This window comes from Hemicordylus capensis, chromosome 1 (assembly GCF_027244095.1).
Source record: "Hemicordylus capensis ecotype Gifberg chromosome 1, rHemCap1.1.pri, whole genome shotgun sequence".
In the NCBI taxonomy this organism is placed as follows: Eukaryota; Metazoa; Chordata; class Lepidosauria; order Squamata; family Cordylidae; genus Hemicordylus; species Hemicordylus capensis.
In genome coordinates, this window is record NC_069657.1 from 228,983,571 (window position 1) to 229,271,928 (window position 288,358).

At 44.7% G+C, this 288,358-nt stretch overlaps 1 protein-coding gene and 5 long non-coding RNA genes across 7 annotated transcripts in view; 2 read left to right on the forward strand and 4 right to left on the reverse strand.

Annotated features, from left to right (window-relative positions):
- Positions 1–948, reverse strand: part of COPS8 (COP9 signalosome subunit 8) — a 14,168-nt gene extending 13,220 nt beyond the window's left edge. Inside the window, exon 1 of the mRNA XM_053284516.1 lies at positions 731–948. Coding sequence (XP_053140491.1) covers positions 731–814 — 84 coding nt within the window. The 5' untranslated portion in view covers positions 815–948. The remainder of the gene's footprint in view (positions 1–730) is intronic.
- A 36,195-nt stretch (positions 949–37,143) lies between these two features.
- On the reverse strand, positions 37,144–41,599 carry LOC128341246 (uncharacterized). The gene is made up of 2 exons (XR_008314281.1): positions 40,696–41,599; positions 37,144–37,276 (listed from the first exon to the last, which is right to left on the reverse strand). It is a non-coding gene; the product is annotated as an uncharacterized LOC128341246 (long non-coding RNA).
- Positions 41,600–52,021: 10,422 nt separating this feature from the next.
- On the reverse strand, positions 52,022–163,936 carry LOC128341244 (uncharacterized). Its single transcript, XR_008314279.1, has 4 exons — positions 163,774–163,936; positions 134,320–134,480; positions 57,397–57,463; positions 52,022–52,738 (listed from the first exon to the last, which is right to left on the reverse strand). It is a non-coding gene; the product is annotated as an uncharacterized LOC128341244 (long non-coding RNA).
- Positions 152,861–154,398, forward strand: LOC128341245 (uncharacterized). The gene is made up of 3 exons (XR_008314280.1): positions 152,861–152,977; positions 154,096–154,191; positions 154,279–154,398. It is a non-coding gene; the product is annotated as an uncharacterized LOC128341245 (long non-coding RNA).
- A 76,498-nt stretch (positions 163,937–240,434) lies between the features above and the next one.
- LOC128340695 (uncharacterized) lies at positions 240,435–265,659 on the reverse strand. The gene is made up of 4 exons (XR_008313896.1): positions 265,634–265,659; positions 262,446–262,538; positions 242,746–242,841; positions 240,435–240,566 (listed from the first exon to the last, which is right to left on the reverse strand). It is a non-coding gene; the product is annotated as an uncharacterized LOC128340695 (long non-coding RNA).
- Positions 265,660–287,715: 22,056 nt separating this feature from the next.
- The window catches only part of LOC128340693 (uncharacterized), a 13,935-nt gene continuing 13,292 nt past the window's right edge, over positions 287,716–288,358 (forward strand). For both annotated transcript variants that reach the window (XR_008313894.1, XR_008313893.1), the window contains exon 1: positions 287,716–287,933. This is a non-coding gene — a long non-coding RNA (uncharacterized LOC128340693). The remainder of the gene's footprint in view (positions 287,934–288,358) is intronic.

Consider the following 288,358-nt stretch of genomic DNA (forward strand, 5'->3'; position numbering starts at 1 on the left):
GCTGTGCCTTCACAGAGAGGGATAAGGTTGTCAGTACAGTGGACCAAGACACCCCTAACCAAAAGCTGAGACTCCAGTCTGCTAGCAAGCAAAGGCCACAGGAAACTGGTGTAGCCTGAAAGACCATCATGAACTACCCTCAAAGCCAAAGAAGAGGGCGAGAGTCGAGACTTTCCCCTCCTACCGAGACTTCAGACAACCGGACATTGCTTAGGCGAGTTAAAATCCGATGCCCATGCGTCTCGGGCCTATGTCTCAGGGACTAACATGGCACACGAGCTCTCTTCGCAGAAAAACCTACACGGCGGGCTAAAAGCTGGGCGCAAACCCTTCTCGCTGGTTTTCTAGGTGCAGGATGCAGCCAGGCGAGCCTCTCACCATCAAGAAGCGGCGCAGGTGGCCCGTAAGGGGGGGAGGGCGGGGCGGCCACCCCGAATGAGGGCTTCCCTGAGTTGCCCAGCACAGCCCTCAGGCAGTCCCTGGAAGGGGCGGGCTGCTGACGATCCTCACTGGTGGGCCGAGGGAGGCCCTCCCACCCTCACTTGTCCTAGCAGCAGCCGGGCCAGATGCTTCTGAGCAGGGCCTCACAGAGCTCAGCAGCAGAGAAGAGGGACGACGAGGAGGGTGTAGCGCGGGAGGCTAAAGTCTCGCCAGCGGACATGCTGTTCCCCGCCGCGGCACTTCCAGGGCGCCCTCCCTCCCTCCCTCCGCCCACCCCGGCGACTTTTACCTCTAGCTCTTGAGTCTCGCACTGCTCCAGCAGCTTCCGGTAGCTAAAGGCGCCGCTCGTCGCCGCCATCACCGCCACTGGCATCTTCGCGCCCCGCGCCCACTTCTACTCCCCTCTTCGCAAGCGCGGCCCAGGCGAGCGGGGCGAGGGGGCCTTCCTCGAGGCTGACGCCCGCGCTCTCCCTCACCCTTTACTTCCGGCCCTTGAGATGACGTAGTCCGAGGTCTGCTCGGAAAAGCACATAGAGCTCCCCATCGCCCCACGAGGATCCTTATCGCCACTTCCGGCCTAAATGTGGTGTTGACAGAGTGACGCCACGCGGCACCTCTGGGGAAACCGGCCTTTAAACAATGCTAGACTTTCCCCAGCTACCTTTGATGCCATGCCCCCCCCCCCGTTCTTAGAGGGGCAAAAAATGGCAGTTGCCCATAGGAGACCACGAAGAAATCTAGGGCTGGCATCGCCGTTTCTCCCCCCACCCCGCCGCATACAGAAAGCAATGACAAAAGAAAGACGGAGACTACTACTACTACTACTACTACTACTACTACTACTATTATTATTATTATTATTATTATTATTGTGTAAAACTAATTTTTAAAAGTTTTTTTAATGCTTTTCAAATGCAAAGCATAGCCCATAGATTATATCCAAATTGTATGGGGAGTGCTTAGGTAAATGGCGGCTTATGATATTGTTGTAATATAGTTCATTATTAATGTTCCCCTGTTAAACCTGGAGATCACAACCACCCTGTTTCATTCTTTAGGTCCACTCATCGGATGCAGGCTGAGGTTGACAGCTGCTTGCAACAACTACTAGAATCGATTTTTGTTAGCGAGCTACCTTTTAGATTCGGATCGGGGCTGCTTGGAATTTTCCAGTGGCTCGTTCCATTCCTCCCCAACACCCCAGACCCAGCTCCCTCCTTCCCACCACTTTGCTGGGCCTTTTCTGTCGGTGGCTGTTTGAAGTTTCAAAACACCCATCGTTTTGAAGGTGTGTTCACAAAACACACCTCAAGTGCTGATGCCTCAATCTAGTTAAAGTCCCCTCAAACTAGGCTTGCCAGTTGCCACCCAAAGAGCTCCAAAATAAAGAACACATGGTAAGATTTTAATAAATGACATTGTGTGTGTCTGTTAGAACATGAACAATAATTTATTACTAGTGTAATGTATTGAAGTATTAAATGTATCTAATATATTTATATACTGCTTTTCTAAGCAAGTTATTCTAGAATGCATGGGTAGCAATGAGACTAAGCCCTAACTAAGTTGCATTGAAATGTATGGGCCTTAAGATAGTAAAGATAACTCAGTGATTTCAGTGGTGCTTCTCATGAGTAACTTTTTCTGAATGCATTATTAAAAAGCAGCATTAAAAGAACGCTACATCACTAATAACAATACAATCTCAACCCATTTTTAAAAATAGCAGGTTAAATTAAAGTTGCTTTTTTCCCTTAGAGTGCATCTTTTCTTTTCTATGAGTATTTTTGGTTACTCCTTGTCATTCAGGATCATCATGTGGAAGTTAGCACATGACAGATCAAAATTCATACTTAGAAGCAGCTCACTCTTTATCAGTTCTAAAGAACACCTACTGGGGTTTTCATTCAATTTGTTTTACTAGGGTTTTCATTCAATTTGTGGGAAAATATGCATTCAACATATCCATTTGATGCAGGGATGCTCAGTACAAATGAGAGCACAGACAGCATGTTAGTAAGAGCATCAGAGGCTTGAAATCTGCTCCTCCAAAGTAGTGCTTTTCAGTCTCCAGCCCTCAGTCATTTTTAATTTGTCAAGAATTGCTCAGAGTACTGTAATCTCATCATACAGTAGATCCAAATCCAGCAGTAACCTGCAGACAAGATTAAGCCTTTTAATCACCATTTCCATATCTGAATAAATGATCTGTCCCGTAGTCTGATGTGATAGGGGCTGAAGAAGAAAAAGCCAATTTTCTTTTGAAAATTTGACCCATTTTTCCAGGTATGCAATCGAGTGGAGCTACCATTGTGCAAACGGGTTCAAAGAACCCGAGCCACCGAAGCCTGCAGAGGTGCATGGCCCAGGCTCTGAGCAAACTCCCACTGCCCAGGCTCCAGCAAGCCCTGAGCCAGCTCTGCCCTTTCATTTCAGGCAGCATTTGCTCTCTTGTCTTCTCCCTGACTTCCAGGATTCTCTCTTCTTCTGCAACTTCCAGGTCTGACTTGCTCCAACAGATTCTCTTGACTTCTTAATCCTCCCTCTCCCAAGCTCTCAAACCCTCTCAATATATATAGTTTCTCTGGCCCAACAGTTCCTTAACCCAGCCATTCAGAACAAACAAAAGTTCCCTGAGCCGGGTCTCATGATCAGTGAGACCCGGTTTGGGAAAGTAAGCGGGAAGAGCGGGCTAAGCCCACTCTCCCCGCAGACAAGCAGGGCGGGAGCCCTGGGTGGCCGGATCGGTCGTCCATAAGACTGCCGGCTCCGTGATGGAGCCGGCGGGGGCTGGGTAGTTTGGGGGCCACGCACCCCCGGAAGCTCCAGTACGCCCTGCATAAGTGCGCAGGGCATACTGGGGAGACCCCCGAGCCCGGAGGAGGCTTTTCGCCTCTCCACCGGGGGTCTACTCGTGAGTAGCTGCGCTGTGGCTACTCACGATCTTTAAAACCAGGTTTGAAGCGCACTCGCGCCGCAAACCCGGTTTAAGGGGAGGGTTACTTTGGTGGGTTAACCGCCAGGAGGCAACCAGGCTCACCTGCGAGCCCGGTGGCTCCCCTAGCCCGATTTTGGCTGATCATGGGAATAGTCTCCCTCTATTTTTTAAAAACCTCTTTTCCCTCCAAAAACCAACTGTTGAAATGCTAAGCCAAAATTGAAAGAAGAATGAACTTTTGACCCTGCCAGCCTTCTCCATGTACAGGGATTTGCCACCACAGAATCCTATGTACAATAATGAACTTTTGGGAATGTATTATAATCCAATTCATTTATCAGGGCTTATTTATAAGAAGAGGTTTGGGAATATTAACAATACACAGGCTTATTTACAGAAACCCAGGAGGTCTAGGCCTCATTCCTTCACACCTTTGTTTGAAGCATCAATGTGTATAGCAAATGGTAGAGGCTTCCCACTACATGCATGATAAGGTGTGTACAACACATTTTACAGCTTTGGAGGCAAGTACCTCTTTTACAAGACCTTCAGCTTTTGTCCTGCCACAGCAAAGTTTCTTTCCAATGCTTGAGTCAAAAAGTACCTTCTGAGTCAATCTGACACCACTGTCCATGTTGTTATAACTCAAGTTGTGCTTTACTGTGTGTTAACTCTGCAGCAGTGACCTGAAAAAGAACCAGCTTGTGAAATAAATGCTTTGTAAGCAACCTTTTAACTTTACAGGAGATCATGCTATGCATAATAATAATAAATTCGTTAATGTGGTTTAAGCCACTGCTGCTGTGATATTAGTTATTTTATTGTAATTTTGTTTGTGTTTTGATGTAATACTTATCATTTGTATTTTTAATTATTGCAATATATATATATATATTCCATATCTGTACAATTTTGGTATTGTAAGCTGCCTTGAATAGCTTGCTAGAAGCAAAAGTAAAGTGTCCAAATGACCAACAGCCATTCGGAAATTCCATACATTCCTATGACCGTTTGGAAGGAACCAGTACATTTCAGTGGGCATTATATTGATATTTTAGGATATCCTGACACTAGTCCACCATTGGACTTGCATGCTGACAGTCCCAGGTTAAATCCCTGGCAGCATCTTAAGGAAGGGCTGGGAGAAACATGGAGTGCTGCTGCCAGTCAGTGTAGATAACACTGAGCTAGATGGACCAACGGTCTGACTCAGTATACTGTAAGGCAGCTTTGCGTCCCTGCTGAAACCCTGGAAGGGAAAAAGTACCATGACTGTGTCAGTGTTCATCCTTGCAGCACTGGTTATACCTTCATGTACTTGATAGGAACAAGACTCTGAATTTAAGATGTGCTCCTGATTTCTAATATAAATAATTTGGGGTAAAAACTAGTCCTAGATTCAGGTAAATGCAATATCTCTTTCAGATACTCCTAAATTCCAGGCATTTGTCCAGGGGGCAAGGCAACCAACCACGAAGATGGAATTTGTGACCATTGCATAAGAGAGAGGAATAGTAACTGAGCAGGAGCCTTGCTAACAAAAATGAGATCCACTGTATCATTTTGCACCTAGTGTACCCCTTAGATCACAGACAGGGGCATAACTATGATAGGGCAAGGGGAGGCAGGTCACGTGCCTCCCCACACCCAGCGCCTGCCGCAGCTCCTTCTTGATTGAATCATTTATTTTATTTTATTTTTAAAAAATTCTCCTTGTTCACACAAGTGCTGTATTTCTTTGTCCTCCTTCCCTCTCCACCCTTTTGCCTTGTCGGCTCCTCCTCCTCCCCTATTCATTGGCTGGCGGCGCCCCATGTGATCAAGAAAGGGAAGGCACATGACTGGGTGGGTCAGCTCGGCTGCTGCCTGGAACACACGCCACCGCCGAGCAAGGAAGAGGAGGTCATTGTAGCCTGCAGCCACCAGGCTAGCTAACCTAGAAGAAGAATCTTCTAAAAATTCAGTTCTATTCTTCTAAGTTACTTAAAAAGACATGGAGATGGAGGAGCTGTGGCAGGACTTGGAGGAGCCCTCAGGTTAGCTTTGAGAGTGTTCGCCGTTGCCCATTGGCCACTGATTGGGGCATTATGGCCCGCTTTTCCCCCCTCCCCGCCCAGCCATGCTGCCGCCGTGCCGCATTTCTGGGCATGGCCCAGGTCGCTCGCTTTATTGATTTTTAATCGCGATGCTCCCCCTTTCTCCCCCCCGTTAGGAAAACAGAAGCCTGATGGCCCGCTTCTCTCCCCCCCCCCCCACACGGCCACTGCGCTGCGCCGCATGTCTGGGCATGGCCCGCCACGGGTCACTTTATTTATTTTTAATCGCTCTTTACCATTGAATGTAGTTCAAACCTAAGGAAGCATGCTAATAAGGTGCTGGAAACAGCTTATGCAACAAGGATGAGGGGGGGGGGGAGAGAGAAAGGCAAAGGAGCGCACACCACCCCGAATCTCCCTGCAGAACTTTTGGCATGCTTGCAGGTTGCACCCTGCTAGGCTTGCAAATCCAAACCCTGGCGACCCCAGCTCCCCCCAAAAGCATGCATCTCACACACACACACACACACACACACACACACACACACTTTTTTTTACAGCCCAAACAGATCTTGCAACAACAACAAAAACTGAACTCAAATAAGGTTAGCAATTGCGCAGTGCATTTGAAATCTTGGGAAAAGATATAAAAGATCTGCTGCATTGCAATGGATCTCTCCCTAACATGTGGTTTTGCAGGTCTTAAAAGCACGTGGAAGGCAGTTACGGGGGTGGGGGGCATTCTGAAATCTTGTCTCTGGACCCACTCCAACCTTGTTACGCCCCTGATCACAGATTTGGGTCCTGTGAGAATGGGAAGGGGGAAATAAAGGTAACATCATTATAAAACAAGTGTAGTGCTTGACTATATCTGTGTTTCGTAACTGCTTTGTCCTCTGTATTACTTTTCTTTGTTCATCACCTACTAGTGTATTCGTTTGAACAATAAAAGCCCTCTAAACAAGTAGTTTATTGAGTCATCTTTTATACTGGGTTCTCACTTGAAATGTTCATATGGTAAAGGCAGGAATTCAAAGAATGAATGTGATAATAGCATTCTGCCCTGGTTGGCTGGTCATACAAATGTTTGTAGCCATTCATTGCTTCCATATCACAAGGATATCACAAAGATACCTTCATATTTTATTTGTTCACCTTAGAAATAGCTTTGATGTTATAAAAGTGTCTGCATCTGGTGGCCCTGAATATTTCCACTGGTGCAGTTGCACCATCAAAGATGTTTTGCTGCATGGTGCAATACTGTTCCACTCACGCAGCAAAGTGGTGGTTGTCCTTGTACCCAATCCTACCCACTTTTCACACCTTTTGCAGAAATGTGTAAGATTAGATTGTAAATCCTCTGAGAAGGTTTGCCATACTTCAAACATGGCAGGGACAGGTCCTGCTAAATGATACAAGAAACAATCAAGTGACGTATACATTCTAGGGATGTGCCCGAAACGTTTCGGAGGACATTATGAAGGACTCCGAAACGTTTTGGCACTGGGGGCGTTTCGGCGTTTCGTTGCCGACGGGGGGTAGCGCTTTAAGGGCAGGGGAGGGTTACTCACCCCTCCCGCTGCATTTCCCCTGCCAGTGCGCTGTCATTTTGAAGCCCCTCGGGGTGGCAGCGTTCCTCCCTGCCGCCCCGTTTCCCCCATCGGCCGGAAGTGGCCAGAAGTCTCAAGCGCGCGTGTGCCCGTTGTGCGTGCGCGCGCACATGGCAGAAGGGTGCGTGTGCATGCACGGCAGGCGCACCCACGCTTGAGACTTCCGGCCACTTCTGGCTGCCGGGGGAAACGGGGCAGCAGGGAGGAATGCTGCCGCCCCGAGGGGCTTCAAAATGACAGCACGCCGGCAGGGGAAATGCAGCGGGAGGGGTGAGTACACCCTCCCCCGCCCTTAAAGCGCTACCCCTCGTTGGCAACGAAGATCTTCGTGCACATCCCTAATACATTCAGTACAATCAGGGACGTAACTATAATAGGGCAAGGGGAGACAGTTGTCTGGGGGCCCACTGCCTTGCGGGGCCCCTCAGAGGTAAGTTACATGACTGATTCCCCCAGCCGTGCACCCGCCCGGGCTTCCTTCATCCTCCGAAATTGATGTGAGTGTGAAGACTTGGAGCTGCCGGAACAGCATGTCTTTCTCTAGTACCATTAAATGACTTGCATCGTCCACAATTTACAAAACCTGTTCTATTGTGGCACATAGGTGTTTATATATATATAGTTTTTACTATGCTTTTTGTTACCACTATTCAGCCTCATTTAAGATTTCTTTAGTTCATGAGCTGAGTTTCAGTGAGGGGAGGCACATTTAAAAATCTTGTCTCTGGGCCCTCTCCAACCTTGCTACGCCCCTGAGTAAAATGTACAAGCTGACCAAGTTAAACTCTCTGTGAGACCATCCACATTGCTCAGTTCTGGCTTGAAAACCTGCTTGCTCTTTTCTCTTTGGGTGACTCTTAGGCTGTACCTCCTCCAGTACTAGGAATAAAATGAAAAGTGAAGACAGTTAACTGTGACCCCAGTTAAATCACAGCTTTTCAGGACTATGCCTTGATTTATATTCTTGCTCAGACTGCTGCTAAGGACTTTGAGACATCTATGCTCTGTCCAACATCAAGAATACACAAGAATGTTCAGCTGGCCCTGAGCGTAGTGGGTGAGGGCAAAGATGCTATTTCTACAGCTACTTCTGGATCAGCTGAGGCTGACTCCTCCCACACCACTTTCTATAAGAAACAAAAACAAAAAGAGCCATCTTGAGTGCCACTCATGTTCTCTGTCTCATGCATACAAGCATTCTTTAGTAGATTAATATTTTGAACTTCTGCTTTTTCTCCTTCTCCTTCTTTTGTTTCCTAGGGTCTTATTTTATGTACCTTTATTGTAACCCGTTTTTCAGCATGGGGAACAGCAGTTTCCAATAAACTTGAAGGGATCTGTTTATTTGAATTTTATTCAAAACTGCTGTTATCTGCATTTGAAATAGGATAGCACTTGAGATAGGATGGAATAGAAATAATGAAAAATAGGTTCATTTCAATCAAATAGTAGCATTAGTCTCATTAATTAAAAGCCTCATTGATTAACATTCAGATACTTTAGCTTTTCTAAATTATGGACATCTAAAAACAAAGAGGCTCAAACTATTGTTGGTGATGGGTTTCCAGTGCATCGACCTTATGCACCAACTATCCTAATGACCATTGGGAGCAGAGATAGTGAGTAAGGGTCTCCCTAACTGTTCTACCTGTCTATGACCCCTGAAATGACTCTACAGGTATTTCCTGTGCTGAGTCAAAATCCTTTCCTTTTCTCTTAGAGAGCAGATGGAAACATCTCCTTCCCTATTCATTATTCAGTTCTATAGATTATTTATTTATTTGTTTATCATATTTTTACACCGCCCAAAACTTACATCTCTGGGCGGTTTACAACAAGATTAAAAGTAAAACATTAATTAAAAACAAAAACAAAAAATTTAAAAGCAAGAAATTTAAAACACAATTTAAAATTTTAAAACAATATTCTAAAAACAACATTAAAACAATCAAAACCATATCATTTAAAAGTCTGGGTAAAGAAATGCGTCTTTAGAGACTTTTTAAAAGATGTCAGAGATGGGGAGGCTCTTATTTCATTAGGGAGCACATTCCAATGTCTCGGGGCAGCAACGGAGAAGGCCCATCCCTTAGTTAGCCACCAGACGAGCTGGTGGCAAATGCAGACGGACCTCTCCTGATCATCTCAATGGGTGGTGGGGTTCATAACGAAGAAGACGTTCTCTTAAAAACCCAGGGCCCAAGCTGTTTAGGGCTTTATAGGTTATGAACAACACCTTGTATTTTGCCTGGAAACATATTGGCAGCCAGTGTAACTCCTTCAATATGGGAGTAATATGGTCTCTCCTGGATGACCCAGAGACCAGCCTGGCTGCCACATTTTGGACCAACTGTAGTTTCCAGACTACGTACAAGGGCAGCCCCACATAGAGCGCATTGCAGTAATCCAGTCTGGAGGTTACCAGCAGATGTACCTCTTTTTTGAGGTCGTCTAACTCAAGAAACAGACATAGCTGGCGTATCATCCGAAGCTGATAGAAGGGACTTCTGGCCTTGGTCTCAACCTGGGACACCAAGGAGAGACTTGGATCCAGAAGCACCTCTAGACTGCGTACCTGTTCCTTCTGTGGGAGTGTGACCCCATCCAGAACAGGCAGATCAAAATCGTCTCTCGAGTTCCGACCCTGCACAATGAGTACCTCCGTCTTATCTGGATTCAGTCTCAGCTTGTTATCCCTCATCCAGCCATTACCACCTCCAGGCAGGCATTTAGGGAGGTTATGCCCTCTCCTGATGATGCTGACACATGGAGAAATAGATTTGGGTGTCATCAGCATACTGATAGCACCCTGCACCAAATCTCCTGATGATCTCTCCCAGCGGTTTCATGTAGATGTTAAACAACATCGGAGACAATACGGAGCCCTGAGGGACACCATACAAAAGTTCAGATTTTGAAGAACAGCAGTCTCCAAGGTACACCATCTGGAACTTGCCTGAGACTGCAGAGCAGTGCCTCCCACCCCCAACTCCCTCAGACGCTCCAGAAGGATACTATGGTTGATAGTATCAAAAGCCGCCGAGAGGTCCAAAAGGACCAACAGAGTCACACTTCCTCTGTCCATTCCCAGTTGGAGATTATCCATCAGGCAAACCAAGACAGTCTCCACCCCATAGCCTACCCGGAAGCCAGTTTCAAATAGGTCAAGATAATCCGTTTCCTCCAAGACTGTCTGGAGCTGGGAGGCCACCACCCTCTCAATTACCTTGCGCAGCCATGGAAGGTTGGAGACAGGCCTGTAGTTATTCAGCTCCGAGGGATCCAAGGTAGGCTTTTTAAGAAGCGGTCTAATAATTGCCTCCTTAAGACTAGAAGGCATTCTACCTTCCCTCAGAGACGCATTTATGATCTCTACCAGGCCTTCTGCAACACGCCCCCCACTAGATCGAACAAGCCATGTCGGGCAAGGGTCAAGAGGACAGGTGCTGGGCCGCACCGTTCCAATCAGCTTGTCCACATCCTCAGGAGTCACAAACTGGAACTGATCCAACCTAACCACATAAGAGGAGTCGCTGGAAACCTCCACATCAGATACTGAAGTAAGTGCGGAGACGAAGTCCAAGTCAGCCCGAATACGAGAGATTTCCCCCACAAAGAATTCATTAAACATATCACAGCGGGTAATCAATAATTCCAAATTCTGATTCAAGGGAGGAGGGGCACATACTAGCCCTCTCACAACCCTGGACAACTCCACCGGACGTGAATTTGCGGAAGCAATACGGGCAGAAAAGAATCGCTTCTTTGCCGCACGTATCGCCTGAGCATAGGTCTTCAAATCAGCTCTATGTTGCAATATGTCAGATTCAAGCCAAGTCTTTCTCCACCTGCGCTCCAGTCGTCTACCTCGCCGCTTCAGCCCCCGTAGTTCTTCCGTATACCAAGGGACCAGTTTTGAAGCGGGTCGGAGAGGACACTTAGGAACGATCACGTCTACCGCCCCGGTGATTTTGCTGTTCCAATTCTCCACAAGGACATCAACAGGATCGCCGGCAGAGCCAACACTGAATCCCTCCAAGGCTTCTTGAAATCCTATGGGATCCAATAACCTTCTCGGGTGGACCATCCTAATAGGTTCCTCGCCCCTGTGAAGGTGGGTGTGTGACTGTGAGTCCAACCTTAACCAGATGGTGGTCCGTCCATGACAATGGGGAAATCACAGGATTCCCCACCCACTGAACACCACCCTGATCAGAGTGAACGACCAAATCAAGCGTGTGACCTGCAATGTGCGTCGGTCCTGAGACCACCTGAGATAGGCCCATAGTCGTCATGGCCGCTATGAACTCCTGAGCCGCCCCGGACAAATTGGTCCCGAAATGAACATTGAAGTTGCCCAGCACCACAAGCCTGGGTGACTCCAACACCAAGTCCGAGACCAAGTCCGCCAGCTCAGTTAGGGACTCTCTTGAGCAGCGGGGAGATCGGTACACCAACAGAAGTCCCATTCTATCCCTGGTCCCCAAGCTTAAGTACACACATTCGATATGGTCTGACACTCTAACGGGGATCCTGGTAAGGGGGATATTATTCTTATAGACCACAGCCACTCCACCTCCCCACTCCTGGTCCCTCACCCGCTCCTCAACAGAGTACCCTGGAGGGAGAAGCTGGGACCACACTGGGCCCCCAGCCTCCCCCAACCAGGTCTCTGTAATACATACCAGGTTGGCACCTTCATCCAGAATCAAATCATGGATGGTTTCTGATTTGTTCTGGACTGACCTGGCATTACAGAGGAGCAAAGTGAGGTTCCATGGGTGGTTGGCACTGCTCCCCAAGGTCAAAGAGCTGGCAGGACAGCCAGAAGGGGAAACAGCCAGTACATTTCTATGTTCCCTTCCCCTGTAATGACCCGCTGACCTGCCAATGTTACTTCTTCTGTTCCCCACCACCACCAGAATGGCTGCCCCACAGTCAGTGGACACGCCCCCTGTCTCCCTATCTCCAGATAAGCCCCGACACATTTTAAAAGATCCTCACCCAGGACTAATTAAAACAGAAGCCCCTTTATTAAATGCCTCCTACATACAAATACCTGGGCCAAGAGACCTGGCCCTCGCCCTCGTTGTCCCCTGAAGTGCCTCCCCTAAAGGGGCTACCCCCTTTGGTGTCACCCCTTTGGTGGCAACCCTGCCGCCACAGGCAGCGTTCCTATATAGGGCCAGAGAGAGCCCCTCTGATCAGCTGACAGGCTGGAACTGTTGACTCACTCTGGCCCCGACCCTGCAAAGCAGCCAAAGGCCACAGTTCTACAGGTCAGGCAGGAGACCAGCAGGTGGACTCGTCTTCTCCCTCTCCCTCTCCTGCAGGCAGGTGTTTAATGCAGCAGCGGCGGCGGCAGCAGCAGCAACAGATAGCCCACACCAGTCTCTCACCCTGGGGGTTTGTCTGGGAAGCAGGTGGTCTCTCCCAAGGCTGCAGGGCTTTAACAGGCTGAGGCAGGAAGCAGCATTCCTATATAGATTAGGATTAGGTCTTTCTTATCCAAAGTGTACTTCACTAATAAATACTTAGTATTTAGTTGTACAAGAATCTCCATGTGTCTTCTATAAAGAGCTACAACAACTAAACTCTGCAACTGCTCCGTAACTGGAGTGGGTAGCTTCTTTAGTGTTCTGCTAATTAATCAGGGGTAAAAATTACAACCCTCAACAGGGTTTATGGGCACCAGAAGCAGAGTTTATTTTCCTTTTAAAGTGCAGCTGAGTTAGAAACTACAGCATGAATCCAGAAGCTGCAGCCTACTCAGGAACAGCTTCTCCTCTCTCCAAATTGAATGCAAGCAACTACGAGATTTGGTCTTTGAGGATGGAAGTTTTCATGACAAAAGAGAGTATTGAAGCCTTCACGGACTGTCCAGCCCAAGGAACAGCTGCACAAGCCTCGTGGGATAAGAAAAACCAGCAGGCATATGGACTCCTGATTTTGAATGTGAGTGATCTATTATGAGTTATTTATGAGTGAATTATTGGTTCACAAGCCGACCCCGCACAGAGCATCTGTGCTCTCTTGGGGGCCGGCTACCTCTCTCTCTCTCCACCCACCGTCTCCGGCGGGGCCAAGTGCCCGCCATGGCCGCCGCAAGCGGGCCAAGTGCCCCCGCCGTGGCCACCGCCACCAGCGGGCCCAGTGCCCCCGCCAGCGGGCCCAGTACCCCCGCCCCCACCAGCGGGCCCAGTGCCCCCGCCACCAGCGGGCCCAGTGCCCATGCCGTGGCCACGGCTGCCAGCGGGCCGAGTGCCGCGGCCGCCGACACTGCCAGTGGGCCGAGTGCCCCCCGCCGCGGCCGCAGACACCGCCAGTGGGCCGAGTGCCCCCCGCCGCAGCTGCCGACACTGCCAGTGGGCCGAGTGCCCCCCGCCGCGGCCGCCGACACCGCCAGCGGGCTGAGTGCCCCCACTGCGGCCACGTGCCGCCTTAACATTCGCGGCCGAGCTGGGCCCGCCAGCTGCTGCCTTGCATGGCCGGGCCCGCCGCCGCTGCCTCACGTCTGCCCAGCCAGTTAATTCTCCTGGGTGCGCCTTACCCAATCAGGCGCCCCCACAGCCCAGCCAATCAGCTGGGCTGCCAGGACGCACGTTCTAAAGGCACACCCAGGAGAATTATACATATAGATATACGTGATACTAGGATAACCTCAGAAGCATGGGCAATATTGAAGCCGCAATATGGACAAACTTCTTCAAACACTACTCTTCTTTTGTTTAAAAGACTATGCCAGACACAGATACAGGAAGGAGGCGATTTCTCAGCCCACATGGCATGTGTATTAGAGATGAATAGACTTTTGAGAGCTAATAAATGTGAATTGAATGATATTATGCATATTGGGCTAATCCTGCAATCTTTGCCTAAGTGTTTTGACCCTATAATTATGGCTATTGAAGCATCAGGCTCTGGATTAAAACTAGAAAATGTCATATCAAGCCTGAGGAACTTCAGCTTTAAAAGACAGCTAGAAGGTTTTCAAACTGAAAGGCAAAATGCTGCTTCAGCTTTGTAGATGGGCCTTGGGTCTGATCCGGCAGGCCTGTTCTTATGTTCTTATGTAAAACGTGTGAAAGCTAAGAGCTACCAGCCCAGTTACCATGACAACAAAGCAAACACAGAGCTTAGTCACGTGACAAAGAGACAAAAAGGGCAAGCCACGCAATCACTTTGGGAAGCAGAACAAAGAAAGCACCTCTGAGACAAAGAAAGGAGGCAATGCTTCTTTATCCAATGCTTCAGCAAAGACATATGATATAGCATTAATTACCGACAAGAAACCCAAATTCATTGTGGATACTGGTGCTACTCAAAATGTCCTAAATAAAGCTGACTGGTTCATTGAATTAGACAAAGACTACATCAACTATAATTGTAGGAGATGGAAGAGAATTGGCCAAGACAAGGAAAAGAACTGCTAAAATCCTCTTCAAAGGAGCAGATGTTGAAATCCAGGAAGTTTTGATAAGTGATGCACTCGTAGTACCAGAAATGCAAACCAATTTGATTTCATTTGGACATGGATTTAAGAAGGGGTGCAAGGTGATTTTCGAAGATAAAACATGTTATATTTCCAAGGATGAGGAATTGTTTATGACCGCTCATAAGTACGATGATGGACTTTTTCAATTAGACTGTGTTACTGCACAAGCAAATATAGCAGGCACATGCCAGTACAAAAATTGTGATCTCTTATGGCATCGAAGATGAGCTCATTGAAAACTAAATGTTAAAGCTGATCTTTAAATGAAAGAATTAATAAGTCTCCTGTTCAGAGATTGAAAAACTTATTCAGAAATTTAGTAATGGCAAAGCCCCTGGTAGTGATAAAATTTCTATTGAGGCTATCAGAGCGAATCTTGATTGGTGGGTTCCCGTTTTAGCCTTGCTATTTACCTATATAGATACAACCGCTAACATACCCAGCGATTGGGGCCTTGCTATAATAATTCCTCTTTATTAAGAAGGTAGGCGTGAGGACCCACCCAACTATCATTCCATTAGCTTACTTAATGTTATTAGTAAAATTTATGCGAGGCATCTTTTGATAAAACTTCTAGACTGGACCGAGGCAAATAACATTTTAGCTATCGAGCAGGCAGGCTTTTGGGAGGGTCGTTCCACCACGGAACATGCTTTTACCCTTCAATTTCTGGCAGAGAAGTATTCTAGGTTCCCAGGTTCAGCACTTTATGTAGCATTCATTGATCTTAAAGCTGCTTTTGATTCGGTTTCTAGAGAGAGACTGTGGTCTAAACTGGAAGCTCTTGGAATAGATAAAAGATTACTCAAACTTATTGTTAGTCTGCATAAGCATACTTATTTGAAAGTTCGTCATGGCCCAACTGGACAGTTAACATTGGAAATTCCAACTTTTAGAGGAGTACGTCAGGATTGTATACTTGCTCCTACTTTGTTCAATATCTATGTTAATTCTGTGGTTACTTGTTTGTCCACCATTTCTATTCATCCACCAAAGTTAGCCGATAGGCATGTCTCCATATTATTATATGTGGATGACATGGCTATTATGTTCCAGACACCTGTAGGCCTTAAGCGTGCCCTAAGACTGTTGTCATTGTTTTGTAACCAAGAGTCTATTGAAATAAACTATAGTAAAACTAAAGTCTTAGTGTTCGCCAAGCGAGCTAGGCGTTATAATTGGTCCATACAAGGACACAAGATTGAGCAGGTTAATTCCTTTAAATATCTAGGAATTACGTTTCACTCTGTTGACTCTAGAAATACCCATTTTAACTCCATCAGGCAGTCTGCTCAATTAGTTCAATTCTTATCATTTTACACATGGTGCTGCTTTTGTACCTGCGACAGTGAGACTTTATACAGCCAAAGTACTGCCTTTGCTCTTATATGGAGCCCAACTGGGAGCTGCAAGTAATTTTGCCCTACTGTAGCCTATCCAGACTAAGTTTATTAGATGCATTTTGCAGGTACCATGTTGTGCTCCAAATGCTGTCATCAGAAGAGAAGTTGGGCTTATTAGGCTGGAATCCTTATACTGGTGCTGTATTTTATGATTTTGGTTAAAATTGAGTTTTGGACAGGCAGGTTTAGCCTCTTTGGCGATGAATGATGGTTTTAACATGAGCTGGAAACGAGCTGTGTTGAGTAAATTGTCTTTTTTGGGCCTCTCCGTAGAGGATTTGCATACTGTAGGAACTGAGCAAGCCTGGAACTTAGTTAAGCAACATGTCCTGGATATAGAAGTTCAACAAGAAGGTGCATGGATTAAGCAGGGTGTATACTTAGAGAGTCAACCTATTAATCTTAAACCAGCTAAGTACTTTGATGTGGTGCTTGTCCCTAAATTTAGAGGAGCCTTCACTTTAGCGCGTTTAAATGTTCTTCCAACAGCAGTATTGGATGGCAGGTTTAAGGGAGTTACACTATTTTTACGACTTTGCCCATGTGGCAAAGGGGTTATAGAATCCACCTGGCATTTTATTCTTTATTGTGATTTTATAGTGAACCCGGTTTAAGACTCGTATCTCCTATGTTAGATAATTTGCCTGGCCGGTCTGATGAATTTTATTTAAATTATCTTTTAACTGTTGTGGACACTGATAGTATCTCTGTTATGGCCAGGTTTTGTTATATTATTTGTAAAATTTGTACTGGTTTATTGTAAATGTTTGCTGGTCAATGACCGAATAAACTTATAGCTATATCTTTAAATTATTATCATCATTATTATTTTTACATTTATATCCCACTCTTCCTCCAAGGAGCCCAGAGTGGTGTACTACATACTCGCGTTTCTCCTCACAACAGCCCTGTGAAGTAGGTTAGGCTGAGAGAGAAGTGACTGGCTCAGAGTCACCCAGCAAGTATCATGGCTGAATGGGGATTTGAACTCGGGTTTCCCCGTTCCTAGTCCAGCACTCTAACCAATATCTCACCATATCTTTAAATGAAAGAATTAATAAGAAATTTTAATGTGGATGTATGTAAAGAAATGGCCAACAGATGTCAGTGTTGCATACTTTTAAAAGGAGTAATGCTAAGTTTCCCTGCAAGGAGAAATATAGAGTCAAAGGAAGTTTTGGAACTAGTGCATTGTGACCTTTGTGGTCCATTGCATCCAAGCCTGGCTGGAAATTGATACATGCTCACCTTTATTGATGATTTCTCCAGATTTTGCTATGTATATGCTTTGAGAGAGAAAAGTCAAGTGTTTGAGAAATGTAAAGAGTATGTTGCAATGGTGAATAACAAATTTGGAAGAAAACCCCAGTATCTGAGGTCAGACAATGGAGTGGAATATGCGTCACATGATATGAGAGAATTTATGAAGTCAAATGGAATTTTATGCCAAAATATTCCTGCATACACACTTCAGCTTAATGGAATAGCAGAGAGAAATAATCATTCTCTACTAGAAATGACTAGATGTCTGCTGAAAGATGCTGATTTAGCAAACAGGTTCTGGGGAGAAGCAATGATGACTGCAAACTAGGGATGTGCAAATCGGTTTGAATTCGAACCAAACTAGCCATTAGGTTTGAACTGCCAGTTTGAATTCAAACCAAACTGAGGGGCGGGTTTGATTTGAACTGGTTAGAACAGGTTTGAACCAGTTTGGGCCTCCCAAAGTGGGTGGGGTGGTAGTGGGTGCCTCCCACCCAACCCCCAAAGCAATTGGACACTCATACGATTTTTTACGAACTTTTGAATTTTTCCCCTCATAGGGTATAATGGGACTTGAACCAGCCCATTATTCCCTATTGTGGAGCACCCATAGGTGCCAACTACCACCCAAACCCCGAAGCAATAGGATTTTTGCTCCTATGATTTTTTATGGATTTTTGAAATATTTTTAATTATCTTTCTCATAGGGTATAATGGGACTCGAACCAGGTAGTGCTCAAGGGGGGCAAGGAAGCTACCAGAATTATTAGACAGGAATTGGGCAAAGGGCTGATTTGTAAGTGATTTTTGAAGTTTACGCCTCTTCAATCAATCAATAACAAAGGCAAATGAGATTAGTATTCCAATGGAAGTGGGTTTCTTAAAGGAGAAGGAATCCAATGAGTATCTGGAAAGCAATGGAAACTACAGAATGGAAATTGGAAAGTTAACTATTGATTTCAACTGTATCACATCCTGATATTGCAGCAGCAGTTGGAGTATTGTGTAGGAAAATGAATTCAGCAACAAAGAAGGACTAGATTGCACTTAAAAAGAATTGCACAGTATTTAAAGGGCACAGCAGATCTGGAGCTAATACTGCTAGCACGTGAGCAATCCAAGTTAGTAGGATGCATGGATGCTGCCTTACAATGAGTCAGGCCATGGTCCACCTAGCTCAGTAATGCCTACAAGGACTGTCAGCAGCTTCTCCAAGCCTTCAGGCAGGAGAGTTTTCCCCTGGAGATACTAGGGATTCAACCTGGGACCTTCTGCAAGTCAAGCAGATGCTCTTCCAGTGATCTACAGCCCTTCCCCTATAATTTTCTATGCAACCTAAAGCCTAAATAGATTGTGAGCCCTTTGGGGACAAGGAACTAACCTCTTTTTATTTTATTTTTCTATGTAAACAGCTTTGAGAACTGTTTCATTGAAGCGCCTACTTCCAGGAACATTTCACACCACCAAAATGCACCCCCATCCTTTGAGGCCAAGACTACACCCATCTTCCCTTGCTGTGTTATCATCTATCTATGCCCACATATTTTTCTTTAAAATGGTGATAAACCAGGAATATACTCTGCTTTCACATTTCCTTCAGCAGTAATTATTAATTAACTCATTTTAACAACTAAAATGCAACTGGAATATAGAATTGTAGTTAATTCCATGAGACAGCTGCATTTGTATAAAAGGATTATATGTAAAACACACACACACACACACACACACACACACACACACACACACACAATTAGGCATATCGTATGTACGTGTTTACATAGCCTGATCAATCTAAACTAAATATATAAATCCCTATTTTGAATATCCAGCACTTCATGTCTTGTATTTGCTAGGGTTGTGAGGGGTTTTTTTCCTGGGGTTTTTTTTTTTTTTTTTGGTTTTTTTTGGCCCGAATCTGAAACACCCCAATTTTGTTCTTTGTTCGAAATTGCAAAATCCAAATCCCAAACGTTTTGGATTTTAAAAAATGACCTCGGGGAAAATTTCCAAAGGTCATGCACATTTTCCAAAGGTCATGCACCCGCCCAAAATGCAAATGATCGACACACAACAGTGAAGCAACAACAATGAAATGCAAACTGCCCCACTGGCTAATAAGGGTAAATGCACACTGCCCCACTAGTCAATGAGGGTAAAATTTACCCTTACATTTGCTTAAAAGGAATAAGGAGGCAATTGCCAGCAGATCAGCCCATGCTTTCGCTGGCCAGTCTGTGGTCTGGAAGGGCTGAACATTTAAACAGATGTCAAAACTCAAAATGGAGACTGAAGGAGAAAGACTTTTTGCGATTGCAAAATGGAGTTCCAAAACAGCCGAAACAACAAAATGTTTTGTATCCGAAACAGGGACGTTTTGTTTTGGCTACAAAATTTTCTGTTTTGAGCATTGGGTGTTTTGTTTTGGCTACAAAACAGCCGAAATGGCCTGTTTTGTGCACAAAACGTTTTGTATCCAAAACAAAACACACATCCCTAGTATTTGCTACAGGAAGAACTAGGAGCTAAGTACAGTGATGATTCCTCTGCCTTTTCTTTTTCTTCCAGGTGGTGGTGCTACGACACTGCCAGCTGTGAACCACCAAATATACCTGCAGTTATGCAGTATTTTTCACTAAAGAATAACCTTGCCCTTCTACTCTTCATATATATATTGATTTGTCTACCTCTGTTAGTTGGTCAGTGATGTAACTTTGAAATGGAGCAACTTTGAAAGAAAGATATATTGAAGAAAGCTTTCATCTTTGATTTCAACTTTTCAGAAATCGGTTGTTTTCCTAGTAGAGGATTCTAGGCCGAGCCTAGGCTCTATTTTGCTTTGGATCAAACTCCCTTCTACTTCCTTAGTTCCTTCCCTCTTCTTTTCTCTTCGAAGCACACATCCCTTGTGCTGGATTTATTTCTTGAACCAATCAAAGAATTAGCTGACCAATATAAAAAAGGCAACTGAGCAGTTTTGTGTTTGGCATGAGCCCATTTGTTATGGCGAAATCACGTGGGTTAGTTTGAATTTGGAATACGTAGACACACCAGAGAAAGAACAGGCCAATAGACCATTATTCTGCCCAAACCTGGGCTCCATTCCTGTGATTATACTCTGAAATCACCTGTTTCTCATTTTGTAGTGTACTTCTTTGTCCACTCTCTCTGTGAATATCTGGATCCAGATAATAACAGCCCACTTTTAAACTAACCAGGCTGATAGTGGAATGATTAGAAACTTTTGGTCATGAGATTTCATCATTCATTCCACCAAGATTCAGAGGTCAGTGCAATCTTTGCAGTCCCCCTGTGCTTTGTTAAAAGGACAAAGGGTCAGCAACAGGGTGGTAGAGAGAACACCAAGAGGAAGAAACATGTAGAAGACAGAGAGGCTATTCACACGGACTGCAAAAATTGGGCTAAGGGAGCCTAGCCCGATTTTTGCAGTCCGTGTGAACCACCAGGCTCGGCTGCAAGCCCAGTGGTTCCTGAGCAGGTAACCCGCTCAAGTAACCCACCCCTTAAACCGGGTTTGTGGAGCAAGTGCTCCACAAACCTGATTTTTAAAATCGTGAGTAGCCGCGCTGCAGCACTATGCTGCAGCTACTCACGAGGAGACCCCCGACTGGGAGGCTCAAAAGCAGCCTCTCGGCTCGGGGTCTCTCCAGTATGCCCTGTGCACTTGTGCAAGGCATACTGGAGCTTACCGGGGCCACTCGGCCCCAAATCCTCCCAGCCCCCACCAGCTCCAGTCATGTGGGCAGCCTCCCTTCTTGTCTGCAAGGAGAGTGGGCTTAGCCCACTCTCCTCGCAAACCCCCTAGAGGCTCTTCTCACCAGTCGTGAGAAGAGCCTTAGAAACTGAATCAGCTCTAGAACTCACCAAGGAATCTCTAGCAATTGCCAAACTGAGCTTAGACATTTATTTATGTTGCTTCCAGACTGGCTATCCCCTCTCAATGCAAATGTTAATGTGTGACCACATCAAATGATCATATACAGCTCTAGTCCTATGCAGCACCCATTCTTACAAGGATTCGGTGCAGAGATATTAAATTATGAGATATTTAGAAAATTCTGCAAGTTCCCCAGTATTGTTTGAATTTGTGTTCAAGAGGCCAGCCAGTAGGGACCAAACCAGACTCAATATCGAGCTGGCCCAGTTCGGGCAGTCTAAGTTTGAAACAGACCGCCACCCGGTTCAAAGAACCAGCTCGCGGGTCGGTTCAGGAGTATACTTGTAAAGGGGAATTTGGCTAGAATTCCCCTTTACAAGTAAAAGGGGATTCCCTAGCCTAAGAAGGGGGAGCCAGCAAAAGGGGAATATTTACCTTTTGTTTCCCAATGAGGTCATGGAGGAGGTGACATCGGGGTGGGGGCTCCTCCAACCTGCCCCCCCAGCCCCCCAAATAACTGGCCAGCCCAGTTGCGGTCTGGTCCAGGCATGGTGATGCAAATGGCCTCTGTGTATGTGCAGAGGCCTGAATCAGCCCGGCCTGTCATTTGGAGGCTGGGGGTGGGGTGGGTGGAGGAGCCCATGATGCTGCCTCTGATGTTGCTGCCATCATCCCTGCCATCAGGAAACTAAAGGTAAATATTCCCCTTTTGCTGCCACGCTGTTCTTAGTCTAGGGAATCCCCCTTTACTTGACAAGGGGAATCCTAGCTGGATTCCGCTTTACAAGTATATCCCCTGAGTCAGCCCATGAGCTGGCTCAGCTGGCTTGATGTCCAGACTGGGCCAGACCAGACCAGACCCAGTTTGGCTGAGCCCAAGCCCAGGCTGGGTCAGTTCAAATCAGATCTGGATTCAAACCAAGGCAGCCATTTGTTTGGCTTGCACACCCCTACCAGCCAGCACAAGATTGTTTATCACAGCAGTCTGGACTTTTACAACTGGTTTTTAACATGCCATAATAGAATCTAGGGTGATAGAAATCAGAGTTCAGCTCATTATGAATGTAAGCCTCGGTTGCGAAGTTTAGGTTAAAGCCAGAAACAAAACTCTGAGGAATATTGACCTCTTCTTTTTTTTTAATGTAGGTTGACAAACCATAGGTCTCACATAAAATTATTGTGTATTTAATCCATTTTAGTTCCTTATCTGGATCTCTTGCTCAGATTTAAAAAAAACAAAACTAAGTAGGGCTCTGCCCTGAAATATTTGCCATTCATTGTGCCTGTCTAGAGGAAAATTGATGGGCCTAGAAATCAAATTTGTTTTTAAGGTTAAAGCAGTTTCTAGAGCAAAGTGGAGGAACTTTGAGATTAGAGTGTGACTTTTAAATTCTGTAAGTTTCTGAAATTACTGGACATAGAAAAAACCTTTTTCTAAAAAGTGTGTCTTTCTGAGCATATCTAATGATTTATTGATCTGCCCCATGGGGTATTTTTGTCAGAGAGAATTGGCAATCCAGAGGATATGCTCTGGGTAAATGATAAATCATAGAAGTCAAAAGTAAAAAAATATGTTCCAGTTTCCTTCTCAGTGCGTCTGTGGATTGTGAGTGTTTATACTTTCACCCACAAAAAGGCATTGAGGACCATATCCAATCCAAACCTAAGTAAGCTTATTTGGAAGTAAGCCCAACTCAATCCAGTAACCTTTCCCCAAAATAAGCATTCATTGAAGTACAGTCTTAGGTTACTTTTTCCTACTTTTAGGATGCCTATATGGCTGTTTGAAAATGTGTCATTAGCACCACAAAAGGGTCAAAGTGAAGCCTGCATGCTCTGTGTATGCCTTGCCTACCTTCATGGCCTCTGCCATGCTTCCCTCCGTCTAGCATGGTCTGAAGGCACATGACTCAGTTCTGCTTCTGAAGCCAAGCAGGTCTGACCCTGTGAGCTGCCTGACTTGGAGAGACCACCTGAGGGACCATCTGTTAGCTGCTCAAAGCTCTTCAGAGAGTACACAGGCATGAAATAAATGAATAAGCACTTACCACTTCCACTTGACTCACACTTCTGCTGCCATGATGCCATTTTTTGATTAAACCTTTCTACATCTGTAGTTCAGCATAATTCATGGTTAAGCATTCCAATTGAACAAGTATATGCAAACTGGAACATTTTTCATCTGCAGAATGCATAGAACAAGTGGAGGCCTGCAAGAGATGTGTCATTTCCCCCTTTCTCCTCTCCTGAAACCTCCATGTATATGTAGGGAGGAGAGGTCTCTTTAACTAGTCCTACCTCAACCAATTCCTCTTCAGGATGCTATAAGCTGAAAGGGGCTTGGGCAGACCAGTTCCCTGCCCCACCTCCTGTTTTCCTTTTTATCCTTTGTTTTTCACAAGATGATCAACTGTTCTAAATATGGCTCCTGGAAGGTAATAAACATGCTTAGTCCTAGTACAGCCATGTTTGCTGGTTTATTTTTCTCTCTCTCCCCCCACACCCCACACTAATTTACAAAGTAATTATTTTCTGCAGATTTGGGAAGATCCTAAGTCTGGAGAGAATGAATGATTGTGGCCAGGAAGGGGTGTAGTCGGCATACCAGATGAAACTGAGAAAATGTGCTCCTGGCCATTGCTGTCACCTGCACATGACAGCCGTGCATGGGGACTGCTGTCCCCATATTCCATAAACTTGAATGGATCCAGGGATGACTGTGAACCTGCTGTTTCAGGGGAGTGTAACCCCATCCATGCTCAACACTTTCTCCAGGATTATCAGAACTGCCAACCTTTCTTTGTCTCTCTGCTGAAACCTCCTAATCCTGGTATAGTGTGGGAAGGATAACTTTTAACTTCATGGCCCCCTTTCCCTGAACCTCTCCAGGACAGCATCCGCCGTTAGGAACTCAAACAGGCCAGTCTCCACCCTTGGCTGCTTTGCTTTGATTTCCAGCTGACATCTTCACCATCCTGTAGCTCCTAAAAACCCACAGGCCCTTGCCTGGCCTTTAAAAAAATGGCTTCTTTAAATTTCATGCCAATATTCTTCTGCACACCTGGGAAGTCCAGAAGGTATGCAGAAACCCCTGCTTTATTTTTGGGTGGCCCTGTTTCTCTTCCAAACTGTTAAGCACGGAACCATCCATGTTCAGTATTAGAGGGAACAAAGGACATGTTGTAGTGTATCCCCAGTTCCTAACAGGAGTGCTCCTGTTCAGGGCTACAACCAGCCTGGAACAGCAGCTTTGTAGCACAGTGTTTGGGGCTTGCAGAGGATACCTTTTTTCCTTTTCCATTCTCCTGCAACCTTTCCCTAGTCAGTAGGCTCATTCCCATAGCCATTTGGGCTGGATAGGAGCCTAGGCGAGCTGCTGCCACATCTGTACATGAGCAACTCCTCAGCAAGCCCAACAAACACACGAGTACAACTGCTGAGGGCAGCGAAATCAGCAGCTGCCAGCTCCATCCCTCCATGGAAGTCCTCCAAGGGCCCGTTTGCCTTCCAAGCATGCTTTGTGCTGCCAGCAGACTGGAAAAGCTTCATGGCATCAGTGGCTGCCCTCTCATTAGCCATGAAGGAGAAGGAGGCAAACTCAGCCCTGCCAAAGCTGCTTTAGCTTCAGGATCACAGAGTGGGCTTTGCAGAGTAGCATGTCCATTGACGGCAGCCACTGTATGCAAAGCTCTCTATAATTTCCATGTGAGGGAGGGCTTGCTGAGTGCTAACAGCTGAGTAGAAGAGGCACGAATGTTCTCATGACTAGGAAAACAGGGAAGGAGGCCTTTTCTCTCTACCCTCGGTAAAAAGCTGAGTACAAAAGCTGGGTAGCCCTGTCAGGAGCAACCTAGGCTGGAGGGAATTGTGTGGGTTCTGCAATCAGGGTAGCCAACCTCCTACCCCAGATTGAACGGTTGTGTGAACCAGCCTAGTGTGCTATATTTCATCACTTAGCTGCCGTAATACAACCTTAATTGCTAGGCTCATGTGGTCTGCCCAGCTTCTAGTTCCTTTACACCCTCATTTTTTAAACTCTATCTCTAATCTGCAATAAAAGAATGGACTTAATTATGGAGCTGTCATAAGCTACTTTCCCCAACCACAGCTCCCCACCCAACCTGCATTATTGGGATGATGGGCTGTATTGACATCACAAGGACAATTTTTAAAACATTTAAAAATGCAAACACATTATATTTTCTCCATGAAACAAGATCCAAGTTATTGCTGCCATCTCTTGTTTGGGGTGGGTGGAGAGACATGCTGCCTGCCAGCCCTGAACCTGAGTCACGGCTAAGCAAAAAATCTTTTATTTGTCTATTGTTTTCCATGGGCGGCTCTTGCTTCCACCCTGGGGATAGGATTGCCAACTCTGAGCGAAGCTATTCTTGGGAAGAAAAAGAAAAAAACCCAATATTTTTCACAATATCAAGCCATTAAAACCTTTAGGATTGCTTTCATCAGTCACCTGGAGGTTGATGATAATCTCAGGAGACTCCGGGCCAGTCCCTGGAGGACTGGCAACCACACCTGGGAGAGACCAAAAAAATGACATTCAAAGTGAACCCAAAGGTCTCCTGCTCTCTCACACAACCCCTCCCTTTTAATTTACAAACTTATGTACTTCTGCATACTTGGCTGTTTACTAATTTTGCAGAAACCATCTCTCTCTCTATATATATTACACTAAGGTTGTACGTGGCAAGCCCCGCCCATGCAGTGCTAAGTGCATGAGTGGCGAGAGAGAGCTGGGGCAGCATGATGGTGGTGGCCGGAGTGGGTGTCTTGGGGGCGGCAAGCACCTTCATGGAAATCTCCGGCATCTGGGGCTTAAACACTTCGCCCGCAATCAGCCAAGGAAGAGCAGGAGGGTGGCGGTGGAGGGAGGGCAACAATGGTGAGGAGAAAGAAAGCAGGAGATGGGCTGAGGTGCACAGTTGCTGCCGAGGAAGAGCAGGAGCTAAGGGGAAAAGTCAGAGACTGGGAGATCTGGGGTGCAGATGTTCTGTGCTGGGCCAGCTAGTCTACTTTATTTGATTCCAGACCGACAGGCACTCAGCCACCTGCGATTGCTATTTGTATCTACAAACCGATGTTTATGGTGGCTTACATACAGTGCAGCATGTATCCATGCAAGAGTGGGGCGCATGTGCTGTTTCTGTCTGTATGTCCAAACCACATCCTCACCTCTCCTGAGTTTGCAGAAACTCCATTGCGACTAATGATTGCATCATCACTGCAGCAACAAGCCTCCTATTAGGTTCAGGAGGAGAAAGGATGCGATTTGAACTCACATGAGCCAGTGCCTTTCCCTACTCTTTCATGGACAGTGCACTGCACTGTATGTAAGCCACTTTGTTGAGTCATCTTGATTTTGATGTTCAGCATGGGCTCCCAGAAACTATGAAGGCATTCTATTTAGATATTGGACATATTTGTATTCCATCTTTCTGTTACTCTATCAATCCAATTCTATAAAGATTCCCCATAGGAGGCTCAGTATTTTACATCACTTATGGTGAAATGTCGATTAAGAACATAAGAACTGCCCTGCTGGATCAGACTGAAGGCCTATCTAGTCATAGGGACATAGGAAGCTGCCATATACTGAGTCAGACCATTGGTCTATCTAGCTCAGTATTGTCTTCACAGACTGGCAGCGGCTTCTCCAAGGTTGCAGGCAGGAATCTCTCTCAGCCCTAACTTGGAGAAGCCAGGGAGGGAACTTGGAACCTTTTGTTCTTCCCAGAGTGGCTCCAACCCCTGAGGGGAATATCTTACAGTGCTCACACTTCTAGTCTCCCATTCATTTGTAACCAGGGTGGTTACACCCTGGTCACACAAGGCCCACCAGATGCCTCTGAGAAGTCCACAGGCAACAGCTGAGGGCATGCTTTTTTCCTGCTTTTGCTCCCCTGCAACTGGTATTGAGAGGCATCATGCCCCTGAGGCTGGAGGTGGCCAATAGCAACCAGACTAGTAGCTATCTTCCTGTAGACCTGTCCTCTGTGAATTTGTCTCAGCCACTCCAGCTAATGGCCATCACCACATCCTGTGGCAGAGAATCCCAAAGATTAATTGTGTGCTGTGTGAAGGTTCTAAATTTCCCAGCCTTCAGTTTCATGGCACGACCCCTGGCTCTAGTGTTGTAAGAAAGGGAGAAAAATTAGCCAATACAGAAACCAGTTCAGAGAACTGCAGGAGTAGCAAGAGGTGCTCCCCCTCCCTCTCCCCCCCCATGCCTAGAGACAAACAGCACACAATTTGGGGTGTATTAATTCCCTATAGACTGTAAGTGTGTGGTTAGGCAACGACTGCCCTGAATCAGTGCTTGAGGGTGGTAATGGGCAACCACAGTGACACTTAGCCCAAACAAGATGGAAGCACTGTTGGTTCATCCGAGCGGGTGAGTGTTGTTCAGCTTGTCCCAAGTGGAACTGCACTCCTTTTAAATGTCCAGGTTAACAGTCTGGGGATGCTCATTCATCCATCACTGTCACTGAAGGCTCATGTGACCTCTGTGGCTCAGAGCATCTTGTATGAACTTTGGCTGATACACCAGCTGCAAATTTATGTGGCTGGAGATAGTTTGGCCACAGTTACCCATGCTCTGATAACCTCCCATTTAGATTGCTGCAGTGTGTTGTGTTGTACATAGGGCTGACTTTGAAAACAGTTTGGAAGCTGTAGTTGGTCCAAAATAGGGCTTCAAAATTATTACCTGGGCCAGGGCATTTTTATCATATCACATTGGTGCTTTGTCAACTGCACTGGCTCCCAGTCTGTTTCTGGTCCCAAATCAAAGTGCTGATTTTAATCTTTAAAGCTGCAGGACTCAGCTATCCTGATTAACTCTTCAGCCAGGATGCCAGGATTGTGTGAATGCATAAACACTGTTGTTTTATCGTTTTACTTTGTGAGCCACCTAGAGAACAATTGTTATACGGTGTCTATTTAAACAAAGTGTTGTGTTGTGATATAGGCATGTGTTAGCAAAGTTGCTGGGCGTGTTCTTTTTTCTTCAGGATTTTGCACATGCTGAGGTCGTTCACACGACCAGTACTGAGGCAGGGAAGGCAGGCACGGGGGGCAGGCGGGCAGGAAAGGTAGGTTCAACTTACCTTTGCCCAGATGATAATCATTTTGTCTTTGGTGCACGAGCAGTGTTTCTACACGATCCGTGCTGCCAGGAACAGCGCAGATCACTATCCATGCTGCTCCTGGATCATGTGTCATGATCCAGCTTTGTTTTCCCAGCCTTCAGATATTCCACAAGTCACCACACAATGAGCGATGATGTGCCTTGGGGGATTCCCCCATCAGACGGGCACTCTAGATGCCCATCTCTGTGTCTCTTCAGGCCGTGTGCAGCCAGAGGAGACACATGATCTAAAAGCTGGGCTAGGAAGTGGGGTCAGGCTGTGTGTGAGTGTTGGGATCCATGTGGATCCTAGCACTCCACATGAGCAGCCTAGCCCAGCCTGGGCTGCCCTAACCTGGGCTAGGTTGCTCGTGAGAACAGCCTCGCTATATTCCAGGTCCAGTTGGGGAAAGGATACCTCTTTACTCTTGCAAGATTGTGTTTACTGGATTAATCTTTTGAAAATGCTGAACATTCATGAGCTAAGGCTTCTGTTTCTCAGTTTCAAAGTCTTAACTTGATTTTCATTCTTAACTCATTCATACTTAAACATTCCTTCAAAGCCTCCTTTACTTGAGGGGAAAACTCTTTCCAGGAAACCCCCGCAAATGAACACCATATACAATCATGGGAATTTTAATTGAACACCAAAAGTAAACAGAACATTGACACATAGCCAAAGTAAAGATTCCCCACACCCTTCCAAATCTTCTGAGAGTCCTGGTTTATACTGATTATATCTGCTCTCAAGCAAAACACATAAATGACTTCCTTCCTAAAAATCAAAGCTCATTTTACATGAAGTGGTCAAACTGTTCCAGCTCCTCCCAATCAAGCTTTTTGCATTTTAACAAGAACTAAAATGCATAAGGCATCCACAAGTGGATCACTAGGAGACATGGGCTGGGCACTCTTGGGTCACTTTTGGATTTGTTGTACATAATAGGAGACAATTAATTTGATTATTTTTAGAGTACTAGCCAATCTCAAAGAAATTAGCTATCCTACTTTCTCCCCTGCGTGTAAGGAAATACATCATGAAAACGTAATCGGCTCCCCTATGCCAGACTCATTGAAACATTAAAGAAGAAAAGAAACCCCCTAGGTTTGCTAGAGTAATCAGGAAGGCAAGATTGAACCAGAGGATTCACATCAATGTACCTGGAGGCCCAGGGAGAGTCTGAGATGGTGCTTCTCCATGCCTATAAATATACACTCTCTAGCCCCAATATCTATAAAACATGATCAAGATGAAAGATAAGAGGCCTGTGTTGTTTCTAAATGCAAGTGTGGCAAATAACAAAAGCAGGAATATATTTTCAGAACTCAAACAATGATTGACAGTTAGATTTAAAATATTATATCCTGCCCTTTTGAATATGCGCAAGGCAGCTTACAACACTGAAGGCTTTCATTGATGATGTTCTCACATCATTGTTCTCTCTTATTTATTTATTATTTCTCTGTGTAAACTACTCTGACCAATTTTTGGAAGGGTGGTATAGAAATCAAAATACATACATACATACATACATACATACATACAACAAACCAGCCCTACCCAGGTAGGGGAGCTGTAGCTCAGATAAGGCTGGTCCTGAGAACCACCAGGATTGCACTTGATCCCAGTGCTCTTCCACCAGGTAGCCAGGATTTTAAACCTAGGCTAAAAGTGAGGTAGAAGGATGTGCACGTGCGCTCCAGCCCACTGCCCGGTCATGTGGAAACTTGGACTGCCAGCAGCCTGAGCTTCTATGATAGAGCCGGGGGAAGGAGCAGCCTGGCAATCCCCCAATGCCTCTCCTTGTCATCATGTATGGCCCCTCCTAGCCGATCTAAGGGCATTGTTGCCTCACTGAACTATGATTGGTGAGTGGTGGATGCTGGGATGTATCTGAAGTGGAGGTGTTCTGTCACTCTTGTTTTAAGAGGTCTCATTTTGCTGTTGACCTTTCTGCTGGGAATACAGAGGCTCCTGACTGCACCATTTCAACATTAGCAGGCTGCTTACGTAGAGGGCCCGTCGGATAGCACTGCCATAGGAAACAGGAACTTCTCATCTGTGTTCAAAATCTCAGCATCCATAATATTAGTTAAACATGCCAAAATCAAGGGACATTTTTAGTTTTGTTTGATTATATCCTGTTACAATGGTCATGTGAATTTGTTATGTTTGGCTATGCAAGTATTAGAGGAACACTTCTCCTTTGCAAAAGATTTCAGAAACTGAGGCAGCTCATACTTATTTATTTAAAATATGTATACTCCGCCTCTCCAGTACAATACAGCTTAGGCCAGCTCACAAGAGTGAAAGTAATACAAAGTTTGAAACAATAAAAGCAAATAAAAGACAGCATAGAATAAAATAAATTAAAACAAAACCAATTAAAAATAATTTTAAAAACAAAAAACAAAACCAATAAAAAATATAAAATAAAATAAAAATTCTATCAATTGAAAATTCAAAGATTTTAAAAGCCATCTTTTAAAAGATGGGTTTTGAGGTATTTTTAAGAAAAGTTTTTTTTAAAGGGAGCATGATGAAATTATTCTGGGAGGGCATTCCCCCAACCAGATCTTGGTCAATGGTGGGGCCATGAGCAGGGCTTGATATGATGAACCAAGGGCCCTGGCAGATTCTTCTTCTTCTTATTGTTGTTGTTGTTGTTGTTACATTTATATCCTGTTCTTCCTCCAAGGAGCCCAGAGCGGTGTACTACATACTTGAGTTTCTCTTTCACAACAACCCTGTGAAGTAGGTTAGGCTGAGAGAGAAGTGACTGGCCCAGAGTCACCCAGCTAGTATCATGGCTGAATGGAGATTTGAACCCGGGTTTCCCCGGTCCTAGTCCAGCACTCTAACCACTACACCACGCTGGCTCATATGGGCAAATGCAGTCTGACATATACCAAACCATGAAGGCTAGCACTTTAACTTGGGCCCAGTTGCAAACTGGCAGCCAGTGAAGCTGCCAGAAAATAGGTGTGATCCTTGAGAGGCGGCTAGCACCCACCAGCATCCTTGCAGCAGCATTCTGGACCAGCTGAAGCTTCTGAACCTTCTTCAAGGGCTGCCCCACGTAGAGCACATTGCAGCAATCCAATCTAGCGATGAAGAGTTTTCAAAAGCATTATCCAGTGGGTAAAAAGCTCCTCGAGGAGGTTGTTGTTGCTTACCGTGGCTCAAGATAGTAGGGAGGTCACCATCCTCTGTATTATCTCCAGGCAGGGAGAACGTATCACTGTCCAATGCAGAAAATTGGTTAGAGACTGAGATACCATCCTGCAAAGTCTTGCGAGAGTCTTTATCTAGCAAATAATTGTCTATTTCCAGTTGTTTCCCAGACTTCGTATCAACATCCTCTGGGGAAGAGAGCCGGCATTTCCTCGGACCCATCGTTCCACAAACCAGGCTCACAATCCAATCTGGATGTTATCAGTGCATAAGTGACTGAGCTCAGGTCTGATTTCTCCAAGTAGGGTTGCAGCTGGGTACCAGCCATAGTAGATAAACGGTCGTACCAGCCATAGCTGGTAAAAAGCACTCCTGCACACTGCCACCACCTGTGCCATCAGGACCAGAAGCACCCCAAACTGCTTGGTCTTTCAGGGGGAGTGTGACCCCATCCAGGACCAGATTTACCTCACTAGTTGGACAATCAGGTTTACTGACCCAGAGCACTTCCATCTTATCTGGATTCAATTTCAGTTTGTTTGCCCCCATCCAATCCAGAACAACCAGCAGATACTGGTTCAGGACATCCTCTACCTCCCTGATGTTAGCTGAATTAAATGATAGGTAGAGCTGGTTATCATCAGCATACTGATGACACCATATAGCCCATAACTAAGGATGTCCTCTCCCAATGGTTTCATGTAGAGGTTTAACAGCATTTGGGACAAAATGTATTACCGAGATTTGGTTGGCGGAGGCTAGTGGTCCAGTTTGGTCCCAGCTTCTCCCTCCAGGATATTCTGTAGAGGAGCAGGTGAGGGGACGTGGTTGGGGAGGTGGGGTGGCTGTGGTCTATAAGGATAACATCTCCCTTACCAAGGTCCCTGTCAGGGTAGCGGACCATATTGAATGTGTGTACTTGAGTTTGGGGACCAGGGATAGATTGGGACTTCTGTTGGTGTACCGATCACCCCGCTGCCCAACAGAGTCCCTTACTGAGCTCACGGACTTGGTTGCGGAACTTGCATTGGCGTCTCACAGACTCTTGGTGCTGGGGGACTTCAATGTTCATTTTGGGACCAATCTGTCCGGGGCAGCTCAGGAGTTCATAGCGGCCATAACAACTATGGGCCTATCCCAAGTGGTCTCTGGACCGAAGCATATTGCAGGTCACATGCTTGATTTGGTCTTTTACTCTGATCAGGGTGGTGTTCTGTGGGTGGGGACTCCTGTGATTTCCCCATTGTCACGGATGGACCACCATCTGGTTAAGGTTGGACTTACGACCACTTCCCACCTCCGCAGGGGCGAGGGGCCCATTAGAATGGTCTGCCCAAAGAGGTTACTGGATCCATTAAGATTCCAAGAAGCCTTGGCGAGATTTAATGTTGGCTTTGCTGGTGATCCTGTTGATGCCCTGGTTGAGAATTGGAACAACTTGCTCACCAGGGCAGTAGACACGATTACTCCCAAGCATCTGACCCGCTTCAAAATTGGCCCCTTGGTATTCAGAAGATCTACGGGGGCTGAAATGGCAAGGTAGGTGACTGGAGCGCAAGTGGAGGAAGACTCGACTCAAATCTGTCAGATTGCGACACAGAGCACATCTAAAGATCTATGCTCAGGCAATACAAGCGGCAAAGAGGCGGTTCTTTTCTGCCTGTATTGCCTCTGCGAATTCACATCCAGCGGAGTTGTTCAGGGTTGTGAGGAGATTAGTATCTGCCCCTCCTCCCATGAACCAGAATTTGGAGTCATCAGTTACCTGCTGTGATGTGTTTAAAAAGTTTTTCGCAGATAAAATCTCTTGGATTCAGGCCGACCTAGATGGAGACTCCACAATTAATTTGGTGTCTGAGCTGGAGGTGCCCAACATCTCCTCTTATGTGATTTGACTGGATCGTTTTCAGTTTGTGGCTCTTGAGGATGTGGACAAGCTGCTTGGATCGGTGAGGCCTACCACCTGTTCTCTTGATCCTTGGCCAACATGGCTTGTTCGATCTAGCAGGGAGGTTGTTGTAAACAGCCTAGTGGATATCATAAATGCTTCTCTGAGGGAGGGCAGGATGCCTCCTTGTCTTAAGGAGGCAATCATTAGACCTCTTCTAAAGAAGCCTGCATTAGATCCCTCAGGGTTGAGCAATTATAGGCCTGTTTCCAAACTCTCATGGCTGGGCAAGGTAATTGAGAGGGTGGCGGCCTCTCAGCTCCAGGCAGTCTTGGAGGAAACTGATTATCTAGACCCATTTCAAACTGGTTTTCGGGCAGGCTATGGGATGATCTGCCTTGGTCGGCCTGATGGATGATCTCCAATTGGCAATTGACAGAGGAAGTGTGACTCTATTGGTCCTTTTGGATCTCTCGGCAGCTTTCGATACTATTGACCATAGTATCCTTCTGGAACGTCTGAGGGAGTTGGGGGTGGGAGGCACTGTTTTACAGTGGCTCCACTCCTACCTCTCGGATAGATTCCAGATGGTGTTGATTGGAGACTGTTGCTCTTCAAAATCTGAGCTTAAATATGGTGTCCCTCAAGGCTCCATACTTTCTCCAGTGCTTTTTAACATCTACATGAAACTGCTGGGAGAGATCATCAGGGGATTTGGAGCTGGGTGTTAACAGCATGCTGATGACACCAGAATCTACTTCTCCATTTCAACTTCTTCAGGAGCTGGCATATCCTCCCTAAATGCCTGTCTGGAAGTAGTAATGGGCTGGATGAGGGAGAATAAACTGAAACTGAATTCAGATAAGACGGAGGTACTTATTGTGTGGGGTCAGAACTCTAGAGACGATTTTGATCTACCTGTTCTAGATAGGGTCACACTTCCCCAAAAGGAACAGGTTCGCAGTCTGGGAGTACTTCTGGATTCACACCTCTCCCTGGTTTCTCAGGTTGAGGCGGTGGCCAGGGGTGCTTTCTATCAGCTCCGGCTGATATGCCAGCTGCACCCGTTTCTTGAAATCAATGACCTCAAAACAGTGGTACATCTGCTGGTAATCTCCAGACTTGACTTTTGTAATGTGCTCTACGTGGGGCTGCCTTTGTATGTAGTCCGGAAATTTCAGTTGGTTCAGAACACGGCAGCCAGGTTGGTCCCTGGGTCATCTCAGATAGACCATGTTACTCCTTTACTGATGGAGTTACACTGGCTGCCAATAGGTTTCCAGACAAAATACAAAGTGCTAGTTATAACTTACAAAGCCCTAAACGGCTTAGGCCCTGGGTATCTAAGAGAGTGTCTTCTTCGTTATGAGCCCCACCGCCCATTGAGGTCATCTGAGGAGGTCCGTCTCCAGTTACCGCCAACCCGTTTGGTGGCTACACAGAGACGGGCCTTCTCAGTCGCTGCCCCGAGATTGTGGAATGTGCTCCCTGCTGGGATGCGATCCTCCACATCTCTGGCGATTTTCAAAAAACACCTGAAAACCCTTCTATTCACCCAAGCTTTCTCAGCTTCCTAAATTGTGGGGTTTTTAATTTCTAGTTTATTTTAAAATTCAAAACCCGATTTCAGGGTTTTTAATTACTGTAATTGTTTAATTGTTGTTTTAAAATGTTTTTAAATTGATAATTGTTATATTATTTTTAAATTTGTTTTAGCTCTTTACTGTTTTAGTAGTGTGTTTTAATTGTAAACCGCCCTGAGCCATTTTGGAATGGCGGTATACAAATCAAATAAAAAAAAAAAAAAAATAGAACCCTCCAGCACCCCTCAGCAGCTGGGTGGGCTCTCCTCCTCTTATTTTTTCCCTAAGGTTGTAGCCATGGCTGAAGCCTCAGATGCCCTTGTGCCACTAAGGTACACCAAGAAAAAACGTTTAGAGAAAAGAAAAGACGTGCCTTTTAACTACAAGCCTCAGAAGGGTGTATGTGTGTGCATGCTTCCTCTGAAAGGAGATCAAGCAATATAGATGGAGCCCTGTCCCCTGTCCCCACCAAGCATGGAGGAGAAGAGGGCAGCAAGTTGAAGGAAGGGGTGCTCTGACCGATATACCAGATTCCCAACACGACACACATAACACAACATGGCCCCTCCCAACAGTGTCCTGCCCTGCCCTGTCATGTTGTGTCTTGTCTTGTTGAAATCTGACATTTTTAGACGTGGACAGGCCTAGCCACCACAGCTTGCCTCACCTTCATAAGGTAAACTTACCACCTGCTTTGCTTACTCAGACTTTGCTCTTTTGCTGTCTTGACCCAACAAACAGCCCAGAAGCTTCCTGTGAAATACTGGGAAGTGTGTGTACTAGTGGGGCAGGGGTGATATAAAGCCTTGAGGTTTAGAATTACCTTTAAGAGAATTTATGAGCCATAATCTCATCTGGTGTAAATCAACCTGCGTTTATAAAGCTGCACCATGTACATCATCAAGGACTCTGAACTACTTTGTTTTAAAGAATGTAGCTTGTATATTTAGGTAAGTTCAATGTTCCATTTACAGATGTAATGAATATATTTTCTTACACCTTGCTGGAATACTATGGCCCCCAAAGCCTTCTGGGACCCATATGTAGCCAGGGTTAATTCCTTCTCTAAACTTCTGCTAAATCAAAATGTTTGCAGCAACCACTGCTGACTTCAGAAAGCAGTCACTCAACAAAATGGTCTGCTCTTTCATCCACTCCAGTTAGTGTTTTTTACATGATCCTCAAATCAGGTCTTGTATTCAAGTTCTGCTCTGTTTGCAGAGGCTATGCTCCAAATTATACTTTCTTGAACAAATTATACTTTCTTTGGGACCTAAGAAATATATTTACTAGGCTCTATGAAATTTGGATAGCTGATTGCAAACAATTATTTCTATAAAAAGAGTTCTATAAGCATACAGAACAATAATAAAATAATTCAGGAGATAGTTGCTATTAGAAGCTTAATCATGAATTATTCCAATATACTGGAAAGATATTAATCTATGGACCAGTGTTCCCTCTATGAGGGATTCCCAGATGTTGTTGAATACAATCCCCCAAGCAAAAGCCATTGCAGCTGCGGATTCTGGGACTTGTAGTCAACAGCATCTGGGAATCCCTCTTAGAGGGAACACTGCTATGGACTGTTATGAATGGGAAAACCCCAGTTTTAGTAGCTATCTATTTATCTAGTAGGGCTGTGCAATGTCATATTGGGAGTGTCGGAAATGGCCTGATATGGGAGAATTTCCCAATCTGAACCTCGAAAGCTGGTTTTGGTTCAGACTTCTCTGATCCTGTTGCAGGAAAATCAGAGCATTCTGAAGCTCCAAATGCCATCCTGAGTCTGCTCCTCTGTGTGTGTGTGTGTGTGTGTGTGTGAGAGAGAGAGAGAGAGAGAGAGAGAGATCATGGCTAGCAAACAACAACAACAAAACCCCATCTTCTGCCCTCTTTCTGCCCACTTGCCTGCCTGTGCATTTATCTCCTTTTTAAAAGTGTTTTTCAAAAGTGTTAACCATTTTTAAACTCACATTTTAAAAGCAGCTGATTTCTGGGTTTCCCTTTGAGATTCTCTGTAGTTACATCACTTCCCCTATAATTCTCTAGTTTTCTTCTAAGTTTCTTCCAGGTTTCACAGTATTTCCTGGTTACTTTTAAAAAATAATTAAATGGTTGGGGGAAAACCCAATTCTGAACCCAATCCCAACAGGCGTATCTAGGGAAAATAGCACCTAGGGCAAACACTGAAATTGCGCCCCCTGTCCAAACATCTGACACCCATCTTTCAGATAACTTTACCATAATATCAGCTCAAAAATACAAGTCAAGCTCATTAATCTTTTAATATTGCAAAAACTATTTAGCAGTGGACGTAGCCAGACCAAAAAATGCTGGAAAATGACAACTTTCAGTATGCTGGGGCTCATGAAATATCCAAATACTACGTGGAGGTGTACCTGGAAAAATAAACAGAAGTGCCTGTCTAATTCTCTACTATGCATTGTAGCATCACTATTACATAAGTTTTAAAAATAAATGGAGAATTTAACTTTTCCCAGATACTCTGAAAATAATTAAAAGATATGCAGAGTAAACTGTGTCACTGCTTGGAATATATTCTAGTATTTCAGAAAGACAGTTAAAATGAGAGAAAGAGAGCAAGAAACGCCCAGTGGGTCTTAATACTAAGGATTTCACACTGATTCAAAGACAAACTCACCATTAATAGCCATATTATTAAGACATCACATTTAACTCATTTATCACAAGAAGCAAAGTAAGAACAAATGAATACAATCCTAACTCATAAGCTTCAGCTCAGTATTCACAAACCCTGATTCTCTGTACATAGTGCCAAACTGAATATGTATACAGTGACATATATATATATATATATATATATATATATATATATATATATAAAATCTGTAGCCCCTTCAGGGGGCTTCCTAAAGGCTGTAGGGGGAGGGGTCTGCAAATGTACTGCCTCCCCCTGCTGGCTTCTAGGGCCTCACAGGGACCATTTGAGCATGTGTGGTGGCCTTTAAAAAAAATAATTTTTTAAAAAATGGCCACTGAAAACAAAATGGCCACCGCGCATGCTCAAATGGCCTATGTGAGGACTGGCATGGCCTAGGGCCTCACAGAGGCCATTTGAGCATGTGTGGTGGCCATTTTGTTTTCAGTGGCCATTTTTAAAAAAAAAAAATTTTTAATTGCGCCCCCTTTCAAGTGGCGCCCGGGGCATGTGCCCTGCCTGCCCTACCCTAGATACGCCCCTGGGTTGGACCCAGTCCTGACATTTGCATATGTGCACAGCCCTAGTGGCAGAGATGTGATGCAAGCCAAGGATTTCCTGCTTTATAGCTCAGCCTCCAAGCCACAATGCTACACCAGCTCCTAGTGTCAACTTGGAGCAAATCTCCAGTACAGGGTACTGTGTACTTCACCAAGAGATGGAAAATTCAATGAAGTCATGGTTTAGTTTGGAGTGCCCAGTTCCTGTGCTTCATTATCCAGACATAAATATGGGTTGAGGTCACTAAATGCTGATATTTCCCAAGTAAACAGAAAGCCTTTGGTCTGAGCTGAACATTAAAGCAAGGAAATGATAAGAATAATTAATTCTAACAAAAGGAGACACTGCTATTGTATGTTGTTCTGGGAGACCAACTACTGAAATCCTGCCAGGACATAGCTTTTAAACCACTGGACTTCAAGTAATGGACAGTCATTTCAGAACATGGAACATGCCCAATTCACATGTTGTATCTCAATGAGTAATATACGTTTCCAATAGACATCTTTTTTAAAATTGAAAGTTTTAAAGGGAAGATGGCATGCCCATTCAAAGCTTCAATGAATATAGACATGTTTTCCTTATAAAACTCAAATTCACATAGTTACTAAACAGACTGCAGAGACAATTAACAAGTTAGGAATATCGTATACAGTTGCACAAGTTTTGTTTCTCTTGTGTACATTCTTGGCTGGCTTGCTAAAAAATATTTACAGTCCGGCTCTATAAGATCGTGTGAATACACAGCTATTCACAGTGAGAAAACTCTGGCACATGGTCACACACAGTGTCTGAAGGATCACTTGGTGTATATAAGCCAAAGATATATTCTAGAAATCACTGCCATGGGACGAACAATTTTGAAATCTGAATATTATTATGAATCACAACTAAAGGTCTCAGGAAAGCCACAGAGTTGCTTTGGAAGTTGGAACAAAGAGGAAAATGTATAGAAGTCACACCAAAACAGTACAGGGCTGAATTAGACAAATGCTAAGTGAGCTGTCCCTTGGAATAAGCTCCAGGCATGTCAGGATGGGGAAGGGAAATGATCAAGTTCATAGCGAGTGAGAGAAAGAAAAGCAGCTCTCTCTTATTTCCAAGTACATATAGCATCACATTAATGTTGTGAAGTCCTTTCTTGTTTCTCCATGCTATTTCATGTCTAGATGTTGGGAAAGGTGGTCTGGGGATTTCAAATGTGGTTCCTTCAGTATTCTAATGATATTAACTTTTATTTCTTCTTTTCAGCCATTCCAGTATGGCAATGGAGTGAGGAATGGGGTTGATGATAAACTGAAGCTCAATTCAGACAAGACTGAGATACTGTTGGTAGATAGGGATGTGCAAACAGGTTCAACGTCAAACGTGTTCAACATCGAACCAGTTTGGTTCAACAGTTTGGGGTTGAACCGAACTACTCCCTGTTCAGTCCAACACCAGACTAAACACCGCCCATTTGGGGGGTTCACGGGCATTGCTTTTTTTTAATTAAAAAATTATTTAAAATTTACCCCCTCTGGTGAGGGTTCTCCGAGGAGGCTGGGGGGGTCCACGGAGGTCCCCCTCCCTCTGCCAGCCCATTTGGCTGTTCTTCGGCCCATTCGGGCCTTTCCCACTGGCACAGTGGCCTCCAAAATGGCCACAACACCAGGGGGAAAGGCCTGAACAGGTGGAAGAATGGCCAAATGGGCCAATTTTGGAAGGAAGGGAGGCTGGCCGGGGGATGGGGAACCTCCGCAGTCCCCACCGCTGCCTCAGAGAAACCCCCCTGGAGATGATAAGTTAAAAAAAATTTTTTTTTAAGGTTCATGAAACTCTCACACACACACACCCGCTGGATTGAACCGAACCAGGAGGGGGGGTTCAAGGGGGTGCCAGACCGAACTGGCCCAGTCTGGTTTGAGTCCAGTTCAGACTCAAACCAAACCAGACCAGCTGGTTCCATGAATAATCTACTGGTAGATTATGTTCTGGGTCTTGCAGTGTTTGACCCGTTATGGATAAGGCTGCACTCTCCCTTAAGGTGCAAGTTCACAGCTTATGTGTGCTTTTAAATCAAGTTTTACACATCTACAGCCAAACAATACCAAATATTGGATTCGTATTTGGGGTCATCTGCTCTTTTAAGTTGTCCATATTTTGTACTTTGAATATTAATTAACTGCTACTTTTATTCATACTGCTTTGTTGTGTATTGTGAGTTTTATATTTTTTTGTTTTTATCATAGAGGTTATCCCCTCTACTGGAAAACCTCCCTGGCCGTTCTGATGGCTTTTATTTACATTTTTAATTAGCAAACACCAATAAGGAGATTATTTGCAGAATGGCTAAGTTTTGTTATATTGTCTGTAAAATTCATTCTGAATCTATGTAACTGTACTCTTTTACTGGTCAATGACTGTAATAAAATCTATCTATCTATCTATCTATCTATCTATCTATCTATCTATCTATCTATCTATCTATCTATCTTAGTCACGTTCAAAGTCTGATAGAATAGAGCTTCCCCCTCCCCAGATAAAAGTAAAGATTCTTAGGGTTAATTCTGAATCAATTTTCTAAAACAGCAGTACCTGTCAGCCTCTTTAACAAAACTGGACACTCCAGATCGTTCGTAGTTGCAGCCGTTTAAGGGGAAATGATGCCCTTGCAAGAGTGTGGAAAGTTGACCTAGTGAGGTTAATGAGATGGCTGTTAGTAGATTGCATTGTAACAGGAAGGGAGACATTTTAAAGACATTTCCAGTCCATTGTAAAATAAGTGTCAGGCTAAGGTGATTCCTAAAAAGGAAGTGAAAAGGTAAGAGAAACATAGAAAGAGTCTCTTTAATCAATCAAACATATCTCATGGAATAAATATGCTAGCAAGCAGTTCGGTCTACTCTTTAGCTTCAACAAACACACCCCGCAATTAATTTTTCAGATCTCACCTCCTATCTCTTGATCACTTCCCTGGGTAGGATGCAAAGCTTTCCCAAGCTCCTTCCTCTCATCATAAGCAGAACATGACCCTGCCAAGCAGGGCTTCATATGCTGACCTTGGGTGATATATTGATTCCTGCGAAGGGGAAGGGATCAGCATTCCAGAGGAAACACCTTACAGTGGCTGGCTTGGACTCAATTTTCCACGCAGAAGCCATATTTCTGAACCATGAAATTGCCATATCCCCTTGTGAGTTTTACCTCTTCAAGCAGGGTTAAAACAATAGAGGCAAGATTTGCTATTGGACTCCACTGAGGTGATGGGGGAGAACACAAGGAACCACCCGGGAAGGTAACATCTTACCTTCATTATCTGGCACTGATAAAAGAGGATCTGAGTAACTCAGAAAGGCTGCTCCACTAGCATAAAATTCCACTGAGTTATAGGAGTAAAAACCCTAAAGGTCTAGTAATCTGTTAAGTTTTTAATTACTGGCATTTGTTTGGAAGACTGAAAGCAATGCTTCATGATGCTCAAATCTATTGGGGAATTGCTACAGCGGTTTGATGATTTCTACAGAATGACTATACCCATGAAAAACCACACATAATAAATGCAGCTTTATGATAAGAGGTGTTGTAAATGCAAAAAGAAAACCGGCAGGTCGCCCCATCCCACCCACCATATATGGTGGCTACATGATTGTGCCAAAAAATACATGGCTCTGACAAGGGATAAAACAGAAAATATGATAAATATTCAACTGGATTAGGACCCCCGCCCCCTCTTTTTATCTTATACCAAAACACCACTTAAACAATATGTTGAACTGCTTTACTATATGCTAGCAGTAGCTAGGCTAGGCCATGCAAGATCCTGGAAATGATAGTAATTCCCAGTACTGCAGAATGGAAAGTAACGTTTTGCAGTTACAGCAAAATTGTGAAACATATAGCCCTGCTAACTGCATAAGAGACCTCTTGTAAGTGGTGGTTCTGTTCTGGTTAGCTGGGAAACGGCCCCTGTCAGTGTTGCAGGGAGGACATAGGCAGCCTATGCCCCTTGCGGATGGGGCGGCAGTCTCCCTGACAGAGCAGCCCCAGGGTAGGCTGCCTTGCCCCCACAGCTCAGCTGGCTGCTGCGCATGTGCAGCAGCCATTTGGGTGAACGGCAATGCACTCAAGTGCTGTGCCGACCACTCAGTTGGCCGTCACACATGTGTGGCAGCCTGCTGAGCAGTGGCGGAAGGACAGCGTACTCTGGGCTGCTTTGTCAGGAAGGCCACGGCTGCCACACGGGGGGGCAGGGTGCACCACTGGAGTGGTCGGGGAGAAGGGGCGCCGCATGGCAGCTGCACATGGGTTCTTGGAATCTGTGCGCACAATTACAGCTCCACCCCATCCTCTGTTCATCCCAGCAAAGGAGATTCCCAGAGTCTGATGATGACACCTCTCTGGTGGTATTGCTGTTGTTTTGATTTTTGTTTCTTGCTATGTAATCCACATTCTATACTTTTTTTTGGAAAAGTGTTCTATAAATATATTATTAATAATTATCATTATAAAGGTAAAGGTGTGCCATCGAGTTGGTGTCAACTCCTGGCGACCACAGAGCCCTGTGGTTGTCTTTGGTAGAATACAGGAGGGGTTTACCATTGCCTCCTCCCGTGCAGTATGAGATGATGGCTTTCAGCATCTTCCTATATCGCTGCTGCCCAATATAAATGTTTCCCATAGACCAGGAAACATACCAGTGGGGATTCGAACCAGCAACCTCTGGCTTGCTAATTAAGTCATTTCCCGCTGTGCCATTAGGTGGCTTTTAATTATCATTATACTGGAATAAAATAAGGTGGTTTAATAGATTTGCCCCAAATTGGCAGTTGTTAGAACAGAGCACAATCTTCTACTGACATTTTACATTTATCCAATATGTCATACAACTGCATTATTTTTCTACACATTGATTTTGTTGTCTGCATAACGTTAAATAGGTTATTATGTTATACACTTGATAATATGTGCCACCAATGTTTATTTTATCTAGATGTTTAACCCAACCTATGCTTGAAGGGTGAGGGAAGGAAACAAATAATCATAACCTGTTTAATGAAACCTAATGGTAAAAGTAACAGCATAATTTTTTTTTAAAGCAATATGTGCTTAGTTTATTGAATATTGAGTCTGTGGATTGGGATTGAATATTGAGGCTGTGGATTATTTATTAATCTTTTAATAAATAAATAAATTCCTAGATAATTTAAACAAGTTGTTCTAGTAAGAACTAATCTGCATCTTTCCTTTCACTGTCCCTACAACTGGTCTAAATTTGGTCCAAATCAGTTAGGCAGTTCACAAGTTAGCCCACTTGTGCCTCAAACGTTCATACATTCACCATCTTGGTGGATGACATCATCACAAACTATGTGTTTGTGGTATCCCTATGTGTCCCTACAACTGTACCAAATTTGGTCCAAAGGGGGTTGGAATATCATAACTTCATATTTTAGGTCTGACTAGCTGAACCTAGATACTTTGTAGGATATGTTGAAGTACCCTGAAAGAATAACAGAGCATATTTAGTAACATATGTTTCTTGGTTCATGGTGAATTCAATCAACATAATTCTTGCAGCAGAGTTACAACTATCATGTAACACAAGGCCAAAAGTTTAGTCACCTGATTGGACACTATGCTTTAGATTAGTCCCCCACCAACAGAGCAAAGAGGAACCTTGTAAAAGTGATGATTCTCTTTATTTAGCAGGGGGAGAACAACTGGCCCTTTCCATCCTCAGCACATCATCCCTCCATGCCTTAGATTATGAGCCCTTTGGGGACAGGGAGCTATTTTATTTATTTATGTATATCTATGCAAACTGCTTTGGGAATTTTCATTGAAAAGTTTTATATAAATATTCATTGTATATGTCTTTGTGACCAATATCTAGATTGCTGAAAGTAAGATGTCTTACATACCAGCTGCAGGGTAGCAACAGCAGGAGACAGGGCATGCCTCATCACTTGCTTGTGAGTTTCTCAGAGGCATCTGTTGGGCCACTGTGGGAAACAGGATGCTGGGCTAGATAGGCCTTGGGCCTGATCCAACAAGGCTGTTCTTATGTACCATGGACTTGCCTGTGCATTTGACCCTTGATTAATTCTGTGTCACCCCAGTCAGAAAGACCTTGGCCGCATTTGGACATAATGCCAAACCATAGATAAATGTGCCAAAGTTTTGAATTTGTGGTACTGTAATCTGAGCATGTGAAACCACAGTTTTGTCACCCAACTTTGGCTCTGTTCTTGATCCTAAACCTGAATCTGAACCTTCAGTTTGTTGTGTGTTTCACTGCTGAAACCTTGGATTCCAAAGGGCCACTTTTTCACCCGAATGCTGCCACCACCATAACCTGGGTTTTCTGCTTTAGTTCCTCCCAGAAGCATAGATATGGCAGCTCAGCACAGCCCAGCCCAGAAATGTGTCAGTTTTAGGGCAGCCATGTTTCTTGCTAGCCGCCTTTCGAACCTGATGCCTTGCCCTCTGTCATCTCCTTTCTCTTCCTGCTGCTTCTTAGCAACAGGGATGCGATGTCTCTGTAGCTCCTGCATTTAAAGGGAAAGAAACACATTGGTGAATGCCTGCTTTCCACTGCATCTCATGCCCCCCCCCCTTGTCCAAAGCATAGAAGGATGGGAAGAGAAGATGTGGACAGCAAGAGAGGTCTCCTTCAATTCAGGACTGCCGTGATTTGTGCACAAACAGATGAAGCCCTGGTAAAACAACAAATTGAACAGCTAGATTGTTTTCCCACAAAGGACACATATGTCAGGCTGTTGGGGTGTGTGTGAAACCACAGTGCTTATCAGAACTAACAATGTGCCAACCCCATGCATAGAGAGGTTGCCATCAAAACTACATAAGGAACACAACTGCAGAAACACTGGCCATAACTACTTCCTGTGCTCCAGTCAATTAAAGAGACATGTCACCTCTCAAATCTGGTGTCTGTCTGTCCATTTCACTTACCCATCAACGTGTGCTGGTAAGGGAAAACCAGCAGGTCTGTGGCACTTCTCGTGTGCTGGAGTTTGAAAGACAAGAGTTGCAAGGTTCTGGATGGGCAAAGCCTGATTTGCTCTGAGGAAGGGGGTGGTTGGTTTTTGTGCTTGGCACCAAGAGGGAATGAGGATTGGATTTCTCGAGCAACCTGCAACACATGCCTTTACACACTGCCTGCCATGCAAGAACTTCACTGAGAATTACCACAGAGACACACATGCAGGCCAGACGGCTGTTGCCACCCAGCCTGGTTGCTAGTTCCATGCAAACTCCAGGAAAGGGTTTTGCAACACCTTTCCAGGTCCTGGCAGCTGCCACGAACCAACAGTGTGAGTGCTCAATCTGGTCTCCCCATAACACATATCCGTCCTTCTTTTTTTGCCCAACACAGTCACCTGGCTAGCCAGGGATTGCTCTAATCCACAGGTGATCTGCCCTGGGATGCTCCACGGTGGGTGATTTACATATGCCACAGCACTGGCCCCAGCCTTCTGGTCATAGGATGCATCCTGGTCTTTCCTAACTCTGCCCACCTGAAACTGCTTAGACACATTCCAAACTCCTTGGAAGTCTGGAAAGGTTGAGTGGAGTAGAAAAGGTACAGAGTGTGAGGCGAGTCTCACAATCAGTGAGACTCGCCAGAAGTGGGTTTGCGGGGAGAGCGGGCATAGCCCGCTCTCCCCGTAGACAATCAGAAGGCCACCCACATGACTGCCGGCTCTGTCACGGAGCTGGCGTGGGCTGCGAAGATTAGAGCAAAAAGACACGGTTAATGGAGCGCTCGCTCCATTAACCTCAACTTAGGGGAAGGGTATCTTTGAGGGCCACACAACTCCCATTGCAGCACACGACCGCCCAAAAGTGGGTTTCGTTTCCTTAGCCTGCTTTTGGGCAATCGTGAAAACCGCCTCTTAGAGGTCTATTATTAACCAGTTATACCAGGATCCTCACAACAGCGGGGGGCCCTATAGTTGGAAGGCCTACCTCATGAGAGTACAGTCCAATGGAGATCCGAAAGCACAAGGTGCCTCCGTTGTTCCCCAATGGACTAGCCCTCTCATGAAAGGACTAATCCCCCCAGCTGGCAAGCCAGCACAAGGGTGAGAATGTGTTGAAGCTTCCTGGACTGCTTGGCCCGGGTTTATGAATCTAAGAGCATCTTTTGTTACAGTGAGACAAAACCCAGGATCCTTTACCTATTCCCTCCTAGGAAGTGAGTAAGATCCCCTCCCGGAGTAACAGATAACTAGCCTCAGACCTTCCTCTGGTCTTCCCCTGGGATTCATTGGCACATTCCTAGGTCCAGTTCCCGCTCCCCATGTACATTTATACCACAGAATCTAAGCTACAAGTATAAACTCCATTGTTGTTGTCATTCTCTCCCCAAATACCCCATTGCCATCTGCAAGTGCCCCTCGTCATTCCCTGGCATCAATAATTGTGCTCGTGTAACAATTATGCAAGAGTTCTTGCAAAGGCAGAAGTGCAAGTGGCATGAGAAAAGGGTTATAATGTCTTTCCCCTGATGAGGGCAGGCAATCAATGCCAAAAGGCACGATGTCACTGAGCATGTCCCCTCAAGGATTGTAGCCAATGGTTGCTGCTCCACTGATGTCCTGATGCCTTGCCCACAGTCTGGCGATGTGGGCGGTAGGGAGCTTGCTGGGATGCAGCGTCAGTGGACAAGAAAGAGGGAGGAGTCCCTCTGCCCAGAAGCCTCAGGTTGCAAAACACAGGTGAGCAATTGTCTGTGGAATGATTCCCGGCTTCACAGATTAACTGCAGTTTAGGCTCGCTGTCGGCCTTTAAGAGAGCCCTAAAAACTTATTTGTTTGGCCTGGCCTTCCAAGGCTTGTAAAGTGTTGTTGTTTTTTAAAAGTATTTTAATTGGTTTTAAATGGCTTTAATTGTTTTTGAATTGTTTTTATATTGCTTTTAGCACTATGTTTTCAATTGTGTGTTTTTATGTCTTTTTAAAGTTGTTGTACACTGCCCAGAGCCTCTGGACGGGGTGGTTTATAAATGTAATAAATAATAATAATAATAACAAGAAGAAGAAGATCAACAACAATAAGAACAACAACAACAACCACCACCGCAGGTTCATCTACCTGAGTTTCACGTTATGTTCAAATGGGCCCTTTGAGTCATGCCTGTACCTTGGCCTCATTTCAGGGCATAGATTTGGTACCATCTTCCAGGTTCTCCTTACCTATTTTACAGAGATTTCTTCCCCCTTGCTTCAAAACCTTGCAAGAATCTTTGCAGATTTCAGATTAGTTTCCAATAGGTTTCCAGGGATTAGCATTCATTTGCCTCCTGCATTTGGTTCTGCTCCACTGATTGCACTGTTCTTGAACCAGGTTCAACATGTACAAGGATTTAATGAAACATTCCTTCTGATTACTTTAAATGTGCCCTCTTTTATTCTGAGGCTAGTTCAAGACTCCCACACCAATTCCAATTCAAGGAGTGGACACACTTCAAAGTGACAACTTTAATGACTTATATTATATGGGCGATCCTTATCTGCAAGTGCTTTTTATTTTCAATTAATCTCTCAAGAGAGGAACAAGACAGCCATGGTATTTGAGGTACTGGACAAGACCTTGCCTTTTTATGGAGGACAATTTTGTATGGGAACAGATTCTTCAGCTCATGGGAGGCCCCAGAGTCAACTGCAGGACCCATTCAGCCTGTGGTAGCTGCAGATTCTTGCTTGGCTGAACTGGTCATATGACTTGGCTGAGCTGGCCGATGTCAACTGCTAAATTAAGCACAGGTAAGCTTTTGGCACTTTATTGCCACCAGACAAAGGTTACAACTGACTGCCAAAGTCAATCAAGAATGAGTTTCCCATAATGGGATCAGTATACATATAATTGCCTTCAAGCTGAATCAGGAGAGGCTGATGAAAAATGGCATTAGGCATTGCCTAATAATTGGCAATTGTGTGAACAAACATTTATTTCTATGAAGGAGCAGAAAGCCTTTACACCTCAAAAAGTCAATAATTTCATGAATGATTTCCACATAATTTCCAAGAGCTGATTCACAGTACTTTCCCCCTCACCACATGTGCTGACCTGATCTTCCCCATATATGAACTTGTACAGAAAAGGGTAAGGTAAGGGTATGGATTGGCATATCATGGATGCAATCTGTGCAATTTCTGTAATAGTGGTGACCAATAGCATCAGTTCATAATAAACTGTTCACAAGTCATTTCTGGGATAAATGAGTTTATCACACTGGGTCTGCAGCTGCTGAGTCACTCAGAACCACGCATCCCTGGTGTTCTGCAGAAATGGTCCCAGTAAGAGCTGAGCTGAATGTTCAGGAGTTTTGATTTTTGCAGCAAAATCTGCATGTCTGATGTTGCTTTTTGTAGGGAAAACAACTCAGTCACATCACATGAGTATCAGAAGTCTTCCTGTTTGTCCAAGTCCAGGACATCAACAACAGCTTGTAAAGAGCCATCGTAGTGTAGTGGTTAGAGTGCTGAACTAGGACCGGAGAGACCCGAGTTCAAATCCGCATTCAGCCATGATACTTGCTGGGTGACTCTGGGCCAGTCATTTCTCTCTCAGCCTAACCTACTTCACAGGGTTGTTGTGAGGAGAAACCTAAGTATGTAGTACACCGCTCTGGGCTCCTTGGAGGAAGAGCAGGATATAAAATGTAATAGATAGATAACATAAATAAAGTTGCAAAGAGGTGGGAACAGAGGCAACAGGAAACTGCAAGGTCAGACTTGTTCGACTTGCAGGAACTTCCCTGCCTGACAGAGCTAGTGCTTAGACAGTGTCCCGATATATATGAGCCCTGCCTTTGCGACTATGGACATGGCTGGGGGTGGAGGCTTTTGCAAGGCCTTAGTACGGGAGCGTAGAAATGGAAGCCACCTAAGTTTACTTCGTTGGGTCTGGAAAAGCCCAAGTGCAGGGATTGTACAGCTCCCTTGCTCCCAATTTTTCCACAACTAATGAAAAATAGATGACATTTGAAGGTTATGGTATTTTTGATTAATCCTTTCCTTGATCCAGGCCAGCTTTTGAATTGGGCTTTGCTTACTGCTATTCCAGTCCTGCAGTAGAGGAGGGGCTAACAAACAGCCAGCAGCAAGATCACAGAAAAGCAGTCTGCAGGTGCCTCTCTGTAAGGTAAAGTGTGCCATCAAGTCAATTTCGACTCCTGGTGCCCAGAGCCCTGTGGTTGTCTTTGGTAGAATACAGGAGGGGTTCACCATTGCCATCTCCCATGCAGTATGAGATGATGCCTTTCAGTATCTTCCTGTATCGCTGCTGCCCAATATAGGTGTTTCCCATAGTCTGAGAAACATACCAGTGGGGATTCGAACCGGCAATCTTCTGCTTGTTAGCCAAGCATTTCCCCTCTGCTCCACTTAAGCCTCTCTGTACATACAGTCTATTTCATTAATCTATTAGTATTCCTGATTTCCCTCCACTGCCTTGTCCTTGCATACCACAACTCTTTCCCTTGGATTCTACAAAGATCAGTTAAAAGCACCCCAGTGACAATCCTGTCCTATGCATGTGTAGCTGGAAATACGTGAGTTCAGTGGCATGTGCCTAGGATGTCAGCCTTAAGTTTTCTTATAAGCTTGATAGAGTTGATTAATAATAATAATAATAATAATAATAATAATAATAATAATAATAATAATAATAAATAAAATGCTTGGACACTAAACCCATCAAAGGAGGTTATTGAGGGAAAAGATACTACAGCTTGAGGTTTCCGTGTGGCTCTGCTCAGAAGGGCATGCATTTTAAAATAAATGAGAATACCATTTCACTTTGATATGAAGCCTACAAAGACTAGCTAAGAAAGAGTTCAGCAGGTGGGAGGCAGGGATCTCTGCCCTACCCAAATTGTTGGGGTTCCACCTCCCTAGCCCAGCTGCTGCTTGTCCTTCCAAGACACCTGTTGCCTCTGGTCACTTTCCATTTCACAGGATGGGATCTGTTACTAGGTGTCGATGGAGTGCTTAGCTGTGCAGAGGTGGTCTCAGGAACCAGAAAGACCAAAGGAGGAGATGAGACTGTGGTCAAAAGCAAGCAAGAAGGTGAGAAGAGATGGGCAGAGGTAGCACAACCCCCACTCTTCATGGCACAAAGGCTTGCGAGGCAGTCCTGTAAAGGGCACCCTTGCAGCGAAGGCAGACAGGCATTCTGTCAATCAAGCAGAGGTGTGCGTCCATCTTGGAACAAATGGAAACTGAATGGAATCAGGCCCAGCGTCCAGCATCCGCTCATTCCAAAACAAATGCAGAGAAACCCTGACTGGAGCAAAGGGTATGTGTGCCATTCAGTTCCATTCAGCCCACCCCCCACCACCCCCCATTCATTTTCAGGATCAGGGGCTGGGGAGCTTACCTTGTTGCACTTTAGGCTTCTCTCTCTCCCTCTCTCCCTGTCTCACTTTTTGTGGCTGCCTTTGCCAGCAGCCATTTTTTCCTGCAATGTGCTGGGCATGGCATTGGGCCAGAGCACAATTTGGTGGGTGGGGTGGGGGTTGGGAATGGCAGTTTCCACAAAAACATGGAAGCCCATACTGGCCTGTGCCATTTCCCTCCACAATTCCCCAGATGAATGCAATGTCCCGGGCACTGTGGGGGGACAGGAACTGTTACCAAACAAATCAGTTTGTGGACAAACCATTACTAAAATGAAGCAAGTTTTTAACAAGGGCTGACAAACTGCACATCATAGAAGGGGGACACATACAGGTGGATGGATAGCCAGCACAGCAGCATCCCTGTTTGACAGGTAGTGTGCAGCGCAATGTGTCAGCCAAAAATGTAAGATGACATAAACATTTTTCCTTGCACACCCCCAATTCTATGTGGGATGGAAGTGGCTTGAATACACATTCTCTGCCCTGAATGCAGCAGCAAAACACACCTAGGAGTCTTGTAGAACTTTAAAGATGAAAAGCTCGATTGTGGCATAAATGTCCATCAATTGGAGTCCACTTCATGAGATGCAGGAGGTATTATCCTCAGCTGATATGTGTGAGTATGTACAAAGGAACAAAAAAGAGGGCCAACAATGGGGCCACACATCTGTAAAATGCAGGAGGCGGTGTGTTCAAGTGAACATACTTGTGTGTTCAAGTGAACACACACGTGATGCCACTCCATCACAGTTAAAATGTTACAACCTTTCCTTTTATCTGCCATTAAGCAGTGGAAAAACCTGGTGAGAAGTTTGAACAGATTGCTCCTATCCTTTTGGGTTTTGTAAATGTCAGCAAGGGACAGAAGTGGCAGCTTGGACAGGGAGCTTTTGGGAGAAAGTAGTGTGTTTAAATAGAAAGGTGGATGAAGAAACGAACAACCATTTCTGTCTCTTTTTCTCTTTATGCCGACATAGCATCAGGGGCATGGCAGGCGATATGGGAGGCCATGCCCTTGTAGTAGTCTCTATGGAAGTGTTCCGATGTACATAGGTCAGAATCCTCAACCTACTTTGAAGTGCTGCCATTGACCTTTGTTGGAATGTACTGAAGCAAATGCTTGGAGTAGATCAGCTTAATAAACAAAGTGCAAGAATCTCCCCCCGCCCCCGCCTCTGCTATTCTACTGTTCTCCCATCTGATCCTACAAATGGACCTTGGGATATGGGGGAAAGAGACAGCTGGGGAGGCAAGGCCTCATAACAAACACAATGGAACAAACTTTCATTGCTTGTCATTCTTTGGAACTTGACAAAGATGTTTTAAGACTCACAGTCTGACAGAAGAATACAGAGGGGGAACAAAAACATTTTTAGCAGCTTTCATGGCTAAAGTACTGAATTTCCATTTCATTTAAAACATTCTTTTTGAAGCACAGATTTCAGTTTGTTTGGGGACCATTGGATTCCTGCTTTGGAACCCTGGAACCCATTTGGAGGATCCTGTTTCATTTTTGAAATCTCATTAGTATTTTTAACCTTTTAAAATTTATTAGAATTTTACAAAATTTACAAACATTAATCAAAAGTATATTAACAATTAATCAGAAATCTATTAAACACTAGTATTAAAAAAAAACCCCACAATTTAAAAAATGAATGGAGCATCACAATCTCCAATATCCAGTTAAGCTTCCCTTATCTAACCTTGAAATCTACATTCAGGTGCCTGGCAACATAAAGCATATAAAGATATCACGTCAAACACCTGAACAGGGTGAATATTATCTGATACTTTATTGTTCCAATATATTATAAAGCATCTCCAATTGTGAACACATCTTTCTTTCACCCAAACACCCTCTTGACACTTAATATGAGTTAACTTAATTCAAACAACAGTGTCCAAACTTCAACAATCCAGTTTTGTCATGTAAGTGAGGTAGGGGTTTCCAGTACTATCAGTTTAGCTGCAGTTAAGAGTTAGTTTGCTTATTTATTTATTTTTTCATTTATTTATTTACTTATCATACTTTTATACTGCCTGATAAGTATATCTCTAGGTGGTGTACAAATTTTAAAATATTTAAATGTCACAAATTAAAATACATGACAATAAAAAATAGAATAAAATTATTAAAACAAGTTTTTAAAATTATTACAATTAATTCTAATTAAAAGCCTGAGAAAACAGGAGGGTCTTGAAGTTCTTCCTGAAAACAAACAGAGAAGGAGATGCTCTTATTTCAGCAGGAAGCTTATTCTAAAGCCCTGGGGCAGCCACAGAAAAAGCCCAGTCTACCAAACAAGCCTGTGGCAACCATAACTGGACCTCTCCAGAAGATCATAACAGGTGGAAGGGATTATGGCAAGAGAGGCGCTCTCTCAAATAGCCTGGACCCAAGCCATTAAGGGCTTTATAGGTAATAATCAGCACTTTGTATTTCACCCAGAAACACATTGGCAGCCAGTGCAGTTCCTTTAGAACCAGTGTTATGTGGTCCCTTAGTGTTGTCACAGAGACCAATCTGGCTGCCACATTGTGTACCAATTGTAGTTTTCAGACTATATACAAAGGCAGCCCCACATAGAGCACTTTACAGTAGTCAAGCCTGGAGGTTACCAGCATATGTACCACTGTTTTAAGGTCATTTACCTCTAGAAATGGACGTAGCTGACATATCAACTGAAGCTGATAAAAAGTGCTCCTGGCCACGGCCTCCACCTGAGAAACCAGAGAGAGCTTTGGATCCAGGAGCACTCCCAAGCTACGTACCTGATCTTTCATGGGGAGTGTAACCCCATCCAGAACAGGCAGATCTAAACCATCTCTTGGGTCCTCGCCCCCCACAGTCAGTACCTCTGTCTTATCTGGATTCAACTTCAGTTTGTTATCCCTCATCCAGCCCATTGCTGCTTCCAGGCAAGCATTTAGGGAAGACATGCCATTTCCTGATGAGGTCAGCATGGAAAAGTAAATCTGGGTGTCATCAGCATATTGATAACACCCGGCACCAAACCTCCTGATGATCTCCCCCAGAGGTTTCATGTAGATGTTAAAATGCATTGGAGACAGTATGGAGCCTTGTGGGATTCCACACTTCAGTTCTCACTTAGCTGATTGTTGTTCCGACAGTCTCCAAGTGACACTATCTGGAATCTGCCAGAGAGGTAGGAGTGGAACCACTGTAAGACAGTGCCACCCAATCCCACCATGCCACCCAATCTCACCTCCCCCAGGAGGTCCGGAAGGACACCATGGTTGATGGTACTGAAAGCTGCAGAGAGATCCAAAAGGACCAGCAGAGTCACACTCCCTCTCAGGGGCGTAACTACCATTAGGCAAGGGAAGGCGGCTGCGTGGGGGCCCCCAGGCCTCGAGGGGCCCCCCAGAGGCAAGTCACATGTGAAGTAAGTGTGTGGGGGGGGGCCAGCAAGGGGCCCATTTTAAAATTTTGTCTCTGGGCCCACTCCAGCCTCGTTACACCCCTGCTCCCTCTGTCGATAGCCAATTGGAGATCATCCATCAGGCTGACCAAGGCAATCTCAACCCCATAGCCCACACAAAAGCCAGTTTGAAATGGGTCTAGATAATCTGCATCATCCAAAAGTGCCTGGAGCGGAGAGGCCACCACCCGCTCAACCACCTTGCCCAACCATGGAAAATTAGAAACAGGTCTGTAATTAGCTAAAACTGAGGGATCCAGCATAGCTTTCTTCAAAAGTGGTCTAATAATAGCCTCCTTAAGACAAGGAGGCATCCTGCCCTCCCTCAGAGAAGCATTTATAATATTAACCAGACCCTCTCTGATAATATGATTATCTGATGCGATAAGCCAAGTTGGGCAAGGGTCAAGAGAACAGGTTGTAGGGTGCACAGCCAGGAAGCAGTTTGTCCACTTCCTCAGGAGTCACAAACTGAAAATGATCCAATCTAATCCCATAAGAGGAGTTGCTGGACAACTCCACAGTAGACTCTACAGTAACTGTGGAATCCAGCTCGGCCCGAATCTGAGAGATTTTATCCGCAAAAAAGTCGTTAAAGACATCACAATGAGTGACTGATGGTTCCAAGTTTAAATTCAAGGGGGAAGGGGTACATACTAGCCCCCTCACAACCCAAGACAACTCAGCTGGACATGAATTTGTGGAAGCAATGTGGGCAGAAAAGAACTGCTTCTTTGCCGCCCGCACTGCCAGAGCATAGATCTTCAAATGTGCTCTGTGTTGTGCCCGATAAGACTTGCACCAACTCTTCCTCCACTTGCGCTCTAATAATCTACCTCGCTGCTTCAGTTCCCGTAGCTCATCCGAATACCACAGGGCTGTCTTTAAAGCAAGTTGGAGAGGATGCTTAGAAGCTATTGTGTCTACTGCTCTAGTAAATCCATTAATCCATCTTTGTACCAGAGCATCGACAGAACTGTTAGTAGATCCAACCCTAAACCCCTCCAAGGCTTCTTGGAATCCTGTTGGATCCAATAACCTTTTCCCTGTCTTCAGGATATACTGATGATTTTATATTACAGCATAAAATCATCACTAGGTTAAGGAACTCCCATTAGTTTTTGTATGTTTTGTGGGAATTAAAAAACCTGGCTGCTCGCTGCCTGCATAGGTGGCGTGGCCAGTTTGCCCCAGCACCCTTCCAAGGAAAGGGTAGGAGCCTATTGGCTCATTTGGCTGAGGAGGGCAGGGCTTTTGCCAAGCAGCTGCTTGTCAGCGTCCTTCCTCCTCAGTTTGTTTTTGGCAGCCAAGGAGGAAGGACATTCTTGGGGCTCTGATTTAGGTCTAGGCTAACTGAAGGCTGAGCCTTGGAGGAATAGCTGGGCCAGGGGGACTCAAGCCAAGTGCTCTTGAGACAAGCAGTGCCTTGTTCGTGAACAACACTAACTAGGGCACACTCTCATCATCGGCCCAAAGAAGGCCAAAGGGAAGAAAGGGGGCAAGTCGATAAGGCCACCTAGGAGGCCAGCCCCTCAATCTTATTTTGAGGATGTGGATGATCTGATTGATTGATTGATTGATTGATTAAGTGCCGTCAAGAGTAGTACCCCACTGTCTTCTGGGTGGGAGGGGGGTGTAGTTGGCACATGGCAGTTGACATTTGGCACTGTCATGGGAGGAGAGCTGGTCTTCTGGTAGCAAGCATGACGTCCCCTTTGCTAAGCAAGGTCTGCCCTGGTTACAAATGAATGGGAGACTAGAAGTTTGAGCACTGTAAGATATTCCCTTCAGGGGATGGAGCCACTCTGGGAAGAGCATCAGAAAGTTCCAAGTTTCCTCCCTGGCTTCTCCAAGATAGGGCTGAGAGACATTCCTGCCTGCAACCTTGGAGACGCCGCTGCCAGTGTGTGAAGGCAATACTGAGCTAGATAGACCAATGGTCTGACTCAGTATATGGCAGCTTCCTATGTTCCTATGTTCCACTGTCCAAAAAACAGCCAAAATGAATAGAAGAAATGAAGGTGTGTAATGAATCCTCATAGGGATTCAATGAGGGACAGTTATTATACACCAAGAATCCAAACACTTGAAAAACAGTGACCACACATTTTGCTCCATAACTCCACTTCTACAAGGGCCAGAGCGTAGCTTTTTTTTTTTTTAAATGAAAGCTGGGAATTTGGGGAAATTAATAGGAGGGATCAGAATTTTGAATCAACTTGAATCGAATCAGGCATGATTCGATTTGTATCCGAATCTAGCCAATGGACCACAGGGGTGATTTGTTTTGTCTCCACATTACCCAAATCTGCTAGATTTAGGTACAAATCGATTTGTAGTTGAATCAATTTGCACATCCCTAATTGCTGTGCAACTTCAAGGGCATTCCATGAGCCCCTGGTGGTGCAGTGGTAAAACTGCCGCCCTGTAACCAGAAGGTTACAAGTTCGATCCTGACCAGGGGCTCAAGGTTGACTCAGCCTTCCATCCTTCCGAGGTCGGTAAAATGAGTACCCAGAATGTTGGGGGCAATATGCTAAATCATTGTAAACCGCTTAGAGAGCTTCCAGCTATAGAGCGGTATATAAATGTAAGTGCTATTGCTATTGCTATTGCTATTGCTATTGCTATTGCTATTGCTATTCCTAACGGTGTGGGGATAGAATGGCTGTGGAATACCTTTACAGCACTTCTGGGCTGCAGTGCACTCCTTTCAATTGTTTCTGATGGAATGGAACCCTTTCCAGAGAGGAGAGCCGCGGGATTGCACAGGGGACTGCACAGAAAGTAGCCCAGGGCTACATTTTCTAAGGTCTACATTTGAGTTTGGTCAGAAGAGCTCAGGGAAGTAGGGATGTGCAGAATGTTCTGTGTTCAGAATATTCTGCCTTGACACAAGCCGTTTTGAGTTCCTGAGCTCAAAACACAACACTCTTAAGGGAAGCTATTTCGTGCTCATATTGGAATGACCTGTTCCAAGGCAGAACATTTGGACCCATTCTGAGAGCCATTTTGGAATCCGAAATGTTGGTTGGAATGGGTCAGAAAATTTCGACTGAACTGGCTCAACCAGTTGTTGCGATGGAATGGTCTGCCCATTTTGCATTCTGTTCTGCTCTCAGAACAGAATGCAAAATGCCTTTCATGAACAGCCCTTTAGTCAAAATACAAAAGTGTGTTTTGTTCTCACCCCTAGTCTTCCACTAGACTCAGCTACATATTTCATAAAGGCCCTTCGTACAGAGTAGATGTCCTTCCCCCTGCCGATGTGGGAGGGACTCCAGGGCAGCCACTTTTGCCTGAGCATCCTTGGCAATGAGACCATTCTGGGCAAAAAGTCCCATGGAGAATCACTCCCTATGCTAGCCCCAGCCAATACTGACACCAGCCACTGATGCGAGCCCCACTTGCTGGGCTGCCTCACCTCCAGGTCAGTGGCAGCGCTGCCAGATGACTAACTGTCTGTTGGAAGTGTCCTTATCTGTTGAAAGCTAGGAATGGAAAACATTAGTCATACTTAAAAAACAATACTTTGTAGCACATTGCTAGAAGGCATGTAAAACATTCATGAGAACATTATGTCCTTGAATGCCAAACAGAAAATATGTTTTGACATAGAGAATATATTCTATTATATACACAGCTAAGGCATCCCCGTTGAAGCTTTGCTTTAGTGTGAGCTGTGTGTTAGGCACCACTATACAGATCATATAATCTGCGTAGTTGTATGGACAAAACAGGGACAGGGACAGGGACAAGGACAAGAGCAGAATTTTGCACATGGCTGTTTGATGATCCTCTTTTTGTAAACAAATAGGCAATGTACAATCAAATCAAATCAAATAATTCAAACACTAAAACAATAGTATTAATGAAAACAGAAGACAATTTAAAACCATATTAAAAGGACAGGAATTTTATTTTATTTTTTAACTTCGTGCCTATGTGGTGGTGGGCTCTCTGGGAAGCTGGTTCCAAAGCTGCAGCACCACTATGACCTGCCTTGCCCTTGCTGGGCCCCACTAATTTGGTATTGTCCATGCAGGAACCAGAGGAAGGATTTTCTCACATATCTTCAAGAACAGAGGGGTTCATACAAGTGCGAAGTCTCCCACAAGCTGATACGGTAATTGTTGGATGGCAGTGGTCATGTAGGGAAAGTGAGGCAAGGTTGTTTCAGGCAAGGCTTAGCTGAAGAGAGGCTGAAAAGGAGTGGGAAAGAAATGGATGGACAAAGAGAGCAGGAAGGCTATTGTTGTAAGGATCGGCACAACAAAAGACTAGCTGACATTCTAACACTGTGTACGTGCAGCCAGAAGCAGCATGTGTGCATTTTCGCTTCTGAGGTGCTTCTACATGAGGGCATTGATTTCTGCTAATCTCCTCTTCTCCCAGAAGTACTCTGTGCAATGCACAAATGAAATGTGTCCCTGAGGGCTGTGTGACTCTCAGGGACATATTTGCACATTGCACAGAGTGCTTCCAGGGGAAGGAGAGATAGTCAAAAATTGCCCTCTGTGAGCAAGCACCCACACTTCACAAATGGGAATGCATCTGCCACATGTGTGCTTCTTTTGACTGCATACACAAGAAATTAACCAAGATGTCAGCCAAAGTCAGGAGTGACAGGAGGAGACCAAGGGCCCCAGTACAAGATCATCTTGTGTGGAACAGAAATTCAGTCCTGATTCAGAAGACACTTGATTCACACACACACACACACACACACACACACACACACACACACACACACACACACCCCAACAGCCTTCCCACCCATTCACCCTTTCCCAAACACTCAGCATGCTTGGAAGTGTCCATTGCTACCAAGAACTCTTGCTAACTGGAGGTGCCCTTTAAAGAGGTGCCCTTTAAATTGGTGACTCTCTTATGCTTAGCAGGGGGAGAGCAACTGGCCCTATCCAACCCACAGCATCCTTCCAGTGGTTGTTGCTGGTGTCTACCTTGTTCTTCTTTTTAAACTGTGGGCCCTTTGGGATCAGGGAACTAGAGGAAGAGGTAGAGGGAGGAGCAAATGTCATTCTAAAGCCCTCATGCTGGGAAGCATGAGATCTGCATTGCCCTACCTACAGTGATGGAGTATGCTCATGGGAATGCCCAGACCGTAGTCTTCTGCGGTCACCAACCTCCACTTTCACCTGGAACTTTTCCACACAGGGCTTTTAGTTCACACCTCCTCCAGAATGGAAGGTGTGCATTCACATATCGGCCAGATTTACCCCAACATCCCTGCAAGCTATCAAGGAGCATGTCACACAATTTGGATTTTTTATTGTGCGTTAGAGTGTAGCCCGATATCTATCCAGGATGAAGAAAATCTGGCACAGCCGTAGCGTTCCCCTGGTCTCTGCACGCACAGAGGCTAGGGCTACACTGCAGCCATGCCAGATGCCGGGTGGAGCACTGCCACCCCATGCCTGGATTGCGGGTGGAGAGAGGCACCTTACAGGTGTTGCTTAGACGCTGGTAAGCACCTGTGAATTATTCTTTAAAGGTGCCTATCGCCACCCAGTGCAGCCCTCCCTCACTGGCCGCTCCTGTGTGCAAGTGAGAAAAGACTCCAGCTCTGACAAGTAGTCGTTACTGCCGCAGGTAAAGCAAGGCAAGGTTGGCTCTAGGTGGGACTGGCAAGGAAGAAGCAGTGGCCTTTAGGGAGGACTCGGCTGGAAGATGAGAGGAAGGATTCAAAGCTGGCTCCAAAGTTGCAAGGAGTTAAAGGTGTGGGCAGTCACTCTGTCTCCTTCAGTGAAGAAATGTGTCTAGGGCAGAATGCCGTGAAATATACAAACTCGGGAGCTCAAAGAGACTCTGACCAAGTCCCAGGTGTGCATTACATCTGACAGATTTTTCAGCACGTCTACATCCCAATATATCTCCAAGTGGGTGAAAGTTTTAGTTCTCCACAGTTTTCAGCAGTCTTAGAAATATGAGGTGTTGGTCTCATGAAGATGGGATAAGTACCAGCATGAGGCTGGTATGCAAGTCCCTCAGTGCTTCCCCAGGTGTGGCTCTGGTGTTTTATACCAAGAAATCAGATGTGGAGACTTCTGCAGGAACTAACACTCAGAGCCGTGATGTTAGGTTGATGGGGAAATTCATGTCCAAAACAGTGTTATTGTCATCTTCTTAGAAACTCACTATTTTGTAAGGGAAAGTACACTAGAGGTGTTAGTCAAACACCTCATATTTCTGGCTGGTTGCTGTTTAAATAATTGAGAAATACTTTCCAGTCTCATCTGTCACTTCCTAAATTATCTGAGTTAGTCTGTGGAGCACTGTTTAGAAAGAAATTGATGCCCCATTGCTTTGTAACAAATCTCGCAGATATCAAAAGACCAGCCAGAATGCTCTTGCATTTCTTTTGTTGTTGTAATGACTTTTTGGATCGCAATCAATGGCTGCCTTCACACATCATGCCAAAACGAGCCTGAGGTTCCATTTCATGGTTGTCCAAATGCATTGGTTTTGATGTGAGAGTGACCTGAGGTTTTCAAGCCAAAACTGTAATCTGAACCTTGAGTTTGTAGTAAGTTTCGCTGCTCCAACCTGAGGTTTGAATGTGGCATTGTGTTGTCATCGTGTCGCTGCTGTTGAAACCTGGGTTTGTGCTATGGCTGCTGCTGGGTTTGTGCTGTGACTGGCTCAGACCAGTCCAGAAATGTGCCGGCATGGCCACCCAGCTTGCCAGGAATTGCTGAAAATAGGGGCTTCCCTCACCCTTGATTACCTGTGGCGGCTGATCTGCATTTGCCACAATGTCAGTCCTAGACCAGGAATTTTGAATGTCTACTAGGAGCCATCCCTGATCTTGCCAGTCTGAGCCCACAGGGAAACGGCTGGACACATGGAGCAGCCTGGAGTCCTTGGGAGTCTGTAGGAGATGAGAGTTAAGGGAAAGGCAAGGAATATGCGTTCTATTTTTAAACAGATATGCCGGGTGGACACACAGCGGGGGGCCCTATAGTTAGACCGCCTAACTCATGAGGGCACAATCCAACAGAGATGTGAAGCTCATGGAGCCTCTGGTCCTCCCCAGTGGACTGGCCCTTTCATGCAAAGGCTAATCGTGGCCAGCAAGCCAACATGGGGGCAGGGATGTTTGGGGGCTTCCTGGACTGCTTGGCCCCAGTCTACGACTCCAATAGCATCCTTTGTCACAGTGGACCAGACCCCAGGATCCTTTGCCTGCCCTCATATACATATTCCCTTCTAGGAAGTCATCATGATCCCTTCCCAAAATAACAGAAAAATACCAGCAATCATGTTTGTGCAAGACAGTTTGTTTGGCTGCGGGGCTCTTGTGAGGGTGGTGGTGCAAATGTTGTGTGGAAAGGGTTTAAATGCCATTTAAACCATTTAAATGCCCTTTCCCTCCTGAGGGTGGGCAGTCCATGCTGAAAAGGCATGATTGTGCTGGGCACCCCCCCCCCGCCCTGAAGATTGTAGCCAATGGCTGCCACCCCTGCTGATGTGCTGACGCCTTGCCTGCAGTATGGTGATGCAAGCATGTCTATGGAGCTCACCTTGGCAGACCAGGAAGAGAGAAGGATTCCTCTGCCCTGAAACTCGAGGTTGCCAGCCCATGGTTGGGTGATCATCTGTGGGATGATTCCAGGTTTCACTGATTAACCTTGGGTTTGTCAACCCATGGTTTCACTCTGTGGACCGGGTCTCACGATCAGTGAGACCCGGTTTGGGGTGGTGAGCGGGGAGAGCGGGCTAAGCTGTAATGGAGCTGGCAGGGGCTGGGGGGAGCGGGGGCCAATTGGCCCCCACAAGCTCCAGCATGCCCTGCGCGGGCATGCTGGCAAGACCGCCGGAGCTGGGAGGTGGCTTTTCACCTCCCCTCCGGGGGTCTCCTCGTGAGTAGGTGTGGCGCAAAGCTGCACCACGGCTACTTACAATCTACAAAACCAGGTCTGCAGAGCGCTCGCTCCGCAAACCTGGTTTTAGGGCAGGGGTTCTTGAGCGGGTTACCTGTTCTAGAACCCCCAGGTTCGCAGCCAAGCCAAGTTCTTACGATCTGCAAAAATCAGGCTAGGCTCTCCGAGCTCGATTTTTGCAGATCGTGAGAACAGCTCCTGTGTCTGAAAGTGGCCACTTGCTTGGTTCATCAGATGCATACTTACCCTGGTGGTACTGCCTATTAAAGTAAGAATAGCTCAATGAACCAGATTTTGATAGAGATCATGTTGCATGGAGAGAAGGGTAAACTCTTTCCCAGTCCCATTTTCCTGCTAAAAATTGTCCCTTCCAAGTTAATATTTCCCCATGAAGCAGTAGTTTGCACTGAGCAGCCAATCTGGGGCAAACAGAAGCTTTGGAGAGGGCAATTTCTGGCAGGAAAAAGGTACAGGGGTGGGGTGGGAGTTAACTTCCCCTTCCACAAACACCAAGGTTTCAGTCAGGACCCCCTCCCACTGGTGGCTGTTTTTGCAGGGTGTGGAGAGAGGTACTTCTGAGAACTGAGTTCTAAGAGGTACTTAAGCACACCTCTTAAAATGAAAGCTACATGATCAGTTAATCTGAAATAATGACTTTTAAACTTGCTCTGGCCCCTGATTGATTTATTACTGGAGTAATTCCAAGCAAAAGCGAGGGAAGGAATACTTTAGAAAATGTGGAGTTCTTGACATGACTCTTTCTAATCTTGGGACAAGCAATCAAGCAAACAATAGCATGGCCACTCTCTCCGATATGCAGAAGGAAAGAGGAGGTGAGAACTCCCTAGAAGCACACAGTGAGAAATTAACAGATAGTTGGCTTTCCCGCCAGGCAATTTTCTCAGAATGAGAAGGTGGCCTCTGTTTTCAAATTAAAACCTAAGTACTTAAAGAAACAAATATGTGGCAGATATCAGGAAATCAAAATAGTGACTGCAATATATGTGAAAATATCTATTATAATAATAATTAGGCAATTTTTATAACTACTATACTGGATCGCATAAAACTTGAGATGGGAGTTGCTTCACTAGGTTTACTCTGCTGGTGGTAGATTGCTCCACTCAACAGGTGGTATTCTCTGTCTCCATACAGAAAATACAGCACTGACCTTCTTTCAAGGAGCTTAGGATGGCTTATAAGGGGATTCTCATTTTATCTTCTCATTACCCTGAAGGAACTGAAATGTCAATCCTCACAAGATAAAAATGTTGTTAGTGGGTGGTTTGTCAGCCAAGGGAGGTGGTGTGTTAATCTGTTTTGGATAGAATAGAATTGTACTCCTGCTAAAGCAGGGATGTCAAACTGCGGCGCTCCAGCTGTTGTTGGCCTATAACTCCCATCATCCCTGGCTATTGGCCTCTGTGACTGGGGATGATGGGAGTTGTAGGCCAACAACAGCTGGAGGGCTGCAGTTTGACACCCCTGCTCTAAAGGATCAGATTTGTGATTTGGGCATGCTCATAGATCCAGCTTTGTCATTGGAGACCCAAATGGCCTCCCAAAGCAGAGTTGGCCTAGGGGACTGCAGTGCCTGAGGCAAGGCATCATATGCTGCCTTGCCCCATGATCCTGGTGGGGGCCAGCTCACTTTCAAAAACAACCTCTACAAGCTTTTAAAGTGGTGCATGGGTGGGGAGGAGGAAAGCTTTGGAGCCTCCTCTCCTTGTGTTACTTGCAAGCTTTGCAAGCAGTGTGTGGAGAGGTTCTCCTTGCAAAGCTTGCGAGGATCAGATTGAAAGAGCTGCTCTGATAGCAATGGCGGGGAGCATCTTACCACCCTGCTGGCACCCCAATAATTAGATACCTGAGGCAACTGCTTCACCTTGCCTCATGAAAGGGTCGCCCCTGCTCCATAGCATAGAACACCGTTCACCAGCTGAGGCTGGTGTGCCAGTTTCAGCCTCTCCTGGACAGAGACAATGTGGCAACATGCATTTGTGCACTGATTAATTCCAGATTTGGACTACTGAGATTTATTATTATTTTGAAGTGTTCATTTGTGTGTTTGTGCAAAAGAAAATCATACTTCCCAATTACCTAAAGAGACCAAATTTTGCATACACAATCCTGCCAGTGAAATTAGCTGAATGAACTACCTTTTACATTGGAATATGCTGGGGAAAAGGTTTTTAATTTGCTGGCGTATGTTAAAGAAGAAATTCTGAATATAATCACCAGATTTTAACTGTTATTGTTCTGAACAGATTTTTCACACTCAATAATTAGTTCAATCATTTGAAGACAACACCATGCTCAAGAGAAACAGGAGATCTTTCTCAGATTCAAATCAACAATGATTCAAATTTGCCATATGCTATAATTCTTCATTAAAATGAATTATGTTTGAAGTACAAATTTCAAACTGTTCTTTTAATATATATAATTTCTTGAACTTTTCTATATGTGTCATCTACACAAATGACTGCCCAGTCAATGATAGGCACCTGCTCATGCATTATACTGCAAGGCTCCCTTTGTAGACTGTCCAGTTAATCCCAAATACACCTGCTAAATGGAACCGGCTGGTGAGAAAGTCTCAGAGGTCCTGCAGTGTAATGTGGGCACTGCAGAATTGTCTGTTGTGCTGTAAGGCTCTCACACACATGGTGACAGTGCTGCGCAGGAGGGCAGTACCAGAATACTGATCTCTTGCACAATTGCATGTTGCATACAACTTCTACTATTCCCAATTGAAGAAGTGAGCAACATGTGATTGTGCAATAGGCATGATTTGCATATTCATAGATCAAAGTTCAGCTAGTCCAGTAGTATTTGCAAGAATCCCACCAACCAGCTAGTCCATTGGAAATTGGCTAGTGGTGGCCCTCTGGTGGATCACGTTCTACTTTTGCCCAGCCTTGCACCACATTGGCTCTGCCCTACATAGTTACTTCTGTAAGAGACACAACATTTAACTAGGAGAGTTTAATTCTCTTTCCTGTCTTAATTATTTGCCACATTCAAATGGAGCCACATCAAGCCAAAATCACAAGAGCAACTTGATACATTCAATAGGCCATAGAATGTTTTCATTCTGATGTCAGCTCAGTTTTGCTGATTACAATCAGCGGTGTTCTAAGTGGAAAAACAGAATTCCTTTTAGCAGCTAAACCAACTTGCAGTTTGTCAACTGGATATGAAGCAGTGCACTTAAGAAACATGTTCCCAGTGGCTTTATTTTACAACTTTATGGCTCACAGAGTTGTTTAGAAGTGAAAATTACAACGACCGACTCCAAGGGCCACATGACAACTTTCCCAAGAATTTGTCTTGATATCAGCTAGCATTTTAGCACAAGACTCCTGCATTTCTTCAAAATTGGTTTGACAGGGTTATGCTGAGTAATTTATCAGAAAAAAGTCATTTATGTTCCCCTGCACCCAGAGTTTTCCTAGTCAATCAAATGTGAGGCAAAATAGAATAGAACCAATGCTATAAATGGCTTTTAATATATTATGGCAATGGTCATTAGCCACAGATGTTATATCCTTGTGTGTTGCACTCACATAAGCAGAACCAAATGTTTGCATTTGTCGATTCTTAATGTGGCAACCCCACACATTTCATCATGTTGATCAACACAGCTGAGGAAAGGCAAAGTGAGTTTGAAAAATTTGTGTTAATTTCACGAATAAAAATGATGGGCTACATTTTTCACAGCCCTCCAAGGTAAGGGCTGCTGAGCAACTTCAACAGCTGCTCCAGTCGTGATGATACTGCTGTGCAGAGACATTAAAGCCCCTGGTGGCGCAGTGGTAAAACTGCCGCCCTGTAACCAGAAGGTTACAAGTTCAGTCCTGACCAGGGGCTCAAGGTTGACTCAGCCTTCCATCCTTCCGAGGTCGGTAAAATGAGTACCCAGAATGTTGGGGGGCAATATGCTAAATCATTGTAAACCGCTTAGAGAGCTTCCAGCTATAGAGCAGTATATAAATGTAAGTGCTATTGCTATTGCTTATGGGCAGCAGTAGCTCAGCGCTCCTTTCCCTGGTTTCCAGTGGAAAGGAGTGCTGTGCTGCTGCCCGGAACCACCTGAGTCTTTCCACAGCAGCTTTGTTGGTACTTTGTTGAGACTGCCTTGAAAAATGTGCAGAAGTCCTGACAGGTCCTTTACCTTGATGGAGGGCTGTGCAGAATGTTGACCTATATTCCAGATTCCCCCCCCCCAAAAAAACCCCTGAAAAACCAACTTAAACACATTTGAGAAAGCAACCACCATGCAGGTAAGTCAATGAAAAGGTTCAGACTTCACACATAATGGTTAATTTCTTAAATGTATTAAAGTCATTTTTTAATTTTGAGAGTCAAGATTTTTGCTGTGTTTCCAATTCCAGGAAGCCTCTTATCCCTCTCTTTTCCTACAAAACCATTTGATTAAATATTGACAGCAAGATTCAAATATGGAATGACTGTTGGTTATGAATATAACTGTCAGTTATTATAAATATCAGTTATGAAAAAAGTGTCTGAGATGGAGTTCCAGTGCATCGACCTTTTGCACCAACTATCCGAATGACCACTAGGGGCATTGGGAGCAGAGGTAGTTAGTGAGGGTCTCCTTACCTATCCCTGCTTGCCTCTACTCTGTGACTCCTGCCTTGACTCTTCCGGTACTTCCTGTAGTGAGTCAGTCCTCTTCCTTTCCTCTTAGAGAGGAGATGGAAACATCTTTCTCTCCCTACCTATTCATTATGTAGCTGATAGAAAGGACAAGGTCTTCCCTATCTCAGATGTACTTCACCAATAAATCTATTTAGTTTAGACTGTACAACAGTCTCCATGTGTGTTCTTTAAATAACTGCAACAACTAAACCCAGCACTCTGCTCTGACACTGGAGTGGGAAGCTTTTTGGCACTTCGCTAAATAATCACAAACCACAACAAAAAGACCTAGTTATATTATACACATGTGATGTCTTAGAGCCAAAGATCTCGTTGCAAGTGTGGGGGGGATTTCTGCTCACAGAAAGTGGGGTACTCTCCTATTTCCCTTATCTCTCCCACTGCAATTATACCTCTTGACAGCATATTACATGCCATATCACACAGTGGCCAACATGTTGCACAGTGTTATGTTTCCTGCACTGCTGCAGATGATGAAAGAAGCACTGCTAGTCTTGCACAAGAGTGCAAGGGTACAAATACTTAATGTTGTACTTCTGCACATTGTGAGTGCACCTTACATCAGGAACACCATGTATATCGGGAATGCCTGCATAATGCTGCGCAACATGAGGGCCACGATCCCCTGATTCTCCAGAGCAACTTTGGGGAAGCACAAAGGACTGCAGTGTGGAGTGGGGCAGGAAAGCCACATCACTCAAGTGGAACTCCACCTGTGATTCTTTGGACATGACTCATTCTTTTCCTGCTTGATAGCAACAACCCTTCTTATGTCCAAGCACTTATTTTTACCAGAATATTTTGCAGAATTCTATTGCAAATTTTCAAAAGTAGCACCCATTCTACAATGGAGTGGACAAGTGAAATGAGAAAAATAAGCAAATTGGAGGGCTTTTTTTAAAAAAAGAAGAAGAAGCTTGCAGATTATTTTGTATGTAAAGGAAAGAGTTATTTTAAAATGTGGAATTGGATTTTAAAAATGTATTCTGACATACCTTATTAGAAATGTACATGGTAGTCATAAAACACATTTACTTAGAAGTAAAACTGATTTATTCCATAATAACTTTTCTCCAATTGATATTTTTAGGATTCTTTTGTTTGAAATTATATTTTCTTGCATCAATTTTCAGTTTAAACAAAGCAGCCAAATTTATTTCTACATAGCCCACAAAGTAATATTCATGTTGTGTGTGTGTGTGTGTGTGTTGGGGTGGGGGTGGGGGGGAATCAAGGCTCAATGCAGGGAAGGATGACTAATCAAGTATGAGACCAGCTAGTCCAGGGATTCTCAATGTTGGGTCCCCAGATGTTTTTGGACTTCAACTCCCATAATCCCCAACCAAAGGTCACTGGGACTGGGGATTATGGGAGTTGAAGTCCAAAAACATCTGGGGACCCAATATTGAAAATCCCTGAGCTAGTCCATTCCTGACTTCAGTGCAAAGTGATGCTCACCTCTAGGCAGTCTGCTAGCTAGGACACCAATGCTGAAAGAGGAGGTGGAATACAGCAAGATCCATCAAACCAGTAGGTACAAACTGCTTGTTAGTGATTTTATCAGTTACCAATAAAAGGGTGAGTTCTACAGTTGCCCTCCACCACAGAATGCACATAGGAAGCAATGTCCTTACTGCAAATGACTTGGGGGGGGAGTTCCTTTGGAACAGATGGCCTTTGTGCAAGAGAACCAGGCAGGGACTAAGTTACAAATATAAGCTAGAGGGCCCATGGCTGTAGTGGGCAGTCCCGCCTTCAGATAGCACTGCAGTGAAAGTCATTCCTTTGCCAGTTCCTCTTGCAGAAGTGTCTTTGGCAGAAAAGAAAGTGTCTCTTTCTGCTCTTGCCAGTCTGTTTTTTTCTTTGACCTTTTTCATTAGTCAAGCACTCTGGAATGCCAAAAGAAAAACTGGAAGCACGCATTGTCCCCAAAGCTCTGTGTTTGTGATTAAGACGATCTTCCCATTATTGGAGTGTAATGAAGGTTCAGAATGGGCGGTCCCAAGGGTGAAGTTCAGTTCAGAAAGCGGCAATTTCTGCCAAACAAGCACAGCTGCAAAATGTTTTCTTTGCCTAAATGACTACTGTCCCAAAGTTATTAGGATACTGAGAATACTGTCCTTTGACTAAGCTATGCATGTTTTAAAAATCAAGTGACAAGCAACATAGTCGTTGATAGAAGATGAGTGACATTTCATGATGTGTATATCTGCATTTCTGCATTTCCCTCAGACTCTATACACCTCACTGTATTCCCATATTATTTTCTGCTGTAAACTACTCTGATTCTGTTCCACCTGCATGCTGTATATAATGCCTTAGTTATTGTTTTAGTTATTTCCAGTGTGTACTGATTTTTCTTAACAGATCCCTGACTCCCATGCAATCAGTAAAGGATTATACTGGATATTGTGTTTTATAGGGATGTTCTTGCTAAATCCTCGTTGAGAGAAGATTAGAACCAAACTACATGTACCATTAGATCCATCATTGTGTAGAAAGAGGCTTGAATTCATTCATGATTAGCAGCTGTGTAAGGCCACAGTTTGAACTGGGACCGTATTATGGAGTTAGGGGTATTTTCCTCTTTAATCCCCCCCCCCCGTCTGTTTAACCCCAAAAAATGCAATTTGCAAAAATGACCCTTTAGGGGTTGAATGCTGCCTCCCCAGGATGATTTTTGTCAGGAAAACAGCATGGAGGTAAATGCTGTTTACTACCTCACACCTTGGTCTTGATTCCATGTGGCTACTATTCATAACTATGCAATGGGTTGGTTCACATGACCTGTCACATGCCAGTTAAAAAATATATATCCAAAGATCCTGGTGGCTCATGCACTCCAATGGAGCATGTTGTGTGAACTCAAGCTTTTTCAGTGAGTTCAGATTAGTGCTGCGGCAAATGGATATTACGTTGCGATCAACAAGGCAGGGTCACATTTAAGATCTCAGTTTAATGTTGGGTTGGTGTGGCACCAACCTGAGATTGCCCCCAAATCTTGAGTTAACATGACACAATCTGTGAAAGCACACACACTGCTGGAATCCAGTACTGGTATGAGGTCAATCATGTGAACCAGCCCAATGACATATTTAATGTTAAGAGTGTGGGAATAAGACCGGGGAGACCAGAGTTCAAATCCCCATTCAGCCATAAAACTCACTGGGTGACTCTGGGCCAGTCACTTCTCTCTCAGCCTAATCTACCTCACAGGATTGTTGTGAGGAGAAACATAACCATGTATACTGGACTCCATGAAGGAAGAACGGAATATAAATGTAAAATAAAAAATAAGATAAAAAAATATATATATTGATTTAACATCCCTGAATAACCCGCACAATCCCATTATTCAGGAGTGTAGCAGATGGATTCAAAGAAGCTGGGGGCCCCAGCTCCTAAGGGCCCCCCAGCTCCACTGCTCCTTATTTTCTTTATTATCTCCCTCACTCCGAGGGGCCATCGGGGAGAGGAGTGAACATGGGGACCCTCTCCCCTAGCTATGCCCCTGCCATTATTGTTGTTCTTCTGGGGAGCTGAAAAATGGCTGTTGGATGTTCCAGCAGTATCTACAATTAATATTTAATATCTCTGTTACTGAATTTGGAAACAGACAGTAGTCATGTCCAGAACTGAAACGAATTTGCCCTCTTTGGATTGTGAAGGCAAATATTCTCTGGCTGTGAGAACATTCACAGAATCTTTGCTGTTCAGTGTGCTGCTTTGACACAGAAATCTTTTGCAACATCTGATAGCGGGCATGCAGGAAGAGTGAGTGTTTGGCATGCAGCGTATGAACAGAGAACGCACCCTTGAGCTGGGTGCCTAGTTCTGCCTAGTAGCTCTTTGGCAGAGGTCTTTCCTTCCCAGTTCTATTCCTATCTCTAGGTCTTTTAATGCTACCAATTGATGCTAGCAATTGAACCTGGGACCTTCTGCATGGAAAGGAGGTGCTATACAACAACTGTGGAAGTCAGTATTTGGCACTACCTGATAGCTGGCATGCAGAGACATAGAAACATAGGGAGCTAAGCTGCCTTATACTGAGTCAGACCATTGGTCCATCTAGCTCAGTATTGTCTACCAAGACTGGCAGCAGTTCCTCCAAAGCTGAAGGCTGGAGTCTTTCTCAGCCCTATCTTGGAGGGAACTTGGAACCTTCTGCATGCAAGCATGCAGGTGCTCCTCCCAGAGTGGCCCCATCCCCTATCTTACAGTGCTCACACATGTAGTCTCCCATTCAAATGCAGAGTGGACCCTGCTTAGCAAAGGGGACAATTCATGCTTGCTACTTCCAGACCAGCTCTCCTCTCCAAACAATTTGTGGTGGTGTCTTAAAATACAAGCAGTGACTAGCATCCTGACAAAGACAGTGTGGATGCACCAGAAAAATGCATCCATGCTGTTATGAACTTCCCCACTGCCACTGTGCCCAGGGATGATTTTGGGGGATCTTCTCTGTCTCCACAAGTGCCCTGTGCCTTCTGAAAATATGCCCCTGAGGGTCATAAAAGCTACTGAGGGTCATTAAAAAAACTGAGGGTCATTAAAAATATTAGTTGTTATAGTTCTCAGTTTTTAGCTTGTTATTAATAACTTTTAATTTGAAACTTTGTTTAAAAAATTGTAATGTTAAATGTGGTTTTAGCTTGTTTAACTATATTAATCTTTTATGTTACGCTGTATCTATTTTATTAATATTGTGAGCTGCCCTGAGCCGTAGTGTACTGGAGGGGTGGGGTATACATATTTAAAATTAAGTAAGTAAGTAAGTAAGTAAGTAAGAATGCACCCCTTGGTGACATATTTTCAGAAGCACCGAGCAGTTCTGGAGGCAGAGAAGAGTGCAGAAAGTTGCTCCCCCTTACACACAGGGGTGCTGCATCAGTGGGGAAGCTTCTGCACAATGCAAGGAGGCATCTCTCATGGTGTCCTTAAAATGTTAGTCAGGAAGTCAACAGTGAATATTTGACAAGATCTGACAGCTGACATGCAGTCAGCAACATTTTACAGTATCTAATAGATAACAGGCAGTAAAACTTGGTCAAATTTATATTAACCTTATCCATTCATCTAAACCAGGGGTTCCCAACCTGTGGTGCTGCAGACATTGCTTAACTACAACTCCCATCATCCCCAGCCACATTACATTGTAGCTTAGGAACATAGGAGCACACAAAGTTGTCTTATACTGAGTCAGACCTCTGGTCCATCTAGCTCAATACTCTCTCTGAGCCCTATCTTGGAGATGCCAAGGAGGGAACTAGGAACCTTCTGCATGCAAGCAGACAGATGCTCTTCCCAGAGCAGCCCCACCCCCTAAGGGGAATATCTTACAGTGCTCACACATGTAGTCTCCCATTCAAACCAGGGCAGGCCCTGCTTAACAAAGGGTCTGCTTTCATGCTTGCTACCACAAGACCAGCTTTTCTAGCTGAGAATGATAAGAGTGATAGTTCAGCAACATCTGGAGTACCACAGGTCGGGAACCCCTGGTCTAAAATATCAGAACAGGCACATTTCAAATTTTGTTTTTGATGTTCAGTTCTGGGACTAAAATATTGAATTATGAGGTCAAACTTCACTGGCTTGGATCCAAAGATCCTCCTGACAAGTGGAAGGTATGTTTACTCATGCAGGAAGGTGCAGATCATTTTAACCACTCTCTACAGCCCATGTGAAAACCCTGTCCTCTCAGCCTTGCTGAGTCCATTTTCCTGGGTCTTTAGGGTGGGAGGACTGAAGATCTGGAGGAGCCCCCCTCTCCCTGCTTGAGCACGACTGCCTTTTGCTTGCATAGAAGGAGCTTTGGCTCCAAGCCCCAGTCGACATCTGCATCTTGAGCGTGCCTGGGGTGTGCAGACTCACCCCACTGTTGTTTTGGTTCACAGGTTATGTTGGATTTTTCTATTGCTTCAAAAATGTGCAAAACCGGTTTGGCCAGAGACTACAGTGGGACAAAAGAAATGTGTGTGTGTGTACACCATGGGAAACAATCCTTCATTCATGTTATCTTCAGCTCTCTAAAAAACCATTATCTGTTTCCAGCCTGGGAAAGTGATACCCCTACAGTTCCAGCGATACTCCCAGCAGAAAAGAGATTGTTCAAGTAATGAGAAAGAGCACATTCAATGTAAACTCTCTGCTATGTCTAATTTCCCAGACCTTTGTGACTCAGATATCTTGTCTCTTTATCATGGTGTCATAGGGGTGGTTACTTGCTCTGTGACCTTGTCTTAATACTGCCGCACAGCACTGAACAGCTGCATTTCTCTTCTGCCATTGTCTGCCTCGCTTCTAGGCCCAGGAAAAACGCCAGGCCCATCAAGTATGAATATCAGCAGCATTGTTAGCATTACCTGGGAAACACATTATGACACATGCCCCACTTAGGATTTGAATGGTTGACTTCAGAATACAAATCCCCCCACTTGATAATCATGCATCAGGGCTGTTATTGTAAGTCAATCCCAAAGGGCTACAATAACTCTGACTGAAGTAACCCCTTCCCCTTTGCCCCTCTCCCATTCAGGTGATTTATAGTAATTTGTGTTTAAGACCAAACATGGATTTATGATTAGTTGATTAATATTCTGGCAGGAAAGCCCCTCCTTTCCCTCTGGGGTTTAGCTTCTGTACCAGGTAGAAACATGCACCAAAATGAATTTATTCTCAACAGGTCAAGACATTGCTAGCAGTAGGCTCTGTTGTGACTCAGATTCCTCCATAATCTAAGGCATTCCAGGTGCAAATATTTCTATAATTATTCTTTTAAAGAGGTACATCAGCTGAGCCAGTTTTCTTTTATGAAAGTTATTTCCTATCTTCTTTATGTGAATGAAAGAAATGGTGTACATTATAAAATTCATGTGGAAAATGTTAGTCAGTAACCTCAACAGACCATTCAAAATATAGTCCACATGTATACTATACAAGTAAACTTAACATGGCTTGCCCAAGGGATCCTGGGAATTTTAGTCTGGGGAAGCTGCTGAAAATTTTGTTACAGATGTGTGGACCCATCAGATTACCTTCCTTGTGGATAGTCATCATGGCTCATAGCCAATTTAATCTTGTAGTGTAGACTTGTCTTGCGGGGAAAATCATGGCTTAAGATCCAAATATCCACAGGTTTCAAGATGAGACTTCTACCTGGAGATCTACAATCACTTAAACAAAGACTCAACACTGAATCATAGTACAACCTCAGTTTAAAAAGAGGAAAACTGAAAAGTCATGGTTGTTATTAATGAAATAACAACATATAGGATTCAAAAGTAATTTTATTGGGACTTACACAAGACATAAATGTAGGAAAAAAGTAGGAAAAGGATGCTAAATAATGCATGTATTGACTGCCGCAAAAAGGTGTATGTTAAGCACTCGAAATTAAATTCAGTATGGGCAGACATGAAGGTTTTGCAAGTTTCAGAAATGGATAAATTGCCTCATATAAGATGTGGTTCAAGAATGGAGGTAGGAAGAGAGAGCTTTGTGTTTACTGAAAAATTGGTTAAAGCCTATTAGAACAAAATGGCCATATGTTCCAATATGCTCCAATATGTATCTATTTAGTAATAATACATACCTTTGGGTGGAAGTTGAATGCTGTACTTTAAACTGGAAAAAATGTTTGAAAACCTCATGGCTAATTTCAAAACTACTGCTACTATTCAATTTTTTATATTTTTTATTATTTCTTGTTTACACAGTCAGACAGGTGTTATTGACTGGTTTGTTTTATCCAGACATCGAGTCCTTCCCAAGGACCTGGGATGCCAGAATTTTATTGTCAATGGTTATAGATATCGTCGCAGAATATAGGCTGTTCCCAGTAAAGCTGCTTTTTGTAATTGGCTGATGGTGATTTCTGTGGCCCCTATGGTGTTGAGGTGCTCTTCAAGGTCTTTTGGAACTGCACCCAGGGCGCCAATTACCACTGGGATTGGCATTTTTTATATATATTTTTCAGTTAAGCGATGTTTCTTCCAATAGCTTTGCTGTCTCCAGCCCTGGTTGCTCAACTGAAGATTCTGAGTCCTGTAGCCCACTTGCTACCAGATGTCCAGGGACTATAGCACCTGGCGCGGTTGTTATTGTTGTTGTTGTTGTTGTTGTTATTATCTTCATATTGCTGGAAAGTGGGCACTGAGGGAGAATGAGTTCAGGATCTGAACCAGGGACCTCCTGATTTGTTTCTCAGGTCCTTTGCGACTCCACCTAAACCAATGGATCGATGGATTCAAAGTGATAAATAACTAAATCACAATCCAGCACAGAATTGGGTACGCTTCATTTCATTGACTTTGGCACTCTTAAGCAAAACATTTTGTGTTGTGTTGTGACCCCAGTCATCACACAGCTGAAAGTAAAAGGCTGTTTGGCACTTTTGTTGTTCAGTCACCCAGTGTGCATGCGTGCCCCAGAAGGTTCAGTGGGACCAGGGGATTAGACAGCTGCATTTCAACAGCCACTGCTTCTTACTGCTGGGAGTGAAAATAAAGTAAAGCCCTCAGATACATAACCCTCAAAACAGGGGCATAGCTAGGGGAGAGGGGGCCTGTGTTCATCCCTCTCTCCGGCGGCCCCTCCAGAGTGAGGGAGATAATGAAGAAAATAGGGAGGGGTGGAGCTGGAGGGCCCTCAGGAGCTGGGGGCCCGTGTTCTTTGAACCCTTTTGCTCAATTATAGCTAAGCCCCTGCCTCAAAATGAATCAATGGTAATTCACACAGCTCTACTGTCCACAAAGTTGAGGTCCCAGGTTTTGGGGATTATCAGTCGCATGGACAGAGCCCTCTGTGCAAATTGCTCCATGTATAAGGACTCTGTTCAGACGTTCAGTGACCTGCTTAGGGGAAGAATGGGGCAGGGCCTGCCACCCCGCATGCACTTCCCTTTAATGGGCATATTGAATGAATGAAAAGGCATATTGGTGTCTGACCTGCTCCTCTTTTGCCAGCCACACCTGTGAATCATGTACAGGTTTCCTGTTCCCACTGCTATGTGGCTCTTTCCTCCTGGGGTCCTGTGGGTGATTTCAGATTTCATGGAGCTGCAGAAGTCCAGTCAGGATGCAGCAGGTCCTCTGAACCCACAATTTCTAGGTATCCGTGTCTACTAACTCCTCTTGATCCCCATAAATGCTACTGGGGACCTTTGAGAAGAAAGAGGTCTCATCCAGTTCTGGCCTGGTCCTGCCAGAAAGGTGGCCGGACATGGCAATCTGAAAGTGCTGAATGTGCAGTTCCCAAAGAATATCTTGTTTACAGATTGGCTGGGATACAGCAACATTCATAGAGATCAGGAATTGAATAATAATGGTCAGAGGGTAATGCAAACTTCAAAATTTGACCTGTGGCTAGTATTGTTGTTCCTGATAAGATTTGTAAAGCTTAAGCTTCTTTTGCATATGTGGAGTCCTTCAGAGGCAGTGCTAGCTAATTTATGTTATGTATTAGATTTTTGTCCCACCCTGCCTAATGGCACAGCGGGGAAGTAACTTGCCTAGGAAGCAAGAGGTTGCTGGTTCAAATCCCTGCTGGAAACACCTATATCGGGTAGCAGCGATATAGGAAGATGCTGAAAGGCATCATCTCATACTGAGTGGGAGATGGTAATGGTAAACCCCTCCTGTATTCTACCAAAGACAACCACAGGGCTCTGTGTACTTTTACCCCATGGGCTCAGAGCAGCATACAGAAGTTTTATTTTTGCAAATATGTACAGTTCTGTCCCCAAGGGACGTACATCTGAGTAATTAACTGGTTTGAAAGATAAAAGAAGCCCATGAAATAGAAGTGATATCATACAGGCATAAAACCTATTTAAAAAGCAAACAGCTACCCATGCCTCACCATACATAATTAGCTATCAAAAGAGCAGTGCTTTCTGCAGGCAGCCACCAGCTAAATGTTTATTTGTTGAGGAGTTGTCTGTGTTCCTGTCAAACTGGTCCAGCACAGGCTGCCAAACCCACATCAGTGAGTAAAAAGTATTTTTTTAGTTTAGAACCCCCAAACTGTCCCCAAGATGGCTGGGTGTGTGTGTGTGTTCGGTGCCACAAAACCAAAGATGCCCAGTTCGGTTCAAGTCCGGTTTGAACTCAAACCAAACTGGGCAAACCAGTTTAGTGCACATCCCTACCTGACTGAAGAGTGTAATGGGCTGGCTCAGTCCTAGATGCGGGATGAATGAAGTCTCTTGAGATTCTGCCAATGAAGCAAATAGATGATCTTTTCAAGCTCCTGGAATGTTCCTCTTCTCTAGGAGCAGCAGAAGACCCAATGCCAATCAGCTACACTGGGCTGGGACCAAAGCCTCACTCAGCTTTTGTAACATGTCTACAAGCAACTCCGTGAGCCAGGTCTCACGATCCGTGAGACCCGGTTTCATTTGGTGAGAGGAAAGGGACCCCTGGGCGGCTGGATCGGCTGCCCACACGATGGCTGGCTCCAAGACAGAGCCGGCGGGGGCTGGGGAGCTCGGGGACCGCGCGGCCCCCGGAAGACCCAGAATGCCCTGCGTGAGTGCGCAGGGCATACTGGGGAGACCCCCGAGCCAGGAGGCTGCTTTTAAGCCTCCCGGCCGAGGGTCTACTCACAAGTAGCCGTGGCACGGAGCCGCGCCGCAGCTACTCACGAACAGTTAGCCCGGGTTTGCAGAGGTGGGCTACAGGAGCGGGTTAGCCACTCCGGAACCACCAGGCTCAACTGCAAGCCTGGTGGTTCTAACGATCACAAAAATGGGGCTAGGATTTTCCTAGCCCAATTTTTGTGATCGTAAGAAAAGCCCCCATGATTAAAACAGAGCAATATTGTTTTACAATACAGCATTTCATATTCCAAGTTCCAAGTTCAGGGGAATTCAAGGGACCAGTTGCTTGCTGGTCTTGAAGAGGGAGGAAGCAACAAGCTTGTAGCACTATTTCCATAGCAAGGAAATAAAATAAATAAATAAATCACCAAGAAAACAAGAGGGAAAGGAGAAACTTGGTCTGCTAGGGCTGGGAATCTCCTAGGGCTGGATTTCGGGCTAGCGGGCAGTGTTTGTGTCTTTGCCAGAGGAGAAGCCTGAATGGCGGATTCATTCCAGGTGAGGGCCCCAGCTTGTGGGAGGCACTACGTTCCTGAGCTGAGTCAGTTTGACTGCTGGTGTTGAATACAAGGCTTGGACCAGAGGAGCTTTGCTGACAGGAGTTTGCAAACAGATAATGAAAGTTTTTTGCAGGAGTTTAGCGGGAGATTGGCGGGAAAAGCTGTGGGGAGACACACAATGCAAGAATAAGATGAGTACTACCCAACTTTTGTAAATTTCTTGGAGGACAAAAGGAAAAACCATTAATTAACTGACAACTGCCCCTGATAACTTGGCAAAGAGGGACCTTTTAACGTGGTGATTCTCTTTATTTAACAAAGGGAGAGTAACTGGCCATATCCACCCCCGGCACAGTACCTCCAGTAACTGTTGCTAGTGACTATCTTATGTTTCTTTTTAAATTGTGAGCCCTTTGGGGACAGGGATCCATTTTATTTATGTATTATTTCTCTGTGTAAACTGCCCTGAGCCATTTTTGGAAGGGTGATATAGAAATCGAATAAATAATAATAATAACAATTATTATTATTATTATTATTATTATTATTATTATTATTATTATTATTTCTTGTTTACACAGTCAGACAGGTGTTATTGACTGGTTTGTTTTATCCAGACATCGAGTCCTTCCCAAGGACCTGGGATGGCTGCATTTTATTGTCAATGTTGTTGCTGTTGCTGTTGTTATAGATATTGTCGTAGAATATAGGCTGTTTCCAGTAAAGCTGCTTTTTGTAATTGGCTGATGGTGATTTCTGTGGCCCCTATGGTGTTGAGGTGCTCTTCAAGGCCTTTTGGAACTGCACCCAGGGCGCCAATTACCACTGGGATTATTTTGGTCTTTTTCTGCCACAGCCTTTCAATTTCAATTTGTAGATCTTTGTATTTGGTGATTTTTTCTATTTCTTTTTCTTCTATTCTGCTATCCCCTGGTATTGCTATGTCGATTATTTTGACTTGTTTTTCTTTCTTCTCGACTACAGTGATATCTGGTGTATTGTGTGGTTGATGTTTGTCTGTTTGTAGTCGGAAGACCCATCATATTTTTACATCTTCATTTTCTTCAACTTTTTCAATGTTATAGTCCCACCAATGTTTGGCTACAGGTAGCTTGTATTTTTTGCAGATGTTCCAATGTATCATCCCTGCTACCTTGTCATGCCTTTGTTTGTAGTCAGTCTGTGTGATCTTTTTACAACAGCTGATTAGGTGGTCCACTGTTTCATCTGCTTCTTTACAAAGGCGGCACTTGCTGTTTATTGTGGATTTTTCAACTTTTGCTTTTATTGCATTTGTTTTTAGTGCCTGTTCTTGTGCAACCCGTATTAAACCCTCTGTTTCTTTCTTCAAGTTGCCATTCTTAAGCCATTGCCAGGTATTATTATTATTATTATTATTATTATTATTATTATCCCCCAGTGAGGCACTACCTTGGCGTGGTTGTGGGGCTTGTGTGGAAGGTGAGAGCTATGCCAAAGGTCCAACCATACTGGACAGGTCTCACCAGAGGAGCCAGACAAAGAGTGCCTCTCCCATCAACAATATGGTGAGACGTAACTTTAATAAATCTATACCGGATCAGTCGTCGCCTGGGTCAACAAGGACCGCGCCAGGTGCTATAGTCCCTGGACATCTGGTGGCAAGTGGGCAACAGGACTCAGGATCTTCAGTTGAGCAACCAGGGCTGAAGACAGCAAAGTTACTGGAAGAAACGTCACTTAACCGAAAAAAATATACGAAAAATGCCAACAAGGAAATAATGATCTGCTATTACAATTCTAGTCCAACTAGAAGAGGTTATTTAAAAAGAATGTACCAAATTTGGAAAGAGAAGCATCTAGATACAGAAATAACAGAACAAAGGCTAGCAGACCAGAGAAGATACATAATAAGAAATAAAGTATTCACAGGAGTTGAGCTGGAAGAACTGCAAAGAGCAACACAGGCTCAAGATATGGAAGAAGAATTACCACCAACTGAAGAAGTTGCTCAGGCGCAGGTGGAGGAGGTGTTGGAAATCGAGGATGCCACTGTTACTGAACTGTTTCAAAATCAAAACTAGGCAACCACCCCTTTGCCTTCACCTCAAAAACCCAAATGCCGTTTAACAGAAAAGCAACAAGAACTAAAGCAAAAAATAACTGAGCACATGAACCAAACAACCACCAGGGTTCGACTTCCAGCTCTAAAAACAGTTGCCAAAAAACAACTTGCTCAGGCATTAAAAGATGTCAATGCTGCACTTGCAGAGATAACAACCAAGAATTTGCAAGAAACAAACCAACTAATGTACAGTGCAGCAACAATAACAACACAAGAGCTCAGATATAAGTTCAGTGGACCTGTAAAAAAAGAAAGCAGTACATCACCTAAATGGAAGATTAGATTAGAAAATAAAATCTCAAGGCTTAGATCAGATGCTAGTAAATTGAAAGATATGAAAGACAAGAAGCTGAAGAATGAAAACACCAAACAGTATCTGATCCAAAAATACCACCTAGATTCAAGGAAAATTAGAGAAGTCCTGGAAATTATAAAGCAGCAAATAACAGCAGTGTCAAAGAAGATTAGCAGGTATGAAGCCAGAATTACACAACACAGGCAGAATCTCCAATTCCAGTCGAATCAGAGACGTTTCTACCAAAGCATAGAAGGAGAAACTGCAAGAAACCTAGAAACACCAAATAAAGAAGAAACAGTGCAATTCTGGGGGAAATTATGGGACAATCCAATCGATTATAATAAAAAAGCAGGCTGGATGAAAGAGGTCAAAAAATGTAACCAACAAATGCAAGATCTAATAATAACACCCGAATTAATAAGTGAAAGAGCAAAGAAAATTAAAAATTGGACTGCTCCAGGCGACGATGAACTGCATGGCTTTTGGCTTAAACACCTAACAAGCCTTCATAAACAACTATCAAAACAGTTCAATCACATTTTGCAAGGAGGTGATATTGAACAATGGCTAACAACTGGGAAAACTCATCTCATCATGAAAGACCCAGGAAAAGGAGCAGTTCCAAGTAATTATAGACCAATAATCTGCCTTCCAACTTATTATTATTATTATTATGTTATTCAAATTATTAACTGGAATAATAGCAGATGAAGTGATGCAACACTTATTAACTAACAAACAGCTCCCAGTTGAACAGAAAGGAAATTGCCCGAACACCAGAGGCACAAAAGACCAGCTGCTGATTGACAAAATGATTTTAGAAAATTGCAAGAGAAGAAAAACAAATCTAAGTGTTGCATGGATTGACTACAAGAAAGCCTTCGATTCATGCCTCACACATGGACACTAAAATGTTTAGAAACAACTGGTGTCAGCAAAAACATTCAGATATTTATTAAAAAAGCAATGAGCATGTGGAGTACACAGTTAACAATCAATGGCGAGACACTTGGACAGGTTAGCATTAGAAGAGGCATTTCCCAAGGGGACTCACTATCCCCTCTGTTGTTTGTAATCGCCATGACCCCACTTTCACAAAAACAAAACAGGCCTCGGATACCAAACATCTAAAACATTCAGTAAAATCAACCATCTGCTGTACATGGACGATCTGAAGTTGTATGGAAAGTCCCAGTCAGAAATCAAATCACTGCTAAGCACTGTCCGTATATTCAGTAGCGATATAGCAATGGAGTTTGGACTAGACAAGTGTGCTGCATTAATCATGAACAGAGGAAAAATAAGAAAAACAGAAGGAATAGAACTGCCCAATGGAAGCAAGATCAAGAACCTGGAAGAGAAAGAACATTACAAATACTTGGGCATTCTCCAGGCTGATAACATGGCACACACTGAAGTTAAAAGAAAAATTGGAAGTGAATACATCAGGAGAGTTAGAAAAATCCTCAAGTCCAAACTCAATGGCAGGAACACCATACAAGCCATAAACACCTGGGCTATACCTGTTATCAGATACACTGCAGGAATAATAGACTGGACCCAGGCTGAGCTAGAGACGCTGGATCGTAAGACCAGGAAAATCATGACCATCAATCATGCTCTGCACCCCCGTAGTGATGTAGATCGGCTATACCTCCCTCGCAGCTCAGGTGGAGGAGGAATGCTGCAAGTCCATCAAACAGTAGAGGAGGAGAAAAGAGGCCTTGAAGAATATATCAAGGACAGTGAAGAAGATGCACTTCAAATGGTCAATAACGCGAAACTATTCAACACCAATGAAAGAAAGCAGGCCTACAAGAAATAACAAGTCAAGAACCGAGCAGAAAAATGGAAAAATAAGCCACTGCATGGTCAATATTTGCACAATATAAGTGGAAAATCAGACATCACCAAGACCTGGCAATGGCTTAAGAATGGCTACTTGAAGAAAGAAACAGAGGGTTTAATACTGGCTGCGCAAGAACAGGCACTAAGAACAAATGCAATAAGAGGAAAAGTAGAAAAGTCAACAACAAACAGCAAGTGCCGCCTTTGTAAAGAAGCAGATGAAACCGTGGACCACCTAATCAGCTGTTGTAAAATGATCGCACAGACTGACTACAAACAAAGGCATGACAGGGTAACAGGGATGATACACTGGAACATCTGCAAAAAATACAAGCTACCTGTAGCCAAACATTGGTGGGACCATCAAATTGAAAAAGTTGAAGAAAATGAAGATGTAAAAATATGATGGGACTTCCGACTACAAACAGACAAACATCTGCCACACAATACACCAGATATAACTGTAGTCGAGAAGAAAGAAAAACAAGTTAAAATAATCGACATAGCAATACCAGGGGATAGCAGAATAGAAGAAAAAGAAATAGAAAAAATCACCAAATACAAAGATCTACAAATTGAAATTGAAAGGCTGTGGCAGAAAAAGACCAAAATAATCCCAGTGGTAATTGGCGCCCTGGGTGCAGTTCCAAAAGACCTTGAAGAGCACCTCAACACCATAGGGGCCACAGAAATCACCATCAGCCAATTACAAAAAGCAGCTTTACTGGGAACAACCTATATTCTACGACAATATCTATAACAACAGCAACAACATTGACAATAAAATCCAGCCATCCCAGGTCCTTGGGAAGGACTCAGTGTCTGGATAAAACAAACCAGTCAATAACACCTGTCTGACTGTGTAAACAAGAAATAATATCATCATACCACTCTTCCTCCGAGGAGCCCAGAGCGGTGTACTATATATTTAAGTTTTTCCTCACAACAACCCTGTGAAATAGGTTAGACTGAGAGAGAAGTGACTGGCCCAGAGTCAACCAACAAGTATCATGGCTGAATGGGGATTTGAATTAGGGTCTTCCCGGTCCTAGTCCAGCACTCTAACCACTACACCATGCTGGCTCTCAGGTAGGCTGTTAGGCAGTGTTGAGGAGGAGTCAGCAGTCATGGTGCACGTTGGCACCAACCATGTTGGGAAATGTAGTTGGGAGGTCCTGGAAGCCAAATTTAAGCTGCTAGGTAGCATACTGAAGTCCAGGATCCTCAGGGTAGTGTTCTTTGAAGTGCTACCTGTTCCATACACAGGGACTATGAGACAGGCGGAGCTGAGTGGTCTCAATGCATGGATGAGACAGTGGTGCTGGGAGGAGTGGTTTAGATTTGTTAGACACTTTAGATTCTTTAGGCACATTTTGGGGGAAGTGAAGCCTGTACAAAAGGGACAGGTTCCCCATGAACCAAAATGGAACCAGACCGTTGGCACTAAAAATCAAAAAGGTCGCAGAGCAGCTTTTAAAATGATGCCTGGGGGATTGCTGGTGGGAACAGGGTGGTATCTGCTTCGGACGGCAAAATCCCCTAAGGTGTGAGGGTGAACGTGTTTCGGATAAACCAGAAGGGGACAGAATAGAGCCAGGATTTGAGCAGAAGGAAACACAGGACAGCTTGCCAAATAGGTCAAATGATGGCAAAAGGAATAGCACACGCCAACACCATGTGAGGGACCTGGCGTATAGGTGTCTATATACCAATGCCAGAAGCCGCCGAGCCAAGATGGGTGAACTGGAGTACTTGGTTACTAGTGAAAACATAGATATAGTGGGTGTAACAGAAACTTGGTGGAATGGTGAGAACCAGTGGGACATTAATTATTCTTGGATATAAACTCTATAGAAGGGACAGGGAGGGTTGGGTTGGGGGATGAGTGGCGCTGTATATCAAAGAAGGGATAGATTCCAATAAGCTAGAAAACCTATGTGGACCAGAGTCCTCCACACAATCATTATGGGTAACATTAATTTATGAGGACTGAAAAGAAATGTGTTACTAGGGACATGCTATCGCCCTCCAGCTCAAAGTGCTGAGAGTGACCTGGTAAGAAGGAAGATGAAAGGGAAAGTCAGGAGGGTCAAATCAGAAAGCATGGAGCCTATTTAAAACAACAGTACTAGAAGCACAGTTGGAATGTATACCAAGGAGGAAGAAAGGTACCAGTTCAGGAGGATGCCAGCATGGCTAACAAGTAGAGTCAGGGAAGCTATAAAAGGGAAGAAGACTTCCTTCAGAAAATGGAAGTCCTGCTCAAATGAAGAGAACAGGAAGGAACAAACTCTGGCAAAAGAAATGCAAGGTCACAATAAGAGATGCAAAGAGAGAGTTTGAGGAGCATATAGCTAGAAGTGTCAAAGGGAATAACAAAAACTTCTTTAAATATATCAGAAGTAGAAAACCTGCCAGGGAGGTGGTTGGATCCTTAGATGATGAGGGTGTGAAAGGGATTATTAAGGAGGATAAGGAGATTGCAGAGAAGCTGAGTGAGTTCTTTCCATCTGTCTTCACAGAGGAGGATACTGACCATATACCCTCTCCATAATTGAGTTTTTCAGGTTTAGCGGCTGAGGAACTGGGTGAATTTGAGGTGACAAGGGAAAATGTTCCAAACTATCTCAAAAAGCTAAAAATTAACAAATCACCAGGGCCAGATGGCATACACCCAACAGTTCTGAAGGAACTCCAATGTGATATTCCTGATCCCCGGCCAAAAATATATAACTTGTCCCTACAATCAGGCTCTGTACCAGAAGACTGGAAAGTAGCCAGTGTGACTCCAGTTTTCAAGAAGGGATCCAGGGGGGATCCAGGAAATTACAGGCTGGTCAGCTTAACTTCAGTGCCGGGTAAATTGATGGAAAACATACTTAAGGACAAAATTGTTAAGCATATAGAAGAACAGGCCTTGTTGAAGGAGAACCAGCACGGCTTCTGCAAGGGCAAGTCTTGCCTCAGTAACCTTTTGGAGTTCTTTGAGAGTGCCAACAGGCATGTGGATAAAGGTGATCCGGTTGACATAGTATACGTGGACTTCCAAAAAGCTTTTGATAAAGTTCCCCACCAAAGGCTCTTGAGTAAACTTAGAAGTCATGGAATAAGGGGACAGGTTCATGTGTGGATTGGTAAATGGTTGAAGGACAGGAAACAGAGAGTAGGAATAAATGGACAGTTTCACAATGGAGGTAGGTAGGAAGTGATCAGTACTGGGACCCAGGGATCAGTACTGAGACCAGTGCTCTTTAACTTGTTCATAAACAATCTAGAAGTTGGGGTGACCAGCGAAGTGGCCAAATTTGCAGATGACACTACACTATTTAGGGTAGTGAAATCCACAATGGATTGTGAGGAACACCAAAAAGATCTCTCCAAACTGGGGGAGTGGGTAACAAAATGGCAAATGCAGTTCAATGTAAGCAAGTGTAAGTGATGCACATGGGGGCAAAAAACACCAACTTCAAATATACGCTGATGGGATCTGAGCTGTCGGTGACTGACCAGGAGAGAGATCTTGCGGCCATGGTGGACAGCTCATTGAAAGTGTCATCTCAGTGTACGGCAGCTTTGAAAAAAGCTAATTCCATGCTAGGAGTCATTAGGATTGAAAATAAAAATGCCAATATTATAATGCCCTTATGCAAATCTATGGAGTGGCTACATCTGGAGTACTGTGTATAGTGTTGGTCACCGTATCTTAAGAAGGACATTGTAGAACTGAAAAAGGTGCAGGAGGGCAACCAAAATGATCAGGGGCTTGAAGCACCTTCCTTATGAGGCTAGGCTACAGCATTTGTGGCTCTTTTCCTTAGAAAAGAGGCGACTAAGGGGAGACATGATCGAAGTGTATACAATTATGCATGCAGTGGAGAGGATGAACAGAGGGAAATCCCCCCCCCATTTCACAACACTAGAACCAGGGGTCACCCCATGAAACTGAAGGTTGGGAAATTTAGGACCGACAAGAGGAAGTATTTTTTCACACCGCACATAATTAATCTATGGAATTCTTTGCCATGGGATGTGGTGATGGCCACCAGCTTGGATGGCTTAAAAAGCTACTTAGATTCATGGTGGACAGGTCTATCAATGGCTACAAGTCTGGTGGCTGTGGACCACCTCCAGCCTCTCAATACCAGTTGCAGGGGAGCAACAGCAGGAGAGAGGGCATACACACACCTCTTGCCTGTGGACTCCTCAGAGGCATCTGGTAGGCCACTGTGTGAAACAGGTTGCTGGACTAGATGGGCCTTGTGCCTGATCCAGCAGGGCTGTTCTTATGTTCTTATGATATTCCAGGTTACAATCCTGGTTCAGAAATTATCATTAGGGGAAACTTTGGAGAGAGAGAAATTAAACAAAACTAATTTGTAGCTCTTCGCTAGAGTAAGTTATTGGCAAAGATTCATTTATCTGCAATGTGTCTTTCCCCTTGTGTCATCTTTTCTGGCTTTCTTCTAATACAACACCAATTAAACTCTTTAAAAATGAATGGAAACAATTTGGAATGTGAGTGTATTAGATTTTCTCTCATTAACGCTGCAGGCTATTTTTTCAGCTGCTAATGGACAGCTGCCTGCCATATGCAGACTCAAGGTTGGTCTAAAATCAGAAGTTTTTATAATTACAGTCATGATGACTTGGTGGCTGCTTGCTCCCAGCCCTGTCTGGGGCACAGTCCCTTTGCCCCAGCCTTATTATATGGAGCATGAGGCAGTGGGGCAGCCATGATTGCCTGTTGGGAGTGTGGGGGCAGTGCCTACTTAGCCATTTCGGCCTCCCTCAGTCACACTCAGAGAAGCGAGCAAGTCGGATGCATCTTCTTGTGTCTCCGTGGCTAAGTAGGAGTTCAGAGGCGGTGAAGCAGTGGTGGTGAAGCCTTGGGGTTATTAGCCTTGGCATTCCACACACAAACACCCTCATTCATAGTGTGTGTTGTGTGGTTTGGCTGCACTGTGGGGTTGGAGTATAGTTCTAGAATTTTATTCTATTGTGTTCAACCTGTATTAGGATAGGCCTTTGAATGGTTACCTGTACTCCAGCAAGGGTTTTTTTTTTGGGTTTTTTGTGGGGCCTGTCTTGCGGCCTAGTGGGGCTACTATTGTTGAGGAGGCAGCTTTTAATAGCCATGCCACCCAAGAAGGCTATGGGGGGAGGGGGCAAGCCTGCAAGGCACCCTCCCCCATCAGCCCCCCTCTTCAGAGGATGAGGAGGACTCTGGCACTTGGTGTGCCCTCATCACACATTTGGAAGCCTTCGAAAAGGTGAAGAAGAATCCACCAGGGGGTCCTGATCTGTAGGGGGGCATCTGTAGTTCTGCCTTCCCCAAACAGGACACCAAGGCAGCTAAGAGAGCTGAGCTAATGCACTCTTTATCTGAATGCCTTGCTAAGGTGGAGGCGGAAGGTGTGGCTCCTGCTCCTGTTCTGGCAGACCGTCAGGATGTCCGATGTACTGTTCGCTCTGACACCTGCTCCTGCAGAGGGGGAGGGAATCTTGGTACAGGTGCGGCACCTTTAGGGGTGTTGCCTTGGCCCGTGGAGCAGTTTGGGTACTACAAGCAACTGTTTCCAGGTTTACTGGACCGGTAGGGCTACCTGATTTTTACCCAGAGCTTCAATGGTGGCCTACAGGCTTCTCAGGGCAGCATTTTGCCTCATGGGGAGCTTGTAATCAAGTATGGCAGGGTGGGGGTCCACCCAGCTCAGGCTCGTGGACAGAATCAGGAGGCTCCGGTATTTGGGCATTGCCTAGTGCCCCTTCTCTGGAGAACTACCCTTATGGTGGGGTATCCCTGCCTTTGGGTGATCACTGGACTACAAAGGGACACATTTGGAAGAGTGGGTACATTGATGTCTTCCAGCTATAGTTTAGGGAACATGAGATGGTCCCTAAGAAAGGCAAGCAAACTAGGGGACACAAAAAATGTAGGTGGAGGCCCATTGAGTGCAGTTGGGTGAACTGGATTACCTCCTTCATCATATATATGGGAGTGTTGATGACCACTTTGGCCAAGTACTTTGATATTATTTATCGCGGTTACATGGATTTCTTGGGAAATTTGTGGCAGCGCTATGATCAGTGTTTTCGCCAAAGAGCAGCACTTGAACCTGGGATCTGGTGGGACAGGCAGCATCTGGAGCTCTGACTCCAGATAATGTCACCCTCCTGTCCCATGCACGGTGAACATTCTGACAGTGGGCACATTATTTCCTGGACACCTGTGGTTGGTGCCCCCCTGGCAGGTTCCCCCCAGCTGGTGTGTTACAAATTTATTTGTGAGGGGTACTGCACATGTGCCCCCTGCAAGTTTTGCCATGACTGTGGCTTCTGTGGGGGTAAGCACCCAGGCACCAATTGTGCCAGAGTGCAGGGATTTGGGGGTGGCAACACCGGTCACGGAAGGAAGGGGGGAAGTGAGGTCAAGCCCTCCCCCACTGGTAAAGGGACCTAGCCCTATTAAGGTGCAAGTGCTGCATGAGTTGCTCATGGATTACCCTTCCAGGGCTGCAGTTTTGTACCTTCTACAGGGTTGAGGGTTTCAGGGTTCCATGTGAATTCCCTTGGGTCCATGCGGAGGCCGGGTAATTTGCAATCAGTCCAGGAGTTAGGGTTAGGGTTAGGTTTAGTAGGGGTGTGTGAGCCAACTCAAATTGAGCTGGCTTGAGCTTGAACCATCTTGGCTTGAAAGCATGACGTTGAGCCTGTGGTTTGGTTTGAGGTTGAGCCAAACTGAGCCGGTTCAGGCACAGTCGAAGATGGTGGGAGACGATAAAACTGAGTTTTAAAAGTAATGATTTACCACTGCTGAGGACTGTGCATGTGCAGAGAGCCAAAACAGCCCCGAAATGGGCCAAACTGGCCCAGGGAGATGGAGGGGGGACAGGGTGGGGAAAGGGAGTCACTGGAGACCCTGCCAGGGACACTGCAGAACCCCCAAGGCAGCTGCAGCCCTCAGCAGCAGTAAGTCAAAGTAAATGTTATCACCCAGCACCACCCTTGAACTGGGCCCGAACCAGCTCAAATTTGAACTGAACTGGGCCCAGCTTGAGTGGGTGCCAAAACCTAACATGCCTAATCCAGTTTGAGTCTGGTTTGGATTTGAACTGAACCGGGCAAAGTGATTTCGTGCACATGGTTTTCCACAAAATTCAGAAGGAAGTGTCATTGGGCCATGTGCTGGGGCCTTATGTGGTCTTACTGTTGCCCAATCTTTGGGTTTCACTATTGGGCGTAGTGCTCAAGAAGGCCCCTGGGAATTCATCACCTGTCTTTATTTCATCAGTTAATGATGATGGCATACCAGAGGAGCTTTGCTCCATCAGGTATACATCGTTTGATCAGGCAATGTGCATTGTATGCAGTTGCAAGCCTGCGGTGTTTCTAGCAAAGTGCAACATATAGTTTGCTTTTTGGCTTTTACTTGACTTTTGTCTCTTGTGTTTTGCCTTTGTGGTGGACGGTCATATTACATTGAAAAGGTTTTGCAGATGAGCTACTCTATATCGTGTGCTGCTTTCTAAGCATTCAGTACTATGCTGGAGTGCGCTGTTAGGCACACGGTTGGGGTTGGCACTACTGCCTATTTTTAGATGACTTTTTGTTTGTGGGACTGGGCTGTTTCAGTCAGTGTGCACATTTATTGCACACACTGATGGATCTGTGTTGGGACCTGGGGGTGCCTCTTGCTAGGGACAAGACTAAAGGTCCAGTTACTTGACGCATGTTTCTGGGTATAGAACTGGACACAGTGCCAGGTTGTTCCAGGCTGCTGGTGGATAAGCTGACAGCTCTCAGGGACCAGTTGCAGCTGTGCCTTTCTGCCAAGAAGGTTACCTTCAGGCAGTTACAGGTTCAGCTTGGGCATCTGAACTTTGCTTGCAAGGTTGTTGCTCCTGGCAGGGCATTTCTCCGGTACCTCTGTTACGTGACTGCTGGTCTTAAGGAACCTCATCATAGGCTTCAGGGCTCTGTGCACATGAAGGCAGATCTTGGGAGGGCCTTGTCTGCTGGTTCAGCAAACCAAGGTGCTGACTGTGGGACACTTGATTCTGTACTGGGCCAACAAGTGGGCATGAGAATCCAACTGGGCCATGCAGCTCAGCTAGGTCCATCTTGCTGTGATCTCATGGATCAGAAGGAGAGGTATGCTCTTCAATCAGCTATTGCCACAACAGAGCTGACATCTTCTCAGCACTTCCAGAGCTAATGCTTGGAAATTGGGCAGACTCTCTAAAGCACAGGTTTCCCCAAGGAAAAGGAAGAGCCAGCCAGCCAGCCTAAGCTGCATCTATATCAGCCCTCAGTAGGAACTCTTAGATCCTAGGAACTCTTGCCACTGTATTCTACAAAAGGTCCAGAGATGATACATTTTTGAAAATACAATGAACAAAAACAATTCCCAGGATTCCATGGGGGGAATCCATGACAATGATTCTGATTTGAAAAGAGCTGAAAGTAATGCGTATATATATATATATATATATATATATATATATATATATATATATATATGACAGTTGAACCCTACTGTGGGATATCCGGAGGCCAGGAAAACAAGTTCCAGCCTCTGTTGATTTGCACTGCTCCATGCAGTGTGCTCCATGCAGTGCTCCATGCAGGTTACACGGAAGCATGCTGAAGATGTTAATGGCTATTGTCTGGGGGGAAGATAGGCTGGATCTTGCCTTCCCCTCACCCCCGCCTTCCCCACTATTCACACATGCCCATGTAAATAGCCTTAGTGTTTCATGGGTGAATGGGGATTTGAATTCGGGTCTCCCAGTTTTAGTTCAACACACTAGGCAGGCTCTTACTTACTGTACTTACTTTCAAATAAATGTGCATAGGATTAGGCCAAACTAGCTGTGCATAAGATTAGGCCAAACTAGGGCCAAACTAGCTGTGATACTCCCAAATCTTGATGTTTTCAGCAAAAGCAGCCAAGGAGGGTCGGAGGGTTTCTAACCCTTTCCCTCTGGATTGCATCCCTAATCCAAATTGTTCCCTTGGCAACGCTAAAAGCAGCAGAGAGGAAAAAATACAGGCACCTGTGTTATTTTCCCTCTGCAACTATATGGTTTTCCCACTGTGACTAGTAGCAGAGCAGGGGAGGCAATTTGAGTTAGGGTTGCAGTGCAGGGAGAGAGGGTGAAAAATCCTTCCCCTGCACAATCCATATCCCCTGCTTGGTGGGTTGTTGTTGTTTTAATAGCAAAAACGAAGACATCAGAGATGCAGTCATGCATCTCTAACATCATATTTTCAGCCCAGTGTTTTCTAAAACACTGAGTCTGGCCCTAAGTCATCATGCCTTCCTTCTCTAAATGGTGACCTGGAATGTTACTAGCTCCAGAGCTCAACAGGGATAACAAGGGTGAAGAAGCAGCCATTTTGTGCCACAAGGGCACTTTCCAGTTAGCTGCTCAACAGCAGCAAAATGCTTCCATTCAGGCAAATTGCATTCAAAACGTAAACAGCAGGGGAGCAGTCTTGCGAAAACTAACAACCTGAAAGAAGAGCAACTTCTTTATGCTGGATATACAACATCATAGCACTATATTGCAGCAATTATTATTGGAACAAGGCATGGGAAATATGAACAGCACCCTGATGTCAGCGTAGGGACTGCAGTGTCACAGCACAGGAAGTGTGGAAGCACACTTCAGAGATATGTCCTGACCCTGTTACAGGATCTAATCTGGAAGGCGCCAAGCTGAAATAGTAATGTTAATTAATCCAGATTTGATCCCTTGAAGAGATCACTATTACTGCGAGACAGTCATAAACAGGAGGATTTCACTAAACCAGAAACACACTGGGAAGTTTTTTACAGCATGAAAGGAAGTAAGGACCACCTCATAAAAGAGAGGGTCCTCTGTTTTTCTTGGCAGACTGAGGCAAACATTTGCACTGTGACACTGTGAAAGAGGAGTCCAAACTGAGCAGATGAAAACAAATCTCCTCAAAGCAAGCAACCTTCATAGTCACTGCAGTTCAGGGCATCTTGCATGTGTCTTTACAGCTGCTTAGAAAGACTCTTGACAAACCCTTTTGGATGGAATAAAAACAAAATGGAAGGTAAAATGACCAGGATTGCTCTTTCCCATGTTATGCAATAATAAGTAAGGTGCCTTTAATTTTAAAATAAAAATCCAAACTTCTTCAGCCACAAAACTCTAATTCTACAACTGCAATTCACTGTGGACATTTGCAGAAATGTAATTACATTGTGTGGGTTCTTGTGCATCATAACTTAACACAGGATTTATTTTAGCAACTTTTGGGGATTGATATGTCCATTTTTAAAAAAATTGTACACACTCGGCTTAGAGAGACATGTGGGAACTTGCAACAAACTGTTCCAATGTATTCCCCCAGTCCTTAATAGGAGTGTTCCTGCGAAGGGCCCCAGCCAGCCTGGAGCAAGTATCGTAGAGAGCTGTTCAGAACTCTATACGGGAGGTTCAGATTGAGGGGAGAGGGAGAATGACACTTATATTTTCTTCTCCTTCCTCCTGAAAGCTTTCCCTGCTGTGCTATGGAGCATGAAAAGGCTCAGGTTCAGGGCTGGCTGCGTTTTCCAAACCTATGTGCTTTATTGTTACAGAGCGGAGGGCAGGAGGAAGGTTTCTGGAGAGTGGGAAAGTGTCCTTTTCCCTTTCCTCCCTCCTCAAACATCCCTGTAGAGTACAGGAAGAGGAGTTTATTTATTTATTTATTTATTTTATTTAAAATATTTATACCCCGCCCCTCCAATGCACTACTGCAGCTCACAACAATAAAATAGATACAAGACACAATAAAAGTAATAAAATTAACCAAACTGAACAAACAAGTTAAAAGTCAGGTTAAAACTACACTCATTATTAGGTTTCAATTAAAAGTTATTTTAAAAGCTAAAAACTGAAAATTATAAAAAGCTAAAGAACCTACCAGATATAACAAAAAATGGAGCATTAAAAAGCCTCCTTAAAAAGCTCTTGGCGCACATCTCTCCACCCCCGCCACCGCCCAAGTCCCATCTCCAGCATGCTTGCTCAGCCATTCCCTATCTTTCCCCTTCACCCCAGTTTCCCCATGTTTCCCCAAGTGACATCCTCCATAGGTCCTGAAAGGTCACAGTTTGGACCATTTGTAGGATTTAAAAAAAAAAATACATAGTGCTCCCAAGTACATGGAAACCACTACCTCATTTTTGGGAAACCAATTTTTTAAAACATTTATATTCCGCTCTTCCTCCAAAGAGCCCAGTTAAGTTTCTTAGTTAAGTTTCTCCTCACAACAAGCCTGTGAAGTAGGTTAGGCTGAGAGAGAATTGACTGGCCCAGAGTCACCCAGCAATTATCATGGCTGAATGGAGATTTGAACTTGGGTCTCCCTGGTCCTAGTCCAGCACTCTAACCTCTATACCACACTGGCTCACATTTTCACTTCCAGACTGATAGGCAGTCTGTCACCTGTGCTTGCTACTAGCATATATGATGATGATGAGACCTTTGAAATGAGAAGAGACCTTTGGAAGTCCCTCAATAGTCTCTGCGTACAACTAATGTCAGATTTTCTCCCTAAAATTCCCTGCTAACTGGGCAAAGAGGCACCTTTTAATGTGGTGATTCTCTTTATTTAGCAGGGGGAGAGTAACTGGCCCTCTCCACCCCCAGCACAGTATCTCCAGTGACTGTTACTGGTGTCTGCCTTATGTTTCTTTTTAGAATGTGAGCCCTTTGGGGACAGGGAGCCATCTTATTTATTTCTCTGTGTTATCTGCCCTGAGCCATTTTTGGAAGGGTGGTATAGAAATCAAAGAAAGAATCAATCAATCAATCAATCAATCAATCAATCAGGGTTGTGACTGAAATAGATGAACACCATTCTACATGGCTTGATATGGAAATAGTTCTACATGACGTCTGCTTTGACAACATCAAAGCGCTCATCATGCAGTTCACACAAATTGCATGGAGATGTTCATGCCAGCCTCACCATAGAGATTAGCCTGAACAGGCTCGGCCAGCCCTGGCGGGGAGCGGTTCCCTTTAAAAGCTGGTAAGCAGGTCCTTACCTGCTCCTGCACTGCCCCACTGCTTTTCCAGGCACAGCACTCGCTCTGCAAAAGGCTGTGTGTGGCTGTGGCACTGCTCCCTGCAGCCTGCACACAGCATCAGCACAGCAGCCATGGGCGTGGTCAGCATGATGTTGCTGACCACACAAACGGCCACTGCGCATGCGTGACAGCCATGTGTATACCAATGCCATATGCAGGCTACTACAACTACTACTCTGAATATTTATATACCGCTTTTCAACAAAAGTTCCCAAAGTGGTTTACACAGAGAAATAAAAATAAATGCAGGGAGCAGCGCCGCAGCCATACATGGCATTTTGTAGAGCAAGCACCACCCCCAGAAAAGCGGCAGGGCAGTGCAGGAGCAGGTAAGGACCTGCTTATCTACTTTTAAAGGGAAATGCTCCCCACCCCACCAAATCAGTTCAGTTGCAGGCATCCGAGTGCTTCTGCGCTTCCCTAAGAAGCACCAAACTGGTTCATTCACATCCCTACCTCACGCGAACTGTTGTAAAAACCATGTGTTTCATCCACATGATGAGAATTGTGTAATACATAGCTGTAGCTATTACGGATGTGCATGGAACCGGTTTGATGCTCCTTTTTCTGGAGCACCGAATCAGTTTCATCAACTGGTGTCTGAACCAGTTCAGCGGGCAGGGGGTTACTTTAAAGGGCAGAGAAGGCACTGCCTACCTGCCAGGCCCTGCTCCACCACTCTTCCCCCGCCGGCGCTCTCCCCAATATGTGGGTATGGGGCATGGTGCACATGTGCGTCAGCCATTTGCATGGTGACACTGAATGGGACTGCAAGGAGGAATGCTGCAGCCCATGCTTTTAAGGAGAGCACCGGTGGGGGGGGGGAGCAGTGGGGCAGGAGCTGGCAGGTAGGCAGCACCTTCCCTGACAGTTATTAGGCCAGTGGCAAATGTCAGAAAATAGGTGATAAATTTAAAAACTTTGCAACATATGTATGTTACATTCCAATGTAAGTATGGCCAAGCAAATCCTTTGACCAGTTGTTCAATCTCTATAATTTGAATCATTCATCGGTAAAGAATGAGGCACATTGGCAAAATATGAATAGCATGCCTCACAACTCCATAGTTTTAATGGGTACATCTAAAGAACCTTTAGGAAATTATGAAATTTTGCTTTAAAACCATTGTTTACCAAGAAATGTGCAAAATGCAAAAGAAATGAATTGGTTTTCACATATTTATTTTCACATTTGCCCCACTCTGATGTCTTTTGCATTTGCACATTGCACATAACACTTTCATTTAAAACAAACACTTGGGATCCCAGCCGTCCTCCTCCCTTCTGAGCATTCCAGAGTTTTTTAAAAAAGAGTTTAGGTGCGTGGGTGTGCGTGTACTATGGACAGTACTTGAAAGCCATGAAAATGGAAAGAAACCAATAATTTATTGCTAACTATGGATGTGGGACTCAGCAACTGTGGGAAATTTGGTCATCAAACATAGGGTGTGTTCTCATGATCAAAAGAATCATAGCTTACCAGAAAATCCCAGGCACTGAGCCCTGCACACTCCCGTGGAGCGTGTTATGAGAACTCAGGCATTTTTATCGATCTCAGGTCAGTACTGAAGACACTTGACATTTAACCAGGAATGACCAGCTGGGATCAGAGCAAAAAGCCCAATATCTATGTCATGCCTGACAAAACAAAGGTGTATGAGATTTTCTGGTAAGTTGGGATTCATTTGATCATGAGAACCTACTCATTGTTTCCCAAGCCTTCAATCCTCAATGGTATTCTTTGGTTTGTTTCTGTAAGAATGAATCTCATACAACACCTCCCACCAACACACATACATTAAATATGCCTTTTACTGGTCCATGAGAGTGGTGCCTTTTAAAAAGTTCATTTTCTCTGTATTGCCTTGGTTTCAGTGTATCTGGTTTGTAAATGATAGGCAGTATATTTGACTATTCATATAATTCCTTCTTTTCTAGATCTACTTTTTGCATTGTCATTGTTTAGAAAATAGAAGTTTTTCTTTTCTCACACAGCTCTGACTGTTGCATCCGATGGCAGAATTGTGCTCGCAGCAAGTATTTGAGAAGTTCCTCCTTCATTTTAACTGCACTCGACCCACCAAACCTAAAAACTCATAACTTCAATCCCCAAAACATATTTCTTTCCTCCCCAAAAGTGTCTTTCTTCCCAAGGTGCCAGATGTAACTCGTAATGAATGGGAAGCTAGAGGAAGAGGAGGAGGGCTGAGCTGACCTGACCTGACCTGACCTGACCTGAGATGCAGCCCATAATGATTCCAAAGTATTAGGATATGCCCCAATTTCCCAAAGAGCACTTAAGGAACAGAGAGGAACAGTTGAGAGGCCTGATAGGAAGGGAATGCCTAGAGAGAGGCCTGAAACAACTAGGCCCTGAAGAAGACCAGCTCTGTATAAGGCATAGGATTATGTGGGGCTTGAGAGGGAAAGGAAGAGGCCTAGCCAGACCTAGAGACAAGAGGAGAGGCTTTGTTTAAAGTTGATCTCACCTTTGATGTAACAAGGTGAAGACCAGCACTGAAGGGCTCACCCTAGGCTGTGAAGCACCTGGCCAAGGAGATGCCCTGTTGTACTGATAATAAAGGTGGTGGTGAAATGACTTCCTGGTGACTTTGTTTATGCATCCTGGCCAGGTTCTGAGCCCCTATGATGAGGCACTACCCCTGTGTGGAGACAGCGAGCGAGCTAATGTTCTTAAGCCTGAACATATGAGCCCTTGCTGAATTGGGTAAATTCAATTATTATTATTTTAATGTTATTATACAGTTGTGAATTTGTGTTTATTTGGTATGCATAGGGGTGTGCATGAATGGAAAGACTGAATAGAGTCCGATCTGAAATCAGAGAGGTCAGGATTGGGTCCTTTGGACCCTTGTCAGGCCGGTAAGAATTGCCTTTTCTCCAGGCTTTTTTTCCTGGTGAAAATCCCCATAGAAGTCTGTGGGGAAAGTAAAAAAAATTGCCAGGGGGAAACCCGCTCAAAGTGGAGCTCTGAACGTCACTGTCACAAATAGACAAGGATGGCTGGATTCTTTATAAGTAATTGGAAATGCCACTCTGTGGTTTTTAATTAATTATTTTAGCTGATCCAAAAATCACAGAATCCACCATCGCAGAAGAAAAGCTAACTGCTAGCATTGAAGAATCAGAAGGGACATGATGTAACACCAAAGAATCTCAGGGGAAATGATGTAAAAGTTGGAACTCAGCTGATTCATTTATTTTAAAGTAAGTTTAAAAAGTGTCAGGAAACATTCATGGGCAGGCAGGTAGGTAGAAGATCATTTAAAAAAAAAAAATCAGCCATGCTTGCAGTGGTGGAGGGCACAGAGACAGACTCCTGCTACCATGGGAGCTCTCAATAGGGATGTGCACAACACCAGTTTGCCCGGTTTGGTTCAAATTCGAACCGGGTTCGAATCAGGAGGGGGCGGTTCAGTTTTGGTTTTGCTTGAACCCCCTCCCCCCATTTAATTCGAACCTTCGAACCTTCAAGTTTGACCAATTTTGAACTGGTTCAAACTGGTTAAAACCTCCAAAAGTGGGTGGGGTGGTAGTTGGCACCCATGGGAACCTACCACCCAACCCCCAAAGCAATCAGACACCTGTACGATTTTTAAAATGAGTTTTTGATTATTTATAGTTTTTCTCATAGGGTATAATGGGACTCGAACCAGCCCATTATTCCCTGTTGTGGTGCACCCATGGGTGCCAACTACCACCCAAACCCTGAAGCAATCAGTCATTCCTACGATTTTTAATGAATATTTGAAATATTTTTAATTATTTTTCTCATAGGGACTTGAACCAGCCCGTTATCACCTATTGTGGAGCACCTAGGGGCACAAAAGTGGGATGGGTGGTAGGCACCCAGGGGTGCCTATCACCCATTAAGCCTCAATGCAATCGGACACTCCTCCGATTATTGGTGAATTTTAAAAGTATTTTTGAATTCCTCATAGGGAATAATGAGGATTTCAGCAAATGTATCGCTTCACGTCAGGGGGAAAGGGGTGGCCTAGAGCAGAGTGTGGTGGCTAGTAGTTCCCAAGGGGGGCAAGGAAGCTACCAGAATTATTTGAAAGGAATTGGGCAAAGGGCTAGTTTTTAAGGGATTTTTGAAGTTTACGCACCTTTAAAGTTTTTCTCCATAAGGAAGAATGGAGGTTTCAGCAGATGTATCGCTTCACGTTAAGAGGAAAGGGGTGGCCTGGAGCAGAGTGTGGTGGGTGGTAGTGCCCAAGGGGGGCAACAAGCTACCAGAATTATTTGCAAATGACAAATAATGACAGTGGAGTCATCATTTGTCATTGAAAATCTCATTTGCTACCAGAGAATCTACACTCAGAACACCTCAGAAACAACAAAAACCAGTACCCCATGGGTTAGCGACCCATGGGTATGGTTGGCACCCTCTGTGCACTACACCACCACTCGCTCTGGGCCACCCCAGCACCCCCCAAGTTCAGTTATGGGGCTGCTGAAATCTCCATTCTTCCCTATGGATAAAAACCTTAAAGGCGTGTAAGGTTTGCACATCCCTAACTCCCAAGCAAGCAAGCAAGCAAACTTTATTACTAGCTGGGCTGGGCACAGAGCATCTGTGCCTCTGCCGGCCACCCCACCCCCCGCCCAGCTGCGGTTTCTGGCCGGCTTTCAAGCGGGTCTGTCCCCTCCTCCTGCTCGCTGCTGCCTGCTCCAGGTGGCCGGGTCGGCCCTCCACCGTTTCCTCATCCCAGCGGCCAGCCCACTGCCTCCTCATCCTGGCAGCCGTTTTCTTCCCGTCACTAGTCCGGCAGCTGCTCGCAAACTCTCACGAGACCTGCCACACATGGGATTAGCAACGGGTAAGCCTAGAAGAAATAAATATATAGATGGCCTTTGACCAGCATCATAAATTAGATTGTTCCAAAGCAAGGTCAGAGGGGGACAAACTAGGTCATAGAAGTCTGACCTGAGCTAGGCTTCCTAAGGTCAGATTCGGAACATCTCCAACTCCCTCCGATCTGGCCCATGTCAGGCCATTTTTGACCCCCCACCCCGATCCAAGCTTCCACATCTCTAATATGTATTTGTTTTTCCCCCTAATAAAGGAAAAAATGAATCAAATGGGGTCTATTTGGTTTCTTTTTCATGCATTACAAAATGAATGACCATCACAGTGCATTAGTAATGAAGCACTTTAAAAAAAAAATACTTCATTTATTTTCCCAACCCATTCCTTTTCATCTTCTCTTGCTTTCAATGGAAGACTCAGCTGCTTTAAAAAGGCTGCATGTGGGGATGTGACTGGTGTGGGGTAAAAAGCAAGGTCTTTACTCATGAAGAACTTTGACACAAAAGCATTTCCTGGGTGGGATGAGCCTCCACCAGTACTAAGAGAAGCTGTAGCTGGTAGGGCTGTGAACAATTGCAAAAGTTGGATTAGATGGGATCTGAACCTCTGGAATCTGATCCAGAATCCCAGAAGTTAGGATTAGGTCCTTTGGACCTTCAGAATAACAGGGTTGGACTTACTCCAATCCAGTTTTTCCCCCAGTGGAAATCCCCATATGGGGGAAGTTTTTTTTTAAAATGCCAGGGGGGAAACAGCTTGGCAGGGAGCTAGGAAAACAGGCAGAGAAGCAGGCAAGAATGGCAGGGTTCTATGTATTTAATTGCAAGGGGATCCAACCATTCGTTGTCTTAAAATTAATTTTTAAAAGTAAGACTTATAGTGAACTGGAGGAAATACCAGTGTAACACCAAAGACTTCCAAGGGAAGTAACACTAAAGAATCTCAGGGGGTGTGATGTTAAACCCAGAAATATTCCACTTTCTTTTCCAAACTGAATTAGTCTTAAAGCCTTAAAGCTTTAAAAGAAATTAAAATAAGTGCATGGGCAGGCTGACAGGCAGGCAGGTAGGTGGGCAGTTGTAAAGAATGCCCCCCCTTTTTTGCTCCAGCTACAAGCAGTGGGGTAAGGGGGAATGGATTTCTGCTGCCACATGGAGCTCCAGTGAGCTCAATTTTTGCTCAAATTTGCTCAAATCCTGTGCAAGGTCAGGATTAGGCTCTCTCTGATTTTGCCAAGATTGGGCCATTTCCAGCCTCCCCAGTCTGATTTTGTACAGCCTTAGTAGCCAGGCTCTGTTCTTGTGTGTTCAGAATCTCTAGATCAGGTTCTAAGCATGAAATGCATGTTGACTCTTCTTGATCAGTCCCCAGGTCCATGGCTAGCACAGGCTAGTCAAGATTCAGGCTATCATTGAAAGTTCAGAATTTCAGTGCTGTGTTGAATAAAGGAAACTGGAAACTATCAAGTCACTGAGTCAAGCATGACACAGATGGATCATAAATATATTAGTTAGTTACATTAGAAACAGAAATGCTATTGCTGTTACAACAGCAATGTTGTCTGTAAAATGCAGCCATTCAGATAGTGTAAACATAAGAGTCCTGTGAAGTCAACACAGACATAGTGCAGATTCAGAGAAAGAGTATGTTTTTAGTACTTGGTTTACAAATAGATGGAAAACTTTGTTATGATCCAAATAAATCTAAAGGCTGTAGCAAGTCCCAGCACAAGCCATAAGTGATGTTATAAATGTACTCTACAGCACCATGTGGCGCTGAGACTTCATTGAGAATTCCCAGCATCAGGACAGAGCCAGAGGGCTAACAATTAGCCAAATATAAATGACATGCTTTAGTGCTGATGATAAATGCAAACAAACTGGAAATGTAAGAGGCTGGCTGGTTGATTTCATAGGAGCCTAATTTGTCAGATGCATGAAGTGGACAGTGCATTTTTTGGACCACATACATTCACCCATGCATCCACACACGCATATACCTATACATGGACTGAGGGGGAAGGGATCTGTTTTACAAGGTGAGCTTGAAAGATATCCTGATAGCCAAGAAACAATACACAACCTGACTTGATCCAAATCAATTGGAAATGGAGGTGGATGGAATATGATATTATCTTCTGAAAGACCATAAGGGGCAATTCTGTTAGCAGCCAATCCCACCACCCACCCACCAGGAAACTCCAGCTTCATGCAACAGACAGCATAGACAGGCCATAGAGGACGTTCAGCCACGACTTGGACCAAACAGCAAATGCCAAGAAGCTAACTAGACCAGTGGGAAAGCCACATGGTAAGGAGGGGGGCATCCACCCTGAGTCATGTGTGTCCCCGAGTAAGCCTGAGATCCGAACAATCAAAGAGGGACAAAAGGCACAGGAGGCCAGAGAGCCTGCCCAGAATGTGATCAAGACCAGGTAACTGTTTTGCAGATTGGACACAGTAGAGCCCTTTTGTTCTCTGCTTCCTCTGAAGGGACAGAAGGGCACCCACACCCTTCCTCAAGTCCAGTCCCTTGAGCCCTCGAGTTTTCCTGCCTTTAGGATCTGGCAGAGGTCAGAAGCAGAGAGGTACCACACTGCTTTTCCCACTCCATTTTCTCTCTCTACCACAACCCCACCCTCTTTTTCTCCCAACACCTACCAGCTGTTATATCAATAAAGCCTTCATTCCCTCCCTCCATTTTAAGACCCCTCATTCCCTGTGCAGGTTTAATCCGAGGATGCTAAATACCACAGTGTGCATTATGCTTCCGTTATATCAATAAACTTTATTTCTTTGTTTCAAAAGCCTTGTCTCTGAGTCTGTTGCTCCTCTGGGTACCCTAATGTTGGCATTTCCCTGTATCAGACTGCAATCCTGTTGTTATGCTCACTTGTAGGTTTGGTTTTTGAGCTAATTCCCTCAACTCAGTCTAAAGGCAACTGTCATCCACTTTAAAAAGTGCCTAACTTTCCCACGTTTTGGGATTAGTCATTCCCCAGGTTAGGATTCTCAGAATTCTGCAACTATTCTTAGACTCCATGTTTGAGGTCAAGATCCTACTATGACCAGGACCAAACTGCTTACAAACAAATGTCCTAATAAGAAAGAAAGAAAGAAAGAAAGAAAGAAAGAAAGAAAGAAAGAAAGAAAGAAAGAAAGAAAGTTTTTTTTTAATGAATGTATATTATTATATTTTAAAACTTTACTTTGAAATACTAAAGAGCCCCTAGGAAGAAAGGAAGGATATGCAGTCATTGCAAGGCCCTACATTCCAAGAACACCATTATTAGTATGTAATCAGCTAATAAGGACATTTCTCATGTTACATACTTAGAGATCAGAGGGGATTGTGAAGGGGATTGTGGGTATGACCAAATCCTTGATTCTGAGTGAATGACAATAACTGAGATAATATACGGGAAGCAGTTTAAACACTCAAAAAGAGCTATATGAATGTTACTTATTAATATTCTAATATTAATGAGGGACAACATTCAACAAATTAGAAACTTTTTTTAAAAATCACGATGAATTACGATTCAGTTGAAATGCTTGGGCTTTTCAGCAACACAATTAATTTTACTTTCAGCTTTTTGCATCTATTCAAAGTCTGTGCAGTCTTATGGAGTGACATGTTTCTGAATGTATGGAGTGCTGTATGCCTGCAGGGGCTCAAAGCACACGTGCTTCATTTTTGCATCATTAGCAGACAGAGAGAATCATTTCATGAGTCATCGTATGGCCTCCAAATCTGTGAAAGTGACAACTATCTTCAGCAGACTTGACTCATTGGCCTAACCCATGGCCACCTCCTTCCACATCTTAGGAGCCGATGCAAGAAGATGCAATAGCTCAGTGATAGAGCACGTACTCTGCATACACAAGTGAAGTCTTGGAAGCCTGCTGCTAATCAGGGCAGGGCTTGAGGGGCCAGGAGTCTAAGGCAGCTGGGTCTGTAAAGAGTAACAGAAGCCTAATCATGTTACATTTCCCCCTCTTTAGCACCTCAGCCCTACAAATCTATTTAACTGCCCCAGTGCTCCACATCTGTAAAATGAGAAAATGTTTTCTAGAATGTCTTCTAAGTACTCCTAAATATGTCTTAATTAGGCTGCTATTTTGTGTGGAGCCTTTCGGGTCAGCCCGTCTCCCTTATTTGCAACTGCTAAGATTCGGCATACAGGGGTAAGTTGATGATGCTGGTGACTCTTCTGGTGGCTAAAATCCCCGTTAGAATACTGTGAATATAAGCTTTGTCCAGCCTGCACCCTTAGGGATGACCTCTCTCTGCCCTAACATTTGCTGGGCAGAGCTGGGCAGCCACAGCACCCTGAGGGAGGGCCCAGAATGTGGAGGGCCACAAAATATCTGTATCTGTATGGGCTGGCTTTCCTTTTGCTCTGCTTTGCTTGCTTGCCTTTCCTTCTGTCACCTTGGAGCATGAGGATGATGCACATTATGAGTTGTGTTATTAGACACTGGCAGTGGGAGGTGGGGGCAATGTTAATGAAACCGGCCCTGGGGTGATTGGTTAGCACCCCAATGTTCGGGCTTGTGTGTGGAATTTGCTGTTAAAGAGGTCAGCTCCACCAATTTTAATGTGTGCAAATGTTTGGACTCAAGAAATGACTTGAGACAAGGATATAGTTTCAAAATATAAAAGAAGAATTTATTTAAATCAAGGAAAAGAATGGTGTGATTCTTAGATAAAATGTACTAAGCAACTTAACTACAATGCGGTGTTTCTAATTTAAAGAACAATAAAATATGTTTCTAAATAAACCAACTGTGATGAGGTGTTTCAGCTTAAGGTCTAATTGTGTTAGCTCCCCAGGCAGCCAAGAGAAAGAGGCTTGAGAGAGGGAGAGATGGGGTTGGATTTAAGAAAGGGGAACAGAAGTCGTTTGGGGGCCCAAGGAGTGGCCAAGGCTGATATTCACCTGATCTGGACAACGAGACTTCTAAGCTGCAGGCTCTCGCTCCTCAGCGTGACGGGAAGCAGGAGGGGTGCAGGGATTCGTATCAAGAGGGATGCCCACAAGAATGGCTTCTCCATGGGTGCAGCTCCCTATAGGTGCGAGGCAAGCTGGATGGATTGCCACAAGGACCGATCCATATAGTGATATCAAGCTCCTTGTAGGTTGCAAGAGAGCTTATGGAATGCTCAGTGGGGTCCCAAGTACAGCATACGAGGGAAAGTGAAGGTTGTTGGTTGGAGTCCCAAATATAACACATGGCGGAATCTACAAGGAAGCACAATGGGTCATGGAACTGGGGATACTTATATCCCAAAATGTGCCTTGGGGGCACATTCCTAGTCATGCTTTGCTGTCTAGAATTGTTGGGTGGACCTGCACGGAATGCATTGTTACTGATGGTTCTTCCTGGGTGTGACAATGTGGGGGATCGCCTATCCTGTGTAATCCTGTGTATTCTGTTTGCGATGAAAATCAGAGTATGCAGGCGTGTGAAAGAATGTCCGTGCCAGGACAGGCTCTCCAATAATCCTATCAATAGTTTCATTTGGTGAACTTTGAGCCTATGGCGCTCATTTCCTCTGTAATGGGAAGATCATTGTTTCGCCACCTTGTCTGCCTCTCTTTCTGCTGGCACAATCAGTTTGTTAAGGGGTGTTATCTCCTGTGAAAGGAGGGGAGTGAGGTGGTTCACTCTAAGTACAGGGTATCCTTGAAAGTTAACTCAATATAGTAAACTCTCGAGTCTACTTAGTGGGGACTCCCATCTGGGGAGAGAGAATGCATCTTATCCGCGTTCCAATTTGCTTTGTTTGCAGCCAAATCCAGGGGCGACTAGCCCACTACCAGCTTAGTGATTTGTCCCCATGTGTACCATAAATGGAGAGCTCACATTGCAGTGCAGCTCCTGAGCATATCCAGAGTGCAATCTCCAAGCCTGGAGATGCAACTGCAAACAGGGAGGCTCCTGGGAGCCAGGTAAAATAAGGGTAGCTGGTAACAGCAAATTCAGAGCTGCTGATGTTTTTGATGGCAGCCATACCACACAATTGACTTCAAACATTCCTCTCGCTTTTCTCACTTCATAGTTATCAGCTTTATACAAATCAAAATAATGCCACATTATATTTATAGCCTGTCTTTCTTCCATGATGGAACAAGGCGAAGTTCATAGGCTTTTCAATCAGTCTGGCATCCATAACTTCACACAAGAAGATGATAAGAACTAAGCAAAAATGGGAGGGGGCACTTTTCAGAAAACTCCTCAGCCTGATTCAGACATTATCCCAAAGCCCTGCTGTAGCTGTGTACAGCGGGGTGAAGGGGGAGGAAGTTCTTGTTGGAGATAGAGTTCCAGTGACACTGACCTTATACACCAACTATCCCAATAACCATTTGGGGCACTGGGAGTAGAGGTAGTTAGTGAGGGTCTCCTCACTTGCCCCTGCTTGCCTCTACTCTATGACGCCTGCTTTGAGTCCTCAGGTGCTTCCTGAGTTGAATCAGTCCTCTTCCTTTCCTCTTAGAGAGAAGATGGAAACATCTATCAACCCCACCTACCCCACATATTCATTATGTAGCTATTAGATACGATTAGGTCTTTCCCATCCTAATGTATTTCACCAATAAACTTGTTAAGTAATTTAGGCTCTTCAGCAGGCCTGCTCAAGTTCAGCCCTCCTACAGATGCTGATCTACAACTCCCATAATCCCTGGCTATTGGCTACTATGGCTGGAGATTATAGGAGTTGTAGTCCAAAAACAGTCGGGGGCCCTAAATTGAGCAGGCCTGCTCTACAGTGATCTCCATGTGTGTTCCTTAAATAGCTGCAGTAACTAGACTCCACACTCTGTAACTGGAGTGGAAGCTTTCCCAAGCACTCTGCTAGAATACGCTGCACTTTCCCCAAAGGGAAAGGGAAAGTAAAGTAAAGTGTGCTGTCAAGTCGATTTTGACTCCTGAAAACCACAGAGCCCTGTGGTTGTCTTTGGTAGAATACAGGAGGGGCTTGCCATTGCCTCCTCCTGCACAGGATGAGATGATGCCTTTCAGCATCTTCCTATATCGTTGCTGCCCAATATAGGTGTTTCCCATAGTCTAGGAAACATACCAGCGGGGATTCGAACTGGCAACCTTCTGCTTGTTAGTCAAGCATTTCCCCGCTGCACCACTTAAGGTGATAAATAACCATAAAACCCAGAGGTGTATCTAGGGAAAATAGCGCCTAGGGCAAGCACTGAAATTGCACCCCCTGTCCAAGCATCTGACACCCATCTTTGAGATAACTTTACCAATCTGAATATGTGTACATATACACACACACACACACACACACACACACACACACACACCTGTAGCCCCTTTGGGGGGCTTCCTAAAGACTGTGGGGGGAGGGTCTGCAAAGGTTCCCCCTCCCCCTGCTGGCCTCTAGGGCCTTGCAGGGACCATTTGAGCATGTGTCGTGGCTATTTTTTTAAATAATTTTTTTTTAAAAAATTGGCTGCTAAAAACAAAATGGCCACCTCGCATGCTCAAATGGCCTCTGTGAGGCCTGGCCTGGCTTAGGGCCTCACAGAACCATTTGAGCATGTGCGGTGGTCATTGTGTTTTTGGCGGCCATTAAAAAATTGATTTTAGAAAATGGCGCCCCCCCTTCAAGTGGCGCCCAGGGCATGTGCCCTGCCTGCCCTACCCTAGATACACCCCTAATAAAACCCCAACAGTTCTGCCTCCACCGCATCATTCACCCATGCACAATCAAAGATGTGCCCACCATCGTGGGAAAGGATCTTCCCTCTTCAGACATCCTTGTTGTAACTGTGAGTGGCAGGGGTAGAGAGCCCGGGCAGAGCTTCCTCCCCCTTTGCCCCACTGTACACGGTGACAGTGGGGCTTTTTAATAACAGCTGAAGGAGGCTTTCCTCCTAGTGATTTCTGGGGAATGATATCGATAGGGGGTGAAAGTTTTTACCTATTCAGCGTGAGGGCACTGCAATTCAGATTTCATTTCTTCTCAGTGACGTTGTTACATAGGCAAATCAAACTGGCTACATATAGCACTGTGATGTCTTCAGTAAGACCCCAATATGCTGGGATTGCTATTCCAAGGAAGAAGATCCAGTAAATTTTCAAAGAAGTGGAGCTGAAACAGCAGGCAATTGTACAAGGAGCAGGCTGCTAACAGGCAGCGATCAAAATGAGCAAGGGGAAATCTTGAGGGAACAGCTTGGCCTCCCAGAAGTGCAAGTTCAACCTCCAGAATCAAACTGGGAGAACATTTGGTGCACCCCAATTAAAAGAAGGGATAGCCAGGTACTAGGGAGGTGTTTGTACAAAACAAAGATTCATGACAGAATTAAGCTTTATGGCTTGCTGCCTCATGGCAGTCACGTGGATTCTTTTCCTGAGGGGGGCTTTGCATTCATCCATTAAAGCCCGTGCTAGAATGCATTTGTAAATGATGCACTAGCAAAAAGAGCTAAACTTTCAAAACATATGAGGACTGCCATTAATTTAGTGGCCCATTACATTATTTCTGTTTTGAGACATTTCTGTCAAACAATTTCTCTGGGTGTGTAAGTAATTTCAGAAGGCCAGAAAGGACTGTTATGAGCTGTAATGTGTGACCCCATTATGTAATGGAGAGCCATAGATTACATTTAGCAATTTTGGCATTGAACTGTTACGTAATCTCCTGGAAACCTTGCTCTTCATGAAGTCATGTTTCCCAGCTCCTCTTAATGTTCTATTCTCATGGGAGTGAATGAAGACAGCTGAAGAATGGGCTGAATTTCCCCTCAGCTCCTACAGAGACAGCACAATGAATCGACCTAGTCCACTGCCTGCTTTCACTAGCCAATGAAAAGCACTGGCAGGCTGAGGTGGAAAAAAAATAAATAGTTTGAGGGCGAAAGTATATATTATTTTAACTTGAATAGTTTAGCCCTATTTTGTGTGTGTGAATGCTGGAGGGGGTTGGGAAGCTATCAGGATGTGGTGCATGAGCAGGGAGCATTTAAGCCTTTCCTGCCATGCCATGGTTCCGATGATAATCATAGCCTCAAAATAGAGATGTGCACTGAATGGATTTTGCAATTCATTTCAAGCTCAAAATGAATCACAAAATCCTCGAATCAATCTGTTGAAATGGTGGCTAAGCCAGCTGTTTCAACAAATCAACCTCAAAACAATTTGAGTGTTCTGACCATAAGCAACAATGGGGAGCTTGAAAATCCCATTGCTCCCCATTAGCTCCTAGGGACACCAAAATGGCCTAGGTGGTAGGGCATAGGAGGGCTATCTACCGCCCAGCCCACAAAAGAAATGAGCAAGCAGGTGATTAAAAAAAAAAAAAAAACCTTTCCAAACCTCCCCCCATTGGATCCTATGGGGGTTTTTGTGGGGAAGGGTTAAATTAAAATTGCCTGCTTGCCCGTTTCTTTTGTGGGTTGAGTGGTAGGTAGCACCCATCATGCCCTACCACTAGGGAAGTGCAATTTGATTTGACCTCAAATTGATTCAGGTCAAATTGGGGGTGATTCAAGTGTTCAACCTCAAATTGAATCACCCTCAAAATAAAGGGCCTGATTCAGGGTTGAGGAGAATCACCCATGATTTGACATGAATCAATCTGGGTGATTCAAGCACCATTTTTCCGGGGAGGACTGATCTATCAATTTGGGTCGGTGGGTAAACCAGCCCTCTGCTCAAGACTTCACACATTTCCCTACCTCAGAGGACTGGTCTACCTGTAAAGACCAGTGCTCTGAAATGGAGTGATGTTCTAAGTCCAGAGTGGAGGTCTGGCCTACAGACCAACCCCAATTGGTAGACCAGCTTTCCCTGGAAAAACAGCACCATTTTGAAGCACATTTTTCTAGCTTTCCCCAGAAAAACGAGCTTCAAAATGGTGCTCAAATAACTCAAATTGATTTGTAAGTTGATTCATCAAAGCAACCAGGACAAGCCAGCTGTTTTCAATGAATCAATTTGAGTTTTTGCAATTTGATTCGAGCTCAGATCGAATACAAAAATTGATTTGTGCACACCCCTACCTACTACACAACCCACTTTGGTGTCCCTAGGAACTACCCATGGGAAACAATGAGGTGTTCTGAGTCCCCCCATTGTTCTCTATGGCCAAAATAAGCTGCACTCACAGAGTGCATATGACAAGTTTGGCAATGCATTTTGTATCCCTGCCTTGCAAAACACTGCAGACTAGAAGCACACAGTGAAAGGGAGTATGTCCCTCCCAACACAGAACAACCCATATTTTTTCAAAAGCAGTCAAAAAATGGCCAAAATTGAATCACTGACCCAGAATCCACTGCCAGCCACACTGCCTGCACTGCAGTAACATCATTGGCAAGGGTTGTACACACACACACACACACACACACACACACACACACACACACACTTATGACTCCATTCAGCCAGCACCCTTAGAAGCATAGCCATAAGCTCAACGAGAGCAACTTCAGCCACATTTTGACTGAGCAGACCTTGGAATGCAGATTGCAGAGAAGACCAGAGCAGCGAGTGAAGCACAAGTTTGTTTAAAGCCCAGAATGGAGCTCATCTCATAGCAATCACCAAGAAAATATGAGGGCGGGAGGGAGCTGCCACTGTCCATTTCTTACCTCTAGGGATTTGCTCAAAATGCGATTCGGTATCCGAGTGGCAGTGCACTCTCTTTCCATAGCCCCAGAGGAGAGCAAGTCCATCCCTGCTCCTCCTCCACTCGCCGCCATTGCCATACTTGTGGCGCTCCTCCCTGCTATCAGCACGCACCAGCAGTGCTCTCCTCCAGCTGCCTCTGCATGGTGCCGCCATTAGGGATGTGCATTTCGATTCAGGTACAAAACATTTCATGCCCAAAAATGGCACTTTTGGACATTTCGTACACCTACCAAAACTGAAGAATCTCAAAATGAAGCTTTTTGTATCTGAGTCGAAACAACCATATTTCAGAATTGAAGCTTTGTATTTCGGGATATTTTTCAGACCTGTTTTGTGATCGCTGCAGTCTTTCAAGAATCTCCCCTTTAGTTCCTCTTCTGAGTGACGTCTTTTTGAATTTCCTACCCTTCAGGCCTGGTCTGCACAGGGCTGGATGTGGCAAGGATTTTCCGGTGCGGCAGGGAAAGGGAGCTTGCTGGCCTGAGAGCTCCTTACTTTTGCGGGTGGTGGTGGCGGGCACAGGTGGGCTCGGGCCACGGCCACAGGGACGCAGTGGACGGCAGGGTATGGAGGCAGTGGTGGTGAGGTGAGGTGGGCGGGGAAAATGGTGAAAATGGTGGGGAGGGAAGGAGGGAGCCCAGTGCCAGGGAGAGAAAGTGCTTCCGGGGCTATAGGGAAGGAAAGCTGCTGGAGAATGGGAATGGACTGGGGAAGGAGAACAGAAGGAGGAGAATGGACTGGGATGGAAGGGGAGGAGTGGTGGGAAGATTGGCTGCCCCCATTTCAGATTTGGCTTTGGAGCAAGTTGGCTCGCAAACCGAAAATTGGGGGCTTCAGGGTGGTCCATTTCAGATCCTGGCTGAATTGGAGGGGGGGGGGGGCCCTTTGGATTTGACCAAAAAGCAAAAAATCCAAAATGCACAACCCTAGCCGGCATGCACTTGGCCTAGGAGGCTATGTGCGTGCTTGTGCCATGCGGGGGCAGCTGGGGGAGAGCACCGTCAGCATATACTAATAGCTGGGGGGGGAGCACCACGAGTACAGCAATGGCAGCAAGTGGAGGAGGAGCAGGGATGGACCTGCTCTCCTCCATGTTAAAGACGCTGTGGAAGCCTTCAGTTTTAAAGGGATTGTGCTGCCATTCAGATGCTGAATCATTTTGGCACATTCCTACTCACCACAACACTATCTCACAAACAAACCAAACCACAACTCAAGTAAAGTAGGCAGGCACCCAGATTCTGCCTTTGTCAATCTGAGCTCTCGCAAAACTAGATAGTTAATAATATAGCAGCAATAGCACAGCATATTATACTCAGTGCTGAGAAAAGAACATCACAAAATCAAACATTCCTCAATTCTTTCCGTCCTCTTCTCTTGGATATCCTCTAAGGGCTCTCCCTGTGACCCCTCCCTGTGACCCCTTTGAAAACATTTTGAAATTCCCTCATTTTTGCTCCTCCCTCCTCCCTCCCCACAGCCAATGGGGACACAGTTGCCCATGACAACACATGATTTGAATGATAACACGCCAAACAGAATCCAAGAAGATCTCAAGCCAATTGGAATCCAGTGCCAAAAAACCAGTCAGCAAGGGGAAATATCCTGCCCACATGACACTCAAAACACTCAAATAAATTTGAGCTCAAAACCAGGTCATTTCAATTTGAATTTATTCAAATTGAATCATTTCAAAACAGACCCTTTATTTCAAGAGTGTTTCATTTTGAGTTTGAATCACTCAAAATGGCCTGTTTTGAGCTCGAATCAATTCCAACACAAAACGGTTTGCAAATCTCTATCTCAAACCTGCTATTAGCACTAGAAGTAGGTCTGGCTCCAGGTTTCAGAGAGGTGTCAGCTCAGCAAACTGCTCTCCATAGACCCACTCCTACCTGAGTGGGTGGATCCCAAGAGCATCATTTCACCTACAACATAAAGGCTATGGGCACAGAGGTGGTCTCAGGGTTGCAGTGGGCCCTTCCGAGGCGATTATCATGAGCGAGTAAAATGAGCGAGTAACAATAAGGCGATTATCATGAGCGAGTAAAACTGGGCTAAGGGAGCCCTCCCAGCCTGGTTTTGCTCGCTCGTTATAACCACCAGGCTCGCAGCCAAGCCCGGTGGCTCCATGGCAGCAAACCCACCTAAATACCCCCCCATGAGGTTAATGGAGTGGGCACTCCGTTAATCTCATTTCCACAATTGTGTGTCAGTCGCAGCTGCTCGCAGCTGCGGCAGGCACATTCGGGGAAGGAGGAGAGGGGAGGGGGGACCCCAGGAAAGCACCAAACACTCATGCAGTGCATTACTGAGGCTCCAGGGGGTGGGGCGCCGCAGGTGGTGCTTCCCTGTGCCCAACCCCTGGAGCTGCCAGGTGAGCCAGGTGCAGGAGCACTGGAGCCAAGCTGCTGCTCACCTGGGCGGGCAATCTGCCTTCCCTGAGCAGGGGTGAATGATTATCTGCGGGGAGAGCAGGTCAAGCCCACTCTCCCCGCAGAATCCCTTTCGGCTCTGCACACGGATCGTATGTGGCCTACCCTACCTATCCTGATGCTGACACACACTGCCCAGGAAGGAAGCTTTCGGGCTGGGGGTCAACTGAATTTCAGTGTAATTTGCAAACTTACAACTCTTAAAGGTATCGGAGCTCTCTCAGAGTCTGGATCTGGCAACCCTGCTCATGACCTTCTAGGAGCTACATACCTTTCCTATACATAATTGCTTATTGTTAAATATAGAACCAGATTTTCTTGGTTCCGGAATGCCAAGACATTATAGTAGCAGGAGGGAAGGAGAGTTGGCTGTGGCTTTGATCAGCTGTGCAGAGCTGCCAGCCCTGGCCTGAATCCCGTAGTTTCATGGCTATCTTCTCATAAGGTTTGACCTGTTCACCTTTAATTGAAAACACAGATGGGATTATGTGAAAAGGCATAATTTTTAAAGTATGCTTTATTTATTTTTTAATTAACTCATTTTGTAGTTTTTGTAGTGTTTCCCCCTCCAGGGGAAAGGACCAACAAAAATTCAGAATCAATAGACAGTAATCAGAACCATGCAGAGGGGGGGGAAAGAGATGGATTTTGCTGCCTGAGGAATATGGAAAGAACAACTTAATATATCATAATCCAAAAGGGGACCTCAGGTAAAGAAGATTAGGAGATTGCCTTGAACCTGATGATTCAAAGGGGCCTTGAGCTGAATGATTGGGGAGAGCTGGAGATGGTGGGGTGGCGAGGGGAGCCTCACTGTAATCAAACCTTGGTTGAGCTGTTCTCTCACCTATGAGCTCAGATTGCAACCTGGGGCTTTGGCTGCCACCCACAGCGAAGAATGGGAAAGGGGGTGGCTCTGGCATGCTATGTGATGGCAGAGTGAGCCTGTGGGAGCAGGATTATGGGAAATGGGGCGCAGCTTAGGGAAAGTGAAAATGGGGCAGTTTAGCGGAGGAGAAAATGTATTGTGCAGTAGTCGGAGCACACCAGAAATGAGACTGCAATGTCTTGGCCTTCAGCAAGAAGAATAATTAAGGGTGCAAGTTGTTTTCTCTTTGGTTTGTATTTTTCTTTTTCTTTTTAATTTGACAATCTAATTATACATATGGATCATTATTTTTATTTGTTTGTTTAGCTGAAAGATAGAGAAAATAAAACAAACAAACAAAAAGCCTTGTGAGAGGGGAAAATGTTATGCAGGGAGGAGAAATTTTCAGGAAGGACCTAAGGTGAAGATACTGACAAGTTTCATACTGCTCCTAGACATTGCCTTCATCTTTATTCTCTGCAGCTATGGGTGGACACAGACAGCCATTCCCCCCCACATTCTGCCACACATTTGCACCTGCTATGTGACAAGATGATTGTCCTTAGCAGCTCTTATCTCTAGGCAGGATGATGCATTCATTTATTTTCAGGATTTCTACTCTGCCTTTCCAAGACATCCAATTTTGAAACAAGAACGTCAAAGACTAAAAATAATAAGAACAATAAAGCAACAATTTCCAATAGTACTAAAAACATGTGACAGCCTGTCTCCCTCCAGCTGGTTAATCCTACTAAAAGCTTTGTGGAAAAGAGAAGGCTTGATTGCTGCTTTGATGAAATCTGTGGCCAAATGAATACATGGGCACGGCGACAGGTTGTTGTTTGGTAAATGGTTGTCTATGTCTCACGATTCCAATGGATGAACTTAGTTGCACGCAGGGCTGGCCCTAGGATCTATAGTGCCCTGGGCAAGAAGGGGCTTCAGCACACATACACACGCCCATACTTGATTCATTTATGTTGCCAAGTTGTGTTCTTGTGCAAGCTCAGCACACACTGCCCAGTGCCCCCTCCAGATATGCGCCCTGGGCAACTGCTTGGCTCACCCACCCCGAAGGATGGTCCTGGCTTCACACTATAAGTCGCGCCTCATGGCTATGAGAAAACCAGTGTCCCCAGCGCGATTCTTTGATCTAGGTCTACCTGATGCTTGTGCTGTCCTGAGGACATGAGATCGTAGCAACTATAAAATTTGTTTTCAAGAAATATTTTTAAGCCCTGTGATTAAAATAAGCTGTGAGTTAGGAATATTTGGTCCAAATCTCACCTCAGCTATGAACTCATTTGTTGGCTTTATCACTCAGTCTCCACTCTTCTGCATTTTCAATTTCAAGCTTCGAATGATACCATAAACACTGAGTGGCTGTCTGCAGAGGAGCTGGTCTTGTGGTAGCAAGCATGACATGTCTCCTTAGCTAAGCAGGGTCCATCCTAGTTGCATATGAATGGGAGACTTGATGTGTGAGCACTGCAAGATATTCCCCTCAGGGGATGGAGGCAGAGCCTCTCTGGGAAAAGCAGAAGGTTTCAAGTTCCCTCCCTGGCTTCTCCAAGAAAGGGCTGAGAGAGACATTCCTGCCTGCAACCTTGGAGAAGCCGCTGCCAGTCTGTGAATGGTCTGACTCAGTATATGGCAGCTTCCTATGTTCCTATGATTTCTTTCTGGGACGCCAGTGCTCTTAAGCCAAGACAGGGTCCTCCCATCTACTAGGCAAACCTAGGCAGTTGCCTAGGGCACCAGTTCTTTGCGGGGGGGGGGGGGGAGTGGACACATAAACAGGGCCAGAATATAGCACTGCCAATTCTTCTTTCTCTCCCTCTTGCATTGTACCCCTGATGTCATGCACAATTATGTAAGAATGTAATGTCATAAGGCACCCTGCTCCCCAGAGGGCCTGCCTGCATATTCTGTACCCCCAAATGCAGTCCTCCTTGCTCATTGTGCCTCAGTCCCTAATAAACAGCCACATAAGCTGCACCCCCCCTCTGGGATATGAATTGTCTGCCTCAGCATTCCTCACACAGAAATGGGGGCCAGTCACATGACCAGCCCTACCCAGGTTTGCACAGCCCAACCTGGATACGACTGGTCTTGTGGAGGGCCAGGATCGGGACCAATCCTGGTGCTGCCCCACTAGGTAGCCCAAGTTTGCTACCTGGGCTGAAGGTGAGGTAGGAGGGTGTGCACGCTCCTAACCCACCATCCGGTTGTGTGCCAGCACAGACTGCCTGCAGCCCCATTTGGGCAGCCAACAGCCCGTGCTACCATAGGCCTCTAGAATGACTAGAGGGTGAAGGAGCATCCCAGTCTTTAGAATGACTTCAGTGCACCACTGTGTCAGCAGCAGGGTGTATTGTGGGCTTTCTGGAGGCCAGGCATCCTTCCCCCAGCCTCTTTCTCGCCACACCGCTCTCTACAGCTGTGTGCATATGGAAGTGTGGGGTGGTGAGCGGAGATCATGTGGACAAAAGTAGGATCAATCCTGCCTTCCTTCCCACCCTCCCCAGCCCTAGGGATGTGCACAGAACGAGAGGGTGGGGTTTGTTTGTTTTTGCTTTAAATGAGAGGGAAGGCACTGCTTAGCTGTCAGCCCCCTTCCCCCACCCTGCTGTCCAGAAAAGCAGTCGAGCTGGGTTGCAGCGTTCCCGCCATGCTTATGGCTGGTGTGCATGTGCAGCCCAGGGCACCTGCGTTTCTGGAGAGCACTGGTGGAGGAAAAGCAGCGGGGTGGGAGGTGACAGGTTGGCAGCGCCTTCCCTGTCATTAAAGCGGGGGTGCTTTGAACTGGTTCGAATGCTGGTGGACGGAACTGGTTCAGCATTCCAGGAAGGGAGCGCAAATCCCTACCCAGCAGTCATGAGAATGACCTCACAGTCTCAGGAAGGATTACCAAATTAACAGCAGCGTCTTTTCATCTCTGAAGTGTTAGAGTGGAAACAGACTGTAACAGACTGGAAACTCTCTGCTGCTGTATCCTCCCACTAGTGTCGGCTGATCATTCATGGATCTTCCATGCAGGCTGGTCATTCGACCTCACAAATTAGCAGCCTGAGTGGCTCAAGTTAAAGCTGGGGCTCAGCACTTCTTGGCTGGAGATGCCAAAACCAAAATTTGCCTAGGGCACCGAATGCCCTAAGGCCAACCCTGAGCCACGGGCATCCAGAGGGGTTGTGGCACTCCTGAAACTCCTCTCCCTCCATCTCTATGACATCAGGCCAAAGATAAGAAAAGAAGAGCGGGAACATCAGAAAGGAGGCCGGATGAAAGGAAGCCTTCATTCTGGCTGGCCCTTTGCTATTTCTAACATGTAATCAGCATAAATGGAGCCCCCCTCACTTAAAAAAAAAATAGATCAGAAGAAAAAGAAATGATTGGGTTTTGGCCTGGTAACATCACAAGGTTGTGTAGTTGGTCAGGTGTTGAATTCAGCTTCATGAGCAGCAGTACCATGCCAATTCCCCACTACCCCTTGCCTAGTTGGACAGTGTGTGGCTGATTGAATTCACCAGAAACAAGAATTGTGTGAGAAGAATGTGATGCCACATTTCCCCCCCAAGATTACAATTTGTGTTACTCTGAAGAAGCACCTTGTGTTTGTTTAGACTCCTTCCCATTCACATTACCACAAAGAGTTCCTTCTGATTCCCGACAGGATACTTGTCTGCACTGATAAAGTTCTATGGTTTAATTGTATTAAACCCCAGTGTATTGCACAGAGTGCCACATATATGACTATTTGCCCCATGGGCAGAAGTCATGGATGTGTGCTCGGTGCAAGGAGCTCCTGCCTCTCAGGAAGCAAGTTCGTTCCCTTGAGACTAAGGTGGCAGATCTGGAAAAGCTCAGAGAGAGAGAGAGAGAGAGAGAGAGAGAGGCATGTGGACGAGACCTTCAGGGATGTGGTAGAGGCATCCCACTCTAGGGCTGATAGCTCCTCTGCTGTCAGGAAGAATGAAGGTCCTGGGGAAGGAGGACATCGGTCTGAGGAAGAGGGAAACGCTCATTAGAAGGGACCCTTCCGTGGATGATAAGCACCCATCCTCTCGCACAGGGGATACTCCTCCGGAGGGTGGTGGCCTCAGTGTAGTGGGTGATTAGTTTATTAGAGGTATTGGGAGCTGGGTTTGTGACCCACGTGTTGACCACACGGTGACCGCAAGGTAGGCGACTGGAGCACAAGTGGAGAAAAACTCAACTCGAATCCGACAGATTACGACATGGAGCACATTTAAACATCTATGCTCAGGCGATACGTGCGGCAAAGAAGCGGTTCTTTTCTGCCCTTATTGCCTCTGCGAGTTCACGTCCAGTGGAGTTGTTCAGGGTTGTGAGGAGACTAGTATCTGCCCCCTCTCCCTTGAACCAGAATTTGGAAGCATCAGTTACCCGCTGTGGTGTGTTTAATGAATTTTTCGCAGACAAAATCTCTCAGATTTGGGCCCACTTAGATGGAGACTCCACAATTAATTTGATGTCTTAACTGGAGGTGTCCGACAACTCCTCTTATATGATTCGACTGGATCAATTTCAGTTTGTGACTCCTGAGGATGCGGACAAGCTGCTTGGAGTGGTGAGGCCTACCACTTGTTCCCTTGACCCTTGTCCAACATGGCTTGTTCTATCTAGCAGGTAGGCTGTTGTAGGTGGCCTGGTAGAAATCATAAATGCTTCTCTGAGAGAGGGCACGATGCCTCTTTGTCTTAAGGAGGCAATTATTAGACCTCTTCTAAAGAAGCCTGCATTAGATCCCTCAGAGTTGAACAATTATAGGCCAGTTTCCAACCTCCCATGACTGGGCAAGGTAATTGAGAGGGTGGTGGCATCTCAGCTCCAGGCGGTCTTGGAGGAAACTGATTATCTAGACCAGGCATCCCCAAACTGCAGCCCTCCAGATGTTGATAAACTACAACTCCCAGCATCCCTAGACACAATTTTTTGTGGCTGGGTATGCTGGAAGTTGTAGTTCAGCAACATCTGGAGGGCCGCAGTTTGGGGATGCCTGATCTAGACCCATTTTCAGGCGGGCTATGGGGTGGAGACTGCCTTGGTCGGCCTGATGGATGATCTCCAATTGGCAGTTGACAGAGGAAGTGTGACTCTGTTGATCCTCTTGAATCTCTCGGCTGCTTTTGATACTATCGACCATAGTATCCTTCTGGAACGTCTGAGGGAGTTGGGGGTGGGAGGCACTGCTCTGCAGTGATTCCACTCCTACCTCTCAGGCAGGTTCCAGATGGTGTCAATTGGAGATTGTTGCTTTTCAAAATCTGAGCTTAAGTATGGTGTCCCTCATGGCTCCAGACTCTCTCCAATGCTTTTTAATATCTACATGAAATCGCTGGGAGAGAAGATCAGGGGATTTGGAACTGGGTGTTACCAGTATGCTGATGACACCCAGATCTACTTCTCTATGTCAACTTCTTCAGGGGTTGGCATATCCGCCCTAAATGACTGCCTGGAAGCAGTAATGGGCTGGATGAGGGAGAATAAACTGAAGCTGAATCCAGATAAGATGGAGGTACTTATTGTGTGGGGTCAGAACTCTAGAGATGATTTTGATCTACCTGTTCTAGACGGGGTCACACTTCCCCAAAAGGAACAGGTTCGCAGTCTGGGAGTACTTCTGGATCAAGGTCTCTCCTTGGTTTCTCAGGTGGAGGCGGTGGCCAGGGGTGCTTTCTATCAGCTCTGGCTGATACGCCAGCTGCGCCTGTTTCTTGAGATCAATGACCTCAAAACAGTGGTACATTTGTTGGTAACCTCCAGACTTGACTTTTGTAATGTGCTCTACGTGGGGCTGCCTTTGTACGTAGTCCAGAAACTTCAGTTGGTTCAGAACACGGCAGCCAGGTTGGTCCCTGGGTGAGACCATGTTACTCCTTTACTGATGGAGTTACACTGGCTGCCAATAGGTTTCCGGGCAAAATACAAAGTGCTAGTTATAACTTATAAAGCCCTAAATGGCTTAGGCCCTGGGTATCTAAGAGAGTGTCTTCTTCGTTATGAGCCCCACCGCCCATTGAGGTCATCTGAGGAGGTCCATCTCCAGTTACCGCCAACCCGTTTGGTGGCTACACAGAGACGGGCCTTCTCAGTCGCTGCCCCGAGATTGTGGAATGTGCTCCCTGCTGGGATACGAGCCTCTCCATCTCTGGCAATTTTTAAAAAACACCTAAAAATACATCTCTTCCACCAGGCTTTCTCAGCTTTTTAAAACTTGTTTTTAAATTGTTCTGATTATTTAATTGCTGTTTTACGATGTTTTTAATTGTTAATTGTTGTTTTATGCTTTATAATTTTGTTTTAATTATTAACTGATTTTAATGGTGTTTTAATGTAATTTAATGTAATTTAATTTTAATGTAACCCTGAGCCTTTTGGAAGTACAGTATAAAAGTTTTAATAATAATAATAATAATAATAACCAAAAAGGTTGCAGAGCAGCTTTTAAAATGACGCCTGAGGAATAGCTGATGGGAGCTGGGCAGTATCCAGTTTGGCAAATGCCATCCTTTAAAGTGTGAGGGTGCAAAGAATTCAGAAAAAACAGAAGGGGACAGAGCAGAACTGCATAAAGAGCAGACGGGAGCCTGTGCCAGCAGGTCAAAGAGTCAAAAGAATAGCATACATCAGGGGAGAGATTCAGTGTATAGATGCTTATATGCCAATGCCAGAAGCCTCCGAGCCAAGATGGGTGAGCTGGAGTCCTTGGTTGCGAACGCAGAAATAGATAGAGTGGGCATAACAGAAACATGGTGGAACAGTGAGAACCAGTGGGGCACTGTTATCCCTGGATATAAACTCTATAGAAAGGATAGGGAGGGGCACCTTGGAGGTGGAGTAGCACTGTATGTTAAAGACGGGATAGAATTTAACAAGAGAGAAAACCTAGGTGGACTGGAGTCCTCCACAGAAACCCTGTGGTTGACAATCCAAGGTCTGAAAGGGAATGTGCTACTGGGGACGTGCTATCGCCTTCTGGATCAAAATGCTGACAGTGACTGGGAGTTGCAGCAGGAAATCAGGTCGGCATCACGGAGGGGCAGGGCTGTAATAATGGGTGACCCATTAATTACCCAATAATGGGTAATAGTCCCCAAACTATTACCCAAACATAGACTGGGTAAATTTACAGTCAGGTAATGACAGAGAGGTCATGATAGAGGTCTATAAAATCATGCATGGTGTGGAGAAAGTGGATAGGGAGAAATTCTTCTCCCTCTCACATAACACTAGATCCAGGGGTCATCGCCTGAAATTGATTGCCAGGAAATCTAAGACCAACAAACAGAATTACTTTTTAACACAATGCATAATCAACTTGTGGAATTCTCTGCCACAAGATTTGGTGACAGCCAACAACATGGATGGCTTTAAGAGGGGTTTGGATAACTTCATAGAGGAGAAGTCTATCAACAGCTACTAGTTGGAGGGCTATAGGCCAACTCCAGCCTCAAAAGCAGGATGCCTCTGAGTACCAGTTGCAGGGGAGTAGCAGCAGGAGGGAGGACATGCCCTCAACTCCTGCCTGTGGCTTCCAGTGGCATCTGGTGGGCCACTGTGTGAAACAGGATGCTGGACTAGATGAGCCTTGGGCCTGATCCAGCAGGGCTGTTCTTATGTTCTTAATTATTATTGTACTGCTTTTTTCTTCAGTATTTGTGTAAATGTAACAAATGAACCCTGCCTTATCACCGCGCACACCACACAGACGCCAGCCTGAACCTTTGCGCCCTAAACTGTTCAGAGAGTGAGTAAAACTGGCCCACAGGATGCTCCGTTATGCTTAAGTCTAATGGGAGCAGTTATATATTTGACAGAGAATTAGCATTCTTGCCTCATGTGAAAATTCTGCTTCTTTGTCAGGAGGATGCTGGAAGCATTGGATACATGACCTTCTGTACCACACAAACTATGCTAAAGACAATGTTGTGATGGGAAAGGTTAGTTGGTGCCTTAACTCTAAATTTCCTGCCTGAGTAAGCCAGATCTGACATGATATTTTAAAGTTCTTGCATATAAAATGTAATAATGCAGCTATTTTAAATGCTCTTTTCTCCCAGGAAGCCCACCATGTCTTACTGCATTGCTAGGAAAATATTTTGCTGACCTCTCCTATCTTTAACCTCTAAGCCTTATGCTACCTTTGCATATCCCTCTCCCCCCACACAATCCCTAGCTCTAACTGCTCTTTCCCCCATGGGAAGCAGACTTGTTTATTTTCTTTGCAGCTCATAGTAAAGTTATATAAGGAGTTAGGAATGTCAAGAGTCGAGGAGAAAATGCTTCTCAGACTCACATGCCTAGAGAAGCCATACAAGGATGAAGTCCCAGGGCTGTCTTCTGGCAAGGTAGGTGCCATCTGGATATGAAAGTGCCCACGGGCACTTTACATGAAGCTGCCTTCCGCTGAGCCAGACGTTTGTCCTGTCTAGCCCAGTATCGTATATTCTGACTGGCAGTGGCTTGCCAGGGGTCTTTCTCAGTCATTCTGCCTCAGATCCTCTCTCCTGGAAGTGCCAGGGATTGTACCTGAGGCATTATGCATCCAAAGTATGTGCTCCTAAATTAACTACTCTAAGGGCAGGAATCCTTTAAAGTAAAGTATGCTGTTGAGTCAGTGTCGACTCCTGGCGACCACAGAGCCCTGTGGTTGTCTTTGGTAGAATACAGGAGAGGTTTACCATTGCCATCTCCCATGCAGTATGAGATTATTCCTTTCAGCATCTTCCTATATCGCTGCTGCCCAATATAGGTGTTTCCCATAGTCTGGGAAACCTACCAGCAGGGATTCGAACTGGCAACCTCTGGCTTGCTAGTCAAGTCATTTCCCCTCTGTGCTATTAGGTGGCTAGGATTCCTTTATTCACAGACAAACAAGGGGTGAATTTAGCAGTACTGCCAAGTGTTGGTGTGAATGGTAGAAATTTAGGTAGATACTTTTTCCAACATTACAAATGGAGAAAACCATGGGCTGGATCTTTCCAGCTTAGAGTTGGACCTGCCTACTATTAGACCTGCCTATGGTTATCTGAGGCTCCCTCCTTGTGCTTTGGCTTTGCATCCACACCAAGGGTACTGAAGTCCATGTCGGTGGTGGCGGCATACCTCCAACATTGGAAAGTTCCATTATTCCTGTACATAGATGGCTTGTTGTTGGTCACATCCTCAAAATAATGCCTGGAAACCAACGTAGTTGTCATGTAGGATGTGCTGAAAGCTCTCTGGGTCTGTGGACAAATCTGAACATTGCAAGTTCCATAGAACTTATTGGCGCCTATCTGGACTTGATCGCTTCAGCAGGTTTTCTTCCCATATGACATATTTAGGTCATTCAGTACACAGTTCTACAACTGGATGCCACAAACAGTCTTGCAGCACATTGGATTCAGTGTGTATTGGGTCTGATGGCCTCTACCACTACATAGCCTCTCCTATGTAAGTCTTGTTGATCCAAGACTTGTTCCAGGATGTTTTCCATCCTGCCAAGGATCCCCAGTCAAAGAGATCCCTTATACCATCTTTTGTCTTGTGGTAGCAAGCATGAATTGTCTCCTTTGCTAAGCAGGGTCTGCCCTGGCTGCATTTCAATGGGAGACTACATGTGTGCACTGTAATATATTCCCCATAGGGGATAGGGAAGAGCATCTTTGCATGCAGAAGGTTCCAAGTTCCCTCTCTGGCATCTCCAGGATAGGGCTGAGAGAGACTCCAGCCTGCAACCTTGAAGAAGCTGCTGCCAGTCTGTGTAGACAATTCTGAGCCAGATGGACCTATGGTCTGACTCAGTACATAGCAGCTAACTATGCTTCTGTGACAACACGTGGTGATTCTCTTTTATTTAGCAGAGGGAGAGTAACTGGCCCTATCCACCCCCAGCACAGTACCTCCAGTGACTGTTTCTGGTGTCTATCTCATGTTTCTTTTTAGACTGTGAACCCTTTGGGGACAGGGATCCATCTTACTTACTTACTTACTTACTTACTTACTTACTTACTTATTTATTTATTTATTTATTTATTATTTCTCTGTGTAAACCGCCCTGAGCCATTTTTGGAAGGGCAGTATAGAAACTGAATGAATGAATGAATGAATGAATGAACACAAGGGAGCTGCCTATATCAATCAGTAGGGTAACCAGACCCAAGAGTCTTCTTTACTTTGCCATCAATCTGTGGAACCTAGAGCAGCTCCAGAGGGGAAGCATGGGTGCCCCGTCAGACAAGTGGCTTGCCCCCACCAAGCAAGTGGCTTCCCCACTACCACTTCCCCCATTTCTGTCTCAGAAATCTAATATGTGGAACACAGCGTGCCCACCCATAAGTGCACTTTACCCCTCTGTGCTCCCCCCTCATTTTCCGCCCTGGTGCCACCTAGGGATGTGCATGGAACCAGTCCATGAACTCCTGGGAGGTTGGAGGGTTGCTTTAAATGACAAGGAAGACGCTGCCTACCTGTCAGCCCCCACCCCACCGCTTCCCCCCTGCCGGTGCTCTCCAGAAAAGCAGGTGCGCTGTGCTGCAGTGTTCCTGCTTGCAGCCCCAGCAGTGTTGCAGGACATGCACTTGTGCGCTGGTCATGAGCATGGAAGGCAGCACCTTCCTTGTCATTTAAAGCAACCCCGTGGATGGAACCAGTTCAGCGCTCCAGGAAGGGAGCACCAAACCGGTTCCATGCACATACTTTCCAATGATTTCCACATCTTAGTCACAAGAACAGCCCTGCTGGATCAGGCTTAAGGCCCATCTAGTCCAGCATCCTGTTTCACACAGTGGCCCACCAGATGCCACTGGAAGCCACAGGCAGGAGTTGGGGGCATGGTCTCTCTCTCCTGCTGTTCCTCCTTTGCAACTGGAAGTCAGAGGCATCCTGCCTTTGAGGCTGGAGGTGGCCTATAGCCCTCCGACTAGTAGCCGTTGATAGATATTCCAGGAGGAATTATATATATAAAAAGAGAGGCCAGCACTACGACCCAGATCCGGTGGTGAGTTGTTGTTGTTGTTGTTGTTGTTGTTGTTTACAATTAGAACCCCCAAGGTAGCCAGTTCAAAGTCCAGGCCCTGAACCGGGCTTTGAACAGCCCCGGTTGGATGGCGAATCGGTTTGAACTCGAACTTTGCACATCCCTAGTGTTTCATGTATATTATCTTGTTACACTCCATAACCTTGTAAGGTAGGCTGGAATCATTACTCCCATATTGCAGATGGGGAGACTGAGGCTGAAAATGCAGTTTGCCTACAGCCACCAAAGCAGAGGTCAGACTCAGACCAGAAGCATTCTCATTTGTAGCCACTATGCAACACCAGCTCACTTGGCAATCTATAGAGTGGCCTCTTCCTGCCCTGCAGCCTCATTGTGCTTATTTTGCATGTGAGGAAGGGCCTCCAGGGTGCTTGCTAGACAGCAACTTAAAATTGCTTTGCTATGTGTAGGTTTGGTGTGCATTTGTACAGTTTGGGTTTTGACAAACATCTTGCATATGGGAACAGCAAGGTGCTGTTTGCACAGCCACAGCCTGTATTCAGATCTTATCTTGATGTTTCAGGATTAAAGCACTGTATGTGCAGGAGAAACAGTAGCTGATTTTCTTAGTTATGAGAACCATTTGCAGGCTTGCTCCGTTTTTACCGAGGTGTCATGTGGAGGGGTTTATCAGTGGATATATTTTAATCTCTGCCTCTAAGCTTTTAAAATCAGTCTTTTAAAAAAATTCCCTGCTGGTTTTGCACAAAGCAACCAGCCTCTGCAATCAGCTTTTTTAAAAAAGGTTTCCCCCGGTGCTACTCTTGCACAATGATACCAGCAGTACCTCCTTCCATTGCAATTGGCTTATCATCATCATCATCATCATCATCATCATCATCATCATTTACACACAGTCTACCAGATCTTATTGACTGGATTTGGTACTTTAATTATCGGGCCTATTATTTATTTATTTATTTATTTATTTATTTATTTATTTATTTATTTATTTATTTATTTATTTTGCAAGAGCCCAGTGCTCTTGTACAAATTAACCAAAGGGGGGGGGGAGGAAGGGAGGGAAAGCCAACACATCACCTGCCTCCTCCTCATCTTCTCTCTCTATCTCACAGGGAAGTGTCCTAAGTGTGGATCCCGGGGAGAGGGGATCCTTCCTCTCCTTCTTTCTTCCTCTCCTCCTTTCTCTTCCTCTCTCCCCTCAAAGCCTCAGCAAAGTGGTATAAAATCTGACAGCTAACCCTAACCAACATCAAAGCATCTTAGCCGTCGGATTTTATACCACTTCCTCCTTCCAGCTCACAGTCTGGAAAGCACCCTGGATAAGGATCTGTGTCAACCTGAAGAATTCCTGCTTAAACAGCCACGACTTCTTTCACCTGCCAGCTATGCCAAGCTAGCTCAAGCTAATCACTAGCACAGACATAGCATCGACTTCATGTCTTGGGTTTAGCTAACTCTTCATGTCCTGGGTTAAGCTAACTCCAGACCTTTTGAATCAGCCTCTACCTCATCAAGAAACAAAATTTATAGTCAATGTCTAGCTTGACCTAGTATAGAAATGGACACATGCTGGCTTTAATCAGGCTGATGTTAAACCAAGTAAAACCTTAATCGCGGAACATCTGCAAATCGCCAAGGTCTATAATCTTGGGCTCCTTTACATTCTATTCTTATGTTCTGGAAAGCAAATCCCATGACATAGTCAGTCTTCCCCATTAGACATTAATGTTAGGTCATGCATTCTGAAGCATTCGCAGCGAAGAATGGCCTAGTTTTTAACAGTTGCAGAACTGTTCATTCTGAATCCCTAATGATTTCACTGTGCTATTAAATTTTGGTTCCCATTTGACCCCAAAATTCTAGGGCATGCTAAAGACTAATATATTTTGCCTTCAACCAGTGCTTTTTTGGCCTTTTCTCCCCATCCTGCCATCAAACAAAATCCATACTGTAGAAAATTTATTGAAATTAAAGCCAACATTATTTTAAAATATTTTTTAAGTATAAACTCTAACTTACTGGAGCTTTTCCTTGCAAAACTAAATATAAAACTTTGAAGCCCTGATCTTTGGCAGTAGGAAGGGGAGGATATTTCAATAGCTCATCTTTTCTTTGCGGAATACAACATTTCTCTTTTTCCTTATCTCCTCCCCCTCACCACCACTGATCACCTCTTTTTTAAAAAAACAAACTATTTTTCTGTTTTCAGTTGCCTTCATTGTTGCCTTGCTCCCTTTCATTTCTGCTGCCTGCTATATTTCATTTCTACATTTACACTCTTTTAAATTTTATTTTACTAAAGTACTTTGACTGAAGTTTGTGCAATGGTTGTTTGTAAAAGATGCCCCAGTCCATCTCATGCTGGCTACGCATATTCTTGATGCAGAAAATAAGCCAGTAGTACAATGGTCTTCACTGGGTCACCTTATATGAGTGATAAGCAACAGCTGCATTCTTGAGGAGAGCTTCACTTCTCCTATCAAGTGTCCCTTGCCTCTTATGGAGACCTACCTCCCATATAAAACAACCATTTGTCCAAGTAACAACCTAAAATCTCATAGAAGATTGAAATGTGTAGGCAAGAAGAGCTTGGCAGAGTAGGTAAAATGAGGTGACGGGGAATAACTTTCAATGAACACGCAGCATTGGTGACCTCAGTGTATTTTCTCCTTCTCTTGTGTTAAGAAAGTAGAAGTACAGCTGCATTTCTTCATAAATAGGGACCCCTCATTTGACACTATTTAACATTGTCTAGACAGCGGACCAAGGCCTTCTTTCAAGTCACATAATCCATTTCCCATTTTCTTCAGCTCAAGAGCACATTTCCCAAGATTAGATAGAGCTGGCAGGGCAGAATGTTGTTAACCTAGGGAGTGCTTCTGCTCTTTGTCTGTTTGTCCATTGGTTGTTCTCCTTAGTTGTCCTAAGCAGTGCCTCCTTTTCCTGCTGGCTCTTCTGAAGGAAGAGACATTTCCTCCCTCTAGCTGGTAAAGGTTAGACTGTTTTATGCACAGGTTATACAAAAGGAGATGCTGTGAGAAGAATGTCAGCTGATTATAGAGAATGGCAAATTTTATGTTGTACTTTCTATCCCCTCATAGATCTGCAGAAGTGGGAACTCATACCTGAACTGAGTGAAAGCATCCTGAAAACTCACTCACTCATCCTATTTCCGGGGGGTGGGGAGGGCATCAATTGCGCTGCAAATGTAATTTCAATTCTTGCTGACACTTTCCCAATAACTCATTACATGTGACAGAAAATCTGCTGTCTGAAAGGTACTTATCTTTTCAGGAGGAGTTTTACAGGCACCCAAGGAAGAATGTCCCAAGGAAGCAGAGTATCCACAAGGATACAAAGTGGTCCCCACTTGAAAAATAGCAAATATCACTGTTCAAAGGTCTTTCGTTTCTGGGTAATGAATGTGTAATTATCCATTTTTACACATGTAGAACCAGTTTTTAAGCTGGGGTGGGATGGGGGGATAGCAGGCATCACCTACATTGGGATGATGCTACTAGATGTACTGCAATCTTTCCTATACATCGTTCTCACCTCTTGAAAACAGTTTTAATATATCAGATCCCAGAAAGGCCAATTGCCTGGTGCTGCGCAGAGAATTAGGGCTATTGCAAGTCACAAGATGCCACGAGAAAAGCTCTCTCTGGTTGCTGCTGTTTCAACTGCATTTTATCTAAATTAATTGCTTATCCAGCTTACATGGCAGATCTGTGGCACAAAATCCCCTCTGAGCTTTTTTTAGAAAACAACAACACTGGATTCAAGGAAGGAGCTTTGAAGTAAGACGGAGCTGGAGGTAATAGTGGACCCTCTGTTCAGTAAGGCCAGTGAAATCTTAGCAGGTGACAAAAAGAAGGCAGGACTGCCCAACTCCCATTTTGCCTCCATATTCCCCCAAGGGCAACTGTATGTAACCTCACAAAAGCAGTAGGAATGGTGAGGGGGTCAGGATTGCAGTTCAAAACTGACACACAGCAGGACATCACAGCTCTACTGAGAGTCCCCATGGCATGACATTCATTCTCTTGAGCAGGTGTAGTCTGTGAGGGCTTTCTTTCACATAGGAAGAGTTGCTTCAAAAACTGCAACAATTCTTATCAGCACTGGCCCTGCTCATGAGTAAGCCAGGGTTGTAAACCTCCCACCCCCCAGGGCAAATGGCTGAGCCCCACTTCCCCACACTTTCTTTGTAATAAAAATTAGAACAGATCCCCATTAAACCTCCCCACCCTCTTTCTCGCTCTCAAAAGCCTTCTAGAAGCACCCTTTGTCCTTGCCCGGGCACATGCGTGCAGAGGAGGGAGGGGTTGACACCAAGATGGACCTTTAAACCCATTCAAAATACCCGAGTCCTGAGCCATCATCGCTCCATATGCAGATATCCCGCCGTGGGGATTCCCAGGAGAGGAGCGCTCCCATTCCTGGAGCTGGCCACCCCTTCCTCAACCTCTCTGTGAAAAAGATATAACTTGGCTGCTAGGAAATCGCTGCTGGGGGGCTGCCTTTCAAGTACCTGCCAATACCACCCTTCCCATTCAAAATTCCCAGGTCTAGCCTGGCGTGGTGCCAAATGCAGATCTCCAGGGGTGGGTATTCCTGGGAGTAGAGACGAGAGCCCTGGTTTCCGGCTTCCCCTGGATGGCTGCATCGCTCATGGGGGCAGGCAGGGGTTCACATCTCCACATGGGCAGGTGGGCTGGCAGGGGCACATGTTTTCAGCAGCTTGGCCGTGGTACCCAAGACATGGAAAGCTGTCTTTGGGGCACTCCTGATCACTGCCGTCCAAAAAGCAAAGTTGCTCTATTTCGAGCCCCAGTGGCCTGACACTCTCATGAGAGGGCTGTCTGTGATGGGAGGGGATGTTTTGCCATCATGCATCAGTAGAGTTTTTGCTTGGCAAGTGTCTCCCCTCTCCTCCCCTCTGATGGTCCTCCTTGTGAGTTGTCTGGGGGAGTCCCCGTGGCCGGGCACCATCATGAACTGTGGCTTTTGGCACAGGCTCCAATGGTGGAGCATTGCCAATCCAGCTGCCTGGCCCTGCTGATGAGTAAGTCTGGGGGGCATGAACCCCAAAAAGGGGACCGTGGGTTTGCCCTTTGGGGGGGGCAGGCAGTGACACGCATTCCCACAGGGTGGCAGGGCAGCCTGGCATGGCCCAGGGTTGGACAGCAGTTTGGCAGTAGTCACCGGGACCAGAACAGCACTGGCCCAAGTGCCCGTCCCCACAGCACAGAGCACCCTCCCTCACTCCCCTTAGTCTGCCCTCTCATGAGAAAGCATTCTGTGGGGTGATGGGCTAGGACTCCAGCGGGATGATGTCTGAGATGGGACATCACCAGCAGCCCTTCTCATGAGCAAGACTTAGGGGGCATATCTCCCCACTCGTGGAAGGGGTTGGCTGCCCTTTCCCCAACCTATATGTAAAAAAAGTAGAACTTGCTGCTCTGCCTTTTATACCTGATCCCGGGGAACCCTCCACCCCCAGGCATTTGCTTCCCTCTCAGCGCTGTGATGGGGTGCCCTGCTCATGTTGCCACTTGGAGTTTTGGTGCGAGTGAGCATACATGACTGTTGCTCCCTTCTTGGGGAGCCAAGCACTGAGTGCCCATCCTGTCATCCTATCCCCTCCCCCCCCCAAATTGCCAGGTGAGGGAGAGTGAGGGACAGAGTGGAAATCGGGGCTGTCCCCAAGCGACTGTGTGGCTTGACAGGCTGGCCAGTCCAGGATGGAGCATGGCAGCTTCCCTGTAGTCTGGCAACTCCATAGACGGATAGCTGACAGGAGGGGCACGGCTGATTTCCCAAGAGACTTACAGCAAGAGCCACCAAAAGCATGGAGCAGCCACATCCTTGGTTGGATCTGCGCCATTGCCCCTATGACTGAGGTTTGGAAATCAGCACAAAACCGCAGATGTAACGCCTTGGCAGCAAAACCTCAGTTGTTGGCAGTGAACCTTAGAGATAACAGAAGGTTCCAATTGGAGTTTGGCAAGGCAAACTGGAGTGAGCTTTCAGGCCGTAGCCGCAGTTTCACACGTTCGGGTGTAATGGAGTTACAACTTCAGCCAAGTTTAATGGTGGTTAGCCGTTATGTCTGAATGCAGCCAATATTTTGAATTATTTGACCAACTCACTTACATACTAGGGATGTGCATGAACTGGTTCAGAGGTATTTTTCTGGACCTCCAAACTCGTCCACCGGACAGGTGGTTTGGCTGGTTTGGTGGTGGTGTTGGGGTACCTTTAAGGTAACCTAAGGTAAGGCATGTGTACCAGCTACTTCCAGTCTGACGCTGACCGAGGTGGCCAGTTATTTTGGGCACAGCACCAGAGGAGGAAATGCAGCGGGGGGTGGGGAGAGCACCCTCCCTGCTCCTTAAAGGTAACCCACTGCTGCCAAACCGGCCATCTGCCAGTTCATGCACATCCCTATTACATGCCAGGAGTCACTCATGTAAATGCCAGACATTAGTCTGAGAGCAGGCACTTGTGGAAGCAAAGCAAGTTCCGCTTTGTTCCTTGCCTGGAGAGATGACCGCTTGGGAACTCCATGTACACCACTTTGGGTTCTAGCATGGGGAAAAGGCAGGCTATAAAAGCACTAAATAAGGAAAGAAAAATCACCACTGTATTTCCAAAGGTCAAGAACTGTCCTGCACATACTAAGTGCATGATCTACCATTGCCAGCAATACCTGTGGAAGGACCCCAAAGGCCAGCACCAGCCGTGGCATGGGAGGACTCTTTGTGTCAGCAGTGACAAGATGATGATCCCTAAAATCCTGCCTCCTACCGTGGAGTGAATGTCAATGTCAGTGCAAGTCTCCAGTAGTGTTCCCTCTAACAGGGATTCCCAGATGATGTTGACTACAATTCCCATAATCCCCAAGCAAAAGCCATTACAGCTGGTGATTCTGGGAGTTGTAGTCAACAACATCTTGGAATCCCTGTTGGGGGGGACACTAACAGGGACACACCCAGTGGGGTGGAGAAAAGCTTGTGGACAGGGTTAGACATTAGGTAAGGACTGGGGTCCAAGTGGGCGTCATGGGAGGCAACTCCGCGTGGTGTTTTCCGGCTGCATTCCCTAGGCACTTCAAAATATGAAAAAGAGGAATTCCAGCGCTAACCTGGATTAGAAGCTGTCCACAATGAGTGGTCTGCAGAGTGTAGCCAAAGGCTGCTGTCCTCTTTCATCAGCGCTAGTGTACCTTCCTGCCAACACCACTGCCAGCAGATAAGCATTTGCAGGCACCAGCAACAGATCAGACCTCTGAAATTTCATATTTCAAAACACAACGTGTCTCCTACTTCTGGTTAGGGAATTGGCTCTCGCTTCATAAATCAACACCCCACTGTCTTGTTTGTTCTGCAACCAGACAATTTGACTTGAAATACTGAGCCAGAGGCCAGAGCTTCCTCTGTTTATCTTAACAGAGAGGCTGACTACAAAGCCATGTTTTGTCTATTTCAATCACATTTCTCCTCCCATCTTTGGACTAAGCAGGAGCCCTCCAGTTCATACCTTAAGTTTAAAACATTTTCCAGTTCTAATTTACTACACAAACTCAATGATACAAACACATCATCATCTGGGTAAATCTGCATATTATCACAAGTCCTTGATCTTGCAGTGACTTATTCATGTGCAAAGCAGTTAAGATTGTCTTGATCTCACAGAATAAATGATTAAAGAAAAGTACAGTCTTTTAAAGAATGAATCCTTATTTCAATCACAGACCAGAGAAAGGAGGAAAAACTAAATATTGCTAGCATAATGCTAATCAAATACTAATCAAGTAGTTTAAATATAACAACACAGTAAAAAATATAGTAACAAACATTCCAATCAACTTATCATCTTCTGTCGAACCTTCCCTGCTGTAAAGCAAAACTTTGCCACACTTAAAGATAACATATCATTTATATCAGATAAAAGATACCTTACATAAAATTTATCAAAACACACTGGATTTTGAAAAGGCAGCAAATAATAACTACAAATATCATTATAAAAATTACAGTATAACCAAAAAATGAGTGGTTGTTTCAACATTTTCTGTGTTACACAGATGTAGATGCTCTGCATACAGAAACTTCTTAAATCTTCCCTTCAAGCACAGTTGTACACAATGCATCTAAACAGGCTAACGGAAAAGCTTTACAATATTTGGGGACAGTAATCTGACCAAGATACCTGGCAGGCTTGATGTTAACAATTTGAGCGCCCAACACCACAGACTTCTGTTTGTCATTCTTCTCATTTTTTAATCATTCATCTAGCCCTTTCATAGCCCATTGATACAAAAAAGTCTAAAGAGAAGCCGTAATGACATAGTTTCTTTTCTAATGAACATTTCCTGCAAGATGAAAATTTATCTAGTAATACCAAAGGAGCTAGGCAGTAGGATGCAATTTTAACTTTAACCACAATTCAAAAATACTAAGCCACTGACCCACTTCTACTTTTGTGGCACCCACTAACAAGCAGAGTCCTGCATTTCTGATACAATGTGGTGTCTGCAATAAGCTTCTCAAGAAATTTGACTATTGAGCTTCAAGGATCTGTATACAGACTAACTTGCCCTCTGTACAGAAGCTGTGTTGGCTAAATATTGGCTAAACTTGGCTAAATATAATTTAACTGCAGCAAGGACAAACTGAGCACCCTTGGACTGATCGAACTTTAGCACAACCCTTGTAGACTTCTGGGCATTTTGAAGAACATCATTTAAATGTGGTATTCTATGCCCAATGCAGCACAACTAAACCAAGATATTTGTAACCTGCTCCAACCTATGATTATTCAACAACCATTTTCTCAATTGGTCTTTCCCCAAATGCCATTATTTAATTTTATCATAATTTATTTCTAATGCCTGTAGATCACAATATAAAGAAAGGGCCTGCAAGACTCTCCTTAAACCAAAAAAGAACATAAGAACAGCCCTGCTGGATCAGGCCCAAGGCCCATCTAGTCCAGCATTCCGTTTCGCACAGTGGCCCACCAGATGCCTCTGGAAGCCACAGGCAGGAGTTGAGGGCATGCCCTCTCTACTGCTGTTACTCCCCTGCAACTGGTACCCAGAGTCAACCCGCCCCCGAGGCTGGAGGTGGCCTACAGCCCTCCGACTAGTAGCCGTCAATAGACCTCTCCTCCATGAAGTTATCCAAACCCCTCTTAAAGCCATCCAGGTTGTTGGCTGTCACCACATCTCATGGCAGAGAATTCCACAAGTTGATTATGCATTGTGTGAAAAAGTACTTCCGTTTGTTGGTCCTACATTTCCTGGCACTCAAATTTCATGGGATGACCCCTGGTTCTAGTGTTATGTGAGAGGGAGAAGAATTTCTCTCTATCCACTTTCTCCACCCAATGCATGATTTTATAGACCTCTATCATTTCTCCCCGCAGTCGTCTTTTTTCTAAACTAAATAGCCCCAGGTGTTGTAGTCTTGCCTCATAAGAAAGGTGCTCTAGGCCCTTGAGCATCTTGGTTGCCCTCTTCTGCGCCTTTTCCAGTTCTACAATGTCCTTTTTGAGATGTGGTGACCAGAACTGTACGCAGTACTCCAAGTGTGGCTGCACCATAGTTTTGCATAAGGGCATTATAATATTAGCCATTTTATTTTCAATCCCCTTCCTAATGATCCCTAGCATGGAATTGGCCTTTTTTACAGCTGCCGCACTTTGAGTTGACACTTTCAACGAGCTGTCCACCATGACCCCAAGATCCCTCTCCTGGTCAGTCACCGACAGCTCAGATCCCATCAGCATATACTTGAAGTTGGGGTTGTTCGTCCCAATGTGCATCACTTCACACTTGCCAACACTGAACCACATTGTCACTTTGTTGCCCACTCCCTCAGTTTGGAGAGATCCTTTTGGAGCTCTTCACAATCAGTTATGGATTTTACTACCCGAAAGAGTTTGGTATCATCTACAAATTTGGCCACCTCTCTGCTTACCCCTGCTTCTAGATCATTTATGAATAAATTAAAAAGCACCGGTCCCAGTACAGATCCCTGGGGGACCCCACTTCTTACTTCCCTCCATTGTGAAAACTCTCCATTTATACCTGCCCTCTGTTTCCTGTCTTTCAACCAGTTAGCAATCCACACATGTACTTGTCCCCTTATCCCTTGCCCGACAAATGATGTATGAGAAAGCAGAACAGCATCATCCTCTTAAAGCAGAATCAGTAAATGCCTATCAACCAGCTTTGGTGGATGGTATGAGAATTAATATTGATATATTAAGTAGTATTGGTGCCAGATCAGGAGAGTAGCTAGGGGAGTGGGGGCCCATGTTCACCGCTCTCTCCAGCAGCCCCTTGGAGTGAGGGAGATAATGAAGAAGATAGGGAGGGATGGAGCGGGGGAGGCCTTGAGGAGCTCGGGGGGGGGGTGTCTTTGAACCAGTCTGCTCAATTGTAGCTACACCCCTGCACCAGATTCTCACTTACGTGCTTCTTGTCTGACTCTTCCTTTGGTTGAAATTTCTTTTGTAAGATGTCCTAATGAATTACACAGTTCCTTCAAATAGGAATCTTCATATACCTTATAGATTAGTAGAAAAAGACGACGGTCAATTGTGGAGTCCAGAAGCTTGCGTCAAAATTTTCCCCTGGAGATTGAGTCAAAAGCACTGTTAAAGTCCACAAATTAAGCAGTATACAATCTATTTGGTTTCATGGAATACGTTTCAACCCAATGCTGCAGTGCTAAGACTTGATCTACAGTAGAAGAGCCAACCCTAAATCTGGCCTGTTCATCCACCAAAATGTCTTTTGAATCAATCTAGTCCACTAACTTTTCATACAAATGCCTAGCATAGATCTTACTCATCACACTTACTCATCACATACAAATGCTTAGCATAGATCTTACTCATCAGTCTTATGGGATGGTAATTGGCAGGGTTGTCTCGCTTTCCTTTCTTATAAAGAGGAACTATTATCGCAGTTCCCCAGTCTTTTGGCACTTTGGCAGTTAAATTCATTGCTGTAAAAAGCGAGGCCAACTCGGGTGCCCACCAGTCCAAATGATCTCTAATTATTCCAGCTGTTATCAAATCACTTCCACAGTCTTTTAATGGAACTTCTTTTGTCGTTTGCAGCAATATGCAAACTTCCAGTTTACACAGGACACTTCAACTGGCTGTATACTCTATTGGCATTCTCATGTTCCTTGTGCTAAGCCTCTGCTTTCAAAGTTAAACCTCTGTTAACTGGGGGAGAGTAAAAATTGAATGTTTTAGCATATTCCATAACTGAAATCTACATTTTCTTCTAGATAGGTCTGGGGTAGATAATAGTAGTATTGTTTACATTACTTATGCATCATTCAGACTATACCAGATGTTTCTTATTTGCATTCTTTAGCAATATGTCTGCAAAGCCTGTTAAACTTATGAAGTGTCCCCTGTTCTAGTTCAACATCCTCCCAAAAGCCTACATAGCTTAAGGGAAGAAAGTTTAGAATTTTCTAAAATTATATGCTGACCTGGACTAAAGTAAAGTCCAGTATGCTTTTGCACTAAAAGAGATGGGATTCTTGCCATAGATTTCAATAGGATTACATCCCAGGTGGTCTCATCCCATAGAAAATAAGCAGTGACTTATTTGGGACTTGTTCAAGGAGTTATTCACCCGTTCCAGTAAACAAATAAATATTTAGATAGTTGAAAAATGTGATAATGTAGACAGTTGGAAAGAGTTTCTCATCAGTGTCCATTCTTTATTCTGAGAGTGCACACCAATTAATTGGGAGTACAGACTACGTAGACACTTTCTCCTCCCCTTTCCTAGGTATTTGTTTGGAATGCGGTTCATTATACTAGAATATCTGAATATTCAGACACACCATAAGGAGATGATAAACCAAATAAAAAGGTTCACTTCCATTGCACTTCAAACTCAAGCAGCAAGCATTTCTTTAGAGTTGCCCTACGTCTTCAACATTTACTTGGCAATTTCCTCTAAGCATTAATACAATTCAGCAGGGCAGATATGATGATCCATTTCAGAGTCACTTTATTTTATTCAGCTCTCAAAATACTTGTGCTACAGAGAATTTGAAAAGGTTAGCTGTGAGATGTGCTCATTCACATACTAAGATTCATTTCAATGTAGGCACATTTTAAAATGCTGATAAAGATTTAAAGGGCACTAGCTAGGTGTCATAAAATAGACATATAGATTGGTTTGAAATCAGTTAGATGGCAGTCCTGATTATGAACGAGGAAAATATCACATTTCCTTTTACTTTCATCTAACATGCCCTCAAATCCCCTGATGCCACATTAGGGTGCAAGGCATCTGGAAAATCAAAATGGCCTCACACCAAGACATCTGCTGCTGCTGTTACCTGCCATCTCCCAGTAAGACTGCCATGGGAATGGCCCAGTGGGAAAGCCTACTGGGTGGTAGAGGGCAGTGGTGGTGGCAGCAGCCATGGATGTCCTCATTCTTTACTACCACAGCTCTAGGCAGTGTTGAGGGAGGAGGAAGCCTTCCACCTTGTTAGACTTTATGGCATCAGATGCCACTGAGGGGAGCAGAAGACAGATGGGCAACCTGGGCACACTTAGTCCCCCAATGGTGCTCAGTGCCAGAAAAGCCAACTAGGTGGCAGGCGTTCCTCTCCTTCAGCACCACCCCAGAGTGGTGATGCTGAAGGAGGAGCTCTTACACCAGTCAGTTAGCTTTCTTGGCACTGGGAGCCACCAGGGGGAGCAGGGCACTTGCAGGTGCTCTGAGCATGCCCACTGGTCGACCACTCCCAGCCAGTGGTGTCTGGCACTGGGAAAGCGATCAGGGCACCATTAAGAAAAAGGGTCAGCATTCACCACTGGGGCAGCGAGTGGGGTTAGGATGCTATTGTGCCATTGAGGAGTCCACCACAGCGCTTTGCAGTGACCCTGTCCTCAGTACTAAATAAAAACATTCAAGAAAACATCTTAGGTGCAGATATAGTCAAGAAGTGAATGATTTGACATAGTTTTAAGTGAATCAGAACATGTCTGATTATTTATTTATTTATTTATTTAACATTTATATTCCACTCTTCCTCCAAGGAGCCCACAGCGGTGTACTACATACTTAAATTTCTCCTCACAACAACCCTGTGAAGTAGGTTAGTCTGAGAGAGAAGTCACTGGCCCAGAGTCACCCAGCAAGTTTCATGGCTGAATGGGGATTTGAACTCAGGTCTCCCCAGTCCTAGTCCAGCACTCTAACCACTACACCATGCTGGCTCTCTTGTGCAATTATGTGCAATTGTCTAAGTCCATGTTAGTCAGGGTAAAAATCCAATATGGCATCTCACACTGACAGTCTCTGCACACTTTGATTTGGGTAGCTCTTCAGATATGTTCATCAGGATATCTTTTGAGTATGATGAATCACATATTGTCCTTGTCAATATTTGCTTCCCAGTGTAACCAGCTCAGGCACAAGTGATGTTGACACCAGGCTGTGACAAAGGGTACCTGTGAGAGGAAAGAAAGATGACTGTGGGTGACTGGAAGGGCTGCAGGACCCCGAGGCTGACTTCCTTGCAGGGGAAATGCACACCTGGCACCAGTAGAGCTCAGGGGCAGGGTTAGACTCAAGCGGCCGTTAAGAAGGGCCCAAAGGCAACCTCCAGGGGAGGTGGAAGTAGGGGTTGCAGGAAACAGCCTGGAGGTTGACCAGGCAGGAACAATGGATACTTCTCCCATCCCCTGGCAGGTGGGCCTCCTTCTGAGGAAAGGCCAGGAGTGGACTGTGAATGTATCCGGCTGGGCTTTGGCAAGGACAAAAAGGCACAGTCCATAATGCTATGACTATAACAGACATAGTATACAGAAAACATTGTTGCATCAACTTTCTGGAAAGTCTGGAACTCCTTCATGCAAGTGCCAAGACTGTACACCCTGGAACTAGCACCCGGACCCCACAAAGCCATTACAACTCACCCCCCATAAAATGACTTCACAAAGAATTGGAAGATAGATCTGTCCCAAGGGGCTCACAACATAAAAGGTGTATCAGATTAAGCTAAATAGCTGACATATGGATGTGCAGCAGCCCACAAACTACAACCTGCATTTAATTTCTGCAGGACTTCTTACTCTGCATTGAATCCCACCACCTCACCCCCACCCTCACCCCGCTTTAATTGTCCATATCTGGAAGCAGAATCTAAACCCTGCAAAATAGATACAAATGGTAAAGACTTTGCATAGTAATAACAAATCTTCAACAATTTGTCCCAAAGACATAAATCACTTATTCAAAGATGTTCAGTTTCAATTTTGCTTAAATCGGACTCATGATTAAGTGAGCCTTTAATGGGATAGCCCTTTGTTTCAGCATTTGTTAGAAATGAGAACTGCACAAAAACAAAACACTCATCTGTCAAAGTTCACTTTTGGCTGTATGGTGTCTTGGTCTAATGAAATCCTTATGGTGTATGTAGTGGGATTTTTGAAACATGATTTCATTATACCAAGACAGCAGAAAATGTACATCCAGAAATGACAGTAACTGATTTCACTGGAACATTACATACATCCACGTTCAATGGAAGCCGCATTAAGTCAACACAACGAGCCCTTTCTCACGAGCAGTGAGAAAGGCCAAGAGGGTTAGCAGGGAGAAAGCCCTAAAGAGCTTATCTCTCCACAGATGATCTGGTGCTTCCTTCTGGGTGGGCAGATCACCTTCCCAAACAATTACCAGCTGCTGCCAGTAGCTCCAAGGGCCAGGGTGCCAGGAAGGATGCCCCCCAGAACTCCAATAATGCACCGCGCAAGTGCACGGTGCATTATGGGGATCTCCCCTCCTCTCCCCTCCCCTCCCCAGGTCAGCTGGGTCATAACCTGGCTGAGCAGTGGGCGCAGGGAAGGAGTTAAGGTGCCTGCTGCTCACTCAGATGCCTCCCCCACCTCCTCTGGAAGGACCCACAGACATCCGAGAGGATGCGGAGCTGCTGTGGCCACTTATTGTGTCTTTGGGGCCAATGGGATTGAGGCTGCTGATGTCATCAGTCCATGCCTTACTTAGGGCCAGGCAGGAGCCACTGGGAAGACATCCTGGCCCTTGGAGGACCAGGTGAGCTAGAGCAGGGGTGGCTACAATTGGCCTAGAGATGTGACCCTGCCTGTAACTTAGCGAAGTTACTCGTAACCCCTGCTAAATGAGCAAAGAGACACCTTTTAAAAGTGGTTATTATCTTTATTGAGCAAGGGGAAAGCAACTGGCCCTATCCAACCCCAGCACAGCATCCCTCCAGTGGCTGTTTTTAGATTGTGAGCCCTTTGGGGACAGGGAGCCTTATTTATTTATTTATTTATTAAGTAAGTAAATCAGTAAGTAAACACACTGCTTTGGGGATGAATCCAACAGATCACAACACAGAGCACATTTATCTATGCTCTGGCAGCATGGGCAGCAAAGAAGCAGCTCTTTTCTGCCCACATTGCTTCCGCAAATTCATGTCCAGTTGAGTTGTCTAGGGTTGTGAGGAGGCTACTGTTAGAGGTTGTTAATTTTTACCCTCAATAGGTAAAACAGCAGAGCACTAAGGAATAAGCACACACTCCAGTTACAGAGTAGGTAGCAGAGGATGGCTTAGTTGTTGCAGCTGTTTAGAGAAAACTCATGGAGATTCTTGTAGAACTAAATACTAAATATTTATTGGTTAAATACACTTGGATAGGAAAGACCTAAACCTAATCTAAAGGACTACATAATGGATAGTAAGGAGAGAGAGAGATGTTTCCATCTGCTCTCTAGGAGGAAAGGAAGGATTGTGACTCAGCACAGGAAGTGCAGAAGAGTCAGATATGCCCCCCCCCCCCCACGAATTTGAACTTGGAACCATCAGTCACTTGCTGTGATGTCTTCAGCTATTTTTTTGTGGATAAAACCTCTTGTATTTGGGCTGAACTGGATTCCACAGTTACTGCATAATCTACTATGGAAGTGTCCAGCAACTCCTCTTATAGGATTATATTGGATCATTTTCAGTTTGTGACTCCTGAGGAAGTGGACAAACTGCTTCGGACTGTGCATCCTACAACATGTTCTCTTGACCCTTGCCCAGCTTGACTTATCTTATCTGATAATTGTATTATCAGAGAGGGTCTGGTAAATATTATAAATGCTTCTCTGAGGAAGGGCAGGGTTGTCTTGTCGTAAGGAGGCTATTATTAGTACAGGCAATTTTGGATGATACAGATTATCTAGACCCATTTCAAAGCAGTTTTCAAGTGGGATGGAGACTGCCTTGCTTGGCCTGATGGATGATCTCCTATTGGCTATCAACAGATGGAGTGTGACTCTGCTGATCCTTTTTGATTTCTTGACGGCTTTTTATATCATTGACCATGGTATACTTTTAGATTGCCTGAAGCAGGTGGGATTGGGTGGCACTGTTTTACAGTGGTTCTGTTCCTACCTCTCTGGTAGATACCAGATGGTGTTGCTTGGAGACTGTTGTTCTGCAAAGCGAGAACAAAGTATGGATTTCCACAAGACTCCATACTGTCTCCAATGCTCTTTAACATGTACATGAAACCGCTGGGAGAGATCATCAGGAGGTTTGGTGCAGGGTGTTATAAATATGCTGATAACATTTCTCCATATCAACCTCATCAGGAAATTGCATAAACCTCCCTAAATACTTGCCTGGAGGTGGTAATGGGCTGGATGAGGGATAACAAACTGAAGTTGAATCCAAATAAGACAGAGGTACTGACTGTGGGTGGGTTGGGACCTGAAAGATGGTTTAGATCTGCCTGTCCTGGATGGGGTAACACTCCCCCTGAAAGATCAGGTACATAGCTTGGGAGTGTTCCTGGATCTAAAACTCTCTCTGGTTACTCAGGTTGAGGCAGTGGTCAGGAGCACTTTTTATCAGCTTTGTAACATCAAAGTAATGTCAATTACACCCATTTCTGGAGGTAAATGACCTTAAAACAGTGGTGTACTCTATGAGGGGCTGCCTTTGTACATAGGCCAGAAATGACAATTGGTGCAGAATGAGGCAGCTAGACTGATCTCCGCGACAACCCAAAGGGACCTTATAACACCAATTTTAAAAGAACTGCACTGGGTGCCAATATGTTTCCAAGCAAAATACAAAGTGTCTTGGTCTAATGAAGCCCTCAATGGCTCGGGTCCAGGGTACTTAATAGTCTCTGTCATGAACCCTGTCACCTATTAAGATCATCTAGAGAGGTCCAGTTATGGTTGCCACCAGCTCATTTGGTGGCAACTTGGGACCAGGCTTCTCTCTGGCTGCCCCAGGGCTTCGGAATATGGTCCCTGTTAAAATAAGAGCATTTCCCTCTTTGTTATGAATGTGCAGAACCAGCTCTATTAAAATTGTGTTCGATTAGAACTGGGCCGGTTCCACCAGTTTGAATTCAAACTGGACTGGCCCCCTAAAAGGGATGCTGGTCTGAGTTCAAACTGAACTGACTCTGGTTCCAATGGAACTGGTTTGTAACTGATTTGGTGGTTTGAGGTGTATGTTTGTAAAAGGGAATTTGCTGAGGATTTCCCTTTAGAATCAATGGGGGGACCTTGCCTTTAAAATACTGGGGGGCAATAAGAGGGCACCTTACCACTTCCGGTGGCAACTCCTCTAAAGTCCGGACAAGATCTGGCACTTCAGAGCATCCCGGTTCCCGCATCTGCACATGCGTGGAGTCCATATGCATGACCTTTGGGCATGTATGGGTGCCAGAACTGGACCGTGCTGGAGTGCCAAAACGGATCTGGACTTTAGAGGAGCTGCTGCTGATGGTGGTGGTAAGGTGCCCTCTTACTGCCCCCTGGTATTTTAAAGGCAGGGTTCCCCCCTTTGCTTGTAAAGGGGAATCCTCGCCAGATTCCCTTTTGCAAGCATGCCCCTCTAACCGAATCCAAATTGGTTTGGCCCAGTTCAACCCTTGAACCAAACCCAGGGCTGGTTTGACTTGAACTGGCTCACAGACCAGAGATATGGTTCAAATTTGAACTTAACCACCAGAATCAGTTCTGTGCACACCCCTATTCTCTATTTGCTTTTAGAAAGCCCCTCAAGACAAGCCTGTTTTCTCAGGCTTTTAACTGAAATTAACTTTAAACTGTTTAATTTGTTTTGATCTCATGAGATTGTTTTAACTTTTTATTCTGTGAAGTTGTTTTAATTGTTTTTACTTTGTTTTATATTTGTTGTATTTTAATTGTGTACACTACCTAGAGATGCATATATCAGGCAGTACATAAATTTGAGAGAGAGAGAGAGAGAGAGAGATATTGGTGGAAGTTAACTCCCAAATAATCATATTTAGGATCTAGTTGTAAAAGGCAATACATAAACAGGCTGTCATGGGCACATGGCAAGGATCAGAAAGTGATGAGAATATGGGTGCACGTTATCTTGTTAACAGCACGCTAGCTGAAGCAAAGCCATCGCAGCATCCTGTTTATTCACTTTCATTAGCACTTGTTTAAGTTTGCTTTATGCCTGAGCTACATACACACAGATTCCACTTTTCCTGCTTCCTAATAATAACAACGATTTTGTATTCCATGAAGCTTCCTGCTCCTGCCCTCCCAGCATTTTTCAACTCTCAAGGAACAGACCTTTGCATGTCAAGTGATGATTCACCAGATCTGGGAAGCTGCTTTAACACAAGTTACACCCACAAAAACAGCAGCGGAATTTGTTTTAAGAGCAGCAGCTCATCATTCCTTTGGGAACAAAAGGGTCCATGTATTGTTTATAAAGAAGTGATCCAAACATTTTTTACACCGGTCAATCAATTTGATTTTCCTGCATCCTGCTATCACATTAACCATGCAAAGTCTTTAGCTTTCAACAGAAATTGCAAACATTCAACATATTTTTACTACATTTCCTATGTGCACAGAAAATGTGTTATTTTAAGTATCACTGTGTGTCGTTAAATCTGTCTGTTACGTGATATGTTATTAAATGTGTTTTATTCAATAAACTTCACCTAATTAAGCTCAAGTTTCAGAGGTTATTTTCTCATAGTTGTTACCCTGAAATAAAAAGCCCTTTTCATTTAGTCAAGAAATTTCAAAATAATACCAGATGCTCCTCCGCTGAGTGTCTTTGGTCAGAAATTCCCAACCTTGGGACACCAGATGCTGTTCAACTACAACTCCCATCATTCCCAGCCTGGCCATTGTGGCTGGGGATGGTGGGAGTTCTAGTCCAAAAACTTCTGGGGACCCCAAGGTTGGGAGTTCCTGTCTTAGGTCGTTCATAGGCCATTTTTGGAAATGGAGCTATAGCACTGGAAAGCTGGTGCCATGTCATGGTTAAGAGACAGACTCATGAACCAGGAACTCCTTGGGTCAACTCTTGCCTTTGCCATGAGCCCACTAGGGCAGCCTTAGGTGAGTCCCTCTCTCTCAGCCTCACCCTCTACCATCAGCAACAAGGCAACCAGGAAACATAGTATACCTGGACTTCCCAAAAGCTTTCGACAAAGTTCCTCATCAAAGACTCCTGAGAAAATGTAGTAGTCATTGGATAAGGGCACAAGTACATATGTGGATTGATAACTGGTTGAAGGACAGGAAAGAGAGGGTAGGTATAAATGGAGAATTTCACAATGGAGGGAAGTAAGAAGTGGGGTCCCCCCCCCAGGGATCTGTACTGGGACTGGTGCTTTTCAATTTATTCATAAATGATCTAGAAGTAGGGGCAAACAGAAAGGTGGCCAAATTTGCAGATGATACCAAACTCTTTTGGGGAAGTGAAATCCAAAACAGATTGTGAGGAGCTCCAAAAGGATCTCTCCAGAATGGGTGAGTGGGCAACAAAATGGCAAATGCAGTTCAATGTTGGCAAGTGTAAAGTGATGCACATTGGGATAAAAAACCCCAACTTCAAGTATACGCTGATGGGATATGAGCTATTGGTGACTGACCAGGACTATAATCCCAGAATAATTCATTCTGTAAACAAACAGCAATCAACACACAGCCTTTTCCACATGAAAACAGTCACTGTCTCTGTCAGCCTGCTATTGATACTGTGGAGTGCTGGCAGCACCACCTCCTCTTTGGGAAAAGAAAAAATCTCCACAAGTATTTCAAAGGCAGCTTGACCCCCCCCCCCACAAGCCTGAGATGGATGACTCCTCGCCAATGGCAGCTTCCATGTTGCTGACTGCAATGCACTCCTCTCAGTGCTTTCAGATAAGAGTGGAAATTGCCCTCCCACTCAGTGACTCTGTAGTGGAAGCCAGAAGGCATGTCCAGTGAGGCATTTCACCATCCTCTGATCCTCCTCCCTGAGGTCTTATTGACATCAGATTTTAACATAACAAAAAGTTCCAAAAGCTAAAGGTGCACACTCTAAAACAAACATTGTACAGTACCACTGCCTGTTTGCATTTAAGCCGCACAGTGGGGAAATGACTTGACTAGCAAGCCAGAGGTTGCTGGTTCAAAGTCCTGCTGGTATGTTTCCCACCTATATTTGGCAGCAGCGATATAGGAAATGCTGAAAGGCATCATCTCATACTGCATGGGAGATGGTAATGGTAAACCCCTCCTGTATTCTACCAAAGACAACCACAGGACTCTGTGGTCGCCAGGAGTCGACACCGACTCGACGGCACACTTTACCTTTAACTCCTTGTAATTATAGCTGTGCTATTAAACAATGAATTAGGGTATCTTGCAGGGGTGCAGTCATTAATATTTTCAGTTCCACTACGGAACACCTCTAGGACACCACATAAGTTGTGTCTTAGCTATTGATTGATTGATTAAGTGCCATCAAGTAGGTGTCCACTCTTAGCGACCACATAGATAGATTCTTTCCAGGATGATCTGTCTTCAACTTGGCCTTTAAGGTCTCTCAGTGGCGTATTCATTGCTCTTATAATCAATTCCATCCACTTTGCTGCTGGTCGTCCTCTTCTTCTCTTTCCTTCAACTTTTCCCAGCATTATGGACTTCTCAAGGGAGCTGGGTCTTCGTATGTTTCCGAAGTATGGTAGTATGAGCCTGGTCATTTGTGCCTCAAATGAAAATTCTGGATTGATTCGTTCTATGATCTTTTTGTTTGTTTTCCATGCTGTCCATGAGCCAGCATAGTGTAGTGGTTAGAGTGTTGGACTAGGACCGGGAAGACCCAAGTTCGAATCCCCATTCAACCATGAAACTCACTGGGTGACTCTGGGCCAGTCATGTATCTCTCAGCCTAACCTACCTCACAGGGTTGTTGTGAGGATAAAAATAACCATGTACACTGCTCTGTGCTCCTCAGAGGAAGAGTGGGTTATTTATTTATTTATTTATTTGGAACATTTAATATACCGCCCACTTCGAAGACTCTGGGTGATATAAACGTAAATAATAATATCCTCAAAAGTCTTCTCCAGCACCAAAGTTCAAAAGCGTCAACACTTTTTCTATCTTGCTTCTTCAAAGTCCAACTTTAGCATCCATAGAGTGTCATGAGAAAAACCATTGTCCGAATGATTCTAATAGCTATTTCCTGCTATTAATTCTGAAATGTTTCTATGATCCATTTCTGGTGCATGTTTTGATTGTAAAAGAACATTTTTCTTTAAAAAGAAAACTCCATGGGCTTCTGTTTGCATGGAATTTTGATCCCTTGGTTTTTTTCCTTCAGTTGGGTGAGATTTTTCCCTGGAGTTAAATACATAAGCCAGTGTGGTGTAGTGGATAGAGTGCTAGACTAGGATCAGGGGGAGACCTGAGTTCAAATCTCCATTCAGACATGAAACTCACTGGGTGACTCTGGGCCATTAACGTATCTCTCAGCCTAACTTACCTCACAAGGTTGTTGTGGGGATAAACATAACCATGTACACTGCTCTGGGCTCCTTGGGGGAAGAGTGGGATATAAATGTAAAAATTGGAGGCTGTTTTCATAAGCCAAACCCGGCACCAAAGCCTGGCTCTTATCCAAATGTTAAGGGCCCAAGCACGCTCTTTAGCCTGGCTGCTGGGGTCATGTGTCAGCACGTGCGGCTTGCCACTGACAGAAACAGGTGCCTAGAGCACCCATCCCTGGGGGGAATCCCCCAGTACACTGCACTCAGCGGAGGGATACTCAAAGGGATACTCAGAGGCTGGGATAACAAGTCCCGGCCTCTGTTTATCCACGCTGCTCCCGGCAGCATGAATCATGTGGGCGCACAGTTTATGTGCTGGGGGGGGCCCTGCAAACAATCATCTGGGGGCAAGTAGTTGAACCCTGCCTTCCCCCTGCCTGTCCATGTGTGTGTTTGTGTGAATAGCCCCATATGGTGTGCGCCACATGGTATACTTATGGCAGCAGTATAAGAAAGTCCCATCAGTTTGAATGCTGTGGCTGCAATCCCAGCACACCTAACATGGTGGATGGCCTATGACTCTGCCCAGGAGCTGATCTGAAACAAAGATTGCCTGATGTGATGGGCTCCCTACTGAGAGCCACTGCATGCTAACCCTTTCCCTACAAAGACAAAATATGTGCACTTCCTTTGCCTTCCATAATGACAAAACAGATCTTTCCAAGATCATGCACGACATTGTGCACAAGTATACCTATTTTTCTCTATGTATGCAGGAAAATGTCATATGTGTGATGTCTCCCTCTTCCTCTACTAGGGATGTGCACAGGCCAGTTGGGTTCCTCATCTGGGAAGCAGCAAACTGGCTCGGGCACACTGCCATTTGAGCTGGCTCGACAGGATGAGGGGCAGTTCCCTTAAGGAGCTTCTTACCCACTCGTTCTCGCCTGGCAACTTTTCCGGACACAGCGCCTGGTCCCCAACTGGCTGCATGGCACTGTGGCATTGTGCGGCGCTGCTCCCTGAAGCCTCCGCAGAGTGCCAGCGCTGCACAGAGGCTGCAGGGAACAGCACCGCAGCACCACACCCCTGGTTGGGGACTGGGCACCGTACCCGGAAAAGTGGGGAGGTGGGGGTGAGCAGGGAAGGCGTTTCCTTAAGGAAACTGCTCCCCACCCTGCCAGCCTGTGCAGGAGCTGTTCATGTACATCTTTACACTCTACCTCGTTTCAGAGAAAGTATGCCTCTGAATATGAGTTGCAGTGGAGCAGCAGCAGGAAAAGGGACATGCCTTCCTTTCCTGTTTGCTAACTTCCCAGAGGTATCTGGTGGGCCATTGTGGGAAACAGGGTGCTGGACTAGATGGGCCCTGGGTCTGATCCAGCAGGGGCCTTCTTGGGTTGTTGCTATGTTCTGTTTCATATATCAACAGCTGAGCCCAATGGAATGGCAGGAGTATTCTCTCAAAACCCACACCATGGAATAACAGAATTCAAAGAAACAGTCAGATGTCACATTAAGATCCTGATTTGTGGTGCGTGGAATGGCACCATTCTAATTTTACTATATTTTATTTTTAAGGAAGCAAAAACTGAGCGAATGTAAAAAGATATCACAGTTATACTATGAAAACAGCTGTCCCTGGAAAGTCAAAAGGTGCTGCCAAATACATAGTGGGTTGTATTGTAATTTCTTACAAACATATTGGCAAGATTCATTTTGCAGTTGCAAATGAAGTCTGTAAACTTTCCCATCTCAGGCTCTTCCCATGGTAAACAAAAGGCAAGTTACACACTCCAAACAGAATTGTATGCCTCTGTTGTATGCCAGGGCAAGTGGTTAACAATGGCTATACTACTAACAAAAGAGGGGAAGGGATATAGCTATAAGATAATATTTCCTCGTTTCCATGATTTGTCTGGAGGACCCAGAGGAACGTTTTCCAATCTCTATGCCAGATACTAGACAGAAGATACTAGTAGTTTATACTGGAGAAACTGTATGCTTCTTTGTTTAGTGTATCTGCATGTCACTAGCAGTTTTTTGGTGAAAGATGATATGGAATAGTTGTCTATGCTTCTTTATCAGGCCCTATTTTTCATGTTGTTTTAGCTCCCTGTTTAGGGAGTTTCCCTGTTTAAGGAAAACTATATGCACTTCCCATCGCAGACACTGCAATTCTTTTATGTATGATGCTCAGCACTGCACATTAAAAAGCTATTGCAAAGGGTGTACTAATATGTCATTCTGACAACATGTGGATCTCTTTGTTACATATTAACAAGTTAATCGAATCTACTGAATGTATCACTTGTGCATGGATGTGCATTTGTGTGGAATGAGCATCACAGATACAAAGCACATCCTTCATTTGACAGCTGAAGGTCTGATTGCTGAGCGACTTGCCAACGAAAACAACCTGAGTTCTATTGAACACATACTTTCCCCCTTTCCTTTCCTTTCCTTTCCTTTCCTTTCCTTTCCTTTCTATGCCACAATCCCTGCCTACTATTTGTCCAATAAAACTCGGATGAAAAATAAATTCCTGCCACAGGGTTTGGGGTTGCACTAGATGATTCCTGACATAATTCAGACTCTCCAGTCTCAAATTTCAGTTACATCCTTAGCTTTTGGACAAAATGAAATGAAATATGCCCATTCTGTAAGTAGAAAATGCAGTTTCATTTTCCTCAGGTTACCTCCCAATTCCCAGTGTATCCCTGCTTCATCCGAAAGGCAAGCAAATTAGCAAGTGGAGAATAAAGCAAAGTCAAAGCACATGTGTGAATAAATGCCAAACCTTTCATCTTTGAGAAATGCAGAATTTCAATATAATCATCTATTACCGAATCCCCCATTCCTTGAGCATCTCCGGTAACTCCCCAAACAAATCTTCATCAGGGTGGTTCCTTCCTATATGAGGTATTTGCTTTCATTCCTGGAAACCAAGTTATAGTTTAACTAATTATTTGGAAACATGTTTGTCCCATAATACCAACCACACCCTTTTGAAGCCTGGAATAGGCCAGGGTTGGGGTTCCTATTATGCCTACAGGGACTACATCAGTAAAATGAGGCACCATCCACTTGCTAATCCTTTATCAAGAATTCCATCCTCTTCCATTTCTACTTCACATCTGTGCTCTAGACTGTACCGTGTATATTTTGCTCAATAAATGTCAAAATAGTATTAGTACTAGTGGAAACATTAAGATTTGGGAATGCTCTCACAAATTATTCCTGAATGTCTGAAAATATGTAAGGCTATGATATCCCAGTTCTCCACCAGTAGTTTAATTTTCATATTCTGCAAATTGTTTGCTAATTATGCAAAGAATTGCTTACCAATTGGTTTGTGCTTCTTCCTAGCAACTACCAAGATCTCCAGCTTTAGATAACTGGAAATCAATAGCAGTTTTTATACCATAATTTTTAAAACATGCAGATGTGACACAGAGACTGTGGAACACAGAACACCAAATCAAATGTATGACTCTTCAATCTGAAGGTTTAAATTAATCAAGTTCGAGACCTGTGAGAGTTAATAACATTGGAACATAGGAAGCTGCCACTGAGTCAGAGCACTGGTCCATCTACTGTAGCTCAGTATTGTCTACACAGACTGGGAGCAGCTTCTCCAAGGTTGCAGGCAGGAATATCTCTCAGCCCTATCTTGGAGAAGCCAGGGAGGGAACTTGGAACCTAGATGCTCTTCCCAGAGTGGCTCCATCCCCTGAGGGGAATATCTTACAGTGCTCACACATGTAGTCTGCCATTCAAATGGGAGTGGTGTAATAAGAGACTAAAGGCCAAACTACATGATTCATAGAAAGTCTTATTAAGAGATGTATTTAAGACCAGAAATCTGTCTTTGTGTTTAAGAGCAGCCGGGGGGGGGGGGGGGGTTGATCCAGATTGGAATCAAGGCCAAGTCTCATGGGGAGGGGGAGTTTGACTCTTTCTAACTGTGACATTTCCCCAGAAAAAATCCCCCTTCCTCTGTGGCTGCTTTACATCAAAGAAGAGATGTTCCTAGTTTTAAGCATGTATCTTAATAATCAATGGTGGAATTACTGCTGTTCCAGGGTGTCCTTGGAACACAGACACATCTGCCTCTCAAGCCTATGTCCCTCCATCCCCTCACTACTGCACCCCTCTTGCCGTGGTTGGCTGACTGCTGCTGCTGCCACCACTCCCACCGATCCGTCCCCATCCGTCCATGCCACCTGCTCCCACCTGCCTCCACCACCTGACCACTGCTGCTACCACTGCTTTCACCTGCCTTCCCCGGCCACCTGCCAGGCTGCCTCCTCCTCCCCCGCCCCCAACTTCCTCTTCCGGGCTCCCAGGTTGGAAGGAAGAAGAATTTCCAAGACGTGGAGGTGGTAGGCACAGGATGCAGTGGTAAGGAACTGGTGGAGGTAGCAGGTGAGCAAGAGGTGGGGTGTGTGTGCGCGCACACCACGGTGAGGCTACACACACTGCCGGGACAGGGTCCCATGCCAGGGGCACATACACAGCCCCCCTGCATGCTCGTTATTCCACTGTTAATAATGCATTCTGTACAACATGTAGTTTGGCTGGGAGCTATAAATGAGAAACTCCAGTTCAAATCTCACCTCTGTCATAAACTCACTGGGTGATAAGGCTTCAACCACCACCTACACTGCATCTGCAACATGGGGGTGATAATACTGACATATCTTATACAACTATTGTCAAGTTCATTGAGATAGCATGCAGACACTTTAAAAAGTGCAAAATAGTGTGGTTATTTATTCAGTCCTTCCCACTCTTTAAGAGGTGGCACAAGATATATCTGTTTTCCCAGGCCTTCTCTAGTTTACTGAGATTTTAACTTGGTATATCTCTCTTCCTCTATTGTGTTTCCTTATTTCCCTCCTCCCACTCCCCCCCCCCAATGTGCCTGTCTATTTAGATTATAAGCTTATGGGCAGGGTTTTGTTGCAGTTTATTTGTGTTCAATGTTATATTTCTAGGTGCTGAATAAATTATTATTATTATTATTATTAGCATATAATAAAGTATAATAATATTCTATTTAGGGCTCAGCTACACATTGCACTCAAATGCATCTAGGAAATATACAGTTGCCTATTTCACCACAGCAAAGCAGCATTTCAAGAGGGCAATATTATGGGGCACAGTGTGGGGAGGGGGTACTTAACATGTCCTCCGCCTTTTCCTGTCCTCTGCTTTTCTCCTCCATTTTCTCTTCCCAGCTACTCAAGAGGTTCCAGGCATGTGGTTTCCTTGCAAACACATGGGGTTCATGGAGAGGAGGGAGTGGGAAAGTGGTAGGGAAGAGTTAAGTAACCTTCCCATTCATTGCTTTCCTATTTCTAAGCACTCTCAGTGCTGCTTTGCAAAAAGCAAATTTTCTTACACGTGTTTGCATGTAAACTGAATCCTCAACAGTTACATACAAACTAAAACAATTATATACCGTTAAAAAAAATCTGTCTAGATAAGTAACAAGCCCACTTGCAAAGACTGCCATATCTTTCATAATCTGCCCTTCATTTTCTTATGCAGGCAAATTTCTTACTGTATTCCATCCTGTATGTAGTTTTAAAGTTTTCTTCTTTAGTCAGTCTTTCTCATCATTTTTAGGTGCCCCTTTAATCTCTGATTGCAATATTACTTTTAAAAAGCAAACAAATTAAAATACTAAAATTTATGAACAAAAATTCCCTAGTCACCTTTGGAACATAACATATTTGTCCTCCCTTATACATTGTACTTTAAGGCGAGGGGTTAGGATCATGGGGGAAAGGAAAACTGAGTCGGTGAGAAAGAATGAGTTTAGGACTCAGCAGGGAGTGAGCAGGGAGTGGGATCTGAGGTTAGACTGGGGTGGAAAGAATGGGGTAGGGGGTGAGATTCAGGAGAAATAAGATCTGAGGTTAAACTCAGCCCAAGGCAGCTCCAAGGCAATTCAGGCATGTTCCCTTCATTCTCAGATCTCAGGATCCAGGGAGTATCCATCTCCTAGATCGACACCCCTCCATTGCCTGAGTGCTCATTGCTTGCCATCAGCTCTAATCTTGTTGCCAAAATAAGCATTAGAACTGCCTGGCTATCTATGATTTCCCCATTTTTCATTCCATCCCCTCACCCCCAGTCACAGATACCATCATTTAAAGAAAATGAATACAAATAAATCACACTCCACCACTTGGTGTGCTTTTCATCAAAGGATTTGCTGGTCTGTTTCAGCATGGGATACATCGTTAACAACCTCTCACCTTCATAAAAGGTGTTACCTTTTTAATCATTCCCTGGCTTAATGTCAATATAATGTGTTCTGTGTGTAGATCCAAGGCTTGCCTCCTCTTTTTTTTTTTTTTTAATACACGTATTTTGACTGGAACAAAAAAAAAAGTATTGCTTGACTGAAAGGATTTAGAGAAATCTGCAGGAGAGTATTTGTCAAAGAAGAAACTGCCTATTGGAGATTAGAGTCTAATGAAATTTGTCTTTGTTGAGCTTGGGCCTGTTTCTTTTTCACTTTTTGTACGAAGTCAGGCTTATTAAAATTCACGGTGAGCCCAACACAAAAGCCATATCTTAGGATCCAAAGTCCTGCTTATTAATGCAGAATGTTTGATTCAAAATTGTACCGAGCATGACAGTTTCAGAAGAATTTCCTTTTTGTTTGGGGGAAAAAAGAAAGGCATGCTGATCATTGTCTTTCCCAGTTCTATAAGCAGCTGCTGAAGCAAGTAGATGCTGCGAATCAGAGGCCATTCTGAAAGGGGCTTTGGTGGGGAAGGAGCACCAAAACTAAGAGCTTCTCTACACTGCAGATGTTGCAATTATCAAGCACCCAGTTACAAGGCAGCCATGGCTCTCACGTATTAACAGCAGTTTGCATAGTTAGGAAATGTTAGTCTATCTGGGTCCATGCTGGGCAAACAGTCCTAAAAACACTTCACTCATGCTGTGAGTTGAAACAATAGCAGGCGATAGGGGTGTACAAACTGGCTTGAATCTGAACCGGTTTGGTTTGAAGGCTCGGGGTTGAGCTGAACCACCCCCAGTTTGTGGGTTCATCGAGCTTTTTTTTTTTTTTTAAGACCCAGCCATGCAGGGCCATTCAGGGTTCCAATGTGCAGGTGTGGTGGCCTCCAAAATGGCCGCCGTACCAGGGAATAGGCCTGGAAAGGGCCAAAGATGCCCACACCAGGTGATTTTTAGGAAAAGGAAGGCTTGCGGGGAGAGAGGGAACATCTGTGGACCCCCCACCACCACCTTGGAGAAGCTCCCTGGAGGGAGTAAGTTTTAGAAAAAGGAATTTTAAAAAAAGTCTGTCAAACCCCACCCCCTGAACGGAACCAAATGCGGGGAGGGGTTCAAAGAAGGCCCAAACCAAACTGGCCCGGTGTGATTCAAATTGGGTTCAAATTCAAACTGAACCAGGCCTGGTGGTTTTGTGCACACCCCTAGCAGGGCAGGGGCTGATGAATGGTGCTTGCACAAAGGGCCAAGCTACCCAGACAACACACAGAAGGGTGCTGCACCAGGGATGAACTGGGCAGGGGATGCTCAGGAGAGACCTTTGCCTAGCAACTACATAATCTAGTGGGGGATTCTCATCCTCTCTGACTGGGGCAGATGAAGTGTGGCTGGGACATTGTGCATAAAGGCAGAGGGCAACAGTTGGGGGTGTACAGCAGGGATTCTCAACATTTGGTCCTCAAATGTTATTGGACTTCAACTCCCATAATCCCCAGCCCCAGTGGCCTTTGGTTGGGAATTATGGGAGTTGAAGTCCAATAACATCAGGGGACCCAAGGTTGAGAATCCCTGGTGTAGAGCCCTGTTCCTTCTAACAGGGATTGCAAAGGCTGCAATGGCCATTGGCTGGGGATTATGGGAGTTGTAGTCCACAACATCTGGGAATCCCTGTTAAAGGGAACACTGGTGTAGAGCTGAGACTCCATTGCCAAACTTTTTTCAGATCAACCCAGCTTGTTCATCCACAGGGCTGGTTTCAGTGTTGGTTTCTTGCTGAATAGAATTGCTCCTGATTTGCAACTTCACAATGGCAATTCAACATTCAACTTGATTGAGTTGCAGAAAGAAGAGCCAACAGTTGTTCTAAGAATCTTAAGGAGCTAATCATAGGGATGGTTGGAGCAAGCGAGCATCACTCTGAGAAGTTTTGGTGGAGACTGCAAATTCCAGAATTGATTACAGCATCTGGAATGGATTCTTCCTTTGCACTGGAGGCCTCACAACATGCACAGAAGGGACTGCAGAATCCATTCCTGAAGCTGCAATCAACTCTGGAGTCTGGGCAGAGTGCAATGGTTTCATTTTACCCTTTGCCAAAACGTTTCAGAACAGAACCTGCTGGCTCCACTCATAATGCATCTGACATTTTTCCAAGGTTGGAGTAGCTGTCAGGCAACTGAATGTGTGTCTTGGAAGATGGCAGCATGGCTTCCCAGGGAGGAGCTCGAGCACATTGTTGGAAGCTTCAAGTGTGAGTAATGGAAGTACACCTCATGGCTGAACGGAAACACTTGTTTCAAAAAGCATGTTATGATGTTTCTTGCTTCTCTCTCAAAAGATGATGAGGAGATACCTGTCCAGTCCACTAATATGAAGAGTTTGTACCTTTAAGAGCTTTATTGAAGAGCTGTTGGAATAAAACATCTCCTGTTCCAGAGCTGTTGCTGCAAGCCTACCACCCTTGAGCCACTGGGCCAGGATTCAGTTTCTCACCACAGCAAATTTTGCAGGTAGCAGCAATTCTGCTGCATGGCTGGAAGGAAGAGATTGACAGGGAGCCTCTTAGCTCCAAACCATAACAGAAAAGTGCAGGCCAGCTGCGAGTTAGCAATCCTCCTTTGTACCATCAGGCTCAAACTGGGGCTACTACAAAGCCCTGGATACACTTATGATCCAGTCTGGCTACTTTTCAACAAAGTAAAACATAAAACACATGGCTTTATGTAACAGTAGTAATGATGGCCACAATCCAGCCAACTATAAGCATCCCATTGCTTTCAGCAGGGGAAATTATGTGTGTGCACTCACACATAGCTGTCCACCACAATCATTGAGCCTAAAGCTTACTTGAGTTTGGCTGGATTGTGCCCTAAGACAGTTTGCATGCTAGGGCCAACAGAAGATCCGTGGTCTGAGCACAGAAAACATAGTCAGCATCCTCACAACCTGAAGAGCAATACATGATATCCTTCTATGCCAGTAGATGGTGCTCTCTGTATTAGCTATGTACATCCACAAGTAACAAAATTGATACAGTTAATGTATGGAAATGGTGTAGAGTTGTTTTGTTATCAAGGTTGGGAGATAGTGCCTACTGTGGGTAATATTTGGTGGTGGTGGTTGTTTGCGCTAACAATTTCCTGGTGACCAGCAAGAGGGTTTGTGTGCCTGTTGCTTCCAGGTTGGCTGAAATTAATTTGATTTGTGCATTGGAATGTGAGGTCCTTATTTATTTATTTTTAGTTTTGTTGTATTTATTTATTTATTATTTTTACATTTTATATTCCACTCTTCTTCCAAGGAGCCTTAGGTACTACATACCTAAGTTTCTCCTCACAACAACCCTGTGAAGTAGGTTAGGCTGAGAGAGAGTGACTGGCCCAGAGTCACCCAGCTAGTTTCATGGCTGAATGGGGATTTGAATTCGGGTCTCCCCGGTCCTAGTCCAACACTCTAACCACTACACCATGCTGACTCTCTTGTATGTCTTGTATGTGACATGAATAAAAACATTCTGTTCATGTTTCTGTCATAGAAATCCAACTCCAATATGCCAATAAATCCATTCCCAGGCTGGCATGCAGTAGCCACAGCAGGCTGGCAGGCAGGCTGGCAACAAGGCAGGCATAGGCAATGGCTGCATGGCATCATGGCAACTTGAGGCATGCAATGCAAACTAGTTCTCTCTCTCTCTCTCTCTCTCTCTCTCTCTCTCTCTCTCTGCAATAAGGCAGGAAGGCAGAATGGCGACTGAGTAACTAAGTTGTTGAATGAATTGAAAACCCCTCCTTGAACTCCCTCCCACCTTTGCCCCTTGGAGGAAGAGTGGAAAGAGGCAAAAAGTCAATGGGGAACAAGGAGGGAATCATCAGCAGGTTAGCCCATGCTTTAGGTCACTGATTGGAAGGCTGGAAAGGTGGGAAATTCAAAGAGACGTCAAACACAAAATGGAGACTGACTCTGAGATTGCCACAAAATTGAGGTCCGAAACAACAAAACTTTTGTAGCTGAAATAGGGACAACTTGTTTTGTATACAAAACTTACGGACTTGGCCGTTGGGTGTTTCATTTCGGCTACAAAACACCCGAAACAGCCCGTTTCGGGTACAAAACGTTTTGTACCCAAAACGTTTTGCACATCCCTACTAGAGACTATAGTTACATATAACATACCAGTGCCTTGATGTGATTTTGCTTCCAGTCTACTCAGCTGGAGAGCAAATAGCAGGACAGGAGTGCAAGTATGAGAGGCAAGCAAAAGTGTAGGCCTGACTTGATAAAGTTGCTGGGGAAGTTCACAACATTCTCCCCATCTGAATTTTTCCTCAGATTTTGGATCCCAAATGACCTGATTTTGTTTCTGAAGGAGCAGTGATGTCCTAGCAATGTGTCATTCTTACCATTTAAAAATTTCTGGATTTTGCTCAGACCACTCTATGTATGCTCAGTTTGACTCAATGTTGAGTTTTCATCTCTTTGTTTTCTTACAAGGTACCAATGCACACCTACACAGTGCAAGGAATCTTGATGTGTGCATTGCTTAAATGAAAAGGAAGCTCAACATGATCACAGCAAGTATCCTTTTTGTGCTATGATTTAATCAGTACCAAACATGCTTTAGCAGATTACTGCACTGAGCAGGGACTTGGACTAGAAGATCCCCAAGGTCCCTTTCAGCTTTACTAATCTATGATTTTATGTGCAAGTGTATTGGCTACCTTTCAGAAACAAAAGATGTTAATTGTGCAAACATCCACTGAGATGCTAATAAAGTGAAGACACAGTAGGCGGCTTCCCGACTACTGTAAAATGTGTGCAGGGGTGGGGAGCAATTTCACTGCTCTTCCCTACCTCCAGAAGCCCTCTATGCCTCCTAAAAATATGTCCCTGAGGGTCATGCAGCCCTCAGGGACATATTTTAGAAGAGAACATCAGTGAAAATTGGTCCCCACTCTGCATGCACTGTGATATTGGGGAAGTCTCCAGCTGCATCCTCCATTAGTCAGGAGGTCAACCACCAAAATCAATATTATAAGAATTGTCCAAATTAAACTGAAAGGCAGGCTGAACAGCACACAGAGCTGGGCAAACCTGCAGGACAATAATGAATAGTGGATAATTTGCTTATCCCTAGCCATAGGAATGTGGATCTTTCTAATTCTGTGCAGGTTTGACACACAAGCCTCTGCTTCCTTTATGGCATCTATATGATAACATACTAGTTGTTGTTTTTAATGAATTAAGTGCAAAGTATTCTTCTTTCTCTGAGTACTTTTCCCTTCAGTTTTCTAGATTATTAACCACACTAATGCTTTAGCAGAGGAATTAAAGTGGAATGACACTTCTTTCCTCCAGGAGCTTTCCTACACAGGACTTCCAGTTCTTGGAGTATCGGATGAGGGAAGCCACTTTGAATGAAATTCACAGCCTTGGGGAAGCAGCCTGTCCTCACTCTTTTGTGGAGGTTCACACACAGCTTGCTTCTGTGTTTTCTTTGTGGCCAATGGCTTCCTAGAGGAGACAGGACGCCACGCCTCCCTTTCCTCCAAGGTTTTAGTAATTACAGAGCACCTTCTGTAATCTGACTCTGTTGAAGTCCACACACACACGCACACACTTCTGCTTAATTGGTTTGTGGATCAGACTGCCTGTTAGCCATCATCCTAACAGGTTATCATAGAAATTCTGCCCCCCGCATGACCCCAACCCACATATACAGAGACGTCCCCAGCATGTGTCAGCCCTCCTGCAGGATAGCCTCTGCTTTTGCAGCCCCATCCCAGCTTGGATCATGGCATGCAAGGGAATGCTCATTTCTGCAAAAGACTGCCAGTCCTCCTCCCAGATCCCACCCACCCCTCCCCCGCCAAATAAACTTCAAGAAATAAAAAGCCTGAAAACTGGTTTTCCAACTCTTTGCCTCAGAGTTGAAGGCAAGGCCACTAGGCAGCTTTGTTTTTACATTCCATAGACGTGACTTGCTCTTATCATGTAAATGTAAAGACTGATGTCAGTGCTTTGCATCGGATTTTCCAGGCAAGGTCTCTGAAAACCAGCATTTTAAAAACTCAGAAATAAACTGGGATGAGCCGAAATCCAGCAGGAAAAGCCCGATTTGTGTGTGTGGTGGTGGTGCTTCCAAAGTCATCGAACTGACCTCAGCGGGAATCCGGCTGTAGTGAGAACACACAGCCTGCCTCCCAGAGAAGATTCGAGGTAAAGCCCCTGTGTGGGAAGCTCCAGATCATATAATATATTGTAGCATAAAATAACATTTCCAAAATAACACTCTGAACTGGGAGAAAAATAATGGTACATATGCTAGAGTTATATTTTGATTTATTTACAAGTTTCAGAGTAAGAAGCACCAGAAATGAGACTTTGTCATGCCAACTAGTAGGAGCCAAACCTGGTAAAGGCACAGTATTATTCCAAGAGGGCTTTTAAAAATTATTTGGCAAGAGGTCATTGCACTTAATGCTTTCCTGAGTTGTAAATTTGCATAGCAGAAAGGAAAATAATGACTTTATGGAGAACACACATAAACATTTATAAACCTATTTTCCATCTTAGGGTCTTCATTGTAGGGGGGAAATCCTGGAGACACTCCAAAATGAAAAACATTCACACACACAAAATACAGATGGACCAAAACCAAATCACACAGCCTTCTAATTCTGAGTAGGAAACTTGGCTTTCAACAGCTTGGTCACTGTCATTTTCAAAGATTTGAAATATATGCTGTGGGTTTTGAAGTCATATCTTTTCACTATTTATGACAGGGCTAGTGGTACTTCATGAGAACATCATACGCTCCCTCCATTCCCAGGCCCTTTGTTGGTGGGGATTTGCCCCAGGCATAACAAATGGAGGGGTCCACATCAATATTGACAAACACTCCAAGGAAAACATATACCACTGACACAGGGAGAGAAAGACGGGGCTGTAATGAGCATCCAGCTGCTGAGCCTCTCCTTAAAAGGCAGACTTAAAAAGAGCTTGTTAATTCCAGAGGATAAACTCCCTTACAACAGGACGTATCATGGAACATACCTCAGAATGTATCATAGAACCTGTCTTGGAACTTATCTCAGAAATTATCTTAGAACATACCTCAGAATGTATCATGGAGCATAACTCAGAATGTATCCTAGGATGTACCCCAAAGCATATCATAGAACGTACATTTGAACTTATCATATAATTTATCTTGGAATATACCTCAGAACTATTGAGAGGTGTGAGGAGAAACATTAAAATTCTCACACAGTAAAGTATGCTCTGGTAGTAAAGAAGTTTAGCCCAAGAGATTATGAGGCAGGTCTCATGATCTGTGAGACCTGCTTTTGCTGAAACTGCGGGGAGAGCGGGCTAAGCCCGCTCTCCCCACAGATGATCCCTGCAAAAGCCCTGGGTGGCCGTATCAGCCACCCACACAATTGCCAGCTCCATGATGGAGCTGGCGGGGGCTGGGGAGCTCGGGGGCTGCACGCAGGGCATACTGTGGAGGTGACTTTTCACCTCCTGGTTGTGGGTCTATTCACGATCAGGAAGCCCCGGTTTTGCAGAGTGCTTGCTCCGCAAACCCGGGCTAAGGGCAGGGGCACTAAGGCGGGTTACCCACCTAGGAACCACCGGGCTCGCAGCCGAGCCCAGTGGTTCCCACGATCGAGAAAAATCAGGCTAGGCTTTCCTGCTTCCTGCTTCCCTTCCCAAACCGGGTTTCTCACTGATCATGAGACCCGGCTCATTATTTGTTTTTGAAGAAACCTGGTGTTGATTCTGTTACTTTCTTTTGGGTACCCCAACTCTGACCTGCCGTTACCCATGCCAGTTATCCCAAAACGTATTGATGTATGCACATGTGCACCCAATTCCAGCTACATCCATTTCTAGAGGTGAATGACCTTAAAACAGTGGTACATATGCTGGTAACCTCCAGACTTGACTACTGTAATGCGCTCTGTGTGGGGCTGCCTTTGTATGTAGTCTGGAAACTATAATTGGTACATAATGCAGCAGCCAGATTGGTCTCTAGGACAATATGAAGGGACCATATAACAACGGTTTTGAAAGAACTGCACTGGCTGCTAATATGTTTCCGGGTGAAATACAAAGTGCTGTTTATTACCTATAAAGCCCTTATTGGCTTAGGCCCAGGCTATCTAAGAGAGCGCCTCCTGTGTCATAAACCCTGCCATCTGTTACAATCCCCTGGAGAGGTCTGGTTACAGATGCCACCGGCTTGTTCGATGGAGACCCAGGACTGAGCTGTCTCTGTGGCTACTGCCCTGGGGCTTTGGAATATGCTCCCTGCTGAAATTAGAGTGTCTCCTTCTCTGTTTGTTTTCAGCAAGACCCTCAAGACTCTCCTGTTCTCCCAAGCTTCTAATTAAAACTAATTTTAATAATTTGTTTTATATTGTTTTATTGTGTTTTATGTATTTTAATCTGTGATTTTTAATATTAAAATTTGTGCACTGCCTAGAGATGTACATATCAGGTGGTATAAAATATGATAAATAAATAAATAAATAAATAAATAAATAAATAAATAAAGAATGATAACTGCCCCTCACGGATCAAAGGCATAGTCACAAGGTGTGATAGCAACCATGCACATGAGCAAATGTGGTGACAATAGTTTTCATTTTTATTTTTATTAATAGCCCTTACACACACACACACACACACACACACACACACAGACTCTGTTTCTCAGTTATAATAATAATAATAATAATAATAATTCGATCTCTATACCGCCCTTCCAAAAATGGCTCAGGGCGGTTCACACAGAGAAATAACAAAAAAACAACAACAAATAAGATGGCTCCCTGTCCCCAAAGGGCTCAAATTCTAAAAATAAACATAAGACACACACCAGCAACAGTCACTGGAAGTACTGTGCTGGGGGTGGATAGGGCCAATTACTCTCCCCCTGCTAAATAAAGAGAATCACGGTAAAAGGTGCCTCTTTGCCCAGTTAGCAGGGGTACTCTGTTTCATATACTCTGTTTCATGTTCCCATACATTTGCACTGCATTTTGAGCAGAACCCCACATTGACTGGTGATATCCCAATGGATTGCAAGCTCCATAGAGAAAAGCAGATTTGCAAAGATAGCTTTTTGACTAAAGTTAATATCAATCAATAATCTTCTAATGGCTGAAAAAATAATGAACCTTAATTGCTCTAAATCATAGTTGTTGTAATATCAGTGGAATATTGCAAAATGGAATTACAGCCTTTATATCTGGCAATGAAGAGGCTAACTTAAATATTTCACATTGGTATTTGCTTGATCAGGTGATGAAAGAGATGGATCAGTCACTGCCAGGCAAAAGTGCAAGTCCTTTTCAGGCATTTGGGTTGGAATTTGATTACACCTCTCTAATGGTGTTCGATTAATTCCTCTCACATTTTTCTATTACTTCAACTTCATGACTAGTCCTTTCTGATAAAGCACAAATCCATTAGCAGGTAAGTGGGATAACAGCAATTTGCTAAGGGAGAAAGATAAGTCTGGAAAAATGGAATGATTTTCTTTCTGTATTAGATTAACTGAGCTATTTGAAAGATGGGCCCCCTGGAATAAATTACTGAGTAATCTATCATTGGTACAACTAGTATAACAGTATGCATACAGTGTACAATTATCAAATCCCTATAATATGCAGCAAATGAAATAAATAAAATCCATATACTGTCCTGAGAACCCAGATTCAGCACTCACAATAAATCACGCAGATTAATAAAGCATAATGCAAATACAATTACTTGGTATTGACTTATTCAGTTTGAATTTTTCATTTCTGTTGCTAATGTTTGAGTTTACACAGGACCCTGCGTTTTTGCAAAGGAGGAGCTACTGTATATAAGCTCCACCTTTGAGAAGGAAGGAGGAGAGCTGTGGGTAGCTGAGGTGGAAGCATGAAAAGCTCTACCCCCTGGAAAATGGTAGCATTATCCCATGCTGATGGGATTTATTTATTTATTTATTTAGCTATCAAGATCTATGACAACTACCAACATTTTTACTTAAGAACTAAAGGCAAAATTCTCAGGACAAGCATTTTTCGTTTGTTTGTTTAAACCTGCAGCAGCAACAGGCTGGTGCACCCTTTCCCCTCTTGTTATTTTTTAGCTCAAAATTGCCTGCCTCAAGTTGCATTTTCACCTGAGGGGGAAAGATAGGCGAAAGTTCCATATCTTTCATCTGTTATTTAAAAAAGCGTGAAGGAGGTGATTTTGATCTGGAAAAGGGCCAGATGGGGGAAAGGTTAAGCAGGCTCTCTCTCTCCCTCTCCCTCTCTCTCTTTCCTTCTTCCGCTCATACACAGCCTGCCCTAAGCTACTTTGGGTTAGAGGGGGAAAGATAAAAAGCACAGTGGAAAGAATCATGGAGATATCGCCAGATCCTGTACAGAATTCCATGTGTCTTGAATTCCAGGAAAACCAAGCAACATAATTACTACTGCTGCTTGTTTCTGCTTCTCTTCATCCCCTAACCTCCAAAGCCACTCTTGCTCTCAATTTCTCCTTGTTACACACAGATGCACACAATGAGTTCCAGATGAGGCATCCAAATCAAGAGTTTTACCATTACATTGGGGTGCAGTGTGAGTGTGTGTGTGATTAAAATTCTGATGGCTAGTGGGACACAGTATGCCATTTGGCTTACAAGATATTGAACAGCAGAAGATACAAGAACTTTTTCAGACAGCAGGTTTACTGCGAGGCTTTACTGAGAGTTTGCGGCATAACAAATAATCTGATGCAAAAAGAGGATTATTTTTTTTTAACCCAGACATAAATCAGGTTAGGTTCCAATACAGAGGGGAAACTCTGAACCGTGTGTGAAGTGCTCTCTGTAATATCGCATGGACTTTAGGATAAATTTGGCTGATATGTGAACACACACACACCCTCCCAAAGTAAAGATGCAGTAAAGTGACCATCTGAAAAAGCTCCAGGTATGTGTACAGAGTCCGGAATTCTGGGGCTGTGGAAGCCCTGGTTCCTGCTCACAAGAAAGCTAAGCATCTCTGATTTCAACATTCCAAAATAAACTGCTCTGATGTTTTCATTTGTTTTCCCCTCAAACAATTATGACTGAGAGAAACTTGCATTTTTGAAAGGAAATATTGGATTCTATTAATTTTGCGCAATCTATCACATTTCACGCTAGAACAACTGCTGTACTATCATTCACACTACACAGTCACAGCCATGACTGCTCGTGGAACTGGGAGAAGCAGGCTTCTTTCATTGCCTTGTAGGGCTTGGGGAAAGAGGGATGCATTCCTAGCCTGACTGAAATGCTTGCATTGGATCCCAAATGACTTGTCATTACAGAAAAATCTAGATTTAGAGCTCTAGAACTCTAGAAAAACCTAGATCCCGTGAAATTGCCACAGAGAAGATTTGTTTTTGCACATAGCACATTTGATATGTGATCTGCCACAGAAAGTGGTAACAGATAGTAAAAAATAAATGAGCTAAACAATAGTTCTAGTCATGGAAATAAAATATATATATAATTGTCAGGTTAGGCAAGCATTGTAGATTACAAGGCAAAACCCTTGCTACTAAAACTTAAATAGCTACAGCCTAGGATTACATAAATGGACTGATATTTAGTTGCACCAGCAGTGTTAGGTTTAGGGGTGTGCACGGAACCATCTGGCCAGGTTCAGTTCAAGGCCGGACCAGCCTCAAACGGAACCGGGCCAGTTCAGTCCGGCCCTCATCGAACAACCCCCCCGGTCTGGCCCAGTCCTGGACTGGTCCGTGAACTTTTTTAAAAAAATTTAAACATAAAAGCAAGTACCTTCAGGGGACTTGCTGTAGCTGCGGGGGGAGGTGTCCGTGCAGGTTCCCTCTCCCCCTACCGGCCTTCCTCATCACCGCCACAGCCAGGTAATGGAAGCCTTTTTGGCCGTTTCAGGCCTCTGTAAAAGCAAGAGGCCTCACAGAGGGCATTTGTGCATGTGCGGCAGCCGCCAAAATGACGGCTGCTCACTTTTACGGAGGCCCAAAAGGGCCAAAAAGGCTTCGCTTACCCAGCTGCGGTGGTGATGAGGAACGCCGGTGGGGGGGAGAGGGAACCCATGTGGACACACACATACCCCATGACTACAGCAAGCACCCCGAAGGGGCTACAGGTACTTGCTTTTATGTTTAAATTAAAAAAAAAAAAGTTCACGGACCTGCCAGACCGGTCCCGACAGCCCAACAGAACCAGGAGGGGGCAGGTTCAGTTCGATCATGAACCCACGAACCCCCAGACCGAACCATCGGACCGCGGACCGCTGGACAGGTTCCTCACATCCCTAGTTAGGTTCTGTACAATCACAAGGCTTAATATGTTTTAAGGGAGTACCATATGCTGGTAAAATCTTCAGAGGCCTCAAGATATGGCAATTTTCAGAGATAAGGAGTTAGTTTAGACAACACCTGCTCCTAGATAGACCCCAGGGTGAGAGACTGGGTGCCTGCCTATTTGCTTCTCCTGCTGCCCCCCTGTCTGCCCCCAGGACTGGCTGCTGTGCTAAGATGAGGCCTTGCAGGATTGGGGCTGGGGAGAAGGGTGACTTGGCAGTTTCCTGCATTCCATCTGCCTAGAGCTGCCTGCTCAGGGCTTTATAGGCTTCTGCCAGTGGCGGCCCACCACCGGCGGGGGTCACCGCCAAAGGGGGTTGCCTCTTTGGGGGAGCCACTTCAGGGGACAGCGAGGGCGAGGGCCAGGTCTCTTGGCCTAGGTGTTTGTATATAGGGGGCATTTAATAGTGGAGCTTCTGTTTTAATTTGTCCTGGGTGAGATAATCTTAGAATGTGTCTGGGCTTAACTGGAGATGGGGAGACAGGGGGTGTGTCCACTGACTGTGGAGCAGCCATTCCGGTCGTGGTGGGAAAGAGAAGAAGTAATGTTGGCAGGTCAGCGGGCCATTACAGGGGAAGCGGACATGGAAATCTAACAGCTGTTTCCCCTTCTGGCTGTCCTGCCAGCACTTTGACCTTGGGGAGCAGTGCTGATCATCCTTGGAACCTCACCTTGCTCCTTTGTAATGCCAGGTCGGTCCAGAACAAATCAGAAACCATCCATGATTTGATTCTGAATGAAAGTTCCAACCCTGCTAACTGGGCAAAGAGGCACCTTTTACCGTGGTGATTCTCTTTATTTAGCAGGGGGAGAGTAACTGACCCTATCCACCCCCAGCACAGTACTTCCAGTGACTGTTGCTGGTGTGTGTCTTATGTTTATTTTTAGAATGTGAGCCCTTTGGGGACAAGGAGCCATCTTATTGTTATTTCTCTTTGTAAACCGCCCTGAGCCATTTTTGGAAGGGCGGTATAGAAATTGAATTATTATTATTATTATTATTATTATTATTATTATTATTATTATTATTATTTATCACAGAGACCTGGCTGCGGGAGGCTGGGGGCCCAGTGTGGTCCCGGCTTCTTCCTCCAGGCTACGCTGTTGAGGAGCGGGTGAGGGACCGTGGGCGGGGAGGTGGAGTGGCTGTGGTCTATAAGAATAACCTTTCCCTTACCAGGATCCCTGTTAAAGTGTCGGACTATATTGAATGTGTGTACTTAAGTCTGGGGACCAGGGATAGACTGGGGTTCTGTTGGTGTACCGATCGCCCCGCTGCTCAACGGAGTCCCTAACTGAGTTGACGGACTTGGTTTCGGACTTGGTGTTGGAGTCCCCCAGGCTTGTGGTGCTGGGGGACTTCAATGTTCACTTTGGAACCAATTTTTCCAAGGCAGCTCAGGAGTTCATAGAGGCCATGATGACTATGGGCCTATCCCAAGTGGTCTTGGGGCCGACGCACATTGCTGGTCACATGCTTGATTTGGTCTTTCACTCTGATCAGGGTGGTGTTCCATGGGAATCCTGTGATTTCCCCATTGTAATGGATGGACCACCATCTGGTTAAGGGGCGAGGGACCTATTACGATGATCCACCTGATAAGGTTATTGGATCCAATAGGATTTCAAGAATCCTTGGAGGGATTTAGTGTTGGCTCTGCTGGTGATCCTGTTGATGCCCTGGTGAAGAATTGGAACAGCAAACTCACTGGGGCAGTAGACATGATTGCTCCTAAGCGTCCTCTCTGACCCGCTTCAAAATTGGCCCCTTGGTATACAGAAGAACTACGGGGGCTGAAGCGGCAAGGTAGATGACTGGAGCGCAAGTGGAGAAAGACTCAGCTTGAATCCAACAGATTGCAACATAGAGCTCATTTGAAGACCTATGCTCAGGCGATAGGTGTGGCAAAGAAGCGATTCTTTTCTGCCTGTATTGCATCTGCAAGTTCACGTCTGGCGGAGTTGTTCAGGGTTGTGAGAGGGCTAGTAAGTGCCCCTTCTCCCTTAAATCAGAACCTCAAACCATCGATTACCCGCTATGATGTGTTTAATGAATTCTTTGTGGAAAAAATCTCTCGTATTCAGGCCAACTTAGACTCTGTCTCCACAATTACTTCGGTGTCTGATGTGGAGGTGTCCAGTGACTCCTCTTGTGTGATTAGGTTGGATCATTCCCAGTATGTGACTCCTGAGGATGTGGACAAGCTGATTGGAATGGTGCAGCCTACCACCTGTTTTCTTGACCCTTGTCCAACATGGCTTATATTATCTGGCAGGGGAGTTGTTGTAGAAGGCCTGGTAGAAATTATAAATGCATCTCTGAGGGAAGGTAGGATGCCTCCTTGTCTTAAGGAGGCAATTATTAGACCAATTCTGAAGAAGCCTACCCTGGATCCCTCGGACTTGAACAACTACAGGCCTGTCTCCAATTTTCCGTGGCTGGGCAAGGTAATTGAGAGGGTGGTGACCTCCCAGCTCCAGACAGTCTTGGAGGAAACTGCTTATCTTAACCCATTTCAAACTGGCTTTCGGGCTGGCTATAGGGTGGAGACTGCCTTAGCCGCCTGATGGATGATCTCCAATTGGGAATTGACAGAGGAAGTGTGACTCTGTTGGTCCTTCTGGACCTCTCGGTGGCTTTCGATACTATTGACCATAGTATCCTTCTGGAGGGTCTGAGGGGGTTGGGAGTTGGAGGCACTGCCTTGCAGTGGTTCCACTCCTACCTTTCGGGCAGGTTCCAGATGGTATCCTTTGGAGACTGCTGTTCTTAAAAATCCGAACTCCTGTATGGTGTGTCCCAAGGCTCCATATTGTCTCCAATGTTGTTTAAAATCTACATGAAACTGCTGGGAGAGATCATCAGGAGATTTGGTGCAGGGTGCTATCAGTATGCTGATGACACCCAAATCTATTTCTTCATGTGTCAGCATCATCGGGAGAGGGCATAACCTCCCTAAATGCCTGTCTGGAGTTGGTGATGGGCTGGATGAGGGATAACAAACTGAGACTGAATCCGGCTAAGATGGAGGTACTCATTGTGCAGGGTCGGAACTCGAGAGATGATTTTGATCTGCCTGTGCTGGATGGGGTCACACTTCCCCAGAAGGAACAGGTATGCATCCTAGGAGTGCTTCTGGATCCAAGCCTCTCCCAGGTCTCCCAGGCAGTGTCTAGAAGTGCGGTGTCTAGAAGTGCCTTTTACCAGCTTCGGCTGATACGCCAGCTGCATCTGTTTCTTGAGGTAAACGACCTCAAAACAGTGGTACATCTGCTGGTAACCTCCAGACTGGATTACTGTAATGCGCTCTATGTGGGGCTGCCCTTGTACGTAGTCCGGAAACTACAGTTGGTCCAGAATGCCGCAGCCAGGATGGTCTCTGGGTCATCTCGGAGAGACCACATAACTCCTGTATTGACGGAGCTACACTGGCTGCTGATATGTTCCCGGGCAAAATACAAGGTGTTGGTTATCCTATATAATTAAACGCTAGGGTACCTGCGTCCGTGTCTCTGGCGGCTGTTCTGCGCATGCGTCGCATGCGCGAAAGCAGCGCCTCCTCGCTCTGGCTTCAGAGTGTCTAGCCCGGCGGCCGGTAGGAGTACACAGTGAGGTGGTAGGTGTTGAGGACTAGGAGGCAGCAGTGGTTCATCTCGGAGCAACTCCGCAGAACAAAAGCGGCGGCGCTTGGGAAAGGGGGGCGGCCGAGCTCACCACGCGGACGGCGAGCGGAGCTACAGAAGCTAGGTCTGCGTAAGGAGCATTGAGGAGAGAATGTGCCTGAAGTTTGCAGTACTGAGGGAGTTTGAAGCAGGGGAGGGGAGGTGGGAGGCCCTCTGGGCCGCTCCTCATGCAGCACCACTCACACAGGACAGGACTGACTCCAGCAGGGGCGCCTCCGGTGTGCTTTATGGCCAAAGGCTGCAAGGAGGCCCCATCATCTCTGTGGCATCAGAGGCAGGCAGAGAGGGGCTTAAAAGGGTCGAACTGGAGACTGCTGCGTTGCCTTTGAAATGTTGGAGGGAAGTTGTGCGTCTCCGCTTGACTCAGCTCAGCTCGCCTGCCCCAAACCAACCCCCTTGGCACAGGCACGGGAAGCCGCGCCCGCGCCCACCCCCTCTGGGCCCTGGACAGCTCCGCCCCAGCAAGTTGGCTCCGCGCTGGCTTCTCCTCCAATCGCCCTCCTGTCCTCTGCCTGGCAAAGCAGCCAAGGCACGCCATGGCAAAGCGAGGGTGCTTTTTGCCCCCCGGGAGGCTGAGGCGCTGCCTGGGGGCGCTGCCAGGGCCTCCCTTCCCCTCCGAAATGGCGTGGTGGAGCAGCAGGGGTGCAGCCAGCACGGCAGAGGCCGCCTCGGCCCCCCGGGCTGAGGAGCGGTTGAAGTGGCCGGAGGAATTGACGGGCCTGGGACTAAAAAATATGAGGCAAAAATTTCTACAGAACTCTTCTAGTGCCCGTTAATCTAAGAGGGAGTGGGGCAGGGGGGAGGCGAGGGCAAGAGTGTGGGGGAGGGGGTAATAGAGTGTGGGGAGGGCAAGAGAGAGTGGGGCAGGTTGGAGAGGGGGAGGGCAGGAGAGAAGAGCAGAGGGGAGGGAGGGCAAGAGAGGGTGGGGAGGGGGAGGACAGGAGAGAGGAGCAGGGGGAGGGGGAGGAAGGGCAGGAGAGACGGGCAGGAGGGTGATAGAGGGGGAGGGGGAGGGAGGGCAACAGAGAGTGGGGCGGGAGGGAGGGAACATTTCTGCACAACTCTTCTAGCGCCCGTTAATGTGACGGGCTTAATGACTAGTAACCTATAAAGCCTTAAACAGTTTGGGCCCTGGGTATTTAAGAGAACGCCTTCTTCATCATGAACCCCACCGCCCACTGAGATCTGCTGGAGAGGTCCATGTGCAGTTGCCACCGGCTTGTTTGGTGGCCACTCAGGGACGGGCCTTCTCCGCTGCTGCCCCGAGGCTTTGGAATGCGCTCCCTGGTGAAATAAGAGCCTCCCCATCTCTGTCAGCTTTTTAAAAGTCTTTTAAATCATACCTCTTCACCCAGGCTTTTAATTAATGTTGTTTTAATGGTTTTAATGCTGTTTAAAATATTATTTTAAAAATTTTAAATTGTTGTAATGTGTTTTTTCCCCCTTCCCCATTTTTGTCTTAACAAGTGTTTTACTTTGGTTTTTTTCTGTTTATTCTGTAAACCGCTCAGAGATGTAAGTTTTGGGCAGTATAAAAATGTTTTAATAATAATAATAATAATAATAATAATAATAATAATAATAAATAATGAAGATGAAGAAGATAGACCATTGGCTGATTCTAATCTGATATGAGTGCTCTTGTAAACATATACAAAATATCTATTATTGTACAGATAAAGGTTAGAAGTCAAACTTCCAAACTAAAATCTTCTCTGAACAACAGAACATTGTGATGCCCAGGGTCAGGCATTGTAATGCAGTGAAATCATTTGGCAGTGTTTTAGTGAGAATTAAACTGAATGTAGCTTAGTTAATATTAACCAAAGGGAACTGGAAAAACACATTTGATAAATGGAGGGTTTTATATGTAAGCATGGGCATCCATGCTTACAGGACAAGAGCTGGTCTTACAAGAGGAAAGCTGGTCTTTTGGTAGCAAGCATGAATTACCCCCTTTGCTGAGCAGGGTCTGCCCTGGTTTGCATTTGAATGGGAGACTACATGTGAGCACTGTAAGATATCCCTCTTAGGGGATGGAGCTGCTCTGGGAAGAGCATCTAGGCTCCAAGTTCCCTCCTTGGCATCTCCAAGATAAGGGCTGAGAGAGAGACTCCTGCCTGCAACCTTGGAGAAGCTGCTGCCAGTCTGTGTAGACCAGGCCTGCACAACAGGAGGCCTGAAGGCCAGATCTGGCCAGCGAGGACTTTTTTTGCTGGCCCTTAGGTAAGAATACCTTGCAGCAACAGCACCCTAGAAAGGCAGACAGTCACCCTTGGGGTCAGTTACAGTGAGTAAACAGAACAAGGCCACTATCTCTTGTTAAAATTGTAGGTCTCTTGTCAAAGGGAAAAGATCCACCAGTAACTAATAACCACTTTCATTAATATATGTAATAATTAATTTCAATGTATTACTGTGCTGAAAATTGACCTTGGTCCTCGGATACCGTGTAGTGGTTGGTTCCAGCCCACCAGGGCATTTGAGTTCTGCAGCCCTGATGTAGACAATACTGAGCTTGTAGACAATGCTGAGCTAGATGGAGCTGTGCGATAAGGCAGCTTCCTATGTTCTTATCCACAGAATGGGGGGCTTTTCGGGGGGGGGGAGGGTGAAGCACCTGCAATCCTATACCCACTTACCTAGGGTAAGTGGCGTAAACCCACTTATCCCACTGAATTCAATGGGACTGGCTCAACCTGGGGGAGCAAGTGCCCCCTCTTCCCCCTCCCCCTCCTGAGGCTCATGTATGTAAGCAGCTACAGTGTATTTTGCTCAGTACTGATAATGTGAAGAAAATCTGTTCCACCAAGAAGCATGGAGGTTATTCACACAAGCCCGGTTTTGCATGCTCGTGTGAGCCATGGGGATGGGTCCGTGCCCGATCCCAGTGGCCACATGGCGGCAAAACCGCCTGTGAAGCCTCCTGCTTAAATGAGGTTAAGGGAGTGAGTGGTCCCTCAGCCTCATTTTTTGGATCGTGTGTCTGCTGCGGCTGCTTGCAGCTGTGGTGGGCATATTCAGTGGGGGGATTCCCAGCAATGCACTGCACACTTGCTTGGTACCTTTTTTGGGCTCCAGGGGACGGGGCAACATGTGGCGTAGCATCCTGGCACCCCAACCCTGGGAGTGGAGGTGGGAGCTGCAGGAGAGCCGCTGTTCGTCTGGATGGGTCCTCTGCCTACCAAGGGGCCAATGGAAGGTTGTCTGCAGGGAAAGTAAGTAAAACCCTCCTTCCCCACAGACAGCCCACTAGCTCTTCTAACCGATTGTGAGAAGAGCTTCAGTATCTCTTACAAAAGGGTCTCCAGTTATGAATCCCTTTAAAAAAATAGATGCAACATAAGCCTGCTGAAGAGGGCTGTTTAAGCAAAACACATCCAGCAAATGTACTTTTAATTAGTTATTTTGTAGTAACCATAATTTCCTCTAGAAATGAATTTAGTTGGTCTAATATCTATCAGTTAAGAAGCATATCAGGGCCACGCAAAAATGTGGTGGCATTTTCTACAAACTCAGGAAGATCCTAAGTATACAGAAGAATACTACTGTCAATTATATTAAAAGAAAAAGCACCAAAAATATCCCACCACAAAATAGGCCTACAAGAACATCTGCTCAGTGACTTCAAGGGTCTGAGATGGCAATTGGGTCTCAGAATGTTAAGGGAGAGGGTATTTTAAAAACTTGGCAAAATGAAAGGAGGAAACTGACCTATCCGAGCAGCTTTAAGCTTATACGCACCTGGAGGAATGATAATACCATGCCCGATCACCACGACCACCACCACCGCTTTCCCTGAGAATCCACTAGCTGGCTCCCCCACCAATGTCATAGTATTGGAAAATGTGCCAGTATTCTGGCTTCATTGCCAAACTGGCCATGCTCTGGCCATACTTTGCCAGTAATTGCTAGCCATAGGCTTTAATGGTGCAGGAAAACTTTAATAATTTTTAAAGCCATGGGAACATAGGAAACTGCCATATACTGAGTCAGACCATTGGTCTATCTAGCTCAGTATTGTCTTCACAGACTGGCAGCCGCTGCTCAAAACTTCAGCAAACCACTAAAAGGCACATTATTAGTTCACCAGACGTCATATTTACAGTATAAACAATACTCCCATGCTCTTTTAATAAATGACTCATAAGGTGGCATGTACCTGCACCTGATGGGAGGGGCCAATGCAGGGGCGTAGCTAGGGGAGAGGGGGCCCATGTTCAGCTCTCTCTCTGGCGGCCCCCCAGAGTGAGGGAGATAATGCAGAAAATAGGCAGGGGTGGAACTGGAGGGCCCTCAGGAACTGGGGGGCCGTGTTCTTTGAACCCTATTGCTCAATTATAGCTACGCCCCTGGGCCAATGTGAGAATGTAAGGGGATTCATTCCCCCCCCCCCCCCATAGCCAGGTGTGTGTGTGACAGAAAAGAAATGATAGATAGGTAGTTTCTGAGTGAAACAGATGCCCTATGCAAGTGTTCAGGTGTCTGTACACATGCTCATGTTCTTGTGTGAATATGTTCAATGTACAAATGTAAATGTGTTCATTTTAAAAGTGAATTTGAGTACAGGCTGCCTGAAATGCAAGGTGCATATACAAAATGTACTACTGTATGTGCCTGGTGAGGTCATTCTCATGGCCAGTGACCATAGTGAGGTCATTCTCATGATCAGTTCAGCTTTACTGGGCTAGAACATCTCTACCCAGGCACAGCTGCTTGTGAGAACTGCTCTAATTGGTACTGATCCCTGCACTCCCCAGTGAGGTGGCCCGGGTTTTTTACCTGGGCTAATAGTGGGGTAGAAGGACATAAGCATGCCCTTCAACCCCACTTCCCATTCATGTGAATGCTCAGGCTGCAGGCTCAGGCTGCAGTCCACAGAGCCAGGTGTCAGGAATGTCCAGTGGCAGTGGGAAAATCCCCCAATTTTCTCCTGCTCCATGCACTGCGCATTGTGAGACACCCGAGGACTTCCTCTGGCTCCTGGCTTTGTTGCTCACCACGGTGCTGCTTGCAGAGCTTACCAGGGAGATTGTGTGTGGGGAAGCAGTCTGCCTCCCCACCAACTCTCCCCAGCATGGTTGTGAGAACAACCTCAAGATGTGAATAACTGAATGTGTGTACAGATCTCTATGTGAGAACATTGTAGATAGAATGCACATGCACTGAACATAACGTGTGAATAAGGCTAGAGAGAAACAGGGAACTCATTCACACGACTGGGCAGGCAGGCTGGTGGGCAGGCGGGGGGGCGGGGCGGGAAGGCTGCTTGAACTAACTTTCACCCCAAACAAGCACTTACATAGGAACATAGGAAGCGGCCATATTCTGAGTCAGACCATTGGTCCATCTCGCTCAGTATTGTCTACCCAGACTGGCAGCGGCTTCTCCAAGGTTGCAGGCAGGAATCTCTCTCAGCCCTGTCTTGGAGAGGCCAGGGAGGGAACTTGAAACCTTCTGTTCTTCCCAGAGCAGCTCCATCTCCTAAGGAATAGAACATAGCCTCAGCAAACACATGGCCCCAGAGCCCGGGACAAGTGCTCGCTTGAGTCTTTAACCCTGGCTAAGAACTGGGTTTCAAAGTGGGGCTAGGTGGCACTGCCCAGCTGGGATTGGGCTCTATACCAGCTGTTCTCACACACATTCTAGCCTGGGTTAGGGTTCAGATGAGAACAGCCTCAGTCTCAGTCAGTGGGACAGAGACTGAAATGGAAATGAAGCACCTTAGGGTACTGGATTTTTTTCTTCGGGGAACTGATATGAAGCTGGGAGTGCTTTGCTATTTCATTGCCATCTAATGCTCAGCTTGTATGTTTGCAAATAAACCCAGAAGGGTGTTCACCTTGGCTCGCTGCCATGGCCTCCCCTCAGCAGTGCTAGAAGGCCGCTATAGAGGGATCCCATTTGCAGACCGTCTATGCCCCTGTGGCTCAGGGCAGATTGAAACTACTGAACTTTTCCTCCTATATTGCTCATTCTATAGAGACATTTGTACCTCTCTCTTTCACCGTTAAGCAAGTTCCCGGGACATCCGAGACAGTTCTACAGTTCCCTGCTACTCTCTGACCTTAAGCCTACCCTAACCTATAGTGTTGCCAGATGCTGCGATCGGCATCTGCCAGCGGATGACAGGCTCTGAGCCTTTTTAGTCCTGATTTGATTCTGTAATTGCTCACACACACACACCCCTTTTACTCATTTTATTGGTCTTAACATTCAATATAATTTTTACTTTGACTTTTTTAGCTCTATTATAGTATGTTTTATTTAACTCTACTATTTTATGTCCCCTTTTAATGTCTTTTATGCATTTTTATGACTTTTAAACATAGTAATACTAATATTAGTATTATTATATGCATGTACATTTTTAGTATTTTAGTACTTTTAGCTCTTTTAGCATTCGCACTTCTAACACCCTCATACATTCTAAGTACTATTAGTTCTTTTAATGTTAATATGCATCATCACAGACGTAACTACCTTCCATTTCCACTTTTATTTACTCGTATTCTCTAACATGTATTTTTATGCTGGTCTATGACTGTAATAAAGTAGTGATGTAATGGTGATGTCAAATAAACCAAATAAACCAAATATTACAGAGACATCATAAGCCTCCAGTGATCTGCCCACGGCTCACCTAGCAGCTCCGGGGTCGGTTGCAGGGAAGCACCACCGTGCGGCGCCTCGGCGCCCCCACAATGTACCGTGGAGGTGCACCGTGGTGCATTGCTGGGATCCCCCCTCCCCCTCCAAGTGTGGCCACCATGGCACATGATCAATTAAATGTAGTTAAGGGAATGCTTGCTCCCTTTGCTGCCGTGTAGCAATCCCAGTATTTCCCTGGGATTCCCTGGCTGTGATCCCAATATTTCCCATGAGTGTGCAAAACTGGGCTGGGCTCCCTTAGCCCGGTTTTGCACGCTCATGTGAATAGCCTCATCGTGTTGCACAATCCTCCAAGTGCTGCACTGCTGAAACTGTTTATCTCACTACTAGGGGTAGTTTGGAGTACATGTGCCACTACAGCTAGTTTTATGTTATATGTTTGCATATTATTGGTTGTATTGTAGATCTGATGGGATCTTAGAGATGGGACTATTTGAAACCGGATTTTGCTCATATGAAATCGAGTTTCTCTCTGGATATTTATGGTGCTATAACAACACATGTTTTTCATTTGTTTTCTTGAAATCCAGACTCCTAACTATTTATCTGTACATTATGCTAATTTCTGGTTAGAGATTATTTCTTTCTTGATTTTGCTTCTGCATCCTTATACAAGCCAACTCAAGTTTTACCTCTGAGTTACCTTCCACAATACAGAATCCAAATCATGTGTGACTAAAAAAAATTTGCTCAGGTCTGTTTTGCATGAATATATAAATATTATATACCACACATGGAAGAAGGAAGGAAAATGAGAACAGAAAAAACAAAAGGAAAAAGGAAATTGTAGATGTGGGCTTGTTTTCTAGCAGGCACTTTGGTATTCACAACCCATTCCTTAAGAATTGGCAAAGCAGCTTGCAGTGGAGAAGGAAGTTGCTTTACATTTCCAGTCCAAGTAGGGTTTGGAATCATATATACAGGACAGCAGAGTCTTATAGTCTGCAAATTATAAGCAGACGGGGAGGTAGGAAAGGCCTTCCATGAAATCCACCCCCACCCCCTGATTCCTCTCAACTTTAGCTAAATCATACAGCCTTTTGGAAACAATAGGTAAATGGGCTGTCACAAAAGGTAAGTGGGGTAGGCTCTTTCTGGCCTCCTGTAATTCAAGCACTGGAGTCCTAGTGAGGAGTTATTTTATTAATCCCCTGGGATAGTGCTGCTCTTTGCACAGGTGCAAACCCTTCTAAATAAAGCAGGATGCCACATAAAAGCCATCCTCCCAGGGGGTTCTAATCTGTTCTATTTCCACTAAGCGGTCAGAACAGGAGGGGGAAACAACAGATATTCCTGGTCTCCTGGAAGTTTTTCAGCAAAGTTGGTTGTGGTCCTACTGCAGAACCAGACTATCTTAAGGATTGTCTCCATTCACGTTTATCTGTCCAATCTTTGCAAGGCTCTGCTTCATATCCACCCCCCCACATAGCGTAATGGATGGGCACAAGAGACAGGGACTTGTCTGCGACGGCACCAAGACAGTGTAGTGGCAAACAGCAGAGACTTTTCTTTTCTTTTCTTTTCTTTTCTTTTCTTTTCTTTTCTTTTCTTTTCTTCCCCAGCAGGCTTTTTAGACATTGTTCTATCAGTATTCTCTTTGCTCCTGCTAGTTTTTCTACACTGTTTTTCTCTTTGTAGTTGCAGTTCTAATGTACGGTTTGTTCTTGATTCAGATGTTAGTATTGCTTAAAGGGCAGAAATGTTGAAAATAAACAAATAATACATAAATAAACTCTGCTAAGTCTTCAATGGTTAAAGATGCCCAGCAGTAAAGCTACACGGAGCAGAAGACTGTGCTGATTGTTATCCATGCAAAAATGTATATATAGAGCTCTTCAGTCTAACCAGAATGTTTATGAGGAACATTTGTAATTTTTGTAATCACTAGCCACTGGGTAGTGGGAAGGCTGCTTCACACAACTGGCTGTATTTAAAACTAGACTTCGGGTTACTTGTTGTGACGGCTGCACACAGGCCGAGATCTCAGCTGGAAGTGCCCTCATTTAGCCCAGCTTTGGGAGGTTTGTTATGGTGCATCTGATTGCAAGCCCGCACTATGGTGAAGCCCACACATCACCTGTTCACCATGAGCAATATATGATCTCAGCCAAAACGGGATTATTCTACTATACCTTTAGTGATCATTTGAACTGGTCTGAGATGATGGGCATATGATTAGACACACATTAGCGAAGAAATGAATTCTAAAGTGAAATAGAAGGAATGTAATGAACCATAAAGGTAGCAGGGAAGCTAAACAGTTAGCTTTGTACGGGAGAAAAGTTCCAATCTCGTACGAATTTATCAGCATCAATAATAATTATATTTTTATGGAATATGTGTTGGGCTATGTACAAAAATGGTGATTCATATCTGAATTTGCAGAGAGCGAACAAGATATCCTAAGACAGCACAACATGCTTTAGTAGCACATTAGCCTACAGGCAGTTTCCTAATCACAGTAACTATTTGCATAATGTGGCTGCACTTAATCCAGTACTGAGTAATTGTAACCATAGATCATGGGGATTCATTCCAATGGCACAGCTTGAGAAGAGATAAAGAAATCATTTTAGGTTTGCAAATTGAAACTTCCCGTATTGATACTGAGTGTAATGGTGGTGAAAAATATGTTTATGAACATCCAAATGTACTGGAGATGGATTCGATGGGAGCATGATTGCTCCACAGTTTATTACAATAAATGCAGGATGGAAAACATTTCTTCTGCACTGGAGGGTATGTTTGTTGTTGCTGCCTTGTGGTGATTCTATGGAATAAAGCCCTTGGCCTAGCCCTAGAGTTACATCTGAAAGGAGTGCAGGAGGACTTTCTTGCCCTAATTATTTGGGGAGTTATTACTTACGTGATGCGAGAGATATTTTGCTTTTGATTTCTTTAGCAGGAAGGATCATATTGACTGTAAATTTTACTCAGACTAGGCAGAGCCAAAATAGAAATGATACAAGGCAATTTCTAATGTTAAAAATCCATATATATATATATATATATATATATATATATATATATATATATACACATTTATATCCTGCTCTTCCTCCAAGGAGCCCAGAGCGGTGTACTACATACTTGAGTTTCTCTTTCACAACAACCCTGTGAAGTAGGTTAGGCTGAGAGAGAAGTGACTGGCCCAGAGTCACCCAGCTAGTTTCATGGCTGAATGGGGATTTGAACTCAGGTCTCCCCGGTCCTAGTCCAGCACTCTAACCACTACACATCTTAATTATTAAAAGAAAAACAATGTGGCCTCGTTTAGACACAGACCAAACTCATATGGGATGAGTGACCAGACAATGCATGTATTGTACCCACACCCCAAGCCTTGGTGCAAAGGAATCAAAGACACAAAGGTTGGGTCAAAAGAGCCACAACTTTATAGAACAATTAAAACAGTTATAATTAACTCCACCCAAAGCAGTATGGGCCTACCTTAGGCTGGGTGTCAGATCATACCCCAAACCTAAATGGGCGACGACACACCCAGGCTCAGAGACTGCAATCAGGCAAGTAGATTGCTGCCCCTTTTGGCCAACCCGATATGGGTAAGGACTCAACTGAAAACCATTTCTAAAATGATCTTAACTCTCCAAAGCAATTTGTGATTTAGATAAAATGATTTGGATCTTATAAAATAGGCAGTATGGAAGTATTTTACTGACATTTTATATCTGTAAAAGTCTCTGATGTCTTAGTATTTCATAGCCATTTTAATCATTATATTAGAATGTATAGAACCAGTGGAGGGCGGGGAGACATGAGGCAAGAAATATGGATTGAAATAGGGCCAAAACTTTGATTGCTAAGGCTGAACTGCAGTTTAACAATGTAAATGCCATCCTCCATGTCCTCAGTAGGGGGACCATGCACTTTGATTGCCCTGTGTGCTCTCCTTTGTATGGACTCATGAATTCTGACACATGGCTCACCTGAACTAGGCCCCTTGTGTCCCCTCCTGAGTGGTTTTCTTGGCTCCAGACCATCACCTCAGTGTTGAACATGATACGGGGGAGCAGCACTGTTTGTTCTACTGCTGGCTTTTATGTTTTCAAAGAGAGAGCAGCCATTGCTTCTTAATCCCGGTAGCCTTGGGTGTAATTCCAGATCTCTTTGCACTAGACATGGTCCAGGCTAACTATAGGTGCATGAAATCTCCTTCTTTCCATCTTAAGACTCCTACAAATAGAAGACTCCATTTCCCAGCAACATCTTTTTCTTCCCCTTCACTTATTTGGATTTTTTTTTTTTTTGGTAAACATCCAGTCTGGTGAAGAGCTTTGATCAACCTGAAAACTTTCTTGCTATCTTATGACTTCCTGGTTGGTCTTTCTCATAGTACTATATGGGAGTATAATTTTTTATACTTTTTCTAAAGGATTAATATAGGGGATCAAGTTACTGTTTGTTTGCAAAAGAATTTCTCTGAAACTAATATACAGAAACAATTATCTGTACCAAAGATCTCCCCTGCAATTTTACTACTCCCATAAAGTATTGTTAGGTTGTGTCTTGTAAAATTAGATTAGGCCATCTATATGATGTTGACTTTAAAAACAGCAAACATATGTTTATCTGATATTTTTCACTAATCAATAAGAGGAAGAGTATAGCTGTAAAGTGAGACCAACCTTAGCAACCTTTTGTTTAAGGGAAGCTATTACTGGGGTGTAGGACCTGTTCTTAATTACTTGAGTAAACTACTCACAAGTGCTCAGAAAAACAAAATAAGAAAATAAGGAGCTTGCACTCTTGCATTTGGGATTTTATGCTTTATTTGCTTCTTATGAAATGTTTCAGCTTTACAGCTGAAATGTATTTGGAATAATGAGCCCCTGATGTTACATATTTTGTTCTTGCAGAGTTAAGCTTCTACCCACAGGTGCACTGACGATCTCACCCATTTACAGAAAGGCTAGCTTTGTTTTCCAAAGATCAGTGTGTTTTCTTAATTGATTTAGTGCCAGAGTTCACAGATGATGATGATGATGATGATTGTGCTTTGGGCTGTGACACTCCATAAAGGTTCCTTTCTAGGAAAGACAACACTTTATAGAGAATGTTTTTGTTATAACAGGCAAGATAACAGAGGATGGTGAACAAAATGTATGATGACCCATCCTATACAAGAAAGGCAGACCAACATTAGATTAGAGAGATGATGGGTGGATTAGATAAGACTGTGACAGCACTACCTAAGCAGTACTTGGATATATGCTATATTGCAGCAAATGTCCAAAATTTGGTTAATGTTTACATATATGTATACTGAATGTTGTATGCCTGAAAAGAGACTTATTGCCGCATCTCAATGAACTGTATTCTCAAAGCTGCAATTTTTTGCTGGCAGCCTGTGAATCTAATAGAGTAAAAACGGACTCCAAATGTTCTCAAATTTGTCCCCAGCTATCATATTGCCTTCTCATAGTCACTTTATTTCATACATATACATAGTATATCAATATTTCATGAGTCATGCCTCATTTGAAGATAAATAGTGCTGTCTCCTGAATCTAGCAATCGATATCCAAGCTCTAGATTAAGTTAATTACAAATGGCTGATGCCGATATCTACCATTACCATCCAGCTAATTCAATAAAAAGACCAATGATGAGAGTGTTCATAGCCCGTTATATCCTGCATCCATACAGCATAACCTTCCAATTTTTTGCACAATTTTACACTCCCACCAGACATGTTCAAAAGTGCCAAGTGTCCTTTTTCATCTCTAAAAAAGATTACTATTGCATAGAAACACTTTTTGAACCCTCACTGGAGTAGTGTAAAGATTTATTCATTCATATATCTTTTTCCACTGTGGATTTCTTATCTGCATATTAAAATCTCTATTTCATTCCCCTTTAAATCCCATTTCAACTATATCCACTTGTTTCAAACATCTATACCTTTTTAGTAACTCCCATTATTTTTAATAACTAAATGATATGAGTGTTCCATATACAGTTGAAATTCTATTTTGTGCCAATATGCAGCTCTGTATTTATAAATGCTGCAAAGATGTTTCAAGTGCTTTCTGGAAAAGCTCAGTGAAAGCTAGAATTTCTCTAGGATCAATAAAAATCAGTTATATCACACCCTTCTGTCTCAGTGTGAGATACGGAAGGAGGCTCACAACAGATCAAATACAATAATAATACCCCCCCACAAAAAATAAATACAATAAGCAAATCATATTCAACAGACATATTTGAATATTTTTTCTATCCATATATATGAAAAATCATGTCCTATTTGACCTTTTTGATATTGTTGTCTATGAATAACAGATGACAAAGAAGAAATATCTAAAACTGTTACTTATAGGTCTCCTTGACTTTAGCTATAGCATTCCTTAATTTGGGTCTCACTGGATATTTACATACTTCCTTGTTAAATTAAAGCCAGGTGGATTAAGGCTGGATTAACCCTGACTTTTTAATAACCATTGGAATAATAGGATCAGCATTGCTACACAGTAGTGCTTAGTAATATCTGGAACAATCATAGCACCTTGGCCCATATCTTTAAACCTAGCCATTTATTTTAATTCCAAATAAATCTAACATTTATTACATTTGCCCATACTTTTTGTTTTCTATATAAAGCAAGTGGAGGGAAAGATAAATTTCACCAAAACCTTTCTATTCATGGGTATATTCTGTTCTTGAAAAGCCATGGTAGTCTCTAGGAAAACAAAGCAAAGCAAATCATGGCACTTTCAAGCCCAGCATCTAATGAAGTGAGTCACTATTCATCTTACAGGTTAGTCTTAAAGTGCCATGTTGAAGAACACAGGAAGAAATTACTTGAGAGAGCAGTTTTTGTTTATGCTGTCTTACAGCTAGGAAAAATAATTGGGTTTTTTTTTAAAGAATAAATTTGCTTAGAACTTGTAAAGTTGCAGCTGGCAATACAGTTTTTTTTTTTTTTTTAATTTTCTGGATACAGAATCTGATGTTTAAGTTGGAGGACAATTCCCACATGATTAAAAAGAAACCAAAGACAGCAGGGAAGGAACGCCCCCCCTCCTCCCCCTGCCGTGATGGTGCTCTTGGTACAGCTTGAGACTGGCCTGAAGCAAGGAAAGCACTTGAAGACTCTCTCATTTGTTTTTCTGAAAGGGAATATTATCAACTGTGATATATAGGATTATCAACAGAACTAGCTACTTAACTGTAAAAGTGAGGGGGAGACTACCTAGTTGCTATCAGATTTGGAGCTTGTGTGTTAAATTCACCGAGGGAACATGTCTTCCGTGAATGAAACTCTATTAATGCAGGCTTTTTAAACAAGCAATACTGACATGGCCTGAATGTCATTAGGGTAGCGCAACTACATTAGTGTTGATTCTGCTCTTCCTGGAAGATAAATCTTAACTTGCAAGCATGCCTGGGGCCCCATGAACACTGGGATAATAGTTATCTCCAGACCCTGGTTAGTTGAGTCTACCTTTAAAGGACATTTCAGCCAATATAGATTTGCTTCCTGTGTGAACGGAGCAGAAATTATTCCAGAATGTGCCTTTAAGGACGGTTCATAGCTATCTTGTTTGCATTAAAAGCAAGACTGCTTTAGCTGTTCTAAGTGTGATCTTTACAGTGAGATTTGGAGCACTGGCAGTTTTGCAGATCTCTAAGTGATCCCTTGCCTCGGGATCATTGAAATTCCACCCTATGCCTATGCACCACTTACATTGTTACAATAGGCCTTCTGTTAGCTTTACTCACACAGACTAAAGTACTCTGCAACTCAGGGGGTTACTTTCCCTAATGAGCACATCTGGCCTTTATCAAATACTTACTGATCACTCCAATTTCAGGTTAGACATTTGGCATATCCATTCCTAAATTCTGGTTTAGGTGATCTATTTATCTGTCTAATAGAAGCCATCCTCTCTACCAGGACAATCCTATAAGAACTCAAGGCCAAAACTATATATAACAAACAATTTTTCTTAGACGAAAATCAGCCATATCTTGTTGGGCATTTGGTAGGTATCTTTCTGGTTATCAGGAATGGAGATAATTTTACATTTATAGTAGTTGTTTATATATCCAAAATGCCCTTTCTACAATAGTGTTTGGAATTACAGGGATTAGTCTTTGAAGTTTTGGCAATCCTTACCTAAAATATTCTGGTAAGATGAAAGATATCTGCTTAATTATTTATTACAAACATTCAACTAGAGCACATTGAAAAGCACAATTGAAAGCAAGGGTGAACAATTTAAATACCTCTGAGAGTCACTTTTACTTAATGAAATCATGACTGTCCTCCTTTTCCACCAAAACTTGCCTTTAGGATGGCTTAAAATTCATTTTAAGCAAAATAAAAACACACATTATATCCAGCTAAAAACAATCTGAAATATATAGAACAGTTCAGATTGTTTTTAGCTGAACAGTAGTTAAAATTATAGGATTCATGTTTAAGCGCATATGTTTTCATTTTTTCAGCTATAAACAGTTCACATAATGATTTGGATCAGATATATGACATGGAGGAAATGTTTGCCTGTCCCCTCTTTCCCCCCACCATGGTCCCAATCCAGCTTGGGCCTTCCCCCACAATCTGACTGCCTTTTGAAGAAAAAAAATGGCATTGGGAGCTCCAAACACAGAGCAAGGGATGTGCAAACTGGCTCGACGTTGAGCCACTTTGACATCGAACTGGTTCGGTTCGAAGGTCCAGAATCGAACTGCACCATCCCCTGTTCAGTCCAACTCCGGACCGAACAGCCCCCGGATGTTCGGAGGGTTCACAAATGTTTTACAATGTTATTTTTTTTACCTCACTCCCTTCTGGGGAGTTGCTGGAGGTGGGGTCTGTGGAGGTCCCCCCCCCCCCGCCGGCTTTACTTATGCCCCCCTCTGGATGGTTTGGCTAGCTGTTCAGCCTTCTCCCGGCTGTTTGGCCTTCTCCTGGGCCACACAGAGACCAATCATGCAGGTGCGCGACCTCCAAAATGGCCACTGCGCCACCTGGAGGAGGCCGAAAACCAGATGAACAGCTGGATGAACCAGCCGGAGGGAGACATAAGTAAAGCTGGTGGGGGAGGGGGAACCTCCGTAGACACACACACACACACTGCATCAGCAACTCCCCAGAAGGGAGTAAGGTAAAAATATTCATTTATTTATTTTAACACTGTAAACCATTTGCGACCCCCCCCACACCCAAACTGAATGGTGGGGTTCGACAGGGTGCCGGACCAAACTGTCCTGGTTGAGTTGGAGTTCGGTCCAGACTCGAACCGAACCTAGCCAGCCACTTCTGTGCACATCCTTACACAGAGCTTCAGTGTGATGTGTAGGCTGGCTCTATGGTATGTAGACTGACCCTCTCTTGTAGCCAAAAGCCACAGTAGCATGCACTAGGGATGTGCAAGTCGGCTCACTATCAAGCCAGCTTGGTTCAGGCAGTCTGAGTTTGAAGGTAAGGACCAGCCCCCAAAGGGAGAGGTACCAGTCCCAGTTCATACTGGACTGACCCTCCCAGTTTGAAGAACCTGCTTGGGCAAGCTCAGTAGGTGTAGTTGTAAAGGGCATTCCCTACAGTTAATGGAGGGCTGGTGGTGAGAGAAAAGGTAGTCTTTACCTTTAAAATTAGGGTGCTGAGGGTGGTGTTAGAGACATCGGAGGCAGTGGGGGGGCTCCTCCAACCCCACCCCCAGCCTCCCAAATAACAGCCTGGGCCAGCTATGGCCTGGTTTGGGCCTCTGCGCACATGCAGATGCCATTAGAGTGACCAGAGGCCATTTGTATCACCACATGATTTGCCACGTGGTGTCACCATGCTGCCTCCAATGTCTCTGCTGCCACCATGGTGCCCCCAGCACCTTAACTGGCTACCTTTTCTCTTACCCCCACCTTTACTGTAGGGAATGCCCTTTATTTGTAAAGGGAAGTCCTCACTGGATTCCCCTTTAGAATATACCCCCTGAGCCAGCCTGGTTTGATAGCTGAACTGGACTGGACCTGGTTTGGCCAGGCCCAATAAAACCAGTTCCGTGCACATCCCTAGCATGCACTGTTGAGCCTTTGACTCAGAAAATATATGACATGCATACCTTAGTGCAACTTAAGAGGCAAATGTATGCATATTGCTTCAGAATGGATAGAAATAGGAAACAGCCAATATGGGAAAAACTGGAAAACCCTTCCTTTCCCCAGAACCTCCACCCAAGAGTCTGGAGAGTTCAGGTTCAGATAAGCAAGTCAAGCTCTCTCCTGCCATTTTAAACCAAATTGAATTTCAGTTTCCTAAAGGGTAAAGTAAAAATAAGGGATTTGCTCTCCTCCACTCCACTCTACAAATTTGGAGCTTGGATCTAGTATACAAAAATGATTAAATCAGAAAACTACTCTTTATTTTGAATTTTAATTACAGTTCCCCATAGTGACTCATTAGAGAGCACCTTGATATAAGTTTTAACATTACAATGGGCAGCCTCAGCTTGTGCGCTACACTCCATCTTTTCAAAATGGCCTAAGCAATCCAGTCTTTTATCCATAGCCTAATGAGCAGCTGTGGAAAGGGGTGAATGGGTGTAAAGAGGCTTTAATTTTAAGATCAAAACAAACTGGAATACAGTAGCATTTTCCAAAGACACAGGGGAAATAGGATGGGATTAAAGGAGAGAAAACAGCTGGATCGTTAGATGGCAAGACAGAACAGATGGCATTACTAGGCCAAAAAGATGAGAGTTTGTTTAACAAAGAGAAATCAGCAGGGAGAGATATGATGCCAAAGCACCTAATGACTCCAACATGGGCAGCAATGAATATAAGGCTCTGGCAAGAGAGACCTGCAGGAAACAGATCCAAGTGCTGTGGAAACAATAAGGGGTATAAAGTCCAGGCAACATTTTGCTTTATTGGCCGTTTCATCAGGTTGTATTGCACTTAACATTTTCCCCTAAGTAACCACATGTTATTCTCTGGCAACTTCTATTTTAACTACTAATTACATTGTGTGGGTTTTGCACACACAATGTAATTAGGGTGACCAGATGCAAAGGAGGACAGGAGATCTACATAAATTTAATCAATTTATAGGAAGAGGACTTTGAAAGAAGCTGAAAAGCATATACCTGCCAACACGTCCCTGTCTTCCTATTCAGCTGAATGGGAAAATAGGGACATGTTGGCAGGTATGAAATGTGTAGTAGGGGTGTGCAAACAGGTTTGGAAACAAATCTGTATGACATCAAATCAGTTCGGTTCAATGGCTCGATATCAGACTGAACCCTCCCCCACCCCCGGTACAGTCCAATATTGAGCCAACCCCATCCCCGGTCTATTCAGGGGGCAGGGTCCACAAGTCTAATTTTTTATTTTTTATTTTTTAAAAAACCCACAGAAATGGAACTCGCTGCCACTCTGGGGGCTTCTCCAAGGCCATTGGTGGGAAGGGGCTCCATAAGTCCCCCCTCCCCCTGCCAGCCTCCATTATATTCCAAATCACCAGGTTTGGGCGGTCTTCGGCCTGTTCCAGGCCTCACCCCCATGGCGGAGGCCATTTTGGAGGCTGCCATGCATGCTCAAGGGGTAAATTGAACCCAGTTGTTAAGGAATATTGTTGGGAGAGGGAGCAGAGAAAAGTGGTATTATGCAGGGGAGAGCCTCATAGAACCTATTGGATCAGATTAAGGTCTTAGTAGAGTTACAAACTTTTATGTTTATTTGTATGTATACTGGCAGGGCATCGGTAAAGCTGCGGAATTTACAAGTTGAATAGGTAATGTGGCAAGCTGATGTTCCCTGTTTGAATATCATCTCTGCACTAAAAAGCTTCAGGCAAGCCTCTATAATCTCCGCTTCAATCTACATCTATTATATGGGGTGATAATCATACACTTTGAATACTCTAAAAGTGTACTCTAAATGCTCATCATCATTACTACATCTCTGTGCTTGGTGAAGAATTATCTGTTGGATTTCTGCCTGTCATGAAGTTCTTAAAGGAACAGGAGCATCTGTCAGAATTCAGACCCAATGTCCTATCCCAGGCACCTCTATTCCTTTCCTAGCCCCTTCCTGTGTGTTGGGAGGGGGGAATCTGTTGTGCTTCCTCCATCCTCCCAAGTGCAGCACAGGAGCAGGACCCCATTAAGGACTAGGCACATGGCTCAGGTTTTCAAGAGATTCTCACTCTCATCCTATGTAGTCTGAGTTGCTCCCACCCCCTATTACTTCCTTCACACACACACACACACACACACACACACACACACACACACACACCCTCAAGCAACAGCAGATTACAATTGTTTGCTCCTGCCCACACCTCCCATTACTTTCACACCTCTCACAAGCCCCAGAGAGACCCAGCAGCAGAGAGAGGACAGGAAATGCTGCAGCTGACTAAGCCAGGTGCAATGGAGCTGTGTGGGAGACTGAAAAGAGGATCACACAGCCTTGTGATGTGCACATTGCCTTGATGAAGAGGACAGGTCTGCTGGGCTCTGCTCCTTCAGTGGAGTGCTGCAGAACACATGGGGGGCCAGGGACAGGACTCAGCCTCTGACCAGGAATCACACACACACAAGTGTCCAGCCTCCTTCAGGGATTTCGGGGAAACAGGCATGACAAGCAAGTGAGACAGATGCCATTGGGGTTGGGGAGGAGGTGGGAAGTAGGGGTGTGCATGGAACTGGTTTTGCAGTTTGGCTTGAATCCAAACTGGCCTGGTTTGGTTTGGGGCCTGGTTGAACCAGACTGGGTTTGAGTTTGAACCAAGCTGGTTCAAACTGGGTTGGAACTCTACTGTGAGGATTCCCCTTAACTGTAAAGGGGCAGGGGGCTTGCCTAAGAGAACAGAGCAGACAGAAGGCCATGGGGGGGCAGCTCCCCCACCCCTGCTGGCCTCCCCCCAAAGTAGGCAGAGCTGGTGGCTCTGTGCATGAGTGGAGACCATTTTAGTGATGACTGTGCATGCACAGAGGCCATTTGCATGGCCCTGCCTGCTCTGGAAGAGGTCAGTGGGGGTAGCCCCCACTGCCACCCCCACCACCCCCTGCCCTCCACGGCCACCACCGCAGCCACTGCTGGCACTTGTAAGTAGTTACTTACTCCCCTCCCACCAACTCTACCCTTAAGCAAGCCCCCCTGCCCCTTTACTGGTAAAGGGGAATCCTCACTGGATTCCCCCTTACCAGTAGAGCTCCAAGCCAGCTCAGTTCGAACCAGGCCTAGTTTAGTTCAAAGGCTGAAGCCAGTACAGTTTGACCCTGAACCTGTTGAGCTGAGCCAGGCTCAAACAGTGGGAGGCCACCTGGTGATTCCCTTCCCTCCTGGACCCAGAGGCATCTGCCCCCCACCCCTCTTGCTCAATGTTACTGATGTACCTGGAGCAGAACTGTGACTGAAATATAGAATAGGGAGTTATCAGGTCCCACAGCAGTGGAAGTGCAGAGTAGAAAGTCAGAATGCTCCTCAAGCCAATTTATGGCTTGATTTATGACTGTAGGTCAGTGGTAGACTGGGAAAGACCTCTGCCTGAGACCTTGAAGAGCTGCTGCAAATGAGAGCTAATGACACTCACCCTTTTCAGACATTAAATTTGTGTAGAATGAACATCTGTAGGCAGCTCCACTCCATACTCAACATCTGAAATCACCCTACAGCTTCATGTGCTTAGGGTAGGGATATGCAATTCTATTCATGCCAAATCGGGGGCTGATTTGAAGGTCAAATCGAATCAAATGAAGGGGCTGAGTTGAGGTCAAATTGAATCAACACCAATACAACACAAATCAATTTGCCGTATGGGCAAAGTTAGTAGAATCTCAGTAGCAGGGGCAGAGGGAGCTTGGCCGTGGCCGGAGGACAAAGTCTTTGAGCAGCTCCCCTACTCCCAGGCTTTACTATCATGTGTGCAGAGCGTGCGTCTCAGGCCACCCGCCCTGCATCTGGCACCTGACACAAGGGGGTGAGGCCAGTGCCCAGAACAGGGCCCATCAGTCCCAGCAGAGCTTCCCTTCCTCAGTCAGCAGTTCATGGAATTGTTGACTGGGAGCTCTTTCCACTGCTTTCTTGAGGTGGCAGGGAAAGTAGCTCCCAGTCAGCCATCAAATGGCACTTATACGAAATCTTCCTCAGTTACCCCTTCCACCCATGCAACTCTCCCTTTTCTGTGTGTCCCTTCAGTCCGCCTCCCCTTTGCTTAGGAATACAATTGCTGCCAGGCTGCCTTTCTTCTGCTTTCTAACAGAACTCTCTTTTGCCTATCCTCTCCCACCATTTAAGTAAAGATCACAAATTTGTAGTTAATCCTGTCCTTCATTATCTCTCACTTTCTAGGCTCTCTCAGCTTCCCCACCGGCATTGTGTTCAGCTAGTATGGGATTGGGTAGGAAGTGGTTAACTGTGCTTGGCCAATGTCTGGGGGGTGGGGGCGGGATTGATAATAAATTCTACATTTCCAAAAGAGCTTGTGCTCAGAGTCTGCATCCCAACCAATGCTGAGAGAGTAGCTGACACAACAACATCTTTCCAGCCCCAGGGCAGGCTGGGACAGAATCCAGGCACTTCATGGGAGGACAGGAAAGGGGGAGGAACCCAAACAAATCAAAATACAACAAAACAGACCAAGTTCCTTTTGGTCATCTGTGGCACAAATTCTGATTTGTTACATAAACCGATGTTACAACAAATCTTGGCTCTGTGTGACATCTGAACCAACTCAGTATCTGAAATAGCCAAATGTGGCCACTGATACTTTAAAGTTCATCAGGTGATATAAAAAGAGGTGGGCTGATGTTGGAGGTAGGCATTCTTAATTGTACACTGAGGGCTTAGTGCCCCAGAAGTAGAGGTGCGATTACCCCTGGACTTTGGGGCCAAAGTCCAGGGCCTCCACAGCCCCTGCCCCCCCCAATCCTCTTTAGTCTGTCCCAGATGGTGTGGTCACCTGGCTGAGTATGATGATGCTTAATTTGCAGGGGAGGGGGAGCCTCCAAAGGCCTTTAGATCCAGGCTCCAGAATTACCTAGGTGCCCCTCTGCCCAGAAGCACCCACAAACACACACACACACACACACCCATGACTGTTCCCATGACTGTTCCTTGCCACTGTCCAGAGATTGGCAGTATCTAAAATACAAGTATTTTCAATAATTTTGTATTTTGTATCATTTGCTCAGGTATTTTGTATTTTTTAAATATGTTGTCAAAACCAAAATACACTTCAGCCAATCATTGCTTTGCTTTCTTTTTCCAGGAGCTACCCTTTTATTGCAAGAAAGCAGCCCATTGGTTTCAAAGCATTGTGTGTGTGCTCTGTTCCTCCCTCTCTGCCCCCTGAAGTTTGAATAGTTTTACTCTGCTGCCAGCCAAGTTTGAAAATCAAAGGGGAAAAGAGAGAGACTGTCCTTGTGAGTAAAATGGGAAATGAGTGGTGGCATGGGAGTACATGGGGGGAAGCAGGAGGGAGTAGTTCCCCACCCACCCACTGGGTTTTGGATGCAAGAGAACAATCTACCTCACAGCTTGTTTGTTTTAAAGTTTCCCTGTCCCTCTAGCTGCAATGCTGCAACTAGAAACCTGACCTGACTGGCTGAAGAGGCTGGAGTTCTGGTCCAGTCTCTGTGTAAATCTGCAACTTCCTTAAGGCTTAGGCAGGTTGTTTTGCAGAGTAGTTTAAAAATCAAATCAATCTTTACTATTTATTTTTATTTATTTATTGTTGCATTTATATACCGCCTTTCGTTAAAAGACAACCCCAAGGCGGTTTACAAAAGTTAAAACATACAATAAAAAGGCAATAAAACATCAAGCTAATATATATATATATATATATATATATATATATATATATATACACATAAAATACAGGCATAAAAACAATACAACAGATAAAAACACACAGAAGCAGCAGTAAAAACGATTATGTAAAAGCCTGGGTAAAAAGCCAAGTTTTAACAAGCTATGGTAATAGACCAGCATAATTTACAAATACCTCCCTGCTGTCTGTCTATTGGTAGCAAATTTCTATTTCTTTCCTCTCTGTGAAACAAAGCATCAGCATACTCTCTGTCTGAAGCTTACCTTCAGAGAGCTTTGTGTTCAGATTGCTGGAGTGCATGCAGAGTGCTTAGCTGGCTTTCCAGGTTACCTGGCTGTGGTGGGAGTGGTACACACTGAGGCAATTCTCATGATCACCAAGAGTGGGCAGGGAGGGTGCAGGGGGAAGGCTGATTTTAACTCACCTTTCCCCCAGATGACCAAGCCCCGGATCTTCAGCATGCCTCCCGCACACCCAGATGAGCAGCACTCCACAGGAAAACATGGAGTAATATGCAGCCGGAACTCAGCTGTCTCGTATCCCACAATGCACTATGTGTGGTGCATTGGGGGATTCCCCCATCTATATGTCTGCTTGGGCTGTGACACACAATAACCGGTAGCCAGGTTAAGGGTGCACTCACACCCTTAATCTCGGCTAACATCCGGGTTTAGTAAGGGGGTCAGGCTGCACAGGAGTTTCAGGATCCATGAGGATCCCAACACTTCACATGACCATCCTAACCCATGCTGGGCTTTCCTAGCCTGGGTTAGGCAGATTGTGAGTATCACTGTGAGACACTCAGAACAATACAAGAAATCAAGCAGCCATGCATGGTTAGACTGGATTAAAAACTTCTACAGTTTTAAAAGCCATCTTTCCCCTCACAACAGTCTGTAAAGTTGGAGAGAGGGAAAGGGAGAGACTCACCAGATGACTCCATGTAGTTTAGTTTAGTTGTTTATTTACGATCTTAGATCAAACATCAATATACACAGAATATACACAGTAAAAAGAGAAAACAATAATGGAAACAAAGTCTAAAATGTCGTCAAATATATAAAATCAGGAATCTTTGACAGTAACCGATTGCTGTGCTCTAGCTTCTCTTAATTTGGTCAATGTATAACAAAATTTAGCAACCGCCAGGGATATTGTTGGGTCCCTGTCTTCTAATAAGCATATAAGAATTGTCTCCACTGAGTGGCTTTGGAGATCTTTCAGATACTGAGATAAAAATAAATCTCTTTCATCAGTATAAAGTGGGCAATGTAACAGTGAATGCGACAATGTTTCGGGAGCAGCTCCACAAAGGCATAGTCTCTCCCCATAGGGTTTTCTCTCAAATTTCCCTACTAGCATCACTGAGGGTAAAGCATTCAAGCGAGCTCTTGTAAACGCCCAGCACAGCTTTGGTGAATAGATTGTATAGAAATAAGAGGCTGTGACCCAGTCTTTCTTGGTGCTTAGGAATTGTAGCGGTCTATTTACAGAGGCCCTTTCCTCCTGGAAATTTATGTCCCTAAGCCTTTGTTTAACTAGGGATCTTGCCGTTGACTCTCCCTGTTCTAACAATTGTGCTGGGCAGAAGCCCATCTTCCGGAGTCTTTCCTCAACCGTCATACACCAACGGGGTTGTGGGGTAGCGGCAAGGAGATGAGGTATAAGTCCTGCCGGGTATAATATACCAAGTTTGTTTTCCCCCATTTTATACTCAAAATAATCCTTTGAGGTAGGCTAGGTGAGTGGCCAAAATCACCCAGTGATCTGACTGAGTGAGGGCTTCATGACTGAGTGAGGGCTTCAATCTGGGTCTCCCAGTCCTTATCCAACAGCCTAATCACTACACCACATTGGCTTACGAGGCAGTTAGAATCTTATTTTCTGAATTGTAAGAGGCTACACAAATAATTCCTATTGATTTGTATATAAACTAGAAGCTTTATTTTAGCTTTCTTACTGAGTAACAGCTTGGGTTTAGGGAAATCCTTCTCACTCCTGCAAATCCCATCCCCTTGCTCTCAGTGCTTCAAGAATAGCATAAAGAGAGAGGAAGGGGGGAGCAAATTAATTGTGTTAAAAGGAATTGTTCTCTTCCCCATATTATTTGACCACATGATTGCTTCACCATAAATACAACTTGCTGGTAATTTGAGTATGCTGCAGCTATAGAATTGCAGCCTTTGTCATCACTAACATGCAGTTATTTCAATGGGTCTATTCCAAGCAGGATTAATCTTGGATACATCCTGTTGTGTTTTGATTTCTATTGACATACTTTGTGTATCATCCAACCCCACTCTCCCAAAATTCTGCAGATGCCAATGGAATGGAAAATGGAATGGAAAAAATAGCAAACATAACAAAAAGAAATGGGGCCAGGACAGCCTCAGGGTTTATGGCTGCTGTGGAGCGCTACTCCTCTTTTCAAGACTTGTTTCCCTCACAAGCCTCCCACTGCAGTTGCTGCCACAAGGCCCCCGTTGGACTCATAGGGCTCCCTCCACCGTGAGCCCTCCTCCTGGACTGGCCCCTGATCATCGGTCAATCCTGTCTAGGGGTGTGCACGGAACTGCCAAACTGCGGTCCGGCACTGGGGTGGGGGGTGGCTTTAAGAGCGGGGGGAGGGTTTACTTACCCCTCCCGCCGCTTTCCCGCTCTGGCGCCGTAATTTCAGAAGTAATTGGGGCGGCAGTTTACCTCCCTGCTGCCCCTTCCCCGCTGTCACTATTAAAAACTCCCAGGAGTTCTTTGAGCGCACACACATCATGCATGCGCTTCACATCTCTGTGATGTGTGCACGTGCAAAGGACTCCTGGGAGTTTTTAATAGCGACAGCGGGGAAGGGGCGGCAGGGAGGTATCCTGCTGCCCCAATTGCTTCTGAAATTACGGCGCCAGACCGGGAAAGCAGCAGGAGGGGTAAGTAAACCCTCCCCCCACTCTTAAAGGCACCCCCCCACCCGAATCGGACCACCCAGGTCCGGACCGGTCTGAACCAGTCTGGAGGCCTTTAGAATGGCCTCCAGACCAGTCCGGGCCCATCCCTAATCCTGTTTTATATAGCCCCTGACATGCAGGACAAGTCTCGCAAGATCTCACCCTGAAATCTTGCAAGAGCTGCCCCCAGCCTCACAAGCGGATGCCATAGTCTAGGAGATCCCTGCTGGGGCCAGCCAGATGTTTCCTGGATGGGGGTTTCATCATTGTTCTCCCCTAATGGGTTGGAATGACCTGACAAGGCCTGTACGGAGGAGGTTTGGTTTTGGAGCTGTTCCCACCTCCCAAAGTGTCCTGCTACGTGTTGGGGATTCCCCAAGGGTATTATTTGGTTGTGGAATTATTGATCTGATTGGGTATTAAAAACGCTGGAAATACTCATTTTTGCAGGACAAATTCAAGCACATTATTAAGTTAGATGGGTCCGATGGCTATTTTTAAAGATATAATACAAATCCAACATCAAGTGGTCCGGTAGAACAGTTGTTTTCCTTTGCTGGGATGTTTCATAGTCCAGAAGGCACAACTTGAGTGATTTAATCTTTGAAAAACTGCTTAAAGGAAATGGAAACAAGTTTGGATAAGTAACTAACATCTCAAAATTGTTTCATTTTTTCAGGCATTGTATTTTGTATTTTAAGATATATTTTAAAATACTATTTTTTATTTTGATTGTTTGTTTACCATGTATTTTGTATCTAAAACGCGTTTGCTCAGGTATTTTGTATTTAAATACTTTTTAGAAGTATTTTGCCCATCTCTGTCATTGTCGCCTCTCATTCTCCACACACACACACACACACACACACACACACACACACACACACACACGATGATGCTGTGGAGAAGCAGCCATGCCTTCCCCATCTCCAGAATTGGTGGCCACAGCAGCTGCTACTGCTTCTTGGGGCCACCTGCTCTCTTGTTCATATAGCATTTGAGGGGGGCTCCGTGGTGGGGTCCACTGAAGGCATCTTGCTGAAGGCCTTCAGACTCCTGAATCCAGCACTCCAAGAATAAAAGAAAATTGAAAATGGTTGTGGAAGGCTAAGTGAAGACTGCATGGGTCACATGGCTCCCTCCATGGCAGCCTTTCTTCTCCAGTGCTGAAGAAGCACAAGACATTGGAACCCTAGGGCATTTTAGGGCAGACAGCACCTATTGTGTATGGAATTATTAAATTCCCATTAACAGAATTACGCTCACTATGCTATAGGATATTAAATAAATTGTTTATGTCAGTTACTTAGCATTGGAAGAAGCTCTTTAAATTGATCTGGCTAGTGAGTGTTCAAAGAAGCTTCCAGGGCTTCCTGAGTTTCTTTATATTTGATGTCACAGACATAGACACTAAAATTGAGTCAATCCCCTGGAATTAATTTGAATAATGCCATGAAGCAGATGTGTTCTGTGGTGCGCAGACAACTTTTAATTTCAATTCCAAAAACCACTGGTGCCGCATCAGATCATCTCTTATTAATTACGCAGAGAGAGCTGACGTGGCATAACAAGTCATAACACAATCATATATCATGAAGTCACAGTAGTGATTTGCATCATGCTAAGAAGTGCAATACTGTCACTATCCATATAGGATCAAAGTTGATAGGGAACCAGCACTATTGTCTTGACAATACAAAGCTTTATTGTAAAATCTGAGATAACATTACAGTGTAGAGGACCAACACATTTATGCCTGCACCCATAAGGCACGTCCAGACTGGCTTGTTTTGCATGATTTGCTGTAGATACCGAGGCAAGCCTATTACTCAGGTCCAAGGACAAAGAGATATCTTGGAAAGGAATAGCTCAAAGGCAGGCCACAGACAGTCAGACCAGAGACAGCCTGCCAACATGGTGTGCAGAGGAAAAGCTGTGTGGCTTTCTCCAGTGAAAAGTTGCCCAACCTAAGGAAGTCAACAGCCCTGGTGGTAGTACCAGATTGGCTCTCTATCACCTGACTTCCAGGGCCAGAAGATATCCTTGCCACAATCGCCTGCAAGTGCCTACCTAAATCCAGGAGCCCGCAGTTGTGCAGGGAGCCAGGAGCCAGTGCCTGATCTATGGAGCTCCTCATCTGAGCCACAGTTCCACAGGAACATAGGACGCTGCTGTATACCGAGTCAGACCACTGGCCCATCTAGCTCAGTATTATCTAAACTGATGGGCAGTGGCTCCCCAAGGTTTCAGGCAGGAGTCTCTCCGAAGCCTAACTGGAGATGTCAGACTGGATTCCTGCATGCAAAGCAGATGCTCGGCCACTGAGTGAAAGCCCCATTCACAGAACGTGTCTTGGGCAGCAGATGGTTCAGAGGACTCCCTGGATCAAAACTCACCCGAGCAATTATACAAGCCACTTTCTCTTAGCCTATATCCCACCCTCTCCAGGAAGAGGAAAGCAATACCAGAGATGTAGTGCTGAATAATGTACGTTTTGAGCATCTAGAGAATCTCTAGTGTGTGACTGCCATAGTTTTCCTCTGAGCACCATGACCACCTGTTTTTCTTTTTTCCTCTTCTTCTCAAAACAGCACCAAGATATACCAGGCAAGAGTGGGAGAAACAGAGCATCATGGGGACTGCTGCACTTCTGTCTGGAATAATGTCTTATATGCATTCATTCATCCTTCTCCTTGCTCTCTGTTCTTCTGTCTGCTCAAATGTGATTGGGTGACCCATGTTTCCTATTTGCCAGGTTTTGATTTTGAAAATGAATGTCTTTGTATACATATGCCATTTCACTTGACCACAAACGTGCCCTATGCAATGTACTTCATATTTGCCTTTGACTATATTTACCACCTTTCCTCAAACTAGAATTATTTCTCTGTGTAAACTGCCCTGAGCCATTTTTGGAAGAGCGGTATAGAAATCAAATTATTATTATTAGAAGAGAAAATAAATGAAAGCTATAAAGTGTTTATTGTCAGGAACTACTACCACAAATGTTGCAATCCCCTTATCCTAGGTGGAAGACCCCATAAAGTGGATGAAGAGGAGAATAAATGTGGAGAAAGGATGAGGAACATGGTGAAACGAAGGGGAATGGTCTACTCTAGCAAAAGTATTGCATTCAGGGTAAGTGCTCTACATGAATTGTTGCTTGGAAATCATTATGAAATAAAAAGGTTTATAGAATTCAGCAAATTTATGATTTTGTGTATATTAGGAGCAAAGAGGTTTAGCAGCATGTCATGGTTTTGCAGGGGAGTTTCAAACACCGCTGTATTCATGAAGTGGTTATGACCTGACCTCACAAACACCCAGATGGCACGGTGGCATGAAGCCCATGCCACAGCAGGGGAGCCAGACAGCAGGCTGATGAAGTCACACTAAGAAGCTTATGCCAAAGTGTTCCCCTCTAGTGCAGAAGGAAGCACTTTCTCACACTTCCTGCCCTGATGTAAGTAACAGCAGCACGAGCTTTTGTCCGCTTCTTGTCTGGACAAACCTGTGGTAGGAAAGTAAGTTGCATATAAAAGATGCATGATTCATAGTCTGAATTATATGAAATACATCAGATAACATACATCGTTTTTTGAATTGTAGCAGGCTTAGCAGCAATTCCAGCAATAGATATATTTTATTTCTGCAGGCACCATTAATTAACGAGGGTAGCTTTGACATGAGCGGAACAATTTGGCTAGTTTTCCAATCTAAACTGCTTCTTTTCCAACTGACTTCCTTCTCCATACAAGCATAAATGGAAAATATTTAAATTGGGATAAATTAAAATCAGCACATGCAAATGAGCAGTGCCCCTCCCCCAGGAAAGGTGGCTACTCACTTTCTCATCATTTTCCCCACAGCAATGTCCCTTAACTAATTAGGACCATTTAACATATTACAACTGTGACCTGGAGACCATTTTAAAATTGCTCTGCATGGAGGCTATCCTGTAGCAAGGAATATGTTAAGAATGGTTTTTCATGTGGTTGGGGTGATTTTCTCTACACCAGAATACATCTTTCTTTTTGAAAGTTTCTTTTGTTATGTGCTGTTCAACTTTTTCATAAATTACTTGGAGGAGGAAATGGAAGAGATATTTACCAATCTGCAGATTACACAAAGTTGGGGAAAATAATTAACAGATTACGGAATCAAGTTTCAGTCTGATCAGGCTTGAATATTGGGCCAGAACAAACAGGATGATGTTCAAGACAAATGATTATAAAATTCTGCATCTGGGCAAGTACAGGATGGCAGAGATGTGTCTAAAAGCATGTGAGGAAATGCAGATCTCCATCTTATCTCAATAATGTCTAACTAGCAGACCTGGCGCATAGCATCTGCGCCACTAGTTTGTCGCTCGCTCTCTCCCCCCCCACAACTCTCTCGCTTGCTGTCTCCCCCCCCCCCAATGCTCTTGCTCGCTCTCTCACCCCCAACTCTCATTTGCTCTCTCCCCCACAATGCTCTCGCTCACTCTCTTCCCTCCCACAACGCTCTCACTCTCTCTCTCTTCCCCCCAGTGCTCTTGCTCGCTGTCTCCCCCACAATGCTCTCGCTTGCTCTCTCTCACCCAACTCTCTCGCTCTCTCTCCTGACTCTTCCCCTGACTCTTCCTCCCCTTCAGCCCCATTTTATTCTACTCACCACCCCAGTTTTTCCCCACCCCCATCTGCACCTCTAGTTTGGTCTTCCTCCCATTCCCGGCCTGACCGCCGCATTCCCTCCCCCCCATCACTGCTTTCTCTCCTCACAAGCCTGCCAACACCTTCTCCAGCGTCTCCTCGGTGCTTCCCCCCTAGGCCTCTTTCTCTTGCCCTTGCTTTTCCCCTGCCGGCCAGCCTGCCAGCACCTTCTCCAGTGTCTTCTCGACGCTTCTCCTCGGTGCCTCTTTCTCTCGCCTGTTTGTTTTCCCCCTGCCTCAAGCAGGCCTGCCAGCACCTCCTCCAGCACCTCCTCAGAACTTTCCTCTAATCCCTCTTTCTCTTGCCTGTTCGCTTTTTCCCTGCCTCAAGCAGGCCTGCCAGCACCTCCTCCAGCTTCTCCTCGGTGCTTTCCCCCAGCGCCACTTTCTCTCACCCATTTGCTTTTCCCCTGCCTCACCCAAACTACCTCTCTGTCTCCCTTCTCACCACAGCTTTTGGCCCCGGCTCATCACTGCCTGTCGCCATTTTCTTCTTCATCCATTACCTGCCCTGTCACTAAGCAGCAGCTCCACCCCCACCTTTTCATTGGTCCTGGCTGCAGCAGGGGCAGGGCTTGCTATGCATCCCCACACATGCCAGCTAAGAGAATTAAGTATATAGATACTTCCACTCCACCTGAGTGCTTTGAATGGGTGACATTCCTTCCTTTTTGTTACTGGAATATTGCAATCTCTTGCTTTTGTCATCTAAGGGATGATGCCATCAAAGTACAGGCTAAATCCTTTTCCACAATAGGCAACCAGCTCAAACCAGACCTGCTTTCAGACTTGTAAATTCAGACAAATTAAGGAGGAGGAACCTCCAGTGTGGACGGAAAATCCCAACCCTGGATTGATCTAAAACCAGCGTTACAGCAATATGCTAGCTCTTTCCATTGGATCCCAGAGCTGTTCATCTCTGGAAGAGTGGGAAATCCTTCCCCCTCTTTAATCACTAGCTCTTTATCATTACAGTCAAAGACCCAAAAACTATAGTACTTCTTACTAGAAAACTGCCTTAATAATTAACTCATCACACATCAGATACAAAAAACCAGCACACTTCCTAGAAATTTATGAAACAGATTTGACTATCTGTTTCATAATAACGCAAGCTCTGGAGCAAAATTTTGCAAGATTAAAAGTGATATCAGTATTAGAATCTGAGAGAAGGGAAGTGTAAAATTTGTCTGATCTACCTGGAAATTTGATTATAATTGATGTTATTAAAAGGTGATGGATGTCTCTATAGAATTGATGGTATAATACATGGATCCACATTTCCAACCACTCCCAATTGGCAATGACAGATCCATTCTGCATGGGGTATTCAAAGGTATCTCCCTTCCAACAGGGCCGATGGTAATACATTAAAGCAAGCTAAAGTAAAAGCTCTCCAGTAATTTACTGTAACAAGACTGTAGAAATATTTGGTTGGAGAGAGATCTTTACTATAATTTCTGACCTCTGGGCAACAGGAGACCATACTATTGTCCCTCTGAAGGTCAATGTCCCTAATGTGTTATGGTCTCCTTTGCCTTGGGGTAACCCAAGGATACCAAAGCTGGAGGAGAAATAATCACTATAAAATAGAGACCCAGTTGCCCCACCATTTGGTCGCCAGTCCAGTCAAGAGTTGCCAGGAACCAGGCACCCTGTCCCCAGCTGCGACTAGTGTACCAAGGGAGATGCTGTAGAGATTAAGGCTTTCTCAGCCAAGGACATGCCTACTGCTAGACTAAAGTAAAACTTTGTGCTAGTTAGTTACTTAATGTTTCTGTATTTTCTTTTGAATTCCTGTGAGCCTTTCTTTTCTCCCCATTTCCCTTACTTTCCATAATCCCTTATTCTGTGTGCAACTCTTGCTTCTTAATAAATTTCATATACTTAGAAGTGGCTTCAATCTAGTTTAAAGGGTTTTGGAGGGTTACTTGCAAAACTCTTCCCTATGTGCCTCTTAAGATCATGTGCTACTGATGAGTTGTTTTTAGATTAATATACTGTTCAATTAGAACTGGGTTGTGTGGACTCTGGCCATATAGTGCCTGCAAGCCCCAAGCCAGGCAGTTCTAGGTTGTTGAAGCTGTGTCTGAGCCTGGTCAATGTCTTCAGTTGGTGGCAGCCTACCTTGAAGGAGTGGTGTGTTCCTAAATTGGGATCAGAACAATCTCTCTACTGAGGGTAGATGCCAGGAAAGCTTAAGAGTAACCCCTCAATCTGTCACACAGCAGTACATGAGAAAGGGATCTAGGTATCTTCATGGACAACAAGTTGAACATGAGTCAGCACTGTGATGCAGCTGTAAAACATTTAGCATACAGATTTCTGTTATCAGGTGGTATAGAAATATGATAAATAAATAAATCCCTAATGCAATCTTAGGCTATATTAAAAGAAGGATAGTGCCCAGAAGTAATAGTTCCATGGAATCCTGTGTAAATTCTAGGTCCCGCAATTTAAGAAGGATGTTCATAAACTGGAATAGGTTCAGAGCAGGGCAACCAGGATGGTGAGTTCAATGAGGAATGGTTGAAGGAGCAGGGTATGGTTAGCCTGGAGAAGACAAGACTAAGTGGGGAATATGATAGCCATCTTCAAAGATTTGGAGGACTGTCACACAGAAGAAGAAGAAGAAGCAAACTTGTTCTCTGCTGCTCCTAAGGGCAGGTCTAGAACCAATGGGTTGAAGTGACAAGGAAGCAGATTTAAGAGAGACATTAGGAATAATTTCCTAATTGTAAGAGCTGTTCAGCAGTGGAACAGTCTGCCTTGTAAAGTGGTGGGTTTTTCTTCTCTGGTGGTTATCAGACTGAGGCTGGAGGGCCATCGGTCATGGATGCAGTACTGCACTGAGCAGGAGATTGAACCAGAGGACTTCCAAGGTCCTTTCTGACTCCAGAATTCTGTTCTTCCCCCCCATGTAGGTGTTGTAACGTTAAAGCAATAATGGGGTCATATTCAATGCACAATCAAATCTGGACATTGATTTGTGAAAAAAGCACTCGGACAAGAGTGCTTGGTCCATTAAAAGACTTTTATAGACAAAAAATCAGCCTACTTAGAAAGAAGAATATTTTGGTTTAATCATTGTAACAGAAAATATAAACTAAACCATTCTGCTTAATCCAATAATTTTAAAAAAACAAAACACCCAGAAGTTAACCAATAATTTGCTTCTGCTAACTGGGCAAAGAGGCACCTTGTAAACTGAGGGTTCTCTTATATTAGCGGGGGAAAGCAACTGTCCCTATTTGACTTCAGTGCAGCATCTCTCTGGTGGCTGTTGCTAGTTTATCCTTTATGTTTCTTTTTAGAGTGAGAGCTGCTTTGAGACAGAGAACCATCTTCTCATTCCTTTGCTCTGAAATCTTTTTTGTTGAAAAGCAGTTTATAAACATGATTAATAACGATAGCTATGTCCATGATTTTTACCCATAATCCACTTATCACCCTTTTAAGAATAATCCTGGGGAATGTAATCCAAGAGCAAATCAAAGGTAAATCAATCCAAAATCAGTGGTTGTCTGATCTTGCTGTCCCAAATGTGCAGGGTGCTCTCAGCGCTACTCAGATGAGATGTCAGCTCACTCATTCCTCAAAATGACTCCACACAAACTGCAAAATTGCTTCTCTTCGCTGAAGAGAGAGTTCAGGTGCCCTCTCCTATTCTGCACTCCACCTTCTTGAAATGGAGTTTATGTAAATGAGCTTGCCTTGAGGATCACATCATTTACTCTCATTGCCTTACATATCCTTATCTAGAGCACCAATTGGCATCAGATGAAGAATTAATTATTTGGGGTAAGCAGCATGCGAAGGGGATTAAATGTGATTTTTCTTGTAACATCTCACAAAACTGTACCAATGATCACAACCCAGTAATTTGCAGTTGAGCTAGGCAAGTGTTGTTGTTTTTTACAATATTAAATCATGATTAAAACATGATTATTTTACAGAGAATTTATTGCATTATTCTTTTAACCACATAATGATTTAAATCATGTTTCTCATTTGGACATTAAGATTTTTACTCCATCTTACAAAAGTTGTAACAGTGTGTATAGTAGCTGCTAGATGAAAGGGCCATCACTGTTAATTTTATTTCAATTTCTCAGGAACAGCTGCAAACACTGAAAGCCTGAAGCTTTCTTCGGGCATGAGAAAACCTTTGATGCTGTAGCCGGTTCCAGATCTCACCGGAGCTAGTCCCCTGCTTGTACCAATACTGGGTGGCATTCTTAATCACAGAGAAGAGTTCTCTCCAGGTACATCATTTGTCTCAGAGAAGGGGCAGGACTATGCAACTATCAGTGTGGGGAGCAGAGCTTGGCACCATGCTCCCACGTGGGCTGTATCTGGTTTGATAACATCCACAAGACTGTTTGTAAATGTTACACCACATGCAAGGAGAATGTGGGGTGGGGAATCAACCCTTTATTGCTTCACAGCTCTGCAGATACTTTCTTAACCCAGTTGCTCTCTGTCTAAGCCAACCCTAAACTATTCTGGGAGGGTTTACTTCCTTTCCCAGAGTTCCACTAGACTTTCCTTTTTAAAGTGACAGTACTATATTAACAATCAATACAAACAAAGCCTTAACCAGACTGGATTGCATTTCAATTCCTTTCACATGCTTCCCACCTCAAAAACAAAAACCCACCCCTCATGTTACTGTGGCACATACCATCAACCGCGATAAAATACTCGAACTAGACAATAATATGGCACATAACTTTGTGCTTAACACCAAGGAACAGCAATCCTTGTTACAGGTGAAGGAAGGGCTGGTAGGAGGGCATTCCTAATTGGTCATAGGTCAGTACATGTGCAGCCCATTTCTCTCTTACTGAATGATCTGTCACATTTGGACTTCACTCAAGTGTCGAAGAAGATTCCAGCCTTCCTATACCAGATAAATCCATAGGTTGATCTGCAGTGGCGGGAAGGTCAGGGGTGACAGGAGTAAGCTCTGCTTCATCAGAAGAGGAAAGATGGGTGCACTTGGGTCAAGGGTGCTCTCCACCATGTGACCTGTATTTGGTAGAGGGGCATAATATAGATGATAATCATAATCATCATCACCATCTGAAGAAGGGCTGGAGTCAGTGTCTGACTTACTAGAGTTGGGATAGACTGTCAGGGGTGTAGCTGGGTGAGAGAGGGCCCATATTCACCCCTTTCCCCCAGAAGCCCCTCAGAGTGAGGGAAATAATGAAGAAAATAGGGAGGGGTGGAGCTGGGGGTGGGGCCAGGTTGTTTGAACCCATCCACTCAGTTATAGCTACACCCCTGTACACAGTACTCTCGTGGTGTCTTGTAACTTATGGGTGACTGAAGCTTGTTCCTGTGGTAAAATGTGACAGGGATGTAATAGATTATGATGAAGGGTCCTAATGTCCCCATTGCCGTTTTCCACTCACACTGTATATACAGCTCATCACCTTTCTTCTGGAGCCCGGCACGTATTTTGCCTTCCCAGTAAGCTCTCCGTTTCCCAGGGCCTCCTCTTCCAGATAGATTCCAACCCAGCACCCTGTCTCCAGAGCCAAGGATCATACCGTGTACTCCCTGGTCATAACACCATTTTCCATGGAGAGCGGATGTTGTGATGCCAATTCTTTTGCTTCCTTCATCTGTTGTGATTCAGAATGCTTAGGACAATTGCTGTTAGATCTTGAGTCTGAAGCTACTTTTGAATATTTTCAGTCCCTGAATATCCACGGGGGTTTCAGTCTTGATCTGGTGAAAACTTCCCAGTGGTATTCACTATGGCGGATTAACATAGTAGCAAATGTAGCATTTGCTACGTGCCCTGCATTTTCGAGGGCCCTGCACGCCTGGCTTCCAGTAAATATCCCTTTCCTGCTAAATGTACCTTTTAAGAGAAGGCCCAGAACAGCATCTGTCCAGTGGCTGTTGCTGGTGCCTACTACATTTTTCTTTTTAGAGTGTGAGCCTTTAGGAGACAGAGAATTATCTATCCACTCTTTGTTTTTCCTATGTAAACCACTTTGAGAATTTTGATTGAAAAATGGTATATTAATGTTCACTGTTGTAGTAAGTGTGAGTTTGTGGCTTGGTCTCCCATACTCCAAAATATAGCAAATGAAAAAATTGAATTACTTTACTATGCAAGTAAATAATTTATGTTTTAATATTTATGTGCATTTTTAAATTAGGGCCCCTTTATAACACATGCTACAGGCCCCGCACTAGCTGAATCTGGCCCTGGGTATTAATCTATCAGGATATCATGTTTTGTGGGATTACTAATCAGGTTGTTTACTTGGCAGGGTGCTCCTCTTGGTATTCAGACCAATGTTTCTTCAAGGTACAATTCAGGCCACAAGGAAGTAGGGTCTAGTTCAAATATAGTAGTCAGACTTTCCTGATGAGGCTGTGCATGGGCCCAACACTTCACATATATAGAGGTGATTCTCACGATTGCCAGGGTCTGCAGGCAGGTGGGGGCAGGGAAGGCAGGGTAAACCTTACTTTCCCCACAGACAAGCAAGGTGAAGGTGGTGGGAGCGCACTCTGCACTCCCACATGGGCAGCCTTGCTCCATGAAGCTCTGTGAAGCATGGGGCAAGGAGGAGGGATCCAGGGCTGGAACTTGTTTTTCTGGCCTCTGGGCATCCCACAATGCACTGCATGGCACATGTGTTGCATTGGGGGATTCCCCCATCAGATGGGCGCTCTATGCAACCATCTCTGTGTGTTCTCGGGCTGAACTCAGCCCAATGAAGACACACTATATCTGGCAGCTAGGTTAAAAGTGCAAGTGCAACCTTGGCTAACAGCCAAGTTATTTAAAATGGTTAGGTGGGCGGTAATTGGAGGGATCTGTGATGATCCCGCCACTTCTCATGACCAGACTAACTCGCTGGGCTGGTCGTGAGAACAGCCTCATTGTCTTTCCTTTAGGAATCCATACATCACTTTTCCCTACATAAGGCTCCATAATTGACCAGAATTGTTGCCTCAAATGTGGTTTACAAACATATAAAGCACCATTTACATGGTGTGCAAGAGGGTGGAGTGAATCACTGAAGAAATGACTTAGATTCCCTTTCACTGATACTCATCACATAAAATAATTGTTATTAATCACTGCAGTTTTTCAGTGCTTCTGGCACAGTGCAAACTCTTTCCTGACCTTTTGAAGGTATTCTTAAGAAGCATGTATTACTTACTGCACTGTTGTCGGCAATTAGTCTGCATGCCTATCACATACTGGAATCTGACCAACATTGTCTTTTCTCATCAGCTCAGCCATCAAGAAGCAAGCAATAGAGACCTTTCTTTCCAACTGTCCAATGATCTTGTTTGGTCACATGTACCTAAGGCACTGGTTTTTCTTTTCAGTCTGAAGATTTGCAGCAGAACAAAAGGGGGAGGGGCTACCTAAGACCAGGACTGTGATGGAGCACATGCGGAATCTTCCCTAGCACTATGAGTTTGGCCCAGAGGCGTAACTAGGGAAAACGGTGCCCGGGGCAAGCACTGAAATGGCGCCCCCCTGGCCCCCCCACCCCCCCAACATACTACATTAGGTTTTTCCTCACAAGTGCCCGCCGCCGCCAAGCCAGGCCACTGACTGGCCGCCAGGCACCAGCAAAGCAATGGGGGGGGTGGCGCGGAAGGGACCGCTCGTGGGGGAGGGGGCGCCGACGCGCTCCCTTGACTGCTGCAGTGCTGCTGCACTGAGCAGGAAACATTTGTATTAACAAAAAAAATTTAAAAAATTTTAAAAAAAATTTTTGTCATGGTGGCGCCCCCCACGTGACCAGAAAAGATGGCGCCCGGGGCACGTGCCCCCCTGCCCCCCCTATAGTTACGCCTCTGGTTTGGCCAGCCACATGATCATGGATTGTGGCTCAGGAGTAGCTCCCCAGGCTGGCTGTGATTCCCCACCCCTCCCCACCTTAGCCTCTAAGGACCCGGATGCTGTCCCAGAAATCCTTGCCCTGCCCTCACATGGGCAAGGCTTCAATGCATCACCAGCCTCACTCCCATTGGCCTGAAAGGCAGACTAGATGGCCACAGAAACTCTGAGTGTTCTTGGTGGCCCTCAGGAAATTCCAGAGCACTCAGGGAATACTCAGGCCACCCAGGGAGGCAGGGAAGCTGCCAGAGCAAGTGGCATAAGCATTCACCCCTTCCCTGCCACTGGTCACTTAGCCAGGTTGCAACCTGGTTGACCTATTGATCACCCTGGCAGAGAGGGAGACAGCCAAGCTGAAATGGGCTGCCCAGGCCTGGTCAGACAGACGGACTGTGCAATTAGCCAGACCTGCCTGAACCCCAGGATTGGATTATTCAAATGCAGGCAGCACAGGGAATCTGGGACAGCACCATCCTCGATGCCTGCCACTGTACCATGGGCATTGCCAGTGGGCCAAATGGGGAGGGGTGCATAGGAGAGGAGGTTCTCCTCGGCCGGCTGTTGTGACATAGTTCTCCTCGGCCGGCTGTTGTGACATAGGCAGCTGACAAGAGGCAAGGGGAGGGCACTTTTCTGGGGACCCATTGCTCTCCAGCTGGGTTAACAGGGAGGAGTAAGCACACACATCAAATTGGCATCCACTTGGCATCTCTCTCCCTGATCCAGCACATGTAATTGTTCCCCTTTGATTGGAGCTATTTCCACTGCCAGAACCAGTGGATGCCCCCCTACAAAGTGGCAGTGTCCCAGCCTCCACCCAGCTGCTGCCCATGAGAGATTCCTCCTGATTCTGGGTGGGTTTTTCAAGATCAGCATGACCCTTAATGCATATGTGATCCGAGAAGAAATACCCTTTAACCTATGAGCAAGGCAGGGTACCTAAAGGGATACAAGACATAATGTAAGGAAGTTATTGAATAATTTAAGGAATGTGTTCATTATAAATACCGGGCAGTCCCATTGCTCAATAGTAGAATGCATGCTTTGCATGCAGAAGGTCCCAGATTCAGGTTCTGGCACCTACAGGGAGAGCTGGGAAATACCCATCTGAAACTCCGGAGGGCCACTACCGGTCAGAGTAGGCAATACTGATCCACACAAATACAAATATCCTTGCACTTGGTAACAGGCTTAAATAGGAGTCTGTTGGTTTTGAGGAAATCACTGAATTTTCATTCATTTCACTCAGAAATGCAGCAGCCTGCCTGGGTATGTATGTAATAGTGAGGGAAAGGTGCTGTGCTAGAGTCGGGTAGGGACAGTCCCCCAGCCCCGGCTAAATATAAGAGAAACATCACTTTTTAAAGTACCTTTTTGCCCAGGAATATTTTTAAAGTACCTTTTTGCCCAGGAATATGCCAAGAAGTAAAAAACATTTCTTTTGGGATCATTTATTTACTTTATCTCACCATTTGATTGGCTTCTTTAGTCAATCTGTATTGGGGGCTGCAAGAAAGAATATTTGGAATTGTGTGATATGTGTGTTCTTACCCTTGGTTTGCAGCCCACCATAGCCTGGAGGATGTGAGATTACAACTACTACAAATGAAAAGAAGAACTAATATAGGGGTTTGAACTCAACCTTCAGGTTGTTACCAGTCTCATAATTCTATGAACCACCTCCAAATTATCACCAAAGTAATTGCTCTTAAGCAGGCATCACTCTCTCTGTAACCCATATCATGACTTGGATAAAAAATGAATAGATTTTTTTTTAATCTACAGGCTAAAGGGTGGATTAAGCCATGGGCAACTTCAGAAAGAAGAGATGCAAAGCAATTTGATCTTTTATGAAAGGCTGCCAGGAAAGTCATCTGGAAACCAGGCTGAAGGGTCTGTCCAATTAGCCCTTGAAAGCATTTTAATTTGCAACCATTCTGGTTCTTCCTTAGTACTTGGGCATCTAATTTATGGGGTAAAGTTTCTTTAAGGCTAGCATTAAACCATACAAGTAACAATGGAAGGTTAAGAAGGTTAGGCATTATGTCCAGATTAGTTTTATCAGATGACCTGCAGCAGAGGTTATATAAAAATGGCTTCAAATGCTTTAATTAAAACAGAGGCCACGACCAGTCTAAACTCTCAACCTCCTCTAGTTATATTCACTAATTAGAAGGCCACATGCCACAAAATGACAAATGATTTTTATCTGCTTTATAACATCCTATGAAAAAGAATACCTTGTCAGCACTGCTTTTAATGCTCTGCCCGAGGAATGTGAATATGTCCTGCAAGATTTCACCATTTTCTTCAGAGCTTTAATCTTTTTCTAATTATTCTTGAAAATTAGCAACTGGAGGCATTAAAGTGAGGTTAGCCTCCTCCATACTAATACAACTCTGTCCTTCATTTACTAAAGTTTCTTTTCTTTTTTCTATGTGACATAGTCCCATTGAACTAAGCAAACAACTTTATTCTGTCTAGTTTAGAGGCTAAAATTCTGCATTGTGTTATAAAATGTCTTTTTAAAGATTGTAGTTCCCATAATTGTGGATAATATCTTTAACCAGTTAAAATCAGTTCTAGATTAACAAAGGCAGCAAGTTTGAGTTGTTTAAGATGCAAAAGCCTAGGTTTTATGTAATGTACTATTTCTTAAAGCCATCTTAAGTAGCGCAGTGGGGAAATGCTTGACTAACAAGCAGAAGGATGCCAGCTCAAATCCCGGGTGCTACTATATAGGACATAGCAATAGCAATAGCACTTACATTTATATACCGCTCTATAGCTGGAAGCTCTCTAAGCGGTTTACAATGATTTAGCATATTGCCCCCAACATTCTGGGTACTCATTTTACCGACCTCAGAAGGATGGAAGGCTGAGTCAACCTTGAGCCCCTGGTCAGTATCGAACTTGTAACCTTCTGGTTACAGGGCGGCAGTTTTACCACTGCGCCACCAGGGGCTCTGTACCACATCAGTGATACAGGATGATGCTGAAAGGCCAGCTGGCCTCTCACAGTTATGGATTCATTTGCATGAAGGGGGAAGTGTTCTAACCATAACGGGATCGCCCAAGGTTGCTGCTCATGGAAGCACAGGCCATCATGGCTATGGCACTTCCCCCTTCACACGAATGGAGCCATAACTCTGAGAGGCCAGCTGGAAGGGGTAAGTGACAGCTCCAGAGCAGGACTTCTTCCCCACTTTCCAAGCTAAACTTTGAGCGCTGCTACTATAACGTCTTAAGAGGGCTACACTGTGCACCTTGTTTAGGACGCTCTATAATCTAGGACTTATAGTTTGAGAAACGGGGAGAAGTGTGCCTCCCTATTCATTAATGGGGCTGTGCTGAAGACGAGAGACCATCTTGATCTTCAGAGCAGCCCCTGACTTGATTTGGGGCTGTGGAATGGTGAAACAGTTCAATTCAGGTTGAACCACTTAGGCCACTTCACTGGATCATCCCATCCCGTTTCCCTGACCACTTGACTCACAAGGAGAAAACAGGCACACAGCTGCATTAGCACAATTTTTCTTTGAAAGGGGCTGCCAGGGCCTATTTCCTCTTCCTATAGGTTTTTCTTAAAGGGGAAGTCTCTTCACAGGCAGTGGTAATCTTAATCTTGAAGATACACTGCAGAAGGAAGAGAATGGAGGGTGGGAAGGCAAAACTGACAGGTCAAGTCAATGGATGCCAAAAGGATCTATTGACCAATCAAGATGCGGAGGGGCAAAGAGAACCCTTCATCTTGGCTGTTTGTTCCCAGAATGTTCCAGGAGTTTGGTCTACCTCTAGCACCAAGAAGAAAGGAGTTATGCTAGTTATCCCTCTAGCTTTTATTTCCTATACCTCTAATTTGTAGTGGTACATTAAAAAAAAAAACCATAGAGACAGAGTGGTACCATGGGCATGTAACCAGATCACACAGCTGCACATCTTATCCCTCTCTCACACAGGAGCACAGAAAGCTAGATGCCCTGTGGCAGAACTCCTTTTGTCCCATTCCCCGCTATCAACTTCGCAATGCCTGGACCAATATGAACCAAATTGGGTACAGTTGTAGAGACACACTCAATAGAGTAGTTTGTGATTATGTCATCCATCCCTATCAAAGATGGCGGACACGTGAACTTTTGAGGCCCAAGTGCACTAACTTGTGGACAGTCTAACTGATTTGAACCAGATTTGCTCCCGCTGTATGGACACATAGGGATGCCCCAATGGTGTAGTTTGTGATGATATCACCCACCCAAGTGCACTAACTTGAGGACTATTTGAACCAGATTTGGTACAGTTGTAGTGAGTGACACCAAGGGACACCTCAATGATGTAGTTTGTAATGAAGTCATCCACCCCTATCCAAGATGGTGGACAAATGAACATTTTAGGCACAAGAGATCTAACTTGTGGACCTTGATTTGAAACAAATGTAGTCCAGTTGTAGAGCCAGTGAAAGGAAAATAGGCTGTTTAGTTCTTACTAGAACAAATTGCTAGAATTTGATCTAGCACAGGGCTAGCCAGCTTCTATACTGTTGTGGGCCACTTTGTTTCTGAATATAGGAAGCTGCCTTATACTGAATCAGACCATCAATCCATCTAGCTCAGTATTCTCTACACTGACTGGCAGTGACTTTCCAGGATTTCAGACAGGATTCTTATCTGGTGGGCCACTGTGTGAAACAGGATGCTGGACTAGATGGGCCTTGGGCCTGATCCAGCAGGGCTATTCTTTCCCAGAGAAGTTAGGGACTGAACTTTCTATGTACAAGGCGGATGCTCTGCCACTGAACTAAAACCCTGTCCCCAATAGGGGTCTGAGCAAAAGCTGTTTTACACCTTTGACTCCTTCCCAGGTGCTGAGGCTTTGGAATCTAAGTTAAGATTGCCTATGAATAAGGGCTTTGTAGTCAGAAATACATGTGACACTGCATACAAAACTTAATATGTTGTCATTGTGGTCTATTTTTTGTCTCTCAGCTTTTGAAACAGTTTCCTTCTGCGTGAAGCATTGAGCAGAATTTTATCACACCATACTTATAATTTGGGGTGGGGGTGTTGCTGTTGAGTGGATAAAACTGTGTTGCAGACTGCTGGTTGGCCGTCAGATCTGATTACCATTTTAATACTTCGTACTGAGGGTGTGATACATGCTATACTGAACATAGAAGTGGTATAGTGCTTATCCAGCAGGCTTACAGTTTTGAGTTCTTTCTGATCACTTGGCAGGTCCCAACGCAGATGTCAGGGTCCCTCCCTGATGCCCCTCTCAGTTCCAGAGAGCTGATTTGCTTTTTGTTTTTTAACATTGTTCTATGACAGTTTAATCTTCTGGGAATTTATTCAGTTAGGGTTTTTTTAACTTTCCCTCACTGCCACCATATAAATTCTTGTTACCTTGCTCTTGGTACTCAACACCTTTGGCTGCGAAGCCTTGCGAGAACAGGATAGGCATATATGTTCAAGATATAAATGAAACAAAACCTGAGGTATAAAACGAAAAACACGAATAAGTTTATTATTTACTGATAAGAATAAAGGTCTCTGCAAAGCAGGGTACACAAGCTTCCCTACCACTAGGTGCATCAGCTGTTCAACTTTCTGAGTGTTCCTTTTCATCTGGATAAAGAGCCCCTGGTGGCGCAGTGGTAAAACTGCCGCCCTGTAACCAGAAGGTTACAAGTTCGATCCTGGCCAGGGGCTCAAGGTTGACTCAGCCTTCCATCCTTCCGAGGTCGGTAAAATGAGTACCCAGAATGTTGGGGGCAATATGCTAAATCATTGTAAACCGCTTAGAGAGCTCCGGCTATAAAAGCGGTATATAAGTGTAAGTGCTATTGCTATTGCTATAAAATGTAACATACAGTGGGAGTGAGAGAACTGGGACAGAGGTAATTAAAACTGGATCTGTAAACTTAGTGAATTCTTCCAGACCTTCTTGTCTGTTACTAGGAACACTGCTGATTCCCCAGCCTCCACACATTCACCCTTTCACACAACCCCCCTGAACAATCTCTCCTTTTCAGAACATTCAAACCAATCTCAACCCTCAGCCCAAAACACCTCCTACTCCCACACAACGAACACCCCCTACTCCCACACAACTAACTCCAACTCCCTCTATCTCTATCTCAATTGCCTTCATTTAAAATCCCTCTCCCTCTGAACCTTCCTTGCCTGGTTACTAGGGTAACACCCACACACTCACTCACCAGCTCCTATAGACATCCCATCACACAGGATGACTCTCAAAACAAGCAAATATATTTCTTTTGCTTTGAATTTGAGATTTATGTAATCCCTAATAATTTGTAGAAGTTTAATCACAGCATTATTTTCAGTAGTTCTTTAACAAACACACACACACGAACTTACGTTGCAAAGGGGGCTCCATTAGCCCATTAGGTCCAGGGCCCAAAATTACCTATCTTGCAGCAGCAGGGTGGGGGTGGGAGCAAAAGGCCTCTAGGTCCAGGCTCCAAAATTACCCAGTTGCACCTCTGGATAGGATACAACAGTCCAGAAGTTTGTTAAAACAAAGATGGATTTTAAATCACTTACTATCATGCAACCAACACTGCAAGTTAACTAATAACAGTTTTTTGGGGGGAGGGGTCAATAATTCCCCTAAAAGTAGCTGTAACTTGAAAACCACTTCGGAGTTAAGGGGGAATGTGTCCATCATTGGAGTACACACATTTATTTTGTCCTGCTGTATCTTCTGATCAAACAGGGTGTTGTTATTTTTTGTAGCGGTGGGTGGACACCTTCCAAACCTATTTATCAGAGGTGAGTGTGGAACAGGGGTGTGCAAGGAACTGGTTTTGATGGTTTGGTTCAAGTTTGAACCAAATTAAAAACAAACAGCAGATCCACAAGCCAGTTCAGTTGAACGGCCAAAAGTCTAGTCCGTTTGGTCAAACCAATTTGACCTGGTTTGATCAGGTTCAATGGGCTCCGCTTGTAAAGGAAAATCCAGTGATAATTCCCTTTTACAAGCAAAATCCTTCTCTAAATGGGTTCTAAGGGTGGCCAGGCAGGGGGTGGCAAGAGGGCACCTTACCAGCTTTGGTGGTGGCTCCTCTAAAACCTACCAGCACTCTCCCCACCACCACCATTTGTGTGATTCTGTGCATACATGGAGTCCATTTGCGTCATCATGTAAATGTGTGTGGTCATGCAAATGGCCTCTGCTGGCCAGCACTGCTAGTGGGGAGTGCCGGTGGGGTTTAGAGGAACTGCTGCCGATGCTAGTAAAGTGCCCTCTCGCTGTACCCACCGGCTGCCCTTAGAATCCTTTTAGAGGAAGGATTCCCCTTTAGAATCAGAGCCCCTCTAAATTGGTTGAACCAGTCCATATTGAGCCAGGACCGGTCCAGTTCGAACTCGGACTGGCCACCTTTTTTTTGAGGCTGGAGTTTGAACTGGTCAGAATGGCCTAGTTCAAGTTGAACCCAGTTCAAAAGAAACCGGTTCCACACACCACTAATGTGGAATGGGTGTACATAGCATAAACAACTATCTTTCTTTAAAAACAGCTTTCAACTCTAAAAGTGATTTTGTCTCTCTCCAGCCTTAGTGTCTCTGACTCAAAGCAACACTTCAACACTGTCTAGAAACACACTTAAAAATAGGTCCCTTCAATAAGAGTAGCATGTTCTGCTTAATATCAAGCATGCCTTAAAGAACACTGCTGTCCAGCCCTGGAAAAATATCTCAAATATTTATTTTATTTATTTAAAACATTTACACCCCGCCCCTCTAGTACATTACTGCTTGGGACGGCTCACAACATTTATAAAACAGTTACAATATAAAATCAGACTAATAAAATTGACGAAATTAAACAAGTTAAAAATCCAAGCTAAAACCACAATCAAAATTAGCTTTTAAAATTCCAAATTAAAATCTTAAAGCTAAAAACTAAGAATTATAAATCTAAAAACTAAAGAACCTGCCAGATATATACAACAGGTGAAACATTAAAAAGCCTATATTTAAGCTCTTGCTGAGGCATTGGGGAAGCTAGCTTGGTGAGAGGTAGAAAATGTAAACCCTTTGAGAACTTTGGTTGAAGAGTGGTATATTAGTAGTAGTAGTAATTTTATGAGCAACCTCCAGACTAGTTTCACCTGTGTAAGGGAGCGGGGTGAATTTCACCAATCTACCCTTCCCTCTGCAACACCTGTGTCTCCTGAAAATATGTCCCAGAAGATCCCTCAGCCTTCAGGGATGTATCTTGTGGGAGGTGCAGTTGGCAACAAAGGTAAATAGGGCTTGGTGAAACTTGCTTCTTCCTCCTTGTGCTAGTAGTATTTACATTTTGCCATAATATGCACAGAAAGCCCTCATTATAATGTTTATATAACCGTGCTGCTTTTAATATAATATACTGGGAATTACCAGCCCATATTGAGCTGGCTTTTGGGAGGGCACCATTTTTTTGCTCAAATGCAGGGGCGGAGCCACCATTGGGCAAACGGGTTCAAAGAACCCGGGCTGCCACCAATCAGGGGCCACGAGCGCAGCCCCAGACACACATTCCACATCTGACGTCAGATGCGGGGGCGTTATCTTGGTCCCAAACGGGGCCTCGTTTGGAGCCAAAATCAGCCCGCGCTGCATTGGTAGTGCGGCTGGAGTGACTCTTCCTGCCTTAAAGGCAGGGAGAGCTGCTCCTAGTCTCTCTGCCAATGCAGCGGGGCCAATCAATCTCCCTCCCAAACGGGGCTGCCCGGCCCAATTTAGGAGGGAGATCAGCCCGCACTGCATTGGCAACGTGGCCAGAATGGGTCTCCCTGCCTTTAAGGCAGGGAGAGTCACTCCAGCCCATGCTGCCCATTGCAGCGCGAGTCGATCTCTCCTCCAAATGGGGCTGTGCGGCCGTTTGGGAGGGAGACCACATCCCCCGCATCAGACGTCAGATGTGGGGGCATGGCTAGCCAGGCCCCTGCATCTGATGTCAGACGCAGGCATGAGGCCAGGGGGCTGTAGCGGTGGCCACACACAGGCCACTGTCAGCCTCCCTAGGCTCCTGCTAAAATGAGTCTTTTTGTACCAAGAAATAGGAATGTGAATCATTTTAGCCAATCACACTGAAACACTTTATTATTATTTCTCTTCTTCTTATCGACTGTCATGTTTATCCAGGGGAGAGGTCAGGCACTATGATGATTGTTGAACAGAAAACAACCTTATTATTAAAAACAGCCTAGAATTGCAGCACTTACGTAACTAACTGGCTAATTCTTGGCATAGTGTCACCAGTGGTTGGAATACCAACAAAACAGTTAAAGCTTCCCATTACATCTACCACTTCACAGAAAGATATGCCGCAGTTGACACTCAAAATGTGCAATGTTACTGTGCTCTCAAAAACAAATGTACTCTTATGAATGTGGCGGCCTTGATTATCATGAATGGGTTTATTACTCAAGTCTTACCTGGTGGTCAGAGCCCTAACAAAAGGGTTGAATGTTTCATAATTGTTGAAACTTTATCTCCTCAGCATTTGGAAAGTGATGTTCTTCAGCTAGCAGGAGAGCAAAGAAATATTTCTACATAATTTCAGACACACAGAAAAGAGAGAGTAGAGAGTTATTCTTAGCTGAAATGCCTAAAACCTAAACATCTGGGGGAATGTTGCACTTTGGGAATCTGAATCAGGATCAGAGGTTGTACTGCCTGCTGTAGAAATCTCTTTTCTACCACTATTTGTAAATCAAGCAAATATTACAAAGATGGTATCGGTCTCCGATGCATCCAAAGGAAACACAACCCTGTAGTGCTGCCCTTGGTTTTCTCACTGTTTGCAGAAAGAGGGAAGCAATTCACAATATACTCCCCTGTTTGAGGGGATTTAGCCTGTTCCTGCATTTCCCAGAGATCAGCTGTATGAGCACCTGCATTTATTCATGGCATGAGATGTTGCATTGTAGAAAGTAGAATCATCTTGTCATTCTTTAAAGTTATAGATTGCTATTGAGGAGCACATAGAATGGATTCTTTCCAAGACAAGAAATATGCCTCTTAGCATGTACTCTGATTTATTCTTGCAGGTGCAAGAAAATCTTTCCAGTGTTGAAGGGGGAGATAGTACATAGTTGTGATTTATAATAATCCAAGAGTTATTTCAAGGTCAGAAAACATTTCCTCATTCTAGCTGAATATATTTTCAAAAGACCATATGCATTTTCAGGAAAAGCCTCATAGGACCAGTCTGTCTGTAAAGTGAACACTCTCATTGCCTGGTCGCTTGTTACTTTTGGGAGGAAAAATGGCCCTGCAAAAGATTACCTCTCCCTGTCTGTTACTATGTAATTAAAATCATGGGAGATCTGGGTTATAGTGCATTTGTTGAATGCATGGGTCTGTTGCAAACTGTAGGATTTGTTTCCAAATAAATGAATGAGATGTTGAGAGAACTTATAGATTGATTCCTTGAGAACTTGCCCAATAAGGAATAATTAGAAGTTCTTGCAATGCACTGGTTTAGCAATCTCAAATAATGTATGTCTTGCAAAGGGTGGGGTTTTTTTGTGGGGCAGGGGAGGCTATCACCAGTTCAAAATGACAGGTCAAAAAGACAAACATGTTGAGGGATTAACATAACATACAGTACTTGAAATCAGAGCATTCCTCATGCATGATAGCTATCTTGTTGAATCAGCAGAAGAGGAGAGTCAAATACCTCTAATGTAAAAATCACTTAGCTTCTCCTCTGAAATCCTAGCATTGTGCCAATCAGATAAGGATTACTAAAAGAAATAACATAATAAGATTATTTTCCAAAGTGATCCATAAGAAACTCTAGCATTTTCAAACAAACATGTACAACGTGATAAGCCATGATTCAATCTAAAATCTCATGCAAAAAATAATCAATTGTTGGACCATATATATGTTTCAGGGTATGCAAGGCTGGATGAGATAGGATGGCCTTCATTCAGCTCTTGGTTAATGGTGACATCATCACACAAAGAAAAGCAATACTCTTTAAGCACAAGCTGCAGAAGTGTCAGAGTCAATATATTCACGGCCATTTTCTAACACAGAGTTATGTCCACTTAAACCAGCTAAAATCAATGGGTTTGACAAGCTTAACTCTTGGCTGGATTGTTGCCATCTGGAATAAATTCTCAAGCGTAATTTACATAGAAAGCCGAATACTTAATAATCACCATTGTACTTTGATTGCTAGCCTCCTCCTCATTATGCTTTCTTCAGTGATGGAATGTATAAGAATTTATGGTGTCTTAAATAAGTTCAAAACAACTGATATATTCATAACTGTTGGAGATACAGCTCCTGCATGGCATCAACTCTTAGCACCAGCAACCCTATTGACCACTAGGGACTTTAGGAGTGGAGACAGCTAATAGGGCATTCCCTCTCTGACCATGCACTCTCTACTAGGGATGTGCGATTCGGTTCAGATCCGAACCGGTTCAGATCCGAACCGGGGCGGTTCAGCGGTTCGGATCCAAACCGAATCTGAAACGTTTTGGATCCGAACCGGTTCGGGTTTTCCGAACTGGTTTGGATGTCCCATAGGCCTGTATAGGCCTTCAAATCAAGTTTAAAGTGTGTCCTCCATTTTGTGGCTCCTTCCTGCAACTTTTGCTCCTGGCATCCATTTTGTGAGGCTATTTTTCAGGCATTGCATTGGCTGTGCTATTGATCCTTTGATTGGCCAGAATGAGTCTTGCGCTCTGGTAGGCTGCTTGGCTGTTGCACTGTTGAGAGCTGGCACCCTGTTGGCCATGGGGGGAGTGCAAAAGTGAGGGCTCCCAAAGGAGGGAGTTTCAAACCTATATAAACCAAGCCTCTTGCCTAGAAAATTCTCTTTGGCTGCAGTTGTGGGATCATCATCTGAGACCCTTGCTTTTGCTGCTGGTCTCTGTGTGAGTCCCTTGACTGTGTGTCCTTAGTGTCTGTTCATTGTATATCACCTTGTGCTGTGTGTGCTCTTTCTTTTGTCCATCTGCCCTGTGTCTGTCTGTCTCTTCTCTTTACTTACTTTACTTTTTTCCTTAACTTTCCCCAACTTTTCCTGTTGTTTTTCTTCTGTTGTCTGTCCTCCTTTCCTCACCCTCCCCCCTCACCCTTTTTTCCTCTCTCATCCCTCCTCCTTTGGGCTTCCCCTCCCCCACCCCCACCCATCTGCACTGCATTGCTTTCAAAGTTTCATTTATTGCTGTTTGTGTCGTGCCTTGTTTTTGTTCCACCTTTTGATTTTCATTCCATTGGTTTTATTTATATATTTGCTGTTGCTTTGGTTGGTTGCTTTAATTGTTAATTGATTGATTTGCATTTGTGCTGTGTTGCTGCTGCCTGCCTGAGTTGTCCCCCCCCCCTGAGGATTCTGTTCATAGAGCCAATTTTTGTTGTGATTGTCCCATATTATCTATTTTGATTCTTCTTTGGTGGTTGGTTGTGTTGTGTGTTCCTCCCCCCCCCCCGAGACTTGCCCAAGTTGCTGTTGCCAGTGCTTGATTCTTTAAATTGGTTTTCTTTGTTTAACTTTTGCATTTGGTTGTGGATTTGATTGTTCCCTCTGTGTGGCCCCCCCTGTTACTAACTTCCCCCCTCCCATCCAGAAACCCATTCCCCCCACCACTCCCACTCCTGCCCCCTCCCACCCAGATTCTTCCCCAGAATCCCCCATCCTCGCTGCCGCTGCCTGCCTGAGTTCAGCTTTCTTTAGGATTTGATTGTGAATTAGCTTCTTTGGTTCTGGTCTTCTTGTGTGTGTGTTGTGTTCTCTGTGTGCTGCTCCTTCCGTTCCCTCCTGGTTGTTTCCCCCCCCCCCACCCGAGAGACTTTCTGCCCAATTTTGATTCTTTGAATTGGTTTTCTTTGTCTAACTTTTGCATTGGTTGTTGATTTGAATGTTCCCTCTGTGTGGCCCCCCTGTTCCTAACTTCCCCCCTCCCATCCAGAGACCCATTCCCCCACCACTCCCACTCCTGCCCTGCCCCCTCCCACCCAGATTCTTCCCCAGTCCTCGCTGCTGCTGCCTGAGTTCAGCTTTCTTTAGGATTTGGTTGTGAATTAGCTTCTTTGGTTCTGGTCTTCTTGTGTGTGTGTTTTGTGTTGTGTTCTGTGTGTGCTGCTCCTTCCGTTCCTTCCTGGTTGTTGTCCCCCCCCCCACCCAAGAGACTTTCTGCCCAATTTTGATTCTTTGAATTGGTTTTCTTTGTTTAACTTTTGCATTGGTTGTTGATTTGATTGTTCCCTCTGTGTGCCCCCCCGTTCCTAACTTACCCCCTCCCATCCAGAAACCCATTCCCCTCATCACTCCCACTCCTGCCCTGCCCCCTCCCACCCAGATTCTTCCCCCTTGCCACACTAACCCCCCTGAAACACACCCTCTTTTCTCTCCTCTTCTTGCCCCTGACTCCCTTTACATACCCCAGAGACCCCTTGCAACACTAACCCCCCCAAAACACACCCTCTGGTCCCTCCTCTTGGGACCGCTGCTGCTGCTGTCCCCCCACACCTGAATCCCCCCTCCCCGCTGCTAATCTCCCCCCCCCATGCTGCTGCTCCTCTCTTCTCTCTCTCCACTCTCTCTCTTCTCTCTCTCTCTCTTTCTCTCTCTCTCTTCTCTCTCCTCCATCCCTTCACTTCTTCCTCCCACAGCTGCAGCCAGCCACAGTAGCCTACCACCTCCGAACTCACCTGGAGGTCCCCTGCCATCGGTTTTTTGGGGTTTTTTTTAAAGTTGTTCATTTCATTTGTCTCTGCTTGGGGGTGAGTTGAGCGACACAAATAGTGTTGTCTCCTCACTTCTGCCCCTCCATCGTTGACCTACCCCAGCTGCCTGTGCCTCGTGCAGCCGCCCTGTCTGTGTCCCAGCCCAGGGGTGGCTGGCTGGCGGCGGTATTGCATGCAGGTGGTTTTTTAACAGGTTCCCCCCAACAACTCACCCTGCCCCACCCCAGATCATTATGTTTGGAAGATATATGATGATGTTCCATGCTGCCAAGTGTTTGCTGCCTGCTTGCTTGCCTTGGGCAGAGTGGGTTCTCTCTGTGTGAAAGTGCAGTTGGTTTCTGGAAGTGCAATAATTTGGGTTTTGTGAAATTGAAAGTTCCTATAGGCTGCATTCATTGCAAGGTTGATGCTTAGTGCTTACCCCACAGCAGCATTGCCTGAAAACCATCCCCCAGCACCACGCACACACTGTGTTAAGTTCACCAAAGAAGGGTTTCCTGGGGTCATTTTAGTTATGTTTTGAAGATATATGATGATGTTCCTTCCATCCATGCTGCCATCAAGTGTTTGCTTTGCTGCTTGCTTGCCATGGGCAGAGTCAGAGTGGGTGTGTTCTGTGAAAGTGCGACTGGGTTCTGGAAGTGCAATTTGGGTTTTGTGAAATTCAAAGTTTCAATAGGCTGCATTGCAAGGTTGCATTCAATAGGCTGCATTGCAAGGTTGATGCTCCCCCTGCCAGCATTACTTGAAAACCACCCCCCAGAACCACACACATTGTGTTCAGTTCACTAAAAAGGGGTTTCCTTTGATTTGCAGGTTCCCAAGCTTTGACTGCATCCTCCCCCCACCCGGTAGGTGCTGTGCCCTCCCCCCATCCATTCTCCCCATAATAATAAAAAGACTTGCCCCCCACCCCACAACTACTCCACCCAACTGCCCATGCCACCCACCCCAGGGGTCCACCCTTTCCCCAATTAAAAAAAAACAAAACCCAGCCCCATCTCCCCAATTGGCTTAACACCCCAATTTCAAAAGGTTACCCTCCCCCTCAATTCAATTGGCTTCCCCCCCCCCACATCAAAAAGTCTTCCCTTCCCCCCAATTGGCTTTTTCAAATCAAATCCCCCCCCCCGCCGGCTCCAAATGAATTGTCTTTTTTTACCCCTTCCAACCCCCTCCAAATTATTTTCTTGCCCCTTTCTGGCCTTCCTCTTAAAGTCTCCCTCCCTCCTTACCTAAGCATGTCTGAGCAACGTGAGCGCCGTGTGCCGGCCAGGCCTCGCGCAAGGTTGCCAGGCAGAGGGAGAGGCCATGGGCGGGGTGCGCCTGCATCACGGAGAGGGAGTCTGAGGGGACGCGGGGAGCCTGTGGATACCCCGCTCCTCCCCATTGGACAAATCTTCACCCCAGCTCCGAGTTTGGTCCGCAGGATTTATTTCCCCGCGCCTGCTGCCGGCAATCGCGGCAGGGGCATAGGCACTGGTAGGGCTGGCAGGTCCCTCCTCGGCGGCACCAGGTTCTGCAGGTAGAGGGTGGTGAGGATCGTGCAGCCAAGTTCTCCCTCCCTCTGGGGCCCCTTCCCCCTATCCTTTCGCCGCTCAGTGGGGCCCCCCCTTGTGAAGCCCGCCACTCTGGTGAGCGGTCTGCCCAGGTGGTGGAGGAGAGGCCTGCCTCTCCTCTGCCCGTGGAGCTGGGCCCTTCCTCTCGTGTGGAGGGCGGAAGGGGCGGGTTGGGTGGCAGCAGTGGGCAGGCAGCGGTGGCTGCCCCCCGCCAGGACTGCAGCCACCCAGAGAGAAACGGCCTAGGACAGCACCCAGGGCGCAGGAGGCCAAGGGCAGTGGTGTATGGGCGCATTTTGAGGTACCTGAAAATGCCCCACTCCATGCCCGCTGTGTCCACTGCAGGATGCAGGTCAGCCGTGGCAAGGATCCCGGGCACCTGGGTACGACACCCATGTGGAGGCACATGGAGCGTCACCACCCAGGTCTCTGTGGACAGGCTGGCAGTGCTAGTGCGCCTTGTGCATCTGCCACTAGGGAGGACTCCCCGCTGCTAACTGGGCAAGAGACCTTTTACCATGATAATTCTCTTTATTTAGCATAGGGAGAGTAACTGGCCCTATCCACCCCCTGCACAGTACTTCCAGTGGCTGTTGCTGGTGTCTATCTTATGTTTCATTTTAAAATGCGAGCCCTTTGGGGATAGGGAGCCATCTTATTTATTTTTTATTTCTCTGTGTGAACCACCCTGAGCCATTTTTGGAAATCGAAATAATAATAATAATAATAATAATAATAATAATAATAATAATAATAATAATAAGCCAAGAATTGTAGCCAAGAATTGGCTGTAGCCAAGAATTGAACCGTAGCCAAGTATTGGTGGGACCATAAAATTGAAATAGTTGAAGAAAATGAAGATGTAAAAATATTATGGGACTTCCAACTACAAACAGACAAACATCTGCCACACAATACACCAGATATAACTGTAGTTGAGAAGAAAGAAAAACAAGTTAAAATAATCGACATAGCAATACCAGGGGATAGCAGAATAGAAGAAAAAGAAATAGAAAAAATCACCAAATACAAAGATCTACAAATTGAAATTGAAAGGCTGTGGCAGAAAAAGACCAAAGTAATCCCAGTGGTCATTGGTGCCCTGGGTGCAGTTCCAAAAGACCTTGAAGAGCACCTCAACACCATAGGGGCCACAGAAATCACCATCAGCCAATTACAAAAAGCAGCTTTACTGGGAACAGCCTATTTTCTGCGACGATATCTATAACAACTGACAATAAAATGCAGCCATCCCAGGTCCTTGGGAAGGACTCGATGTCTGGATTGACAAACCAGTCAATAACACCTGTCTGGCTGTGTAAACAAGAAATAATAAATAAATAAATAAATAAATAAATAAATAATGGGCCTGATCCAGCAGGGCTGGTCTTATGTTCAGGCAGTAATCCCGAGGCTGGATGGATTTAATTTTGAAACGTAGGCATTCAGGATGAAGTCCTTTCTCATGGCTCAGGGACTGGAAAGCAACTTGCAAGAGGACATACCTGAAGCAGCTGGAGAACAAGCAGCATGGGATGCCCAAAACAGAAAAGTCTATGGATTCATCTGCTTGCATGTGAGTGACTCAATCTTTGTGCATTTAAGAAAGACCAGGATAGCTAAGGAAGCTTTGGAGATTTTTAAACACCTGTATGCTAGAAGGATAACTAATACTAGCATTGATCTGATTGTGAGATTGTGTATGTAATATGAAACTCAGAGGAGGACATAATTTAATTGAGCATGTTAATCAAATTCTGTACATTTCAAAGAGATGTGAAAGGGAAAATGTAAAATTACTAGATGAAGTTATTATTTGATTTATTTTGTCTACCAGAGAGATTTCAAAAGATCTGTTGAGTTTTGGAATCAAAAGAGGAAATTGATTTGGAGTTTCTGATTTCTAGACTTTAGGATTTTGATTTGAAATCAGATGCAATCCCTAGTGGACTTTCTGATGGAAAGGGTCAGGTTACATTGTTTCAGACCAAACAAAAGAGCATGGTGTGTTGACCGTGTAGAGAACCAGGCCATTTGCAAATGAATTGTTCTCAGAACAAAGGCCCTAGCCACAGCCCCGATGAAAGAAATTCCAAGACGGATGACTCCATAAGCAGAGCTCAAATTACTCCAAAGCATGTACACAGGTCTAAAAGAGATTCAAAGGAAAGATCAGAAAAGGTATATGGAGTAAATTCAGAAATTTTTGAATCTACAGGAAATGATGTTGAAAATGATTGCAAAAATTACTATGGAAATCCAGTTGTTGATAAACTGCAAATCTGATTCAAGGCAAGGAACTGATAGTGAGTTGGACTTGAATTATAAAACCTCAGTAAGCCTGGCAGATGGCAGAAAGATCATTGCAAAGGGAAAGCAAAAATCAGATGCAAGTTGTCAAAGGGGAGGAGCATAAGTTTGAGAACTGAGTAGGCTCTTTATGTCCCTGCACTTGAAAGCAGTTTAATTTCAGTCAAATATTCCATGCACAGAGGCTATCAAGTAGAGTTCAAAGGTGCTTACTGTTTTATCAAACAGGATAAGCGGTTAATAAGAATAAGAGGTTCTTTAAATGAAAGTATAAAATTGTATGAAACTGATTGTATTAATGAGGAAGCCAATGTTACAATGGGATGTCTACATAAACAATGTGGAAAACTGTATCACCAAAGATTTGGATGTAGAGAACTTAAAATAATTTCTCAACTTGAGAAGGGGGATTTAGCAAGAGGCTTGAAAGTTCAGCCCTGCAAAGATAATGACTCACAATGTATATGCAGTTTGGAAAGCAAGAGAACACCAATAAAGGCTTTCACCAGAAAAAAGAAAGTCATAGCACCCCCTAGAATTGATTCACATTGGTCCAATGTCTGTGGACCAATGCAAGATGGAGGAACATCAGGAGGAAGTAGATTTCTTTTACTTTCATTGATTACTCCTCCAGATATACTTTTACTTATATGCTAAAAGAGAAAAGTCAAGTTCTCGAGAATTTTAAGGAGTGTGTTGCAATAGTGAGCAGCAAGTTGGCTGAAATGTTCTAGGAGTCCCCAACAGGCAGGCAGCAGCAGCATTTGTCTGTGAAGGCAAAATGGTGTCGTTTTGCTCTTAACCTTTGTAAAATGGGACAAATAGTGACCCACATATCCAGTTGTTCCAACTGTATGCCCCATGATAGGACAGTTAGCATACATGGGTGGCAATGATGTAGAATGGAGATGGAGCTCTGGGCACTGCTACTAGAAGGACACACCAGCCCCTACTGTCTGCATGATAAATTCATTATTAATATGAAGTGATATAGACAGACCCATCCCAAGCTGCAAATCTAAATGGTTAATGAGATCAAGGTATACTATACAGATTAGTATGATGGACAGTTTATTTATTTAAAATATTTCCCTCCCCTCCAACACACCCCTGTTTGAGGCAGCTTGCAATAAAAACTGTAAGTGTCAATAAGAATAGATGCAGACGAACAGCAACAAAATTAAGAACAGAGAGCCTAAAACTGGAACACTGGTTAAAACCAGATTTAAAATGCTTCTTGGAAGAGGAGGGTTTTCAAGCTCTTTTAAAAACTCATCAGGGAGGGAGATTGACAAAGCTCCCCTGGAGTATTTCCAGACGGGGCTTTTAGCTCAGAATTTATTTATTTATTACATTTATATCCCGCTCTTCCTCCAAGGAGCCCAGAGTGGTGTACTACATACTTAAGTTATTCCCCACTTTTTGTGTCAGTTTTGTTTTTTTTTGACAAATTCAAACTCGCAGTAAAGTCTCACAGTAAACCTGTGGTAAAGCCTGCTGTCTGGGAAAGCTCCTGGGAAGGTATTGCAAAAACAGGGGATACCACCAAGAAGGCCCTGTTCTTGAACCCTGCAAATCGAATATTGGCTGAGATCATGGCCCATAAGGAAGAATAAAAGAGCCTGGCAGATTCATATGGGTGAACATGGTCCAACAGTCACCCCAAACCAACAGATATCCACTCGGTGTAGAATTTTGAATGTCTAAACCAGCACTTTGAGTCTGGCCCAGGAGCAAACTGGCAGCTAATGAAGCTGCTGCAGAATAGGTGCAATACTTGTGTAGTGTCTGATGCCCACAGGTTTCCTTGCAGCAGCATTCTGAACCAGCTGAAGCTTCTAAACCATCTTCAAAGGCAGCCCCATGTAGAGTGCATTGCAGTAATCTAATCTGGATATACCCAATGCATGGGTGATTGAGGTTTCTCCAGGTCAGGTTGCAGCTGGCATACTATCAAATCTGTTAAAGGAGACAGCCACCAACTGAGGCTCCAGAATTAGAAGAACCCCCAAGCTATGAGTTTGATCTTTCCTAGAGAGTGACCCTATCTAAGACCCCCATCTGTGACCTCACCTAAGACCAGATTTACCTCACCACTATGATGGACAAGGGAGTCATGTGACCAATTTCACATTCCTACTGTCTTTAACTTCCCCTTCTTAATGGCTTTGAAGATCATTTACCACTGGGTGGAACAAGTGCCGGACAAAATGAAATTGGATCCCATGGTCTCCAGGAATGTAATTTAGTGCTGTAATTACTTTGCTATCGTGATTCCTACATAGCTGAGTTATATCACTCCAAAGTAATCATACATCGTTTACTGCTAGTTCTAAAACCACAATGAGTTTTGAGCTTTGAAGTGGAATTTTTAATGGAATATATAGGACAAAGAATGAACTAAACTGAGAGGCAAAACACAATGTATATAATTTAAAACCTGATTTAGATCACTAAGATAAAAGCAAAACACCAAGCATTTCCAAAGATGGGCACCACTCTTGCACAAATATTTAAAGAATATCAAATAAGACATCATGGTTTTAATTGAATTATATCTTTTCTCCTTTTTGCTTATGCCTTCTGCGTTCTCTGGATTAGGTGGAGGCTTTTTTTCCACCTGGAAAAAATTAAGTGCCAAGGACGGAACTACCCATTTTATTTATACACACATACACTGGTATGATTGAAACTAATGTGAATTAGCATAAGCATCTGGCAAATACACATCGCAGCTAATACTCTAGTTATTATTGCATAGTATGGAAAAATTCCAAACTCCCTGCGTGCACTCCTATGCTAAAACACGCACTCTATGTATATCTTAAGAAGTGTAGATACAAATTTTACATTTGTGCTGTCCCCACCAGGCATGGTACCAGCTATAAATGAGTACAAAATTGGTCTCTTGCCCGGGAGTCAACCCTGATGGTGAGTGGCCAGTGCCTGTGGCCCAACTGTGGTCTCTTTCCTACAGTATCCAAAATTTCAGGATATGTCTTACCCCGCATTCTTCCCTCCTTACAATCAAGGTTTCTTTATTTTAGACTGTAAGAGCTCCTTATGAAAAGGGATTTGTCTATGTTACCACTATAACTCAGTTTGATGACATGTGCTTCTCTAGTCACATGATGTGGGGGGCAGTTCATCACACACAATTAGAGAAAGGCACTCTGGTATGTTAGGGAACGGGAAAGGATGTGTGCACTTGTGCAATGCATATGCCCCTATTGCATTTGGCGGACAAAGTATGTTTAGAAAGTGGTAAAACTTTATTATTTGTTAAAGCTTGGGGAGATGCTACTGTTGCTTAAGTTTATTTGTTATGCACTCTTGGCCAGGAATTTGTATTTCTATCATTTGTGTCGGGTCACTTCCATTCTCACTGGTGCATTCAGTGATAGAAAGTTACGAAAATTATTGGAAGTATATTGGTTTTCTTTGGAAACTTGGTTGTCTTTGGAATCTACTTTGCCTGTCTGCCACATACTCCTTGAGCATAAAGCAATTAATATTTATTAAACAATCCCAAGGCGGTTAATGTGCTTCCATTGTTGATACTGAGATGATTCACATGATGCAGAACTGATGCCTATGGCCACCAGAATCCTCTATATATAATATTTGGCCTTTACAGTGTGTAGAGCTGGGTCTCACGCTAGTGCAAATCTCCCTCAAAATTTCAGCCGATTTACACAGCTGACTATCTGCTCTTCTAACCCATTAAACAAAACCTTTAGGAATCACGCATTTATAGACACATGATCAGCAGCTTCTGTTTAACCATCAAGACTTGGGAAAGGAAGAGTCTGGTATTCCTTATCCTCTAGTGCGTAGTGCTAACAGGAGCAATCTTTTGAACTGATGTCAGCTCTTTTACAAAAGAGGGTCAGTCCAAAAGCTGAATTTGCAGAGTGGATTTAGTCATCATCTTAAACAGATGTAAACAATAGGTTTGTTTTTCTTATCGGGTGAAGTTTAGCACAAGTCTAAATTGTAGCCAGCAATAATAATGAGCGAATGCCTTCCAAAACAGTAACACACACACACACACACACACACACCTCAATCACATTTCCAAACCACAAAAGTAATATAGACTGAACAGAGTATTTCCATCCTAGATTTTCAGCTTTTTTCACTCAAATAAATGCATATATCTATTTGCCTTTTATACATCATGCTTTTGGCACAAGAATCTCGTTCAAGCCACTTGTGATATGTGTGTTCTTCATCATATGGTGGATTTTCTACATCAGGCTTCCCCAACCTCCGACCGTCCAGATGTTGCTGAACTACAATTCCCATCATACCAGCCATAATAAGTTGTAGCTGGGGGTGATGGGAATTGTAGTTTGGCAACATCTGGAGGGCCGCAGGTTGGGGAAGCCTGTTCTACATGACAGATCTTTACCAGAATGTGTCTCATGGTACATTGTTATTATTATTGAATGTTAACTGTAGTGTTTGGTTCTCACTTGGAAAATGATTGCATACTTCTTCCTTGCAAATAATTAATCCATCTAGATAGCACCTTGAGATTGTGCTCTTTGAACAGATCAGTGTTGGAAGTGAAATTTAAAGCTCAGACTTTGCAGAATGTTCATGAACATCCCCCCCCCCACACACACTGAAGCTATTATATGGGCTGCTCATGTGTAGTGCTGGGATCAAGGCCAGTCCTGGTGCTGCCTCCACCACAAGCCTGACTTTAAACCCCAGCCCTTAACCAGGGTTAGAGGGTGCGAGTGTGCCTTCGACCCCAGGACCAGTGCTGTGTGTGTGCTCCGGCTGCACAGTGCACACAGAGTTGGGCGCCTAGAGCACCCATGGGGGATTCTCCCAATGCCCTATGCTCATCGTGCAGTGCATTCTGGGATACTTGGAGGCCGGGACTCATTCAGGTTCAACCGTGTCTCCCCCACCCAACCAATGGTCATTAGAATGACCTTATTCTATACTAATTTGGAATGATAAACAGCAGCAATCATTTACTGATATGGCACCTAAAAAAAAAAAAGCATTGATCCTCTTTCTTCTGTACACAGATTGAAGAAAATTTCCTCTGAGTGACTGCCAGTGCTGACAAGAATTTTGGAATAACAGACAAATAGTGCTTCTAAATGCAGCATTTGTGTCAAATATTTTGTATTCCCAACACTCCTTGACACACTGCTGCATTCTTTCTTTCAGGAGCATTGGGCACATGGCCATAAGAGACAAAGAAAGATACAATCTTTCTTCAACTGTGCTTCTTGGTAGGGCTTTTTTTAGCAGCATCCCTTTACCCCTTTCACCATATTGCAGTCTAACCTAATTCCATAACCAAGGAATAAAGAGCTGCATGAGTGATACCACAATGTAATACAATTTAAATATTTTCCTTGACACCAACAGTGTTGCCCCAGGAGATTTCCAAAACCTTTCCGAAGATTAAATAAGTTTTGAAGCATTGCTTATCCCAATACTACCAGTTTCTATTCTTACCCAGAGTTTATACACATGGATCAATTTCTTCTCATAGATATCGGAAATGGATTAAAATTGTTATAATCCTTCATTTTAGAGCAGTTTTGGTTTCAAAAAATGGTGTTTGATGACCATTTCATTCATGTAATCTGAGTTGATTACTGGCCTTCAGGAGAGCCCTTAAAACCTATTTTAATGTAAACTGCCCTGAGCCATTTTTGGAAGGGCGGTATAGAAATAAAATAAAATAAAATAAAAAAAATAAATACTCACAACAGACTTGTGAGTTAGGTTGTCCATCTTGTTCTCTTGTGCCTTTAATTGTCCCACTTGTAAATGTGTAATTGGAGCCACTGCTGAATTTTATGATTTTACTGTTGCTTTTATGGTTTTATCATGTTTATTTTTATTGCATGTTTTAAAATTGAAGCATAGTGTGATGGGGAGGATACAATTGTATAATACATTAACAGACAAAAAACAATGTCCTTTTTTCAAATGGGAAACTGAGGCTGAAACAAAACTGACTTGCCTAAAACCCCTCAGGATGTTGAACCATTTAAGTGATAGGAACCCAAGACCTCCCATATTTTATCCACTAGACTGCTTCACAGCCTTACAGTAACATCATGTGGTGAACTGTTTCTGAACTGTACTGTACCAGACTGCAGGAGAAGTGGCAGGTGAGGGGCAAGGAACTGGATCTTTGGATAGTCCCCCAAAGAAGAAATGTCTCTCACACATACAAAAATGAGCATGTCAGGGGTAATCTAGACTAGAAGCCATCTCTTTTTGCAGGGAAACATTCAGTCATGTGATCAGCCACCTGAAGTCTTAGGTAGAAACAGCCTGGGAACTGGTTGTGGAACTGGGAACTTCCACAGCCTGGGGACAGGCTGCCTTAAAGACTGCTTCTGCCCATATAAGCCTACCTGGGCCTTGTGATCAAGCTCTCAAGTCATGATCTCTAATGCACATTCACTTAGCAGCCATCGGTTTTCCCAGTGGTGGCATCTCACCTTTGGAACTCCTTCCTCAGGAACATCTATTAAGCCCTCTTTGTTTTAAAGTGTGTAGTAAAGATTCTTTTGTTTTGTAAAACTTGATTTTAGCTGGTATTTTGTTTGACTGTGGATTTCATTGGTTTTATTATTTTACTCTGTTGCTGTTAGCCAATCTTTAAGGATAAGGTATACATACTTCAAATAAGCAAATGATAAATTTAATAAAGCACATGATAAAGCACATAACCCCTGCTAACTTGACAAAGAGGCACCTTTGAACATGGTGATTCTCTTTATTTAGCAGGGGGAGAGGAACTGGCCCTCTCCTCCCCCAGCACAGTACTTCCAGTGACTGTTGCTGGTGTCTGTCTTGTGTTTATTTTTAGATTGTGAGCCCTTTGGGGACAGGGATCCATCTTATTTATTTATTATTTCTCTTTGTAAACCGCCCTGAGCCATTTTTGGAAGGGCGGTATAGAAATCGAATAAATGATGATGATGATGATGATGATGATGATGATGATGATGATGATCAGCTATTGTGTAGACTGGCTGTAATTCATTTAGGAGCTGTCCGGCGTCATGATCCTTAAGCCAGATCTGTTCCCATCTGAGACAGACCCCAAGCACTCTGAGGAAGAAACAGGGTGTGAGGACTCAGGGCTCCTGAACCTCCACTTTGACCTGAGAACTCCAAGGAGGAAGCAGGATACATGGTCCCCCAAGACTCAGGGAATCTTGTATCCCCTAAACCCCCACTTTGACCCAAAGATGCCCTCTTACCTTTTTCTTCCTCATCCAGTTCAGAAGATGAGGCCAAAGCTGCACCAGCTCCATTGCCAGTTCTTACAAACACGAATGTGACAGATATTTATATACCACTTTTCAACAAAAAAAGTCTCAAATTAAAATGGCTCCCTGTCCCCAAAGGGCTCATAATCTTAAAAAGAAACATACGCTAGACACCAGCAGCAACCACTGGAGGGATGCTGTGGCCATGCTCGGGGTGGACAGGGCCTGTTGCTCTCCCCCGGTAATGAAAGAGAGCTGAGTGGCAGCCGGCGACTTCAGCTATGTGCCAGCCAGCGACTATGGAAAAAGGTGTGTACACCGCCCCCTTAAGCCTCCCAGCATTCTAGACCAGGGAGCGTGGCCAGGCTCTACTTCCCCTTCCAAAGGTCCCAGTCTGCGGCAGGTCCTTGCTGAAGCAATATTGTTGCAAAAGCTCCTAGCCTAGTCCTTGCTTTTACTTGCGCCTGTGTTGTCCTGACATCGGAGTGTGTGACTGGGCTTGACTTATCTTGCTCCTGTGTAGACTGACTTCCTAACTTCTTATATTTGTTTATAACTTGACTTGGCCTATGCTTTCTCTTTTGTAAACCTAGCTCCTGACTTTGGTTTGTGCCTCAGTTTATGCTTAGCATCCTCAGGGAGGCCTGACATAATGTCAGGCATTATGTTTAAGACTTGTACAGTCTGTGTGCCGATTGGTCTATGGGAGGAGAGCTGGTCTTGTGGTAACAAACATAATTTGTCCTCTTTGCTAAGCAGGGTCCACCCTGGATTGCATTTGATGGGAGACTAAGATATTCCCCTTAGGAGATGGGGCTGCTCTGGGAAGAGCATCTGAATCCAAGTTCCCTCCCTGGCATCTCCAAGACAGGGCTGAGAGAGACTCCTGCCTGCAACCTTGAAGAAGCCGCTGCGAGTCTGTGAAGACAATACTGAGCTAGATAGACCAATGGTCTGTCTCGATATAAGGCAGCTTCCTATGTATGCAGGTTCTAGCCACCCACAGCTCGAATGGGAGGTGCAGCTTGTGTGCCCCAGCACCCTTGCAAGGAGCATGAGGAATGGGCCTTCCTCCGATTGGCTCCTTTGCAGCAGGGGGCAGGGTGGGGGCTGGGACGCTCAACAGACCAGCACAGTGTCTCCCCCAGCAGTCTGGTTCTTGCTAGCAGTGAGGGAGAACGTGTGCTGGGCTGCACAGCCGAGGCATGGCTGGGGGCATTGTGAGCGGCAGGCCACGATCTCCGCGGCGAGCCCAGGAGCAGCAGCTTGCTTCCCTGGCAGAAGGAAAGCTGAGGACAGCATGCACGCCTTGGAGCAGTGGCAGCAGAGGCGGCAGCTTGATCAGGCCCGAGGGCCTTGCATCTTGGCCAGTCTTCCTGGCCCAGGTTTTGGGGGCAAGCCGAGTGCTGGGCGGCACGCCTGGGAACAGCGCGGGGGATGCGGGCGATCACACCATTCGTTTGGTAGCCTAGATGCCAGGGAGCAGCAGCAGCAGCCTTATCGGCCCTCGGAGGGCATTGTGTTTGGCCAAGCTTATTCGGCCCTGACCCAGAGTTGGGGTTCGGGCATCTTACGGCACCGGGTGGGAGCATGTTGGGGAGCATTGGCAGCAGCTGGCTGGGTACTAGCTGGGGGACCCGCCCGTGTCTGCTGCACATTCTGAGGTTATGATTTGGAACCTTTATTCTCTGCCTGCTGAGGGGCTTGGGGTTTAAGGTGAAAGGCAAGCAAGGCAAGTGGCCTGTTCACCAGCCTAGAAGGCCTCCACCTTCCCCGGAGTCCTCTTCAGATAATGAAGGCTGATAATGATTTGGGGACCCTGAGCCTGTGGACAGGAGTGGTGAAAGGACAGGGAGAAGGAAAAGACCAAAAGGAGGCCATTTGAGCACAACTGGGCCAATTGGGTGTGAGATTTCACCATTTACATGGGGATTGTCATGCAGATGCACCTAGCCAAGAGACTGGCATTGGTCAAGTACTTTGATATAATCCATCGAGGTTTCTTGGATTTTGTGGGTACAGCATGGGAGCGTTATGATTGTGCTTTCCACCTGAGGGTATTGCTGAATCCAGTACTCCCCTGGGATAAGCAGCACCAGGAGCTGTGGTTGCTCATTATGATTCTGGCTAGGCCCATTCAGGGGGAGAGGGACAACAGCGGCCATTTGATTTCCAAGGCTCTGATGGCGCAGGCCACCTTGGTGGCAGGCGCCCAGGGGGTTCAAAGCCCTTTGGCCTGCTGAGAATTCAATAGTACTGGTAAATGTTCCTGCCTCCCCCCTGCAGTTTCAGGCACGATTGTAGTTTCGGTGGGGGAAACACATGGGGGCTAGCTGCCCACGGACAAGGAACTTCAGGGGCGGGAGCAAGAACCACTACGCAGGGAACAGGAAGGGTGGTGGCTTACAGGACCACTCAAACGATTTCAGGGTCAGACGCATGCTCAAGTGTTGGGCTAGGGAAGCGCCAGTGCCTGCTGACTGGCACTTGCTGATCACACCCGAGGTCTTGCAGATCATGATTGGACAGTTTGACTCAGTGTGCTCTTCGCCCTTTGAGTCCTCCTTGTTCCATGCGGCTGCCCTCATGGCCTTCTTTGGGGCTTTTTGGGTGGGTGAGCTGTTCCTAAAGGGGGGGCTGCTTAGTTGGCAGGGTGGTTCAGTGGGACGACGTGGCACTGAGGGCTGACTCCGTGGAGCTTAAGTTGCATTTCTTCAAGATGGACCAGGGCAGGGGGCAGCTAGTTACCCTCCATAGGTCCAACAATCCAGTGCTATGCCCTATACAGGCCCTGGAGCACTTCATGCACTTGTGGGGGACTGTAAAGGGATGCCTTTTCGTGCATGCAGATGGGGGCCACGTGTCCCAGTTTCAATTCTGTGCGGTGATAAAGAAAGCATCGGTGGCCGCCAGGGTAGCTATGCTATGCTTGTCACCTCACTCCTTCAGAGTTGGTGCTGCATCAGCGGCAGCTAAATTGGGTTACTCAGGAACCACCATCCAGAGACTTGGACGGTGGAGGTCCAGGGTATTCCACAGGTAGGTGCACTGATGGCGCTGACAGCATTCACCAGTATCCTTTCCTTCTTTGCAGGATGACAGTCGCCGGCCGAGTGAGCGAGGGTCCTCATCGTGGGGCACTCATTTGTGTTTTGTGCATTCAAGTGGGCGCATGGCACTGACGCAGCTGGGACTGGGGCGTTGGGCCTCGGTCACATAGCTTGGCCAGCAGGGCATGTTAATGGCCCAGAATTTACCCCTAGTCTTAGAATTTCTGAAGGATAATCCGCCACCGGATGTCCAGGTGGTGCACTTAGGGGAAAATGATCTGGTTAGTCAGTCAGGGCTCTCCCTCATTCGTAGGGCTCGCACCGACCTGGGGGTGGTGCAAATCTGGTTCCCAGACCTCATTATAGTATGGTCCGACATCATTCAAGTATGGAGAGGTGCATGTCAGCTGGGTAAAATTGAGAGAGCCAGAAGGAAGGTTAATGCAGCTATGGATCACTTCCTGGCTTCAGTGGGTGGCGGCAGCTTGCCTCACAGGGATATTTGCCTCTCACAGCCTGACTTTTACAGAGGCGATGGCATTCACCTTTCTCCAGAGGCATGAGGATATTTTTGGAGGACCTAAGGCTGGGATTAGCTGCTATTCTTCGTGGTTGGTGGGAGATACGGGGTGTTAAGCTAGGCTAACACCCACCGTGGCAGGCACAGTACAGTGGGGAACAACAGCCAAGCCTTGGTGAGCACCTTAGGGAAGCGTTTTGGCATCATGAAGGGCTGTCAGATCCCAAGAGGCTTGGCGGCTCAGAGATGCTGGCTTACCCCTTCTACTCTGTTGCACGACATCCTTCCGAAAGACTAGGTGGCTTCGGGTGGGGGGGATGCTGCCAACAACAGAGACCTGACCTTAGGTCGGCTAAGATGGGCAGCCTCCACCTTAGGGCTACTTTGGTGCTGCCTGGAGCCAAGGTGTTATCGCCTGTAACAACTAGGCTAAGGCGGCCACGGGAGTGGCTGGCCTTATAGGAACCACACTGTTGGCGGGCGGAGCATCAATCCCAGTTGATGTTCTCTTGCAATTAAATTTCAATAAATTGTGGCCCTTATTTACCAAATAACTTGTGTCTCATGTCTCCTTGGGATGTGGGCGCAAACAGTTATTCACATGTTGAACAGAACACAGGTACAACAGTACACTTCCTATCATATCATGTATTTGAAAGACTTTTAAACTGAATACAGGTACAGTCATTCACACAAAATGTGTATGAGTGTGCAGACATATGAACACAAGTACAACATAATGTCTGAAAAAGGTAACAAGTTTCTCTCTTCAGGACAACTTATTACCTTTCCCAGGTGCTGTCATTTAGGAAACATTTCCTGCTGTCCAGATGAAATATGTTTTGCTACACCTTGAAGACACTGAGGTGCTTCATGCGATTTGTGTGAAGCGCCTTACTGGGCTCTGTGGGGAGAGTGGGCTTAGCTTGCTCTCCCTGCAAACAATCTGCCCTGCAGCCCTGGACAGCCGGATCGGCTGCCCACCCAACTAGCAGCTCCATCACGGAGCCAGTGGGGGGGCTGAGGGGATCAGGGGCCACATGGCCCCCAGAAGTCCCAGGATGCCCCGCGCAAGTGCACAGGGAATTGGGGGGGGGGGGACACCCTCGAGACCAGGAGGCTGCTTGTAGCCTCCCAGTTGGGGGCCTACTCATGTTTCGCCATGTGCTGTGGTGGCACATGAGCAAAAAACCAAGGTTAACGGAGTGCTCGCTCTGTTAACCTCATTTAAGGGGAGGGGGATTTAGGCGGGCTAGCCGCCTTGGATCCACCAGGCTTGCCTGTGAGTCCAGTGGTTCTGATGATCACTGGAAAGTGGGCTAGGCTCCCTTAGGCCACTTTCCAGCGATTGTGGGAATAGGATCATTGTTTCTTGTCCTTTCCTCAACAGAGCTTCTGAATAGTTCTCCCATTTCTTTAGGACAGTCCCTTTAAAATGCTCTCACAAACACTTCTTTTGTACACAAAAATGAGGAAATAATGTGTTGGCAGGGCTGACACAAGGGGTTGACATTGTTGGTCAGTTGCTGAAAGGCCAGGGCCCTCAAAAGGGTGCATTGCTCATACCCAAGACCTCTTCTATGACCACAATAGTCATGGTGCTGGAGTGACTTTCTTGGGGCCCAGCTAGGCAGAAGAAGAGTGTTCACAGACGACGGTTTGCCAAGGGTCCCCTGAAACCTGAAGCTGGCCATTTGTTAGGGGATAGGTATGAATTTCCTACAGCTACTCAGAAAGTTTTAATCAGAATGTAATGGAGCTGCAGATGTGCATAAGTATACGATGACATAAGTTACCTTCTGAAAGATTGATGTATGCAGATGAAAATGCTGTGGGCAAAGATCACCTCAGAATGACACAGTGCAGTTCTCAGTTGATCAGCTGGTGCAATGATGTGGTGCTGCACCTACTAACATAGTTTTATAGTAGCTGAGGATCTGAGCTCCATTGAGTGCAGTTAATATTTCCATTTATAGAGCTGCATGTACAGCACCAAAAGGTAGAGTAGATGGATCTGAGTAGCGAAAATGAAAGAGTGATAGAAGGTGCCCATTTCTCAAATCACTGTACCAACAGTTTCCGTTGTTGGTTTCCTCAGTCCTTTTCAAAAAACTGGGGCGGGGTTAGCAGGAATATCAGCCATGTGCTTAGTTTATACTTCTATGACTTGGGTCTGGGCAATATTTCAAGAACTTCCCAGTGGAGCTTTTTCCAAGCTCCTCTTTTATCTGTTATGAAACCATCTGAAAATGATTGTAAAAATGAAAACTCCTTATTAAAAGGAGGCATTTTGCAAACACATGTGCAGGCACAAGAAGGCAAGCCAGATTTTTAAAAAGCAAAGTCAATAGCCTAAAACAAAACGGAAGAAAAACAGGAAATATTATCTATGAGAAGAGTTGAGCAAGAGTAATTAATTACAGCTATTTTCTATCTAATTAATAAAAGAATTAATAAAACAAATAGTTTAAAAGGCCATTAATCACACAATCACACAGATCAAAGCTTCAGGCCACAATCCAGCTTAGAGACCTAGTTCTCAAAAGGTCTTTGATTGAAGGTGGAAGACCAGTAGTGAGGAGGCAAGAAATCCCTCAGAAAATACATCTGCGGCCAGTTGGTTTAATTCCTGAGTTTCTCTCAGTTAGTCCCCAGTCACTATGGTGTGCTACAGTAAGTACGAAACTCACCTCTCTAGGCTTAGACCCAGCCCAACTGCTGGAACTGGGTCTAGCGAATGCGAAAAGAGTAGTGAGACAACGCTTTGTTGATACTGAGATCCAAGAAAACTGGGCTGCGCTTCCAGAGTTTTATAGAGTTATAAGAACTAATATGGATCTTTCCCCTGCAAAATATCTGTCGACAATTACTTTCTCTAAGTTTCGATGGATATTCACGAGAGTAAGGGTCAATTCCTTTCCATCTGCACTTCTAGCTGGGAGGTTTCAGGGTGTGCCTTTAGAAGAACGACACTGTAGTTGTGGGTCAGGAGATACAGAAACTGTCGCACATATCCTTCTCCACTGTAAACTCCATTTATATCCCAGGGAATGTCTTATTGCTCCTTTAATATGTAAACTGGCAGATCAATCCAATGATAACCTTGTAAAACATCTGCTTTCAGATAAAGATGCTTTAATTTCTATTTCTGTAGCTAAGTTTAGTTATATTGCTTTTAAAAGGTATAATGGGACATCATCCCAATTTTAAACTGTATATATATGTATACACATTTTAATGTTTATTAGTCTTTATTCTCTGTTTGGTCAATGACTGTAAATAAAATTACAATACAAATCCCTCTCAGGGCAAGGAGTTCCACATCCTGAACCCCACATCTGCAAAGAGCAAGTCTTTTTCTGTGTTTCTACCAACTGCACTTCCGATGGTAATGGGACACTCAAAAGGGCCTCCTCCACTGATCTCAGTGGGTGGGCAGGATTGTATGAGAGGAGATAACTGCATATAACTAACATTAAATGTTTGCTGTTTCCATTGTAAAGCATGACCTGTCTTCTAAAAAGAATTGCCATGAAAAATGTGGTATCTGATTATTCTGAAACAGAAGTGGGATCCCTTATGGTGGTGACAATCAGGGTTGTGTTTTTAAAGGTTCGGTGTCTGCCTGGACAGCGGATACCACCAATGTGGAGATTCTGAATTCTATAGGGCTGCACCTCCTGCCTCATAAGTTCCACCCAGCTTCTCTTAAGTGAACACTTCTGATTTCATCAATACTTTCCCTGCTATCACCGCTTACCAAAATGACAAACAAATCTGGGGCATGACAAAGTATGCAAATGTAGGTCTTAGGCAATAACATGGTCACATATGATAGAACCACATACAACTATCTTGAGCGTACCGTTTGAACTTTGCAGATGCACAATTCTGGTTTTGTGGCATATAATGTGGATTCTTCTCTGTACAGTGTGAAGGTCCTGACTTCAATTGTCCTTTCCTTATCAAATCACAGAATTCCTCTCAACTGAAACGCTACAACACAAAGTGTTTCTTGATGTGTTTGGAGACACAATACTTTTTAAAGTACACTGGCATGACAACTCCACAACAGTTTAGCGCATATTCTTTTTTGGGAGAGACAGTACCAATGGCACCATAAAAGCACTAGTTTCCTATGAGGCTAAAAGCTCTCAGTTATGGTAATATTCAAGAAATGCCTATTCTTACAGTAGGCAGGTATATATGGAGCCTGCATATTCAGGGACCAATGGGGTGGGGATGGGGGGGCTGAATTCAGGGAACAAGAGGGGACAAATGTCCCCCTGGGCCCATGAGGGAGGGGGGCCTGCTCTTCACTCTCCCCTCCTGCTTTCCTGATTCATTGGCAAGTTGCTAGCTTCTGACGGGAGTGCAGGATGTGTGTAATGATATTTGAATAGGAGTGAAAGAATATTTTATTTTTTTACCATGTCCATACAGCGCTTCTGCTGCAAAGACAAGGGAGGGGGAGAAGAAGGTTGGGGGCCCACTTCTTATCCCTGGGCCCATTTCAACCTTGCCACACTCCTGGCTGAATCAATTCCTATGAATCGTTTCTGGTAGTCGGGACCAGGCTTTCTAGTGTCAGGGCTAGTTGGCAGGTTTTACTCTCCGTGTTTCCCAGGTGCAGCATGTTTTCTGCACATGACAGCCATTTAGTTGTATGAGAGAAACTGTGTCTCATTTCATATGACCCATTTCCCTTGGCCAATAGAATATTATAGCTTAGTGGTATGTACTTGCTTTGCATGCAGAAGGTCTCAGGGCAATCTTTGGTATCTCCAGGTAGGGCTAGGAAAGAGCCCTGTCTGAAGCTCCTGCAAGTCTCACTGTAGACCGTACTGAGATAGATGGGCCTGTGGTCCAATTCCGTATAAGGCAGTTACATGTATTTGCTAAAGGCATTGTAAACCAAGTCATATTTATAGGGAGAGAGAGAGAGAGAGATCATGTATTTGATCACATACCCCAGTGCTGAATCCTTTAAGTAAGAACTGGGGGGGGGAAATGGTCTGGACCACATCTATCTGTTTATCTGCCAAACCTCCTGCTGCTGCTGCAGCGGCAACTCCTATTTGGATTCTGGAAGCCCAAGTTTCACCTTCAAATTCCAGGGAGATCCACTGCCTCAGGAGAATCTTGTCATTAATGCACAAATATCAAGAAAGCTAGAAGTCAAGCCAGATGGCATTGCATCAAATTCTGTTAAGTTCCTGATCTGTTCTGGCATGATTGCACCCTGGCCAGATTTTCCACAGAACTACAGCAAAGGCAGAATTCAGTGACATTTCTATTAATAATGTGTTTGAGGGTGGAGCCCTAGAAAGGCTTAACTCAAACCAAGTTCCCTCCTTCCATCCTTTTGAAACCTCTAGAACCAAAGGCTCTTGTTCAAGTCACTTCAAGTCAAACATCTTGTAACAGTACAACAAACTATTGATGAAGAGGGCCAGCGTGGTGTAGTTGTTAGAGTGCTGGACTAGGACCAGGGAGACCTGAGTTCAAATCCCCATTCAGCCATGAAACTAGCTGGGTGACTCTGGGCCAGTCACTTCTCTCTCAGCCTAACCTACTTCACAGGGTTGTTGTGAAAGAGAAACTCAAGTATGTAGTACACCGCTCTGGGGTCCTTGGAGGAAGAGCGGGATATAAATGTAATAATAATAATAATTTTATTATTATTGTTCTGTGATTTCTGTGGCCATAGGGGCCACAGAAATCACCACCAGCCAATTACAAAAAGCAACTTTACTGGGAACAGCCTATATTTTGTGACGATATCTATAATAACCAACAGTATTGATGATAAAATCCCAGGTCCTTGGGAAGGACTCAATGTCTGGATAAAACAAACCAGTCAATAACACCTGTCTGACTGTGTAAACAAGAAATAATCAAACCAAGTGATGTGACCAAGCACAAATTATTGGAAATCCAGGGCTTAAAAATCATAAGATTGATTAATGAATCACAATATTTGGAAACAAATTACATATGAGATGTTCTTAATCTTTTGATATTTAAGTCCTTAGAGGATGCTTCCAGAAATGCAGAGAAGATCTAACCTGTTTCTGCAAGCCATTCAGGTATTCTTTGTAGACCATGTATGTCCCATAGGCAGCATCTTGCCCAGTCCTAGTTCAGAGATGGGGATATATTAGCAAAATGTATTTTCTTGGTTATACAAAATTGACCACAACAGCATGTTTTCATCATCTAATTTGTTCAGCTCAAAACTCACATACCTAAATCTTATTCTTTTGTGGTTAATCCACAGCAGGAACTGCAGTAGAAGTCATGGTAAATGATTTATAGCGTGTAATTTTGCCACCACAGAAACAGCAAAATAAGGGACTTGGGTCAGTGGGGATTAATTTGGGTCAGAGCCCTGGAAGATGTTTTTAGTTCCAGGATTTAGCCCTGGAACATAATGAACAATAAAGTCAGTAGCACCTCTGGGGGTGCATTTTCTGAGTAGCCGCAACCTCCTTCCACAAATCTGGGATTAGGATACAAGGCCAGCTTTTATATCTGACCACTATTCACCATAAATGCCTCTTCCTGTGAAACTCCCTTTCACCCCAAGTTTTCTGCTATTCTCTTGTCCTAAACTTTTCCACCCTCTGTTTTGTTTCATTCCTTACACACAAACCATTCCGTTGTCAAAAAAAAAACACAAAAAAACCCTGTGCTCTTCTTCCAATAAGCCCACACACTCTGATAATCTTTTCCCAAACTCCTGATTCTTCCCTCCTGTTCACTGCCTTCCCCAGCTAAAATGTACATTTGGATCCTCGAATGGCTGCCCGAAGGTGATGCCCACTAGGATCTAGACTCCTTATTGAATGTTATCGCTGACCGTAAAGAACAGTTTGGGGGAAGTGAGTGGTTAATTTTGTTGTGGTAAGCATGCAATAATGATATGTTTAGATTAGGAACACTATTTCCTCATCATTGCAGTAAAAAGAAAACTTAAGTCATACCATTAATCATCTTATTCTAAATGGCTCCTCATAAAACAAATGGTTGTCAGGGGCATAACTAGGGTAGGGCAGGTAGGGCATGTGCCCCGGGCACCACTTGAAGGGGGGGAGCCATTTTTTAAAATGAAATTTTTTTAAAATGGCTGCCAAAAACAAAATGGCTGCCACACATGCTCAAATGGCCTCTACAAGGCCTTAGGCCATGCCAGGCCTCACAGAGGCCATTTGAGCATTCACGGCAGCCATTTTGTTTTCGGTGGCCATTTTTTTTAAAAAAGCATTTATTTTAAAAAAGTGGTCACTGCACATGCTAAAATGGTCCCTGCAAGGCCCTAGGCCTTGCCAGGTCTCGCAGGGGCTATTTGAGCATGTGTGGCAGCTTCCAAAATGGCCACCACATCGATCTTTGCAGGCCCAAACAGGCTTGAAAATCAGCCTGGGACCGATGGGGCGGTGAATTAAGAGGCCGGCGGGGGGACGGGGAATCTTTACAGACCCCCCTCCAGCCTTTAGGAAGCCCCCTGAAGGGGCTACAGGTAAAATTTTTTTTTTTTTTAAAAAAAATTAATATAATATAAGTCACTGTACACATATTCAGTTTGGCACTATGTACAAAGAATCAGGGCTAGTGAATACTGAGCTGAAGCTTATGAGCTAGGATTGTATTCATTTGCTCTTACTTTGCTTCTTGTGATAAGTGAGTTAAATGTGATGTCTTAATAATATGGCTATTAATGGTGAGTTTGTCTTTGAATCAGTGTGAAATCCTTAGTATTAAGGACCACTGGGAGTTTCTTGCTCTCTTTCTCTCATTTTAACTGTCTTTCTAAAATACTAGAATATATTCCAAGCAGTGACACAGTTTACTCTGTATGTCCTTTAATTATTTTCAGAATATCTGGGAAAAGTCAAATTCTCCATTTATTTTTAAAACTTATGTAATAGTGATGCTACAATGCATAGTAGAGAATTAGACAGGCACTTCTGTTTAGTTTTCCAAGTATACCTCCACATAGTATTTGGGTATTTTGTGAGCCCCAGCATACTGAAATTTGTAGTTTTCGAGCATTTTTTGGTCTGGCTACATCCACTGTTATATAGTTTTTGAAATATTAAAAGAGTAACTTGACTTGTATTTTTCAGCTGATTTTATGGTAAAGTTATCTGAAAGTTGGGTGTCAGATGTTTGGACAGGTGGCGCAATTTCAGTGCTTGCCCTAGGCGATATTTTCCCTAGATACGCCTCTGATGGTTGTACCTGTATTTGTTCTAGGGGAAGTTAATTAACTATGTAGCTTTGCCCACCATGTCTCTTACAGGTCTAGCATTACCTTTATTAGGAAGAAAAGGTGCACTTCTCTTTGGATTTGGTATGTGACAAGTCTTCCCTTTCATTCAGAAGAGGCTATATTAAGTCAGGATCCATCCTGCAACAAAGTTATTTGAAAAGGTCATGCTAAGAGCTGCCTAGGGGGACCATCTGTCCTAGAAGCAATATGAGATTACAACATGCTGCCTTCATTCCACTTTCTCATATTTTTTGGCAAAAGTCATTGCTTAATTGCCAAGTAAGAGCAGGCATCCTCTTCCTCTCTCCAAGATGTGTGCCAGAACAGTACGTAATCAAAAGCATATTAGAACGATAACATCAGGAGGGAATGTTTTGAGCATGTTGACCATGGCAGTGAATAGAATTCTAACTGCAGGCCTGGAATCTATCTGCTTTAGCCACAGACAAAGCTTCCTAGAAGCAGTGCAAGCAAATGCCAGAGTCAGCTATAACCCTATCTGCTGTCAACAGATGGAAACACAGGAAGTGGGAAGAGCAAAATTTCCCCATTATTTTGTGCAACACCACAGACAGGAGGAGAGCTTCACCACACAAGAAGGTGCAGAAGGCAAAAAGCATGAAGTGTGCCACCAACTATGTCATGCCAAGCTGATTCCGGACACCTTTTGAATATGCAGGTTTTTACTTGGAGGGGAATTGTAGAAACACCGAGATAAAAACAACATTTTGAGGCTGCCATGAGTGGGTATGAGTCCTGCAGCAGCCGCCACCCACTCCTTTCACAATTTGGTTTCTGCAGGTCAGTGGGAAATATTCCTTTGGAAAATACAAAAAGGAAAACGAAAAGTCTCAACTTTCCCCTGAGCATGTCTGGTGTACAAAGTAGTGCATTCAGCTAATTTAAGTGGCAGGGTTGAATCTGTTTGTGTCACTTCTTTTTTAATATTTGCAGAAACAATTATGGTTAATGCCTCTGTTTTCATAAAAACCTGGGGTTTGCAATATTCATGGTTCCTGTGGTATGATGTGGTATGTTCCTGTGGCATTTGTGCCTCGAGTGAAAATGCTGGATTGATTTGTTCTAGGATCCATTTGTTTGTTTTCCTGGCTGTCCATGGTCTCCTCAAAAGACTTCACCAGCACCAAAGTTCAATAGCATCAATACTTTTTCTGTCTTGCTTCTTCAAAGTCCAGCCACACATTAATTCCTGCCAAATTGGTTGGGGGCGGGGGAGTTTGCACCAAGCAAAGCGCAGCACAATGTCCCTTTTTCTCATTCTGAAATGTTGACAGGTATGCTGTTGAATTGTTTTAACCTGTGAAATTATTTTAATTGGTTTCACTCTATGAGGTCATCCACACAATCAAAAACTGTGTTCTACTTGGGTTTGGGAGCTGTGTGTGCGCCCAATTCTTGGTTTTGTGGAAGCAAGGTAAGAGGAAAGCCTGGGCAGAAGTGACCCACACAATCCCTTATATCCAGGTTTTCCTCTTACCTTGGTTCCAAACAACTGAAAATTGGGAGCACACACAGCTCCCAAACCCGGATAGAACACAGATTTTGCTTCTGTGAATTACCTCTGTGAGTTGTTTTTATTCTGTAAAAGTGTTTTAATTGTGTGGGTTTGGTGTTTTTTTTTTTTACTGTAACTTGAATTGTGTACACCGCCTAGACAGAGATGTATATATTAGGGATGTGAACAGAATCGGTTTGGCGTTCCTTTTCTGAGGCACCAAACCGGTTCCGTCGAGCAGCGTTCAAAACGGTTTGGAGGGTGGAAGGGATGCTTTAAATGACAGGAAAGGTGCTGCCTACCTGTTAGTCCCCGCACCGTTGCTTTCTCCCCACCAGCAATCTCCCAAGAAGTGTGGGTGCGGGACTGCAGCATTCCTCATTGCAGCCCTTTTCAGCATTGCCACACAAATGGCCGATGTGTGTGTCCATCTGCATGGTGATGCTGAACAGGGATGCAAGGAGGAATGCTGCAGCCTCTCATCCACACTTTTGGGGAGAGTGCCAGTGGGGGGAAAGTGGCAAGGCAGGGATGGGTAGGTAGGAGGCACCCTTCCTGCCCCTTAAAGTAAACCCTCCCACCCTCCTGGGAGTGCATGGAACTGGTTCTGTGCACATCCCTAGTATATATCAGGCAGTATATAAATATGATAGATAGATAGATAGATAGATAGATAGATAGATAGATAGATAGATAATATGGGATATTCTTGCAGATCTTCTTCCTCCTACTCAGTGACCTTAATACCTGCTATAGAAAACCAAGATGTTGCAGGGTAGGACCGCAGAGGTCTGTGCTGGATGAGTTTACAGCAGGCCTGCTCAACTTTGGCCCTCCTGCAGATGTTGGCCTACAAATCCCATAATTCCTGGCTATTGGCTACTGTGGCTGGGAATTATGGGGGTTGTAGTCCAAAAACAACTGGAGGGGGGCCTAAGTTGAGCAGCCCTGGTTTACAATGTCCAAGCCAGAAATCCTGTCTTATCCCAAGACTGGCACAATAAATAGAAATGTCACCAGTGGTGATGGTACAGATCAACCCAAGGATGTATGCAGAAGTTCATCACCTCATTGACTTGTAACCATTCTGGTTATAATATTTCTTCTTGAATACAGCAGCTGGCAGAAGGTCTTAGAGCCCAATATTAATTCACACAATCATAGCTTCATAAAGACTTGCAAAATTAATTCTCTGGTTTTTCTTTTTCAAACCATAAAAACAAAAAGGTATGCAAATCATCTCATGATAGGAAAAGAGCCTCGCATTATCCTCCCCACATCTTTGGCTTTGTATTCCTGGGGGGGAAAGGGGCACACTTCTACAGTTAGAATTAATAATGATCACTAGACAAAATTCGCCTACACTATATGAACTAGTCTATTTCTCAAAGATTAATCATGGATCCAGTTTAAAAAATGATCATTCAGGTTCTTTCTGTCAGCTGTCAAAAGAGCCCCAGGCTCTCATAATACTAGACATTCTTGCAATGAACTATGAGATGATTTTGATGCTTGAATGAAGGCATATAAACCACAGGCTGGAAAGATTATAGGTGCATATGAAGAAACACCAAAATCTCCATACTGATGATGCATGAATAGAAGAACAGTGATAGGGGAAAAAATTACTGAAGGAAAGATAAATCATAATATATTGCCAGATTTAAGAGGTAAAAATTAACCTGCCACAAATACGTTTCAGCCTCTGACTTCTATGCACGGTGAGTTGCTGGAGGAATACCATACAAAGATTCATATTTCAGAGAGCTAATAACAAGCACCTTGCTTTAACAGAACATTAGAGGTCAAGTCACATTTTTCAAACATCAAAAAGGAATGGCATGACTCAAAAGATTAATAATGGGCTAGGAAGCTTTTTGTCGATAGATTTTTAGTTGAGACTTGCTTTCACGTCCAGCCTCGTTCAGCCTGGGTCAGTCTAGCTCAGCCTGCAACACACGGCATGAGACGCTGAAAGCCTTTTACACACAGGCTTCTGTGGCACTTCAGTCCACTCTTCTTAGTCGCAGTGACTGAGTCAGATTCATTCTGGGTGGGCCAGAAGGTTACATGATCCAGATGATGATAATGTATCCGGAGGCTGTAGGAGCATGTTGTCAGTGGGCTCCCAGCATTTTGCACAATATGTTGCAACTTGCCAAGGGCTGGGAAAAGGTGAATGCAAAAAGATTCAGATAAGTTAAAGTCAAGAATATCCAGGAGACAGAACAGAAGCAGAGGAGGAGCAAGGTGGGAAGCTCAGAAGGTTCAATAATGTTCAAAGGCAACCATAGTGAGCTCTCAAATAGTTCACCAATCTGTATTTCCTACTGTATTCATGCCACATGATCAGCAGCTTCTTCTGAGAAGTGTACAACATCATTTAGGAGATGGGGTGGTTTACTTGAGCCCTAGGATTAAGCAATAGTGCCTAAAACGGAATATTTATTTTCTTCAAACACGGAATGCCTTCCTAAAGCAGTTTAAGCAGCTGCAAGAAGCCTTGCAGCAGAGGGAGAGACCACCTGCTTCCCAGACAGTCCCCAGGGTGAGACTGGTGTGGGCTGTCTGTTGCTGTTGTTGCTGCTGTTGAACATCTGCCTGCAGGAGAGGGAGAAGGTGAGTCCACCTGCCAGCCCCCTGCCTGATCTGTAGAACTGTGGCCTTTGGCAGTGGCTGCTTCACAGGATCGGGGGCCTTGATTGAGTGAGTCAGCAGTCCCTGCCTTACCAGATGACCAGAGTGGCTAACTCTGGCCCCATAAAGGGACACTACTTGTGGTGGCGGGCCCGCCACCGGTGGGGTCACCACCAAAGGGGTGACACCAAAGGGAGCCACCACTTTGGGGGAGCCACTTTGGGGGGCAGCTACTAGTCCAGGTATTTGTATGTGGGTGGATATTTAATAGCGGGGCGTCTGTTTTAATTAGTCCTGGGTGAGAATCTTTTAGAATGTGTCCCCTGGAGATGGGGAAACAGGGGCTGTGTCCACTGGCTGAGGGGCGGCAATTCCAGTGGGGGTGAGGAACAGAAGAAGTAACATGGGCAGGTCAGCGGGCAATTACAGGGGAAGGGGACTTAGAAATCTAATAGCTGTTTCCCCTTCCACCTGTCCTGCCAGCTTTTCGACCTTGGGGAGCAGTGCCGACCACCCTTGGAACCTCGCCTTGCTCCTCTGTAATGCCAGGTTGGTCCAGAACAAATCAGAAACCATCCATGGAACTATGGGGGCAATCCATGATTTGATTCTGGATGAAGGCGCCAACCTAGTATGTACTATAGAGACCTGGTTAAGGGAGGCTGGTGGCCCAGAGTGGTCCCAGCCTCTCCCTCCAGGGTACTCATTGAGGAGTGGGCGAGGGACCATGGGCGGGGAGGTGGAGTGGCTGTGGTCTATAAGAACAATATCTCACTTACCAGGATCTCTGTTGAGGTGTCGGACCATATCAAACGTGTGTACTTAAGTTTGGGAGACAGAGATAGACTGGGACTTCTGTTGGTGTACCGATCGCCCCGCTGCTCAACTGAGTACCTAACTGACCTGATGGACTTGGTCTCAGGTTTGGTGTTGGAGTCCCCAAGCTTGTGGTGCTAGGGGACTTCAATGTTCATTTTGGGACCAATTTGTCTGGGGCGGCTCAGGAGTTCATAGCGGCCATGACGACTATGGGCTTATCTCAAGTGGTCTCCAGACCGACGCACATTGCTGGTCACACACTTGATCTGGTCTTTCACTCTGATCAGAGTGGTGTTCCGTGAGTGGGAAATCCTGTGATTCCCCCATTGTCATGGACAGATCACCATCTGGTTAAGGTTGGACTCACAGTCATACCGCACCTTTGCTGGGGCGAGGGACCTATTAGGATGGTCTGCCCAAGAAGGTTGTTGGATCCAATTGCATTTCAAGAAGACTTGGAGGGATTTGGTGTTGGCTCTGCTGGTGCTCCTGTTGATGCCCTGGTGGAGAACTGGAACAGCAAACTCACCGGGGCAGTAGATATGATTGCTCCTAAGTGTCCTCTCACACCCACTTCAAAATTGGCCCCTTGGTATATGGAAGAAATACGGGGGCTGAAGCGGCTAGGTAGATGACTGGAGCGCAAGTGGAGAAAGACTCAGCTTGAATCCGACAGATTGCAACATAGAGCTCATTTGAAGACCTATGCTCAGGCGATATGTGCGGTAAAGAATCGATTCTTTTCTGCCCGTATTGCTTCCACAAGTTCACGTCCGGCTGAGTTGTTCAGGGTTATGAGAGGGCTAGTATGTGCCCCTCCTTCCTTGAATCAGAATCTGGAACCATTGATTACCCGCTGTGATGTGTTTAACAAATTATTTGTGGGGGAAATCTCTCGTATTCAGGCCGACGTAGATTCCATCTCCACAATTACTTCAGTGTCTGATGTGGAGGTGTCCAGCAACTCCTCTTATGTGGTTTGGTTGGATCAGTTCCAGTTTGTGACTCCTGAGGATGTGGAGAAGCTGATTGGAACAGTGCGGCCTACCACCTGTTCTCTTGACCCTAGCCGGACATGGCTTATACCTTCTGGCAGGGGGGTTGTTGTAGAAGGCCTGGTAGAGATTATAAATGTGTCTCTGAGGGAAAGTAGGAAGCCTCAGTGTCTTAAGGAGGCGATCATTCGGCCGCTTCTGAAGAAGCCTACTTGGATCCCTCAGAGCTGAGTAACTACAGGCCTGTTTCCAACCTTCGGTGGCTGGACAAGTTAATTGAGAGGGTGGTGGCCTCCCAGCTCCAGAGAGTCTTGGAGGAAAGATTATCTTGACACATTTCAAACTGGCTTTGGGGCTGGCTATGGAGTAGAGACTGCCTTGGTGTGTCTGATGGATGATCTCCAATTGGGAATTGACAGAGGAAGTGTGACTCTGTTGGTCCTTTTGGGCCTTTCAGCAGCTTTTGATACTATCAACCATAGTATCCTTCTGGACCTTCTGAGGGGTCTGTGGGAGGCACTGCTTTGCAGTGGTTCAGCTCCTACCTCTCGGACAGGTTTCAGATGGTGTACCTTGGAGACTACTTTTCTTCAAAATCTGAGCTTTCGTATCGTGTTCCTCAGGGCTCCATATTGTCTCCGATGTTGTTTAACATCTATGTGAAACCACTGGGAGAGATGATGACGAGATTCCTGATGAGGAGATTTTGTGCAGGGTGCTATCAGTATGGTGATGACACCCAAATCTATTTGTCCTTGTCAGCATCATCAGAAGAGGGCATAACCTCCCTAAATGTCTGCCTGGAGTCAGTGATGGGCTGGATGAGGGATAACAAACTGAGACTGAATCCAGATAAGACAGAGGTACTTGAAACCGCTGGGAAAGATCATCAGGAGATTTGGTGCTGGGTGCTATCAGTACGCTGATGACACCCAAATCTATTTCTCCATGTCAACTTCATCAGGAGAAAGCATATCCTTCCTGAATGCCTGCCTGGAGGCAGTAATGGGCTGGATGAGGGATAACAAACTGAGACAGAATCCAGACAAGATGGAAGTACTTGTTGTGCAGAGTTGTTATTCGGGAAACGATACTGACCTGCCTGTTCTAGATGGGGTCACATTTCCTCAGAAGGAACAGGTACGCAGTTTGGGAGTGCTTCTGGATTCACACCTCTCCCTGGTTTCTCAGGTTGAGGCAGTGGCCAGAAGTACTTTTTATAAGCTTTGGTTGATACACCAGCTGCGTCCGTTTCTTGAGATTCATGACCTCAGAACAGTAGTACACTTGCTGGTAACCCACAGACTTGATTACTGCAATGCACTCTATGTGGTGCTGCCTTTGTACATAGTCTGGAAACTACAATTAGTACAGAACGCGGAAGCCAGGTTGGTCTCCGGGTCATCTCGAAGAGACCATATTACTCCTATATTACAGGAGTTACACTGGCTGCCAATAGGCAAAATACAAAGTGCTGGTTTTAACCTATAAAGCCCTAAACAGCTTAGGCCCATGGTATTTAAGAGAGCATCTTCTTCTGCATGATCTCCATCATCCACTGCATTCATCAGGGGAGGCCCGTCTGTGGCTACCTTCAAGTCGTTTGGTGGCCACTCAGGGACGGGCCTTCTCAGTTGTTGCTCTGAGACTTTGGAATGCGTTTCCCGCTGCATGCTTCTCCCCATCTCTAGTGGTTTTTAAAAGATCTTTGAAGACTCATCTTTTTAAACAGGCCTTTTAGCTTTTGTAATTTTGAATATTGTAAATTTTTCGTTTTAAGCAGCTTTTTTGGAGTTTTAATTGATTTCAATGTTTTATTTATCTGTATTGTTGTTTTATGATTGTGAACCGCCCCGAGACTTTGGTTTGGGGCGGTATATAAATGTATTAAACAAATAAATAAATAAAATCTAGGAGAGACCATATTACTCCCATAATGAAGGAGCTACACTGGCTGCTGATATGTTTCCGGGTAAAATACAAGGTGTTGGTTATAACCTATAAAGCCCTAAACAGCTTGGACCCTGGGTATTTAAGAGAACATCTTCTTCGTCATGAAACCCACCGCCCACTGAGATCATCAGGAGAGGTCCGTCTGCATTTGCCATTGGCTCGTCTAATGGCTACCCAGGGTCGGGCCTTCTCTGTTGCTGCCCCGAGGCTTTGGAATGCGCTCCCTAGTGAAATAAGAGCCTCCCCATCTCTGGCAGCTTTTAAAAAGTCTTTAAAGAGCATCTATTTACCCAGGCTTTTAATTAATATTGTTTTAATTGTTTTAATGTTGTTTAGAATATTATTTTAAAATTTTAAAATTGTTGTGTTTTATATTTCTTGTTTTTGTTTTTAACGAATATTTTATTTTCTGTTTTTATTTTGTTGTAAACCACCCAGAGATGTGGGTTTGGGGTGGTATAAAATATGTCAAATAAATAAATAAATAAAATTATTATTATTATAATGCCTTAAATTGCAATTCCATGAACAATTGGTATAAGTTCCACTTAATTCAGTGGGACTTACTTCCATATAAAGTGCCCCCTATGGGATATTACGAAAGTATACAATACTCATGGATAGGTTAAAAGACACAAAAATTAATCCATGCTTTCCCCTCTCTAATATCAGATTTAAGGGACATGGAATGAATTTAATACACAACGTGGTCTGAAAGAAAGGAAACATTTTTTTAACAGAGTGACAGTTTTAACATTTGCTAACATCCAAGCCAGCTTGCCTTCCACAGGATTGGGAATGTTCATGGGAACATGCAGCTTCTCTTCCTGGTGCACCATTCCTCTTCTCCTAATCACATGGGAGGGGCTCTGAAACCCTCCCCTACACATGTGATCTAAATACCAAACAAGTTGTTCTAGTAAGAACTAATCAGCCTACTTTATTTTCACTGGCTCTACAACTGGACTATATTGGTTCAAATCGGGTTCCACAAGTTAGATTTTTTGCACCTCAAATGTTCATGCGTCCACCATCATGGATTGGGGTGGATGACATCATTACAAAATGCACCTTTGCGATGTCCCCATGTGGCCCTCACTACAACTGTACCAAATTTGGTTCAAATTGGTTACACAGTCCTCAAGTTAGTGCACTTGTGCCTCAAAAGTTCACATGCCCATCATCTTGGATTGGGGTGGATGACATCATCACAAATGACACCATTGGAGTATCCCTATGTGGCCATACAGCTGTAGCAAATTTGATTCAAATTGGTTAGACTGGCCACAAGTTAGTCCACTTGCACCTCAAAGGTTTACATGTCCACCATCTTAAATGGGGTGGATGACATCGTCATAATCTATGCCATTGAGGTGTCCCTATGTGTCCCTACAGCTGTAGCAAATTTGGTTCAAATTGGTTAAGTGGTTCACAAGTTAGCTTACTTGCACCTCAAAAGATTATGGTTCTGCCATCTTGAATCAGGGTGGAAGACATCTTCGCAAACTACACCACAGAGGTATCCCTGTGTGTCACTCACTACAACTGTACCTAATTCGGTTCAAATCAGTTAGACAGTCCACAAATTAGCCCACTTGCACCTCATATGTTCACGCAGCTGCCATCTTGAATTGGAGTGGATGACATCATCACACACCACGCCATTAGGGCATGGTGTCCCTACACCACCTACACCTATGTGTCCCTACAGCTGTAGCAAATTTGGTTCAGATCAGTTAGGCGGTTCACAAGTTAGCCCATGTGCCTCATAAGTTTATGAGTCTGCCATCTTGGATTGGGGTGGATGACATCATCACAACTACGCCATTGAGGTGTCCTTATGTACCCGATTTGGTTCATATTAGTCCAGGTGTTGTGAAGTTGATGTGGGGGGGGGGCACACGCAGACACACGGAGAGACACACATACACAGAATGCCGAGGGATCTCATAAGAAAGTAGGCTAAAAAAGAGTCGTTTTCATGACCCAAATCCGTGGTGGCTAGGGAGGGCTGGGGGAAAGGCAGGAATATACCTGCCTTCCCTACATGAGCATATGGTCTCTAGCGTTCTGCCACACTGCACATCCACACAACTGGCGTGGCAATGCAATGGAGCTTACTGCATTGGAGATCTAGAGGAGGAAGTCCTCCAGTATCCCACAATGCATTGCATGGGTAGCGGAGTGGCTGCCCATGGCAAAGCTGCAGCACCCTGGACGCTCTTTAAGTAGCACTCTGTGGCAGGGCTGCCAGGAGTTGCAGCACACAGCCCTGATTGCACACATGATTGGGGCTGCCAAAGTAAGATGGGGCTTTGCCCCTTTAACCTAGATAAAAGGTTAGTTTAAATAACAGGGCAGCCCTGCTCTGGAGCAGCAGGGTAGGAGCAGATCCTGAGGCTCTACTTGAGACTTGCTATCCAGGTTTTCCTGCTCCTTCCTTGTTGCAGCTGGTCATTTGAATCACCTTACTGTATTTAGATTTGATATGATGGGCTGGCTTGGATTAACTCCCCTCTTGCAACTAGGAGAAGGGGAAATGCACACTGGGAAGGAGAGAGGTATGTACTTTGCACATTCCTAATGGCGTAGTGGGGGGACCACTCTGGCTCCGATGTATTGTCTAAATTGGCTCAGAATATTCAACAGCAAGTGGGATTCTGTACTACCAACAGTTAGGGCAGACACTACAATATTAAAATGATATTGACTGCTGCTGCCACTAGAGTTCCACCAGAGGACTGACCTGAAAGACAGGTCAGATGCGTAATCCAGAAAACAAGATCCATAATCTAGGATCTGAAGTCAGTTTGCCTATGTTGGTTCCATGTTAGGTTGGCATGTTGCCAAACAGAAATCACCAAAATATCCTGCATTCTCACGGTAGGGGTGTGCACAAAACAGGTTTTGCCAATTCAGCTTGAATCTGGACCAGATTCGAGCCAACCAGTTTGGTTCTGCTCCCAATTGAACTGGACCCGGTTCGAGTCTGAACTGATCTGGTTCAACCAGCTCAGGACTCTCCTGGAAAAGGGGAATCTGGTGAGAGGCAGGGGTCTGTCCTAAGTGTAGAAGGGGCGGGAGGGAAATAAATGGTACTCACAAATGCTGGCAGACGTGGGGGGGCAGGGCCTCCCCCACCCCCACTGGCCTCCCCCAGAGTAGCCTGGGCAGGCAGTGGCCTGGTTCAGGTCTTCCTCAGTCCGGTTCGGGCCTCTGGGCATGCGTGGAGACCACATTAGTGACCTCCACATATGCACAAAGGCCATTTGAGTGACCACAGAACAAAAATAGTTAAAATTTCACAAAATAAAGTAAAAACAATCACATAGGATAAAAACAAATTAATCAGTTTAAAATTAATTTTGGTTAAAAGCCTGAGGAAACGGGTGCATCTTGAGGGTCTTCTTAAAAACAAAAAGAGAAGAAAATGGTCTTATTTCAACAGGGAGCATATTCCAAACCAGGGAAGCCACAGAGAAGGCCTGGTCCTGAGTCACCACCATACAAGCCAGCAGTAACTGTAACTGGACCTCTGCAGAAGATCTTAATAGGCAGCAGGGTTCATGGCAAAGGCGGCACTCTCTTAAATACCCTGAACCAAAGCCGTTGTGGGCTTTATAAGTAATAATAATCAACACTTTGTATTTTGTTCAGAAACGTATTGGGAGCCAATGCAGTTCTTTTAGAATCAGTGTTATATGGCCCCTTTATGTTGACCCAGAGACCAGTTTGGCTGCCCCATTCTGTACCACTTGTAGTTTTCAGACTACATACAAAGGAGCCCCATGTAGACTGCATTACAGTACTCAAGCCTGGAAGTTACCAGAATACGCAGCACTGTTTTAAGGTCATTTACCTCCAGAAAATAACTCCTCCTAGGCAGTGTTCTCTCTAATCTTTTTCATCTGTGTGCGAAATTAGATTTGCTCTGGGCGGTAGTATCAAGACAGTGTGTGGATGCCATTCAGGGTGGGGCTTTCCCAGTTCAACCTGAGCTCCAAAATTAACTGAGTGGACATCAAAGAATGTGTGAGCGCGCACACATACACATGCCTTAGAGGGAACACTGCTCCTACAGGACTTCTCCTTGCACTGCCCCCAGGAAGAACTAAAATAATGGGTTGAAAATGCACTTCCTGGTTGCTTCTGGGCGTATATTTTTATGTGTTCTCCCTTCTTCCTGGGGGCAGTGCCAGGAGGAACCCCTTAGGAATCAGATTGGCAGGAGCAGCTTGAGTAGCAGCTGCTTCAGCCAGTAAGACCAAAAGACTATAGGCAGGGGAAGAGGGGCTGGAGTGAAAGAAGCTCCCTGCCCTGGAGGATTCCTTGCTGCTGCTCAGTCTGATTTTTTACTAGCTTGCCTTGTTTATTTGGGAGGGTGGGGGCTGTAATCCTAGATTTCTCCCTTCTATCTCTCTTTGTGCCCTTTGCATGACTTTTTGCTCTTCTCTTTTGGCTTTCTGACTTCTCCCCCTGCCCCCAACTTTTCTGTTTTCTGCCTTTTGCCCCCACTTTGTTCCTTTTTTGTTCTCCTATGTGCTGGAAGGCTTGGGTAGTAGTAGCAGTAAGTTTATTGCAGTCACAGATCAGATTAACAAACAATAAGCAGGCTTGGGTAAATACCCATGTTTGCTGGTGTGGAGAAAAGCGGGGGGGGGGCTTCTGCCTCGGTGACTGGATTGTCCCCTGCCCACCCCCCTGCAGTGGGTTCTCCCCTGCCCCCCACTACAGGCTGAAGTGTGGAGATAATAATACTTACTTACAGGATTGTTGTAAGGATTATATCTAAATAATACATGTGAAGCACATTGCACATGAAAACAAATTCTATACAAATGAAAATTATTATAAATTCACTTACAGTTTAGAAGAATGTATTTAATATATGCCAGCACTGGAAAGATTTGCCCCAAGTCCTCATTACTGGCCTTTGACAAAAAAATTTAAAATGCACACACTTATATTGATTATGTACTTTTCAAAATTTCAGATGTCAACAAGAAGTATGAGGAAAAGAATAAAATAGAGCATGAGAATTCAGTGACACAAATAGTGTGTTCTCACATCTTCCTGGAGTTGCTCAGGCCTTTTTAAAAAAAAAACTCTATGTGATTTTTGTTGTAAAATCCTTGGAAAAAAAATGTTCAGATGTCCAGATACACGATAGAAAAGTACACAAGTGTCTGTCATGGGGGAAACAAAGGATGAATAGAAAAGGAAACAGCAAGTTGTAGGCCACCATTGGCGGACACTTGAATAGGGGCCCTTTGCTTGACATAACAGTGAATTAGAACAAAAATGGAGTCAAACAGCTATTTGTCAAGTGTAAAAATGCACAAAAGTTGTGAGAACATGGGCCCTTCTGTAAAAATGTGCCAGATACTTTTTTGTGGCGTCAGTTTGAGACCCCTGATGGATTGTTGTACTGTGAGCAGTGCATTGTACATGGTAATAAAGAGACATCTGGTCAGTTCTCTTTCCGAAAGAATGGTCTGACTCTACTTAAATCAGTTGATCAATCCCATGTATTTTTAGAGATTGGCTTATTGCCACAGGAACTGGAGTACTGCTTTGCTTTCCTGGTTTTATCACTTGTAAATAGCTTACACCTGCCTTTGCTCTGTAAATGAAATAATCCATGCTTCTGGTGTGCCTCAGAAGTTTTCCTTTCGTTCAGATACACAAAGCATGTTTAAAGTTTCAATAACTCAATCCATTCAGCAGAACTGCATTAAACAAAAGCTCAAATGCATTAATGCTTCTAAAGTCTTAATACAAATATGCCCACACTATACAACCTATATTTATATCTGTTAGAGAATGCAAGAACTAAGCCAGATGTTCTCTGTGTTTGTTTTTTGGTTCAAAAGTAGTGATTTGAGGGATTAAGGATGAACCTGCTCCCCTGAAAAATCCATCCTTCTTTCATAGCTGTTCATTACTGTTCGTAGCCATTTTCCCCACTTTTCTGATGATCCAGTAGACTTTTCTACTCTGATTTGTTCCATTCCTCCTCAATTAATCCCATTCAGTCAAGCATCATGTACTGCTGGACATGATCATCTGAACTGCTTCTCCACACCCTGCTGTAATAAAGTAGTCTTTGGACTATGTTTAAAAGAGCAATTTGGACTAATCCCCCCCCTCACAAACATGATCAAGCAATCACATGCTGAAGGGGAAGACATACATGGCATGCTCATGTCTATCATGTGGGGCTGGGCAATCAGGTGAAATGTCATCTGAGCCAACCCCAGTTAGGGATGTCTTTATTCTAGCATTTTTATCACGAGGACTAGCCGCTTAAAGATTTCTTGGGACCCTTGCTTGGGACACTTCCTTGCACTGTGTATTGTTTGGGAGCCTTCCTTGGACTACTCTCCAATAATTTCCCAGCTAGATTGTATGAGCCATGTAGGGCAAGGGTCAAGAGAAAAGGTAGCAAGGCGCACCTCTCCAAGCAGCTTGTCCACATCCTTGGGAGTCACAAACTGAAACTGATTCAACCTAACCATACAAGAGAAGCAGAGGCGGAACTATAGGGGGGGCAGGGGGGCACGTGCCCCAGGCGCCATCTCTTCTGGCCACGTGGGGGGCGCCGCCATGACAAAAAATATTTTATTATTATTATTTATTTATTGTTAATACAAATGTTTCCTGCTCAGTGCAGCAGCGCTGCAGAAGTCAAGGGAGCGCGTCGGCGCCCCCTCCCCCACGAGCGGTCCCTTCTGTGCTGCCCACGCCACCCCATTGCTTTGCTGGCGCCTGGCGGCCAGTCAGTGGCCTGGCTTGGCGGCGGCGGCGGGTGCTTGTGAGGAAAAACCTAAGTATAATGTAGTATGTTGGGGGAGGTGCGGGGGGGGCGCCATTTCAGTGCTTGCCCCGGGCGCCGTTTTCCCTAGTTACGCCTCTGAAGAGAAGTTGCTAGACACCTCCGTAATACTCTGCAATAACTGTGGAATGCAGTTCCGCTCAAATACGAGAGATTTTATCTGCAAATAACTCAATAAAGGTGTCAGTCACAGTGAGTTACTGATGGCTCTAAATTCTGATTCAAGGGAGGAGGGGCTCATACTATTCCCCTCACAACCCGAAACAACTCTGCTGGATGTGAACTTGTGGATGCAATGTGCGCAGAAAAGAATTGCTTCTTTGCTGCACGTATAGCCTGAGCATAGATTTTCATATGCACCCTGTGCTGTAATCTGTTGGATTAGAGTCAAGTCTTTCTCCACTTTAACTGTCTACTTTGCCTCTTCAGCCCCCGTAGTTCTTCTGTATTCCAAGGGGCTAATTTAGAAGGTGATTGGGAGGGGTGCTTAGGCACAATCATGTCTATTGCCCTAAGTTCATTATTCTATGTCTGAACCAGGGCGTCAACAGGATTGATGGCAGAACCAAAACCATCCAAGACTTCCTGGAATCCTATTGGATCCAATAACCCTTAGGACCATCCTAATAGATCCTTCACCCTGCAAAGGTGGGTTGTGGTTGTCAGTCCAACCTTAACCAGATAGTGGTTCATCCATGACAATGAGGAAATCACAGGCATTCCCACCAACAGATCACCACCCAGAGCAGAAGACTAAGTCAATTGTGTGACCAGCAATGTGCATTGGTCCTGAGACCACTTGGGACAGGTCCATAATTGTCATAGCCACTATGAACTCCTGAGCTGCTCTTGACAAAGTGGTCCCAAGGTGAACATTGAAATCCCCAACTACCACCAACCTGGGCAACTCCAATGCCAACTCCGCAACCAAGTCAGTCAGCTCAGTTAGGGATTCTGTTGGGTGGGGAACGGCACACCAAAAGAAGTCCCAATCTGTCCCTGGTCCTCAGACTTAGGTACACACATTCAATTCAATATACAGTAGGCTAATTTCTTGACAGGGATCCTGGTAAGAGATATATTATTCTAATGGGCCACAGCCATTCCACCTCCACACCCACATCCTCTCACTTGTTCCACAGCAGAGTATCCTGGTGGGAGAAGCTGGGACCAGACTGGACTACTCGCCTCTCCCAGCCAGATTTCTGTGATACACACCAGGTCGGCTCCATCATCCACAATCGTCGTGGATTATTTCTGTTTTATTTTGAACCGACCTGACATTACAAAAAAACCAAAGTGAGGTTCTGTGGATGGGTGGTACTGCTCCCCAGTTTCAAAGAGCTGGGGCAGGAGAGGGATAACAGTTAATAGGTTTCTGATCTCCCTTCCCCTCATATGGCCTGCTACCCTGCCAGTGCCACATCTCCTTCTCTTTGGAGGGGAGTAATGCAACTTTCTTACTTCTGCCCCTCTTTCTGCCTTTTGTTTCTCCTTTATACTTTTCTGCCTTTTGACCTTGATTTTGTCCTTGCTTTCCTGCTTTCTGCTACTTCCCTCTTTGGTTTCTGCCTTTGGCCCTGCTTTTCTGCTCTCCCCTGGTTTCTGCTGTGTCAATGAGCTTGGGTAAACAGAACCCTTCTCCTTCCCCCCTCGCCTCTTGCCCCCATCTTTTTCTCTCTGTTCCCCTTGACTGATATAATGTGGGATAGCTGCCACTGACATATAGGAACATAAGAAGCTGCCTTATACCATCAGACCATTGGTCAATCTAGCTCAGTGTTGTCTTCACAGATTGGCAGCAGCTTCTCCAAAGCTGCAGGCAGGAGTCTCCCTCAGCCCTGTCTTGGAGATAGCTATCATATTTGTATACCGCTAACTACCGAAGTCTCTAGGCAGTACCTTCTTGGACCCTCCTGCATTCAAGCATGCAGATACTCCCCCAGAGCAGCCCCATTCCCTGAGAGGAATATCTTACAGTGCTCACACATGTCTCCCATTCAAATACAAATCAGGGCAGGTCCTACTTAGCAAAGGGGACAATTCATGCTTGCTACCACAAGAGCAGCTCTCCTCTCATAGACCAGCTCTCCTCCCAAGCAGGACAACTCCTGACTCTGATATAAAATAAGGGCTGGATTCAATTTAACTATGAGTATGGGTTAATAAGGGGAAATTTTGTGTGTGTGTGTGTGTGTGTGTGTGTGTGTGTGTGTGTGTGTGTGTGTCCCACTCCAGTTCCAAGACTGATAAGGGCAAAGAAAATGAGAAAGTATGATCTAGAACCAAGGATTCAATGCTACTCTTCTTTGCTGTATTTTTAAAGCAGACTGTTTATATCATGTTCAGATAGTTGATTACTAAAATATGCATATATCAGCACCAGCTACTCTTCATTCTTCCTTTTGTTTTGTCTCTGGTTGTCCCTACATGAGGCTGTTCATATATGTGTACAAAACTGGGCTAAGGGAGCACAGCCTGGTTTTGCACGCTCATGTGAACCACCGGGATCGGGCTGATCCTGGCAGCAACATGGCGTCAAAACTGCCTAAGTAGCCACCCTGTAAAATGAGGTTAAGGGAGTGAGTGCTCCCTTAACCCCGTTGTTTTGATCGTCTGGCATCCACGGCTGTCAGACTGTGGGGACCCGAGGGAGGGGGGATCCCCATGATGCACTGTGCACTTGTGCGGTGCATCACAGTATTGCCAAAGGCCAAGACGACACATCCCGGCCCTCCCCGCTGCATGGGTGCACGGGGAATCATCTGGGCACACGGGGAGCGTGCCCGCACTGGAGGAGCAGTCATTTGCAGGGAAGGTAAGTCTAACCTACCTTCTCCGCAGCCTGCTCTAGAGCCCTTCTCACCACTCGTGAGAAGAGGCTCAAAGTCCACCTGCTGGCTTTGGTTTGTTTCCTGTCTATATGCACTTTTATCTTTTAGGACTATTGTCTGTTAACAATTTTTGTTAACAATTATCTAATATTTTGAAGTCCCAATCTGCTAATGGCTTTTCCTTTTGATATAGAACTTTAGCTAAACCAGAAAGATTATTTTACACTCCCCGCCCCCTCTGAAGCCTACGATGCCTTTTGAAAGGATGTCCCAGAGAGTCACACAGCATAGCCAGGATTTCCACAATTTGACTATTGTGGAAAGTGCTACAGTATGAAATAGAATTAGAATCTTCATTTATTGATGAACTGATGAAAACTTTGAAAGCTTTTTAAGTGGTTTCAATAGGTGTGACATGTTACAATTCATAACATGCTATCATTCAAGTATTACCTCACTGAAGATCAGTTGCATAGATGTTCAGTGAGGTAAGACTTGGATCCGAAGCCCTGTTCCTCAAATAGAAGCAAAGGAGCAATGTCACAGAACAAAGAAAGAGGATATACACAGTAAAAGCAGAAGAATATGAAGGGATTCAGTGAATCAGAGGGGCTATTCTCATGATCTGCAAAAATCGGGCTACGAGAGCCTAGCCTGATTTTTGTAGATTGTAAGAACCACCAGGCTCAGCTATGAGCCCGGTGGTTCTAGAACGGGTAACCCGCTCAAGAACCCCTGCCCTAAAACCAGGTTTTCGGATCGAGTGCTCCGCAAACCTGGTTTTCTAGATTATGAGTAGCCGCAACGCAGCTTCACACCGCACCTACTCATGAGGAGACCCCCGGAGGGGAGGCATAAAGCCACCTCCCGGCTCCAGGGGTCTCGCCAGCATGCCCTGCACGCTTGCACAGGGCATGCTGGAGCTTGCGGGGGTTGATCGCCCCCCAGTCCCCACCGGCTCTGTCATGGAGCTGGCAATCATGTGGGCGGCCAATCCAGCCGCCCAGGGCTCCTTCCCGGCTCACCGCCCCAAACCGGGTCTCACCAATCATGAGACCCGGCTCAGAGTGTGCCAGAAAAAACATTAATTACATTGAGGCTATTCACATGATGGGAGAAAATTGGGCTAGCAGAGGCAAGCCCGATTTTCTCCCATCGTGAGAACCACCGGGCTCAGCTGCAAGCCCGGTGGTTCTTAAGCGGGTGTTTTTTCACCTAAACAATTTTGGCTTCAATGGTAACCCAAAGTGAAGCAGGAAAATGTTCTGGAAGACAAATCACTTCAAAGAAGCTGTCTGTGAAGTCCCCAGGCTGTCCCAGTTCTACCATAATGTTCACTGTTTTCTAGGGATGGGCCCGGACCAGTCCGGAGGCCATTGAAAAAGCCTCCGGACCGGTCTGGACCTGGGCAGCCCAGTTCAGGTGGGGGGATAGCTTTAAGAGCAGTGGGAGGGTTTACTTACCCCTCCCGCCGCTTTCCCACTCTGGCGCCGTAATGCTAAGAGTAATTGGGGTGGCAGGATACCTCCCTGCCGCCCCTTCCCCAATGTTGCTGGAAAAAACTCCCAGCAGTCCTTTGCGCGCGTGCATGTTGTGCGCGCACTTCACGTCTCTGTGACGTGCGCTAGCGCAAAGGACTGCTGGGAGTTTTTTCCAGCAACATTGGGGAAGGGGCGGCAGGGAGGTATCCTGCCGCCCCAATTACTCTTAGCATTACGGCGCCAGAGCGGGAAAGCGGCGGGAGGGGTAAGTAAACCCTCCCGCCGCTCTTAAAGCTACCCCCCACCCCAGTGCCGGACCACAGTTGGCGGTTCCGTGCACACCCCTACTTTTTTCCTTGTTTGCAAATGTAGACAGCTGATTGTGTTGGCAGACTTCTTTCTGAGCACTATACCAGTGGAGTCCTTGCTAAACATTCATTGGATATGTTGCAAGCTACATTTGGGAGCCTTTGTACATCTGAAATGTTTCCATGTATTCTTGGTCTTACATGCAATAGAGACTTCAAGCTTTCATAGTTGGCAACAACAACAAAAACTTTGATGCTGACGTGGGAGTTTGAATCTAAATGTTAAAAAATATTGATTGGTCAAATAACTGTATTTCAATATTAAAATATCATACTTAAATGAAAGTTTGGAAGTATCTCGTACCATTTGAATCTCTAAGGAAGTGGTCATCAGATCTATATACAGCAAGGGGCTTGAGATGCTGGCTACAATTCTTCATGCACAGTGATTCTGTAGCTGTAAGACACACAGAAGTAGGACTAACTTGTGTGAGACTGTTCAGCTTTCAGTGAGAATTTGTGCCTAGGAAACTATGCTCTCATTGTTGCACAAATTACAACTTATATAATTTGTAACAGTTACATACCCTTGCTGGCTTATATATTATTTCCTCCATGCAGCTGGGGCACAAGGATTGTTCCATTAGGAGTATTTTAATGTGTATGAATTTAGCCTGTATTAAAATTACACAGGTACTTGGCTTGCTTGTGGTCCGGAAGGGCAAAGTATGCCAAGCAAATGCAAATTCAGCAGATGCAATATAATATTTCATAAGACTGATCACTATTTTTAGAATCTAAAATATAAATGTATACAGATGGTGATGATAGAAGTCAAGCCAGACAAATTGTTTTCCCTGAGAGCTGTGCAAGTAAGCCTGTTTGCTGCATATTGTGTTTGATGTTTGGAACTTGTTAACTGGAAACAGTAATCAAAACCTGGAAAAAAAAGTAAAATAGAGCTATTTTTCTACAGGCATATGGCATGGGGGCTTTACAGATGTTTTCCAGAGGGGTAGCTGTATTAGTCTGTGACAGCAAAACATCAAAGGATACTTTGACAATTCTTAAAGACTATTGATTCTTAAAGACTATCTAATTGTGCTGTAAGCCACAGCCTGTACATGCCAGTGTTTTTTAACTGAGGTGAATTTAGGATCTTCTTTTACTTAGCAAAGAAAAAGAAGTAAGAACAAAAGGAAGAATTGTGATGATTTCTAAAACGAATAAATACCAGTTTGAGCACAAGGTTTGGCACATATTAGATTAGGAGTTTTACTCCACTACATCATAGATCACAGTATGTTGTACCACTTCTTGGATACATTAACATCTCTCATATTTCCTAGAATAAATTTTCTTGCTCTGTTTTGCCCACATCATGTAATTAAGTTTTGTTTATCCAGTTTCTTCCTTCAGTTTGTTTTGGGAAAGTAGTGCCCTACATGGCTCATACAATCTAGCAGGGAAATTATTGGAGAGGGTCTTGTTAGTTTCATCAATCTTATGAAACTGCAGAGAGAGGGCAGGATGCCTCTTTGCCTTAAGGAGGCAATTGTTAACCACTTCTGAAGGAACCTGCTTTGGATTTCTCAGAGCAAGGCAATTATAGACCTGTCTCCAATCTTCCATGGCTGGGCTTCTCGACTCCAGTCAATCCTGGAAAAAGCAGATTATCTGGACCCATTTCAAATAGGCTTTTAAGCAGGCTATGGGGTGGATGTGTCTATACCTACAAAGTTTAGAATAGTTCGGACAATGGTTTTTCCAATGACACTCCATGGATGTGAAAGCTGGACTTTGAAGAAGCAATATAGAAAAAGTATTGACGCTTTTGAACTTTGGTGCTAGCAAAGACTTTTGAGGATATGATGGATAGCCAGGAAAACAAACAAATGGATCATAGAACAAATCAATCCAGAATTTTCACTTGAGGCACAAATGACTAGATTCAAACTATTGTACTTCGGACACATTATGCAAAAACCCAGCTCCCTTGAGAAGTCCATAATGCTGGGGAAATTTGAAATAAATTGAAGAAGAGGATGACCAGCAGCAAGGTAGATTGACTCGATTACAACAGCAATGAATGCACCACTGAGGGACCTTAAAGGCCAAGTTGAAGACAGATCATCCTGCAGAGAATCTATGTGGTCACTAAGAGTCAACTCAACACCTACTTGACAGCACTTAATCAATCAATGGGGTGAAGACTATCTGATGGATGATCTCTAATTAGGAATTGACAGGAGGAGTGTAAACCTGTTGGTCCTCTTGGATCTCTCGACTCGATACCATCAGCCATGGCATCCCTCTGGGCTGTCTGAGGGGACTGGGAGTAAAAGGCACTGATTATGCTCCTACCTCTCAGGTAGATGGTATAACTTGGAGATTGTTGCTCTTCAAAGCAAGAGCTATTATATGAAGACCCACAGAGCTTCATTCTTTCTCCAATGCTTTTTAACATTTACATGAAACCACTGGGAGAGATCATCAGAAGATTTGGTGCTGGGTGCTATCTATATGCTGATGATACCCAGATCTATTTCTCCATATTAACTTCATCAGGAGATGCTTTAAACTCTCTAAATGCTTGCTTGGAATCAGTGATGGACTGGATGAGGGAGAACAAACTGAAGTTGAATCCAAACAAGATGGAGGTACTCGTTGTGGGAGGCTGGAACTTAGGAAGTGGGTTAGATCTGCGTGTTCTGGATGGGTTTACACTCCCCCTGAAAGATCAGGTATGAAGCTTGGGAGTACTTTTGGATCCAAACCTCTCCCTGATATCTCAGGTTGAGGCAATGGCCAGGAGTGATTTTATCAGCTGTGGATGATACTCCAGCTACGGATGATACTCCAGCTACATCCATTTCTTGAGATAAAATACTTTAAAATAGTGGTGCTTATGCTGGTAACATCCAGGCTTCACTACTGCAATGCACTCTACATTGGACTGCCTTTGTACGTAGCTTGGAAACTTCAACTTTTGCAGAATGTGGAAGCCAGGCTGGTCTCCAGGGTCACCTGTAGAAACCACATTACTCCTATTTTAAAAGAACTACACTTGCTGCCAATTCATTTCCTGGCCAAATACAAAGTGCTGGTTATTACCTACAATGCCCTTAATGGCTTGAGCCCAGGGTATTTAAGGAGTTCCTTCTTCCTCATGAACCCCATTGCCTATTAAGATCATTGTGACGAGGTCTGGTTGCAGTTTCCATTGGCTCACTTGGTGGCAATCCAAAACCTGGCCCTCTCTAGGGTTGCCCCAAGGATCTGGAACACACACCCAAATTAAATCAGAATCTCCCCATCTCTGGCTGTTTTTAAGTGACTTTTGAAAACATACCTGTTTCATCAGGCTTTTGGTTTATGACGTTTTAAAGTTTTATTTATGGTAATTTTAATCTGTTTTATATGATTTTAGGTTTTAGTTGCAGTTTGTTTAAATTGTGAACCCCCCTGATATAGGATTGTATATAAATACCTGTATGTTAAACAAACAAGCAAACAAATAAAAATAATAAGGTAGCTAAAGATCATACTTACCAGCAGCCAACCACCCTGCCTGCTCGCTAACCAAAATGATGATTGGTTTCTTCTTAGTACCTAAAAGAAAAATACTTCCCCCTCCCTCTGAGCACTCTGATTGGCTGCCTGAGCAGTCAATCAGCCTAGTCCCTCTCTGATTGGTTTGTAGGGTGGTCCTAGGAAAGATGGCTTATTGGCTCCTAACTTATTAATATTCATATTTTAAAAATTCTGGGCGTTTCCATCTGTTCTTTGTGGTTGGTGCTACTGTCGCCCACCTCACAACTCTTAAAGCAGCATCAGACTGCAGACAAGAACAGCAGGGAACAACAGAGGGAGGCAGAAGGCACACAGAATGGAGACAGAGACATGACTGACTGAGAAATTTAAAGGTGAGTGCCACCCATTTTGTCCATAGATAAGATCTACCCCTGCCTTATGGTCACTTACAACTGGAGCACCTGTGGCAAAAAAAGGAGGTACCAGCAGAGTCAGGATAACCCGCAGATATGCTGGTTTCACAAAAAACTGTAGAAGAAAGCAAAGGAGGCCAAACCCTCACAAAATTGCCCCAGTTCATGGACTCAGAGGGACAATCAAGTGGGCAGACCTAATTGAACTTAGTAGTGAAGAGGGGGGAAGGAGGACTTGAAGAAAAAGGGTGGGGAATTTCTCAGTTTGCAGAATATTCCCTCAAGACCCCCTTCCTCTTCTGAGGGGCAAATATGTCTAAAACACTTTTGTTCTCTCACCAGCCATTTCACAGCTTTGTGCTTCTGAGGGGGAAGGGGTTTGCCACATTTGAGTTCTTGGTGAGGGCCCCCCAAAATAACATAAAGACCTCAGCATATATTGATGAAAACATTAAACTGACCCCTCACCAGCCATTGACTCTTGAAACTTTAGGGCTGAATAAAAAGAATTTGGGACTGAGCAACACACACACACCCCTCCCCGAAATCAGAAAAAAATAAAGTTTCCATATGAAATAACACCCAGGTTAGACTAGGGTTTTCTTCCTTTGTTGCTAACTTTTGTTTTTTCACCATGCTCAGCCACAGATTCAAGTAACAGATGCACACCGGGGATATACAGAAACATTTTGTTACAAGTCTAAACTTGTATGCCATCAATACAGCAGCAAGTCACTGAGCAACTTCCTCACAAGACTGCAATCCTGTAGATACCCTTTGGCTCAGGGGTTCCATCACTGCACAAAAGTACTGAGTATTTCTCATTCTGTGAGAAGGCAGAAAGGGGAGAGTTCTTAAGCACAGCAGTGGGAGAAGTAATTGGAAACTGACTGACATTTATTTCACCTTCTTAGAATGGACCACACTCAAATGGACCCAAGCCGCACAAACAAGAGTCAGATCCTGTGTTACAGCATATAGATGTTCCTCCATTCTCAGAAGGGGGGGAAAGAACATTGGTAAAAATATTGCACATAAAAATAAAAGAAAACCATCCCAAGTTCCACATATATCAGCAAGCAGCAGGACTCACAAAGTCACTTCCTATATGGGTGTGTCCACACCAGGAGTTCTCTCAGGATAGGTTTCCTTACCTTCAAGATGGACAGCAGGGCTGCACAAGAGACAAGAAGAGGTGGAGGGAAATTGTTACTCAGGAGATCTTCAAAAAGCATCTCTGTTTGAACATAAATGACTATACAAATAGGTGTTCACACAAGCCCAAACAGATTTTAAACAGATAGGCAACATGCACTAAATTGTGCCTTTCCACCCAAAACATCTCTTTTCCCTAGAGTTGCCATGCCCCCCAGAATTCCAGGTTTCACCTGGAATTCAGGCATCTCACCCAGATTCCTTAGCCCACCCGGATTCACCCAGATTCCAGCTTTCATTATTATTATTCTTTTTTAAGCTAAGCTCTAGCCCTTGTAGAAGCAGAGTTATGGAGCAAAACGTGCAGTCACTATTCTGCTCAACTGCCAGACTTGGATTAAGAGAGGAAAAGCACAGGAGCCTAGTTGGGAGGGTTTCACTTTCACAAGTAGAGTAATCCCTTGAGGAATGTTTGTTATCAGCCAGGGGATCTCTTACGGGCAGTTAAGAGGATAGTTTGCTTTTGATGTGAATCACTACCTGCCTACCAGGCCATGTATTGTATTGTTTAAGGACTTTCTTGGCTTTACGTTCAATGCATGCCTACTTAGAAGTAAGCACTACTTAGAAGGTTTCAATCAGATCTTCTCTCAAATAAGTGTGTACATAACTGCAACCTTAATTAAAAAGCTGTGCTTTTGTTGCTGCTGTTGTTGTTTCTATTTTTCTGTTACTATGTCAAGGGAAATGGTCAGGCAAAGATATCTTCCCCAACTCTTGTTGGTAGATATCCAAAGCAAATACAAATAAACTGGAAAATCCAATTGCTAATTTGCATATGCACAATTATTATTTGCACATAATATGCAAATTAGACACCTAGATCTGGAGAGCCAGAATATGGCAAGCCTACTTTCCCAACAATTCTTGGCTGCTGGCAAATGCCCCATTAATTGCCTCTCTGATTTCAGTTTCAGCAGCCCCCTTTCTTGCTTATTTCTGCTGCACACTTCCATCTGTGCTCCCCGCCTTGGTATCGCTTTTGGTAACTGCTGCATGGCCTTCCTTTGTTCATTTCTCCCCAGTCAAATTAGAACATCTCTACATGAATTATATTGTCCCACTAGCTTCACTGACTTCCCTTTCTGGATGCACTGTCACTCTCTCTCAGCTTCAACCAGCATTTACATTTATAGAACAGGATTCCTTTGCTCCTGTCCTTACTATTTGCATCCTCCTTCATTTCCCTCCGTGGTATTCCCTCCTTTCCACAAGTTCATCTGCAGCCCCATTGTTCTCTTCTTCCACTCCTGTTTCATTACGCTCTTGACTGATAGCCCCTGTAACTAGAACTGATTTTGCCTTCAACGCTTCCCTTTCCTGATTATTTCTGCTGCACACTTCCATCTGTGCTCTCCTCCCTGGTCATCAGTTTTGTAAGCTTATCTTGAAAATCATACCCCACTCCTCGGTCAAATCAGCAACAACTTTCCAATACCACTGTGTCTTGTCCTTTCTGGCATCACCTATGATTAATGAATCATACACAAACATATCCTGCCACTTGTACTTCCTTTCTCTGCTGCTAGGCTTTCTGCCTGTTCCGTCTCTTTGGCCTCATCCTTCTTATTCCGCTTCTTATGACCAAACTAAACATGACATAAAGGATGTTTGAATGGTGAATGTCTTTTTTGTTGTTGTTGCTAAAAGCAGCTCTGATTTTGTGAGAAATTTGGATTGGGGCCATGGCATGGGGGGGGGCAGAGGTTTAACCCTTTCTCCCATGCTGATTCTCCACTAAAAATTGCTTCTTCCCTCACCACAGGTTGCTATTAGCTACAGAGGAGAACGTATAGACAGAATACTGGTACTTGTGTTTTCCCCTCCATGGCTAATAGCAGCTTTGGGTTGTTTAGATTGGGTTTGTGGTTTGGAGGCAAGGATTCAAAAACACACACACACACACACACACACACACACACCAGCCCTGCTCTAAATAGTTCTGCCAGTGGCTGCTTTTAGCAACAACAAAAAGACAGAGAAATCTAGTTTAAACTTGAGTGCATGTAGAGCAACTCTATGGATGCGAAAAACAGACACATCAGAAGAGCATTGGGGTGCCACAGAAGATACCACAACAGGCTCACGCTTGGTGCATCCCCCTTTAATCATGTGGCCCAGGGAGGTATTGTTTGAACTGGCCCCATGAGGAACATCTGCTAAACTGTTTCCTGCTCTGCAGCTATTAAAGCACAGAGTTTGTGTCAGGCACAGAGTATGTGACAGTATGTGATTAACCCTAATGCCAATTATTCCTGTTAAGCAGCAATAGTGGTAGTCTCCCAATCAAACTCCTTTTCCTTTGAATTGCAAAAGAAGAATACTTTCATATCTCCCCTAAACCTTATCCAGAGTTTTGTGCTAGTTTTGTGCTGTTTTGTGCCACAAGCCCCAAGTTTTGTGCAGCCTCACTGAGGGGTATAATGGACATCTCAAATTGTGGATTGCAGGAAATGCTGAAAAAACAGAATATTTTCATATTCCCTCTTAACCACATGGGGATCCCCTCAAAATCTCTATAAGCATTTTGGGTTACGTTTTGTACTGTTTTGTGCTACAGACCCTTAGGTTTATCCTGCCTCTTTTAGGGTACAATGGACACAGCAAGTTACAGTTTCCAGGAAATGCTGGGGTAGGGGTGAATATTGTCATATTCTCTTCCAAAAACCCTCCACCAGACTTTTATGCTAGTTTTGTGCTGTTTTGTGTCATCAACCCCAAGTTTTGACCTGCCTCTTTTAAGGGGTCGAGTGAAATGACATGATGGGATGCTGTTCTACCTCTACTCCTGTGCCGGTGTAATAAATGTTCTTTGGTTGAGCCTGGTGTATCGTGCTATCTTGTGTGCACACAACTCTATATTTTTGGTGATCATGGTGGAATTTCTGCTACCAGAGGATGCCTTCTGAGGACAGAAACCCAGGGATTAGGCCATGTGGAAGGATTGTTTATTTTTATTTTTCTCCTCTCCTCAGTTCTGCTCTTGTGTGAAGAAAATGATGACTACATTCGGCCATACTGAAGAATTCCATGCGAGCCAGCCATCTTCATGGGATCCATATACTGAAAGGCTCTCTTATCACCTGTAAACTGATGGAATAGAAAACCCAGAACTTCCTAGTTGGGCTTAAATAGTCACCATTTTCATTCATTTACTCTAGGGATGTACAGAACCAGTTCAATGGCAAACCGGTCTGCCAGTTCATCAACCCAGCCAGTCCAGCCAATGGGTTCAATTGAACCAGTTAAAGGACTCATGATTCGGCCTGAATTTGGTTTTAATTTGGACTGAACTGTGAACACCCCTACTTACTGCACCAATTTTAGCAAGCACCAAATCATATGCTGAACTTGTTGCCCTGTTGAAGGCATATTTTTGCCCATGGCCATCAGTTACTCTGCAGAGGTCTGTTGTTGTTTTTTAAAAGAGACCAAAAAGACAGTGAAGGCATAGCAGATTATTTGGCTGAGCTCCAAGACCTTGCTGAATGCTGTAGTTTGGGAACCTTGTAGCTGGCCCGCTTTGTGATAGTCTTTTCTGAGGAAGTACTGAGGAAGCGGTTCAATGTGGCCTCCTCTCTGAATCAAATCTGACCTTTTCGGCAGCATAAGAAAAGGCTTTGGCAGTGGAAGCTGCTTTACAGTGTCTGAAGGACATCCGTCATGCTCACTCTTCCAATGTGCTCATGCTTCAAAATGACTAAGAACTAGAGCTGCTACCATTGCCAGCTTGATGCAGATAGAATGGGAGCCACAACTTGAGGTGTGTGTTACACCCACAAAAGAGGCAGCACAAAATTTGGGGTTTGTGGCACAAAACAGTAAAAGAAAGAAAGAAAGAAAGAAAGAAAGAAAGAAAGAAAGAAAGAAAGAAAGAAAGAAAACTCAGGGTAACATTGGGGGTGAAGTCATGTTGGGGGTGAAATTTTGGGAATGTTAACTGGGAATCCAAACATGAAATTTCTGTTGCATTCTTTAAAAGGCAACACATAACTTGGGACTTGTGGCACAAAACAGCATAAAACTAGCAGAAATGTCCAGTAGAGAGGATATGACAATATTTGGTTTCCCCCCCACCCCCAGCATTTCCTGGGAGCTACAGCTTGACACGGATTTGAACACGCATTTGCCTTATTCATTTATACATAACAGTGTAAAGTGTACAATTAAAGCAATTGTAGGTTTACATCTTAAAAAATCATGTTAGCATAACCCCTGCTAACTTGGCTAAGAGGAACCTTAATGTGGTGATTCTCTCTATTTAGCAGGGGGAGAGTAACTGGCACTGTCCACCCCCAGCACAGTACCTCCAGTGACTGTTGCTGGTGTCTGCCTTTTGGGGACAGGGAGCCATCCTATTTATTTATTATTTCTCTGTGTAAACTGCCCTGAGCCATTTTTGGAAGGGTGGTATAGAAATCAATCAATCAAATAAATAAATAAATAAATAAATGCTTGTTGCATTCTATCTAGTAATCTTTTATGTTTCGTTGTTTAGAAGGTTGTTCCAGGGGGATCATGTAAAGAGTGTGTGGGGTGGAATCAGAAAGGAAAGGGGGTGGAGTCAGAAAGGAAAGGAAGGAGAAGTTGTTTCTGCATAAACCCTTAGTTAAATTTACATGAGCCACCTAAAGGTGCAGCATGGAAGCAACCTGCCTAGAGACCAGGGGGCTGTTGGTTCGAATCCCCTCTGGCATGTTTCCCAGAATATGGGAAACTCCTATATCAGGCAGCAGCAATATAGGAAGATGCTGAAAGGCATCATCATCTCATACTGCACAGGAGAAGGCAATGGTAAACCACTCCTGTATTTTACCAAGAAAACCACATGGCTCTGTGGTCGCCAGGAGTCGACATGGACTCAATGGCACAACCTTTAAATCTACATAAAGTTACTTTGTGTTTGTGAAGGAAGCAGCCATAAAACACATCTTACATTCCTACCCACCCCTCCCAATCCACACCAAGAAAAGGGGTTGGGATGGCAAGATGGGCACAGTGGGAGAGGTCTCAACAAACCAAGCGCTGCTGAAGTATTTGCAAAAGCAGACGTTGTCCCGGTAACACAAGGAACCAGTTGTTCCCCAGCTAAGATCACATATGCCAGAGGAGTGTAACCTGAAGTTTGTGTGAAAAGATGGCCCCTGGAATTCTTGAGTGGTGTTGCTCTTTGGGGAGTCTGTAAAGGTTGAGTGGAGATGGGAAGGCGTGGAGTGTGAGTTCTAAACAGAGATACCGGGGGCCCCACAGTTGGATGGGCTATCAGAGTGCAGTCTGATGGAGACTTGAAGCTAATGAAGCCTCTGGTTCTCCCCAGTGGACTGGCCTTCTGATGAGAGGGTTAATACCCAGCCAGCAAGCCAACATGGGGGGAAAGAGTGTGTTGTGGCTTCCTGGACTACTTGGCCCAGGTCTACAAGTCCCAGAGCATCCTTTGTCCTGGTGGACCAAACCCCAGTATCATTTGCCTGCCTTCATATACATATTCCTCCAAGGAAGTCATCATGATCCCTTCCCAGAAAACGAGTGCCCCTCGCCATCCCCTGGTATCAATAATTATGCTTGTGGGAGACTGTATGGTTTCAGGGCTCTATGAGGGCTGTGATGCAAGTGGGCAAGTGATGAAGGGGGTTTATTGCCCTTTCCCTCCTGAGGGCTACTGAGGGAAAGTTGATGCCAAAAAGGCAAGATTGCATTCGGCACACAACCTTGAAAATAGTGACCAATGGTTGGAGTCCTATTGATGTGTGGATGCCTTGCCTGCAGTCTGGTGATGCAGGCAGCCCACAGTTTGCTGGGATTTGGCCTCGGCAGACCAGAAAGAGGGAGGAGGGGCTCCTTCACCCAGAAACCGGAGGTTGCCAGACTGCAGTCTGGGGGATGATTCTTAGGTTGTCTGAAAGCTAGCTCATTCCCTCTCCCCACCCCCCACTCTCTGCCAAAGACTGGGTGGAAGTGTTTTAAATCATTATCTCAAGGGGCCAGGAGGGACTTGGAGATTGTGCCATAGACTGAAACTCCACCCAGAATCTCAGGGCCAAAACAGATGTGCCATTAATTGTATCATCATTTCGTTAGGGGCTTGTTTTCACTTAAAAATAGGAGCTGTGCAGTAGCTTGATCCAGATAGGGATCATGATACAGAGATGGCCGGGGTGGGGGGTTACTTGTGCCATGTTTTCTGCTGAAAATCACCCCAGAAGCTGCTGTATAAGCCCACAGGTGCTGTTTTTGCTGCAGTGGCACTTTAGTGTGAAATATGCATTTCAAGGGAGGGATTATCTGCAGGGAAATGGCACAAAAGTAAAGGATTAAACACCCTTCTACACTGGCAACCTAGGCTAGGGATAGCATACAAATGCTATTTTTAAGTGAAAATAAGCTCCTGACAAGACATTTGTGCATTTAACATCACATCTAGTTTGGCCCTCAAATACCAACACAAATGGTGTTCCATACTCTGAGTATCACTAAATGGTAACACACTACTGTCAGTTTCATTACTATTCTAAAAAGCCTTGCAGGACTGGGTCTATGTGTTCGTGCTGAAAAAGCATGGAAATCCATCCCTTCAGTGGCAGCAACTTTGGACCATGCTGTAAAGTTTACACTGTGCTAAAGAGTAAAAAGAAATGGTGGTATTTGGGAGCTATTCTTGCAAATCCATGCAGTTGAAAAAGCCCTCTGCACCAACACAAGGAAGAGAGATTCATGGAGATGACTCACTGCAATCTTTCCAACTTGTCTTCATGTTAATCGCTATCAGGCACTTAACTATGGCCAAGAAGCAGTGACATTATCGTCCTTTCTTTCAAGCAAGCAGAAACAAAATTACGAGCAAAGAGATAGACGTTAATGAATAATAAAGTGCTGGTTTGCTGAACTGTAACTTATTTCATAGGACTCTTGAAATGAACATGTTTTACATAAAGTCTTTAAGGTGATTTTTCTGTGGAAAGATGTAAATGGCAGTGCTATGTGAGATCTGCCTTGAATATAAAGAATAATAATGTGATAGATAGATAGATAGATAGATAGATAGATAGATAGATAGATAGATAGATAGATAGGAGCCATTGGTGTGCACATTCAGGACCTCATTCTACATGTGAAGGACAAAACCGTATATTTTTTTCCTGCAACTTTTTTTCCAATATATAAACAACAAAAATGTAAAAACATTTTATGTTTATGTCTTTAAAGACTGAGATTTCAGTCAGGATGAAAGTTGTTACATATGTTCAGGACAACATTCTGCATTTCATGGATGAATCCCAGCTGGTCTCTCATACCCATGTTTAAGGGGACCAGGAATATTGTAAAACATAACAATATATCTTGAAGGCTGAAATATCTGAATGAAAGCTGATGGCACACTCAGAACACAATTATACATTGCCATACCTGGCAACATGCCCCTATTTTCCCATTCATCCTGCATGCATTTCCAAGAGGGCTAGGAGTAAGCAAGACCTCTGAGAGCTGAAGCACAGATTTAATTACTTCTTTGGATACCACCCCAAATGCCTCAAGGCAGTTTACAACAAATATAACATAAAATTAGAAAAATTAAAACAGTTTAAAAACAAAACCACAATTATACAATTCTACAAAATTCAATTAAAGCTTTGGATGAATAACTGTGTTTTAAGACTCTTTTTGAAATCTCTCAGAGATGGGGAGGCTCTTATTTCAGCTGGGAGTGCATTCCAAAGCCTTGACATGGCAACACGGAAGGCTCTTCCCTGGGTAGCCACCAGACAGGCCATACCTCTTCAGATTATCTCAATAGGTGGTGGGGCTCATAACAAAGATGGTGTCCTCTTCCCTGTACCTTGAGGGTTTTATAGCATATAACAAGCACTTTGTATTTTGCCTTGTAACATATTGGTAGCCAGTGTAGTCCTTTTAATATAAGAGTGATATGGTCTCTTTGAGATGACCCGAGACCCACCTGGCTGCTGCATTTTTCATCAGTTGTAGTTTCTGGACTACATACAGAGGGAACCCTACATAGAGCACATTGCAGTAGTCAAGTCTGGAGGTTACCGGCATATGCACTACTACTTTCAGGTTGTTCATCTCAAGCAATAAGTCAAAGCTGATAGCAAACACTCCTGGCCACTGCCTCAATCTGAAGCACCAGAGAGAGATTTGGATTCAGAAGTATCCCCGATTGTTATCCCATCGAGAGCAGGCAGATCAAAGTTGTCTCCTGAGTTCCAATCTAGCACAATACATACCTCTGTCTTATCTGGATTAAGTCTAAGTTTGTTATCTCTCATCCAGCCCATTACAGGCTCCAGGCAGGCATTTAGGGAGGTTATGCCTTTCCTTGATGAAGCTGACGTGAAATAATAGATTTGGATGTCATCAGCATACTGACCGTACCCTGCACCACCTGATCATCTCCTGATGATCTCTCCCAGTGTTTTCATGTAGATGTTATGAAAACATTGGAGACAATATGGAGCCCTAAATCCTCCCAAGTCTTCTTGGTATTGTATTTGATCCAATAACTTTCTTAGACCATCCTAATAGGCCCCTCACCCCTATAGAGGCGACTAAGTCTAACCTTAACCAGACAGTGGTCAGTCCATGACAATGGGAAAATCACAGAAGTTCCCATCCATGGAACACCACCCTGATCAGAGTAAAAGACCAAATTTAGTGTATAACCAGCAACATCCAGAGACCACTTGAGATAGGCCCATAGTTGTCACAGTTGCTATGAACTCCTGAGCTGCCCTAGATAAATTGATCCTGAAGTGAACATTGAAGTCCCACTGCCATCATAAGCCTAGCTGACTCCAATGTCAATTCTATGACCAAGTCCATCAGTTGAGTTAGGGGCACAGTTGGGCAGTGATATGATTGGTGCACCAACAGAAGTCCCAGTCTATCCCTAGTCCTCAAACTTAAGTACAAACATTTGATATAATCAGATTCTCTGACAGGGATTCTGGTAAGGGAGATGTTATTCTTACAGACCAGAGCCAGCCCACCTCCCCAGTTTACTTCATCACTCCACCTCCCAGATGTGGGTCAGGGTACAGGTTCCAAACAGTGTTTTTCCCCTCTTATGTACAACTTTAAACATGACAGTTCCTAGTTGTGTTTGCGGCAGATGAACCTGCAGGTCTCTTATAAACTGTCATGCTTGCAGACTGTGTAACCCTGTGCAGAAGATTCATCTACGAATAATCAGAGTGCGGAAAGTGGAGCAGAATCATGCCCACTGGCCCCACCCCAACTTCCACATGTGGATTGGCTCTTCTGCACAGTGTCTACACATCAATACACTGTACATATGACCTGTGTGCTGCAAAAATGCCGGGAGAACCAATGTGCGTGTCATCTGCATCTGTAGGCTCTGTGCAGAAAAGCCAGTTGCTTGCTACATGGAGGCTGGAGGCAGGGCCAGCCTATTCCCCAGTGATGATCGCCAGATTAGTCATCTGCCCAGGGCTTGAGTAGCTTGCAACTGGAGACCTTTCTGAATAGTGGTGTTGCTGCTGCCAGAGCATGTTGAAGAAAAAGAAGCATGCTTTGCCCATCTATAGTGAGGTCTCTTCCCGGTAGGATCTCTGGCTAATGACAACCATAATCTTTCAGCCATGACCACAAGAGCTTGGGGCTCATTCCACAGTAGTACTAGCAGCATTCTTCAATTTCCTGCCATGTCTGACTGCGATATTGGCAAAGATCCCAGTATTATCCATCTTTATTGCAAGTCTCTTACTGTATGTGCTTGGGAATCTGTGTGAAGACCCTAGATACCCAAAGGCCTCTTCTAATATTGCTTTAAACACCAAACCAACTGTTTCATTCTTTGCCAGTGAGAGTGTTTAAATTCTTCTTTCAGCTGCAGTAATGAAAAGAGGAAAGGACAGCCTCCTGATACCTCTTGGGATTGAATTATACAACTATGAAAATGGCTTTGATTCCTCATGTCTAAGTGTTTGATTTCTCCTTTATGCTCCATTATGACAGGGTTGGCTAACCTGAGGCCCATCAGCAAATGGACTACAACTCCTATCATCCCTAGCTATTGGCCATTGTGACTGCGGATGATGAGAGTTGTCCAGCAACACGTCTAGAGCCTCAGGGTGGCATTGTAGTCTTCAAAGTTTAGGGGGAACAGCTTCCTGACTACCTCATCTGTAGGCAAAGACAGTTCCATAAAGGCTGTATACTATCTCCAATGCTTTTTAACATCTACATGAAAGCAATGGGAGAGATCTTCAAGAGATTTCATGCAGGGTGTTATCAATAGTCTGATGACACCCAAGTCTGTTTCTCCATATCAACATCATCATGTAATGGCATTAATTCCCTAAATGCCTGCCTGGAGGCAGAAATAGGCTGGATGAGGGATAACAAACTGAAGTTGAGTCAAAATAAGACAAAGGTCTTATTGTGGGGAGTCAGAAAACAGGATGGTTTAAGGCTGACTGTTCTGGATGGGGTTACACTCCCCTTGAAATAATGAAGCTGATATACTCAGAAAACCAATTTCTTACTGAGAGGTTTAAAACACACTATATGATAAGAACTTAATTAAAGGTTATCTCTGGAATTTCCTCTCTAGCCCCAACTGTTATCTCTGAGACTTCCTCTGTAGCTCAACCGTTATCATCGGAATCTTCTCAGCAATTTCTATTGTTATTATTTACCTACAAGTGAGATAATGTAATCATTATGTAATTACTTGCCTACGTGATCTGTAAAGTATAAAAGTCTGTTGTAAGTGATGCTCGGGGTTCTGGAATTTAGGCAATAGCTGACCAGAACCTTTGCTTCTGCAGAGCAAATAATAAAGCCTTTTAAACTTCTCCGCTGGTGATGTTCTTTGGCTCGCTGACCCAGTAAAAGAACCATTTGGATGGTATAGCAAATTGGTGCCGTGACTCGGATAGGGGCCACGTTCCTTACACGAGCGTAGGCAACCCCCACTGGGTGGAGAGGCCCCCGGCGACGGATAGACTAACCAGCCCAGCCGGCACCTCACCTTTGTTGAGTAGTGGGCAAGGCTCTACCGTTGCGCCGGGACCTTCCACAACTAGGGGCCAGAAATCGGAGAACTAAGGCAAAAGAGGGGTTAGAGTCCCCAGAAAGCGCGCTGAGAGGAAGGACGCTGGATGCTCTGGAGCGGGTAAGTAGACTTAAACAAGAAGAGTTAGAGCCCCCTGGTGTGGGTTAGAGTCCCCAGTTACAGTTTTGTGGGTTAGAGTCCCCAATTACTAAGCTACTTACCAGGAAAGAATGGGTACTGCTCAGAGCAAGAAGAAAGGAGAAAACTGTACTCCGTTACAATGTGTGTTAAAGAATTGGATAGCTCTAACGGGAGGAAATCCCCTTAGAAAAAGAAAATGATCAATTTCTGTCAAAATTGTTGGCCATATTACGAATTAGAAAATGGATTAAAATGGCCGGAAGAGGGTTCTGTTGATTACCAAACTATTTTGCAGTTATTACTGTTTTGCACCAGAACCTCAAAATTTGAAGAACATAGCTATGTGCAGGCTTTTATGGAGCTTTGGAGAGAGGAGGATATGTTAAAAGCAAGCAGGCTACGGAAGACTTCTTTGATTGCCCTAGGGAAGATGTTCCCTGCAGCCCCACCACTAAGGAAACCTTCTCCATATGTGCACCCTTGCGAGTCTTATCCCTTCCCTGCACCCGTATATTCTCCACATGCAAGCACGTCGTCCCGGTCCAGACCCGGGGGGAGGGGATAGGTTTGGTTCAGGGGGGGAAACAGACAGGTTGGGGGAGGGCATAGGTTGTGGGCCGTGCGGTTTAGGGGATACGGGACACCGGGAGGGGGAGGGCATAGGTTTGGTTGATACTGGGAAACAGGAGCGGCATGATTTACTCTCCTCATCTCAGGGCTTGCCACAAAATCTACCCCCTTCCCAAACCCCGGCTCAATATTCCCCAATAGCAACACATACTAGGGCTCAGACACAAAGCCTAGCCTTGCAATGCCCATTGCGGGAGCAAATAACGGCAGAAGGGGAGATGGCTTTGATGCATGTGCTTTTCACCTCAGCAGATTTATTAAATTGGAAAAATAACTACCCCACCCTTAGGGAAGATCCAACAAAAATGGCTGGATTATGGGAATCCATTTTTGAGACTCACAACCCCACATGGTCAGACATCAGAGAGATGTCTCGCAGTCTTCTAACAGGTGAGGAGAGGCGATTAGTGGAAGCCCGCGGCCACCAGTTGGCCCTTGAGGGGACTGATAAGAATGAGCTACAAGCTCAACTTCTGTTCCCATCAGAAAAGCCCGCATGGGATCACGGAACTAGAGGACAAGAAGCTTTAAAGAAATATTGGGACATTTATTTAGAGGCTCTAAAAACTTGTATTCCCAAACCAATTAATATGGCTAAAGTGCACCAAATTACACAAAAGCCTGAGGAAAACCCTGGCAAATTCCTGGAAAGATTGGAAAAAGCTTTGGGGCAATATACTCAAATAGACATTAGCAAGAATGAAGGGGAGTACATTCTTAAAATGGCTTTTGTAAGCCAAAGCGCCCCGGATATAAGAACAAAATTGCAGAAGATGGAAGGTGGACTTACTCTCCCATTAGCACAATTAATGGAACAGCCAAGAATGACTGTGATTTAGCTCAGATGGGGGAGGAAAATGTACATAAATATGTACAAGGTATTGCTGCGTCTGTACTTTCTCTCTCTGCCTTTATTAGTTTCCGCAACTGCACTAGCATTTCCAATCTATGAGAAACCCTTTTGCTTGTTTGTAAAAGAGGACAAAGGATGTATGGCTGCAGTTGTGACCCAATATTTGGGTCCAACATCACGACCAGTAGTCTACCTTTCGGAAAATTGGAAGGAAAAGGGATCACCATGTTTCTTCTTATTGCAGCTAAATATAAAAAGTGTAATTCCTGCATTTTAACCATAGTATGTGGGTCTTGGGGAGAATTGGAGCCTTTTCCTCTCCTCCTGCTTCAGTAAAATCTCTTGGAAACCCAAACCAGCCAAACTTTTAGTTAGATGCCAACCAGTCAGAGGAATAGCTAGTTGAGAACTCCAGTTTGCAATATATATATATATATATATATATATATATATATATATATATATATATATATGATAACTAGCTGCAGGAAATAGTTTAATACTGTGCCTAGTGTGTTATGTTTGTAGCTTCTTTGTACATTCTCTTATGGGAAGGTTGGGTGAATTTGGTGGATGGAGTTGTTGTTTGGAAACACTTTCATGAGGAAGCAAAAGGGAGCTTTTATGCTCTGAAGATGGGTAACACCTTGGTCATATACTGAATGATTCTTCTGTAAATGATTGTGCTTCTCTTAAAGTTGAAATAAGGCAAATTAACTCTATAGTAGAAAATTAGGAAAGGATTCTAAGGTCCCAATGTTGTAATTCAGCTGAACCCCTTTAAATTGATCTCTTGTTTATTTTGAGTTTTTGTATTGTCTTACTAGATGCCATTAGTCTGTTCAGTTATCGGTAAAGTAATGAGAAAGAGGGGAACTGTAGCACCTTCCCAGTTCCACACCCACCTTTTGTACAGGAGGGGCTCTTAGATCCCCCCCCCCACAGTTAACCTTGCTTAAGATTTTTTTATGTTATGAAGGGATGTCAGTAAATTGTGGGAGGAAATAAATAAATAAATAAGGAAGAAAGGTTTTAAGCTGAATGGATAAAAGGAGTTGCAAACACAAGCTGATATAATGTGTTGTAAATACTAGAGGTTTTTATGTCTTTGTAATATTTTTGTTACCATGTACACTGAGAGCCACTATAAAATGGTCTAAGGCTTAAATTTAAATTTTTCCTCACAGCCAGCCTTGCTTTGCCTCCGCAAAGAACTTTTGAAATCTAGATGCCACTCCTGCAGCCAGTTATACCAAGTGGCAGGGAGTTCCCAAGTACCCATTTGCATTCAGCTGAAGGTCTTCTCAGCTTAAAAGGATCTAGCTTTCTGTGTGCTACTGTTAAACCCATACTGTTTTCACAGCTCCTGATTAGAGACTTGATAATAACTTGTGTTTGTCACAGGCTTCACCCCTTTGGAAGATTATGGACAATTTTCTTGATAACATTTCACCATAGAAGCCTGTTTGTTTCATGAGACACTAGGCCTGTGAAAGAGATTTCAATCCTATTTCTACAAGGTATATTAATTTTGCCTGGAGGCAAGGACTGTTTCCTTTATATAGGTTGTTATAAGGACATTGCTGACAGAGAGTTGGAACACTACCTAAACGTGGCTTAGGTGGGGACAGTGAAGATCTCGAAAGCCAGGTGTCACTGACGAATCATCCTGTTATGGAGAATGAAGTCAGGTACACTGGAGTACACTGGATGGTGGCTGATTGCCCAAACAGAAGTCTGTAAGTATGCTGGCACAGCGTGGTGTAGTGGTTAGAGTGCTGTACTAGGACCGGGAAAACTCGAGTCCAGTTCCTCATTCAACCATGACACTTGCTGGGTGACATTGAGCCAGCCACTTAAACAGCCTGGCCTGCTTTGCAGGGTTGTCGTGAGAGGAAACTTAAGTATTTACATCACTCTGGACATCTTGGAAGAAGAGCTGCAGGAGGCTACAGGAGAACAGGACTTTATCAGCAGTTCTACCCAAAAGGGCCTTTGCGAGATTCAAGTGCTGAAGTTGATGTTGTGGCCTCTCAAGTGACAAGACTATGTTTGACCTGCCAGGTTTTAAAATGTTTCTTCAAAGTCACAAACCCACGAGGGTGGGGTGAACGTGAACATTATCATCATCATTATTTTTTTATTTTGACTTTTATTACTTTTGCCTCCTGCCCAGGATTGCTGCTTGCAAGCTGACCCATTGGGTTGAAGCCCTTTCTACAGCCCACAAGCCATAGTGGCTATTGCAGGCCCCAGTGGAGGACATTATCCCCTGTTTTGGACTTTAGGAAGCGGGGAAGTGAGGGAAAGCAAGGAAACAAAAACATTATTGGAAAAAAATAATGATAATATTGCCAAAAGACCAATTTGAAGTGGCCTCAGGTTTTACTTATTGTGTTGCTTGCTTTGAGAACTAGACCTAAGAAAGGTTATGACTTTCCTCCTTTGGAAATGTTGGTTGGCCACCCTGATCCCAGGATGCTGTCCCTTGGGGGGGGGGTGGAGGAACTGATGTCTTGTATGCCTATCTTTTCTCTTAGTAAGCAGGTTCCTCTCCAGGTTCTGTTGGTGACCCAAACAGTGGTCAAATGTAAGGGAAGAATCTAAAGGGAGTCTCCAGAGGATGTCAACCCTGACCCAGAAGAAGGACCAGCAGTCCACCATCAGCAACAGCTGCAACAAAGGAGAACCCAGAATGCTGGGGAGTTGAACCCCTTGACGGGTTAAATTTTGTTCTAAAGGGAAAAAGGAGATTGAACCATGGGGAAATCTGTTAATCATTAACTTTTAGCTTTTGGTGCTCTGATGCTTTTTGGATGTGGTTTCTCTTGCCTATAATTTGTATTCAGGTAGTTGCTTGTTGTTGTATACCATGGGTCCCATACTGTTTCAACTGGGCGATGACACGTATAAAAAGGGAATCCGTGCCCCGGGTAAGATATCATCGCACCAGAAGGGGCTAAGGAATTAGCTTCCACAAAAGAAAAGGGTGGAATTGATATACTCAGAAAACCAATTTCTTACTGAGAGGTTTAAAACACACTATATGATAAGAACTTAATTAAAGGTTATCTCTGGAATTTCCTCTCTAGCCCCAACTGTTATCTCTGAGACTTCCTCTGTAGCTCAACCGTTATCATCGGAATCTCCTCAGCAATTTCTATTGTTATTATTTACCTACAAGTGAGATAATGTAATCATTATGTAATTACTTGCCTACGTGATCTGTAAAGTATAAAAGTCTGTTGTAAATGATGCTCGGGGTTCTGGAATTTAGGCAATAGGCGACCAGAACCTTTGCTTCTGCAGAGCAAATAATAAAGCCTTTTAAACTTCTCCGCTGGTGATGTTCTTTGGCTCGCTGACCCAGTAAAAGAACCATTTGGATGGTATAGCAAAGCTATTTCCACAATCAGGAGAAATTGGACTAGGGGAGCCAAGCCCAATTTCTCCTGACCGTGGGAACCACCGGGCTCGCAGGCGAGCCCGGTGGCCTCCAGGCAGTTAACCCGCCAAAGTAACCCTCTCCTTAAACCAGGTTTGCGGAGCGAGCACTCCGCAAACCTGGTTTAAAAAATTGTGAGTAGCTGCGGTGCGGCTCCGCACCGTGGCTACTCCACAAGTAGACCCCCAGCGGGAGGCTGAAAAGCAGACTCCTGGCTTGGGGGTCTCCCCAGTATGCGCTGCACGCTTGCACAGGGCATTCTGGAGCTTCCAGGGGCCACACGGCCCCCGAACTCCCCAGCCCCCACAGGCTTGTGCAGGCGGCCAATCCGGCCACCCAGGGCTCCCGCCCGGCTTGTCTGTGGGGAGAACGGGCTTAGCCCACTCTCCTCGCTTACCTTTCCAAACCTGGTCTGATCATGAGACCCAGCTCAATATGTTTATAGCTTGAGATCCAAAACTCTCTCTGGTTTCTCAGGCTGAGGCAGCAGCCAGGACGCTTTTTATCAGCTTCGGGTGATATGTCAGTTACACCCATTTCTGGAAGTGACCTTAAAACAGTGGTACATATGCTGTTAGCCTACAGGCTTGACTACTGTAATGCACTTTATAGTGGGCTGCCTTTGTATGCAGTCCAGAAACTAAAATTGGTGTAGTATAAGGCAGCCAGAATGCTCTCTGGGATAACCTGAAGAGACCATTTTAAAAGAACAGCACTGGCTGCCGATCTGTTTCCAAGCAAAATACAAAGTGGTGGTTATTACCTATAAAGCCCTTAACACCTGTGTCCAGGGTATTTAAGAGAGTGCCTCCTTTGTCATGGACCCTCTCGTCTATTAAGGTCATCTGGAGAGGTCCAGTTATGGCTACCACCGTCTTGTTTGGTGGCTACTCAGGACCGGGCCTTTTCAGTGGCTGCCCTGGGATTCTGGAATGTAAAGATAAAGTGTGCCATCGGGTCGGTGTCGACTCCTGGCGCCCAGAGCCCTGTGGTTGTCTTTGGCAGAATACAGGAGGGGTTTACCATTGCCTCCTCCCATGCAGTATGAGATTATGCCTTTCAGCATCTTCCTATATCGCTGCTGCCCGATACAGGTGTTTCTGTTTCCCATAGTCTGGATAGCATACCAGCGGGGATTCGAACTGGCAACCTCTGGCTTGCTAGACAAGTCATTTCCCCGCTGCGCTACTCCCTGTCAAAATAATAGCTTCTCCATCTCTGGCTTTTTAAAAGTAGACCCTTAAGACACACCTGTTTTTATTCTGTTTTCATTACTTTTTAATGGTCCATTTTATATTTTTAAAATTAATCATTTTATCCTGTTTTATACTTCTTGTATTTTAACTTAGGGATGCACATGAAAGGCAGTACATAGACATGATATATACATAAATGATTGGATAGATGTTTTTCCCCAGTCACATGGTGGCTTTTCTACCATTGTTGCAAATCCATATGAAACCAGGTTTTATGATGCCACCAGACTTTTAGCAAACACAGATTTCAGCCTCTTTTCAAGAGTTTCCAATAAAAACAGCAGGGTCCTCAGAAGAGAGGCTTGTATGAATGTATTAAGGTACACTATACCATGGCCCCATAGTTATGGAATTTCTTTCCCTTCAAGCCAGTTTCAGCCAGAGAATAAAACATTTGGCTGACATCCAGCATAATGAGGCATGGGCACTACATGCTCACAAGGGTGGAGATGAATTTTGATAACATCCCCTTCCCCCCAAAGCATTATCTGCCACCTGTAAATACTGTATTTTCACTAATGTAACCCGCAGGTTATACAAGCTTTTTCATTGGGGGGGGCGTGTACAGGGAATAAGGTGGGTGTGGGGTATACAAGAGGTTTTTACATAACTATCAGCTGCCATCTGTACTCATTCAGGAGGTGTGGATAAAACAAGGCAAATGCAAAAAAAATTAATACAAGGGTTTAAAAAAATAATCAATCAGCTGTGGGTTATACTTGTATGCAGGTTATATTACTGAAAATATGGTATGTCCCTGAGGGCTGAGACCCCCAGGGACATATTTTCAGGTGGGACATAAAAATCCTTCCACACCCTCGTACACGATTGTCAGTGCTACATTAGTTGAAACCACCAACCACATTGGTGCTTCTCGCACAGCACCCATTCTGTTAGTCTGGATGTTAGACTCACAAGTTTAAAAAGCTAGGTTTTGGTGGGATTAAACTGAGTGTGTGTGATGAGATTTTACCATCATATTTTAGGCATCCCAACCCCTGCATCTCAGCGCTGCCCATGGAGGACAAGTCTGTCAATAGATACTAGTTTGTGGGCTATTGGCCACCTCCAGCCTCAGAGGCAAGATGCCTCTAAATACAAGTTGCAGGGGAGCAACAGCAGGAGAGAAGGCATGCCCTCATCTCTTGCCTGTGGGCTTGACTGTGTCAAACAGGATGCTGGGCTAGACAGACCTCCTTGGGCCTATCACAATGAAGCCAGTGTGTGTGTGTGTGGCGGGGGCAGGGGTGGTTATGAATCGATGAATTTTTCTACCCAGGTAGAACTCTCTCCCCAGGGAGATACCTCAGGGTTCCTTCCTTGCTGTTTGAAGACTTCTTACTTTCACCTGGCTTTTAGAATGCAATTGTTTACAGTGGTGAAACATTTACCTCTTTGGGGACTGCTGCTTTTAGGCTGTTTTTAGTGTCATTGTATATTAATTTGTATTATAACTTTAATATTATGTTTTATTATTTTAACTGATGTAAGCTTTCTTGTGTTTACCAGGGAAAGGTGAAATTTAAGTTATTAAAAAGATGATGATGATGATGATGATGATGATGATGATGATGATGATGATAAAGTTCATTTGTTCTTACTACTTACTAATTCATTCTTACTTTCTCTGTTACAGTTCCTACTTTCTTCTACATTTAAAAATGCATGAATTGAGTTAACCAGAAAAACAGCCCCAGAGCAATTCCTAAAGTGCATATGCATTTTAAAATGATAATTAAACTTCCAGTTCTTTTGAATTGGAAGCTCTTATTTTTGTAGCGACAAATCTGTAGCATACAATATATGACAAGAAAAAATCATAGTCAATAGAAGTAGAGTTGGAAAGCCTGGATTCCCCAGAAGCTGATATTTGAAAGAACCCCTGGAAAAAAACATAAAGAGTGAAGCCACAGTGCAGCGGCATAGCTACAATTGAACAATGGGTGACAAGTGTGACGGGGGTGCGGGGACAAACCATGATATACCTTTTCTTCACTCCAAACCCCCCCCCCCATTCCTTAGCAACTAGTTTACCCCTAAATCTTGGGTGAAATCTAGAACTCAATTTGTCATGGAAAAGTGTGTGTGTGTGAGGGGGGGCGGGGAGGGAGAGGGATATGGTTGAGTAAGAAAGACAGACATGGTGTTGTCCATTTGTAGAAGGTAATTGTAGTAGGTATATATGTTTAAAACATGTTTCTAAGCCAGGGGAATTTGTGTGAGCAAGTAGGTGTGTGAAAATGCCTGTGTGTGAGGGCGAGTGTGTGATATTGTTTGCATAGGAGTGAGAGAAATGGCCTACTGAGAATGTTTTGCTTTTCACCATGTCCTTTCAATTCTGCACCAAAGCTGGGGGAGGAGGAGAAGGTGGAGAAAGAAGGCCGGCAGGGGCCCATCTTCATTTTTTGTCCCAGGACCCACTCCAGCCTTGCTATGCCCCTGCCTCAGAGCTAAAGAGATAAGGCAAAGCATAGAGAGATTAATCAAGGTCCAACAGCAGAAAATTCACTGCTTATAAATAAGGGATTTAAATCTACAAGAGTGTGTTAAGTACGTAGGTAAGTGGCTTTGTTTTTGGTGACTGCAGCTCCTTGTAGGTGTCAGGCAAATCTTTCTTCCATATGGTGGCCAAAGCGCTAATAGGTTGTCACTCGGACACCTCCCCTACAATTGGTGATCGGTAAAGGCTCTGTGACAACCACAGCAGTTACTCATGTGGAAAATTAATACTAGGACAGTGATGAATCTATTTTCATCTTTCCTGGGGTTTAGAGGCTTGATGAAAGGAAGACAAGAAACAGGAACAGCATGTAATCATTTGTTGTCTACAGCTTTCGTGACTGGTACACTATGCAAAGCATAAGATGGATTCTAATAAAGCCATCAGTGCCACGCATTGGTCCAAGACCTCTCAAGTGGGTGAGAGACCCTTGTGAGTCAGTTGCCAAGCAGTTAGTATATGGGACATTGTTCTTTTTTTCTTTGTTGGTCCCATGTGAAGTAATTTGTTTAAAAATCCTGTTTAAAGATTGACATTTAATCCTGTTTAAAGATTCACATGTTCCAGACACAGCAAAAATGCTCTCCCATTTGCTGAGGTGATTATGACATCAATGCTGCTCAACCTCCCCAAAGCTTTCTAATGTGTGTGGGAGGACTGACCAAGTAGTGTGGATTTGTTTTGTGCTGATTACTGAAAAGGACTGAAAAAGAATTTGTAAAAAGAAATTCAGGAAATCTGCCATTTGTAGTTTTCTGCATGATTGCAAGTTTCTTTGCTGGCAATGAAGATTATGTTGGAGTGGAGATGAGGGGAGTGAAGACCACAAGGTTAGTATTAGAGCTGATTCTATAATTCAAAATAACTCCCTTCCCAAAAATATTGCCCTCTTACATGGCATGACAGTATGGGGAAAAATATTTTTTATTAATTTTCTCCCCCTTAAAAACACAAAACAAAGGAAGTGACCATGTGAAGAGAGGTGGTTAACAGTTCCTGTTTCCTTCCCTTTTTGTCTTCCACCCTAGGAACAGCTGAGACTAATTTCTGTCAGGGCTTCTGAAGTCTGCCCCCAGGGAACGAGAAATCTCTTGAAAATAAAGGCCAACTATTAATACACTTGAATGATTTAACTTATGTCTCTGAGGTAAATAGGGAAACAGACTCAGATCTTGGCTCCCTATTTGTGAAAGGGGACTTTTTCTTCATTCCTTCTAACAGTGGTCTCTTCTTTCATTTTGCCTCAGAATTGCTA